The 280,455-nt window shown below is 49.7% G+C and overlaps 1 protein-coding gene, 1 long non-coding RNA gene and 1 other non-coding gene across 12 annotated transcripts; 1 reads left to right on the plus strand and 2 right to left on the minus strand.

The window, feature by feature from the left end:
- Positions 1–77,637: 77,637 nt before the first annotated feature.
- PAX2 (paired box 2) lies at positions 77,638–164,778 on the minus strand. Of its 9 annotated transcripts, none has more exons than XM_037064143.1 (12): positions 164,575–164,777; positions 154,021–154,131; positions 150,355–150,520; positions 149,390–149,587; positions 123,463–123,548; positions 121,857–121,976; positions 116,078–116,146; positions 97,756–97,931; positions 95,493–95,619; positions 81,055–81,156; positions 78,713–78,799; positions 77,638–78,224 (listed from the first exon to the last, which is right to left on the minus strand). In XM_037064143.1, the coding sequence occupies exons 1-12, from the start codon at positions 164,597–164,599 to the stop codon at positions 78,103–78,105; spliced, it is 1,389 nt and encodes a 462-aa protein (XP_036920038.1). In that variant the 5' UTR covers positions 164,600–164,777; the 3' UTR covers positions 77,638–78,102. The 9 variants fall into 9 exon arrangements, with proteins under 9 accessions (XP_036920038.1, XP_036920041.1, XP_036920037.1 ...); XM_037064146.1 differs by having other exon boundaries at positions 77,638–78,243; positions 164,575–164,776; XM_037064142.1 differs by having other exon boundaries at positions 150,355–150,523; positions 164,575–164,776.
- On the plus strand, positions 160,359–232,229 carry LOC118999510 (uncharacterized). 2 transcript variants are annotated; one of them, XR_005069115.1, is made up of 3 exons: positions 160,359–160,967; positions 189,993–190,140; positions 231,938–232,229. It is a non-coding gene; the product is annotated as an uncharacterized LOC118999510 (long non-coding RNA). The 2 variants fall into 2 exon arrangements; XR_005069116.1 differs by lacking the exon at positions 160,359–160,967 and adding an exon at positions 188,787–188,846.
- Positions 232,230–274,491: 42,262 nt separating this feature from the next.
- LOC118999553 (U6 spliceosomal RNA) lies at positions 274,492–274,594 on the minus strand. The gene has a single exon (XR_005069133.1). It is a non-coding gene; the product is annotated as a U6 spliceosomal RNA (small nuclear RNA).
- Positions 274,595–280,455: the final 5,861 nt, after the last annotated feature.

A 280,455-nucleotide genomic window follows, 5' to 3' on the forward strand; every position in this document is an offset into this window, starting at 1 on the left:
TTGAGGAGACAAGGGGAGAGAAAACTTGGGGTACGGCTAGGAGGAGAAGGTGATGAATAAAGTAGACAAGACTGAATTAGAGACTTAAGACAAAACTTCAGCCAGGATTGAAAAAATAATTTGGAGAAATTAGGCCAGATGACCGCAAAAGGCTAGTTTGAGAAGATTTGGGGGCAGGGGGATGAGAAAGCAAAGACCACAGGAATTGAGTGGCTTCTATGCATGAAGCTTCTATGGAGTAAACAGCTCAGTTTAGCACCCTGAGTTGTTCAAGACAATAGAAGGGGCTCTGACTTTGGACTTGATGGGAAGGGATGGGGCAACAGTAGGAACAATGTTGCATGAGCAAGAGATCAAGTGTGCTGAGAGCAGCAAGCCCACTGTGGGAGTCCTGAGGAGTGGAGGTATAACTGATGCCCGAGATCCCAAGCAGTCACAAAGAGAGATAAAACAACTTGGGCAGATTGTGTCCCACAGTACCTTATCTGGCAGGCAGGGAGTAGGAGAACCGAAGTTAGGTTACAAAGAACGTGACTAAAAAGCAAGGAGCTCTAAAAGTAACTTCTAATTCTACAATAATGACATATTTTTGCTCTAAGGTTGCTACACTCTGGAATAAACTCCAAGGCTCTTGGGGCGTGGGCTGGGGCAGGCTGAGGGATAAGGGTGGGTTTGCTGCACAGCTGCCTGCTGGTGGTCAAGAGAATGTGTGGAGGGGAGGGTAGAGGTCACCTGGGGAGGGGGATAAGGACTAGACTCAGAGAAACAGGAAATAATTAACTTGAGAGCCTGACGGAGAAAGACCATATGATGCTCTGAAGAAGGGCAGGCAGCTCCAGCATCTGAGGATCTACACAAACCACTTTGCGAATGGGTGCCGAACTGAAAACTGCCTAAGTGCATGGGAAAAGCCCTGGCTTGCTTTTAATGAGCTGTTGGGGAAAAGTCAAATGTAATCTAATGTCCTATCATGTAACCTAAACTTCCTGGGAGTAATTGGTAAAATTCTGCAAAAGCAGATCTGATGTTTGGGGAAGTAGGTTTCTTGTGAGTTCATTGTGACATGGTGCAAGATAGTGTTTCCCACACTTAAGAACATGAGTAATGCGTGTGAGACTTTTGACATACTTATTTCCTGTACCATTATTTATGTAATATTTGTCTTTAAATCACTTTCTAAAACTTAGAAACATTTGCTTTAGAATAGAACTTAAAATCATTTCCATAAGTGGAAAATCATATCACTTGGAAAGTGATAACTTTCCACATGGAAGCTAACTATAAAAACTAATAACTAAATAACAAGTAGAAAAAATGTATATACCCCCATGTTTCTTCTAGAGTCATCTTGTTTACTAGTGCTGGTAGGCATCGATATCATTCATATGTCTGAAATAAGCCTTTTTGGGAAATACTGGTTTTAGGGACTCCAACCTGCAATCAGGTGTTTTTCAGACCTGGTTAGCAACCTGCTAGAGGGCTTTGAAATTGATGTAATGGGCCACAGACACATCAAAAAGAAAGAGAGAGAATATCAGTGCACTGCACGTAGTATTTGGGTATGAGTTGTTTTGCAAAGCTTACTTCTTCAGGTGTATGTATATTTTATATGGCAGTGATATAAAAAGTATTTGTGGCTCCAAATACTGTAGGCAGTGGTGGATTCGTTTGAGAGCTGTTGCTATAATCTGTATTTGCATTTCACGCTTCTGTGTATTGGTGGCACTGAACAGCAGAAGCTGCTTCAAGGAAAACAAGATGGGCTTCCTTTGGCCACTCCTGCTGGTGGGGAGGATGGGAGCGGGCACATAACCAGGGTTCTCTTTGTGCCCCTTTAAGGCCATACTCCCTGGAGTGGGGAGGGTCTTGTAGAGGGAGGCAGATGTCTCTTGAAGAAGCTTGCTGTTATCCTTCCTGTGCTGTAAATAGCTTCAAGATGGGGAGAAGTGGCTAAGGTGGCCCTATCAGGCCCTGCCTTGTCCTCAGTAATCTAGGGGCTTCAGATGAGGAGTGAGAGAGAAGGGGAAATGGTGCAAAAGATGAAGAAAGATCTGTATCCCTTATTCAACCTGCCCCTCACATTAAACCCCATCGTCCTGGAACTGGGAACAATCTCTAGGGAATATTAAATTTGATCTCACACCCTTACAATGCTCTTTCCAGAATTCAACATACCTAGCATTACCCACAGGGCCTTTCTTCACCGGGCTCTGATCTGCCTCTTCAGAGTCATTACCTGTCATCACTGTCCTTAAGTTGTAACCTTCTACAACACCAGAATACCGAACCCTTTATGCCGTGCATGGTAAGATGGACTCCTGAAGGTGTTCTTCTTTTAGCTCCCAAAGGTTTTGTAAAGGTGACGGTCAACATTTAAAAAGATCAAGAGATTTCTCTTGGATTGGTGTTTCAGGGTTCTTAGGATATACTCCCAAGAGTGGAGTCAAAAGGCTCCACTGGAGTCAAAAGGCACGTTCATTTTTAGTTTTCTTAGAAAATTCCATACTGTTTTCCATAGTGGTTGTACCAGTCTGCAATCCCACCGACAGTGAACCACCCCGATGTTCATAGCAGCACAATTCACGATAGCCAAGAGTTGGAAGCAACCTAGATGCCCATCGGTAAATGACTGGATCAAAAAACTATGGTACATTTACACAATGGAATCCTATGCTGCAGAAAGGAAGAAAGGAGCTCCTACCCTTTGCAACATCACGGATGGAACTGGAAAGCATTATGCTGAGCAAAATAAGCCAAGCGGTGAAAGACAAATATCATATGATCTCACCGTTAACAGGAATCTAAACAAACCAAACAAGCAAGCAAGATACGACCAATGACACTCAAATATAGAACAGGCTGACAGGGTCCAGAGGGGAGAGGGGAGAGAATCAAAGGGGAAAAGGGAATGGACTCATATGAACAAGTATAAAGGACACATGGACAATAACTAAGGGTGGGGGGTGGAAAGGGGAGGGAGGTGGGGAGCATGGGGCGGGGGGCGGGCAGGGTTGGGAATATAAGACAGAAACCTGTACTTGAACAAGAATTAAATAAAAATTGTATTGAAAAAATAAAGGAAAAAAAAGAGATTTCTCAGAAAATTCTAAATTTCTGGCATTAAGAAGTGCAAAGAGGGGTCTCACACTTATGCCTACAGGGGCTAGCTAGGTGATATAAGTATGTGAATCAAGCCCATTTCCTAACTTTTATAGAGAGTTGGGATCAGAGAAATAATTCTTAACAATGGTGAGGACACATCGATGGCAAACGCCCTTTGGGCCTTACTGGGTCAGGCACTATTCCCAGCACTTTATGGTTACTGACCTGTTTAATCTTCAACACATTCCTAGGAATTAGGAAACGGTGGTGTTTGCCCAGTGCGTGCATGAGCATGCTGATGAATGGCACCTGGAACTCAGCCTCCGTGAGTAGCAAGGCGGGACTGTGGGAGAACCAGAGGGCGCACTCCCCACTCTGTGGGGACAGCCCCTCTAGGCCAGTTTTCATGTGGGTGTGCAGGCCCAATGTTCCCTCCTCCTCCTGCAGCATCAGAACCTGGGAGTGGTGGCGTGCGACAAAGACATGGACCTGCAGTAAAAGCTTGCAGCCCCCTATTTGAGCTGCCCTAGGTGTCTTGATAAATACCCTAACATTTCTTTTTGTAGTTCTATGAAATCATGCTCTCTTACAGCAAATATTTCTTGAGGACAAAAAAGCAGGAAATAGTACTTTTGGTGATCAGGAGAGTGTGAAAGGGGGTTGGCAGGATTCTCACTCAGGGATTCTTACTTGAAGAAATTGCCATACGTTACCATGACAATACCTAGCAACGTTTAAATGCCAATATCTAGCAAAAAAAATGCATATGCCTTTTGATCCAGCAGTTCTCCTTTCTTACAGATTTTTGAAATATAATTATATTTGCACAAAGGCAAATGTATAAAGGTATTCATTGCAGCACTGCCAGTACCAATAGATTGAAAGAGAACTAGAAGGTCTAGCAATAGGGGAATCGTTAAACAAATTATGGTAATTCTTTTTTTTAAGATTTTATTTATTTATTTTTAAAGAGATGGGAAAGGAGGAAGAAAGAGAGGGAGAGAAACACTAATGTGTGAGAGATAGATGCTTGACTGGTTGCCTTTCACAGTCTCCCAACCAGGGACCTGGCCTGCAACCCAGGCATGTCCCCTGACTGGGATTCAAACCAGTGACCCTTTGGTTTGCAGGCCAGCACTCAATCCACTGAGCCACACCAGCCAGGGGATGGTATATTCTTAAAGTGGGATAGAGTGCTGCAGTTAGGAAGTCTGAGTTAGGTATACAGAATGCGTTGGGGTTAAATGTGTAATCCCTCGGGTTTGACTTCCTAGATTCACATCCCAGCTCTGCCACTTAACAGAACTGTGACCTTGAGCAAGTTACCTAACCCCTCCATGCTACTGTCCTCATCTATAAAAGGAAATGATGATAGTACCTGCCTCATAAGCTTTTGTGAGTTTTAAATAAGTTAATGCAAATAAAGCACTTAGAACAGTGCCTGGGATATAATAAGAACTGTAAGACTTAGCCATTGTTACTTGTTGTGACTTTGTTAAATTAACATTTGTTAAGTGGAACCCTGAGGTGCCAAGTGGTGAGCCCATCATCAACAAGGAAAAATGAGGTAGAGTTCATCACTCCCAGACCCTAGAGAAAGTACTCAGTGCACCTGGGAGGTCAAGGCAGGCTGCAGGCAGAGCAAGAACAGCAGGACCTGGGTGCATGCCTTTGTTGGAGTCCGTGGTGGAGAGTTTTGAGGTTCCTGAGCTAAGGCTGGATTGGTCAATTCAAACCTAAACTAGCTGGGTTTTGATGAGCTTCATGGGGGCCTTATTAAGGGGTGCACGATGGGAAGGCTCTGGGAGGCAGGAAAGACTTTATCACAAGGGCCGTTGGGAAGTCACATCAGGAGCTTACATTTACTTGTGGCTGCACCGAGTGTTATCTAGGCATGTGTGTAGGAGGGTGAGTCTCAAGTTCAAGGCCTCTGCAGGCTCCTGGGCCATACAAAATGGATGCAGCAATATTAGGGAATAGTTAAGCTGAATTCTCAACGCTTTTAAAGTAACATCAACTGGTATGAAACAATCTCCAAGATATACTAAGTGAAAAAATAAAGTTGTGGAGCAGTATATGCTACAATGTATACATAAGCTATGTTACTGCTTATATAAATAAAAGGGGTTATTTGTGTGTGTCTGCCAAGACTCTCTGGAAGCATGCCAACAACTTCCTAACTGCAGAGTAGTGTGACACTGTATGGATGTGCCGTCATTTACTTACCTAGTCCTCTACTGCTGGGCTACTTAGTTCCTTTTCAGCCTTATGCTGATCATGCCTCAACAAATACCTTTATACATCCATCTTTGTGAATGTAGAAGTAGATCTCTAAAATTCATTGGGAGGGAAATTGCTGGGTCAGAGGACTTGTACATCTTATATTTTTGATAGATATTGGCCACTGATCCTTAAGTGTCCAACTCGATCTTAGGTAAAGAAGCTCGTAACAGTGGTTGCCTCTGGAGAGAGGTTCCCCCTATTTGTGAAATTTATATTTTGCCAGGTACATATGTTATTTTTCCAAAGAAATACCTCTCTCTCTCTCTCTCATCTACCATCATCATCTGTCTACCTTAAAATAAAAGGCCCAATGACTTTAGAAGAAAAGTTACACTGAGTGTTACTTACAGTAATTGCTTTCAGTGAAGACCTTGTCAGATGGATACCCACTATTTCTGTTGGCCTCTACTCGTTTCTCCGTCTCCCTTCCACAGGACTGCAACACTGACACCCCTGCTTCTACCTGTTCTTTGGGGACAATGTGGAGGCCACTAAATCACGCTGCCTGACAGGGATTTGGTAACACAACATTTGTTGCTGGGTTCTCAAACTCTATGTCTTAAACATAACTCATTATCTTTGCTCCCTAACCTCCAAATCTGGTGCCCTCTTTTCTGCATTTCCTATCTCAGTGAATCTTCCCTCACCTGTCACCCAAGCCTGAAACCTGAGAGTCCCACTAACCCCTCCCCTCTGTTACCCTTAGCCCCTACCTGTTATGAGTCACCAAGTCTTAGTGATTTTTGCATCCTAAATATCATTATTTATCCTCTCTTAAAAATTCATACACACATACACATTTGAATATTTTTTAAAATGTAAAAGATATAGATGAATACAAAGACTAGTATTACAAACAGATTCACCATTCTGAACTCATGTGTTAACATTTTGTCCAGGTACTTCTTTCTCTTTTTCTAGTCTTTTTTAAAAAAATATTTTATTTATCTTTTTTTCCAGATTTTTATTTATTTATTTTATTTATTTATCTAAAGGGAAGGAGAGAGGGAGAGAAATATCAATGTATGGTTGCCTCTCATGCATCCCCTGCTGGGAACTGGCCTGCAACCCAGGCATGTGCCCTGACTGGAAATCGAACCTCGGTTGTTTGGTTTGCAGGCCCACGCTCAATCCACTGAACTACACCAGCCTGGGCTCTTTTCTAGTCTTTTTGTTTTTATAATAAAACATCACAGAAGTAGCTTGGTCCTTTTTAACTGACACCTCTAGTTTAATTCCCCTCCCCCTACTATTGTAGTTTCCAAATCCACAAGTTATCCATGCCTCAGATTCCTTATTCTTTTTACATGCACATATATTTAGACATAAAGAATATATAGGATTATTTTGTACATCTTTTTAAAGATATGCACACGTGTACAGTTTATTCATGTACATGTGGCAGTTAAAATGTAGCAGTTCATGTGCCACATTTTATTTGTCCATTACAAAAATGCTGTCATGAACATCTCTGCACGTGTTTCTTTGTGCTCATGTGCAAGAATGTATGTGGGTTATATAAGCAGAAGGGAAATTGCTGGGTCATAGGGTGTTCACATTATCAAGTTTATTGTATACTGACAACTTGTTTTTCATAAATGGCTAAATTAATTTATGGTCTCACTAGCAATATATGGGCGCACTGTTTTCCTCATGTCTCCTCCAATGTTTAATATTATCATCCTTTTAATCTTTGCTAATCTGAAGATGAAAATGGTTTCTCATTTTAAAAAAAATTTTTGCATTCCCTTCAGTAGTAGGTTGAATATCTCTTCATACATCTTTGGGAGACAATATACAGTGATCCCTCACCTATTGCAGGAATTACGTTCCAGAGACCCCTGTGACAGGTGAAAATCCAGAAGTAGTGGCATTATATTTACTTTATTATTTACATATATTTTAAGGCTTTATAAACCCTTCCCACATTCCTATAAACCTTTCCCACTCTCTTATTTTTTTAAAGATTTTATTTATTTATCTTTAGAGGGGAAGGGAAGGAGAGGGGGAGAGAAATATCAATGTATGGTTGCTTCTGGTGTGTCCCCTGCCGGGAACTGGCCTGCAACCCAGGCATGTGCCCTGACTGGGAATCGAACCACGATCTTCTGGTTCACAGGCCCGCACTCAATCCACTGAGCTACACCAGCCAGGGCTCCCACTCTCTTATTACTCTTTCCCACACTCTTATAAACACTTCATATGCTCTTAAACACTTTCTACACTCTTAAACCTACGTAATTTTAACAACATAAAATTCTACATGGGTACAGTATACCACAAAATCCCGCGATATAGCAAAAACTCTGTGGTACAGAATTACATATATATATATATATATATATATATATATATATATATATATATTAAACCCCACGATACAGTGAAGCCTCAAGAAGTGAACTGTGATATAGTGAGGAATGACTGTACAAAAGTTAACAAAAAGAAGAATCCAGTTCTTTTTTTTGTTGTTGATTACCTATTTGTATATTTTACCCATTTTCTAAGTTGTTCCTATTTTCTTATAGGTTTGTAGAATTTTAAACAATACATATTTTGCCTACTCAGAAATCCTCTCCATCCTTCATACTGTACACTGGTACAGGTTTTAATCATCCCTTGCAAAGTCTCTTTCCACAGTTTCCAAACTGGTCTCTTCACCTTCACTTTGCTCTTCTTCAATTCATCTTCCACACTATAGCCTGAGTTATCTTCCTAGCATGCCATTCCCAAATTCATTACTATCAGGGAAGCAAAGCAACGTAAAGTCATCATCATCGACCTCAAAATCCCCAAACAAATACAACTAAACTCTTTGGCATGCGTACCAGGTACCCCATGATCTGATCCCTTTCTACTGAAGTGAGGCCATCACACTGCTCCTTTCATGCATCTTACATCCAGCCACTCAGAACAAAGAATGGTCCTGGCCATTCTTTGAACACATCAGCTTCACTCATGCTTCTGGGCTTTTGTGTACCCATTTGTGCTGCTGCTATCTTGTGCTCCTAGTAGAAAATGCCCTGACATCCTCAAAGAGACCTGATTGCTCCTTGCTCAACCCATGCATGCACTATGATGCCACTGTAATATTTATGACCTTGTACTGAAATTATTTTTTGATATATGTATCTTCTATATGGATTGAAAGCTTCAGTTGGCCAGAGCTCTGTCTGTCTCGAGAGGCAGTATAGTAGAGTGGTTAGGAGTGTGGGCTCTGAAGCCAGACTGCCTGGTTAAAATGAGCTCTGTTACTGTTTAAGAAGTTGCTTACTTTCTCCATACCTCAGATTCCTCATTTGAAAAATGGAGGTAATAATAGTATTTATCTCGCTGGCTTGTATTAAATCAGTTAATATATACAGTGAAGTGCTCGTAATAGTGTCCACCATACAGTACGTGCTCAGTAAAGGTTAATTCTGATTATCCCTGTTAACTACCCCGTTATTTATAACTATTATTTGCTCATGGTAAGCACTTGGTATATATGCATGAATAAATGCCTTGTCCACTAGCTCTGAATGTCTTAATGCTTTTTCAGAATTAGTACTGAAGTGCTTACATACATATAATCACTTATATACATACATACACACATATATACATATACATATATACACAAATATATAATTGTATATCAGCAATAAAAAAGAATGAAATTTTGCCAGAGAGTATTATGCTAAGTTGAAAAATCAGAGAAAGACAAGTACCATGTGATTTCACTTATATGTGGAATCTATAAAAACAAAATAGATGAATAAAGAAAACAGAAACAGACCCATAGATGTAGAGAACAAGCTGATGGTTGCCAAAGGGGAGGGAGAATAAATAACAAAAATTAAGAAATAGATAAATAAAGCCAAGCTCTTTAAAAAAACAAACAGGAGGGAGATAAGAGAAGATGGCTGTGGGTAGGCTTTGGTGTCAGAAAGTTGAAAAAAATAGCTGAGACTGGTGCAGCACAGCGGGCTGGGCAGCGGCCTGCAAACCGACAGGTCATCATCCGGATTCCCAGGCAGGGCACGAGCCTGGGGTGTGGGCCAGGTCCCCAGTAGGGGGCAAGAAAGAGGCAACAACATATTGGTTCTCCCCCTCTCTTTCTCCCTCCCTTCCCCTCCCCCTAAAAGTAAATAAAATCTTTAAAAAAAGAGAAATTACCATGAAAGAAAAAAGGTGAAAGCCTGATTACTGAAATCAGTGTGTACCAGCTTCTTTTTATTTGTATGTTTCACCTTAGAACCCTAGGGCTTGTGGGAGCAGAAGCAAGGGAAGCTTAATGATCTTCTGAGCAGAGGTACTCAGTCCTGCCATACTCAGAACCCTGTATTTACAACAAAAATGTAACACTACTTCAACTCCCCTGGAATTAAAGTCGTAGATAATGTAAACTATTTACACAAATAATTTCAACAGACCAATGTAATGTTCTATTAACATATGAAAAAGGAAAAATAGGTTATTCTAAAGCACTACACAAATATCAATAACAATAATGTAATAATATGTCACAATATAAAACACTCCTGATACCAATGTGAGGACAAGACAAAAATTGTCCCCACAAACCAGTATGCCCCCAGGCATGTGCCCCCAGGGGACAGTACTGTGCCCTCCGAGAACAAAATAAAAAAGAATTAGTGGTGAGAATAAAACAATAGTTAATTATTCAACTAACGCTTATTGTGGTTAGCATATTCCCTTTCATTTTGTGAATTTAGATAGGTCAGTTACAGTTTGCAATGAAGACACTTTTTTCATTGCTTTTTTTAGAGTGAGAGGAATGGGGAGAGCAAGAGAGAGAAACATCAATTGGTTGCCTTTCGTAGGCTCCCGGACTGGGGACCAAAACTGCAACCCAGGCCTGTGCCCCGACCAGGAACCAAACCCACAATCTTTCTGTGTATGGGATGACACTCCGACCAGAGGAGTCATACTGGCCAGGGCTACATTGTCTGTTTTGTGTTTACATTTTTAGTAAAGCAAAGTTCTGTTATCTTAACATACAAAGTAAAAAGATAAAGGGTTTGTGCTGATAACACAGAAACTCCTTGGGTTGAGTCACATCCTCCCTGGGGCCTGGCTCCTACAGCTTAGTTCCCCGAGTCTGTCTGCTGCCCAGTCCTGACTTCCTCTACTTCCCTGAGGCCCATTCCTCAGGGAATAAGGCCGGTTCCTCAAAAAGATTCCTAGGGCAAGAGGATATACTTGGAGCAGAGCTAGCCTATATGATACTCGAGGTGCCCAAGTAAAAATTTCTGGAGTAATCCCCGCTGTTCACTTAGTCCTGGCTTGGGTCTTGGTCAGTTGTGCCCCACTCCTTACCCCAGGCATTTAGCTACCACACCAGAAATTACTGGAGGCTTTAGAAAAATACATTACATTAAGTGACTCTGAGGACATTCTTTGTATTTGAAAAATGCAAAGCCACTCTGTGCTGCCCCAGTCCTTTTAAGCCACGCACCAAATCAGCCTTTTCCCTCCTCTCTTCACCCTTGAAGCAGCCTTCAGTCTGAGGTCTCAACATGTGGTAAACGCGCATCATCTGTCCTGGGACTCCTCCAGAATCCCCAGTTTGCCATGTTGGGGCTTCAGATGCTCTTTACCATAAAGTTCTTTCTAAACTGTTCTAAGCACAAAGTTCTCACTTTATGTTCTTGTGACCAGATAGAAACAAACCTTTCATGGGTAGTTGGCAGCAAGAAAATATGCTTTGTTTTTGTTCTGTAGAGCAGAGCCTGGCAATGCCATGTCTGATTTTCTAGAGGCCCTTAGAGTGCTGCCGGCTTAGATCACGAATGAAAAATTCAGATGCAGACAGGTGTGAAAGTCCAGGGAGCAGCCCAGGGGATTCTGGGTGTCTCTGATTCAGCAGAACAAATGGCAAAACAACAGGTGTCCACAGATGTACTGACCCAAGAGGCACTCAGACCCAAAGCTCACTTTGGCATCAAATTCTCTCGTGAGATCGGCCCCTTCTGTGTGCTGCCCCTATCACCCAGTCTTGCCAGGGCTTGGGAAATTATGCATTCTGCTGGCTTTATGTTCTAGGTACCAGAAGGTTATGTGTGACTCATCCAGGATTAGCTGGCTTTAGGACTCAAAGTTCTGACATTTTCAGGCTGTTTATTAGTCAGAGAACATTGCAGCCTACCTACAGATGTTGCATAATAATGAAAAACTATAGCAGAGTCAAATGCTCAGGGGTGACCGCAGCCGACAGGACAGGGACCTGTTGGATAGAGGGCCCAGTCTAGGGTCCTCAGCGCCATAATGCACTTTCTTGAAATAAGAAGACATTTTTAGAGCCCTGGTTGGCGTAGCTCAGTGGATTGAGCGCGGGCCTGCGAACCAGATGATCGCAGTTCGAATCCCAGTCAGGGCACATGCCTGGGTTGCAGGCCGGTTCCTTGCAGGCTAACTCCCAGCAGGGGACGCACAAAAGGCAACCATACATTGATGTTTCTCTCCCTCTCTCCTTCCCCTCTAAAGATAAATAAATAAATAAATAATCTTAAAAAAAAAAAAGAAGACATTTTTAGGCAGGGGAAGGGGTTGTACTATAGAAAAAAGAATCAGTAAGTCTTTACTTAATTTGGGGATTAGAAATGGAGTTGGTGAACTTTGGAAATTCGGTATTCCATAGACAGAAACCAGAGCCAGGGAATACTGAAGTAGAAACCTTGTACACTCTGCACCAGCCCACATTTGTTCTCGTTTGCTTTGTGGCGATGGCAGAAAACACTTAAAGCCAAAAAGGCCTGTGTGCTGGTCATCAGAACCACTAGCAAAACAGGGAGCTCAGGGAGCTAGCTACCTGCCGCTCCTTAGCCAGCAGCCTCCATGGAGAGGGAAGCAGGTTGAATACCTGGGTCTGCAGCAAAGAAGGACAAGGAGAGTTTTGGGTGAGGTACACAGTAGGGAGGAGCAGTTGGAAGGAGACAGGACTGAGCTGAGCTGCAGCATCTCCTGCGTGAACAAGGTGGCTCATAGCAGCATTATCTGTAATAGAAAATTGGAAACAACCTAAGTGGCCATGAACAGAGGGCTGCTAGATGAATTAGAGAATAATTTTGCTGTGGAATACTATACAGACATTAAAAAGAGTGGAGAGGGTATCAATGTGCTGATATGAAAAGATACCTAAGGTACGTTGCAGTATGTGTATAGTAACACCCCATTTCTATATGATGTTTCCATTTAAGGTCAAGCATATAATAGCATTTACATATTCTTGTATATACACAGACAGTGTCTGGAAGGAAATACCTAAAACAGTGCCCCACTTCCACTCTCTGGGATTGGGAATTAGGGGAAGTATCAGGGAATTATTGTTTTCAACTTTATAACCTTTATTCTGTTTGAATGTTTTAAAAATATTTATATATTTTTAAAACATTTTTTTAAGCTTTAGAGAATTTCAGCTAGACAAATTTCAGTTTGTACAGTATTTGGAAGCCTGTCCCTCAATGCTAATTGCAAGTAGGAATATGGACTTTAGTTTTCTGATTTCTTCCTTTACCCAGGATGGTGGACAAAATCACAGTATTAATATAGGTTCTTTTCAAGCACATACAGAATGTTTACAGTTGCCATGTCTAAGCCACAGCAGGATTAAAAGAGATGCAAAAGAATTGACAGCACATAAATAACATCTTCTGTGCACAATGTAATAAAATTAGAAATCAGCAACAAAAGTACTACATCTAAGCAATAGTTAAATCATCCGTTTAAGGTATAGCCCAATTCTAAATTCTCTAACAGTGGTAACATAAAGGGAAGGCTTACATGAACGAATTTTCTCTGATTTTTATCTTTACCCTTAATTATAATGAGGATATTCACTGCTCTTAGGGTGAACTAGCTGTGAATAAATGAATAAGTCTATTTATTTATATCTCCTCTTTTTCCACAGAAGCCTGAAGGTAGTTCAGTTGCTTNCCGTTTAAGGTATAGCCCAATTCTAAATTCTCTAACAGTGGTAACATAAAGGGAAGGCTTACATGAACGAATTTTCTCTGATTTTTATCTTTACCCTTAATTATAATGAGGATATTCACTGCTCTTAGGTTGAACTAGCTGTGAATAAATGAATAAGTCTATTTATTTATATCTCCTCTTTTTCCACAGAAGCCTGAAGGTAGTTCAGTTGCTTGTGAACTCAATTCTGAATTCTGGAGGAAGTTTCCTGGTCAGTGGTTGTCATGCTAGAGTAGCAAAGCCCTGAAATTCCTCCTAACCCTTGGCAAGAGGCTCTAGCAGTTGAAGGACCCTGTGTTTCCCTGCAGAGGAATCCACACCTGCTCGTCACAGTAATGTTTAGATACTGACATGGACAGCTGCCCATGGTAACTCACGTGCAGAAGAAAAAAGTGGCGAGGCCATGTGTGCTGGACATTGTGTTGGATGACCCACTATGCAAACCAGGCGTGTAGGTGGGGGCGCCAAGAAAAAAGTTTCAAAAGAATACATGTCGTTTTGAAGTACTGAAATAATAAATGAAAAATCAAAACATCGACACCCATGCGCTTGTTTTACTGTCTAGTGTTTTTATTTCAGTGGGTGAGACAGGAGTGGGGTGGGGGACACCATAACCATTCCCAGGCTGAGGGTTGCTCAAGTTCTCAGTCTGGCCATGATTTTATGGTACTAATGTTATCAAACTTTACATGTACGGGAATATGTGTTCAATGTTCATGTGCGCAGAGAAAGCAAACTGGATAAACACACTGTAACTTAGAGGTGGTTATCTCTGAAGGACAGAATTTTAATTTCTACCTTAGATATGTCTGTGACCTAACAGTTTTAGAATGCGTGTGAGTTGCTTTTGTAATCAGAAAACAATGAAAATGAAAAACAAATTGAAAAACATTTATTTTAGGCAGTGGGCAGTTGGCCTCTGTCTGGGAGTATCACTCATTAGTTGGCGGTTATGTGGTCTTAACGCCTGTTTTCAGCTACATATTGCTGCCAAACTCGGAGACAAAATCTTCCCTAAAAGCTCAGCCTGAAGCTAGTTTCCTCTGATTTCTTTGTGTCCTTCTGCTTCCACCTCTGACCTCTGACCTCTGACCACATAACCATCCTCTGGTTCAGCTGGGCTCGATGGACATTCATCTGACTATTAGGATTCCCAATTCTGTTTTTTCCAGCTTGGCTTGATCCCCTTGGAATTTGCATTACCACAGACCTTTTAACAAAACTGGGCCTCTTTTCTTTCCCTACATAAACAGGGCTTCTGGCCATTTTCTTGCACGATTCAGAACTCTATGTAAATGTTCTGGATGAATATAAAATGTGGGTGTGATCAATTAAAGATATTGAGCACAGTGAGTTCTTAAAGCTGTTTTTGTATGGGAGATGGCAACGGTTCCAGGTGGAGGGTGTTTCCTACTTTCCTGGCAGTCTCAGGGTGAAGGCTAAAGCAATGAGCAAGACAAAAGGTAGCTAGTTGGCAGTGAGGAGGCTGCAGAGTTCAGGGAGGTGGGGGATCGGGCAGTGATGAGGGGCTTTCACAGAGAGGCTTCTCCGGGTGGAGAATTCATCAGGGTGTGGAGCTTCCTGAAGACAAAGGCAGTTGAGGCCGGCTGGGATTTGCTGGGCTTTAGCTAATCCTGGTCTTGGAGACACACAGATTACCTGTCTGGCCTATTTGTGGGCGTGTTACCCAGAGAACAAAACCCAGTGGAAGAAAGACCTGGGAGAGTGGAGCTCCTCTGAGGTGGAAGGACCTGGCCCCAAGATAAAGCTGACAGCCCCCCAATGAGAGAGAGGCTGAGAGAGAGAGAGAGAGAGAGAGAAAAGGTGGGCAGCTCAGTGAGTGCTTCCAGTTACCATATGAGAAAGGAGTCAAGAGCCAGGGCCAGGAACCCAACCTTGCAGCTCCTGTGTGATTCTTAACTGTGCGTGGCTCCCCCAATTGTGTTGTTTGCTTTTGCAGGTTTGTTGCCATGGTGATTAGCAGTAAAGCGGCAAAAGCTTTAAAAGAAACTGTGTTTATCCTTAGGGGCAGCAAGGAAAGGGGAGCTGAGGAGGCAGTCCAGGCACTTCTCCGAGGAGACAAAAGCAGGCCAGTCCCCAGGGCCCAGAGGTGAAGATCCAAATGTAGCAGCTAACTTGGATCAAGGAGGGCCCTGAGGGCTTGGTTTCTACAAAAATTGTCCTGTGAATATTTGCTTTTATAGTTCCAGCTAGATGTTAAAATGAAACTATGTCTCACATGCTCCTATATTCCTGAGAGCCTGGTACAGGACTGGGCATGTGTCAGAAGCCCAATATATCTTTAGTTATTTATTTTTTAATTAAAAATAATTGTACATTTCTTCTACTTTAAGTGCCCTGACTGGGGATCAAACCTGCAATGCTGGCATATTGAGACAACCCTCCAAGCAACTGGTTAGGGCTAAATTTTACTTTTCAAATTTTTAGAAAAGATTTACTTTATTCATTTATAGAGAGCGGGGGAGGGAGGGAGGGAGGTTGTGAGGGCTAGAAACACTAATGTGTGAGAGAAATATCTATCAGCTGCCTCTCACATGCCCCCAACCGGGGACCTGGCCTGCAACCCAGGCATGTGCCCTCACTGGGAATTGAACCAGTGGCCCTCTGGTTTTGGGGATGAAACCCAACCCACTGAGTCACACCAATCAAGGCTGAATTTTACTTTTACACACACATATGTGATGAATAAATGTGCCCTCTTTGTTTACTCTTTTTCCTTTGCTTTTCTCCCTCCCTGTTCTCATAGAATTTATATAATCATTTATCAATAGAATACGCATATGTATAATTTTTGTCAATATGTTTTACAAAAATGTAATTATGTCATCTTTTAAGAAATATTTTATTTATTTATTTTTAGAGACGGGAAGGGAAGGAGAAAGACAGGGAGAGAAACATCAATGTGTGGTTGCCTCTTGCATGCCCCCTACTGGGGACCTCACCATGTACCCTGACTGGGAATCAAACCTGTGACCTTTGGTTTGCAGGCTGGCACTCAGTCCATTGGGGCACACCAGCCAGGGCTAATTATGTCATTTTAACAATTTTTCTACTTCTTGCTTTTCTTCCTCCACAATACCAAATACTTTGGAAATCTACCAAATACACTCTGTAGGGCACTCGGATTTTTTCTAATGACTGCATAGTAGTCCAAGGTTGTGCTATAATTCATTCAAGATGTGGTTGTGCTGGAACCCCTGACTTTCTAGTGCTGATTGTTCACATCTCTTGCCAGCCTGGCATTCGGTGACACCTGGCTGGTAGCTTGAACCAGGCATGGTGAGTATATGAACACCATAAAGAATCTGCACAAGCTACAAACCAGTCCTTTTTCCTGATTTTAACTAGCACATCACTAACCCCTATTAATAGGTTTTAGTTTGTTTTTAGGGTTTTTTGGGGGGTTTGGGAGGACTTCCATCCTTGGAGGAGAATGGTCAGTATGAATAAACAATGTACAACCATATACTCATACGTGTATAGATGTCTGTATCTCTCTCCTTCTGTGCTGTGGTTTCCAAGAGTGGGATTGATGGGTCAAAGGGAATGCAGATTTTCAATTTCAAAAGAGGTTGCTGGATTGCAAAGGGTTGTAGGAATTTATATTTTTACCAGCAATCTAAACAATGGTTTTCCATGCATACCTGCCAGCAGTGGAAATTAGCCTCATTTGAATTTTTGTTAGTTTAAAAGATATAAAATGATAGCATATTGTAGTTTAATTTGCATCTCTTTAAATACTAACACTAACTTTGAGTTCCTTTTCCTATGCATGTGAACAAGTTAGCTCTTTTGAGAGGTGCCTTCTAATAGCTTCTGTCCATTTTTCTACTGGGTTGTCTCCCTTTTGCCCATTGACAAAAACTTTTTGTTTATTGCTGTTTTTAATTATCTGTCTGTCCTGAATATTTCCCATAAAACTAGTGTTTGTTAACTTTATTTTATTGATCACTAGACAAAAGTTTCTTTGGTTGCCACAAGGTAAAACATGTCCACAGATTTTTTTTACAGCTTCTGAGTTCGTCTTCATTCGCAAAGCCCCTGCTCATCCCATATGGAACATGCAGATTCCTAAATTTTCAAGATTGTTATTGTCTTACTTTTCACATTTGTATTGCATCTAGATGGACTTTATACTGTATGTCATATCAAATAGGACTCCGGTTTTATTTTCTTCTGGATGGAAATGGCCTTGGCAACATTTATGAAATCCATCCTTTTTCATGGAGTTGAAATACCAATTATGTCATACAGTACATGATCATATATATACTCAGCCTATTTCTGGGTTCTCTATTTTATTCCACTGATATATTAATCTATTTGCATGCCAGTACCAAACTGATTTAATTACAGTGGCTTTATGATATTCTGACATCTGGTAAGTCAAGTCTCACCTTTGATTTTTCTTTTTTCTATTTTTATTTGCCATTCAAAAGCACTTATTCATCTATATAACTTTATTTTATCTAATTTTTCTTCCAAATAAAGACTTTCTTGTTATTTATGTATTTTGCCATGTATAATGCAGACTTTTTTGCCCAAATTTTTGAGGGAACAATAAGGATGCACATTATACACGGGTAGTACTAATTCCATATTTATTTAAGTGTTTTTAATTCTTTTATTTATGCTTATACATTAAAAGCATAACTCTAGAAAACAATATCCATATGCAAAACAANGCCATTCAAAAGCACTTATTCATCTATATAACTTTATTTTATCTAATTTTTCTTCCAAATACTTTCTTGTTATTTATGTATTTTGCCATGTATAATGCAGACTTTTTTGCCCAAATTTTTGAGGGAACAATAAGGATGCACATTATACATGGGTAGTACTAATTCCATATTTATTTAAGTGTTTTTAATTCTTTTATTTATGCTTATACATTAAAAGCATAACTCTAGAAAACAATATCCATATGCAAAACAATACCCTGGAATATGATAATTGGTTTTGTTTCTAAAAATACATAAATAATGGGCCATAGCTGGTATAGCTCAGTGGATTGAGCATGGGCCTGCTAACCAAAGGGTCGCTGGTCCGATTCCCAGTCAGGGCACATGCCTGGGTTGCAGGCCAGGTCTCCAGTGGGGGTGTGTGCAAGGGGCAACCACACAATGATGTTTCTCTCCATCTCTTTCTCTTTCTCTTCCCCTCTTTCTAAAAATAAATAAATAATTTTTAAAAAGATGTTATTTATTTATCTTTAGAAGGGAAGGGAAGGAGAGAGGGAGAGAGATATCAATGTATGGTTGCCTTTCATGAGTCCCCTGCTTACCCTGCAACTCAGGCATGTGCCCGGACTGGGAATTGAACTGCAATCCTCTGGTTCGCACGCAGGCCCATGCTCAATTCACTGAGCTATACCAGCCAGAGCATAAATAAATAAAATCTTTTAAAAAAAGAAAACCCTTTAAAAATAATTGAATTAAAAATTAAAACAAAAGATTATTTTCCTGAAAGTTTGGGCCGAAAACATGGCTGCACATTGTCCACGGGAGCACATTACGCACGGTAAAATACAGTAATTAGAATTGCATCAAATGTGTACATTAATTTCACAAGAACTGACATTTTTAGCAATATTCTTCCCAAAGATATTTACAGAGCACCTATTTTGTGGCAAGCTCTGGGGATAAAGCAATGAAGAGGACATACATGGTTTCTGCCTTCTTTGAGTCAGGTTATTTTTTAAATATGTAAAGGGCCCACCAATTCCACTCTTGGGTATATACTCATCAGAAGTGTCTGCTAATATTCACCAAAAGCCACGTACAAGAATACTCATAGCAACTTACTGCATGACAGTAACACAAATGCCCCTGCAGTAGAATGGGTAAATAAACTTGGTATATTTATTCAATGGTACATCTCTCAACAATGAAAAAGAATGAACTGTTGACACCCCATCAACATAGATGAATCTCACAGACACTACGTTGAGCATACGTTGACATGAAAGAGCACATACTCTGATCCCATTTATGTGAAGTTCGAAAATTGATAAAACCTGTCTAGAAACAGGGTAGAATAGTGGCAACTTTTGAGGGGTGGATGCATACTGACTGAGGGGGCAAAAGGGAAACCTCTGGGATGGTGGTCATCCTCTACATTTGGTCTGGCTGGTGATTACATACATACGTGTATGTGTACACACACACACACACACACACACACACACACACACACACAGTGAGCCACCCACTTCGCTGTTTGTGATCCTTCAATTAAAACAAAAAAGAATAAGACGGAAATTCGTCCTTATGGAACTGCCCTCCTCTCCTTGAGGGTGCCTAGGATGAGCAGCCGTCTGCCCACCTCTGTCTTCTGCCTTCTCCATCTCTGGGAAACTGAAGTTTCTAGTGCTTTCTAGGCTGGGCTATCGCAGTCTTGAAGCGCCTGCAAGCTGCTGTTCATGTCATGATTTTCCAGCTCCCTCCCTCCCTTTTAAAAAAGATATTTTGAAAAATCTCTTGATGGAATACAGTCAAGGGTTGTGAGAAAGTGTCAGACCTGGACTAGGAAGCTCAAACTCCCTCTCCCTCACTGGTCAATAAGAAACCCTGGGTTTTTGTGCCTTACCCCCAAAAGAGTTATAAAGTTCAGTAAGTGCCTGGAAAGCAAGCAAGACTGCGATGCAATCTGGATCGCCCATTACCAATTCGCTTTGCTCACCCACCGTAGTGGCTGGGCCTTATGCTTCCTAGGGGAAAATGAGCAGTTTGAATGCCTGCCCCCTCCTTCTCCCCTCTCCCATCTCACCCAGTCTCCTCCCTTTGTTCTCCATAAATGGTTCCTTAATGTGGGGGTGCCTGTATTTGTGGCTCTTTGGGGAGAAAACTTTGAGCCAAACTTGGGGGTTCATGTGTCACCCCGAGACTGTAAGCACGGGAGGCAGCCTGCAGCGGTTACAAAAGGCAGATTACCACGCAGCACTGCTGAGTTGCAGTTATTCGGCACCGTTTTGTATTTCCGCCCTCTAGGGCAGTGGCTCACTGCTTTCCAGTTCAATGTGAGGACATGTCCCATGGTGCTGACTGCCTGATGCTCCTGGAGGACATTCCTAACCCACCACTCACCAAGTTATTAGAAATCTAACTCTGAAATCACTAATCCCCAAATAGCCTCCTCTATTCTCTTAGCTGCTGGCTTCCTTGCTTTGATTTTATGCACAGTAGTTCTAAACTCAAGGCCAAAAATTCTACCCCATGCCGAGCCACTTTCAAAGGAGAACCAATATGCTAAGACTAGAGGGGGATTTGAATAGCGGCTAATTGTCAGTTTGTCTAGTGAAAAAAGCTTCCTCTCTCCCCTGAGCGGGCTGGTTATTTGTTAAAGTTTGCTGGGGTTTTGGAGCACCTCGCTGTTAGGGGCAGCTCAGACTCAGCAGTTTTAATTATTAATCAGGTTAAAGGCTGATGACAATTTTTCTTCTCTTCAGGGGAGGGTCTTGAAAGTTCACAGGAGGGGATGTCCAAGCTCTTGTCCTGTGATGAGTGGAAAGGAGGGAAGGAGCAAAGCGATTCAAGACAGACCGGTCCCGAGTTCTTAATGGTTTCTTGCCCTAGACAGATCGGCTTGGAAGGTTGCTTAATCTGACTCTGGACTGATTCTGGGTGAATATAGGTCTTTATCCTTTCCTGGGGGTTGTGGCTTTTTAAGTCCAGCAAATTTCAGACTTGACGGCACGAGTGAAAGGGTATCCTGCGGTACCCTTGCAAATCAGAGCGCAGAAAAGGTGGTGTACTCTTCAAATTTGTCCACTTTGGGGCACCATCCACTCGTTCTTGGGGTGATGGGTGGTGGGGGGCCGGGGGAGGAGAGGCTCCTCTTTGCCTTAACACACTTGGGGGAAGGTACGAGGCTTTTTCCAGTTCGGGTGCGTAAGGTTTACAAATAGGCTGACTCTGTTCCTGCCCTGCCTCCCATGCTTCTCTCCTCGTCTCTCTTGGTCTGCTTTCCCTTTTTGGCCGGAGACCACAGCTTGACAAGATCCAGAAAGGTCTTTCCGAACGCATTTCCCTCAGCCATTCTACAGATTCCAGCAGGCCCCGCCTCCCATCCCTGTTGCTAGGCAGATTCCCCTGTTGCTAGGCCACCACTGCTTCTCTCCTGTCTCAAAACAAGCCACAAATTCCCGGTGATCCACTCAACCATCCACCCACCCACCCACCTACTCACGAAACGAGTGGATTTCTAATGCCTACCATATGGGAACCTCAGTGCCCAGCATAGAACGTTCCAAACAGAAGAGGCGGCCATGCCAGGCATGTTGCGGGAAGGGGGATGGGAGTGAGCAGGCTGTCTCCTGGGAGTTTTCTCAGGAGACATCCTTTAACTGGAGACTTTTCTCTGGTTCAAGTTCTGACCCTCAGCCTGCAGGCTCAGAAAACTCATTTTGTGTGCAACCAGAAACAGATCCTTGTCCTGATTACAAAAGCACATTAATCAGGTGATGCCTAGAACCGGAATGTGATTTTATTAATGAATAATGAGAAGTTTGTCACATGGACTTAGGATACTCTTTTTTAAAAAGAGTCTATTTATTTTATTTTTAGAGAGAGGGGAAAGGAAGGAGAGAGAGAGGGAGAGAAACATCAGTGTGTGGTTGCCTCTCCTGCACCCCCAACTGGTGACCTCACCTGCTACCCAGGCATGTGCCCTGACAGGAAATTGAACCAGTGACCCCTTTAGTTTGTAGGCTGATACTCAATCCACTGAGCCACACCAGCCAGGGCATGGATTTTGGATACTCTTGCAGGCCTCACCATCTCTTGAAGAAGGCAGACTTTTTTGGAAAGTTTATATGATACACCAGTTTGCATTGGAAAGGTAGTATACCTATATATGTATATATTTTTATCTATTTTAACATGCTTCTTATATTTTAGGCAAAATGCTGGATGTTTTACAGATGTTTTACAGGAATTTTATTAATTCCTCACATCAACCATGAGAGGGAGCTAAGAACACATTCCCATTTCACAGAAAGAAAGCGGGTTCAGGTTAAATTACTTGAGTTTATCCACATCCAGCTAACAGGTGATGGGACCAGGGTTTGAACCCAATGCCCATGGTAAGACTAATATAGCCCAGCTACCTGGTGATGGGGACATGACAAATTCGGTTGGGGGAGAGTTGGGTAATGGATACTGAGGTGCTGATGAATCAGCCAGATGGAAATTCCCTGCACGCAGTGGGACGAGAGAAAGGGAAGCCCGGCTGAACCTGAATCTGGTGATGGAAATTAGAGCGCCATCCAGCACAAGCCTCACATCTTCTGCAGTGCTCTGAGAGAACAGCTTCTAAATTCTTGGTGGTGGTAGTCAAAAATATGTGCTTAGCTCCATTGTAGTGATAGAATGCAGGAAGGTCACTTGGGCAAGGTAGGCATTTGAATGGGGTGAACCGGAGCCCCTCAGGGGATTGCCGGTGTTAGGGGCTCAGAGGAGAAGGGCTCTACCCCCAAGAGTGTAGCCGAGAGACCAAGAGACCAAGATTTTAAGGATGCGTAGAAGCAGCCACAGGGATAAGGGGGCATTCCTGGAGCTCTCTGCGGGGGGGGGGGGGGGGGGCAGACTGGAGCCTGTGTAGGAAGAAGGTGACAGAGGAGTGCCCTCCTTGTCCCAGGAAAGGGCAGAACAGACATGCAGTGTAGCCCAGATTTGGGGGCCAGATCAAGACAGGGGCCTGGGTGGCAGTTTCTCAAAGCAACTGAGGGCTCAATCAGGCATGGCGATGGTGGTAACCTCTATCTCTGGTTAAAGTGTGAGCATCTTTGTTCTGCATCCAGCTTTAAAGAACTGAGGGAGAATAAGGAGCAAGAAGGGAGGGTGTCGGTCAAGCTGTAGCTTTTCTCCCTTCCCTCCCTTCTCCTCTCCTTTCCTCTCTCCCCTTCTCCTCTCCTTATTCGTTTATTCTTGCAACACACTTTGCTGAGACTAGACTGGAGTCATCCCGCGAGAAGGAATCTGTGTTCTTGAAGCTGTCTGTTTCTCTGCTTTTGTAATTTATTTTTTTGGCTTTCCCCCAGTTTCCTAGTGAAGCGCTTTTTGAACAATCTTAGCCTTGTCTGGACGCCTGAGATTTGCCCACATTTGGGCCAAGAGAATCAAGGGGTTCCAGGGCCCCTGGAAATTTAGCATGGTGGGCCAGCAGCTGCCTCAGCTGGATTTGCAGGAAACAGCTGGCGGAGCCAGGGCAGAGAGAGGTGAAACCTCGAGAGAGGAAGAGATTGGGAAAGGGAGAGAGATGGGAGCAGCTGCAATCGCTAAGCTCTTCCTGCCTGAGCTCCTCAATCTCAGGGGCCTGACGGGCCACAACACCCCCCACCCTGGCTTTGCTCAGAGAGAAACAAACGAGCTGAAGTGATGCCCTGGGGACTATAGACAGGGGCACACAGTATCTGCCAGTAATCGGACCTAGGGCTCTTACCTTCGAGCACGGGTGCATTCACCTGCAAAGCTTAACAGCACCTGGCACGTGATTCAACTAGAGGGGATTATGCCCCTAGACACTAGACCGTGACTGGGGATGAGATCCAATCAAGGTGCGTGGCATTCAGTTGAAACAGCAGCGATTGGAGGAATGTGGGTCTCTTCTGTTAGGTTAGTAAGTGCAGAGTCTCTCAGAGATCTGTGCGAAGCTCTGGCCTGTGCCTAACTGGAGGCCCTCCCCACCATGTCTTTCTTACTCAAATGGGCCTTGATCGTTTTTTATGTAGAGATTTGGAATTATGTCACAACCAGAGAAGGACAGCCGTTTTCTCCACTTATTGCTAGCTGGCCTTTTGGAAGCAATAGAGGAAACTGGGAAGATGTTGGAGTCACATGGTGTTTTCTTGGGGGGCCTTTTCCTAACCCATTAACGTTTTGCAGACTCAGGCCTGGTTCCTGGGCAGCAGCAGTTACATTGAAATCTTGATTCTCTTGGTAACTTGATGGCTTAGTTTAGGCTTCAGGTTGCTGTTCCATGAACTGCCTGGAAATTTAATCACCCAAATTTATTTCCTAGAGTGTTTTTCACTGTCTCCTCCGCTAGGCCCATTAGTCACCACCCTGTGACCTGACAGAGTGATTATAAAGCCCCCATCGTTCCCTTTCACTAGATTTAGGGGTACTGGGGACTCTAGAGGCAAGTTCTCACTTGAGTCACAGTTGGGCGGACTTTCCCTCAATTGGTTGTGAATCTTCCCTAAGGGCATCCTCTCAAGCCTGGGAGAATAACACCGTGGATGTTCTGTTCTTTCTTCTCTACTAGAGAGATGGTTACTTAGTCTTCTAGGGCTGGTGTTCTGGGGCTGAGGGTCATATTACCCTTTGCTCCGGGCACATCACTGACATTTCCCAGCCTCAGTTTCCCTTTTGGTGAAAAGGGGGTGATGCCCATAAAAGAGAATACTGAGGCGTGCAACGACTGTCAGCTCCCTTCCTGTCCAGCTGGAACCAGACCCAGGCCTTCAGGGATGTTGGAAGAGAAATTTTATCAGTCTGAGTGGGAAGCATCCTCACAACATTTACCTCAAGAGTAGTTTCATGTATGAAGTGTTTGCTTGTCACCTTTCCCAACCTAGTCTGCCTCTAAAGCAGGGATTGCAAATGCGCACAATGACAGGTGCCAGGCCGGCAAGTACGTGCTGGCTAAGCCCTGTGGGGCACAGGAGGGTGCGGGGCCTGTGAAGAGAAGATGCTGTCTGTTGTCTGAAAACAGTTGTTTCCAGGTGCGAATGAGGCCCAGTATGATCTTCCCTGTTTTTTATTTTTATTTTTTAAAGATTTTATTTATTTGCCCTGGCTGGCATAGCTCAGTGGATTGAGCGTGGGCCTGCGAACCAGTGGATCCCAGTTTGATTCCCAGTCAGGGCACATGTCTGGGTTGCAGGCCAGTTCCCAGCAGGGGATGCACAAGAGCAACCATACATTGGTATTTCTCTCCCTCTCTCCTTCCCTTCCCCTCTAAAGATAAATAAATACAATATAGTAAAAATAATAATTCCATTAAAAAAGATTTTATTTATTTATCTTTAAAGGGGAAGAGAAGAACAGAGGGAGAGAAACATCAATGTATGGTTAACTCTCACGTGCCCTGTACTGGGAACTAGCCTGCAACCCGGGCATGTGCCCTGACTAGGAATCGAACCCCGGCCCTTTGGTTCACAGGCCTGCGCTCTGTCCACTGAGCCACACCAGCCAGGCCCTTCCCTGTTTTTTAAAGAGAAGTCAGATATTAGCATATTTTGGTGGGAAGTCAGAAACTTTAAATACTTTCAAGGAATTAAAAATATTTAAATATGGGGTGAAGAAAACACAGTATGGCACCTTGCTGCTTAAGGTCAGAACCTTTCCTCTTGGCAGGTTCTGGAGAAGATGTTTTTGTTTTTATGGCCTGCCACCCCCCCACCCGCCCCGAATTAGGTGCCCCTGCCCTCTGCGTGGTTGACCTTTGGAAGCATCTACATGGGCCCGCTCCTCTCCTGCAGACATGTTGGACCCCTTAAAGGTTATTCTGTAGAAGCCTCAACCAACAAGTCAAAAGATGAGTTTCCTGCTCTTAATAGATAATTTTTATTGGTTTTGCAATAAACGTATGAAATAGAAACAATAGCAATAAACCAGCTCAACAAGAAATCGAAAGACACAGGCCCCCAAAGCCCTTCCCGCCTCTTCTTAATGAGTCTCTAATTTATAGACCGACGAGCAGGCCCACTTTTCTTTCCCCAAGCTTTGCAAACTTTTCCATCTCGGAGGCCCCTGTGCTCTGGGGGGCCTGTGTGCTCATTTCTGTGCAGCTGCTGGAACGGAAGCTGGGCCCAGCAGTGCCAGCCGGGAGGCTCTGCCTTGGGGCCCAGGGGTCTAGGCCCCGCTCTGTGTCCTCTGTCTGGAGGGTCTGCCCCCTTTCAATTTCACGTCTATCAATGGAGGGCAGAAAGGGAGAGTGACCAGGATGAAATGAGTGGCCGAAGACCACAGTTTAACTTTGGGAGAGCTAAGTGACCAGGGGGTGGGCATGCATAGCATGCGGAGCCTGAGGGTGGGGGGAGGGTCTTTCGCCATCTAAACCTCTGACATTTATCTGTTAGGTTGCGCAGAATACTGCTTCTCAGCTTTTTGGCTAAGATCAAGTGGATTGTGCAGAATATTTTTAGCCCATGGTACTAAGCCTTTTCTAAGGACCCCAATCTGCATTTCCTGTGTCTGCTAATGCTAAGCACCAAGGGATGGTGACTATGGTGGCTTTGTGACACTGATGAGACCTCTTTGCTGTTGTTCTCAGTGGCAACTCAAGTGAGCTGGAGGGCCTGGGTCCCAGCCAGTGGGCCCAGCGGGCATGTACTTGCGGGGTTAATGGCAGTGTCCATTGAGTGGTAGCTGGAGTCAGAAGGGCTCTGTGCTCCTTTGAATGTTTCCCCTGAGGCCTGCAGCCCAAAGAACAGGTTGTCTGTGTTCCTGATCACGCCTCGAGGAAAGTGCAGGTCTCCATGGTGCTCGGAACAGAGAGAGTGAACAAACTAGACCCAGTGGGTTTTCCATACCCACCCTTCGGGGACTGGACAGTCTCAGGGTCTGCACGGTGGTAACGACCTTGGGAAGCTTGTGGCAGGAGGCACACGGGGCTTTCACTCGGGGTGTTTACACTCTCATCCCTGCAGCCAGCCTGGCACACCCACACTGCCTCCCCTCTCCCGCTTTCTTTCAGGCCCCTTGTGCGGTGAGGGCATTACTCCTAGAGATTCACAGAGAGGAAAAGGGCGCCTGCTTCTCAAGTGCCTCATCTCTCTGCCTCTCTCCTCCTGCTCACCCCATTCCCCCTCCTCAGTGGGCTTGGGGGAAGGACCGCTGACTTTGCAACCCACAGCCCCTGAAAGTCCCCATCTATGGCTGCTGTTATGCTTCGAGGACACAGGACTGTGAACTTGAAATTGTCTCGCCTTTGTCACCTCCTGGCAGGTCTTTAGAGCTCGGGGAAACAGTTGAGTGGTACAAATCGCAGCAGTGTGGTGAAGCCCCCCCCTTACTCCTGATGGGCTGCCTGACTCATATCCGTTTCCCTGGCAAAAAATAAGTTTTTGTTATTGCTGGCTTGGCAGAAGCACGGAAGAGTGCGCGAGGATCTACTGCCCCATGCATCACTGGCCAAATTGCCTGAGAAATCCCAGCTCTAGAACTTTTCATCGTTGGCTGTGATGTACGGAGCAGAACGGCAGCTCCATTTCCCCTGCGTGGGGCTCAGCGATGCTGGCACTTAGCAGACCTGCTCTGCTTGCAACTCCCAGCAAATGTGGCCTCTTCTTTCCCTTCCCCTCCTCTTGAACCCTTATCCCTCCATCTTTTATCTTTTCTATCCCTCTGTCTGCTCATCAGCCCCCTCCTTGCCTCTTTCTACCCAGTGGAGCCGTAGCTGGAGAATCAGGAGGAGGCCCGCAATGTCATTTCCCCGCCACTCTGCAGACAGTTCCACACTAATGTTCTTTTAATGCTGTGGTGCTGCACTAATTAATAAGCATCCTACACAGAGGCCTTGCCTTGCCCCCCCCCCCCCCGCCACCGCCTCCTCTCCCCTGTCTGCCCTTCCCCACCAGCCCTGGAGAAGGCCTCACATCCTGGCATCTGGCAGCAGAGAAAGGATTTCACTCCTCTACCTGGGCTCCCTGATATTGCTGTGAGAGATAACTGTATATGAACCAATAATCTAGCCTGACAATCCAATTTACTGACCAATAGCGCACAATCCACCATGTCATCGGCTGTAGGGAGGCCCATAAATTAGTTCCTAGTAATTTATTCTGATCAATAGAATGGGCAAAGTCACTTGTCTCTTTAATCAAAGGCCCTCTCAGAGATGTCAGGACAGGCGGCTGCGTGGGAGGAAGCCGGGCTCCACGAGCAACTGGGCAGTGGGTGCCTGGCGCACCTGGAGCCCTGGCTTCCAAAATCCAGCCAAAGGTTCCTTAATGTAGAGCTGATAAGGGAGAACCAGACCACCTATGCTTCCTTTGGTCACCCAAACATGAACCACAGGCCTTCAAATAAACTAAGGCAGAGATGGCCAGGATGGTGGCCGACAGAGGTGGACTTGAGGAGACAATGCGTTTGACACCAAGGGTGTCTTGTCTTCTCTGGGTGTTCAGAGTGCTCCTTCTTCCCCAGGTCACAGGGGCCCCGCCAGCCTTTGTGCTGTGGCTTCGGAACAGAGAAGGCGCAGACCTGGTGGATAAGAGCCAGTGTGGCTGGGTCTGAATGGTGGCGCTGCCACTTTCCTAGGTGCGAGGCCTTGGGCGAGCTGCTTACCTCTGTGACTTAGTCCCCTCTTCTGTAATGTGGCAATGATGGTAGTACCAGCCTTAAGGATTCTTAAGGGGACTCGATAAATGAATATATATGATATATATGAAGTTAATATAAAATTAAATCAATAAAGTAATATCTAAAGCTCTTAGAACAGTGCCTGACACAAGGAAGTGCTGTATTGTTTGTTAAAGAAGGCAATACAAAGAGATTAGGGGAGACTAACTGTTGATAGGGTTCTCTCTGAAGATGTGCCAAGTCCTTGAGATGCTCTGCTTCCTGGAAACTTTTGCTCTTTCCCACTCACCTCCCCCTCTTCTCCTCTTTTCCCAAAATAAATAGACAAAGGAGATTCCACTGATGCTATCTTTCTGAAGTGACAGAGAAACTCCAAAGGCCTCTGTGCAAGGCTCTTTCCCTTGTCTGGGCCCGTGGGCAGAGCCAGTACACTGGCCTTGAAGCAAGGAGCCGAGTTTGCTTTAAAGAAAAGAGTGTCATTAGAGAGCCGGGAGGGAAAGGGAGACCTATGACCTGTGTTGGCTGCGGGGACCGACACACGCTCTCTGACGTGAACAGGAAAAACAGAGGAAAATGCAGGGCAATGGTCCAAGGGTCTGTCACTTTGAATTCCAGTCCCAGCTCTGCCTCTCACTAGCTGTGGGACTTTGGCCAAGTCTCTGACCCTTATTCTGCATCCAAGACATGAAGAGGTTGGACAGAGTGAGCTCCAAAGTCCCTCCTGGCTCTGACACTCTGGAGTTCTGTACGGTCAGTGAAGAATTGGCCCCTCTGACTCCTGTAAACCCTGCACTTCCCACCACAGTCATCTGAAAGGCTCTGAAATCAAGCACCAGAAACATAAGGAAACCCATGATACCTCAGAAATATTGTAGTCACTAAATGGAACCAATGCCATTGGTGGAACAAAGACAGGGATGAGTGCTGACCTACCAAGGAGAGGGGTTCCTAGGCCCTTGGCTTCAACTGTGACTAGGTTTCAGGATGTGCAAGGGTCCCGGGCCTCTGTCCTAGCATCAAGGTCAAAGCCAGGACTTGATTCTCTGGGGCTTCTTGCTCCATCCACCAGGCCTTAGGGCCACTTCAGGTTAGGGAACCCTATGCTAAGGACATGGCCTCAGTGGGGCAAAGACAGGAAACTGAGAAAAATCCCACCCAAAATTCTAGGCTCCAGTGACTGTCCCCAAATCTCCATCCTGGCCTCCTGTCTCCCATAACTGAGCCCTGATATGTGTCCAGTTCACACCTGTTGTATCCATCAGAGGTGAGCTGGAGGGCTGGGGTGCAATGGTCACTGGGGCCAGGTTGGAGGCCTGAGGCCAGCCCAGGGTGGCTGCATGGCAGGTGGACATAGTTTCTGGTGAGCGGGAATCTGGCACCCTCTGCTGACCCCTCGGCGGGAGACAGCTGGTCAACCCGGCTGGGGCTGCAACCGGGAAGGGGGAGGGGTGGGGTTCAGGACCAAGCAGCAGCTTACCAGTCAAAAGAGAAGCTCCCCTCTCTGAATAGATCATTTTTATTGGTTTTGCAATAAGCTTATGAGACAGGAACAATCGCAATAAACAAACCGAACAAGAAATCGAAAGGATGGGCCCTGAAAGCTGTTACTGAGCCCTTCTCACCTTCCCTTAATGAGTCTCTAATTTATAACGAACTCATCAGCCTAGCACCTCCAGGGTTCCCTAGCTCCAGGTTGCAACCGATGGCCTCTGCCTTGTGTTGGATATAATCTGTCATTTCCAGGTGCCTGAGACCTGGCTCCAGAAGGGCTGGAGGCTCCAGTGGGAGGAACTGGTCCAGGGAAGTCCTGAAACAGACCTGAGACTTTGGTCATGGCTGCCTCTGGGAGGACCTGGGAGGTGTGGTCCTTCCCCGTCCCTCACCAGAACTTCTCAGAATGTGCGGGGATGGCCCTGGAGGGCCGGCCTCCCCAGCCCTCTTCCCAACCCTAGGCTGCTGATGCAGACACAGAAATCCTGTTCCTTTTAGATTTCCAGATCAGGGCTTAGCATGGGAGGCTGAGCTAGCTGGAGACTTCCAACTCCCTGCAAATTACATGTTCCTTAGATAAGATAGGGGTCCCTGAAGGGGGGTTGGGATTTTTCTTATCCTCAAGATAAGAGTCACCCTTAGGGCAGAGCCATCTTGTACTGGTCCCCCACCCCAACACACACAACGCTTAGGCTCTCTGTGAAGGGGTCACGTGCTCCCCATCAGACTGTGCTTCCAGGAAGTTGGGGCTGAGTCTATCACTTCAGGTGAGGGACCCCTGGGGAAAGGTTGCACGTCCTCACTCAGACTGAAGTCCCTCTGGGTCAGTCTGAAGTTTCCCCACCTCAGACTGGGGCTTCAAGAAATAGGGTTCTATCTCTACCATAGACTGGGAACCCCCTTAAGCTATCGTTTTTCTCCAGTCCCTTTTGTCACGTGGCCCTGAAGCCTTTTCCCAAAGCAGACTTCTGTTTTTATACCTGTCCCTGCTCAAGGTACATATCATTCTCCTGTACCTTTCCTTGGCACTGAGGAAGGGACAGGACCCCTAGGGATCAGACTCACTTTCCTGTCCAGGATAATCAGGGCTGTAGTTAGGGCAGTACTTCTCTGCATGGAACAGAGTGCCTCCTTGAAATGCCTGCGATTCTAGACATGGCCACAAGATGTCAGTGTGAGGCCGTGGAAAGGACTCCTATCTCCGTGGGAAGCTAGAAAGAAAGGAATCAGACAGCTGAGCAAAGGGGGTGTGGGGTGGGTGGGGGCAGTCTTGGCAATCAGCCCTGTGCTTCTTTTTCTGTCCCCCTGCAAGTCCCAACCCCTGCCCTTCACTTCACCTTCTTCCTCAAACTCACAGCAGTGCTCCATCTCTGCTCTGCCCCCAGTTCTTTGCTCCCAGGCAAGTGGGTTCTGCCACTTGCTGACATCCAGCTCTAGGAAGGATGAGGAGCTGCTGTACCCACTGCAGAGAAGAGTAGCGTGTGCATGTGTGGTCCTGCATGTCAGTGTGGGTGTGGCTTCAGGCAACCAGGTGCTCAAAACATGGTGGGGCGTACCTTCTTGCGGCTGTGTGTGTGCGTGCGTGCGTGCGTGCGTGCGTGTGTGTGTGTGTGTGTGTGTGTGACTCTTTGCAAGGATTTGCATCTGCTACAGACTGAGAAATTCAGATCTGGAAGAGGACCTTAGAAATCTCCCAATTCCACCTCTTGTTTTACTGATGAAGAAATAGAGGCCCAGAGAGAGAGCGAGAGGAGGTGGCGTGCCCAAGGCCACACAGCAAATCTGTGACTGAGTTGTCCCTGGAACCCATTCTCCTTCCAGCCCAGTGTGTGTGTGCGTTCCTGTCTGGGTGGTGTCTCCAGGCCTGTGTGTCTGGTACACTTCTGTCTCAGTGATGTTCTTCCCACAGGTCCTGGGAAGTACCCCAGTTGATCATCAGCCATCAAGGGTCTAAACAGAATTAGAAGGTAATGGATAAAAGGGCTGGGACTGAAAGGGAGAATGGAAAGACAGGGATGTGTCTGTGTGTGGGGGTGTGTACATCTTTATGTTTCACTGTGGCAATGCGTGGGTGCCAGTGGGTGGGTAGGTTTGCATCTCAATATGTCAACATGAGTGTCTGGGTCAGAGACCCTGATTCTGGTGTGCGGATGTGAGCTCGTGTGCCTACGTGCGCGTGTACCAGCTAGGACATATGTGAGTGGCCGCTCCAGAGTCAAGGCCTCTTGGGGAAGTGTTGGTGCTGCAGGCTGGATAGTGTGTGAGTGATGGTGTATGTCAGCCAATGGCATGCGTGTCAGTGACTCTGGAGTGTGCATTAGTCAGTGGCTGCGTGAACGACTGTGGGTGTCAGTGAGGACATGAGTGTGTGTGAAAGAGAGGCTGCTCCCTCTTGCCTACTTCCTTGCCCCCACCAGACTGTCTCCTGTGGCCCCTAGGGTTTCCATGTCCCCTCCCCAGGAGCAGTGAAATCCTTTATCGGTTGAGGCACCAGCCCCCGTGTCGGGATTTCAAGGTTCCTGTCGGTTCCATCCATCTTCTGGGGCCTCCTGGTATTAGCATTGATCTACAGGGGAAATGGAGAGCGCGGCTGGGTTATTACGCACCCGCCCGCCTTCCCTGGGCCGTGATTGAGTGCACACAGAGAATTTTTGAAACATGGCCACCCTAACTTATTCTGTCTTTCTGCCAATAGCGTGGCGTGGGTCCAAATTACGGGTCGATACCAGCTGATCTTTTTATGTTAAACTGTGATGAAGTCGCTTCTATAGGGAGAGGGAATTAGGCCTGGGGTCTGCTTTTAATGGGGAACTTTTGGGGTGTGGGGATAATGGAAGTGGGCATAATGGAGGTTGGGAGCAGAAGGCAGGCCATATGTGCGGGGTGTTCTTGCAGGACAGTCAGAGCTGGCTGTGCTGGCCTCCCTGTTCCTGCCTGGTTTCTCCCTTGTGACCCTCACTGCACTCGGGACCTCAGGGGTGGGGGGCCCGCACCAGACTTTCCATGGTCAGCCAGTCTGACCCTTGTGAGGCCCTCCCGGCTTCCCTCCAAGGATAGAATTCCATTTCCCTCCAGTCCCCTCCACCCCTTTCCCCCACCCCACCCCCACACACACCTGCACCATCAAACGGGTTTGTCTTTAACCTCCAAACAGGGAACTTTAATTAAAGAGACAGTGACCCCTTTTATGAGTTTGGTCGAGTTGGGTTTCAGGGCCCTTGTCACTAGCGGCTCACATAACACTAACAAAAGCTTGCAGGCCCCAAGAGGAGCTGGTCTCCCTCACAGACACTGCAGCAAGGGCGCAGGGTATGGATGAGGTGGCTCAGGGAAGAGGAGCCATCCTTGGCCAAGAAGCCCAGTGGCAGTGTTGGTGAGGTGGTCAACTGGATCGAAGACGCGGGGAGGGGAGGCCTGGGACCTGGGGTGGGAATGCTGATTCTCTGCAGTACCTTTGAGGCCTGATTTCCCTCCCTGAGACCCCTCAACTTTCCGGACCCAGCAGCGCGGTGGCGGCTCCCTGTGTGAAATGTCGAGGCTTCCCACAGATGGTCACTCACGTGTCCAGGGCTCCCAACCCCTGTGCCTGTCGGCTTGTGTGATGAAAATGGAAGTCATTTCCAAGATTGGATAAAACTTACTCGAAAAACAGCTGAATTTTTTTCTCACATATTTAAAGGAAAAGTGATTTTATGATAAAACAAAATTGCTAATAATGTAATAACACCACTCAACATATGGCGTGAAACACAAATTCTGTCCTGAATATGAAGGTGCAGACGCTGCAGGGCACACACTGCTGGGAAGGAGGCTGCCCCTCCGTAGACAGGAGCTAAAGCCAGGCCTCCTCGTGCCTCCCTCCCCTTTAAAGACCCCAAATATGGACAACTATTGGGTTAGTGTTAGGAGTTTGAAGGGTCCTTATCTTACATTGAATCACTTCTTAACTGTTGATTTTTAACTAAGGGCTTCTCTAGGTCCTGTAAGAGATGTTTGCTTGCCCTTTGATCTAGTTCTTTGAGATACCTTGTGAATTCTTTAAGCTAGAGGGGGCTGCTCAATCTACTATACTATTCATTCAACAAACACCAGGGGCTATTAAAAGGGACATGTGCGAGCCCTGGCTGGTGTAGCTCAGTGGATTGAGCACAGGCCTGTGAACCAGAGGATTGAGGTTCGATTCCCAATCAGGGTACCTGCCTGGGTTGCAGGCCAGTTCCCTGCAGGCTAACTCCCAGCAGGGGATGCATGAAAGGCAACCATACATTGATGTTTCTCTCCCTCTCTTCTTCCCCCCTAAAGGTAAATAAATAAAAAATTAAAAATATATGAAAAAAAGGAACATGTGTGTAATTTTTAAAAATATTTATTTATTTATTTACTTTTAGAGACGGGGGGAAGGGAGGGAGAGAAACATCAATGTACGAAAGATACATGGATTGGTTGTCTCTTTCTCGCCCCCAAGTGGAGACCTGGCCCACAACCCAGGCACATGCCCCGACTGGGAATTGAACTGGCAACCTCTCAGTTTGCAGGCCAGTGCTGAATCCACTGAGCCATACCAGCCAGGGCATAATTTTTTAAAATTGTTTTATTTATTTCTTTTTAGAGAGAGGGGAGGGGAGGGAGGAGGAGAAGGAGCGAAACATTAGTGTGAGAGAGAAACACTGATCAGTTGCCTCCTGTACATAGCTGGTCAGGACCAAGCCAGCAACCCAGGCACATGCCCTGACCAGGAATGGAACCAGTGACCTTTTGCTTTTTGGGACAACTCCCAGTCAACCGAGCCACATTGGTCAGGGTGGAACCTGTGCAAAATTGATTATTTCCAAAACGGTGGGTTTCTCATAAGTGGGGTACACCTCCATTAACCAGAGGCTGGTGAGTTGTCAATTATCTGCATGGGAGATTAGCCACATGAACAGTAACCCAGGGCTGCCTCTGACCAGAAACTAGGATTAAGCTCCAACTAGCAAATTTGTGGAGGTGAGACTCAAGGCTGAAACCGAATGAAAAGGACCCTCAGCACCTCCTTTACTGCTGCTGCAGCCCGTGGTCCCCTGCCTTCTCCTGGTGACACCTGTGCTGGTCCCATGGGATAATTAGGTGGCATGTGGGGACATCTGTGAAAAGCCAAATGACCCATAGACAAGGGGGCGAGCACTCTGACCAGCACAGGAGACATCTTCACAGCCTGGGTCTACTTGATCGCACATGTAGGCCTTCTCCTGTGCACGCACCTACCCGTGTTAGCGGCCTGTGTGTGTGTGTGTGCTAGAGTGCACGCACCCCACCAGGGAGGTCACAGCCCCTTCCCTCCTCCCCGGGGGAGGGCTCTGGAGGCTGGCGGGGCTGGGCAGTAATTGGTTTTGGCGTTTCCTACCTCCGCTGCCCGGGAAGCTTTCTCTGTTTCATCTTCAGCCTGATCAATCCCCAGTCATGTGCCTTTCCACACGGGCGCTTCTGCCCCCCCAACTCACCCTGCTCTCGGAAACTTCGTTAGTGCCATTAAGCTGCTGACCCAGGCAAATCACCACCTTTGCCTGCAACTCAGCCTCTCAACCCATCCCCGAAAGACCACCCCCAGGGTCTGCTAAGTAGATCCCCCAGTCCTGACACCAGCACCCCCAAAGCGAAAGGGTCAGGTGCTCCTGCCACCCAGTGTCAGAAGGTGTGGGGTCAGGCTCTTGCTGCAAGAGCCTCAAAAGGAACAGAGTTGAGGGCCTACTGTGCGCCAAGCGCTGTGCTAGTAGATACGTCTACACAGTTGAGGGATTCAATCCTTACACCCCAAGCAGCAGGCGTGATTTCCCTCACGTTAAAGAAGAGACAGTGAGGCCTGAGAGAATTACTTGCTAACAAGTAGCAGAGGAAGAGGGGACCAGAGTTGTCTAGCTCTAAAGTCATGTTCTTTTGGCTCCATAGAAGGGAAGAAGACCCCTGTCCTCAAGTTATCCTCCAGGTTAGCCCCCCAGAAACTTCTTATGGGAAGGAGACCCTAATGTGAGGTTTGTCCCTCATTTTTCCTTTGTCAGAGTCAGGTCTTGAGGTCGGCTCTGTGTGTGTGTGTGTGGGTGTATGTGTGTGTGTCTTCTCAGCTCAGAAAGGGCCCCTGGTGCCCAGGCCTCGGTCTAGAGCCCCAGGCTGCACCCAGTGCCAGGGTGCGCCCCTCTCAGCCGGCTCCAGGCTTACAGAAGACCCTGCTCCTTCGTGGCTGATGCGCTGGGCCCATTGTCCAGGCGGGAACAAAGACTGCGGATTTAAGCTGAGCGACCAGGCGGCTCTGCCAAGCAGAAAAGACCGCCCCCCTCGAAGCTGGGCCCAGCCAGAGGCAGGAGGGGGACCTGAGAGAAAGGGGACAGGGAACCTTTGAAAGTAACTAATTAAAGGGCCTTTGCCTGCCCCCCTCCCCCTGGGCGCCTAATCTCTCTGGGGCAGCAGCCAGACAATGTGCCCCTCCACCCTGCCCCCCTCACCCGAGTTTTAAAACAAGAGACAACTTGAAGTTAATGAGCGCCACCTGACGGGGTCCCCTAATGAGAGGGGGCCACTGGGCGGCTCACACATTCTCTGGTTCCATGAATAGCTCCCCCACCCCTGGAGTTTTATTCATTTTGGGCCAGGGGCAGGGGGCAAAAAGGAAGGGGGCCCTGCTCAGCTTGGAGCACGTGGACTGTGGTGCTGTGCGGGGAGGGGACCCCACACACCTCCCCCACTGCCTTGCCCAGCTCCGAGGCTGAGCCCCACTGGGCTTCGGCTTCAGCCTGAGCCCTGGGAGGCCCAAGGCCTGGACTGGTGGCTGAGGCCAAACTGCTCCCCAGGCCCTTAATCACTGCTGCTGGCTGCTGGCTTTTCCCAACAGGGCATGGAGGCAGGGGAGGGCTGCTTTGGGGCTGCCGTACATGGTGGCAGGGGCCATGGTCAGGAAGTGGGACTGAAAGCCCCCCTTGCTTGCTTGGGCAGCCTCCACCATCACTGCCTCATCCATGTAATTCCCCAGTCCTGGCCTGACCTCTGATTCCTCCACCTCCGACTTCTGTCCGCTACTGTCCCTGAAGCTCATCTCTGATGCCCCAATCTTCCACTTCCCCACATCTGACCCCACCTCTGACCTCTCCTCGACACCAACAATGGCTCTTCTCTCAGGTTTGGCATCTTTGTTCCCAGGCTGGGTGGGCAGCTTGTCAACCTCAGGAGACAGGCCCAGCCCCCTTGTGTATGCACACAGGTCATGCCTCTGTGAGTGTGTAACAACATGTGGGTGTATAATAGCAAATGGGTGTGGACTAGCCTGGGGAATAGGCAAATGTGAAAATATTTCTGAGAAACTGGAAGAAATGGTGAATGACCCCACTCTGCCCCAAACTACCATGCTGCCCCCAATAACTCTCCCTAAACCCACTGCCTGTCCTGGAACCCTGCCCAGCCTGCACTGGAACCCAGCGTGGGACTTAGAAAATGAAAGACCCTGAGCTCAGATAAGCGGTCTGGGCAACAGGGACCCAGGGCAGCCTGGCCATTGCTCTCAGACACGGAGGTGACCAGCACAGGCTCCTCGGAGCAATGCTAGAGCATCCCCCACTACCCGCCCCCCCAGACAAGTTGGGAACTGACAGGGTAATATTTGAAGGACCCAGGATGGTCTGAGGTAGAGGGGAGGGAAAGACTACACAGAATGGGGGTCTCCAGCCAGCAGAGAGCCATGGACAGAGGTGACTAATTTCCCAACTACTCATGGTGAAAATATCACATTTCATGCTTTGTTGCCAATTCATAGAAAAATCCTATTAAAACTGGGTGGATTATTTATACAGTTTAAGCAAATGATGATCAGAGGTTGTACATATTTTGAAAAGAACCCAGAGTTATTTGGCTGGGCTGGGTGGTGTGATGGGTATGTGGTATCTTGGTGGGTCAGGATGGGGGTGCAGTTAGGGGAAGGCTTGGTGGCCTGGCCTGGGAATGGATAGTTACAGCTGTTCTCTCCAGCAGGGGGCGCCCTCCATCCAGTGTTGATACCCCCTCCCTTCATCTAGTCTGAGCCTAACTGGTAAGCAAGCAATGATTTCAGGTCTCTTTCTGTAAGCCCGTGGACCTGTCCTAAACTCCCCTGAACGTGCAGTTGTGAGGCATGTGCATTGCTGGCACTGTGGTTGTGTGGGACGGGGCTTTGCATCTGGATGTGCAGAACGCAGCCCTGTGATGGTGCGAGCCAGTCCAGCATCTGCGGGTGGGCCAGTGTGGACGTGTGGGCGTGAGGCACAGTGTGTGGTATGTCTTCATTCGTTTCCTCTGTCATTTGCCTTTCTGCTAGTCCCATGCTGAAGGTCTTGACATCAACAAGCCTGGCTCATTCCTCTTGCACACACGTTGGCATGCATGTGTGCACATACACACCTGTGCAGAGGGCCACTTTCTGAGGGGCAGGTCCCAATGTCTTAGCTTGGGGTTGTGGCCAGTGGTAGGTGTCTGAAAGAGGTACAGGACCCTTTTCTGGCAGACATTGGGGGACCCCAACCAGGGAGGCATTATCTCAGGCCATGGCTCTGCACCTCAAACTCTATAGAGCACACAGGAACCCCTGAATCTGCCCAATCCCAGCTCACTATGGCTTTGAGGGAGGGCTTACCAAGTGCTTGAGATCCCTGGTTGGAGCCTAGAGCCCTGTGATGAGAACTTGGAGCCCAGTTCAGCCCCAGGAGTTGGGGGCGGGGATCAATGAGAGGCGTGGATGGTGCCTGTGGCAAGGACAGAACGACCAGCATCCCGTGCCCATTCCGCCTGTCCCTGCCCGCCAAGCCTCCCTGCCTCAGCAGTTTTATTGCCCAGGGGGAGATAATGCCCTGAGAGGAGGCAGCCTGTTCTGGAGAGGAATGCACCCACCCTCCAAGTTCAGCCTCAGGGCCAAGGCCAGGGCCCCACTGCACTTCTGGTCTGATGGACCCTGAGAGGGCAAATCTACGGTTCCCCTGGAGCAGTCATGACAGTCCTGGAGGTCCCTGCATAGGAAGGGGCTGAGGGGAGAGGGGGGCTCCCCTTGATTGGGGGAAGACGGACATTTTGGTGGGACAGGATTGAAAACAGCAGGAGATGAGGGGCATCTGTCCCTATGGAGATCCCCCAATTGGGGTAAGGGACAGTGGGAATGACTGAGGGTGCCTAGGCTGGAGTGAGTGCTCAGTGCTGCTGATGGGTCTGGGGGACAGGAAACTTCTTTGCTGCCTGGTTTGCTTATGTATTCATTTCTCCTTCCTTAAAGCTGGTTCCAGGGCCTGGTCTGCTGGCTAAGGAGCAAGATCTGGCCTGGGGGCATTTCATCTTCTCCCGATGGAGACCCCAGCCTACTTGTTTTCCTCCTTGGCTCTCCCTTTCTATTTTCTTTTCTTTTCTTTTTTCTTTTCTCCTCTTCCGTCCCTCCCTCCCTTCCTTCCTTCTCTTCTTCCTCTTCTTTCTCTTCTTTCTTAGAAGGAAAGCAGGCTGCCACACTGGGGAGCCTGCAACAGCAGCGAGTAGAGCAATCGCTGTGACCAGAACATTCGTCACGGGCCGAGGTCCACCAGCAGCCTGGCCCGGAGGAGCCTCCGCCATCACCGCTGCCTTCACCGCGGCCTGCACTTTATTAGAATTTATATGTTGCCCCGATTGAGGGGGGAAATAATTAACACCCCTACAAATATATCATAAACAAAATATTTATTAGAAATAAATAACTCATTTATTTTACATATTTCATTTCAACAATAACATTACCCAATTTATCATTTAACATTTTTGCAAGACAACTTAACGACTACTTATTAGCATTTCCATTTTTCACCCGCGCACCATAAAGCACGGGTGCTCCCCAAGTGGCCTGGCACAGGCCGAGGCAGGAGCTCAGTAGACCCTGGGGAGGGCTGTGGGCCCCCTGGATCTCCCTCTCTCTTATACACTTGAAGATGTGCAGGGCAAATATCCCATAACAAGTTCATGGAGCTGCCTTCAAACACAGACACCTTATTCTCACACATACCCACCGAGTGGCTTCCCAGAGCAGACATCCTCGGTGAAGACACACACACGCACACAAATTGATGCCTGGCCTGATTCTGAAGATGCTGACATGGACTCCAACATCCAAGCACATGCACATCCACACGGACTCCCATGGTCCATGCCCAGTTGCTCCCGGACACAGTTACTGGACATGTGCTTATGCCCAACTCAGGTCTCAGATCTGTGTGCAAGGGAGAGGGCTCACTGCCTCTTTCCTGCCCTTCCACAGGGGTGGGTGGTCCTGTGACAGAAGCCCACGAGTGGGTCTGAGTCTCCTCTAACCCACTGAGTCCCTCTGGCCTCCCTCTGGGCATCTCTGTGTTTTCCTCACTCAGCAATGATTTTCTGGGATCATGTACCCGTTTTCACTTCAAACTTCTGCCTTTAGGTGGGGGTCATCATCAAGAGACCAGCTTGGGTCTCTCCGTGCCCCCACCCCTCTGGGAAGGAAGTGTGTGAGGACCAGGCCTTAGCTGCTTGGTTCTGGGCTGAGTTAAAGGCTGGGGCTCTGGGTGACCAAGGAAGTGTTTGGGTCCGAGTTTGGACCTGGGTGAAGTTATGCTCCGTGCTGCTGTTCTGGGAAGCCGAGGGTCTCCTTCTCACTCAGGATCAGTGCCCAGCCTGACTCCCTCTCCCCCTTTCCTCCACTGGCCAACTCTCTCCCTTGCCCAGGTGGAGAGAAGGGAGCGGGGAGCCAATGCCCCAGATGACAGCCGGAAGTGGGAGACATTTCCTCATCCTCGCCACCCCCGGGGACCTGATGAAGGTGGAGGAGGTCTCTGACTGCCGTGGAGTCAAAATGCAGCCCCCACCCCATCTCAGTTCATAAATGGTACAGATTCCTAGAGCATCTGAGTGGGTCTGTGTGCAGAGACAAACTGAGGGAACAGATGGGTGCACGCCCCTTGAGGACACACATGGGTGCACATACATGTGCCCATGTGTGCGCCACTCTGCCTGAATTCCACGTAGGCTGACTCCTGGCCCCGCCCCCTGGCACCAGTCACAACATCTGGGAGATTAGGGTCTGTTTGGGTGCCGGGGGCCAAGGCCGAGACATTCTCTCTTGAGTGCATCACCTCTCTGCCCTCTCGCTGGGAGGTGGCGGTGGGAGACTGGTGGCTGGGGGGCCTGGGGCCCAGGAGACAGCGCGGGGGCCTTTCAGAGTCAGCTAGCCAGGGGCTGGGGGGCAGGGCCCTAGGGGAGCACACACAATGGCTGGAGGTTGGAGGGTCTGAAACTGGAGACTTTAATAAAAGCCACTGACAGCAAATAAAGCTGCCAGGGGAGTCCCATTACCCACAACAAGGACCCTTTGTGAGCTAAGCAGGGCTGAACTGACCCTTCTCCACCAGCCTGGCCCCATACCCACCCACCGGGGCCCCTTCTCCCTGCTCATAGGCTCCATAGCCCCCCTCGCAGCCCAGCTCGATCCATGTCCCGGTCTCTCCAATGCTGAGGGAACTCAGCTTGGTGTCCCACAGATGTCCTTCTCTATGTCTACCCCTAATTTTTCTGGTTTCTGATCCCGCTGGCCTTTGGTGGTTTTGTTTTCTTAACAGTGTTCAGTAACTGCACTGCAGGAGCACCTCCTGTGAAATGGGTCGGGAGACTGAGCCATGGAGTGGGCTCTAGCCACCCCTGCCCAGTGGTGGGGCAGGGGATGGATATCTGTGGCTGTCCTTACCCTGGTACAGACCCTGGTCTGGTCCTTAATCTTGAGACTTTTCTGTCCTCCTCTGGCCCCCCACCCCACCCCGTGCTGACTCCTGCATTGTGGTATATCAAAGAGGCTGCTGCACTGGGGGGTCAGGAAAGCCTGGGTTGGGTTCTGGAGCTGACACTTAGCAGTTATTTGACCTTGGGCAAGTGGTTTCTCCACTTTGAGCCTCAGTTTCCTCATCTGTAAAGCAAGGCAGATTTAAAAGGATTCCTATGAGGATTAGTAACCTAGTGAGTATGACACCGACTTCAAAGCACCCGGAGAGGGCGGGTCCTTATAACCACTCACTTCAGCCTCAGTTTGAAACCAAAACATGACTTTCACATTGACCTTCAAGCAGATGCTGAGACCTGCTGATTCCCATCCTGGCGATAGTGTTGTTAAGGATGTAGGAAGCTCAATGAATAGTTGTTAAATGATAAATTGAAAAAAAAGGATGGAACATATTCTACTGTCTGCCCTCAGCTATGAGGCCCACTGGTTGGAGGAAGGTTTTGGAAATCTCAGTGGGCAAGAGAAAGTTGGAGGTCAGAGCACTGGTCCGAAGCTTGGGGAGACTTTGAGGGAATGGGGAAAGGTGGGTTCAGGGCAGTTGGGGCTCAGGAGCAGAGTTGGGCTGTGCAGAGGGAGTTTCTGAGGTTGGGTGCTGACACAGGGGGTGGAAAGGGGGCAGCTCATGGGATTTGGGGTCACTGCTTTAAGGGTGAGGTGGGACTCAAAGTGGGGGTTGGAAGCAGAGGGTCTGGCCATTGGGAGTCCCTCCCAGTCCAGCAGGAGGGGGTTCTGGTGCAGGGCGGGGAGGGAGATTAGGAGGCTCTCTCAATTGCCTTAATGGGCTCTAAGAGGCGGGATCCTATTACAGCTCGGGGTGCCCCGGGGTGCCTTGCTGGGAAGACAAGCTAATCTGCCATGCAAATTAAATCCTGCCTCAAGACGCAAGGCCTGCTTAATGTGATCCATTACACAGTTTACTTGTTTATATCTAATATTGGAACAGGCAGCCCGGGCGGGCGGCAGCGGCAGGCAGAGCGGCCCAAAAGCAGGAGAGTAAATTACCAGCAAAATGAGCTTTTCCATCCTCAGCCGCCGCCAACCGCGCCTTCCTGGCCCTCGCGTCCTGGGCACCCCCTCCCGCCCGCCCACCTGCAGCGTCCCCTCGCTCTCTGGCTGTCCCGCTCTCCCTCTGAGTCTTCAAGTCTCTCCCTTTGTCTTTCTCTGTCTCTCTCTGTCCTTCGAGACGGGTTTCTGTCTCTCTGTGTCTTCCTCATCTTCTCTCTTAGTTTCTCCGTTTCAAACTCAGTCTACTCTCTTCAGTCTTTCTGGCTGTTTCTCTCTCTCCCACCTGGCTTCTTACGGCACACCCTGGCCCTTCCCCACATCACTCAATCTCCCACAGGGACAGAGACCTGGAGTGAGTTAGGGTGGCTGTGCGGTGCTGGGTAGGGTGGCGGAGGTGAACCTAGTCATGGGGTATGTAACCTCTTGTGCACACACACCTGGGAAGCCCTGAAACAGGCAGAGCATTGGGACACCTGGCTTGGGGCTCAGTGAGCTGCAGAGGGCTGTTTTGCTAGCGACACTGTCCCTGATTGGAAGAATATGTGGTCGCAAGGGCGACCTTGGATGTTTACATGGGGAACGTCACTGTGATGCTGCTTCTGTGCGAGTGAGTGGCCTTGTGTGTCTGTGTGGGTGGGTGTGGATGTGATGTGCCTCTGTGTGTGTGAGTGTCTGTTTGGGGTAGTGTTTTAATAAACCCTGGCAGGAGTTCCCCACTTCTGCCCAGGGCACCCTTCGGCAGGGCTTTCTCCTTGTGCCTCTGGATTAGCCTCACAGGGGTCAGGAGGCTTCCCGCACCCTTGTCACCCTTTGTGACCCACAGGCCAGTCTCTTCCCAGCTCCCCGAACGGCCCCAGCACTTTCAGTGCCTCAGGATCACCTCACTGTCCACCACTGGACTCTCTGGGGTCTAATGTTTTGCCCTGCTCTGTCCCTGTCCAGCTCCTTATCCCAACTCTGGCCCAAACCCCTCAGTGGAGCCCCCACTCCTGTGGTTGGATGTCCCTGAGATCCTAGCCTGCACCTTCTGGAAAGCCGGAGGCCAAAACAGAGCCAGAGGCAGAAATCAGAGACTGAGAGATGGGAGACAAGAACTAATGCGGAGTGAGAGGGCCACCATGGCGGCGGCGAGATTCAGAGGTGGTGGACAAGGGAGGGACAGGCAGAGACACCACAGACATAGACACAGACCAGGGGCCGGGCAGCCAGGGTGGAGGAAAGGGGAGGAGGGCTGAGCGTCTGTGCCTGGGAGCTCACACTGAAGTGCAGAGGTCACAGGCCTAGTATGCAGAGGCTCTGAAGCTGGTTGGGTCTGGAGGGTCATGAGGAGGCAGTTCCCAGTCTCTGGGCGTGATGGGGCACCTGCCCACTGGCCTGTGCTGAGGAGGAGACAAGAGCAGCTCCAACCTAAGCCTCTGGATCCCTGGTCTGTACTTGTGGTCCTAAGAGGAGCCAGCCTTCCCTACAAGGCTCGGAGAGCCTCAGGCCCCCAGGGCAGGCAGGGGGCAGAGGGAGAAGAAGCTCCCGCAGCCACTGATGTGCACAGCTGCCACTCTCATGCCCACCCTGGCACATGCACTTGCTCAAACGTGCCACGTGCCAGGCTGGAGGCTTGCCAATAAGGCTCCCCTGGCCCCAGTCCTGTATGGGGCCCTAGCCACACTCTTCATGCTCAGAACTCCGGACTCCCTGGCTTCCCAAATGCCTTGCCCCTTCCCAAGCCTCTGAGCAATCCTGACCCCCCACTCTCCCGCCCCTCAGCTGTCTGGGACCCCTGGCCCCCAATTCCTTCTGATGCCCAAGAACCCCAGAGCCTTCAGTTCTCCAACTTCCAGGCACATGTCTTCTCGTCCCTGACCTTTGGCTCTGGTTGGGGTGGGGAGATCCTGATGGTTGGGGAGGTAAGAGGGAAGGTGTGAGTCTGTACGTCTGTGCGGAATGGGGGCTGTTTAGATAAACAGATGGCAACAAATGGCATAAAATTATATACCCATAATGTCAGTTCATAACATTTTGTTCGACATACTTGATTTAATCGCTTAGCTGACGATTTGGCTTTTGGGCCCATATGGTGGGGAATGAAGCTGCGTGGCACCCGCTCCAATCTGGCTCTTTTATCACCGAGGGGTGGGGATGGGGGGGTCGGTGGGGGGAGGAGAAGGGATGCAGATGGGAAGAGAATGAGCTGACAGGAGGGGGGCAGGGAGGAGCTGACTGTAGGGATTGACGGGGACTGGACTCTGGTAGGGGGCAGGAGGATGTCTGGAGACAGTGTGGGTGGGGCCTGAGTCAGCTGGATGGTCAGGATGGTCCCCAAGAGACCTGGACCCTGGGGCTGACGTCACTGGACTCTCTAAGGCCACAGATCTGCCTCCATGAGTCCAGTAGCCTGAGATTGTCTTCCCTCTTCAAAACCAAGACCCAGACACACTATTCTTAATCTCTGGAGTTTTCCCTGTTACTTTGGCAAAACTGAGTAGTCTGTGTGTGTGCACGTGTGCCTGCGTATTTCTGCATACATGCGGGGTGTCTGGGAGGCTGTGGCATCTTTTTTGTGATGAACTGTGAGCGGGTTGCTTGACTTTCACTCTGAGCGGCTGGAAGAGGGTGAATGAGTGCTGGTGGCCGTTTGTGGCTGGGAGTGGGGTGTATTTTGTTCTATGTCTGGCTGGGACTTGTCACTTGTGGAAGTGACTGAACGAAAGTCTGTGGTGGTGAGGGTGTGATGGCATGTGAGTTTGGGGAGGACAACTGTGTTGGGGGCTGCTCTGTGGGGCTGTGCAGCTGAGTGTGTGAATGGTTCAGACACATGGTAGGTGGCGCATGGTAGGTGCTCAAACAATGCTGATGAGTGTGTCTATCCAGCCAACTCACAGTGGTTAGTTCTAGGTGTGACTGCTGTGAAATGGTGTGTGCGTGTGCTCACATGCATGCACGCCCATGCCCTGGGCAGTCTCAGGGAGCTATGAACACACTCACTGATTCCTTGCTCAGGTCTGACTGCCCCTTCAGGAGGCCTGCCCTGCACTCTGTGCAAACAGAAGTCAAGCCCTGCACCAGGCGCTTCTGTCCAGTCTCCTGGCTGCTGCTCTGAGTCCTTGGTCACTCGAAGTACCCTGGGTGCTGAGGGAAGAGAGCCAGAAACTATCCCTCCTTCCAATGGCCAGCCTGGACACGTATACCCAGTCCACCCCTCCTCCCAGTCCACCCCTCCTCCTAGTCTCGGAGCTGCGCCAGCCCTCCAAGTACCGAGAATCTGGGCCCATATTGGAGCCCATTACTCACGGTGCAGCCTCATCTGCCCCCTGCTGGGTGCCGCCCACAGGCTCTAGGATGGGGCGGGGAGCTGGCCCAGGATGGGAGCAGTACCTTGTCTGGGGGTGGGGAGGGAAACACACTCCATTCCGTACATGCTATTTCTCAACTCCAGCCTTGGAGGAGGTTCCTGGGCTGTGCTTGGGGTCTTGCTTCATATCCGCTCTTCCTGTGTCACTCTCTGTCCCTCCCACCATGTCTTCACAAGGACCACCTTACCTCTGCCACTCTCCCTGTCTCTGCCTTTCCTTAACATTCCTGCTCCTCTCTGCCTACCACTTTTCTTTCCTCGTGGTCTGGCCACCCCTCTGAGAGTCTGAAGGTGGAGGTCAGGTCTAGACTGGGCTGGGGCCTAGGTCCCTAAGGTGGTCTTCCCCGTTTGGGGAAATTCTATTACCACCCTCCCCCATCATGGCAAAGAAATGGGGGAGCCTGGCTGGTGGTAATGGTGGGGGCTTAGGTGTTTAACAGGGCTCTAAGGCAGGGGTGGGCATGCTAGCTGTTTTTCACATCTCCCGGGTCAGGTTCTCCTAACGCTCTCACTCCCCACAGAATGCTGTGGTTGGATCAGACTCTCAGCTCCTCCTCAGACCATTTGATCATTCATTCATTCAGCAATCACGGGGCACATGTGATCTGCCAGGCACTGTGTTAACCAATATGAGCAAGATGCTCCTAGACCCTGCCTTCAAAGGAGACAGGTACGCACACAGATAAGGACGCTGGTGTTCCAGGGTGGGTGGGAGAAAGAGGCCCAAAGGCAGCTGAATTCTCTGGGCAGGGGTGCAAAAGCAGGGAGAAAATCCCTATAGAGAAGAGGGTTCTCAGTTGCATTCAGAACATTTTCTTTTTCTACTTACAAAAATAATACTTGCTCAATGCAGAATGCTGAGAAGGCACCAAAAAAGCTCAAAGGAAAACGAATACAAAATATAGCCTCTAAAGAAAATTACAGGGAGTCTTGAGAGATGAGAAGAGTTTTACCAAGTGAATGGTGTAATAATGTGGGGAAGCTAGGGTTGGGGAGGGAGTTCGGAGAAGGGCATTCCAGGCCAGGGTGGACATGTGAGTCAAAGCACCTGATGTGGATTCGGGATGTTTGGTAGCTGTAAGAAGTCTGCTGTGGCTGAAGCCTGGGGGTCCTTAGGCTGGCTGACGTGGAGGAGCCACCCCAGAGGACAATAAGCCAGTGAACAGTGTGATCCTATTTTCTGTTTAAGGACAATTATTCTGGAGGGTGGACTGGAGGTGGTAGAGAATCAAAGCAGGAAGACCGGTTAGGAAATCAGTGCAGTAGTCCAAGAGACCATGAGAGCTGAGGGCTGATGTGTTGCAGGGGGAGAGAAAAGAGGAAAAACCATCAGCAAGGCAGAATGAATAGTATTGGAGACTGAATTGGTATCAGGGTATGGGTAGCGGAGAGGGAAGGGCCAAGAATGAAGCCCAGAACTTTGGTTTGGTCATTAGTGTGGCTGCTGGTGACATTAACCAAGATGAGAAACTCAGAAGAGGAGCAGGGTTGGGCAGGGTGTGGGGAGGGGGCTGAGCTTGGGTTTGGGCACGTTGAGTGTGAGATGGAAATATCCAAGCAGAAATGTTGAGTTGACAGTAGAATTTAAGCGTGGGACTGTAAGTTTGGAAGTCATTGTTCATTTCTACGTATTAGTCAACAAATGTCATTGAGTGTCTGAGATAGATGGGGCTGAGATGTAGTGGGGAATGAGGCAGGCTGCACCCTTTTCTTTCGGAGCTCACAGCCAGAAACAGAGAGGTGGTATCTGAAGCTCTGAGAGGGGACGAACTTCCCAGAGGGAGAAGAGAGAAAGGTGCTAGAGGGCCAGCGCTGCAGGGTTGGGAAAGGGGTAGCTGCACCACTGGGGCTTCTTGTCCTTCTCAAGTCATGGAGAGCCATCCAGTACATTTGCATCATTATTTCTTAGATAGCTTCGACCGGATGTCTCTTGTGGTCCCTGTCCTCCAGGTCCGTTTCCTGCCAGTGTGACCACAGATACTCACATGCATGTAAGCTGTCAGGCTCCCTGTGTCTGCCCTGCTTCCTCGCATGGGGTAGTGGAAGACAAGTCCAATGGAGTCTGGTTCTATATGACATGTAACCCCTTCAGCTTCTGACACTGTTTGAAAAAAATGGAGGCTACTTGCTATGGTCTTCAAAGCCCTTCAAGATCTGGCCCCTGCCCAGTTACCCAACATCATCTCCAGATGCCCACTGGCTAGCTTTCCAAACTCCCAATACCTGATCAGCCCATCCCCAAGCTTTGCCTATGCTCTTTCTCCTGACACCATCTCTCGCCCATCTAGTCAGTCTAGCTAACACAGTGACCCAGTTTAAGTGTCTCCCGTCTGGGAGCCTTCTCTGTCTGCCAGAGCCCATAGGAACCCTTGCCATGGGCTTCTCTTGTGGAAGGTCTTAGGTCATATGATGATTGCCTTTTTGCTTCTTTATCTGTACCTCTAGGTAAGGAGATACTTCAGTGTAGGCCCCCCCCCTTGTTTCGTTCACCTATATAGTCCCAGTGCTGAACGTAGTTCTGGGCACACATTAGGTACTCAAACTACTAGGCTGTGCATTGAAAGTAGGATGGTGTTGAGATAGGGATGGGACTGTAGTTGGGTCTGAGTGTTGGAGTTGGGGTGGTAGGAAGGTAGGGTAGGTTTGGGTGTAAGAGTAGAGCTGGTTTGCAGCTAGGACTGAATTTTGTAAGTGAGGCTATTGTTGGCATAGAGCTGGTGTTAGGACAGAGCTGAGGTTGAGGAGGGCTGATTTGCAGGTAAGTCTAGAGGTTGATATAGGGCTGGGTGTTAAAGGTAAAATGGATGCTGGAGATGGGGTCATTGTTCAAGTAAGCTGGTGTTTGATGGAGGGCTGTACTGGAAGTGGGGTTAGGTATTGGAGGTTGAGATGGTGTTGGCGTGGTACTGAGTGTTTGGGGTAGGGGTTGATGTTAGAATGCAGTGTTGAAAGGTAAGCAGGCAACTGGGTACAGGAGAAAGGGGTCTAGGTACTGAGGGTAGACAGGTGAATGGGGAAGGGCTGAGGAAGGAATCGGGATGTGGGAGCACAAGAAGGCCTCCTGAGACCTCTCCAGAGTTTTGACTTTTAATGCTGCTGATCCAGCTCTTCCTCAGTCACCAGCTTCTCCCCAGAAGGAGAGAAGGAGAGGAGACCCAGGGAGAAGAGCCTAAAAGGGTGAAGAAGGATTTTCATTATGAAGTTAATTAGCTTCAGAGCCGCTGCACCTTTCAGGACGAGGAATTAGAGGGATTTAATTGCTTTATCAGCCTTCCCTTTGATTTTCAGCAATCAGGCCGATTCCATTTAATTTAACTGCCACAGACGAGGAGAAAATTGATGCGCTCACCTGCCTCGGAGCAGAAAGAGAGAGAGAGTGGGGAAGAGGGAGACGGGGAGCCAGAGACACTGGCAAACACAGAGTCTGCAGATTAATGAAAACCAACAGCATTTGCTCACAATTGGAGATGAAGTGTGCCCTCGAGGTACTTGGAGCTGTGTGTGTGTGTGTGAATCTGTGTGCACGGCTGACCATATGGGAGTGTTTGTGACAATGCGTGTTTGCGTGGGTGTGACTGTAAGTGACTTGGTTGATGCACAGGTGGGTATGTGGGTGAGTGTTGGTATTTGGCTGGAGGTAAGTGATGGTGGAGCTGTGTGATTGACTTTTGAAGACTCCTGAACATGAAATAACAGTGTGAATAAGGATGACTGTGTCTGCCTGTGTAACCATGCATACACTGACTATTGTGTGTCCTTATGTAGGTAAGAATTTGGCTGCATCTGGAACTAAACATCTACTAGTTAATTTGTTCAGCAAACACCAATTGAACTAATAAGATCCAGACACGGTGTTTTGGGGCAAAGATGACTAAGATGGGGTCCCTGCCCCCAAGGACTCATAGTCTAACGGAGGAGACAGACTGGCAAATAAATGTCATAGAACTTTACTGTGCGGACTCTGGGAGCACTGTTCTGGAAGGCCTCCCAGAAGAGGTGGCTTAAAAGATAAGAAGTTTCCAAGTAGAGAAGAGATTGATGAGGTGTTGACACTGAAAGGGCTGCACAGCCAGAGGGAGCAGCCTCTGGGGCATAAGGGAAGCTGGGCTGCCCCAAAGGCAGGTCCAGAGAAAGAAGGACTTCAGGTTGTGCTAACAAGTGTGGACTTTCCCTCCTGGGTCCTGAGTGGAGAGTGACCCTGCCAGGTTTGTGTAGTTAGAAGGGCCTCTCTGGCTTCTGTGTGGAGGATGGACTGGTGAAGGCAAGGCCAGAGGCAAGGAAACCAGTTACAATCATTGCAAACAACTGGGGGAGAGATCATGAAGGTCTGAAGGAAGAGGAAAGAGAGAAGAGATTAGGTGGAATGGACAGTTTTGAGGGAGGGGAATAGGGAAGAAAGTATGGAAGGTTTATAGCATCTAGGTAGCAGGCAATTTCATAAGGGGAGAGATTGGAGGAACAGCAAGTTGGGGGGATGAGGGCCTTGAACATGTAGTTTGAGTTATGATAGGACCTCCAGGTTGAGGCATTCAGCAGACAGCTGGGTCTGAGTCTGAAGCCTGGCAGAAAGGTCTGGCCTGCAGACAAAAAACATTATCAGCATGTGTACAACAAAGTCACTAATGCCACGCTAAAAAATGAGACTATCCAGGGGAAGTGTTGAGACCAAGAAAAGAAGGGAATCAAGCAGAAGAGCCTGGTGAGCACTCATGTTTACGAGACTAGAAGGAGAAATCAGGAAAAGATGAGGAAGAGTCAGACAAAACAGGAAAACTGAGACATAGTTAGGAAAGACAAGAGAACATTGATAAGAAGTTGAGTTCAGATTTGGACATGTTGAATTTGAGGTTTGCTATGGGACATTTATACAGTGGTGCCCAGGGGCCGGGATTTAGAGCTCAGGGGTCTCAGCATGAGGTGGGGGTGCTTGGGGATGCGAAAGTTCAAGGTGGAATCTGGTGTGGCTGGTGTATAGGATGAGTGGATGGATGTAGAAGACAATGAGATGGGGGAGTGTGTTGGGGCATATAGGGCTTTAAATACTAACCTACTAGTTAGTACTTTCATCTGAGGGCAGGACTTATTGACTATCTTTAATAAGAAAATTGGCTTGATCAGATGCTCATTTTAGAAATGTCACTCTATGTCTTAGTTTGTGTTCCTCCAAATAAAAGCTTGAGACAAGGACTTGGGTGAAGGCAGCTTATTTGGGGGGTGATCCCAGGGAACAGTAGAGAGGGAGTGAGAAAAGTGAAACATAAAAGAGCTATTGCCATCTTGTGGGCTCCATCTTGGGGGCCCTCTCAGGAATCACACAGATTGTACCCCAGAATTGCCCCTCTAAAGGATAAGAAGCTGGGCACTTATCCACTACCTGAGGTTTCCTATTAGTTGCATCCCCTTTCTTAGGCTAGCTGCACTGAAATCAGAAGTGAGCTGAGAGGAAGAGATGCTACATACAACAAAGGCATCAGCTACATTCTGGCAGCCACTTGGGGGATGAATTAGAGAAGGAGAGGTCGGAGACAGAGGTACCAATCGGAAGGTGATTGCAGCATCCCGACAATCCAAGATGAAGAATGTAGGAACTGACAGGAGGAAGGGTCACCTGGAGGCGTAGAATCAACAGGACTTGAAGAGTAACAGGGCATTTGGTGTTTTGGTAGGCAGAACAATGTCTCTTCAGTGCCCATATCCTAATCCCAAGAACCTGTGGACATGTTATATTACATGGCAAGTGGGACTTAGGTTGCAGAAATTAAAGATGCTAAGAAGGTCTGGGAGATGAACCTGGACTATCTGGGTGGGCCCAATGTACTCACAAAGCCCTTTATATGCGAAAGGGAAGGCAGGAGGGTCAGAATCAGAGACAGAGTTGAAGGTGCTATGTTGCTGGTTTTGAAGATGGAGAAAGGGGCCATGAGCCAAGAAATGCAGGCCGCTTCCAGAGGCTGGAAAAGGCAAGGGAACAGAATCTTTCCTAAGCCTCTAGAAGGGACTAGAGGTCCCTCAGCCCTGCTGAGACCTTGATTTGAACTCAGTGAGGCTCACTTTAGACTTCTGACTTCCTTAACTAAAAGATAATAAAGTCTATGTTGTTTTAAGCTACTAAATTTGTGGTAATTTGTTACAGCGGCTATGGGGGACTAATAGAGGGACCAAGGACAAAGGCTCTCATGGCTTCCAATATTTCTAGCTTGTGCCAGGTAGGGAAGACTCTGTGGAGAAAGGGAAGAGATATAAACTGGGGAGAGAAGCTTGTGAGCTATTTCAATCATGTTCTTTATGTGGCTATAGGGACTCCCATGTGGAGTTACCCATGTAGAACAGGAAGCCAGTGTGGGAAAGATTTTTGGGAAGGGGGTTTTCATCAACAGGGCAATATCTGAAGCTGTGGAAGTAGGTGACATTACCTGGCAGAGGGTGAGGACAAAACCTTGGGGAAATGCCAGCATGTTGGGGACTGACGGAGATGTTGCTGGCGATGGGGGCTGGGTCTGTTGATCTCTGTCCCCTCTCTACAAACTCTTCCAGTGTTGGCTCCATGGCCTCTACTCTCCCGCTTCTACTGTGCCCCACCATCCTAGGCCCTGGGTTTCTCAGGCGGTAGGCTGCAGGGCTGCTCTGCGCTGTCGTGTGTGTTGTAAATTGAGCAGCTCTCAGAGCATCACTCATGACTACAGTATGAATATGGTGCTCTCCTAGAGTTGTCAGGGTACAACCTTGTCGACAGCCCATGATGACCTTTTTGGCCTATGTATAGAGAAGAGAAAAGACTCTCCCTTGCCTCTAACTACATCTCCAGAGCCTCGGCCCTGTGTTGAGTCCACGATGCAAAAGAGGTCTTGGGAGCAAGGCCCAGACACAGAGTGGTAGCAGCACCTGGAAGGGATGGGCTCGTAGGCCAGGCTGTCAGGTGTCCAGACCTGGACCCTGCTGTCAACTCCCATTCCTTGGGAGGACAGCTCTTCCCTCTCCCTCTGACACCCCACCCTTGTTGACTGTCTTTTGATTAGAATGTGGACTCTAACTTGGAATTAACCTGATTAATGTAATGAAGGCAGGGCCGGCTCAGCACCGCCCGGTGATGAGGGGAGATGGATTGGGAGCGAAGGCGCTTGGATGGAGGCGCGGCCGTAATTGCTGTGTTTACTGCTACCTGCCTCGCTGACCCTGCTGTTTAGCCCATTAATGATGATGCACAAGCCTCACTTTCTAGAGATAATGACAGAGAATCTTGCAGGAGGGTACAGGAAGAGAGAAAGGTAACTGGGGGTCTGGGGTCCAAGAGACATGGGTCTGATCATGGGGCCCTGGTGAGGGTGAGAGGATGAGGGGCTAGAGGCACAGAAGCAAATGGGGAGACAGGGGTACAAAGGTACAAGGCGGGGGTTTTCTCTAGGCTCCTGTCCCCTTAGGATAATTTAGGGTAACTCCCTGAGTTGAGGCTGCTGCTGGCAGGGCTCTTTGACTGGGTGGGAGGTCAGCACCACTGCTCCCAATTCAGGAGGACTTCCTGGAGGAGGGGCCTTGGAAAGAGCAAAGAAAACCCAAGGAGTTGAGTAAGAGAAAACCAAGGAGTTGGAACAGCACTAGCCTGGGGCAGGGAGGAAAGCGTGTGGGAGGTTACAGCAGACCCTTTGGGACATGGTGTGGTGTGGGTGTCCACACACGCACTCGTGCACTCGGCACAAAGAATCGGTGCACAAATCAGTGGGAACACATCACTTTGAGTAATTCCTCTCATCTGTGACCCCTCCATGTACTTTATTCTCATCCATGTACATCATTCATTCACTCACTTATTCACAAGAGCCGAGAGTTGTCCTAGGTCTGCTGCAAACGTGCTGACCCCACTGAGTAGAAACCTTCCCCTCTCTGGGCCTCAGTTGACTATTATGTAAATGAGAGGGATGGAGCATGTGGTCAGCCCTGATACGTGATGATGCAGCAATGCGTGTGTCTTTATTGACACCTGCCTTCTGCTCCAGAGGCTGGGTGGGTGGAGGGCCCTCTCAGAACAGCCCCAAGGACAGTTGGGGTGTCTTTCCAGCCTCTGCTGGGCTCCACCTGGGCTGCCCACACCAATGTCCTTGGGCACCAGTGTCCAATGCCCATACCAATCACTATGAGTGAAGGCGATGGCCTATCATTTCAGAGCCCTGGTTTTTCATTTGTAAAATGGGCCTAATAATATCTACCCCACTCAGCCTTTTGTGAGAATTAAAGGCAATGATGGTGACAAAGCCTCCTAGCTGAGGCTTGGCACTGTGCCTACAAAAGTAGCCCCCTTCTTTTTCCCTCCCCTCCTTCTTCCGTATAGTGGAGACAGAACTCACAGGGAGAAAGAGAGAGACATGTGAGGAATGTTATTTGTGCTCTAAGTCAGTTCAGTACAATGACCAGATTTCAGGGATGTCAACACTGAAGTTTTTTTAAAAGCTCTTTTCCCTCATTACATGAGTTATAAATGTTAATTGAAGAGAAACTGGAAAATTCAGATGTGCAAAATAAACATCACCTGTCATCCCATCGCCCAGATCACCACTGTTCACATTTGGGTGTATGTGTGTATCCTTCTGGAGTTTATTTTTAGGCACATGATCAATTTTCTCTTTTTAAAAAAACTACATTACATAATACATGTTGTTCGGATTTTTTTTTTCACTCAGCAATTGTGGGAAATTTTTCATGTCAATACATGTAGTTCTATAATGTATACCCACACGGTTAGTGGCTGCACAGCAGTCTACTGTAAGGATAATTTCATTGAATAATCTCTTAGTGATGGACACTTGGGATGTTTTCTGACTTTAAAAACAGTAATGCAAGGAACATCCCAGAGCACATATCTCTATATCCAAAAGAGGCAGGGGAGGACACCCATGTGACTGCCTGGGAAGGTCTCTAATGAGGCCAGATTGACAAGACCTTCACAGACCATGGAGGAACGAAGAGTGACCAGGCAGAGGGACACCAGATTGGCAACACGCTGTGAAAAGCATCTGAAAGGTTAGAGCTTGAAAAGCGTGAAGGCCATGAAAACTGCCTGGCAGGGCAACGGCCCAGCAAAGCCCAGGTACTTCCATTCAGCAGTGATTTTCCACCTGTGTGCTGTGAGAATTTTTGGAACACGCAATACCTGACTATTTAATTGGGCACACGAACGTCTTCTCCCTTAGCTTGTCAAAGGGAAAAATGACAACAGCCAACGCAGTAGCTGTCCAGTGTGAATGAATCACAATAATACGTATGTTTTTTGGTCAGATCGGCAAAATATATGTTGTATTTTTTGGTGTGCTGACGATTTTAATAATAAGCTTCTATGTGCCATGAGATGGAAAAGGTTGAAAATCGGTGCTATAGGGCCCTGGCTGGTGTAGCTCAGTGGATTGAGCACCGGCCTGCAAACCAGAGGATCGCGGTTCGATTCCCAGTCAGGGCACATGCCTGGGTTGCAGGCCAGTTCCCTGCAGGCCAACTCCCAGCAGGGGATGCACGAAAGGCAACCATACATTGATGTTTCTCTCCCTTTCTCCTTCCCCTCTAAAGATAAATAAATAAATAAAATCTTTTTAAAAATCTCTGCTATAGAGGACTCGGCAACAACCACAGAGTTGGGCGCTTTTGGGTACTGACACTCGGGGGCTCTAATATGTGCATTGAAGAAGAAAAGCAAACTATGGAAGAAAACCTTCGCCATTTGTGTATGTGTGGACATCTTACTTTCTCTCTCTTTTTTCAAAAAAAATTTAAGGAGTTTACTAAGGTAAAAACAAGACTCTCCCTGAATTTTTTCATATATATACATATGTTCATCTTTGTAGGACTCCATATAAATAAGAATCTCAGTACTCAAGTTTTTTTAATACATAGAATGTTTCCTTTTTATCATGGCAAATATATATAACAAATTTTGCCATTCAAACCATATTAAAGTGGACACCTTGGTGGCATTAATTATGCTCAAATGCTAGGCAGCTATCACCTCTAAAATTTTCTCATCACCCCAATTATTTATATTTTATTTATTTATCTAGATGCATTAAGCAATAACTTCCCACTCCCCCATCCCGTAAGCTCCTGGTAACTAATAATCTACTTTGTATCTCTATGAACTTGCCTATATTTCATACATGGCATCATACAATATTTGTCTTTTTGTGTCTGGCTTTTTTCACTTAGCATAATGCTTTTAAAATTCATCCATGTTGTAGCATGTACCAGAACTTTATTCCTTTTTATGACCAAGTAAGAGTGCATCATATGTATATGCCATAATTTTTATCCCTTCATCTAACAGTCATCTTCTCTCTTAATGTCAGAAGTCTGTCCCTCCAAATCAAATGTTCTGTGTGGAAACACTAACTGGGAGCCTCCCATTATTCTAAATGGCAAGGGTGGTAACAGATTGTGTCTACTCAAATCCCTCCACAGATTTCCTAAAACGTAACTAAATCCCAGTAAAATGCCAATACTGTGTAAATAACAAATTATTATGTTAGGATGTAAAATGCTCAAAAATTGCTCTCTAGTTACCAAATAAGGAATAAGGTGGTCACAAAAGCTTGCTTCGTTAGCAATAATAAGGCCGCCGAGTGTCAGCCACACTCCAGACTCACACCCCCGTTGGTGGCACACTGTGATGCATCCGCACAGGAATCTGACGCCCTACCAATTCTGTTTGAACTGTAACTTGGAATTTCTCCTGTACATCATTACATTTAGGATGCCCTGTTGAGTTTGGGGGATGCAAATACAATATATGAATTCCTTAAGTAAACAACTGAAAACCATTATTGTGAGATCCATGTGTTCTATCAAGTTTGGTTCCTAAAGACCTAGAGATGTTCTGACATGAAAATGTTAATGGAGGGATATGTCCTGCAGGATGTACCAGGATAGATAAACAAAGAGCCAAAGCATGTGTTTTGTATGTGCATATCGGTGTGAAATGCACAGAAGAAAGTATACCAAGCTAATAACAGTGAAGAATGGACTAGAATTAGAAGGACTAGTCAACGAGAGCTTTAACTTTATCCATAACATGTGCATTTTAATTTGTCCTGTGTGATTAGACGATCATTCAAATAAATGAATGAATGAATAGATGAATGAATTAATAAGTAAATAAATAAAATGTGTTTAATATCTTTGGGATTGAAGGTCATGCTGTGTTATTAACCAAAGACAAAGAGAAGACCTGCTACCTTTTCCTTTCTTTTTAGAATGTTGAGGAGAATGATTTAAATCAGAAACAGTAGGAAAATATGATGAAGCCCTGGCTGGTGTGACCCAGTAAATTGAGTGCCAGCCTGCAAATCAAAGGGTCCTGGGTTCAATTCCCAGGCAGGGCACATACTTGGGTTGCATGTGCAAACCCATGCTTGGGTCTCCAGTAGGGGGCACTCGAGAGGCAACCACACATTGATGTTTCTCTCCTCTTTCTCCCTTCCTGCCTCTCTCTAAAAATAAATAAATAAATAAATAAATAAATAAATAAATAAATAAATAAATTTTAAAAAGAAAATATGATAAAAAGGCCCAGGCCCAGATAGGTGTCAAGATCACATGTGATCAGGAATCTGTTTTCAGCGACCTTTGGGGAATCATGGAGGATGGGAGGAGTGCTATGGCATGGAAATGAACAAGTGATACCTACATTCAGCAAGAAGTAGACAATGGATTTGGAAAGTAAAGATTGTCAAAATTGATGTTGATTCCTGGAAAAATTCTAGAAATTATTATTATGTATGGGGTCTGGCAATGCCTAGCAAGGAGAATATGTCTGCCTTTGGTGGAACACATACCAAAATGGAAAAAATATCATGCTTCTTTTGTTAATAAGGATAGGAGAATAGTGAAGACACTTTTTGCTTTCAACAGGGCATTAAGCACTTAGTCAGATTATGCTGTGGATACAATGAGGAAATGTGAGCTGTGTAATGGCCCTGCTTGGAGGGTTCATAACTGGTGAATCACTGTACCCAGAGGGGTGTGGCGATGACAGGGTTTATGTCTTGCCAGTGGGGAGTCTTTGAGCCTGTGACTCAGCTCTGGTCATGCAATGTTGCTATAAGTAGCTCAGATGAAGATGTAGGTGTCCAGCTCATCACACTTGCAGATGATGCAAAGAGGAGCAGGATCACTAATAGGCTGGATAACAATTGGGGCTCGAAATGATCTTGACAGGCTGGAACGATGAACATACATGAACAAATGACATTTGGAGGAAGGTGGGTGTGGAGTCCTGCAGACAGGTTACAATAGAGCAGAAGAGCCCTGGTTTAAGAATGAATCACTTGAAAAAGACCTAGTTTATCTGACAGTCAATTCATTGTGAATCAGTTACGTGCAACTGTCAGGGGTATGGCAACACACACCCTGGCTCCCAAACTTCCTTTGTAGATGCAGAAAGCTGGGAATGAGAAAGGTCAGTTGTCCCACCAGGTTCTGTATCTTGCTGGGTTTAGAGCTGAGGACCCTTTTTAAGAGTGATGTCTAGGGAAGGCAACCCCCGCTGTAAAGGATCTAAACTCTAACTAAAAATGAACGTGCCTTTTGACCCAGCAATTCCACTATTAGGAGTATATCCTAAGAACCCTGAAACACCAATCCAAAAGAACTTATGCACCCCAATGTTCATAGCAGCACAATTTAGGATAGCCAAGAGTTGGAAGCAACCTAGATGCCCATCGGTAAATGACTGGATCAAAAGGCTATGGTACATTTACACAATGGCATTCTATGCTGCAGAAAGGAAGAAGGAGCTCCTACCTTTTGCAACATCATGGATGGAACTGGAGAGCATAATGTTGAGCGAAATAAGCCAGGTGGTGAAAGACAAATACCATATGATCTCACCTTTAACAGGAATCTAAACAACAAAACAAACAAGCAAGCGAAATATGACCAATGACACTCAAATATGGAACAGGCTGACAGGGTCCAGAGAGGAGAGGGGAGAGAATCATAGGGGAAAAAGGGAGGGACTCACATGAATAAGCATAAAGGATACATGGACAATAATTAAGGTGGGGGGCAGAAATGGGAGGGAGGTGGGGAGCATTGGGGGCAGGGCAGGGAATATAAAACAGAAAACTGTACTTGAATAAGAATTAAATAAAAAATAAAAAATAAAAAAAGAAGTGCTATTATACCTAAAAAAATAAAATAAAAATAAAAATAAATAAATAAATAAACTCCAAGTTCTGTGAGTAGAGTTACTACAAAATTTGTTACCTAAACTAGGATACATTTGAGAGTAAAAGAAAGTTATTAATAACAGTAATGTATAATGATTCTACATTTGAGGCATCATTGGAGGAACAGGGTCTTTTTATACTAGAGAAAAGAGAATTCAAATAATCAAATAGTTGTCATATGAGAAGGGGAATAGATTTCTATGGCCCATTATTTTTAAAAAATCATTATTTAACCCTGGCTGATGTGGCTCAGTGGTTGAGTGCTGGCCTGTGAATCAAGGGGTTGCTGGTTCAATTCTCAGTCAGGGCTCATGCCTGTGTTGTGGGCCAGGTCTCCCATGGGGGGCAGGGTGTGAGATGCAACCACGTATTGATGTTTTTCTTCCTCTGTTTCTCCCTCCCTTCCTCTCTCTAGAAAGTAAAATAAGTGAAATCTTTTTAAAATATCATATTTAATGTCCTGGCTGGTGTAGCTCAGTGGATTGAGCACAGGATGCAAACCAAAGGGTCACTGGTTCAATTCCCAGTCGGGGCACATGCCTGGGTTGCAAGCCAGGTCCCCAGGGTGGGCCAAATGAGAGGCAACCACACACTGATGTTTCTCTCCCTCTCTTTCTTCTTCCCTTCCCGTCTCTCTAAATAAATAACTAAAATATTTAAAAATTCATTATTTAATAAGGAACCCCTGCTCATTGAAAAACAAATGATAGCCAACTCTTCTCTGTTAAATGGGTAGGATACTAGTTTCTACCTTGTATTGTTGAGGGTTAAATGAGTGTAAAGTGTTTAGGACAGTACATAGCATAAGAATTTGCCAGATAAAAATAAAGCCATTTAAAAGAAGAGGAAATTTCCCCTTTCTCCACTCCCTCCCATCCCTGTATTAGTCATGGGCCTCAGAGGGAGCTGTATTATTAATTTGTTGTATGTATTTCTAAATACTTTAGTTAAGCAATTGAGTTAATGAATAGGCTTATGTGAAGCAAGTGTAGAAAAGTCTTCATGATGGCTAACTCTGAGTGATTAGATTATAAGAGATCAGTGTACTATTTTCTCAATTTTTAGATATCTTTGAATTTTTCATTAGAAAGTTAGTTACATAGCTCAAACAGCCAACTAATAAAAATTTATAGTTATCCCTTATTAGCTGCTCATAGGCTTATGTTTTAAAATTGTTTAGCTGTATCTTTTGATGCTTACATACTTATTTCTATTGAAATATTCCATTTATATTGCTATAGTTGACTTTTCACTTTGTAGAATTATCTGTTGACTATCTATTATGGAAGATGAAGATGGGGCTCTCTTATACCAACATCTATATTTACTTTATCTTTTAAAAAATATTTTATTTATTTATTTATTTATTTATTTATTTATGGACAGAGGAGAAGGGAGGGAAAAAGAGAGAGAGAAACATCCATGTGTGGTTGCTTCTCATGCATCCCCTACTGGGGACCTGGCCTGCAACCCAGGCATATGCTCCGACTGTGAATCGAACCAGTTACCCTTTGGTCTGCAGGCTGGTGCTCAATCCACTGAGCCACATCAGCCAGGGCTACTTTATCTTTTCTAATTCTCTCAATATACATATGTCACAATTTGGAGTAAAACCAATATTTCATATTTATGCATATAAAAGTATAATTTTTAACATTTCAATATGGTTCAGATCACCAGGTCTGATTCATTTAAGCTCCTTCAATGCCAAATCTGGGTCAGGAACTGCTTCAGTTTCTCTACCTTCTCTTTCTTTGCGCTGCTGCATTGAACTTTATACTTCCCATTATCCTTATTTGTCTTGTTTCATTATCTAATAATCTTTATTGTTGCCATTGAGAAGTTTGCCTCCATTGTTATTTCTAAACCATTATACTTTTTTAAGGTTTTATTTATTTATTTTTAGAGAGAGGGGAAGGGAAGGAGAGAGAGAAAGAGAAACTCAGTGTGTGGTTGCCTCTTGCACACCCCCTACTGAGGACCTGGCCCACAACCCAGGCATGTACCCTGACTGGAAATCGAATGAGTAACCCTTTGGTTTGCAGGCCTGTGCTCAATCCAATGAGCTACACCAGCCAGGGCTAAACTATTATACTTTACACCATATTTCCCCTCTTTCTCTCATTCTGAAATCTTCTCTTTATCCCTTGATGTTCCATAATTTTATGATTGTGTGCTTTGGTGTGGGAATTTGTAAGTCCACTGTGCTGAGTCCTTGGTAGGCTCTTTCAATCTAGAAAGCCATGTCCTTCATTTTGGAGAAATTTATAAAATTATTTATTGATAATTTTCTCACCTCTATTTTTTGTCTTCATTTTCTGAGATTCCTATTAGTCAGACATTTATTCTTTCTGTATTTATCCTCTAGTTTGTTATTTTTTTCTTTCCTAGTTTCATTTCTGTGGCCTTTGTTATACTTTTTAGATATTTCCTCAACTTTACCTTGAAAATCTTCTATTGAATATTTTTACTTCTGATATTATATATATGTATGTACACATATATGTACACATACATATGTATTAATCTCCAGGAATTTAAGAATTATTATTGTTTTCTGAATGTACCTTAAAATACATTCAGAGAATGTATTATTTCATGGGTATATTTCTTTTACCATTGTTTTCCTTTTATTCTTTATACTATTCCAGTTGTCCCGATTTTTTCCACCTTGGCCCCTCTTCATTTACTGCTTTGACGTTATTAATTATAGATAGTTTTAATTTTGTTTTGTTTTTAGTTTTATTCTTTTTCCTGGATTATCTTTGATTTTTTTAAGTTCTTTCTCTTGTGGGAGTTAATTCTGGTCTCTTTCTTTCATGTGAGAGGCTTATTTTAAATCATTAATATCCTTTCCTGTCCATCAGTACACAAAAGTAAAGCAGTAAAAGACTGCCTGGAAACTCTGTGTGCATGTTTGGGCCGTGCTAATGGGTTGGCACCACTGAAGAGTAATAAGGTGGAGACCCAGAGTTTTGTGGGAGACTCCAATTGCCAGAACCTGAAGGTGTTTTCTTTTAGGCTGGTCAGTTTCTTCCGAATCTTCAGGTTAGATAGCTGACCAATTGAAGACAGTTGTCAACTTTCTGAAAGTCAAGAGAGGAGAGATGGCTGCCACCAAATTTAAGTAGTTTGATTTAATATAACAAAGGTTTAAAACTTTTCATTATTGAAAATGTCAAACATATATAAAAATAGAAAGAACAGTATAATGAACCCAGCTCCAAGAATTAGCAATTCATAGATAGTTTTGTTCCTACCACTTTGCCCCAGTATTATTTTATAGAAAACCCCAGACATTATGTTATTCAATCTGTAAATATTTCGATGAAATAATTCTAAAACAAAAGGACTTTTTAAATGAACATACTAACACTAGCTCATTTAAAAATTTCGTAACGTGCAATTAGTGCAGTGTTTACATGTCACTGAGTACTCCACAACTTCTCCTGCTCTTCCTCCTCTGCCTGCTCCTCTTCCTCTTTCTAACTACTTGCAAGATTCAAATATATTGCAATCAGTTGACATTTCTCTTTTGTCCATCCATTCCCCCCTTGCAATTTCTTTATTGAAGAAGTCAGATTATGTGCCCTATGGAGTCTCACAGTCTGGGGAAAATATACAAGCAAGAGCCAAATCAAATTTCATCCTTGTAGTTTCTGGGTCCATACTATTATCTGCAAAATGCTAGTCACATCCAGAGGCTTGGTCAGATTCAGGTTTGCATTTTTGGAAATATTACCTAATAGGGTTTTTATTTTTGTTTTGTGTGTGTGTTTTGTATTTTCATCAAGAGGCATATAATGTTCTGTTGTTTCTCTTTTTGTGAAGTTAGCAGCCACTGATGAGCATTTCCTAGATCTGTTATTCCACCAGGGGTTGCACAATGGTAATATTCTAATTCTATCCATCTCTTCTTCATTTATTAGCTGTAAGACATTTATAAAGAGAAGCTTCCCCTTACCCACTGTTGGATTTTCCTAAGATACAGTTCTTATAAGAAAGGCAGAAGAAATACTTGGTTCTTTCTCATTTATTAATTTCTAAAATAAGTTGGTTTCCTAGTGTCTTACAAAGAAGATCAATAAGATATTTCTTTTAATTATACATTCATGGATTTAAATATATTTGATGGGTTTAAACTGATTGTATTTATTATTCTCACTGATGCTCAATAATATCATTGTTGGTCAGTGGCAGTCTCTAAATGGCACCTAAGTCCTCGTGACCTGACCCTCATAGTAGTTTTTAATAACTTTCTTGCTTTCTGTTATGGCAAGATTTCCAGAATCATCTTCCATTTCCTGAAAGAGTCCTGGTTCCTTTTAGTGCAATGTGGTATTTAAAGACCACAATCTTGGGACTAGAGGTGCTTATTGTTATGGAGTTGATCAACTTCTTGTCTTCTGCAGTGGGTAGAACTAGGAAATACAGTTTTCAAAAAGGTAAAATGCATTGAGTTATTATATTACTAATGCGTCCGGTTGAAATCCAGGACTACAGGGATTTTACCAATCATCATTGATCTTCCTTTTGGTTTTGCTTGTTTGTTTGTCTCACACCAAAATCTCCATGAACATCGATATCATTACTTATTTGCTTTATCAGTGTATGGCCCACTAAGGAATGTACATATAGTCAATTACTAGGTTTTAAATGGTTTGAAGTAGTTTCTCTCTATGCGGTTATGATTCAAACTCGATGGATAGTTACATTCATTTATTTCACTTGACTTCTGCCTTTTGGAAGACTGCTTATTTATTTACTTAATTTTGTTGTGTTATTATATAAAATATGTACATGGTTCTAAAGTCAAATCTACAAAATAAGATATGATCAGTGATGTCTACCTTTCATGTTGTCCTCTCCCTTTTGTTTCTCCCTTCTTTAATAGATGAACATTAAAAAAACTTTTTGGTTCATCTTTCCATTTTGTAAAGTATAAGCAAATAAGTATATGTATTCACATATCTCTTTTCTTTTTTAGGTAAGTGGCTACTTATTATATGAATTTTTCTTCACCATAACATTGGTCTTTTAGTAAAATTTGTGTTGAGGAATGTTATCTATTTATGTTGTGGCTCAACCTGCTCCCTGGATGGCCTCTTGTTATTGTGTGACATCATCACCACACTCTGCCATTATATCATGGCATCATTATGTCAGTACGTCATGACTGAGTTAACATGGTTACACTGTCAGGTTGTCATTTGGTTGCTGGATTGTGTGCCTTGTTGTAGTGTCACTGACTTCATGATTATTTTATTACCACAGTACAGCGCCATATTGTTAACTAGTGCACTGACCCATCATTTCCCGGTTCATATTAGTAGATTGTCATATGGTTATCCTGTTTCTGGATTACATCATTATATAACATTACAAGTCCTACACTATCATTTGTACTACGCAGTGACACATTTCACTGCATTATATTATTTAGGATTATTTGTTTCCATATTATAGTATCACTTTGTCACAAAATTACATTAACCCATTCTAATTAAGTGAAAATTTGGAGGATAGGAGAGTGAGGGCAAGAAGGTGTCTCCCAATTCTATATCCCAAGGCCAATTCACCCCGAGCGAATACTCTGTAATTCTATTGGACATCATGCCACACATGTGAAATCAGACATGTGTACTCTGTGTACGAAGTCGTGCTCATTGTTTTCAGTCTCAAGTCAGCCTCTCTTCTTACCTCTGCTGATGATCCCACAAGCCACCAAGCCTCTTGGAACACAAACCTTGGAGGCAGTCATTTTCCCCTCTTTCTCTACCTCACCTTTACATCCAGCTGACAGCCAGGTCCAGATGTCATCTTAGTGAGGCTGTGAACAGGCCTTTTGTGCTTCTCCGAGGGAGAGCCCACTCAGCTCACCTCTGCCCCTTGTGGGAGACTTCTCCATCACAGACCTTCCTTCCACAGGTCAGTCTCTCTGTCTCTCTCTCTCCCCTCCTTTTTCTTTTTCTTTTTTTAAATACATTTTCACATTTAAAAAAACCTTTTTATTTATTTATATTTAGAGGGGAAGGGAAGGAGAAAGGGAGAGAAATATCAATGTATATCTGACTCTCATGAGTCCCCTGCTGAGAACTGGTGTGCACCCCCAGCATGTGCCCTGACTGGGAATCGAACTGTGATCCTCTGGTTCGTAGGCCCTCACTCAGGCCACTGACCTACACCAGCCAGGGCTCTCCCCTCCTTTTTCATAACTGCACCAACCTTCTAATGGTCTCCCTGCCTCAATCTTTCCTTCAGACACAAACTGTACCTGGCCTTTTTTAGAAGCAGTCAATGACCATCCTCTGCCATCAAGGGCAGGAGAAAGGGCAAACCCAGCCTGACCTTCATTGTCCTGCCGAACTGGCGTCCCTCTTCTTCCATTCAGTAACCAGGTCCTGTCAGTTCAACTTCTGGTAAACATGTCAAAATTCATTTTGAAAGTGGGCTTTCCTGTTGTTTATTCCCCACCTCCTAGGATCAGTCCACACTTCAGCCAACCCCCGTATCTGTCCAGACAATGCTTCTGCTGGACTCTGGCCTTTGCTTTTGTAGGAAGTTCTCCCCCAAACTCTCTCTACCATTCTGACCTCCAGTTCTCAGGATGTTCTCTTAGCATGGCTGGTTTGGGTTTGTCAGATGGGTCACAAGTTGTTTTCTGAGGGTTTCTCTTCTCTCCAGCCATGCCACCCTGCCTTGGCTACTAGGAGAGGTCGGACTCTGGGGAGCTTGGCCCCAGAGTCAGGCCAGGGACAGAACCTAGAAAAAGTTGGACCTTTATTGGTCCATTTATTTATTCAACAGATATTTTCTGGTACCCATTAAGTGGCAGGCCCTGAGGATAAAGACATGGACTCCATTCTTGTGAAACTTAACATTTTGGTGGAAGGATAGACAATGTACAGGTAGGGTGACAATGTTGATAAATGAAGAAGTTTGGCCGCTGCAAAAGCTCAGGAAGGGGTCAGGCAAGGCTTCCTGAAGGCAGTGAGATTTAATCTGTGTTTTCAAGGATGAATAGGAGTTAGTTAAGTGAATGGTGAGGGTGGTAAGATAGAAAGAGTTTTTCAGGCAAAGGGAAAAACAGCACGCGCAGAGACCAAGAGGGAAGGTCAATGGGCTGGAGTGGAGAGAGCAGGGAAAGCGTGCTGGAGGCGAGGCTGGGCTGCTGGCAGAGGCTGGGGCTTTGTGCCTTCTCAGTCAAGTTAAAAGTTCGAACTTGATCCCCTGCAGGCCCATGGTGCTCCCCCCAAGAATGTTAAATTGGGTCTTGTGTATGTGTATAGGGGCACAGCAGAGTGTCATTTGTATTTTTAAAGACAACTTTAACTGCAAGTAAGGACCTAAATCAGGGGAGCAGGTAGAGCTGCTGGTGGCCCAGCCTCAGGTGATGGGGGAAGCTGGGAGCAAGTGACCCAGACTTGATATGTATATAGGAGGTTGAGGTGACAGGACTTGGATTCTGATTGGTTGAGAGGGAAGAAGGAGAGGGAGAAGTCAGGGATAACTGGTGGGATTCTGGATTGAGCATTTGAATGGAAGATGGTGCCCTTACCTCATCTTAGGGTCAATGGGCGGGACAATCATATTTTGGGCTCCACTCAAAGAGTCACCCAAGATGGTTAGGGGTAATGATAATGAAGTACAGGGAGTTACAGGTTCTAACCCAGTCAAGGGGTCAAAGAAGCCATCCTGGTAGGGGTGCTAATGGCAAGACCATGACTAAACATGGTTTAGGGCACAAGATAAGAAGTTGGGCCTAAGGCTGGGATCGGGGGAACCCCGAAGCTGAGGGAGCAGGAGGCCTGAGGACTTCAAAGTGGACTCAGGGTGGCCCAAGTCCTTGGTGACTCTAGCCTCAGTTGGTGACAGACGGCTTGGCCGGGCTGGGCTGCCCTCTCCTCCTCTGATAATTAATCCCGCACGGGGGCCGCGGGCGATGACAGGGCTGTCTAGCGTGCACTTAAGCATTAAATGACCAATTTCTGTCAGACTAACTTCCCCAGCTTCCCCATCCCCTCCTCTGCTGCCCACCCCCCGCTTCGTCTTCACCCCCTCCTTCCGCTCCCTGCACTCTGAGTTTTTCAGCAACTGATGGCTCCTGGTTCATTTCTGTGGAATTAATTGGTCCCTGAATGAATTCTGTTGACAGGGCAATTTATCATGTATTTGGGCTGACAGTGCGGGTGTCGGGGGGTAGGGGGTGGGGAGATGAATGGGGGGCCTGAGATGAAGGGGGGAGGGGTCTGGGTTGGGGTGAATATTGACCATAGATGTTAGCCTGAGACACACCAGCCCTAGGGCTTAGGGGGCCATAGAGTGCCCCCAGTCATGGCTTCATCCTTTGCTACGCATCATTGATCCCACAGGTTTGAGAGAAAACCCCAACTGGAAAGACCCACCAAACTTTGGCCTCTCCACAACTCTTCAATCAGCTCAAACGGGGGTGTCTTCACTGGGGAATTCAACATCACCCTACATTAACTCTGTAAAGGCTGGGACGGGGCCTGGAGCTCTGGGAAAGAATAAGGCTGTGTGTGTGTGCATACACACTCCTGCGCTCAAGGAGTGAAGGACTGATTAGTCTGGGGGGTAAGGGGGCTGGTCCCTAGGGAGTTGGGCGCTCAGCCGGCCTTGCTAACAGGCGCCTAAGGGACTGGCTAATTAGGGTATTGGGATGGTTGGGCAGGTGGGGGTGTTGGGGGGAGGCGGGAAATATGGTTGGCCCCAAATAGCTGTTTCCTTTGTCTTCCTCCCCTAGTCTCCTGCTCTGCACCCTCAGTGGTCCCCACTATTCTTCTACATCAGTGGTCAAAGACCCTACCTTTAGAAAACTTTGGGCAGACACTGGGAAGAGAGAAAAAGACAGTGCTAATTCTCTAAATCCAGATGGGAGAGATACAATAATCAAATAAATCCATGCCTCCTCCTTCTCTAGCGTAGAAAAGCACCCTCATCCCTTTCCCCATCTGAATAGACCCACCCCACCTCCATAGAACTTTCTTGAACTTCTCCTGGCCACAGAGATTGCCTGGGCATCCACAGAATACAACCACAGAAGAATCAAGTGTCAAGTGGGAAGGATTCCTAGAGGCCATCTGGTTCTACACCTGAGGAAACTGAGGCACAGAGAAGGGGTTGCTTGTTGGAGGTTCCACCGTGACCTTGTGAGCCAACTTCTCGGTTCCTTCTGCTGTTGACCGGCAGATGCCTCCATAAACATGTGCCTTCTGTTCTGCCTCTAGGTTGCAAACGGGGACTGGGAGTCCCGGGCAGGTTGGGTCGTCTCCAGGCCTCTCCTACAAGGTAGCTGAGGCCACACTTGGGCACCTGGAGATGGACAGTCACAAAGGTCAGACCATGAAAATGAACCCCAGTTACCACTGGGGTTCATCAAGTAGCGTAGCCATGTGGAGGAGAGAATGTGGATGAGGTGAGAGAGGGGAAAGCAGTGAAATATTGGGGCGCCAGGATGCTACATCCTGAGACATGGAGCCAGCCAGGGTGAGGGGAGCTAAGGACCTTCCACCCTTGTGTGCTCACCCTGCTGCGGCCTGGCAACGAGGTTCTTCTGCTCTCATAGGCTTCCTCCTGAATCCCCAAGAAAAATGCTCCCCAAATTCTCCATCCTCCTCAAGGGCAGACCCAGCCCTGCTCCCTCCACCCCCAACAGACAGCAACTGTGTCTCCTGCAATCTCTCTGAGCAACCTTAGCAGCCCGCTCTCCCTCATGACCTTCCTGTCCCCAGAAGAACTCTCGTCCTCCCCACCCATCACTCCACCATACTATTTCAGGCCCCCTTTCATAAGCCTCCTCATGTCATCCCTAATCAGCCTCCCTTCACCCCAGCTGCCTCACACCCTCTGCCTCCACCAGCAGGCTGTCCATAGCCCTTAACATAAAAAATCTTCTCTTGAACCCTCCAACATCATCTTCTGGCCCTCGTCATGTTCCTCTCTCTTCTAAACATTTCAAAAGAATTATTTATACCCTGCCTCCTTCTGTTTCCTCAGGTCTTAGACACCCCTCCCCTCCAACTCCCAGCAGCCCTGCCTGCACCCTCAGCGAACACTAGCTCTCAAGACCGCTAGGTATCCCTTGTCACCAAATTCAATGGCCATCCCCTTAGTTGTAGGGGGGAAAAAAGCAACATTTGGTTTACTCTTTAATTAATTATGCTTTATGTGCTAAAGACCTGGCTGTCTCTGGTCTCTTTACCTTTTTTTAATTTAAATTTTATTTTTCAACAAACTCAAAATTACATTAAACAGTATGTTCACAGAAATCTCACTCTTACCCAATCGCCATCTACACTCTTCCCTCCTTAGAAACAGCCATTTTCGTTAGATTGTTGTTTATGTTTTCAGTGTTTATGTACCTATAAACTAACGTGATAAAATTCTTATTTTTCTTCTTTCTTGCATGTGTCCACTGTTCTGCATTTTTCTTTTCTTTTTTAAAAATTTTATTTATTTTTTAGAGAGAGGGTAAGGGATAGAGAAGGAGAGAAACACTGATGTGAGGGAGACACATCCATCAGTTGCCTTTTGTATGTGCCCCAACCTGGGACCAAACCTGCAGCCCAGGCCTGTGCCCTGACCAGGAACTGAACCAGTGACTTTGTGCGTTGTGGGACAATGCCCAACCAACTGAGTCACACATGTCAGGGCTTTTTTTCTTTTATTTATTTATTTATTTATTTATTTATCTTTAGAGGGGAAGGGAAGGAGAGAAGAAGAGAAACATCAATGTTGGCTGCTTCTCGTGCATCCCCTGCTGGGAACTGGCCCCTGCCGGGAACTGACCTGCAACCCAGGCATGTGCCCTGACTGGGAATCGAACCACGATCGTCTGGTTCGCAAGCCCACGCTCAATCCACTGAGCTACACCAGCCAGGGCTAGGGCTTTTTTTCTTTTTTACTTCAAAGTATAGCCTCATTACATCCGTGTGTCGGTACTCTTCCTGAGCTCCTCCTCCGTGTAGACCCACCCCATCATCTCTTGCCTGGCCTACTGTATCGGGCTTATACAGGTTTTCCCCGTAGCCACTGTCTCTCCTTCAACTCCACTCCTCACACTATGGACAGAGAGTTCCTCCAAAAATGCAACTTTATTACCCTGTTCTCTCACTCCAAAATTTCCATTGCTTTCATTGCCTATAGAAAAAAATCCCAAGTCCTTAAGAGGTCATTCATGCCCCCCAGAACTGTTTAAGTCAGAAAATTTTTGGTTGCAATGAACAGATATTCAACATATTTGCTTAAGTAAAAAAAAGAATGTACTGGAGTATGACCCTGGAGGTCCACAAGTGGTTATACTTCAGGCCTAGCTGGCTCCAGGGGCTTTAATGTAGCCCCCAAAGCTCCTTGTCTCTCTTGTGTCTGTGTCCCTGCCCAACTTAGCGTATGACTGCACTCTCCACGTGGTGAGGGGAGTCCACAGGGACCCGGATCCCTCATCATTGCAGCTCACAGTCCAAAAGAAGAGAAGGTCCTCCTCTTCTCCTTTCCTATGCCACATAAAAAGCCTTCTGAGAGGACTCAGATTGTTCCTACCTTGAGGCCGATGTGCTTTGGACAGGGACATGGGGTCCCTGTTGGCCAGATGTGATCTCAGGCCTGCATCCTGGTCAGGAGCTGATGGCTTCTCTGACTGAACAGCACTCTGATGGACAGTCCCACAAAAACTATACAGGACAGTGGAGAACAGTGTCCCAGTGGCAGGAGGGTGCACCCTTGATGCCCGCCATGGGGACTATGATAGGTGCTTTGGGGTTTAAGGGATAGAGAGTTACCCAGATAGTGGTGCGAGTTATTCACAGAGGTCAATGCTCATGAGTCTCGAACCACTGGGCTGCAAAAGAAGTAGGAATAGCATCGCCCTCTTTCTCCTCCTCCTTGGCTACTCAGCTATTCTCTGGGGGTCATCCCGCTCCTCCATGTGATTATGGGGCCCTGTCTTCACTTTCCTTCTCCACTCCCCTGCCTTCGCCTCCTGCTCTTTCAGGAGTTCTTTTACCTCACCACTCCATTTGTTTCTTCGTCCACTGTGTAATTGTTTACTATCTCTTGTGTGCCAACCACTGACCCAGGTACTGGGGATATAGCAGCAAACAGACAAAAATCTGTCCTCACAGAGTTAACATTCTAATGGGAGAGGACAGGACCTAAGCCAATAAAACATAATCTTTCAGGAAGAGGTAAAGAGTGTGGAGAAGCAAGGGAAGGGAACAGACAGCGGTGCTGGGGTATACGCGATTTTATTTAAGTTAACGAGGGAAGGCCTTGTTGGAAAGGTAACACTGGAGCAGAGACCTCGAGGAAGTGGGGAGCCAGTCTGCTGAGGGTAAAAGCACACGAAGTGCAAATGTCTTGGGAAGGCTTGTGGTTGGTGTAACTGAAGCACAGAGGCCAATGAGCTGAGGGAGGTAATGGGAAGTGAGTCAGTGGTGGGGGGGATCAGGAGGGTGAGGGTGGGAGGGCAGACAGCCAAAACATGTAGGGCTTTGTAGGTCAGCTTTAGGATTCTGACTTTGATGGAGAAGGGGAGCCACTAGAGACCTCTGAGCAGAAGCAGCTCATGATCTGCTGCACATGCTGGAGAATCAGTCTGCCGCTAGGGGGCAGGGGGAATAGCCTGGGGCGAGGGGGGTAAGCATGGAAATAGGAAGACCAGTCAGACCTTTTTTGTTGTTGTTGTTGCAAATCCAGGTGAAGGATCATGGTGAATTGGACTAGGACAGTATAGTGCAAATTGTCATAAATGATCAAATTCTCAATCTATTGGGTGGCCAAAAAGCCCATTTAGTTTTTTCCATAAAATGAAAGACACTTTTTCATTTTCACCAGTAGCTATTGATTTGGATATTTTGTCAGCTATTGGCTTCTAGTTGGTGGAGGCCAGGGGTGCTGATAAACATCTCCTAGTGCATAAAACAGCCCCAAAGCAATGAACTATTTGGCCAAAGTGTCATTAGTACCAAGAAACTTCACAAACCACTTTTGACATGTTTGCTCAGTCCCAGAACCTTCTTCACACACTGCACAAATCTTTTTTTTTTTGTTTGCATTTTGGTTGCATTTTTACCTTTTTTGAAATAATAAAGCATAATATGCCAAAAATGTTTCATACCTTGTTTCATCTTCGATATTAAAATGGCTACACGAGAATTTACCAATTTGATTTTTTTTAATGCACGCTGGTATGACAGCGGTCACAAGACAATCTAACGGAATTGTCTTGAACGAAGTTAAAGACACCTAAGCATTAGGTGTCTTGAGCCATTGTATGGAAAAAACTAAACAAATTTTTTGGCCAACACAATATTTTAAAGGCAGAGCTGTCTAGTTTTGGTGGGGGGTCAGGTATGGATGGGAAATATAGAAGCAGTCAGGGAAGATCTGGGATGGATAAAGCTGTCCTTGACTGAGATGAGGAAGACTGGGGAATCCGCTTAGGATCTCCATTGGACTTTGCCGCTAGTGGTGAATGGCCTCATTCTCCCCATACTTTGTCATGCTGTGTCCTGAGAAAACGGGACTGGTGGCTCAGCTTGGAGTCATTGGCACAAATATGGTGATGACATGGGCAGGAGGGGGTTGAGTGTGGCAGCTTCCTTAAAGAAGCCATGTAAGTGATGGATGCCATCTTGGCATTTCTGTCACAGTGCCCTTGCTCTCAACTATTTTTAAGCTTCATGTCCTGCCACCTCCTGCATCCCTCTGTCTCTTCCTAGGCACCTGATCCTCTAGTCATGTTCTATCTGGTGTATTTTGATGCCTCCATGTCTTTGTTCCTGCTAGTCCTTCAATCCAGGGCACCTTTCTTCATCTGTTTCTGTCATACAGAAACAGATGTGTGAGGGCGGGATGGGGACAGGAGTAGGAGAGTCAGAACTGGGCAAGTTATGGAGAACAGGCTCTGTTTATGTTTGGGGTATGCTGATGGGGCTGCAGTTAGAACAGGCAACTCCTCAAGGACTATGGAACATCTTGTGGGGACTCTCCAGTTGATTCGAAGCAGAAATCAGCACCCAAGAGAAACATAGCATGGAAGCTTCTGAACAGAGGTGGTCACTGTCAACAGTGGGACTCTCACCATCCAATTTGGCATGAGGAGACCAGAAATAGAACAGAAGGTAAGGAGTTCTAGTGGGAACCAGGCAAGAGGCTCTGACTCCCAGTTTGATGTGTTAGGCAAAGCAGCACTCCCAGTCTGGGGGTACCTGGAGGCAAAGCCAGCACTCGGGGCCAGGTAGCCTGCTACATGTGATGAAGGCACCACTGACTGGGCCAGCCCAGTGCCCTGACAACTTCCAGAACCTTATCTGCTGGGCATCAGGCAATCAATAGTCAGGAGATTTGCCGAGCTGGGTTTTGATGGGCTTTGAGCAGGATCTCCAAAGTGAGGTGTAATTTCCTGGGGCAGGGGTAATGGCGGGGGTACGAGATAATCCATGTATTTTAGAGAACATTAGAACTTCTATGTCCATGTATTCCAATCTCACCCTGTTACTATTTTATGTATTATAAAATTCATAATATATTACTTCCATAGTACATTCATGGAACTTATAAATAAGTAAATGTTTGAATACATATATAATTATAAGAGGTGTACATGTTTAGAATTCCTTTTACTAATTAAATGAATGATTAGAAAAAAAAACTTTGAAGACCACCCTTCTAGGGGAATGATAGTTAAGAGGGGCAGTGCCAAGCAGGGTACAAAGTAGGATTGTCATTTGCTGAGATGAGGAATAGGAAGGGGCACCGGTAAGGGACGAGGAAGAAAGGGGATGGACCGATTAGGCGCTCGATGCTTTGTTGGGGATGCTTCGTATCCTCCTGAAATGTGATGAAGGGTAAGGCTGGGCAAACAGGCTTGGGGAAAGAAAGGCCTCTGGGATCCTGGAGGGAGGGAGGTGTTTGGGACACACTGTCCCCAGCCAAGAGGGAAAGTCACTCCTTAGTCCGCCAGCAGGTCCTCCTTGCAGGCCCAATCCCCAACCGTCCCTGGCACCTCACATTGAGAACCTTCCATCCCTGACTGGAGTGGCCCAGTGGACTGGGCCTTCTCCTGCAACCTGACACCATGCAGGTTGGATTCTCTGTTAGGGCACATTCCTGGGTTACCCGCCAGGTCCTGGGTCTGGGATTGTGCAAGAGGCAACTGATCGATGTTTCTCTCACACATTGATGTTTCTCTCCCTCTCTTTAAAAATAAAGAAATAAAATCTTTAAAAAAACCCAACAAACGTTTCATGTGGAAGGAGGCCAGCTAAGAGCTGAGCTGGGATGGGTTCCCTCGGTGGAGACCTCCAAGGGTGGAGACCTTGCGAAGGCTGCAACGTCTGTGCGAGGCTGGGGTTGAGAGGTTGCTGAAGGGATAGAGAGGGGACCGCTTCCAGTGCTGCCTGGATAATCCTGGGTGATCCTGAGCAATCACTCCATCTTTTCCCCCAAACAGGGAGACAGACACAGGGCAGACACAGATACTTAACAGGTCCCTCTAAGCTCAACAGCAGAGGGCACTCAGTAAAAGTGTCTGAAAAACCAAACAGTTCTCCCACTTCCCCACTCCCAGGCCTAGACAGAGACATATAGACTCACGAGGTCGAACAGAAGTGGAAACCCTGACCGACCAACAGACTCTAGTGCGCCCTCTCAGGGACACACCCAGACCACACCAATCCTAGTTGCTGCTCGCCAGCGCCCGGGGCTTCGCAAGACACAGAGGGCGCGCGAGGTTCCGTGAGCCAGCAGGATCTCCCCGAGTCCCTACGGAGCTGGGTGCTGTGTGCGCGCGCGCGCGCGCGGCGCTACACGAGCCACGAGGAAATTTGTGACGAACGCCTGTGGTCTCCGTGGTCTCTGTGAAGACTCGTGGGATAAAATTGCGGCTGCGCGGAGGTGCAGAGAAAGAAGACAGGACAGCAAACCACCCCCACCCCGCCTCGAAAGGGCCTCTGACGTTGAGTTTTGAGAGTTTAAGCCCTAAATCTGGTCACGGGTGGAGAGGCAGGGCAGCTGCATCGGCCTAGGATAGATGTGTAACTCAAAGTTATTCTGAAGTTTTGGAAACCTCCTTGCCTCCAGGGCGGGGCAGGGCGGGGAGAGTGGCTACTTAAGGCCCCACTGGTCTGGGTCTTTGCCTGCTTTCAGCTGCTTCCAAGAGGTTTCTGGCAGAGGGAGTGTGGTTGAGAGGACTACTGAGGGGGTTATTTGGGATCCACCAGTGTGAGGCAAGGCCTGTTCCACAGACAGGGAGAATCAAACCTGGAGCCGTGGGGAGTGACATACAAAATTTTATTATTATTTATTTATTATTATTTATTATTATTTATTTCTCATGTGCACAATAAAAAAAAAAGAAAGAAAAAGAAAAGAAAAGAATCAAAACGAACCGACGCGCTTAAAGTGGCCAAGGAGACCAGAGCTATCAGGGGCTCTCTCGAGGGTTCGAACGGCTGGGTCCCGGCTCTGGTGCCCGTGCCCTGCCAGCCGCGCGAGGACTGGGGTGGGCCTGGCAGTTCGCACCTCGGCGCCCTCGCCACCCCACTTGGGCCACTACAGCCTGGCTAGGCGCCGGCAGTTCCCTTAAACTATTCTCTTTTCTCGTTTTCCTTTTCAAATAAAAAGGCTGGAAGGGGAGAGAGATCTGGGCGAGGACTCCAAGCCTTTTTGTATTTGTTCAAGGATTTTATTTATTTATTTTCACTTTTATTGACTTTGTTTCTGTTATTTCGAGTCATCACGATCCACGGGTGAGGAGACATGCAAGGCGCATCGCCGCTACCGAGAGAGCAACTACGGGGCGGGGCGGTCCGGCCGCCGGCGGCCCAGGGCGCACGGGGCGCAGCCGAGAGGGGACAAGCCCGAGGGTGGAGCTGCCACCTCTGATCTAGCCTTCGAAGGCAAGGCGGCCGGGGCACGGCTAGGGAGAGAGGCCGAGAGAGGGACAGAGACAGAGGAGTAGAGAGAGATGGAGAGAGGGGAGAGGCGGGCAGGAGAGAATGAACGAGCGAAAACACGGAATTACAGAGAAATAGTCAACAAAACAGAGAGGAGTCCACAGGACCATGTTCGTCGTTTTGCATAGAGATTTCTTTTCTTTCGTAATTTTTTTTGTAACATAAAAAATGCCCCCCTCCCCCCAGGACGTGCTGTGCTTCAGTGGGCGTGTAGCTGTGTCCCCCCCTCCCCCCCAGCGAGCGGCGACTCTCACAGCACAGAGAGCAGGCGAATCTACAGGCAGGGCGGGTGGGTGTCTGGGACTCTACCGGGCGGGGAGGGGCGGGGCAGACAGGGCGGGGTTATATACAGAGGGGTTCGCCTTCGCACGACACACACCATCTTTCTACAAAGCAGCAGCGTGTTGGGTTTTTGTTGTTTTTTCCTTTTTGCAAAGACCATCATATTAAATAAATGTAGACCTTTTGCGGTTCTGTTCAGTTCCTGCCGGAGGAGGAGGCTGGGGGCGGAGTGGACAGGCCCCCACTCCCACCCGGCCCACAGCTCAGATGCCAGCTCAGAACCTGCTCCTGCCACGGCAGATCGAGAGTCTGTGTCGGGGGAGGGGCGTCAAGTAACTGCTGGGGAAGACCAGTGCACATGGCCTATGGAGGCTGGCCCTACGGCAGGCGGGCACCGGAGAGGCTCCCACGGGGTGGCAAGATAGGGAGGAGCGATGCAGAGAGACGTGGGGTGGGAAAAGGACTGGCAGGGAGAAGACTGGGAGGTCACAGATGGCAGAGACGCTGAGGTAGGGGCAAGGTGGGGCTGAGGGTCTCGTCACTAGTAGGAGGTGCCTGGGCCCTGGGGAACTGAGCAGTTCTGGCGGAGCAGGGAAGAGCCAAGAGTCTGGCTCTGTGGGTGCGGGCTGCTGGGGCCTGTGTGTCTTGGGTTCCAAGTTTGGAAAGACTTAACAACCCCAACCTTTCTCCCTAGAGCCCACCCCCCATGCCCCCATTCCATTCCACCTTCTGGGGCAGGGCACACTCAGCTCGGAAGGTGGGGGCAGTCCGGCTGGCGCAGGGGTAAGGACTCTCCCCGAGGTTTCGAGGGTCCAGCAGGAGGCTCTTCCTCCTCCAGAAAATCATTTCGTTCTTAATTTCTTTTGCCCAGTCCCTCCAGCGAGGCCTCCTGCGCGGGAGCATCCGAGCCGGGTGGCTCCATGGCTGGGCTGCGCTGCTGTCGGTGCTGATTGTGTGTCACAGAAACGTGTCCCCGCGCACAGAGGCCACCTGGCCCGAGTCCAGAGATGTGGCTGGTCCGCATCGTTCGGCTGGGTGAGGCCAGGGCAAGCTGGGTCGGGTCCTCCTCAACGCATCGCACCTTGAAGTCCAGGCAGGCAGGGAGGGACAGCGGGCGGGATTGGGGCAGTGGGCTGGGGCCTGAGGGTCCCGCCCGCGGCTCCACTAGTCCTGTCCAGCCTTCGACTGGGTGGACATGAAGGGCTGCAGGTGTCCTGGGGTGGGGTGGGGCTGGGGCTGTGGCCAGGAAGCTTCGAGTAGAGTCGGTCCTCCCTCCCTCCAGGGTGGGCTGTCAGACGGGGACGATGTGGAGGCCGAAGCTGTCGGCCTGAAGCTTGATGTGGTCCCCGCGGTAACTAGTGGCGGTCATAGGCAGCGGCAGCAGCGGCAGGGGCGGAGCCCCGGGGGGCGGCACTATAATAATAAGGGGAACCTGGAAGTTAACACAGGAGAAGAATGGGCTGGGTGAGAGGACAAACAGGAGAACAAAAAAAAAGGAAAGAAAAGCAAAGACCTCCCGGGGCTGGGGTCTGGCAGGACCGGGCAGGAAGACCTTGGCTGGGCTTCGGGGACTGGCTGCCCCCAGGAGAGCTGAATTCACCGGGTGGGAGAGGGACCCAATCGGAGACCACCGCTACCGGATTATGGACCTTCCAGGGGTGCTGGGAGTGGGGATGGCGCAGGGCCTTTGAGCGATGGGGAGGGAGAAGAGAGGAACGACCGGCAGGAGGCACGGGCGTCCTCCAGGGATCCAGGCCTCAGTGCTGCTCTAAACGTCTTCCCCAGCTGGCACCCAAAAGTCAGGTGGCTGGGAGTAGGACGCGTCCAGAAGCAACCAGCGCGCGGGAACCAGGGGGCGAGCTGACGCGCCAAGCCGCCGGCCAGCCAGGTGGCATACTCACTTAGTAAGGCGGGGTTGCTGAATCTCCAAGCCTCATTGTAGGCCGTGTACTGGGGGTGGCTGTACGGGTTGCCGGAGAACTCGCTCCCTGCAGGAAGGTGGGGGTGTGGGGATCAGATACACGCAACTCCGAGGTGGACCTGATGTGCCAGACCCGCAGCCTCCCCACACAGGTTGAGGTGCAGGTGGAGTGGGCTGGGCAACGCCCGCTGCAGGCTGTGGGCCAGGCGAAGGCGGAGCGATCCACGGAGCCAGCGCGGGGAGAGCCGGTGGTGTGTGTGTGTATCTGGAGATGCAGAAGCACCCACGAGCCTCACACAGGAGCGTGGAGGAACTTGTGTGGGGTAGTGCCTGCCTGGGGCTCGTCCGGTGGAGGTGCCTGGGCTACCCAGGAGGGGTTTGTTCCGGGTGCAGTCACGACTACCCAGCTGCGTTGGCGGACGGGGTCTTTTTAGCGGAGACTCTGGTTCTGGGAGCCATAGCCCCACAGGGTGGAAACGGGGGAGGGTGGCGGAGAAAGGCTCTCGGGACACTTTGTCCCAGAAAGTCCTAAGAATGGCATCTCAGCACTGTGCCAAAGCAAAGGGGTTGGGGCTGTGCTGGGAAACCCCCCTCCCGCCTTTCCCTGGAGAGGCTCCACTCCTGCACCGAGCAGCAGGTGAAGGAGGTGGCAGAGAGCAGGTGGACTGCCCCGGGTCGGTAAGCGGAGGCCGCCTGTGGGCTGGGAGCTCTTGGAAGCTGCTTCATTCCCTCCGCGGGAGAAAGGCCAGGCCTCCGGGTTTCCCCCTCACCCTTTCTCCTGTGTGATGACCCCAGACTGTTTACAGTGATCCCTAACCGCGGGTTAAGTAGAGGAGAAGGGGCCCCTCTCGGAGAGGGAGCTGGGGTGGGGGTGGGGGATGCAGCCACTGGAAAGCCTGTTTATTGACGAGGAGGGAAAGCATGCGTGCAGCAGGATAATGAGCTTCTGAGCTCAACTGTGACCAAGAGGAACTGAGCTATCTCCTTCTCCATCGCTAATGAAACAAGTGTAATTTCCTCATCAGCACTAGATTCTGTTTAACGACTCCCCCCTTGCCACCATGAGCTCTCCGCGCTCCTCTCATCCCCACCTCCTTACAGACTTCCCCCTCCCTCCCTCCGTCTCTTCAAGACCTTCTCCAGCCTCCACCAGCTCACTGCTGGGACCTTCCTGGAAAAATCTCCTCGCCCCCAACACTTCTACTCCCCTCAGCCCACAACTGGGTAGACGCCCTCACTCACGTCTCTCAGCTCTCCTTCCCCAGTTCCTCTCACTCCCATCAGCCCCTGCTCTGCCACACCCTGCAGCAATGCCCGCTTTGCCATGCCCCTCCCCCAACCCTGCTTATGGGGGCCTCCCTGGAGGGACCTTCCAGGAACGGTGCCAGGCACCGTTTTCTGTCCACCCTCCTCCCATGAGAGCTGAGCTTCAGGGAAGGAGCACCCAAGAAGGCAGCCGCAGGAGTGGTGCAGGCTTAGTGAGTCTCACTGTCTCTGAGATAAGAGTTTTTTGGTGTTTATGCAAATAGGAATTTCACCTGTCTTTGGCTTCTCCTCTGGATCCCAATTGGAGGTGAGGGGTTGGGAAGAGCACAGGCTCCGGCTGCCCCGCCAGACCCCAAATGTGGCCTCTGCCTCTCTAATCCCCACAGCCTAGCCCAGCTGCTCTCAGGCTGGGTGGGTCTGTGGGTCTTGCTCCTGGGTGAGCAAGGAGAGTCTGGTTCCTCTGAGGAGGCGTGGGGGTGCTGTAGCTTATCTCTCTGCAGCTGGCATCTCTGGTTCCTGCCATAACCTGTCCTCCTGTTCCTCTTTCCTTAGGGACAAGGTCCCTCCTTTCTCTGGGGTGGGGCAGGTTCTTAATACTGGTCTTCTCTGTGGGTTGGTGTGGACCAGGGTGGCTTTGTCTGAGTGACTGACATGTCCCTGGAAATGGTTCTGGGCTCCAAGTTTCCATGGAAACCAGGGCAGGCTCTTCCAAGCAGTGTCAGCTGGCTGGGGGTGGGCTGGGGCACTGAGGGCGTTGCTGAGGCTGAGTGCTTCCCCAGGCATAGGCTTGGGTGGGTGGGCCTTGTGGAGCGGCCATGACACAATGGGGTGTACACAAGGGACACTTTTGCAAGCTCTCTCCCTAGGTTGCTTATGATGGAGGGTTAGGGACCAAGAACAGCTCTAGGGAGAGAGAGGGATAGAATAGCAGTGGTTTGGGGGGAGGGGATGTTGAATCTCCTCCCACCCCCAGCCTCAGACTAAAGACCACTCAGCAGCTCACCCACAATTTAGTTACCCCCACATAAATTAGGCAGCTGCACCATTGTCACCTACCAGGCACCATTCCTGCCAGGGTGGAGGTGGGGTAGCTTCCCTGGCCAGTGGGGGGCACGTGAGGGGGGTAACCAGGCAGAGTGGTGCTCGCCATGTCACGACCTGGAAAAACACAAAGGGGAAGGCGTGAGGCCTGGAAGAGGGGGGCCTGCTTTTACTCACACCAGGGTTCTCCATGGAAAGAGAACCCTTGGAGAAGAAAGAACCGTGTGTAGACACACAGGGATGCATGTGATGAGCAGGTCTGAGTGTGCCCTTACAAGTGTGCAAGCTCATTACCTAAATGTCTGTCATGTGATTGGCTGTATGTATGCTCCTTGTCTTTCTCTGTGCATGTGTGTGCATGCATTGGCCATCACTTGGTATCTCTTTGTAGCCCAAAGCCAGTTGGAGAAGGGAAGGAGGATGACCTGGTTTCACTCTCCCTTCCCAGCAAAATATTCGGCTGTGGTCTCTCCAGTAGCCAAATGGACCTCTATGATCTTGCTCTCCTCTCTCCTCTGTTAACACCCCATCTCTCCTACAGGCTTGAAGAACACCCCCCACCCCACATGGGCTGATGGGTCTTTCTTGTCCTGTCCAAGTGGTACTGCAGGTGCTGGGCCTGGCAGGTGTGGAGAGCAGGGGCCCAGCCAGTGGACTATTTTGCTGTTAGTGTTTATGGCGTTTAAATGATAGAAAACCATCTCTGGTGTGAATCAGGAGCTTTTGAGCCAATAGCGCAAGTGGATCAGATCAAGTTCCAAAATCTGCTCTCCCCACCAACTGCTGGACATCTGTCCTGGGAGTCCTCTCTGAGCTAGAAGAGTGGGAGGCAGGGCTTCCCTTAGTGTCCTGCAGTGAAGGCAAAGCTAGTCAATATTAGGGGAAGACCCATGGCCCACAGACATCTCTGGAACACAGCTGTGCCTGAGTGGCCTCCCTTCCTTGCCTGTCCCCTCCATCACCACGAAGGGGTCACCACTTCCCTTTGCATTTTAGCATGCCCCAATGACTATACTTTGCCCTCTTTCCCCTCCTACACCTTCATGCCCTCAAGACTACTTCATGCTCTCCTGAGTCTTCTGGATCCCATTCATCCTCTTCAGATTCCCTTTATCCTTCTCTTCATCCAGTGCCACTCTCCCACTCTAGTGCCCCCGTCCAACCCTGGGAAGGCAAGGTGTGGCTGGAGGAAGTCACAGAACTATGCAAATGTGGCCTAGTACGCTTTCTGTTCATCGGTTGCACCAATCCTCATCCTCCTAATGGCTATTCCAAAGTGCTTCCCTCTCTCTCCCTCTCCCTTTCTCTCTCTCTCTCTCCCCCCTACCTTCCTTCCTTCCTCCCTTCTTCCCTCCTTGCCACTCAACCCTTTAAATTGACCTCACCTCTGATTTTTTTTTGAAACCTGTGAGTTTCCTTATCCTCACCTTAACATGTGAGTGATTTGTCTTTCCTACCCTCAGCAAAACAGGGATACAGTTCAGGTTTTTGTATTTCTAGCTTCCTGCCGAACATTTTCATTAACTGGCCCACTGACACCTCAGACTTGACAAGAATAAAAGATGATTCATCATCCCCATAATCATTCTGCCAACAACCTACTTGAAGACCAAAAATATTGGAGTCCTTCTAAACATGGTCTTTCTCCTCCTCCTCTATATGAAGTCAGTCACTAAGTGTGGTCAATTCCTCTCAGCAATGGCTGTCACATCTGTTCCCTCTCCATTTCCTCCACTACCTCCATAGTTCAGCTCCTAAAAAGTGCCCTTGGTTTGCCACAACATTTTTCTTGTTTGTATTTCCTGCCTCTCCATTTTCCCCCCTCAGTTCTCTCCCAAATGTGGATGCTTGGCTTGTCCTCATGAAACATTGCTCTCATCACTTTCCTTGTAAAAACCATCATTGATTCTCTGTAGGCTACAGTTTGACTCTAAACCCTGCCAGGCTCTCACAGCCTCCCAAGGACTCCTCCCCACCCAATGTCCTCAGCTCTGACTTGCTCCTCAGCTCTGACTTGCACCTCTCCCGGTTTAGTTTGAGTGTTTTCTCTGGCTATGTGCTGTGAAACCTCTGTGCTTTTGCCATACCATTGTCATCTTCTTACTCACAGTTTCCTTCTCCTTGTAGCTCAAGCCTTAAAATCCCTACTGTTTCTACCCATCAGAGAAGTTTCCCTCTCCTGAACTTCTAGAGTGTCTGTGCTCCATGGTTGAGCATGTTATTATATTTCATAACGCACCAGCCCTGTAGTCTCGTGTCACAGCTTGCTTCTTCATGCAGATCGTAATCAAACCAATGGCCCTGTCTTCTGTGCTATCTTGCACAGTTGAGAAATGGTAGATGCTCAATAAATGCTTTTTGATTACTTTTCTATCACTCCATGCATTAATAGACAACAAAAACAATAGAGTGGGTTTATTGTTTTTTAATTGCTTCATACGTGTTGCTTTATACCTCTCCTTTGAAGAGGTAAAGCCTGGGACAAATGTCAATGTCCAAATCTGCCTTTTCTCTAAAAGTAGTTTGAACAATGGATTATGAATTTTTATAGGTTGATGAGAGATTTATAGTAAGGGACTCATATGTTGTGAGTTAGCTTTATCATGTAATAGAATGGTATCCCTCTAACTTATCTACTATAGCTGGTATCTTACATTTTAAAACTCAAGAACAAACAACAGGGTAGAACTGTCAGACAAGGGATCACTTCAGACTCCCAGAGAAAGAGCAGAAAGAATCTGTGTTTACTTTGTTGTGGGTTTTCTTTCACTGACTTCTATTGGCAATAAATGGTATACTCTTTCTGACTACCTCTCAAAGGAGTGGACCTGAACTGGGCAATGACAGCCATCTTTCTCAATTCCTAGAGAGATTAATAATATGGCATTTATTGGTCAAAAAAGGCCCAAGACAAAGGAGAGTTAAAGAGGATGTAGAGGTTTTGAAATTAGAAAGATATAGAAACCCAATTCCTCTTGGTTTTGCAATCTTAACATCTACAAAGCAGCCAGGAAAAGAGGTATGCTTCTTTTTTAATAAACAGGAATTTAAATGCATCTGAATTCTGATTTTCAGCTGCACGGTTTCTACAACCAGTCACACACGAATTCCTTGTCATCTAAGGTCTTGTCACATGATATCATACTTAACTCCCGAGGCTGGATGACTGGAAAGGTGTTTCCAGCGAAGCTGGGAGTGACCCTGCTGCCCTGTTTATTTCCACTGGCTTTTTCTCTTGCCAAGTGCCAACATATTGCAACTTTTGCATGCTGGAAGTCACACAGAATTATTGATTGAAAGACATATTTCCAAATTCTGTTTTAAACACAGAATCTATGAAGTGCTATTCAGGCTCTTTTTTATGGTCAAGGTGCCCGTTTATTTATTTATTTTCAAAATAGATTTTTTAATTGAGGTAACACTGGTTTATAACATTATATAAGTTTCACATGTATGTAGGTATACAACATTATAATTTGGTACCTATATTTATCTAAAAAACACATATACCTATTTGAAAAGATCTATGCACTTCTGTGTTCACTGCAGCATTAGTTACAATAGCCAGGACATGGAAACAACCTATGTGTTCATTGATTGATGAATGGATAAAGAAGGTGTGACTTACATGCAATGGAATACTACTCAGCCATACACAAAGATGAAATATTGGCATTTGTGAGAACATGGATAGACCTTAAGGTCATTATGCTTAAGGGCACGGTCAGACAGAAAAGGGAAAAAAATTGTATGTTTTCACTTCTATGTGGAATATAAAGCAAAAGAAGACAAGAAACAAATGAACAAACAAAACAAAAACCAACTCAAAGGTACAGACCGATCGGTGGTTATCAGACATTTTTAAAATCTGAGAGAAGAAAGCCGTGGCGAGGAAAAAGCATGCGAGCTTCCCGATGTTCAGCACACAGCTGTGCTTCGGCTGCGCCAGAGCCTGCAACACCAGGGTTGCCCCAAAGAGGGGCCTGTTCGGGACGCCTGGGCCAGCAAACTGCATACAAAGCACTCTCGCTCGCTTCATTAGTACACAAGTGACACCTGAAGAGCAGGAAGAAATTGACCAAACTCTTGCCAGAGCCATATATCCTTCTGGAACACCATTGTCAATAATGGAAAACACATACTGCAGGAAGTTTTCAAATTACTCAGACCATCATACCATTTGCCCAGCAGCATTCTTCGCGCAAGCCTCTTTCAGTGAGGGAATATGAATGGGTAATGGAATCTGTGCAAGGAAGAATTGACAGAGCACTGGGCCTTGTGTTACTACAGACAGATGGACAAATGGGAGTGGAGGCGAACTCTAAACCTGAGAGACGGCATAGCCACCTCCCTAAACAAGTAAAAGCTCGGAAAGAGAAAGAAACAGCTACACAGCAAAATACATCAGTTATACAACATGCGACAATCAACAGGGGATAGGAAGCAGTAAAGTTCTTGCTTTGCTCACTGACAATGCCAGTAAAATAAAAATAGCACCAAGAATCACAAATACTGTGGATAGAACTCCACATATTAGAAGAGGATGGGCATTTCATGTTGGATACTCGCTTCCTAAGATTACAAAGTTTTAGAGATGGAAGAGGATTTGAGATGACCAGTAGAACTTGTTTGTTTTAAAGTTGAGAAAATGGAGGCACACAGAGTGACAATGACTTTCTTTTGGTTACACGGCTAAAGTGTGAAGTCATGTCTCTACCACACTTTGTTTTCATGGTAACAGGAAGCCAGATACTCTCGAACGAGCCAAAGAAAAGGAAAAGAAGTCATCCAACAAGCAACATCTCATATTGTCACTGCCATCATTAAGATAAGGTAAGAAAAACAGGACACAAAGAATAAAACGCTGACGCTGAAAATCTGCAGTAAAACTCCACGTCGTGCAGTGTCAATCTCCTTCGAGAGTTTTCTAAAAAGCAAAAAGAATCTTCAAGAAACAGTAGTAGTTGAGATTCTTAAAGTACCCAGAAGCGTTAGAAGCACTGTACTTGATGAGGATGTCTTCTCAGTTCAACTGCAGAAATCCCTGAAGATTCTAAAGCCAATTTCTACAGCAATCACTACATCTGAATCAGACAGTGCACTTTTGTCAGACATTCCCGACCAAATGGGCCAGATCGAATCAACTGTTTTGGAGACTCTAAGTGAAGTTGCTGTTACAAGGACAGAGAAAAGCGAAGTGAAAGGCTATTAAGAAATTGGAAAGTTTCAGTCACCAGATAATTTATGCTATTTCGTCAAGATTGAGGGGCAGACTTGTGCTTCTACCTGCACCTTGTCTGGCCAGCATTCATTGAGCACCTACTGTATGCTGGGCACTGTCCTAAGTATTTTTCTGTGCATTATCTCATTTAATCCTCATATCAAGCTATGATGCTGACCTGTTTGTGACCACCATTTTTATAAATGAGAAATTGAAAATCTGAGGCGTGAGGTATTATGTCCAAGATTTCACAGCTAGGACATGGCAGAACTTGGACTACAGAACAAGCAGTATACTTGGGTGATTCTAGAATGACAATCTCAAATATCATAGACCCAGGAAATAGAGAGGTGTTTGGGTCCAGGAAAGTAGCCTGGGATTATGCTAAGCAAGCCCTTCTTATAATAGAACATCTTGTCATATCTTGTTTCTGCCATGTTCCATTTTCCACAGCCAGGGTTCGCTGACCCTATAGGACTCCACAGATGTGCTTCTGGGAGTCCGTTCAAAACCATACATAAAATGTGATAGATATACATGTATAATATCTAGGTGGCTTTTTATCATAGTCTCAAAAGTATTCATGGCCCAAAGAGTAATAAGTAGTATTTATAAAAGACCAAACAAACCTCTGTCCTTTGGTGTAGAAAAGACACTGATTTGTGTGAAGCCACTTGAACTGTGCGGACACACAAGATCAGACAAAGAGCAAAACAACCCGTGAAGGAGCAAGAGGCTCATCTCAAGTCGGGAAAGTGGCAGCATTCCGAAGGCCAAGGAAATAATGAAAAGGGAGCTGCCCAAGCAGCGGAGATGCTGCGGCTCAGTGACGGCTCGGGCAGCAAGACTTATCAGTCATAGATTTACACAGAAGTTATATTCAATGAGTTTAGAGAGGCTCTTCCTCAGCATCTTTCTCCGAAAGTGAGCACGTTTGCTATCAACTTGACACGGTAGGGCCCTCAGGCCACGAAACATAACTCTTGTTTTACTATCCTATCCTCAAGTTTGCCTGCTTCTCACAAGGTAACGAAAATGAAGACGATGGATTCCTGCGAGGGTGGTAGCCGTGGCTGCCTTTGACACAAGCACTCATACTACTTCCAAGAATACAGTTACTACATCTGTAATTACTGCCTAAACATACCATACACTTACATTTACTATGCCAATTACAATCACTTTACGACCAACCCAAGCTACAGAATACTCCAAAGTAACAAACTTTAAGTCTATGAAAGATTACTTTAAATGGCAGGGAAAGAGTTTTTTTTCTATAATTTCATTTTGTTTCTTACTTCCCAGGTTTCCAAATACTTCCTGAGGTTTCGCTTCGAAGGCAGAAGTGCCCGTGTGAGTTCTCCCAGCCCCCCAGCCACTGTCTTGGCCCCAGCACTCCTCACCCTGAAGCTTGTCTTCCCCGGATTCCAGCAGAGGGGGCTGTGCCTGCAGCTCAGGGTGGCTGCTCTCCTAGCTGATCTGGCTTCCGACAAAGAGTTGGACCTTTAATTTAGTCCCTGATGTATCCTGGGCAGATCTGTGTGGGCTCAATGAGATCTTTGCCTCCACAGCCAACTGGCTGGACACAACCAGGCATGCTGTTCACACCCTTTCTCCTCACAGCATGTGGTCTTCATCTGGGCCATGGCAGTCTGCTGGCCTAGAGAAGGCTTCCCTCTAACTCAGCCAGACTATGGATGGAGCTGCAGCCTCAGCATCCTGGGATAAGGCTAGGGAGCACTGGGGAGAATCACATCTTCAGAAAGCTAATAGGGAATGTGGTTACCTTCTAGTCTAACTCCCTTATTTTACAGAGGAAGAAACTAAGGCTCAGAGAGGGGGAGTCATCCTAGCCCTTTCCTCATTCCACTTCCCCACACTGCCTTCTCTGGCTCTATTAGCCCATCGCAAATAAAGATTGGAGTTGGGCAGGTGCTGGTTCCCTCGAAGGCTGGGGCCCAGGCTCACTGATGGGCTCAGAGCTAGAGAGACCCTCGTGCTGGGTGGGCAGAGGTTAAGCCTGTTTGCACAGTCTCCCAATACTCCAGCTCTCCCAGTTCCTCTCTGGCTTTATTTTGTTCTCTGAGAGCACTGAATTGTCAGCTCTAATCCTTCCGAAAGCGCAGCGTTTTTCAGGCGCTCTGTGTAAGTGAAACCCTAATCCCAAGGAAAACGGCCACTTAAGCTGCTGGAGCATTAGGCTGCTCTCCGAGCCTGCCCGGGATTTCCTCCCTCCTTGCCTGCCAGCCCAGCCGCCACTGGGAGGAGAGGGAAGGATTCCACTCTGAAGGCGTGCAAAGCCCTCTCCGAAGTAACAATAGTGGCAGGGCTTGCCTCCTAAAGCTCAGGGTTGAAGAAGTGCCGGCATATGTGTCCTGAGGCTACGGCTAAGGTGGGGGAAGGAAGGATCTGGTCACCCTGGGGAGGGCATGGGGGGTCTTCCTGTCACCTTGTGGAATGGCCAGCTCTTTGGGGAAAACAGGCTCTCAGGTGCTGCCTACGTGGCTTTGAGGCCACCGGGACATTTCTAAGCCTTTGGTCCTTATACATACCTGTAACATTCATTGGACCGCCACAGTTCAGGCATTCTGGTCATTTAGAAAATGCTGACTGACTTTACTTCTACTTAGCCAATCTTTTTTCATAGAAAGTGACAGATAATGAAGTAAACAAGCTTAGGGCTGGGAGATACCCCTTTGGAGACCTCTCCTTCGTCTCTCCTTTAGAGACACCCCAAGTGTCTCTAAATATCTACAGCACCCTAAATGTTCCCTATAACCTAGCTAATCACAAAAGCAGTGCCCAATGTTTTCTCCTAGGTAATCCTTTGTTGGCCTGGGTTGGCTGCTACATGCACTTGAAACAAAGATCACTGATTTCTTGAAAGTATTTTGACTCATTTAAATGGGGCCTCTCCCCCAGATCTCTAAATGGGTTGGTGAGACCACGCTGTGGAGGGCCAAGCACAGTCCACTTGGCGTGCTGAGCCTTTGGGTCTCATGGATGGAGGGAGGACATGAAGGGAGAAGTTAAGAAGAAAGGTTCAAGGTAATAGGCCAGATTTGAACTCAGCCTAGAAGACCATAGAATTACATCTTTGCTAAGATGCCCAAGAACCCTTCATACTTCCCCACGGCTCTCCTCCACTCTGCAGCTACATTAGCAGTCCCAGGTGTTTCTGCCCAAGGCACCCTGCTGGGGAAGGCAGGCAAATGCGAAGGCTGGTGGGCTCACACATGCAGCTGGAGATTGGGGTGGTACAGCTTTTATTCTGCTCAGATTTGACCTGACTCTCCCCATCCTAGAGTAGATTAATGCCTCTTCTTTTCAATATCCTTTCCCTCTAGAGGTGGATGGGATAAAGAAGGAAGAAAAAGAGCCCTGATCCAATGACTCCCTAGGCTGCAGGCCCAGGGCACCTGCATTATCTGTCACTGTCTCATTGCTATGGAAATGCCCCCATAATTAAATCAGAGCTGAAGTCTGGTGGCTGGAGGTCCTTGGGGATGTGACTGGAGGCCTTAGGGATGTTTGGAAGAAGCTAGCATCTTTCCATTGGGCCTTCTCAGTTTAAATGAAGGGTCCAGGGTCTGGGGGCACTGAGGAGAAACCCTCTGGCTTGCCTCCGCAGTAAAGGGCTCTCTGACCCCCGCATGTTGGTGTTGCCCTAGTCCTCTCTCCTTTCAAGGCTGGAGAGGAACCCTCATGTCTGTGCCCTAAATTCCTCTAACTAATCAGGGGCTTTGAGCAGACAGACAAGACGAGGAGACTCCCAGCCTCCTTCAGAAACATTTCTCAGCCTTTATTGCCCTCTCCTCCCTCCAGGGGCTGGCCAAAGGCTAAGCTGTTTGTTTTATGGAGGGAAATGCAGTCGCATTGGAAGGGAGTTGTTAACTACAGGAAAGAGGCAGTTCCTGGAGGTCCTCAGGACTCCCTGAGTGGGAGGAAAGGGTTTCCCAGGGCCCATGCTTCTATCTGCTAAAAGGCCACTTTGCTGACCATCTCAGACTCGGGCAAGGAATCTGAGCTCTCAGGGCTCACAACCCCTTCTCAGAAGCTGAGCCCACACTGCTCCCCCAGGACTCCAGGTCCTGGCGGTCAGCCCTTGATTTTTCTTTGAACTTTACCGTACTGGCCTCCCCACCTCTGCTCAAACTTGCTTCTTCTGCTCCTTATCCCTGCCTTGGCTTCCTCCCTCCTGGGCAGCAACCACCTCTCCTTCTGGTTCTTAGCTCCAGACTCCTTTAGAGAGGCACTCTCTCTCTAGGCATCGAGAGATGTTTCTCCCAAGCTCTTGGATAAAACCACCTTCTTCCCACCGGGGTGGGAAAGCCAACGAGGCCCTCCCCACTGCCCACTGGGGAGAAACACACTGCGCTTGTGATGATTCTCCAATGTTCAGAAAAAAGATGACTCTCTGCTGAGACCTAGCTGTCTGGGAGCTTGGACAAGCAGGCGACAGGCTCTACTTCAAGGGCTGCTCGAGGCTCATCCCTTTCCATGGCTCCTGAACCCCAGAACAATAAGATGTAGGTGTGGCCTTCTTTTTACCCTTTATTATCTCCGCTCTGTCACAGTTTGCTGAGCAGTGGGGGGGGGGGGGCGTGCGGGGAGGGCAAGTTTGATCTGGATCTGTGATAATCATAAAACTGTACTTCTCTTTTATCCTTTTTAGAATAGTAAACATACTTATTTTATAGTTGCTTTGGATCGTTCTATAATCTCCAGTGCTTGGGGATGTTAACTGTCCTATTTATTGCTTTTGCAGACTCTCCCTCATGATAGTCTGTTGATGTGAGGTGTGTAATTTTTTTACAGTGGTGGATTTTTTCCCTGTGGGAGTCCCAGGTGCCCTGGACTGGGGAATGTCTCTGCAGAGAAGGTTTGTCCTGGTTCCTGCTGGGGTTTCTGAGTTGGTTACTATCCTGGACAAATTTGTATGTAAGTTTTTGGCTGGGAGTTCCTGCCACACACTCATGGGATAAATTTGGACTGTGAACCGGGGTCAGTATCAAGGTCTTCATTTTTCTTGGAGAATTTCCCCCCTCACTTGCTTCCCAGGGCCAGTGGGGTGAGTGTCTCTACTTCCCTTTATTGAACAGTATTGTCCCACTCTGTTCCTTGCTTTACACAGGGTGATATCCATTCTAGTTTCCAGCTTCCCTTGAACTCAGGGTCATACCTCCCATCTGGTGTGTAAACCCGTCTGGGTTTACTTCCGGTGCAACACCAGCAGCCTCTCACTGCCACTCTGGCTTTGGGTTTCCCTCTATTTCTGGTACCAGAGAGTGTGATTTGGTTGTGTATTAACAATTCTTGTCACTATATTTTACCCAGCTGTGTTTGGCAAGTTTCACCTGCCTTGTTTCTGGCCTCGGTCTCATTCCTCCATTCCCTCCCTGGGACTAAAATGAGGTGGCGAGAACCACGTGGGCACAGAGCTCTCCCGTGCGTGGCAGTGATGCCCAGTAGAGGCCAGCGAAGCCCACTCAGTGCAGCAGCTCTGGGGACCAGTGAATTCCTCGGCTTCTAGAGTGGGCACAGACAGCCTGCGCACAAGCCCCTGCCTTTCTCCAGCGCCATCTCGTTCCATCTGGGCTCCAGGGTAGAGAACCCACTCTCACCTTCAGCGTGGACTTGCACCAAGCCAAGGGACACTCTAAGTGGTCTGGAGCATCTCCAGAGACTGAGGGAACCCTGAAACTAGTACTCATCTTCTCCCAGATCAACATTAATGCCGGTGTCCCCTCATGCTCCTCTATGGCTGCAGACCTGGCCAGGCACAGGAAGGAAGCGTTCGAGGTGAAAAGGCCATGGGGAAGAGGGACTCTTTTTACCGGTGGTAAGAGAGTTGAAGGAACGAAGGCACCAGCTCACAACTGGAGCCAGAGTCCTTATGGAAGAGCCCCTGATCCTGAGGTCCCTGGGACTACTCAGGGGCTGATGGCGGCCCCTTGGGGAGTCCTTCGGAAGAATAAGAAGTTAGAAGAAGGTACCAGCCACAGCCAGCCAACCTGAGGAAGCCTGGGGCCAGAGAGCCCCCAACCCACTCTCTCATCTGGCTGGTCCCTTTTTCCTTATCACTTAGGAGCTACTCGGCTCCGTTCCAGACCAGCAGCCTAGAGCAGTGGGCTGGAGAGAAGAGATGCCGCTGAGCTAGAGCAGCCCAGCGGCAGAAGAGAAAGTGGGTGATAAATTTAAATAACCAGCTTGACTTGGCAGCTTGCTGAGTTGTGATGCAGTGAAATTAAAATCTCGGCAGAACTTGCAAACACTACCCAGAAAAATTGGTCTCTCTCCTCGGTTCCATGATGGAAGGTGGGGAGGGCAGCTATTGGGCCGAGCCGCGGCCTCTAGCAGCCGCCCTTGCTTGCAATGTGATTAGCTGTGTCCTGGCCCACTGGGCCCCACTCTCCCCTCCACACAATAGTCCAAGCTCCTCTCTCCTCTCAGTCCTGATCTTGTGGAACAGCTGTATCAAGTGGCTGGTGAACTTTGAAATCAGCCTCCAGTGCCAGGAGGTGGCAGGAATATCAATAAGGTCAGCTCTTCAAGCTGGGCTAGGGCATTCTGGGCTGCTTTCCTCAGGACTCATTCCCAGAGGTTTGCAGCCTCAGCTGCCTGTCCCCAGGGAAGATGAGCTGGGTGCCTGGCATGGGGAGGATGGAGACGGCTCCTTGAGTACCAGGGCACACAGGCTGCCCCCCTGCCCTCTCTCACTGAGCGCACACCTGGCCAGAATCACCAATCTGAAGTGGCCTCCCTGTCTCCTCTTTCACCAACGCTCTTCACATTCTCCAACAAAATCAGCTTTTTAAGAATCTTTGCAGAGGATTTCTGCAAATACACCAAGGTCTCTCCCAAATCCCAGCCATGCTTGGAGCCTAGTTCTCTAAGATGCCCGAAGCTTTCTAGAGAACTCTTGTGCCTGCTTTCCCTGCATCACTGCCCACTGCTCCTCACAAAGTCCTGGCCTCAAGGCCAGCGCGCTGGACCCACTGCTGAGATGGCCCACAAGGTCTCCAGGCACTACCCCGCTTCTCACCTTGACAGTACCTTCAGCAAATTCTGTTTGTCCCCATAATAAACACATCATGAATCATTCATCTTTAATAGATTATGCAAATTAGGAGGACATAAAATCAACAAAGATCAATAACTGCAGCCGTTTAATTGCCAGCAAAAACATTTTAAGAATGAGCAGCCCTTTCTCGGGTAATGGCACCATTCATCCAAACATTGGATCTTGGCCTCCTAGTGTAGAAAAATCATTCCTGGCCCCCACCCTTTTCTACCTCCCCTCCCCCACCTCTCTACACACTTCTCTCTTTTTGGTAATTTCCAGTTTCTGAGCGAGTTTCCCCGTCATTACCACTGGTGAACAGCTCCGAATGTTAATGGTTCTGCTTTTGTTACTCCTCGCTTGATTGAAATGTCGCATACAGATTGAGATGTTAGTGCTAACTTGCCACCTGGGAATGTCAAGCTGGGTCTGAAATGAACTTTTCTCACACTTGGATCCAGATGGATCAGCCGGAGATGTTCCCAGGCTGAGCTGGGACCGTTCCAGGGCCATGGGGGGGAGGCGGGTAGGGGAGGCTCAAGGTGGAGGGACTTTCTACACCAGCACTGAGGTCTCCCGCAGAAGAGGCCCTGCCCCCAAGTTCCATCACTCCTGCCCAGGAAGCCCCTGCCGTCTGGACTGTGTCCCTGGGCCCAGGGAAGCACAGCTGGAATCAGAGCAAGGCCTCCTGGGCTCTTTCACCAGCTGCTTAGGGTGCGACCCCTTTGGGAAGTGACCACTGAACTCTCAGCAGATCAGGAGAAAGGGGGCCTGGCCTGGGCCATCTCTCTGGCTCGAATCAGTATACCCAGCACAGCTCACAGAGCTTCTGAGCTGAGCTAAGGAGAGCTTATGACAAGGGTCAGTTGATAACAGGCTGTATCCTGATCCAGCTAATGCTGTCACTACCAAAAGCTCAACTATACAGTTCTCTGACACTCCAGAACTCAGCTTCTGATTGTCTAGCCAAAGAGCTCAACTCTGTCCAGGCTGGAAACAGTTGTACCAGGACACTCCTTAAGGAGAACCTGGAAAAACTAACAGGGTTGTCCTGGCCCCCACCCCAGGGGAGGTTGGGTGGCCACGTGTGGCCCATCTCAGGCCTGAGCCACATTCAGATCAGCTCCAAGTCAGCACCAGGGCCCTGCCTTTCAGTGAGCAGGCTGGGCCTACTCCCAGTCTTTGCCACTGGCTGTGATGCTGGATGCTTGCTGCCCTGCCTGCCAGGTCCCCAGGCTGCCTCCGCTCGCCTTGCTCGGCAGGTAACGCCTCAGTGTCTCCCAATCCCCACTGAGACCCTTCTTAATCATTCTGTCTCCTAAGGAACAAACGGCACATTGGCTTTAGTGTCTCCAGAATAATTAGGTGAATTTTAATAACACCTCAATGTGTGTCTCTCCCACTTGGGCACTTTCCTGGCCTGGAAACCCTTCTGCAGTGCCAGGCGCCTTCCACAGACGGCAGCTCTGAGGCCTAGAGCTCCACTGGCTGGGCCCTAGCCTATGCCACACCCCAGCCTTCTTCCACTCTCGCTGACTCTGCTGCTCCTAATCCAGGGGAGCACGTGGAATATGTGCCCCTGCACTTGACTGTGGGACAGGCTGACCTTGCCTGGCCTCGAAATCAAGTCTTACTCTCTATGATTTCTCTGGGAAATCAGAGGAGGGCTGGGATAATTGTGTTTTTCTATAACCACAGAGTTGGATGCCACGGCCTGAAGCCCCAAGCCATAGTAACCCAGGCTGCCCAGAGGGTGAGGAAAGCAGGTCCCCAACAACCTTGGGGACCTAAGAGCCTGAACACTGGGCACTCATTCTCCCTTCTCATCAGCCTGGCCTGTTAACCCTCTGCCCTGTCACACACAAGTGCCGGTAAAAGGCTTATAGTTCTGAGCACCTAGGCGGAAGCAAGTAAAAAGCAAAGAGAGAGGCAAGAGGATGGGCATGAAGAGCCAGCAGTAGCCCCCTTTCCAGGCTGAAGCACATGGGGACCCTAACCACAATTTTTCATCCGCACATCTGCACACATCTATCCAGGGAGCACCCTGGTTTTTGGAGACTCACTCTACATATACGGCAGGGGTCTACTTGTCACTCTGGGCCCCAGGTGGCATGAGCTGAGGTGCTCCCCCTGAAAGCCATGCCCCCACCCTCCTGGAAGCCCTCTTACCGGTCACAACGGGGTATGTCTGCGTGCCTGACACGTTGCTGGCCAGCTCGGGGTTGGTGGATGCAGATAGACTCGACTTGACTTCATCAAGCCCAGGGGTCAGGGCTGGGAGGGAGTACTCGTTCCCCTGGGAGGAGAGAGAAAAGCGACAGCTCTCTATTGATGCACACACTCAGAGAAAGGGCTCGGTGTGCAGATGGGGAGGAGGACCGGGGAGTCCTCCCAGCTGGGGTGGAAGGAGATGGCCAGGCAGTGGGAGGGGCAGGCTGGAGAATGATGCAGAGTTTTGTGTGGGCGGATGCAGACCTGACTTTGTGAAGCCTAGGCACAGCCTATACCTGGTTGGTGGTTATCCGAGCACCCTTCACATTGCTGTAGCAGCTCCTGCCTAAGAAGCCCGGAGCCTGGAGTGTAGCAGTGCCTCTGCTGAGAGGCAAGGGGTGCTTTAAGGTCCCCATCGGGAGGAGAACCTTGGGGAGGAGGGGCAGACCATGACACGACGGCAGAAGCAGCAGGAGCTGGGGGAAGGGCCTGGTGGGGCCTCCAGCCTGGCACTGCTGGGCCGGCTGATCGGGTGCTGGCGCCCCCTTTTTAAAAACAAACAAAGACAGCCCCACGGGCCCCTTGCTCTCTGCCTGTGCACTGGGGTATGAAATTGGGGAGGGGGAAAGTCCACATGGCTAACAGAAGGGTGGGAGGGGGCCAGTCATTGACTCTGAAAGGGTGTCCTGCCCGAAACACTCGGGTAATTGCCTTTTTATTGCAGCCACCGCCAAGCCAGACCCCAGAGCTGGGCAGGCCAGGAGCCTGCACAAAGCAGGAAAAGTTGCTCTGATTAATATTACGTTAAATTAAAACTGATTTTCTGCTCTTTCGGGTCCGCTTTTTTCCCTTCCACTTCCTGGCCCCCCCAGAGGACCCCCTCTCCTCCCTGGCTGGACGGGATTGCCTCGTCATTTCCAATTCCTTCTCGTATTGATCTTCCTGTAGAAATCAGTTTTGTAATTAGCTGCAAATTAGGCCTTCTACTGGGGGTGAAGCTGCCCCCTGATTTATCACCAGAGTAATTCGCTGTGATCGGAGAGAAATTAAAATGAACTCAATTAGGCTTCGGATTTGCTTTATGGGCCCTGCTCCGAGTTTCAGGGGGAAAAATGACTGTGCTGGTGTTTAATAGTCTAATGAAAGTAAATAAAGGTTATTCATTGTAATACAGCCGGGGACTCGGGGAGGGTGCACCGAGCAGCCTGCCTCGGCCAGCTCCTCCTTTGTTGGTTTATGGCTCAGGGCACCTTAAAAAGACTTTTGATTTTTGTTTTATGAAGACAAACAGCTTATGGGATAAAAGGACAGGCGGGGAGAAAGGAGAGTGGCTGTGAGCGTTGAAGTCCTAGAGCGGAACTGTGCTGTGTGAGGCTGGTAGGGCTGCGCCGGTGTGTGCTCATTTGCCGGTTTGTGCCCTGTGTGCACGTGCACTCGCAGCGGCGTGTGTGGTGCTGCAGTCATGGGCCTGGTTTGGACTGCAGTTGAGGGAACAGTGGGGCTGTGTTCCTGTGTTTGGCGTGTGCACTGTGGGCTCCACTGAGGTGTGGGTGGAAGTGGGGCTGGAAGGCGCTGAGCTGGTGGGCGGGACACTGGGAGTGCTGTGGGCTGTGGGGGAAGGGAGTTGGCGGGTGTGGTGGTGTGTGAACATGCGCACACGAGCAAACGTGAGGAGGTGGGAGATGTGTTTCTACATTTGTGCATCATGCAGGTGGGCTGCGGGCTGTGTCCCATGTCCCGTGCTGTGTGTTCTGGACTGGGGAGCAAGAGGCGGGCACAGCTGGGCAAGAATAGGGCCATGGGTTGGCCCAGACTTTCTGTAGGACCTAGGGGGATTCAGGCAGGGGACACGGCAAAAGACAGCTCCTGAGAACTCTATGCCACAAGCAGGGCATGGCAGGGCCAGAAGGGATCTGTTAGATCCTGTGTCCAAGGCCTTCATTTATAGAGGGGGAAACTGAGGCTCTGAAAGTGTTAAGACTTACCCAAGGCCATACTCGCTCCCAGAACTCGCCATTTTAACTACCACATACCACAATAATTTGTCCTAACTCCACTATAATGCCCTGTGTGAGTGTGTTCACACAGGCCACACATGGTGCGATCACATGCAGCACATGCAATGCTGGGTGTGCACACGGCTGATCCCTGTGCGCATGCTCCGGAGGCCTGCTCTGCCCAGCTCCTTTCCTCTTGTGCACGCAGCAAGCGCCTTCCTCACCTGTTCTGATTTGATGTGCTCTGATGCCTGGAAGACGTCAGGGTAGGAAGGACGCTCAAACACCCGATCCAAAGCTTCCAGCTGCTGCTGGGTGAAGGTGTCAGCTCGCAAGTGCTTCCGCAAACTGTCCACGCCACTCTGGGAGTCTCCATTGGGGACTGAGCCCTCGGACACATCTGGGGGACACATGGACACTCGGGGCATCAGCACAGGCCAGCAGAGGCACAGAATAGTGCAGTGGGCAAATGGGGCACCTGGCTTGGTCCCTGGGGCTTTGCAACTGTGCTAGGACCCCTTACTCCCAGCTTTGAAGCTGGAGGGGCTGGCCCAGGGCTGGCCCAGGGCTGGCCATGCCTCAGAGATCTGGCTGAGGCAGCCAGAGCCTCTGAAGGATCTGGGAAAAGACAGGGAGGCTGTCCAGTGTGGGGCCAGAGGACTAGACAGAGGTGGGGTCATAGGGAATCTCAGGGGCCATCTCCCCTGAACGCCTGTGCCCTGGCCTGGGTTGGCCTGGGGGAGGAGCTGGGTGTCTGGGACCAGCATTGCCCAGCCTGTGGAGAATTGAACTTGGCTATGAGATAAATATCAGTTCCACTGGCTCCAAGGGTGGAAAATCATCAAATCTCTGAGGCTGAGTGTAACATGGAGACTGGGTGAAGTAATTAACTTCACCACTGAGGGGGGAGGGACTTGAATGCCAAGCTGAGGCATTTTGCTTGCATTGTGCCAGGACTGAGCCCAGAGCAGGAGAACAGCGGTGGTGGGTGGGCAGTAAAACACTAACTTGGGCAGAGACTGAAGACAGAGTCCTTGTGGACGCTGTGCTGCCCCCGTCACCCTGCGCAGCCTCCATCTCTGGCCTGGACTCCGGCTAGGCCCCTACCAGAGGCCAGTTCCCTGGCCACCTCATTCCTCCTGTGGGTCTCCACAGGGAGCGGAGGCTTGCTCCACGAGGGAAAGGCCACAGTGCTGCCACAGCGCTGCTGCTCCCCGGCGCTGCAGGCCGATGCAGTTCACATCCTGCCCCACCCAGGCTTTCTCACCATGCTGCTCCCCCTGCCTCCCCACCCCTGCCCTCCCGCATCAGGCCCACAGGAGTCTTCAGGGCACACAGTGGGCCAAGTGCCTATTCTACCACCTGCCCCTGGATTCCCACTCTGCAACTTCCCAGGACCAAAGCTGGGCCCTCCCCAGCCACAGCTTGGCTAAAACCCCCAGGGCCTTGGGTCTGGGCCCAACCCATGTGGTAGGTCCCAGGGTGATCCTCTGGGACTGTTATATATATCAGTTTATAGGTGATTATATGATATGATATAATCAATACTGCATTATATACAGTAACACCATACAGTATCATTCGGGAGAACATAGAAAATATTACATATTGATTAACCTCAACCTGCAGCCACCCTCTCTTGCTGGCCTCTCAGACAGAGAACGGGGGTCTGCTTTCTTAATGGGACCTCCTGTCGTCCCTCCGCTTTATTCTGGAGGGGATGGGAAAGCAAAGAAAAGTGTGTGTGTGTGTGTGTGTGTGTGTGTGACAGGGGTGGGAGAGAGAGAAATGAAAACCAGGATCAAGTCTGAGAAGGACAGACAGACACAGGGACAGTCTCAATGATATTTCTATGTTCTCTCTGTTTCTCTGGACACAAAACTCGGTGGTTGTGTTTTTTCTCTACAAGCCTCTGCAATGATTGTCTGTCTGAAAGGGTGTATGCCTTTCTTTATATAAGTTAGGATGTGACATATTTATTTCTCCCTCTTGTGTGAGTATTCACTGAGTAGATGCATTTCTATGTGTGTAAACATATAAGTGTCTGGGTGTGTGTAAGTGACAGAGTGAGAACTTTCCTGGAAAGATGTGTGTGTGTGTGTGTGTGTGCATGTGTGGTTGCATGGGGAGCATGAGCCCACGTCCCCCGCATGTCTCCTGTCCCTGCTTCTCTTCCACAGATGTGCTGTCATCCTAATCCCACCCCTTGCAGCTCTTTGCATGTTTCATTGTGTCCTAATCCTCCCCTGATGGAGTGCCCCCACCTTTAGGGGAAGCCTGGCTGTAAGGACTGGGGGAGGTAGCGAGAGTGTCTTTGTGTGGGGTTATTACAGTGTCACCAGTGGGCCCTGGGCAGTAAAGTGTGCATCTGTCTGTGAGTGGATGCTCGCACACTATGTGCATGGGTGTGTGCATGTGTGGGGCGGGACCCGTACCATGCCCCTGCGTAGATTTGTGAGTATGCCTGTGTGTGGCTTGACTAAGCCTGTGTGTGTATGTGTGTGTAAAGGCTGAACTGAAGCTTTGTCTTCAGGTCACTGGCTGGAGGAGTCTCTTTTCCTTCATTTATTCAGGGGCCCTTCAGATCTTGACAAATCTGTCACTCTAAATTTGCGAGAGATTATGGTGCTCTCTCCCCAGCCCGCAGAGAGGTGATATATGATATCTGCTGCCCCTATTGATTGCCTGATCTGGTGGCAGAGGCCGGCGAAATGAACTTGAAATGAACATCATGCCTCAACTCATTGTGCGTATAATACACTACTTAATCCCACATTTTTCAGCCGCTATGGAATTCAATTGATCAATCATGTTCCACTGATAGTACTGTTTTAGGGGTTATTGCTGCTCCCTCCACTCACTGACCTTTTTATTTATTTATTTTTTTTGTACACTTGGGCCCTGGTGATGAGACAGGTTACAGAGGCTGCAATGGAGAGAAATAGGGAGGGAAGAGGAAAGGCAAAAGGAAGTGTGCTACAGGCAGAGATGGCAGTGGGAGGCGGGGAAGGGAAAGAGGAGGAGAAGGAAGGGGGTGGGGAGAGGAAGAGAAAGAAGGAGCTAGAGGAGCAGCAAAGCAAACTGGTGTGATGAAAGCACGCAGGGAACCCCCAAGAGAGGCTGCTGGAGGTGTGAGCAAACTCTCCAAAGGAGAAGGAAGTGACAGGGAGGGGGAAAGGCAGCAGTAATGATGAATCATGAGGAGCACAGAGAAGTTCTGGGGGATCAGGGAGGTGAGCCACAGGGGCAGGGAGAGGGCAGTGGCATGGCCACTGAGGACGGGGAGGCAGCCCTCTCAAACCAGCCAAAGGGCCCAAAGGTTCTTCTGGGCTTCAGAGAACCTGGTGATACCTTTCCCTCAGCTACAGAAGAGAGGGAGGAATGAAGGTAAGGAGGAAGAGTGGGAAGGGAGTGAGGAAAGGGAGTTTGGAGATGCCTGAGAAAAGGCAAAAAGAGAGGAAGAGAGGGAAGAAGATTCCCACGCTAGGAGCCTGGGGCAGCATTGGCTTGGGTGAGGACACTTGCCACAGGAATAAACCCACCTGGCTCTGCTTCCCCATAAACCTGGGTATCCAGCTAAGGAGGGCAGCCCAGGGCCCAGATGAGGATAGGGAGTGGATGAGGAGAAGGAGAAGAGAATAGAGGAGGAGCAGAGAAGACAAGAGAACATGGAAGAATAGAAAAGGATGAGAAAATGAAGCAGTTGTTAGCGCCAACCATTTGGAGAGACCCTCCTCAGGAGAATGGAGAGAGAGCTCAGAGTGGGATTTCCCAAGGGTGGTCTCAGAGGTGACAGCAAGGAAGAGGGTGGAACTGGGCTATGACACGGCTGCTAGGCCAGGTGCTGAAATGCTCTTTGGCAGAGCTGGGCTAAAATAGAGGAGGAGGCAGAAGCGGTTCCAGAGTGAGCAGGGAAGGAAAAGGTGTGAGTAATTAGAGAGCGTCTTTCCCCTTGCAAGCTCCTGTGTGCAGGGACCGTGACCCATGCATCTCAGGAGCTCCAGTGCCAGGCACAGAGCTGGGCGTACACTTGGTACTCAATGAATGACTTTAGAATAAATGAACGAGGTTCTGCCAGGGAGCACTCAAAGCCAAACCCCTGGCAGAAGGTCTTTGGACTTTCGACCTGATTGGCTTGGCACCCTAGGACACCCAGCCCCTTGTCAGGCAAGTGCCTCTCATCCCAGCTATCAGAGGCCCCTGGGTAGACCTATGCCCCTCCTCACTCATTCCCACTGCTTAGCTTCTGGCAGCATCAACTCCGGCTCACAGGAGGCCCTTCCTGCTCTCATCGGCACCATCCTGCCCACCTACAGTGCCTGTCCCCAAGGGACAGAGAGCACTGTGTTCCCAGTGCAGAACCTTGGAGCTGCAGAACTGCCATCTAAAGCAGGCAAGAGAGGTGGCTTGAGAATGGGGCCCAGGCAGCCTCTGCTTTGGACTCCCCACACCAACCCCTGGTCACAGAGAACAAGGTCAATGAAAAATGGGCCTATTTGCCCATGGTGGGAGCTGGTTCCAAGAAAAGTCTTTCCCTAATGATGGAAGGAGGCCCTTGGCCTTCACCTTGATGGGTTAAGAAGACCCCTGTCAGGACTCCAAGAAGAGGGCTGGAGTATGGCGGCCATATGTCCTGAGCTTTCTGGAACAGCTCTGATTTCCAAAATCCTATCCCATTCTCGGACCACAGACTGAGGTTGAAAAATGTTGTTGCTGTAGGTTTAGTAAGACCCCACACAGCAAGGAAGGAACCATGTGCTAGTTGGTCTCTGTAGGTGAAGGATTCAGCCCTGTTCTCCTGCTCCCCCCTGACCAGCCACCATCCATTAGCAGCTCACAGTACTGAGAGCTTATCTCAAGCCATTGCTGAACTTTACACAGCTTATTTAATCCCCCTACCAACACCCCTGGGAGGTAAATATTATGATACCTATTTAAAGATAAAGAAAATGAGACAAAGAGATTAAATAGTTTATCTGAGGCCAGGCAGCTGGCAAATGACAGTGAGGATTTGAATTCAGGTCCATCTGATTCCAGAGCCTGCTCTCTACACCACTGCACTCTGCTGCCTGGGTACCAAACCCAAGGGCCCAGCTGGGGGCCACCTGGCCCCATCCAGGACACGGTTTCCCTCCCAGTATCTCCATTCCTCTGCTTTGCATCCTCCCTGTGCTGAGGCTGCAGCCTGTGGCCCCAGAGCTGGCTGAACACAGACTGTGCCCAGAGTGATTAGGGGACACCTGGTGAAAAGTCCTCATTTTACGGTAATGAAAACTAGTGGTGTGGGCAGTGAGGTGGAGGAGGGGAGAAGACAAGTCCAAGGTCACACAGCCAGGTAGTCTCAAACCTAGAGCCCATTCCAGGACCTTCGTTCACCACAGTGTGAGCACTTTCAAGGAGAGTGAACCTCGCAAGTCCTTTTTGGAACAAGGCAGATATAAATAAATTAATCAAATTAAACAAAGTGCTGAGTTAAAACTTTGACGTATATTATTCTTTCAAGGAGAACAAAGACTCATATTGTCTTCCCCGCTCGCTAAGCACTTTGTATTTGCTTAGCAGTTAACAAAAAAGATTTCAAAGACCTTAGGTTATTTGGGTTTCTCAACTACTCTCCAAGGTAGGTGAGGATTAGAATCCCCTTTTTACTTGTGAGGAAGCTGAGGCTCAGAGTAAGTGAGCTGAAGATTAGATGAGGGTGAGTGGCTAGTTCAAGGGCATATCTACCAGGGAGCCTGGCACAGGGAAGGTGCTCCGTAACCAGGTGTGGACTGAACCAACGAGCATCAGCTCCCAGCCTCCACGCAAACGAAGTGGATTGCAAAACCAAAGATCATCTTGACTGAAAGGAGAGCTACCCACATAGCGATTTTCATTTCAACTAAGTCTTTCCTTATCATTTAAGCTTTGTACAATGAGCATGCACCCCTTCTAGAATCACTAATAATAACCTTTTACTCCTCAATAAGAAGATCTGATCTCCTCATTCACTTAGTCTTGTCCCTCCCCATCTATTCCTGGGTTTCCCTGAGGCAGAGGGCTGTACCCCCACCTCTCTGACCTCAGACTGGAACCTTCTCTCCAGCCAATCATAAATAAGGCTGTCCAGTGAGGTCTCAGTAGCTTGGAGAGGGGGACAGTCACTGAATACCATGTCTAAGGGGTGAGGGTTAGGGACAAGGGATAAAACAGAAATGCTCAGTCTTCCTTGTGTGTGGACATTCTATCCAAATTCCCAAAGTAGTCACTGTAAGGGAGAAGAGAAATTCTCAAGCATTGACCAAAAGGGAGGTGGGATAATGGTAACAAACAGGATGAAATACTGTCCTTTTCTCAATCAGAAAGTGCCCAGGTTATCAAAGTCTACAGGATTAAAATGGGGTAAACAGGCTGCTCACCAAATCCCTGGAAGTAAGGACTAGGCCCTTGATGGGACTGTTTTAAAGGATGTAGTAAAGGACCACACTGATTTCAGTTTTCTAATACCCAACACAAATATCTACCTGTCACTGAGGAAACTGCCAGTATCAGGGCCTTCACACATGCTCATTAAATCCATTTACCTTAGCCCTGGCTGGTGTAGCTCAGTGAATTGAGCGCGGGCCTGCGAACCACACGATCGCAGTTCGATTCCCAGTTAGGGCACATGCCTGGGTTGCAGGCCAGTTCCCAGCAGGGGACGCTGAGAGGCAACCATACACTGGTATTTCTCTATCTCTCCTTCCCTTCCCCTCTAAGATAAATAAATAAAATCTTTAAAAAAATCCATTTACCTTTACAAGGTAATTATTATTCTCATTTTCATCTGAGAGGAAAAACTATTTGTTCAACACTACCAAATTTGCCTCCTGTGTCAGAGATTGTCCTTATCACCATTACTGAGCACTAACTATGTCTTAGGCAGGCTCGAGGTGATTCACACGCAATCTCTCTAATCCTCACAGAACACTTGCAGAAGTGACACCATTAGTTCAATTTTACACAAGAGCAAACAAGCTCAGGGAGAGGTAAAAGCATGAGCAAGACCACATGGCGGACAGGAAGCTGTCTTGGGGAAAGTAAGTCTTTCTTCATCTGCAGGCAAAAAGTGACCTGAAAAAGTGATACAGGAAGAAAAGAGAAAACGTGGAGGAGGTGGAAACAGTGGGTGATGGGCTTCAGGCTTGGGGGGGAGGGTGGCTGGGGGGAGTGAGAGGGGTGGTTGGGAGTGAGGCTTTGGGCAGACATTTGCTCCATACCATTGTGACCTACGGCCTCTGCCCTCTCTCTCTACACCTTAGCTCCGCTAACACCCCTTCCCCCTCTGAGGGGTTCACCCCCAGGCAGTCCCCTAGTCTCCCCAGCTGCCAGTTGTTGCAGTTTCAAACTCAATTGTTCTCCTCCGTACTGAGGCAAATGGAGTCATTAATTACCTTCTATCGGCTGGGCTGAGTTCAGAATGCGATCAATATCGCCGCTTGTCATTCAGGGCAGCCCGCCTGTGCAGCCCCAGCCCCACCCCCACCCCCACAGCAGCAGGACTGCGAAGGTCTGAGCTGCCACCCTGGCCCTCCCATCTGATTGAGAACAGGGAGTTGTGGGGTTTGGGACCAGGAGTGGGGCTGCTTTCAGACTGGGCATAGAACAAGGATGAATGGAATAGGGAGGGGAGGGGAGGGGAAGGAGAAAAGAAAGGGGAGGAGTGTGAGAATGCCAGAGAAGGGCAGAAGACAGGGAAAGGGAGGGAGGAAAGACAGGAGGGAGAGAGGGTGAGGAAAGCATGGTGGGAAGTGTAAATGGAGAGGAAATGGAGGGCGAAGGAGGAAAGCGAAAGCGGTGCTGCATGGTGCTGGCGGAGACACTGTCTGTCCCAGGAGCTGAGGAGCTGCTTCCCATCCTTAAATTGGACAATCTGTGAGACTGCCCTGTCCGGGAACCCCGAGCCATGTTGAAGAGGAGGGTGAGCACAAAGAAGCCCTTGGCAATCTGACCCAAAGATAAGGTTCAGCTAAACCTTCCAGACCTGACAACCTTTGACCAAGGGGTTCTCCTTAATGGAGCCCAGCTTCTAAGTACTCAGTGAGTTCATGGTAGGATGAAAGGTGGGCAGGGTGGGCCTGTTTGCCCTGTCTTCCTGTGCCTCTGGGGACACTAACTGCCTTGGGGGCACTAACTGCCTTTGTCACCCTAACTGGACACTGGACTGGTAGTAACATCTCCTGGTTGAACTTTTAGTTTTGTCGATTATGTGCTGTGTGACCTTGGCCAAGTCCCTTAAACTTTTCTGGATTGAGTTTCCTGAGAGGTACACCAGAGGGTTGCTAGCTCCCTCTTGGCAGCATGAATTTCTCCTTTCTCTGTGTTCCAATAGCCATCTATCCAAACCTCTATTGCAAAAATAATAATAATAACTAAAATCGATCCAGTTCCCATTATTGTGCCAGACACTCGGCTGAACGTATAGCCACTGATTTAATCCTTACAATAACAGCAGCTAACATTAAGTGCTTACTATATATTAGGCATCCATCTCAGAATTTCACATATATTAACTCATTTAATTTTCACCAGAACTTAAGCAGGGGGTTTCTATTATCATTCCCATTTTGAAGTCAGGGACATGTTTTTTGATCTTTAGAAACCCAGCATTGGGCCTGACACATAGTAGGTGAAAGAAAAGGTCGACTGATTTGTCCAATGGAATTCCAAAAGCAAAGGTTGACAGATTCTTAACCTGCCTTATTCAACATTTTACCTTTTAGAAGGAAAAAGAAGCAACAAAGGAAATTGCTATTCTGGATTTGGTGTCATCACATTTTACAGCTGGAGAGTATCCAGATAATTTAATCCCTTTCTCTCTAAGAGATTCAAAAAAAAAGGGAGGCTCAGAAAGGTTAAGTAATTTCCCCATGCCACCCAGCCAGTCATCGTCCGTTGTGAGCTGAGGTTCTCAGCCCAGAGCCATTGCCATTATTTCAAGCTGCTTAATTTCGGCCAAGAAGAAAAAACTGATGAAGGGTAAGTGATGGGGATCTGGGGAGAAAGCAAGCATGTCTAGAGTTGACAGTAGCAAAGGAAGAAGGCATCGGACAAAATCCGACTTGAGGAAGGCAAACTGCTATGTGTTGAGGGAAAGAATAGCCATGCGATCCTGTGGCAAGAGATTCTAGAAGTGAACACAATTCCATAAAGATTAGATCCTCTAAAAATGAAATTCTGCCTCTGCAAACTCAAAGAGTCACCCTGACACAGTAGAGGGAGAGAGGGTGGGGGAGGGGCGGGAAGAGAAGGGCATTTAAGGAAAATCACTGCCGCTGCACACGAATAAGCTTTAAAATATGATGAGCCCAGATTTTAAAAGGACATGTACACTGAATAGTGGAAGATTATGCGGCCATTAAAAAATCATGTTTTCAAAGAATATTTAATGATATGTGAAAATGATTCCATATAATGTTACGTGAAAATAGCAAGACAAGCTGTATATACAATATCATTCCAATTTTGATAAAAATTATATATAAAATTATACGTGCACCAAAAAAAAAAAGACTATAAAAGAATATACCAAATTCCAAGATTGGTTACCTCTTGATGATGTAATTGCCTCTTGATGAGGTAATTTTGAAAAATGTACTTATCTTCAAAATATTTTGCAGTGAGCATGCATTGTACTTATTATCAGACAAAAGTTTTTTTTTTTTTCCTGTTGTAAAGGACACACAACAGATGGAAGGAGGGGACCATAACCAAGGATGGATGCGAGAATAGCGTGAGCCTGTCAGGAAGACGAAAGCTTGGAAGGAGCCAAGACAACAAGAAAGGGCCTCGGTAGCTATGTTTGGAGAAAACAAAATGTGAGGCAGATTTAGGCTCAGTGCTGGGGAAGAGGAGGTTAGTACTGAGAGAAAAGAGAGAGAAGGCAGGACTTCTCCACCAGAGAAAAGAATCTTCCATATGGGACCAGCAGGAGTTGCCCGGGTCAGGAGGGAGCCAGGCGGGTACTCCTGACCATTTCCACTGAGTTAGCTTTCCCAGGCCCAGATATTCATGTAGCAGGAGCCAGGGGAGAAAAGGTAGACAGGGCTCTAAAATGTTTTTGATGATCCTTTAACAGTCACAATGAAAAAGTGGGGCAGTGACAAAGCTCGATGCCATCCCACCTTGCAAAAAAAAGGGGGGGGAGAGAAGGGGAGGTAAGCTTATACAAACAATAAATTTAATATTGGGGTCTGGAAATCTTTTAGAAGAAATTATGATAGAGTAAATTTGTTGGCACTAGAAAGGAAAACGGTGACACCCTGGAGCTTGCGTGCACTCACCAAGAATAAGTGTGGCACATTAACTGGATATTAGCTCTCAGGCCAAATGCCATGCCCACTGAGATTCCTCAATTGCTCTGGTTGGAAGCAACTAACACTTTTAAAAAAAATTCCTCATAGCACTTCATACCTTGATTATAGCAGCTACCACATCCTGTTCATACAATGATGTACACGTCGATCTCCTTACAGATCAGAAGCTTCTTGAGGTCAAGAACTGTGTCCTATTTACCTCTGTAAATCAGTCCTGCCCTGCTCCATACATAGCGGGCACTCAATCTATGCATCGACTTAAGTTGGCTTTTTTTTAAAAAAAGTATTTATTTATTTATCTTTAGAGGGGAAGGGAAGGACAGAGGAAGAGAAACATCAATGTATGGTTGCTTCTTGTGCATCCCTTGCTGGGAACTGGCCCCTGCCGGGAACTGGCCTGCAACCCAGGCATGTGCCCTGACTGGGAATCGAACCGCGATCGCGTGGTTCGCAGGCCCGCGCTCAGTCCACTGAGTTACACCAGCCAGGGCTTAAGTTGGCTTTTTTTATTGACCAATCAAATGCTCTGGATGCAGTGAGTGTGAACACTTCACAAAGCATCTCCTTCCTAACTTCAGGAACAAGGTGAGGAAAAGTGAAATGGCCGGTGGCTGCCGGACTCAGGGACTCAGCGGTACTGAGAGCATCCACTTATCACAGCCAGGAGGGAGGTCTCCACTGGTGGGCCATGTGGCTCTCCTTTAGTTGAAAGGAAAATTACTATTAAAAAAAAAACTTCTAGAGTGATGATATAGAAAACTTCCTTATGATCTTCATTAGGTGGAATTAAGAGTTCAATCCAACAAGATGAAATTCAACAAGGATAAATGGAATGCCCTATGTTTAGGTTAAAAAAAAATCAATCACACAAGTGCAGCACGGGGTAGACCTGGCTTGATAGCAATTGATGTGAAAAAGATCTCGAGGTTTTAGTTGACCACGAACCCAATATGAGCTTGGGTCTGACACGGCCACTAAAAAATCGAATGTAATCTGAGGCTACATTATGAACGTAGAATCTCCAGAAGGAGAATGGCAATGGTTCTACTGTACTTGGCATCGGCTAGACTGTCTCTAGAGTTGAGTATTTATTTAAGAGGGACTTTAACTGTCAAGAATGAATTCAGAGATGGGTAACAAGGATGATCAGGGACCTCCGGCAAGTGCGGGGACCACATCGTGTGAGAAACTGAAATCCACTCAGGGCTCAGCTCATCGTTTTTCTAGGTGCTCAGTAAATCAGATGGAAGGAATAGAAGGAATAGAGGGAGGGGGAGAAGAGAGGGTGTCTGATGAAGATCTTTACACCACTCTATGTGGTTCCTGTCTTTATCTCTATTTTAAAGATGAGGAAACTGAGATTTAGAGAGATTATGTAATTAACACACATCCAGAAATTGTGATCCTAACAGTGACATCTGTGTCACTGTGTCAGGGCAGGGGCTGTGGCCAGTCCGGCGGCACTGCTGGAGGGGAGAGTTCCACGTGAGTGGCAGGTAAGACATGAAGACCTTTAAGAATCTGAGACTCTGCATTGACCCAGCGCTCAGCCCACAGGCCTCCTGCCACGTGGAAGGTGTCGCTAGAGCCAGGCTCCCTGTCTCCCTGAATCTTAGTCACTCCCAAGCTCAAGTCCCATTCCTTTCTTGCTCTTCTAACTACTTCCCTGGATTTCTAGTGAGTAGTTAGCCACATGGTTCAGCTTATTGTCTGATGTGTAATAGACTCTGCCTCCCCCAATAGATTGCAAATTCCTTGAGGTCCATATCCTGGTTCTTTGCTCCTCTCACACTGCCCAACATGGGGGCCCACATTGACACAAAGATCCTCAGAAAGGTAAGTATAAATTTCCACTGTTTTACACGCCAAAGCAAGATCACAGATTCTCAACAATCTGAAATGACTTATAGGAAATTTGACCAAGGACAGATGGCCCGAGTGCTCCTTTAGGGCCCTCATGTTTCCTAACGAACCACAGAAAAGAAGGAGATACGAAGGAGCCCTGGGACCCCAGAGAATTATACCAGTACAGTTAATTCCCCCATTTTGAATGTTAGTCCCCTCCTTCCATCCAAAACCCCTGGTTTACCTGTAGGAAAAAAGGGCACGGGCACCCACTGCCAACACAACAGTCTGAGCGTGTGTGTGACCCATTTGGGAGGGTGAGTGAGTAGAAACAGGGGAGGGAGGGGGATGCCAGGCAACACCCTGGGGGAGCAAACAGGGAGTGGAGTGAAGACAAGTGCACAGAACAGGGCGGAGAGTGAACATTGGGTGGACTTGGGTGAATTCCCCTGAGTGATCAACTTTCCGACCTGAGAGTATGCACTGTGCCTTCCTGCTGGCCTGCTGGCAGCAGCCGGGGCTCCGGCTCGCTGGCCGCTGGTGGGGAAGGAGGGCTGGCTGAGGGCCTGTCTGTGTGGGACCAGAGTCCTCCTTCAGCCCTTTCAGGGAGGGCTTGGTACCTTCTGCCGGGTGCTGGACTCCAGCTGGGGCTAGAACCAGTTAGAAACCTCTCTGGAGCCCGAAGAGAAGGGAGCTTTGTTAGCTCAGAGGACACAAGCAAGGCGAAAAATTACATACCAGGCCGCTCTAAGTATGCTTGTTTAGAGAAACTGCTTGCATTTATGAAGTCTTTGGTGCGGAAAGCAGGGTTGCAAATGACTGCATCGGAGCGACAGTAAAGGCCATTAATTTCCTGTTATGTTTTCCTGCGTTGGGGGCTTTATTAATTTAATTTTACACTGTCGAACAACAGCGAGAGCTGACACTGCCACGCCGCCAAGGCTGGGGCTTTCTTTTTGTGTGTGTAGCAAGGCTTTGCCTGACATGCAAATCAACGCTGTTACTGGAACCAATAAAGATGTGTGGAGGGAAGAGGGGAGCGATAAGGGGTGGGGGGAGGAATGGGGAAGGAGACAGGGGCAAAAAAGGGCCAAAGCCATCCTCGGCCAATCGCTGCCGCCCTCCGCACCCAGCATCTCCTGGCTGCCAAGAGGAGCCTCTGCCATCGCAATCTCGGCTTATCCTCCACTTTCCCTCCTACTCTCTTCTTCCCTCAGCTCTGTGCCTTCAGACGACTCTGCCTCTGTGGTCCTCTTCTGTCTCAGATGCTGGCAGAACTTGAATAAGGACAAGAAGTCCCCCGGAAGAGGTGGGAGATAGAGTTCTCCCACTGCCTGTCCCCAGCAGAAGCATGTCTTGGAAGCATAGGGACAAGTGACTCATGGTTGCCAACCCAGCAGGCCAGGGCAGAGGCCTTTGTTACATACTACTGCCCCTTCCAGTAATTCTTCTCCTCCACACAGTCTCTAAAGTCAAGGGTCCTGGCCCACTTGCATACTGCTGGTACCCACACACGGACCCATGTGCTTGTGCACATGAAGAAGAGTCTAGAAAGGTAGATTGGCCTGCGTGCTTATAAGTCCCTTTCTAAGAGTGCCCATATCCCAACCTTGGCAACCATTTATTTCCTTTGAATTTCCAGATAAAAGAATACTGTCTTTCATTGTTTCTCCTCAAGAGATTCCGGCAGCGGTCTTTAGCAGCTGTAAGGTACTTGCTTGGTCTAGACAAAACACCAGAGAAGAATGGATCCCCAGTATCAGAAAGAAGGTGGGTTCCTGGCAGAACACATTCTGAACCCTTTTACTACACCGACCTTATACCCACCACACCCAGATCGCCCACAATGTCCCTCACCCAGAGCGGCCCCCACAAACTGGCTGCCTCAGTGGTCCATGCTGCCCTCGGCCCAGCTTACCACACCAACAGCCCCCAAAGTGTCCACACTGCCCATGGGTCTGGGTCAGCCACACTGCCAAAGAAGATGGAGGCAGGGGAAAGAAAGAGGAAAGGAAAGGGAAGCCCCTGAACTCACTTCTACCAAATATACTGTCTGCATCCCTCCCTCCATTCTTTGAAGTCTGCTGGGGTCTAGGGAGATCTGTGTGGACCAGCGAGAGAGAAAGAGAGAGAGAGAGAGAATGTGTGTGTGCACGTGTATACACGTGTGTCTGTCCCCCCTCCCACCAACCCCGTCACTGGCTTGCCCATGCTCCTGCCCGCACTTTCTGCTTCAGGAGCTGTTTGGCAGGCTCCGGGAGGCTGTTGGATGGAATCCAGCTCTCCCTGGGAGGAAAGCATAAACTTCATAAACTACATTTACTTTAATGCAGGTTCCTGGGGCAGCTTTCCTCAGGCTTTTCTTCCCTCATCTTGTCTGCTCTGTCTCAATCATATTTTACCCCAGCCCTCTGTGCACCCAGACCGCACACATACATGTGCATGCACAAATACACATATGCACACACACACTTTATAGCTAGTACTCCTGAAAAGGAAGCCTCAGCCTGGCTCTGGAAAGACCCCTGAGATGCCCACGCACTTATCTCCGGTGGAGATGAGCACAAAGGATGCTTTGAGGCAGGTGGGCAGGCCTCAGGGAGGGAGAGATGCTGACATTTCATGGGGATGGCCAAATTAGGAGCTACCTGGAGGCTGGGCCATGGGGCTCCAAGAAGGGAGAAAGAGAAAGCGAGGCCTCCACGCAGGTTGAGGTTTGTGAGGCCTCCCTTGTCTGGTGCTGTCAAGGTCAGCAGGTTCAGGTTCACCGAAGGGTCAGGATGGTTTGAATTACTGGCTCTGCTGCCACTCGGCTCTGAGGCTCGTGATCATCTCCCAGCCCTCCCCCAACCCTCCTTGCTCTTCCACGCCCACAGGGCAGAATGGGGAAGGTCCTGGAGAGCTTTTTAGCCTCCACAGCCCTGAGGAAGGCAAACAGGGAACGGGTCCTTCCCTGGGCTCCAGGGCTCCTCACCTAGCCCACAACGGTTGGTAGGCCACTCGGACCCATTCCTGTCAGACAGTAATCCTGAGTCTCCCCAGCCAACCTCCTCTCCAGACCCTTTTCCCGAAAGGTCCCCAAGCCCCTGCCCTTCTCAGTTACCCTCTGGCCAGCAGAGGAGGAGGTGCTCAGACAGGCCAGCCCAGTGTCAGCAGGGCCTGGGGGCAGCCCCAGAGCCTGGCCCCTCCCTCCTGTCCACAGCCCACGCCTGGGGGCATCACTGAGGCAGGGACTTCACATTCCTTGCTTTGTGCTCTTGCCAGGTGGGGGAAGGAGAACGATGCCCACCTGCAGGGCTGGAAGGCAGTTGCCAAATGAAAGACTAGGGTTTGAAGACAGGATCTGACAAGATGGGTGCTCACACTCCTGCCCAGAAATGCACAGACGCTTTTGCTGGGAAAGTTGTAATACACCCACCCCACGTGCCAGTGGCAGAGGGACACATACAGCCCCCTCCACTGCTAATCTGTACTTTCTTTCCTGGGGGGTGGCGTCAATCTTTTTTGATGTTTTGGTACTTCATAGGAAAAAAACTCTTTTGTGCTAAATTGAAACATACTTCCTCCAACAAGAAACTATAACTCTTTACCCACAACAGCACGTACTGGTTAGGGACCTGAGGTGGTTAATGATTTGACTGAAGTCTCTGGTATAAACTCAGGGACTTAACGTACAAATTCATGCACCCATGTCAGCTCTGCACCACCTTGGCTAAACCCTGGTCCTTCCCCTCAGAACAAGGAAAGCCCACGTGGCTCAGGGCCTAAGGTAAAGGTCTGACTGAAACATCGACATAGCCTACACCTACGTCTGTATGATGACATGGTCACTGTTCAACAGGCTCATGGCCAACATGGCCCAGAGTTTGGCTAAAATATGCGATCAAGTTAAGATAGACCCCCCCACCCTGTGTGAACGGTCTGACTTCCCAGGTGACTGGGAAGATAGAATCATAACAACAAATACGTGTTCATAAGCGGATTTGTTTGGTGTCTTAGCGAATGCTGACCTTCAAACCTTAGCTCTTTCTTAGATTAGGGTGGACACTAGCCAGGCCTTCACTATTTGTTGGAAGAGGAACATAGGTTGAGCTTGTCGATGCGGTTGAACTCAGATACTTGTTTAGGTGGATGACTATCGCCCTGTAGATTTGGTTTCTGGACTTTCAGAGGACTTGCCTCATGAGGGACCATCTGCGACCAATGCTGGGTAGGACAGTGGGTGTGAAATTCTGTGATTCCAGCGATGAGCCACAGCGCACCTGTCCTCAGAGAGACTCAGACTCCACCTGTACAGTGTCTTCTTACTGGGCCTGGCCATGGCCTGGAGGGCAGTAGGAGCAGAGAGAGGCTCCACGGTGTTTTGCCCGCCATGTAAGCTCTTGTCTGAGCTCTGAAGGAGTGCCGCCCAGGTTCACATTCCTGGGTGGGGATTCTTTAAAAGGGAATCAGATGACTGTGTGCGTGTGTGTGTGTGTGTGTGTGTGTGAGTAAAGGTTAAGCGGTGAACAGACATAACTGTGCCCAAGTGCTGGGTTTAGGTTAACGGAATCTGTGCAACCTCATTGTGTTTACCCAATGCAGGGCAACCTCACTGGGTCTTCTGGCCCGCCCCCCCACCCCCGCACCCCTCCCAGCTCCTTCAGGCTGAACCTGGCCCACTAAAATGGTATGTGCTCAGCGAAACTTCCCTAAGCTCTTAATGCAGGGAATGCTCAGATCCTTCTCTGCTTCTGCCAGCCCCCTACATCTGGATCAAAAGGCCACAGAGGACAGACGCTGTGGGCCTGCTGAGAGAGGCAGGCTGAGGCTCCTGCTTCTGCCTCTAAATATCTGACCGTGCAAGCCTACCAGGTAGCATCCACCTGCAGACTTCCCCCATCAGCCTCCTCCAGGACTGAAGGCTGCACCCAGAGTCCCAAGGCCTGGAAGCCTCTCCTGTTCCCCGGGGTCCACCTTGCCTGCCTTTTCTGACACCAGCACTCTTCCCACTGCCCCTCCAGAAAGCGAGCGAGGGAAAAGAGACCAGTGAGCAGGGCATGCCTGGTTTACATTAATGAGATACACCGAGTGTAATCCAGCCATGGAGGCAGCCTACAAAAAGGGGCGATCGCAGGCGGCCAGGAGCAGAGCTGCTCAGGTAATTGGTTTATCTATCTGGAAGCAGGGGGAGCAATCTCAGCACAGACAGACTAGCAGTAAAGTCTCTTCCTTAAGGCTATTTCCTTTGTCTTTTCAATTGCTTGCACATCCATGTGAGAGAGGGAGAGAGTGTTAAAGAGAGAGGGAGAGGGAGAAATGTTAATTTGTGAATTAATGGCTTTTCTCAGCGGAATTGTAAATTCAAATGTCACCTCACACGGTGACACCACGGCTGGTCTGCTGAAGAAGCAATGATAAGATCCCCCACCTCCCTTGGTGCCCCTCCCTCCCTAAAGATAGCTTCGGAGTGGAACATGCTACTTTTAATTTGCAATAACAACAACAGAGGTATGCAGTAATGACTGCCTTCTTCCGCCCTCCTCCTGGCTTCCTTCCCCCCAGTCCAGTTGGCTCCCCACTTCCTCCCTCCTCGCCCTTTTGCTCTTCTGAAACAACACCTCACCCCACCCTGGCTGCCCCCCACCGCACCCTAGCCAGGGCCTGATCACATGGGGGGTGTCTTTGGAATTGACGATGCTGCAACCCTCTCTTCTCCTTCAATAATCAGGGAATTAATGACCCTGAAGTTAAAGTGAGGCTGATACCGAGGCCCTGCCCAGTGTTGGGAAAAAGCCTTCATTGTTTTCAAGCAGGAGGCGGGCAGCAGTGAGGGAGATTCATGGATGGAGATTGAATATGCAATTTTCTTTCACCTTGCCAAGAGCTGCCCCTGGGCTGTGCCTGGCCTAAATTTTTCCTTTTACCATCTCTGCCTTATCCGGCCCTCCCACCTCCCTTCCATTCTTTCCAGAAAATTACCTTCAAAATTGATTTCCACTTTTACAAACAAATATAATGGGAACACAGGAAAAAACTTGGGCCGTGATGAATTAGGGCTGTCAGGTGCTTCCAGGTCTCCTTTGCTTTTGTTTTACTACCCGATCTGCTCTTTGTTTTTCCAAGGGCTGGAAAAAGTGCCCCCCATCCACTGAGTGCCTGACCCTCTGGGCCACAAGGGTCTCAGCCCCCAAACCCGGCAGTGGCCTGTGGAGAAAGTGATGTGAGCCCTGAGACTCAGTCAGCCTCTTGGTTTCCCAGCAGAAGCTTGAGCCACCACCTCCTTTTCTGCTCACTGGCCCTCCGGAACCCACTCTCTGAAAAGTCCCTGACCACCCCCCAGCTAGTGCCCCTGGCCCCCACACCATGTTCCCTCTGGCCCCCATACCTCTTAAAGTCCAGACCAGATGCAAACCTCCACCTCCTCTAATGTAGGCAGGATCAGTGTATACCTCGACTAGAGCAAATGAGAGACAGACAGACACTGAGAGATCCCGAAACACAGGCAGGTCAACCCCGAGATTGGGAGACCAGGCTCCTCTTCCAAGGGAACAAAGGTGCTGAGTGGCAACTCCCACATAGCCTGAGGCTGTGAGGGCTCCCAGCCTCAGTCTCCCTTGCCTTGAGCCCCAGACTGCCACCGGAGGCACGTTCAGTACAGCCCATCCATTTGCCAACAGAATGCAGGGTGATGCCTGTGGGGCCCTTTGGGCAAAAGTCTGTATGCACACCTGTGCCTCAAGACCAGGGACCCTAACACACTCAGGCCTAGCTTGGGTTCTCCCTGCTCACTAGCACTGGTGGACCTGCTCACATCTGATCGTCTCTTCAAATGTATTCACAGTCCAGAAGACTGGACTGAATGCCTGCCCAATGCATGGTGTTTCACACCTGCTTTCTCACACCCAAAGATCTCAGGATGCTGAAAAACACACATATGCACACACTCACATTTTCATAAACTATGTAAAAAAATTACATACGGCCCTGGCTGGTATAGCTCAATAGATTGAGCATGGGCCTGATAACCGGAGGGTTGCAGGTTCAATTCCCTGTCAGGGCGCATGCCTGGGTTGCGAGCCAGGTCCCCAGTGAGGGGTGCGTGAAAGGCAACCACACGTTGATGTTTTTCTCTCTCTCTTTCTCCCTCTTAAAATAAAAATTGTAATAATAAAAAATTACATACGTGTCTATAAACAAACATACATTTCCCAAGGGGAATAAACAAACTTGCACATGGTAGTGGAAATGCACAGCAGTGCGTAGAGGGAGGGGCGCCTGCGTGTTAGGAAAGAGGGGGCCCTACATTAATTTGCACACAGCTGAAATGCCTGGTGGATGCTAAGAGAGGACAGGTGGCCCAGTGAGATAACCGAGGAGCCAGTGAGTGAGCAGAGGTGGACAAAGGTCCTCCTGATCACACACAGGGGGCTGACATCTTTCCCCCACTGCCCAGGTTGCCCTACTTACCAGGAGTCGCACCAAGATTAAGGAGGCTCTGCCCAACTAAGTTTCCTCCTGACATGACTTCATTTTCTCTCAGAACACAAACTGCTGATTAGGCCTTCCTCCCCAGATACACAGTGTGACCAATCCTCCAAGATTGGAGGCTCAACACTTGTAGAGTGTGGCTCAACACTCTACATCCGTGATCTTGTGTGGTTTTTCCACAGTCCCCGTGAAGTGAGTGCTGCGACTATCTCCACTTTGCTGAGAAGATTGAGCTAATGAAGGTTAAGTGCCTCGACCAAGGCACCAGGGCTGGAACCCAGCTGTGCCTGGCTCCAGAGCTCACATGGTTTCCCGCTGGGCCACACGGCCCATGCATGCTGCGCTTCAGGGACTGCCTGCTGGCCCCCACCCTGAATGCTCCTTCCCAGCGGGGGCTCTGCAGCCTCCTCTTGCCTGAAGCCAGGGCTCCTAGACAGGGGAGGTGCCACTCATTTCCACAGCTTCATCCCCTCCACTGCACCAAGTCTAACCTGAGCCACGCACTTGGAAACCTCTAGGAGGGAAACTAAATAAGGAAATAAAACTGCTTCTTCCAGTTGCAGTTCCACCCAAAGCAGAAGGGAGCTACTAAAGGCAGCGAGCGGACTGGGTCATTGGCAGCTGTGCAGCCTGCCCTGCCAGCAAACACACAACCTCACTGGTTTGGTGCCACCCGGCTGCACAACTCGCTGTGCACCTAATTAACGGAACACAAAACCACAGCGCCCTGCCATCCCACACACTGAAGGAAGACCAGCATGCCTCCCCTCCCACAGATGAACAGACTCAGACTGTACGACTTCATGGGATGTTCAGACAAGTTATATCATTGCTCTGTGTTTCAAGGCCACCAATAGACAGCAACATTTGGGGCCATGGCTGAAAGCAACTGGGCGAAAGGAAAGGACTTTGGTTTTTCAGCCTGAAAAAAATACAAGTGTATTCTCCAGCCATGTAAGCCAGGGCAAGCAATATCCAGGGAAGCAGTGTCCTTCAAAGGGCCCTAACATACCCTCTCCTAGTTGTAGCTAAAAGGAGGTAAAGCTTTTAGCAGAGTACTGACTGGGGCTTTACCTTCCCAAACTGTCTTCTGGGTGCTTCGTGACCTAACATCCTCATCTATCACTGGCCTGTCCACCTGTCTCACTCTGGGAGCTCCTGGACACTTGGGGTTTGAGGGTCAAAGCTTCTTGACCAGCACATTTCTCAAAGGAAAGTCTAGGGATTCTTCCATGCTTCCGAAGGCCAAGGCATGGGAAGGGGTCTCAGGCAGACTCACAGTTACTGTCAGTTTCTTTTTCCCCAGAGTCACAGCTGATCGACCCTTTACTAATATCCCCACAGATATGATTGCTGCAGATACTAATAACACTGTCCATATTCCAAGTGCCAGTGCCAATAATGCTCTGGGTATTATCACTGTGAACACCAATAACTACTGCTGAGATTGTCTCCAATAACGCCAGCACACGCTGCAGTGATCATCCCCGCTAATGCCCACCACCACGACATTGTTAGAGCTGAGGAATAGGCTGAACCGCACCCAGAGGCAGGGGCGGGAGTGGCTTCCTTGAGGACAGAAAGGCTCGAAGCTTGGCCTCGGGGTACAACACTTCTAGGGAGACATCACAGTAGGAGGGGCCAAAGGGGGACCCTGGTAGTACATTGGGGTTCTTCTGGAGGAACATGTGGCTGTCCACTGCCTCAGCCCACTCCCTTGACATGTATACCGTACCTGTCCCCATCCCAAAGCCCCTCAGCGCCTCAAGCCAGTTTCTCTTGCCTGAGGCGCTGGTCCAGTAGCTGAAGGACACACCTAGGTGTCAGTGCAGCCCATGCCCGAGGCCGCCTCCTGCTGCCGGCCTGCCAGCTGCTGTGCTACCTTGGCCTGACTGCAGAGTTGGGCTACATCATCTTGACACATAATTATCTCCCCTATTCTTAATCATCTGAGCTGCTCCCTAATGCAAACTGGGCCTGGCTGCTTGGAGGCACCCAGAATGGGGGAGGGGAGGACAGGCTGTGGAAGGGTCTGCCTTTGCTCTTGCTTTGCTTTTTCTCTCTTCCCAACTGGGTCTGATGGGTCAAGGGTGTGTCGTGCGGAGACGAGGTGTCAGAGAGAACTGGCCTCCCTCACAGGCTCTGGCCTCCACCCAGGAAAGGATGGCTCCATCTGGTCTGGTCAATAGAAGGGAGAGTCAGGGCAAGACGCCCTCCCACCCCCCACAAAAGAAGTAGGGTCTCTGATCCTTCCTGACACCTAGCTAGGCCCAAACAAGCATTTAAGCAATAAGAGGAAACTTGGAGGTCCCCACTGTCCGTTGCCTAGAGTTCAACTGCTGCTGCCACTGTCAACCTGCCAGAGGACAATGTCCCCAAACCTAGCCCTGCCTTCTCCCTTCCTGCTCAGACACTTTGGGGGGCTCCTCATGCCTGCAGAAAAAAGTCCAGCCTCCTTATGAGGTCTGGTCTTGACCTGATCTGTGACCCTAACCTGTCTGTTTAGCCCAGCTTCCCGTGACTTCCCGTCCTACCCTTTTATCCCAGCTGAAGCGCCCCTACACTTCTCACCACAGAAACTTCTGGCCGCAGGCTGGGACTATCAGAGAGGGTTTCACCCCCCCATTGTTTTTGGACACGCCTCTCATCCTCACTCAGGATGGATCTCCGCTCCTCACAGAGCAGCCCTTCCTGGGGTTCACTGCTCCTCACTCCGAGCTCCCACGGCCCGCGGCCCAGACCCCCACCACAACACAGGTATCTGATGGGCCTTTCTGCTCTCTGGGCTCCCATGTTTTACACACCCCACTAGACTGTAAGCTCCTTAAGGACAAGAATCATATCTTGTTCTGCTTTGGGACCTGGTAGCACCAAGCCTTTCTCGTGACAGACGCATGGGAAGGGTTCACTGAATTGAATTGACTTGAGACAATGAATGTGATCAATTGCTCCAAGAGGAGAGCGCTCTGTTCTGGGCCAACGAGGCCCAATGTGGGGTGTCCACACCCTCATGCCAGTGCCTCCCTCCCCCTGGCCTCCCTTCATGGCCCATAGGAACCCAGGAAGCAAAATGCATGTTTGTGTCCAACTGTAGAACAACGGGAGAGAGAGATGAGGGGGTCCTGTGGCCTATCCTGCCCCCTGGACGTCTCTCACTCTAAACAATACAGGGGCAGTGGTTAAAGGAGAAGCCCCTAGGGTTTGGCGCAGAATCACTCAAACCACTCGGGGTGCTGGAAAGTGCGGCCAAGGCCTGAATGTAGGAAACCCCCAGGGGCAATCGAGACTGAGGGCCACTCGCACAGCCTCCCCCTGCTCATCAGGGGCTGTGGCCAAAACAACCACAATGAAATTTAGTGAGTGGCAAAGGCCGTGGCAGCCAAATGGGTTTGGATATTTGGGAAGAAGGAGAAATAGAGCCAGACAAGCTGTTTCCCTGTGAAACGGGGCCATTAGGGCTTCTGGAAGGAGGCCAGCGCCAGGTCATCACTGTCTTGCCAGACCCAGGCCTCTCCTACACTCTGTCCCTTCCGCTGGAGGCCAGGACACTCACACTCTCTTTTCCTGGGACCCAGGGCACATCAGCTTTGTCCCTTTTCTCTGTTCCTTACCCTCAAAAACTGCCCCAATCAATGGCTTATCCAGGCTTAGGATGACCATATGATTTATTATCTAAATCAGACATTTTTGAGAGAAAAAGGAGAGGCTGACTGGCCAAGATGCAGAGACAAAGGCATAAATTGGGACCTTCTGGGCTGATGGGATATATGGTCACTGCGTTTTGCTCATCTTCAGAGGATTCTGTCTGTTTCATGTTATATACCCTTAACATCATACGCCCTTCCTAAACCAGGAGGTTACTGCCTCCCCAGCAGGGACCGTGAGATTGCAGCCAGCAGCAGGGTCCAGGCAATGGTGTCTTCGTTTGCCTTGGCCTGCCAACCCTGAGCCCTGGCCTCATGCATCAGAAGAGAACCAGATGGTCACCAAGGGACCTCTAATGTCACACATATGAAAAACACCTTCTCCCAAGCCCATCACCACCTTTTACTTCCTTTCCCCCTCCTTCTCCTTATTCCCCTCTCTACCTGCCTGCTCAATAGCTGGCCACACTGTGAGGTTACCAGGGATGTGGGAAGGCCACAGAGGAGCCCACGTGGTGTCTCCTCCCCTGGGGGGACCATAGAGAGGAACCCATGTCCAGCTGCCTGAGTGGGTTCACTGAGGCCAGTGTCTGTGTGTCACAGGGAAACGACCCCAGGGTCAGGAGCATGGGACATCCCTCCCCTATCTCCTGATGGGTTGGGATCAGATGAGGACAAGGCAGGTTGGCCTTTCATCCTCAGGTCAGAGACCAGATGTTTCCCAATCTCCAAAACCTTCCCAAGCAAGATACATGGTTCAGGCGTCTCCTCCTGGCATCCCACAGGGATATTGGGGGTGAGTCCCAGAGGAAGGTAAGGCGGTCGAGGCTGCTGAGCAGATGGTGAAGCTGATTGCCCCACCAGCAGCCTGCCTCCCTCTCTCCGGGAGCCAGCAGGGCAATGGGGGGACTTAGGCTTTGCAACTAAAACTGATCTCATAGCAGAGCAGCTGCGAGGCCAGGCCGAAACCGGAGCCCCGAGTCCAAAGACAAAGCATGCACAGGGAAGCCAAGCCTCTTCCCTCCTCCCTACCTTCATCACGTTTCCTCTTCTCGCCATTGGAGCGAGGGATCCCCAGGATCCCGTTGATGGAGTAGGATCCCACTGGATCATTGGAGGCGCTGGAAACAGGAGGGGAGGCCGTACTGGGAACTGGATGAGAGTAAGGAGGAAACGCCATCAGGATAGCAGTTGCGATCGCAGGCCAAAGCCCCAGGGCTGGGGGCAGAGAGAAGCAGAGGGAAAAAGGAGGGCTGGGGAGCCCATATTCCCTCTCTTCCTCTGAGGTTTAAGGGGGAAGGCGTTGCTACCTACAGAGCAGGCTATTCACTTCTGTCCTGCCCCGGGCTGAGGGGTAACCAGTCAACCCCAAGCCTTCTCTGGAGATGTATAGATTTACTGGGGCCCGTGGGCTCACTCCCCTGAAGATGAATGGAAACACCGAAGCTGACTTAATCTATGAAGTGACTCAGCAGTCCTGTAGAGAGCACAGCTCCTAGGAGGCCTCCTTGCACAGCTCATTCAATCCCTGGGGCTGTGAAAATCCTTCCAAACAGACCCAGCTCACTGTCTCTTAGTCTCCTGGGCTGAGTCTTTACCAGTCCTGATTTAGAGTCTGTGGCTTTCTAAGATCTGTCTCTCAATCTCTAGGAGACACACGAGTGGTCTTGATATGCTCCAGGAGTATAGTGCATAGCTCCTATCTCCCCATTGTTTCTGGTCTTGAAATCACTTGAGAAGTTCCCAATGCCCCCCTCAGGGCACAGACTGGTGAGCACATTCACTCCATAACGATCTACTCTCAGGTACAGCCTGGCCCAACCCTCCTTTCCAGCACACGCTGTGATACAGGCCCAGTAAACAACAGACCCTGCCAACTCCAGGAGAGCTGGGACCTACCATTCTACTTCCTGCTGGTCCACAGAGAAGGGGACAGCTGCCAAGAAGGGCAGTAGGAAAAGTTTGACCATATCGCAGCCCCTTAAGCCAAGGAGACGACCGTATGTTTGGGGGAGGGGGTGGTATTGATTGTTAGCAAGTGTTCTGGAAGGGCCTGGGTCATGTCTCTAAGAGGCCATGAGCAAGGGTCAGTAAATAAGGAGGTTGGAGAGAAGTGGAGAGTTGTGGAGTGGACGACAGAGACGGAGATCAAGGAAGACAGGCCATGAGGAGGGAGGGAGGGAGCCAGAGGAACAAACCCAGAACCACACACAGAGAGAAGAGAAAAGAGAAAGGGAAAGGCAGAGAGAATTGGGAAAGAGGAGTGAAGAAGAAAGAGGAGGGGATGAGAGAGAATCATAATTTTAGACATGAAAAAATGGAATAATAAAGTAGATATGGAAGAAAGAGGGACAAGTAGAGAGACAGGGTCAGATAAAAACAAAAGGCAGGGAAGGAGGAGGAAGGGAAGAAGATAAACTAAAGGAAAAATGTTGATGGGGGTCGGGGTGGGGTAGAAATTGAGAAGCAGAGAGATCCTAGTGAGCTAGTCTCTCTCAAGGAGCCCCCTGCTCCCCCCCGCAACCCCAGGAGCTCAGAGAGAACACAAATCAGAGAACAAACAAACCAGTTCTGGGGTAGAGCTGCAGACCCAGCTCTCCTGGGTGGAGCCCTGCTCCCCCTCCCTAAGCCCTCTTACCAATGGTGTGGCCAGGTGCCGTCACTCCGGTCCCAGCTCCATCTGGTGTTGGGTGAAAAGGCTGCTGAACTTTGGTCCGGATGATCCTGCAACAGAACCACAATGGCATCACACATTACGTGCCGCCTCCGTCCCCACCAAGTCTAGCCCAGACCTGCAGAGAAGCTCTCTCCAATTCCTCAGCTCCTTCCTCACCTATCTGCTCCCTGCACCCTGCCCTCGCCAACCACTGCACGGCTAGAGCTTCCCCTCCTGGCAGCTGTGTGGATCCAGCCTAGTGCAGGTCTATGGGGAGACAGTCTGCCTTCTGTGCAGGGGCCACAGGTGACTGGTCAGAACTGCGGCTTGACTTTCGGCTTGACTTTCGGTAGCAGGGATGGGGCAGCAGAGTGAATGCAGCATGCTCACTCTGGCAGTGGAGACCACCTCTGGGGCCTGTTGTCCACCCTCCCCTCCTTCACCACATGCAGATCTTTCCTGGGAGCAGGACTTCCTGGGTCTTGAGATCATTTTGGAGCTGGCTTTCCTGTTGGGACTGGACTGCACATCTCCAGAGTTGAGGAAGAAGGTGAGATTTCCCCATTTACTGAGCTGAGGAGAAGTAGCCAGGGAAGGGGACACAGCATGTGGTAGCCAGGATTTCAACACAGCATATGGTCCCTTTGCCAGATGTCAGGCCCCGAACGACTTCTTGAGCCCACTTAATGCTCTCAAACAAGTCAAAGCCCTGTCCCCGTGGAGCTCGTGGGCCCAACGGCCTCCTTTCCTGAGGTTCTCCTCGGATCACAGCTTCCTTACCAGTCTATTTGAAAAGCCTGATGCCCCCATGGTGCACTCTGGGGTGAGTCAAACATCTAGGACTGGGGACAAGCTGGCTTGTCAGTGATCCTAAGGACTAGGGGCAATGTGATACAAAGGCCAGCCCTGGGGCCAGGACTGAGAACACTCCCTTCCACCCACTGGTCACATCAGGTGCCCTTGGGAGCAATTTTTCCAACAGTGTTGCTCCTCCCTGTAGAGATGCGTGTGATCCAACTTCACCTCAGCCAGCAGGTAAGTCATCAGCCACGAGTGAACTCTGCTCTAACCAGATTTTACTGAGCACAGCCAGGCAATAGAATTAAGGCTCCCACCTCACAATGCTGGATATAAAGTTAGGGGAGGAAGACACACACTCAAAGAAAGCTAAGTAACACCAAGGGGGCCAAGCTATAAGTGCCAGAAGGAGGCAGAGGGGGAATCGTCCCACTCGCAGATGGGAGAATTAGGAGAGAAGTCACTGAGGAGGTGAAGCTTGTGGCTCTTCACAGCAGAGTAGGGCTGGCCATATAGATACATACAGGAACCAGAGGCACGGAGGATGGTGGGCTGGGCACCAGGCTACATGGCAGGGGCCCCAAGTCCTGCTTCTGACTCTACCATTATGTGGCTACATAGCTTTGGGCTCATCATTTTACTTCTCAGGGCCTCAGTTTCTTCAACTCTAAAGAGCTTGAACTACAAGACCTCTAAAGGCTCTTAAAACCCGATTCTAAGATGAACAAAGAAAAAGAGGGCAGGGCACCACTATAAGCAGGTGCTGGAGGAGGGTGGACCAAAGCATGGAAGCCAAATGAGCTTGGGGTTCCAGGGACCCATCCCCAGACCGGCCAGCCAGGACGGGGGAGGTATGCAAGAGGAAATAAGGCTGCAAACTCAGAAGTGACGGGAGCTGTGATTTTCCACTTACTGAGCACCTGTTATGGGCCTACATTACATGCAATTTATACCACTTATATACACTACTCTTAATTCTCACAACCTCCAAAGTATATACTATTATCCTCATTTCGCAGATCGAAAACCAAAGCTGACAGAGGTTAAGAGCTTACTGGAGATTACATCACTGGTTAGGATAGAACTAGCATTCAGTCTCAAAAAAATGTATGCTTTTGTTACTTTGTCGCAAATACCCCCATATATAGGAACCGGGTTTCGAGGGTCCATGCCACAAGCGACTTCTAAACTTAGAGGAGCCATGTACAAACTGTTTCTGGTAAAGCAATGTAGAGGCAGGTGACAATGAGGGGCTGACCTCAGGAAAGAAACACTTTACGAGACAGGGTGAAGGCAGAATGGCCAGGATTTGGCAATTAATTGAAGTCAACCTTGGCTCTAGAGCTCCAAGTCTGGTAACTGAAAAGCTGGTAGTTTGTACTACTGTCAGAAAGAGGGATGCGGGGAGGTGACCGGTTTGGAGGGAGGTGGTAATGCTGGTCCTTGGCCAACAGCGTCGGAGGTGGTGGAGGCATGTCCAGGTGGACATGATCACGTCCTGGCTGACACAACAGATAAGGGTTTAGGAAACTGTCAAGGAGAGGAGCATGGAAGTGTCCAAGAGGCCTGAGGAATGGATACCACTTTCAGAAATGGGGGAAAGAGCCTGACCTTGCAGGGGGGTCAGAAGTGGCCACACGGGAAATGGCAGGACCAGGGTCTGGCAGTTTCACTTAACTCAGTGGAGAGGAACATTTCCAGAAGGAGAACATGATCTGCAGTGTCAACAGTGACATAAGGATCAGAAAGAACTGAGAATAAGAAGGGGCATAGGTTTGGGAATTTTGGTGACTATTAGTGACCTTGCAGGGAGAGCAGTATCAACAAAGGGGAAGAGCCAGACAAAAAGAGGTTAAGAAGTTTATATGAGGAAAGGGAGGCAGTGAAAGTAGATGAGTGCCTTAGGAAGTTTGTAGAAAAGGGGAGGAAAGTGTGGAAGCCAGGGGATGGAACCAGCAGCTGGGTGGAGGGAAGGCTTTCTAAGGCAGGAGCAACCTGGATGCATTTGTAGGCGGAGGAGGAAGAACTGGGGAAGAGGGAGCAACTGAAGTTGGCTGAGAGATTGTGAATGATGGTGAGAGGAAGGTGGAACAAGGAGAGAATGGAATGGGAGAGATGGCATATTCTGAGGGAGCCAAACGCTTTGAAAAACAGCTTTTGTAGCTTTTATCTTAAGAGATATGCCTTAGAATATGCAAAGCAGAAGGGAAGGCCATCTCCCAAGAGCTGGTAGTGGTAGTGGGGGTGGGGTGGTCTTTGGAGCATAATCACAATGGGAAAGACCAGAGTAGCGAAGGGTGGTATAGCCTGGAGGTCTATAGGAAAGATGTAGAAGGAGGCAGAGCAGTTCAAAGCAGCTGCTTCTGATTCATTGCAGCAAAAGCTTCTGGGATCTCGCTGACCTGCCAGTGGCTCCGGCTGGAGCACTGATGGGCTCTGGACTAAGGAAGCCTCGGAGCTGGGGCTGGATGAGACAGACAACTGCTGGCCTTGTGGAGTTTCTGTCTTTGTTACCCAGCGCCTCTGACCCCTGAGGCACCCGTGCAGATTTAGCTGAGGCAGCAAGTGATGGAAAATCACTACACCCTGACAGCGGCCTGGTGGTGCCTGGGAGAGGGGCTGGGCAGGGCGCCTGCTGTGAGTTGCTAATACTCTTGGTGTCCATACATGTTCCCCAGGCTGTGGGCACTTCCGAGTCCCCAGAGCTAATCTCAGGAAATTAAAGGCCTGGGGCTGTGGAATTCTGATTGTCACCCATTGTCCTCCTGCATCCTGCATGCAGCCCAACTGATGGGAATATCACTAGAGATTAAAAGGATAGAGAAAAGCAGTTGCTTTGGGTGACTGACTGATACTATTTCTCCTAGCTCCCCCTCCTCCAATTCTCTTTCATTCTTGGCCCTATGGAGCGCCAGATACATCTGTGGTCTCCAGGGCCCCAGGCGGGTCTGGCCTGAAAAGTCAAGTCTGGCATAAGGATCTTTGGAGGGTGCAGTTGGGAGCCCTGGAGAACACATCTTGACTTGAGGCCAGGGAGATGCTACTTCTTGTTTCTGGAAAGACTGCCCTGTTGAGGTGCCTTCTCCCCACTTCTCTTTCCAGCGTGCTTTCTTCCACAGAGATGTTCTTTCTCCCCCAACTTTCTGGGAACCTCCAGGGCTCTGCCTGGGCCTCGCATGGGGCCTCCAGGCGCTTAGCGTCTTCCACACTCACAAGAGTGTGACTACAGGGAAGGGAGAAGGGGCTCAGTCCATGTCCCAGCTCCGTTACTTAGTGCCTGTGAGTAATAGTGCCCATTACTTCACTTCCTAGGACTGCTGTGAGAACTAAATAGGATAATCCATGTAAAATGATTAGCATAAACCTTGGCTCAACAAATACTTGCTGTAAAAATAACAACTAGAATTATNTTCTTCCACAGAGATGTTCTTTCTCCCCCAACTTTCTGGGAACCTCCAGGGCTCTGCCTGGGCCTCGCATGGGGCCTCCAGGCGCTTAGCGTCTTCCACACTCACAAGAGTGCGACTACAGGGAAGGGAGAAGAGGCTCAGTCCATGTCCCAGCTCCGTTACTTAGTGCCTGTGAGTAATAGTGCCCATTACTTCACTTCCTAGGACTGCTGTGAGAACTAAATAGGATAGTCCATGTAAAATGATTAGCATAAACCTTGGCTCAACAAATGCTTGCTGTAAAAATAACAACTAGAATTATACCTATGGTCCTATTAGCATTGAAGTGACCTCAGACAGTTCACCCTGAGCCCTAGGCCTGGCTGCTCTCTATGTGGGGGCTGAGCCAGGTGTGGACAGGAGGCTTCTCAGCCCGACATGCCCCAGCCTGTTCCATGCAGCTGCCACAGAGCCCCTGGGAAGAATGCCGGGAAGATCGGAAGCAGCAGCAGCAGGTGTCACAGACTGACACTCAAAAAGAGATTGCATCAGAAAGACAGACTGGGGACCTCTGCCTGGGGCCACTAGAAAGGCTCTATAGACAGTATGAGCAGCAGCTTCTTCCGGACCCAAGAGAAGCCAGGGGGTGCGGCAAACCTTTAGAGTAAACGATGACAAGGCAGGTGGAACCACCACTCCCTCTTGGGTAAATTCCCAGGAGGCCTCCACCCCCCACCAGCCTGGAGAGGAAAACAGTCCAGTGGCCCTGTGAGTGAGAATGAACGCATGGAGCCAGTCTCCTGGTAGCAGTCCGTTAAACTGGCGAAGACACAGAGAAGCCCTCAGCATCCTAGAACACACCGGGGCCATTCTTACTCCTCCTTGGGTTCTACACCCTCTTCTTCTTCCTCCTCCTCTCACACCTTCGTCCGTGTTTCACTCTCTTTTCCTGCCCTTCTCTCTGTCTGTCTGTCTATCTGCTGGCACCCTGAAGTCCCAGTGTGGCTGTGTGAGTTTATTGATTTCTGGGAGCAGGGGGAAAGCGGGAGGCAGGGCTGGGGTGCAGGCTCAGGGATGGAAATAGAAGGCTATAAATTATTTGTGACAGGAAAGCAATAGTGGCAGAGTGCTGAGCACAAGTCCTGTGTCACTATTAGATTCCTTTTAGCCTGATGACACTGTAAAAAAGGTTAAGTGTCTGCTGGAATCGTACACCTGGGGGGCCGGGGCAGCCTGGGAGCAGAACAAGCCACTGAGAGCAGGTATATCAATTCTCCAGGCCAATAATATTCCTCTCATTGATCGCCACGCAAAGTTCAAAAATCTCATTACAGCCAGGCAGACCGGGAACTTTTTACAAATCAATAGAATGATATAATGTATGTATACTTAGTACAAATGTATCTATTCATCTATCCATCCATCCACGGTCTGCCTCAGGGTTTCCAAGTTAACCTACCCATCGTATTATGTTATGTTATGTATGATACTATATTGTGTTATATTATACGATAATAAATGGTGTGCAAAAACTCCCCCCCAGGAGGAGACAAGGAGAGGCCCTATTAGCATTGAAGTGACCTCGGACAGCTCATCCTGGAGGGCGTGGTCAGCATTTCCAGGAGCAGCGCTTCCTCGGTGGAGGCTCCAGTAATAAAAACTATTGTGTTAACTATTGACCATGTGGTAGGCAATGTTCTCAGTGCTTTAAACAAACAAATGGTTCACTTAATCCTCACAACAAACCATTTCACAGATAAGGCATATTATAACTTGCCCAAGGTCAACCGTTTAATAAATGGCAAATTTGAGGTTTGAATTCAGGTAGACGAACCCCAGGGCCCATACCCTTAACTGCCGAGCTATCCTGCCCCCAGGAGAGAGATACCCCAAAGCCCCAAATCTGAGCCCCTGAATTCTAGTTCTCTTGTTCTGTTGTGTTCTGAGAAATGAAGGATAAGGGCTCCCTGACCTTTAGTGCTCCCCTCTGTGAAATGGGAGGAACAGCACCTACTAACACCAGCTGTTGACAATGTGACATACACAGGACCTTCAAGCATGTCCCCATGAAATCCCGCCAGGCTGCCCAGTGGGAAGGCGGGTGAGGCCCAGGCATGGTCCTATCACTGGTTTGCTCAGAGGGTCTTTGGAGTCAGATGTCAAGTGTCCTCATACATGTGTCATATACATGCATGAATCAGTTTAAATTGTCCTGGGGCAGAGAGCCTGCTTTAGAATTTTTGCAGAAAATATTGAATCCCTGGTGTGAGGAAAGTCTTTCCTGATTTGGTAAATGACTGGAACTCCAGGATAAAGAATGTTGCAGACTGGCCGGCCCCACTGCCCACTGGACCAGGAGTGTGGTAGGAGGGGCCTCTGCCAGTGACTCCCAGCTGCCTGGGTATTACCACAGGCTGGATCACTCTAGAGGCAAAACAATATTGGCCTCAGCAGAGGATATTTTGCCCAACAAACACAGGTAATTGTTTCAACTCGGGCCTTTTGAGAGCTGCCAACATCAGGCGTGTGTCCCTGACTCAGCCCCGAGGCAAGTCAGAGCAGCGCAAACAGCTGGAGACTTTTCATGGCAGAGCCTCAAGTGAGGCATCATAGATCATCCAGGAAAATTTCACCTCTCCCCAAAATGGTTCCTCCGCCACCCAGCTCCCGAGGACTCTGAGGACCTGGCATACCCCTACTGTACATCCCAGGGACAGAAAAGCTGAAAATGGACTGCCTCTTCCCCACAGAACGAATGGCATCCACCCTGCCCATGCCGCTCGCAGCCCAGAGGTGCTGCACGCCAACTCTCTGCCGAGGCCCGGCTTTGCCGTCCGTGCAGGGTTTGGAGTCATCTGCCCACACCCACTCACATGCCCTGCAGACTTCAGTTTGGACAACCAACCATGTGTCAGGCAGGGTTCTATGCATGGGAATGGCCACTGATGCTGGGAAAGTGTGGGCGGGACTCTCTACTCTGGCTGTAGCAGGATGTGGCTGAAATACACTGATTCCAAGGTCAGCAGGGTTCCTCTCAGATGTGTAAAGAGCTTCTCTCTGTTATTCTGCTTCTCAGAAGTCATAGCTGAGCTCCAAGAGATGAGAGTCCTATACTAAAAAGCTTACAGAAGGATTTCCTCAATCTACTGCCCCTGAGCTGCCTACATTAGCATCCCCTGGGGTGTGTGCTAAAATGCAAATCCTGGGGCTCCCTTCAGACCTCCCCATTAGAATTTCTGATGGTAGTCAGGCCCAGGAATCTGTAGTTAAGCAAATTCTCCAAATTATTCTTAAACCCTCTAGTATTTGAGAAGACTACCTTCTTTGGGAAGCAAGTGAGGAACCCATCCTGTGGATAACAGGGAAGCCTGGAGCAAGCTGAGAGAAAGTCTTAGTGAGTTAAGAATACTGAGGTTCCTTATTTATATTCTAGCAGTGGAATTTCTCCCCAACTGCTAATCCTGACTCCGACTGACACAGTAACTGAAATTCGAGAAGCTCTCAGTTTCTCTGTGGAAACTAAATGAAAGGTTATAAATGAAAATAATTTCAAGATAGTTTTTGGTACATTCCAGGGCAAGAGTCTCCTAGTGGGTTCTTTAGACACCTGGCACATTTCCTGAATCAACGCAGCCTTCCACGACTGGCACTGAGGGCGATAATCCTTCGACCACGTGTCCCCGGGAGCCCAGGCCAGATACAATTTACTGGGCTAGATGGGCCATGGGGCTGGCCCAAGGGGGCAATAGGGATGGTTTAGATGATGAATGGTAAGCATATGGATTGATTTAACTTCAAGATAGGCATAGGTTTAAAAATTAAGGGGCAATGTGTTTAACTAACCATTTGGAAACCAGTCTGCAGTGCATGCCAAGCCCAGAGCCGTGACGGGACTAGCTCCTCTCACCACTGGCCCTGCCCTCATCTGAGAGGGCTTCCAGGCTAGGGCTGGGGTTCACACTCCCGCCTGTGAGGCTCCAGAGGCTAGAAGACTGCCTTATGTGATGAAGGATGCTGCTGTAGACTCATTCCTGGGACCGATGCCTCCCTGTCCCTCTGCTGGCATCAGCATAGGTGGGGCCTCTCAGAGACTACTGGTCCACCCTGCCTCTAGCCCCGCCCCCTCTCACCTAGTTACTGCAGTATCCAAGAACAATTTGTGGTTTCTCTCTGTGTCCACCTTGGGTAAACTTGTGATGTGGTTAAACCCTGTAATTGCTTCCTTTGAGCTACAGGATAAACTCAAAATTCCTCAGCCTGGCCTTCAAAATCTTTCCCAATCTGGCTCCACAGTGGCTTTCTAACCTATTTCTCTGCTCCCCTCTTCCCCTCAGGGTCTTGTGTAGAGCTAGGACCTTGATTCCTTGCTTACTCAATTCACTTCAGATCCTTCCCTGGACTGGAAGCTCTGCAAGGGCAGATGTCATGCCTACTTTCCTCACCACTGTATTTCTAGCACTTAGCTACAGTGTCTGGAATAATGTAAATATCTAAAAACTACCTGTTGAATCACAAATGTGTTATTAATGATAATAATATAGTATTTAGGGATATAGTGAGCTAATATATGTTCATTATGTACCAGGCAGTGTGCTAAGCACTTTACATAGAGTATTTCATTTATTTCTTATAACTTCTTATGCAGATTATTGAACTTATCCTATCAATGTAGAAGTTGAGGTTCAGAGAGGTTAAGTAACTTGCCCAAGGTCACACAGCCATTAAGTAGCAAAGCTAGGATTTAAACCTGGGAGCCTGACACCAGACCCCATGCTGCTAACCACTGGGTAGAATAAGTCAACTGCATCAAGAACAGATGGTAGAATTGATGAGAGGCTGCGGCTGAATAGAAGAGCTGTGTATAATAATAAGAAAAATAATAACTATCATTTATTTCTTATTCACTATGTGACAAGCATTGTAACAAATGTATTTTCTCATTCAAATCCTAACTACAACTTTATCAAACAGACACGCTGTCCATCACACCAAGGAGACAGCAGAGAGGCTAAGCAACTCGCCCAAGGTCACGTGCACTAGAGCCAGACTGTGGGTCCAAGCCTGTCGCTCCAATATCTGTAGGCTGAACAATATTATCTCTTCTGGAAAGTTCTATGTTAGTAGTTCTTTGTGTTTATTCCCTAATTGGGAATGGGTAAGTTTCCCTTTCAAGTCTTTTCACATCCCTGATGTGGACGACTGAACATCTGTACCTGCAGACGATGAACTGGGATTGCACGTGGCTGTGATTCTAACGACGCGGACCCTCTGCCCTGCACCTGGCCTAGTTGTGTTTGGTGAGCACCACGTCTGAGTTACAAAAGAACCACGGTTTTAGGTGAAGGGGTTTGGTGCCGTGTGTTTTACATGCACTGGTAGATTTGGGGTGTAGATTTTCCAGTTCTCTCCATCTGTCTATCTGGTTTTCTAATCATATACACGATTATGTGGAGACACTGCGTACAGATGTGTTTCTCAGTCTCCATGTTTCTAGAAACTATTTCTATGATGAGTGTGTCTTTATATTCATGTCTGCTCTAATACATTGATCCAAGATTTAAAATACTGGACATATTTATCAAAACCTACTTCATGAATTTCTGCTCGGTTGTGCCTATTTCTGTCAAATATGAAAGTCACGCTCATACCTGACTCCACAGCCATTACTGTTCCTTTCCCAGGGTGTTTGCGATGATCACATCACAATCGTGTTTTTATATTAGTCTGTGCACCAGTATTGATGTGCATAAATGTGCATTTGTANTGTGTCTTTATATTCATGTCTGCTCTAATACATTGATCCAAGATTTAAAATACTGGACATATTTATCAAAACCTACTTCATGAATTTCTGCTCGGTTGTGCCTATTTCTGTCAAATATGAAAGTCACGCTCATACCTGACTCCACAGCCATTACTGTTCCCTTCCCAGGGTGTTTGCGATGATCACATCACAATCGTGTTTTTATATTAGTCTGTGCACCAGTATTGATGTGCATAAATGCGCATTTGTATACCTGTGTATCTTTCTGTCTATGGCCTGGATGGGGGGGTAGAGCGATGCGGAAATGAGAGAATTATTAAATGCCAAGTAGATGTGCAATAAATTCCATTGATTTTATAAACTCCAACTTGTCTTCAGTCTCCTTCCATTCTTTATCCTGGGGGCATTGCAACAAAAACCTATTTTAAATACCTTTGCTTCCCTCTCCCCCTCCCCAAAAAAGTGTCAATATTTTATTTGGATTTTTAACTTCGCTCCATAACAGTTGTTTGACCTCCTGACTCGTGCGAGTCACATAAATTCTGGGACTTTATTCAGGAGCCATGTTCCTGCTATTGAATAAGCAATTTGGGAGGGTGAATTAATGACTTGTGCTGTTGCTGGAAAGTCCCTGAAGAAATATTAAAATTGCTTGCAGACTGAATCGATACTCAGTGAACACCCAGCAAGAAGGCTACGGTTCTGGAACGACCGCAGAGGGTAGGGCTTGGTGGAAGAAGGGGAATTCCTGCACCCCGCTTGGCCAGCCCCCTCCTAGCCCACCCCCACCTTTACCTCCATCCCTGGAGCTCTGTCATTTTCCGTAACAGCAAAGTCTGATTAAACCCCAACCGAGATAGAGCTGATTTGCTCTTTCTCCCAGAGCAGGCTCAGGGGACAGTTTACTTTCTCACTAGCAACGACAGCCTGGAGGCCATGTTGGAGGTGATGGTCTGGACATACCCACCTGCTGGAGAAACAGGAGGGCACTTTTTTCTGGCAGGCTGCACTGTGCTTGGGGCTCAGGAGAGCACTGGCTTTGGGGAGGCTGGGGCTGTGAACCACTTTGTGCTGGGTGCGCAGAAGGGTTGGGTGTTGCGTTGCTGGCTCCGTCTCTCTGTGTGTCTGATCAGGGCTGACTGTCACACGGATGGCCACACGCCATCAGCCTTTGTGTATGGGTGTGCCCGTGCAATGGGGAGTTGAATTGTGCCGTGTTACGGTGTATTGCACGGTGACTCATTCCTCTGGCAGCCAGCTCAAGGTTTGTTACTTGGTGTTTTGTGGTATTGTATCAAGGAGACTGCACTTTGCGTAACACTGAGTTAGAAGAATTTAAGTATTGTTTGGTGGCAATGTCCATGTTTCTGCTTTGAATTATTGTGTTCATTGATCATATCAGCATCTCTTTTTTGTGTGTGATGTATGTCTCTCAAAGACTAGGTTAATGGGTGTCTCCTTGGTGATGTGGGTTGAGTAATGATGTTGGAGCCGGGGAGTGGTGTATAATTTGGTAATTGCTTTCTCCGTGTGTTTGTGGGTGAGAGGGCCCATCCTTTCAATTTTTAAAGCTTTTCTGGCTTAGTTAGTCATGCTGCTTCTTTCCAGGAGGAAGATTCTAGAAATGCAGAACAAATCTCTTGTTGACCAGTTCTATGGTCAATGCACAGTTCTATTCTTCTTGGAGGCAAACTTTTTCTGCTTAACAGAACAGTTCTGATCTCATCCCACCAACAGGTCCTGGTGCTACCCTCCCTACATCTGCTTAATTTGGAGAGTTAAGCCCATAGGCCAAATCTTATGCCTGTAGAGAGTCTAGGTCCCTGATAGGGCTAGGGGATCTAGGGGAGGTTGGATGGGAGAGAACTCCCCAATTTCACTGGGAATAATGACATAAATTCTGGCTCCAAGAATCCCCAGTTTGCTCCACTCTATAGCTCTGGCCATCAGCATCTTCTTCTTTCCCAGTATCCCCGGATGATGTGGCTCGGCACTCACACCAAGGGAGAGAACAGGAAAAGGTGCTGGGCGTGACTTTCTACTAAGGTGCAGGGTCTCTGTTCTGAGCTCACGAGTAAATGTATTAATACATCGCGGGGTATAAGACTGCAAAATATACAGAGCTCTCCAAGATATTACACATGCCTGCACTTACTCTGATCAAAAGTTGATATGAAGTATGGACTGGTGGATAAGCACATGAGTTTCAGAGCCAGAACTACATGGGTTCAAATTTTTGTTCTGCTACCTAGCCTGTGGCCAAAGCAAGTTATTTAACTTCTCTGTACTCCTCATCTATAAACAGCCCTACAAAGACCTATGGGGTTGTTTATGAAGCTTAAAGCAATTAATACATGCCACATGCTTATAACAATTCCTACTGCAGTGACCAATCGTTAGCCATTATTATTATCATTATCCTCCTCCTTCTCCTCATTGTTATTATTAGGACTTACCAAGTAAAACATCCATAAGATTGGCCTATTCGTGTGTATAAACATGTACACGTGTGCTAATGTGCATAAAACCTAATATAAATCAAGGTGTTTGTGTGGTTTAAGCAGAGAAGTGCAAAAACTACAGTCAGCTAGGGGCAGTAAGGTAGGGGCAGTGGCCTTTTGGTCCATTGGGTAGTGGCGGGGCTGGGGGCTGATAGAGTTCACTGTCTCCATAACAGGGCTGCATGCAGCCCTGTGGGAATGAATAGGCAGAAAGGAAGATGGTGACTCATATACATTTAACACTTATTTAAAAAATTTAAGGGTGATTGAGCTCTCAGAATTCAAATTTAGCTCACTTACAATATTTATTTTCTAATTTAAAAAAATCAAGACCTTTACCAGCTAATAGATATAAATGAGGAATAGTGGAATCCGGGTGTTAGATTTGGGGACCAAGGAAGAGGTACGAAAGGAATCTGGTAAGTAAGTGCATGTCAGTGGCATTTGGATGTGGATCTGATGGAAGTCCATTGAGCTGAACTTGGTCACTTAACTAGGCCAAAGAGGCTGAACGAATCTGGGGCTTCAGCCTCATTCCATGGGCCTTCTCATAAAGATGGGGAATCAGAACACATTATCATGAGTTTGGGAAACTTTGGTTTTCGTCTTTGCTCTCGCTGGGCCCGCAGTAAGAAAGAAACTTACAGCTGCCCAGTTACTCTGACCCATTGCACTGAGCGCAGTGAGCCCAAAGTAAATTTTTTCTTAAAATTTTTTTATTCATAAGCAATGGAAGTAACTACAATAATTATCAACTTCCCATGCTTCCCTGGAATGTATAGACATGCAGTACAATTTGGTGGGCAGATCTGGTTTGAATTGGTCAAATACTTGCTCACTTCTTCCTATACCTTTTCTGCATCCTTCATCTTATCTCTAGTCTCTCTCCCCTCATCCCCTCCTCTTCCTGTTTCCCTCCCTTTCTCTTACCTCTATGACATTTAAGAATCAGGGGAACCCTTTACACCCATCAAATAAGGAATTTTTTCCCATTACCATTTCATTGTATCTTTTAAAAACTCTACAAAAATGCAAAGCACCACAACACATGAAAATGCCATGGAGCCCAGAAAATGCCAACCTTCAACTGCTCAAGCAATCGTAAGCTCATTGCAGAGAAGAAATGTGCAGTCATACAAAGTTCAAGTACACACTCACACACACACATACACAGAGGCAGGCAGACCTCTCAAAATGGGCAAAGGAGAAAATTATATAACTAATTCTGTTCAGTGGTCAGATAACTGAGTTGTAGAGTTGTGTTTTTTTTCTTTCCTGGATGTACGCAGAGCAGGTCCCCTTTCTAAATTCAGCTGGACTCAAAGCGGACCACAGTTCTCACTGTCATTCATGATAGACAATTCTGTTCACAGAATATCCTTTAGGTTCCTCAAGCATTTTTATATAAAATATTTCAATGTTTATGCACACTAAAGCCAGAACTCATTCACATTGACATAGACACGTAACAAGAAACATACTCTTGATGAATACTATTGCCATGATAATAACTAACATTTATCGAGCACTTGATATCAGCTGGGTGCAATTCTAAGCAGGTTTATGTGGACCGCTCATATCCATTTCATGAGAACCTATGAGGGAGCTATACCATTATTCCCATGTTAGGTAAGTGAGGAAACTAAGGTCCAGAAAGCACATGAGACTTACCTCTAACTACACAGCCAGCAAGTAGGGGAGCTAGATTCAAACTCTGGCTCTCTCTCCCCAGAGCCTTCTGTCTAACATTTTCCACACCACATGGGTTTATGTGAGTTGCCTCACACACAGCAGGTGCTTAGCAAGGCTTTTCTGAATGGATGAATGAAAGAACAAATGAATGAAACACCATCTCTACTAAGATTTCTGACACTCTCCTTCTATCTGGCAAAGTGGATTCCCTTATGGAAGCCAGGCCTAACAGACAGCTTAAGCTTATTTGGACAAAGTGATTTGCCCTCCCGGCCAACTTTCAGGTGGAAGTGCCCATCAGCTGTGCTTGTTCAAATAAATGCTGTAAGCTCCAGCTCTCCGCTTGACTCTCAGGCCAAGCCCAGTCTCCCTTCTAGTCAGGAACGAGAACAGGTGTTTCCCAATAAACAAAACACCAATGAAATGAAAATGGGTGTTAATTCTGTGTGCCTGGATAAAAACGAAGAGATTCAAGCAATTACTTAGGCATCTCCCAATCACAAGATACTTGATATCATATCGACAACTTTTATTAAATGACTGACTAAAGGTTTTGGTTTTCACCCAGATGTTTAGGAGATGCTACAGCCTTAGCCTATTCATCAGCCGGTGCTCATGGATTTCTAGGAGACATAAGCGAACATCAAAGAGGAAAAAGACCCCAGAATAAAACAGACTAAAGAGAACAGGGGTAGCAGCTACTGAACGAAACTAGTCAAGCAGACTCCATTCTGGGGATGGGTTGCTGTCTTGGAGATCTATTGGAACATGGATCCAGCTCACAAGAGACTCATGTGCTTAAAGGGCTTTAAAAATCTTATAAGGCTACATCCTCGACTGTCTACAGAGCCAGACCCAATAAGATCCCTGCATGATGGAGCTGATGGATCAATCCCAGGACCTGGTACAGACAGCGGATGCTGCAGCCAATCCCCCCTCTTCATACTGACACAGCCTTGCCTGCTCTCTGGATGCCTACATGCCAGTGCGCTTGGTCTCTCTACGTATCAACAGTCCAAGCTGGAGACTTTGCAAAGCTGGGCGTAAATCTGGTTTGTGACTTTGTACATGCACCTCTATTTGTGATTTAGTGCTCTGCCTTTTATCATCTCTCCTACTTCCATTTTCTTTCCCTCTCTACTTTTTAATGCTGTTTACAGCTTCCTTGTCCACAGAGCAGCACAGCGATCTTTCAGTGTCTCTATTGATATACCCAAATGGTTTTTCTTACCCAGGTTTTCTCTCCACTTGCCTTAATTGAGGCTTTGGTAAATAGGAAATTTAGATCATTCCATTCAGTAGTATTTAGGGTTATCACTTTTGTCAAAGGGATCGTGGCAGTAAAGGACTCCTTGCAAGGAACATTTGTTTATTCTCATGAGGGCCCAGCTCTCCCTACGTGAGAGAGGGCTGTGCACATGTGGGTGTGCATGCACAGTGTCCTCAGTTTGACTGCTGTGCTCCATTGCCCTAGGTCAATGCCACTTGGCACTGGTACGAAGAGCCCAGTGAAACCATCACATGGACAGACACTGACCCTCAAATTACTGGAGATAAATCTAGGCCCTCAGCCCTCCCTGCTGATGACCACTCAGTTCTTTTAGGACCAGGACCGTATATGCGTGGCCCTGCTGCTTCCTCCAGTATCTCTTCCTCCCACTCACACCCTCCATTCCAGAGCTGCAGAGGAAATCATGATGACGTTATTCACAAACAAGGTTTGTGGTGGGGGGCTCTTCTCCTAGAAGTGAGAGTCAGACGGTAGGAGACCAGGATAATGACTCCTTGTATTTCTGGGTCATTTATTGCCTTTTTTCTTCAATCCTTTCCACACCTTTTCCTCATTCCTGACCCTATGTGACCTTGAACTCTGGCCTCTCCCGTCTCACCAGAATGTGTCCCAAGGGGAACAGCACCTCCAAAGAGGCAGTCACCTGGCCTGACAAGCCTGGAGACCAGCAGCCAGAGGGGCCAGCCCATCATTCCACTCCTGGAAATAAATCCCATTGTATTTGCATTTTAATTTTCCACATAAACAAAGGCCCAGAGTACTCGCTTGGGCAGCATCACTGGATGAATTTAATTAGAAATGAAAAGTTTATAGGGCCCTCTTTAATGCGATTAATGCTCAGTTAACATTTATCACATTCGTATGCTGGAATCGCCTTTTTTAAGCAGCCACTGGCCATGAAATGAATTTTTCTCAACTTTTTTTTGCACCCATTCTGGGAGGTCATCTCCTGATAAGTCTATACTACCCTCCAGGCTGTCCCCTGAGGCCAGGAATTAGCTGGACCCCAGAGGCAAGTTCAGGGGAAGTAAGAACAGGGGAAGAGGCACCCCATGTGCAGGGTGGGAGGACAGGGGGTGTAAGAGTGAGGTGAACACTCTTTCTAGGAGGAGCTGTGCCTGAACCAAGGCGGTACTTTCTGCAAAGAGCTGAGTGCTCTGCCCAGCAGACTGGCTTAAAGCCTTCAGAGTCTCTTCCCTAATAATAATGACAATAATAACAAGAGACCTTATTCCTGATACACACACCCAAGTGTATTCCTGTAGCCACAAATCGAGTTCCTGCTAGGGCTGGTCAGTGTCGGGCTCATCTGGCTCTCACTTCTCTTCTCTGGTCTTCCGCTCTCTCTCTTCTTCCGGTTTTCCCTGTCTCATCCGGGGCTTGGTGAGACTGTCCCTTCCAGGCCTTTGGCAACTGGGGAAGGAACCCAAGTCTCCACCCTGGGGAATGCTCCCTTTTCTTCAGCTCTCCCAGAGGCTAGATGGCTGCAGCCAGTGGGAAGGCCACCTGCCCTGCTGTCAGCTCCTTAGGGAGGCGGAGCAAAGTGAGGGAATGTGAAACCTCTACTGGTCCCCAGAGGAACTGCATTGGCCTTCCTTATCTTATCAAATTCTCTTCAGTCTTCAATTAGTCTACTGAGATTGGCCTCCTAACCCAAACCAGCTAACCCAAGTGATGATTGGGAAGATGGAGAAGAAGGAAGATGTAGAGAATTCGGGAAGGAGAAGGAGATATCTTCTCTGCAGATGATAAAAGGAGATGAAAGATGAATACTTTCTGCCCCTACTCCATGCACACTCCCTCTGAGGACCTCAGCAGACACCAACAAGCAGGGGCTACCTGTTTTCCCCGTAGCATATTACACCCACCCACCACCCTGGCATCACACCCAGCTCTGCACCCTCACCTCCGGCAGAGCAAATGCATGTATACATACAGACTAAATGTGTCTGGACCCTCTACACACCTGACAGGACCCCCACTCATCAACCCAGCAGGACAACTACCATGTATTCAACCACGCTCTCTCCCAACACCATTTGCTAACACCCTAAGGGGACAGGCCATCCAAGTGATGGTAGAGACTTTTGTTCTGGAACCAAACAATCCCTTCAACTGGAAGCCCTCTGAACAGTGAAGCACTAGCTCTCTGTCAGACAGGACTGACTCCTTTCAGAACTCCCTGGAGTGCCAAGGCCATTTTGATGGTTTCCCAGGGCACGAATGCCACACTCAGTGAGATGCCCTGAGCCCACACACTCTTTCCAGAACAGAGCCACACAGACGTCCCCAACACATAGTCACTAACTTCTCTTGGTACCATACACAAGGCAGCACCATCTTGTTCTCCAGAATGAGGACAAAAGGTCACTGGATAAGGTGCAGAATAAGGACCTCCTCCCTGACCATCTCTGTGACCTGGACACTGTGAAGCTGGACACTGCCCAAGAGGCCCCTGATTTCCTTCACTTTCCTTCACCAGCCCAGCAAAGACCCTGGGGCCATCAGGGCAAGGGAAAGCTGCTCCCAGTTCAAGCTCTCCAGGGCCACTGTTAATCTCCCTTCCCACTCTCCTCCAGAGTCCTTCCTCTCTCTGATTTCTTGACCTTATGGTACCTACAAGGTGGGTACAGTTTCCTTTCCAGCCTGGGGCCCTGTGTCACAGCCTTTTTCTTCCTGCCAAGAGCTGCCAAGAGCTGCCAGGAGCTGCCAGGAGCTGCTAGGAGCTGCCAGGAGCTGCCAGGAGCTGCTGGCCATGTCCTCTGGCTTCTTCTGTTCCTGGATGGCTGCAGAGGGACCTCACTGCAGAGATGCTTAGGCAGAGCTGAAGGCAGGCAGAGGAGGAAGTCCAGAGCAAAGTGGCCAGAGGCTCCCGAGTAGAAGGGGCTCTAATTTGGAATACCCAGGAGGTGAGGACCTCCCTGCCTCTTGGCCTCTTTCCCACCTGCCCTCCTGCCAGAGACCAGGCTGTAGCAGCGCACTGCAGCAGCCCCACAGTCCCTGCCTCTCAGGTGCTGTCTGATGCCGGCAGTGGCCCTGAGCTCCAGGTCCTGTGACTTTACCCTCCCATGCCACTTCCCTTGCTCTGACACCTTTCTCCTCCCTGGCTTGCCTCCTCTTTTCTTCTTTACCATCTCTGAGCCTCCTCAGTGCCCCTCAACCTGGTCTGCCAGCTGCCGAGAGCCCTGGCGCCCTCCAACCTCCTCCAAAACTTTGCTTGGCTACCAAAGGCCTTTGGCTCAGATGCACAGATCCTACCCCACTTTTTAAGTTCCTGTTGCACCCAGCTCTGCCCTCTCATGACACACTCCATTCCCAAACACCCCTGTCCAGGCTGAGCCAGGTCCCAGACCTCTCCCTTCTCCCTCTAAGCTTCATCACCTCCTTCTCAGTCTCCCAGGTCTCAGTCTTACTTTTGTCTTTCCCTTTCCATCCACATCCTGTCCTCTGCTCCCCCAGCTACAGAGAGCTACTCCCTCCCTCAGAGTCTTGTGGACTAAGGAGCTCAGGAAATGTCACATTGCCCTGCGCTTGCACTGAGGTTAGTGTTCCCATCTGAAGCAGAGAGATAAGTATGTCCAGTTACGCAGCCTGGGGACTGCAGGCTGCCGGCCCATGAACTGAATCAGGCCTGAAGATGTGTTTTATTTGGCTAGCACAGAGTTTTCAAAAACTAAATCTTACTGCCTCCACGCTGGGCCTGTGCAGTCCAGCTTCCGTTTGTTCAGTCCTCAGCACCTCTGTCTCATCTCTAGTGGCCGCTCCCACTGACCTTCCCTGCCGTGGCCCCTTGGAGGCATCTGTGCCGGTGACCCGTACAGCCACACGGCATCTCCATCACTGCCCCTCACTAACACGTTTTCTGTCAGTCTAAACTTTTGGGCACTGCTTTTCTCCCCTCACATCCATAAAGGAAGCCTGGCCTCTCTGGAATGCCAAGGGCTCTCTGTTTCTCGGGCTATCCATTTCTCTGTCACACACACATGAAAAATACAAAGTATCTACTCATCATCTTGGCGCTTAAAAAACAAAAGAGAGAGTCCACTTATTTTTGTGGTTTTTGAGGATGAGCTACAAGAGGAACCTGGCTCTATGGCCTCTCTTGTCTCCCTCCTCCTTTCCTTGAGAGTTCTCAGCTTCTACACAGGCACTGGCTCCTTCTCCTCCAGTGCCAGGTCATTCTTCTCTTGTTTCCCACACCCTCAGCAGCTCCCCTTTGCCTATCCCTCCCCATCTGCCATCACGCCCCTCCTTGTATCCAAGTCTTCTCCAGTCCCAGCTATGCATTTCTCGCACATAGTTTCTTCCTTATTGGCCTGGCACCTGGGTTATTGGGAGAGGGTTTCAGAGGATGGAACCAGGACCCAGCCCTTGGGAGAGCTCTGCCAATGACTGTGTCCCAGGGCTGCTGCCATACCTACTGCTGAGGCATCTGCAGCCCTTGATGGGTCACTGCCCTACAGCTCTACAGGAAGGGGACCCGCCGGGAAAAACATCTTTTTGGTTGTTTATGCAGCTGGTTCCTGACTCATTCTGCCAACTGGGCCAGTGCTCAAGTGTCAAAGTGAAGATGATTGGCTAATCACACAACTCTCCATCACAAGGGTTGCACCACTGTAACAAAGCTCCTCTTATCGGGGGCTGACTGGACTATGAAGTGTTACAACACCGAAAAAAAGAAGAAGAAGGAAGAGGAGGAAAAGAAGGTAGAGGAAGAGGAGAAGAGGAGGAGGAGGGGGAGAAGGAGGAGGAAGAGGAGGAGGAGGAAGAAGAAGAAGAAGAAAAAGAAGAAGGAGAGGGAGAGGAAGAGGAAGAGGAAGAGGAAGAGGAAGAAGAAGAAGAAGAAGAAGAAGAAGAAGAAGAAGAAGAAGAAGAAGAAAATTGGCCTTGGTTTGCCCAAGTTCTGAAATAAAGAATCTTTAGCCCAGCCCCCTAATTGCCCAATGACAGAATGACTGCCTCACTGGTTGACCTGATGGGCCCAAGGACAAGGTGTCCATCCTTTGTCTGTGACTGTGGGTCACATCCTATGGTCATTCTTCCCTTTCCTCCTCTTGGCCTCAGAACCCTTTCACCAAAGAGCATATATAGGTTGGTACGCACTTACACACACAACTTAAAATCTAGAAAGCTGGGAGCAGACAATGGAGCCTCTGGCTTACGATGTTTCTTCATTGGTTTTGCTGAGAAGGCTGGGAAGCAGGACATCTGTCCCATGTGAGTTCATAAGAAACCAGCTCTTCAGAGGACACGCTCCTGGACCTGGTGGGTGGGTGGGGTTGATTCATCTCCTGCACCAGTTACTACCATCGCTACTCTTTCCCTAAAAGCTGCATCTAGTCCACAAGCACATACCGCCACACAAGCAGCCACAGGATCCCATGTGTGCCAAAACGAGCCCGTTTCCCAACTGTTCCTTCTCACCCCAACTTCCAGTGATGCTTTTCGTCTCCTGGATCTACTTTGCACAATAATTCTCCCCTTGTGCCAATATGCTCACGGAGCCAATGCTCTCTCCTGACGCACCCCACTTCCCCCACAACCCGCCCTCCTCCAGGCACCCTGTTTCCCTTCCGCAGGGACCACTCTTGCCTGGCCCCATCTCCACTTGGCTAATTCCCCCTGTGGCCCCTGTATTGAACTGTTGTGTTGTCCATTTCCCTGTGACAGGGCTCTGGTTACAGAGTTATTGATTGGTTTTCATGCAGACAGATGGGCCCTTCCCCAGATTCCATCGAAATCCCTGCCTGTACGGGCTGATTGTTGCCTCTCAGAGTGTAGGATTGCACTGGAGACCACCCTCAGTGCAACCTCCATGGCCCAGGCTGTGGACGGTAATAAATGGAGGCAGCCCAAGCGATAATAAAAGCAATTGAGTGGGTTACCTGTGCAGACACAAGATTTATGCCTCTTCATTTTGATGTGATTGTTTTATTGCGTTCTCAGAATAGTTGGGGCACCATTTATTTGTTTATTTATTTAGGGGTTTCCCTTTCTTTCCCACTTTGTGTCACCATCCAAAACCCACCTGGAGCCTTCATGAGGGACAACCCTTCCTGTCTGCCTCTTCCCAAGAGTTGCCAGCTGAGGAAAGAACACAGGCCACCAGCCATTGTTCTCACCTGAAGGCCATTGTGTGGCCTGAACGCCCACTTGGAGCCAGTCAACAGGGAGACCCCGATACAACTGCTGGCCGAGAAGTCTAAAATAACTAAGGGAACTGACATGGTTTTTCTGAAGGACAATGCCAGCTCATGTGAAGGAGTAAGAGGACCCACAGCCATGGCTGTGTCACATGTTACTCAGCAACAGGAGACCCTCTCTGGGGAGGGACAGGGGAGCAAGGCTTCTCAAACAGAAACCGACGCGTGTGTTTGCTATCCATGACCCGATCTGGTAGGCCACAGAAGGCAAGTTCTCTGCCCCTACTTTTCTCATTCCTCTGTTGGGAGAAGTCTTCTTAGCCCATCCACTTGCCTTGGCTGTTTGCCATGAGGCCGATAGCCTTGACCACCAAACAGCTGCAGAGCTATGAAGATGTGGCAGGGAAAGCTGTGCTTTGAGTTCAGCTTTGTGCCAAGCCAGGTCCAAGAGTCAAAGTGCAATGTTCTAGAACCTGAGTTTCAGAGAGAGAAATAAAACCCTAGCCCTGAACAGGTTCTCAGCATTCCCTTGGCTATGGTGAGTGGCTCCCAGCTTATATGGAAAGGTCTGTGAATGCACAGCTGGCAGACCCCTGTCACCCCACTGCCAGAGCTCTGAAAAAGACCTGCGAATGTACAGGATGGAATTCTTTAACAGCCTGGGGGCTGTAGCCTTCTTGAAGGCAGTGTTGCCCCTGCTGAGAGAATGAATGTGCTCACCTAGAGCCAAAGAGGGTTAAGAGACTGTGGGTAGCAGGTGTTCAGTGAGAAATGGACCCTGGAAGAGTCCACACCAAAGATTTAGAGGTAGGGAGTACCCTGGTCCCAAACTTGGCAGGGCAGGCTGAAAAAACTAGGAAAGTGAGGACCTTCTTGTCAGCTCATTCCCAGAGGCTGCCCTCAGGGGATCTCCAGTAACCCCAGGCTCTCCTTGCAGTTTGTGCCTGTTCTCTCAAAGAAGCTGTATTGTTTCTGCCCAGAGCAACAGCCAGACCAGGAGGCCTTGGCATATACTCAGGAAAATCCTTCCTACTTAGTCGATTCTGATGTAACTAGGCGACTTTTCCCCTTTCAGCAGCATGGGTCTCCCTCCATCTTTTCCCCTCTCCAGGCCATTTCCCACACCAGGTTTCAATCTCAAGTCACCTGTTTATAAGCACCCGCCCTCTGCAGGAGCAATGTACAAGCTAAAGAACTGACAACTCCATGCTCAGTGATCAGTCACCCAATATCGAGAATGACTCAGGTACTAAGAAATGATCCACACGCTAAGAAATCGGGTCAACTCTCTGGGTTTTTGACAGTGGTCCCTGGGGGGGGGGGGTGGGAGGCCTCCCCAACCTACTCCGCTGGCTCAGAGAAGTATTTCTGTGAGGAGTTGCCAGTGGAGAATGTGGGTTGGCTGACTAAAGCTTTATCACGACAGGATCAGAGAAAACCAAAACCATTTTGAAAGCATGAAAAGCAATGGAGTTTATAACCATAACAGCATATTTCAAGTGCGGCGACAGCATCTGTTTTGAGAAGAATATGAAAAACCTTACAGTTTGGCTCAGGTAGGGGAGCATGTGTGGACTTCCTTTCTTGCCAACCACCGGTACATGCACACCCTTATTCATAATGGTCACAAAGCACCCAACACACTTGGGCACCCACCAGCAGTAAATCTCTCAACTCAAGAACTGCCTGTTCCCCTAATGCACCACACTTTCTGCCCAGGGGAAAATCTCCAGGCTCTTCCCACAGAGAGTGAGAATTCATAAAGTTCCTGACATTATGAACCCTGGCAGAAACACCCGCCTTTCTCCGGCTTTATGGTGAAACAACACATTTCAGGCAACTCTTCCCCCTTCAGAGCAAAGCACCGACAGGCCTGAATGAAGCTAAGGGTGCAGGTCCCAGATGCATCCTTCCAGCCTCGACTCAGTAGTACACCGGGAAGCTCCCGGAATTCTTTCCAAAATATTAACCACGATGGGATTCTGTCCCAAAGCGCAGTGGAGAGTACCCACTGCTCCTTGTTGACAAAGCAAGCCTGGCGCCTAGCTGCCGACCCAGGGCTGTCTGCCCACGCTGCCAGTGGCTTCCCCGTTCCTTTCCTCCCACTCCTTATTCATCTGCAGCAACACCTGCCCACAGATGGTTACTCTCCACACCCAAGGGAAGCCTCCGTGCCCCTCAGGTGCTAGGGCCCCACACCGAGCAGATCCTGCAGCTGTCAGAGCCGTCAGGCTGAAGCCATTCTTTCTCACACTCTCTTATCAACCTAGACTCACCTCTCCACTTTTCCCCAGTGCTGGCACACGCACCCCAAGGCCTCTAGAGCTTGATCTTGGGGGTCACTCTGTTCGCCATGGCTTTTCAGGATCCCCCGACTTTTACCTAAGCCAGCTTCCTAAAACATCTCAGCCAGTGACACGGAGCATATTTTGGGGGTGAGGGAAGCAGGGGGTGCTAGAAAAGGTGCTGGACAAGGGATGCTGCCACCACACCCACCTTGATCTCTCCGATTCTCTACCCATTGAGAGAAGCAAACCGCCTTAACCATACGTGTCTTGGGTTCCTCCAAAGCAAATCCTCTCACTGACAGCAGCACTTCTCTCGAATACTCTCCGGGACACCAGCACCCAGTCCCAGCACCACTGCCCTCAGGCAGGGCTGCTCTCCTCCAGAGACCCTGGTTTCAACTCATACCAAGGACCAGCAGAGGCTGCATCTCCAGACGGCTCAGAAAACAAGGTTTTGTCCCCTTTCCTCCCCTCGCTGCCACTCCTGCCTCTGTCCCAAAGCACGCCCAGACTCCTCCTCTAGCTTTTAAATGCAAAGACTCATTCCTCTCCCAAACCAGCCGTCTTTCTCCAGCTCCTTCGAAAGTGTCTGAATGTCGAACTGCTATGCTTTCTACACCTAGCTGAGCCAGGCCCAGGAAGCTGGAGGGTTTTCGGAGGGTGTATAATTAGCTGATCAGTATTATGTTACCCTGTTCATAACTGAATAACCATTTTAACACAGATGGCACACACTGGGATAATTTCTGGGGCCGCCTTGCAGTAGGTTGCAGCACAAGTGTGGCAGGGGGGTCTTCTTTAGCCAAGGTACATTCTACCAGCTGATTCTACCTGCTGTTTTCAGGATGATTTGGGATAATTCCATATCATTTGCAAAATATTTTTTAAAAACCTTGACACGTGATGCCAGCTTCAGAAAAAAGGCAGCATCTGAATTATTAGTTGTCCCGAAAATGAGCCTATGAAGAGTTCAAAGAACAACAAGGGTATGAAACTCTTAACCCTCATCTCATTTGGGGATTTGCCTTAAAATAGAGGGCAGGGGTTGACAGGCCGGCCAAGGTTATCTGGAACTTGTACAGGGTTTCGGTTAACATCAGGTTGTACAGTTCTGTGATGTTGAAGCCATCCTGGGTTGCTGCATCCACCTGCTGCTTATGTGTGCTGTACCCACAACAGACAGGCACACATTTGCACACTGGCTGGGTGTACATACATGGATGGAGTGTGCACATGTGCTCCTTCAGGGGACATGCTGGAGTGGCTTGGGGACTGGGAGACTGACTATCTTCTGCTATTCTATGTCAAGCTCACTTCAGCCTGTGTCATCCCCAGGTGCCTGAGCCTGTCAGCAACATACTCTTAAGCCTGGACACAGATACTCCAGGTGGTTAGTGGCATCTCCTAAGGTTCAGTCTCTGAATCCTGAGTTCTCTCTCCATGAGAGGCATCCCACTCCCTGTCCAGCTTCTAGACCCTGACAATTGCTGGCTAGTGGTTGGCATCTGCTCCACAGGCCTGGATATTCCTGCTCGTAGGCCGGAAATTTGTGCAAAGCTGGCTAGCGAAGCCTGGGCTCTGGGGAGGCAAGCTTTGTGGGAGTTGGCAGGGAGGGTGGGGGAGCCAGGACAGGCTACTGCCCCTGGGGAAGGGAGCATGCCTTTAGAAAGGGAAGTCTGTTTGGAGGCGATGAATAGACACTGGTCATTTTAAAGGCTTCGGCTGTGGGCTGTGATTGTCTCTAGATACCGAGGCGCGTAATCTTGGAGTCTTAATTACCACAAACACTTGGATTCATTTCCAGGACGCCGGCGGGAGAAGCCTGGCAGGGAATACCCAGGCCTAAGCTGGAGACAGCCCTGTCTGTCTATCTCTCTGCCTCCCAGGTCCCCTCTCCATGCCCAAAAGACTTTGAGGCTGGGAGTAGGGAAGAAGGGCAGAGGCTGGAGAAAGAACAGAGATCCCAAGACTGTGCTGGTGTGCCCCGGTGGGCAGGAGGTGAGAACCGGAGCTCTGCCCTGCAGCCCAGGGTGGCTTGCTCACCTGTTGATGGAAGAGACACTGGGCACTGTGTCATTGTCGCAGATGCCCTCAGCCAGGAGCCGGTCACGGATTTCCCAGGCGAACATGGTTGGGTTCTGTCGCTTGTACTCAGCAATCTTGTCCACCACTTTGGGCGTCGCCACTTTGGGCTTGGAGCCACCTATCACTCCGGGTTTGATGCTGCCCGTCTCGTAGTACCTGCACCGGGAAGGCCCGCAGGGTCAGCAGGAGCAGCAGTGACAGGGGCAGGGGTCGGGTGGGGGCTGTAGGTTCCAGAGCCACTGAGCCACTCTCGTGCCCAAGGCAGCTGCGCAGAGGGGAAAGGCCCAGCTCCGCTAAGCCAGCTTCCAGAGGGAGCTTGGCTAGGGCGAGGGACACAGAGGATGAGGAAGAGCACAACGGGGGCACTCCCTCCAGGAAGCAGTCTTGCCAGGGGCTGGGTGAACACTAGCCTAAATAGGAGCCCCTGGGAGGGAAAGCCTGACCTTTCCTGTGGAAAGAGCAGAAGGAACTGCGCTTCCAGGCCCCCGGCCAGACCAAGCCTGAGGCACCATCTCCAGCCCTTTCCCACTGGGTGCAAAGCCCCTGTGGGAATCAAGACCCTCCTTCTGCCTCCTCAGTGCTGATTTTTCTCCTCTTGGGTACCTGTTTTAGCTCCTCTCCCTGTTCCTCCAATCCCCCAGTCCATATAAGAGCTGCCCACTCCTTTTCTGAAGACAAGAATCAGGTTGCCTTCCAGAGCTGGGCAGGTGTTGAACGACCCTGCTCCAGCCTCGCTCCAGGGGCTGCAGCCGTCCCCTGAGTGCCCCCTAAAAAGGAGCAGCTCTCCAGATACCCCGAGTCAGTTGTTTCCCTCTCCCGCTGACATCCCCAGCTTTTAGCCAGGTCCTCAGGCTGGAGACCCAGGGCCCCGCAGGGGAAGGAGGCAGGGCATCCCCCTGGGGCAGCAGCTCCGAGGCCCTCACCTGCCCAGGATTTTGCTGACACAGCCGTGGCTGACCCGCAGCTGCCGGGATATGTCGCAGGGCCGCACACCCTGGTGGGCTAGCTCCACGATGCGCTGCCTCACCACGTCGGGCAGGGGTCGGCCGTTCACAAACACCCCCCCAAGCTGGTTCACACCCCCGTGCCCTGCTGGGGAGAGACAAGAAAAAAAACACAACACCCCACACACAGCAGGGACCAGCCATTAGTCAGGGTCCGCGGCCCAGGACGTGTGAAGGGAGCAGGTAGGGCAGAGGGGCACGTTCCCGGAGTCGCGGGAGAACGGTGGCCGGCTGACCACTACGCGGAGGATGGGGGACGGGAACCCTCGGGCAGGTGGAGGCGCGGAAGCGCAGACGCTCGGCAGAGGGCTTCGAAAGCACTCGGCTCAGACCAGTGGGGCACAAGGGAGAAAGTGAAGGAAGAAATGGAGACGCAGGGCGAGCGAAAAGAGGGGAGAAAAGGGGGAAACAGCAAAGGGGGAGTTAATGCCAGCAGGAAAGAATGTAAAAGAAAGGAGAGGCCGGGCAGAAAACGGAACCTTCGTAGAGCGGATCCCGCCTGAGCCGCAGGCAAGATGGAGTTGTCGCTGTGTGCGGGTGCTTGAAAGGGTCTGGGTCTGGGCGACTACCGAAGGGCTCCGAACGCGGAGAGGGATATCGCTGCGTCCCTGGCATCCTCAGGTCCCTGACACTCCCCTTCTGCTCTCTACCTTTTCTCTTGTATTTCTTTTTCATTGGATGGGGTTTTCCTACCTCTTTCTGTGTCTTTGATTTATTCTGTTTTTTTGGATCGGGAGTTTTCGTTCCCTTTATGTTTTCTATATTCAGATATTTGGGGGGTCCATTTGCCGCTCTCGCCTCCCTAGTGTCTAAAGTTCAAAGAAAGCCAGGTGGAGGAGGGAAGGCCAAAGAGGCAGGGGCCCGAAGCCGGCTGCGCTCTGAGACAGGCAGGCAGCGGTGAGCGGCACGGCACCGCGCGCGTATCAGCTGGAGGACGCAGGCTGCTAGGGCTCGCCTGCCGCGCTGCGCCAGGCTCGGGGCCCACCGCCTAGCCCAGGTTGCCTGTTACAGGTCGCCCCGGAGGGCTGAGAGCTCAAAGGGAACCCTGTACCAGCCAGCCCCGGCCAGCTCGCGTCCTTCTGACCTCTCAGACCTTGGCAGTCGCCCGCAGCAGGACGTTTGTTTGCTCGCTTGGCCAAGAAAGAGGCGCTGGGGCTCCACCCGGACTCCGGACTCCAGCTCGGGCTTCCAGCCTCGGAGCCCGGGTGGTTCCGGGTGACTACTGGATTCCAGGCCTGGGGGAGCTTGCTGACTCCCCGTTCTCCCTGGCCTAAAGCAGTCTAGAAATCCTGCACCCAGAGCGATCAACCCGCAGCCGCAGTTACCGGTCAATCCAAGCACAGAGACTTCCAGCGGCCGAGCTGGGCCAGATCCGGCCATCAACCTGCAGCCCCTGCCCTACTAGCCCCAGGCGACTTTCGGTGAAAGCGGGGACGTCTGCGTCCGGCTCAATTCTTCCCCTTCCTCTTCTGGGGGGACCCACAGCACAGGCTGGCAAAACCCCTGGGGAGAGGCCTCAGAATCTGGAGACTGGGGAAGGCCGAAACCTCTTCTTTTACTCCCCTTCTCCGCTGGACTCCCTACCTCTAGCCCCACTCTTCACCCCTCCCCGCCCTCCAAACCCGACCATCAATAATTTAGGCCCCCGGAGAACTCGCGTTACCGGTATGAAAAGGCGGCAGCTGCGGGCAGATTAAAGATGAATAATTCAGCCTCCCCGGGCTCTGGGCCCGGCCCCTCATTCCCAATCTAAGGGGTGGGAATGGAAGGGAACGCGGTGGGAGTCCAGGGCTGGGGGCCGGAGCCAGCGCTGAGTGGGGCCTGGATGCGCCACTGCCGCCGGCGCCCACTCGGGCTGCTGGCGCTTGCCGGCCGGTCCGCCTCCCGCCTCCCGCCTCCCGCGCCGCGGTCTCTCCCTTCCTCCGACCACCTTCAGCTCGCCTCGCCCCCCTTTAGGTTTCAAAGTGGCACCCAGTGGGCGGCCAGGATTCGGCGGGTTTCCCGCAGGATCAGCCAGAGAAGAGAGCGAGAGCAGAGGCAGCCGGCCGAGAGGCAGGCGGGCTGGGCGAAGACAGCGAGTGGAGCTCGGAAGAGGAGCCTGGATTTCTGGCTTGGCTGGCGCTCGGAGACTCGCGGCAAGCCCGAGGCCCCTGGCTCGGATCTCCTGTGCTTGGATATTATTTAGGAAAATGTACTTTATCCCAGGGGTATTTTTTAAAGCTCCCCCTGTAACGCTGTATATATGTTTAGAGAAAAACTCGGCTCCACCTGCTCGGCTCTCTTGTCCAAAGCACATATCCAAGCTAGTTCTAAAAAGTTTCCCTCTGAAAAGTTACAAATCATCCTTAATTATTACTCTACAAAGGAGGAGATGTTTTTATTTAGAATCTGTTTACCTTTTTTTAAAAAAAAGCCTGACAAAAACCTCTGAATTGTTTTCCAAGTTAAAGACATATGACAAAAATTAAATTAGAGTTCAATTAAAATAATTCCTTTTTATTGTTTCTTTCATTTCTTTCTTCCACATTCTTTTTTGGTCACATCCTTTCTGTTTTCTCTCTTTTACTTCCTTCCCTGTGTTTTGAGTTCTCTTTTCTTTCTCCCCAGCTTTGGTGTTTGCCTTCCTTTTGTTCTTTCCCAGCTATTTTCTCCCTCTTTGCTTACCCCCTGGCCAGGCCACTGGCTAAACCGTCCTCGCCAGGGAGCGGGAGGTGGGCAAGGAGCCTCCAGGACTGGCAGCAGAGCCTCGCTCTGCCCAGGTCCCTCCCGGAAGACTCCTCTACTCCATCTTCTGCTGATCTCGATTTCTCCTTGGAACATCTCTTTGTTTTTAGAGCATCTTCCAGGGAGAGATGGAAAAAGATGACCACCACATCCTGCCAATCTCCGACTGCCAACTCAAGGAGAAGAGAAGGAGAACAGAGGGAAGGGAAGGTGGGAAGAAAAGAAGAGGAGAGAAGTATTTCAAACCAGCCCACAAGAAGCCTTGGCTAGGCTGGCAGGGCACCCAGACGCTGGGAGCCGAGGGTCAGAAGGGGGCACCCCACCCCCATACTCCTCTGCCTGATCGCCCCGACGCTGAGGCTGCGGGGCTCCCAGGCTCATCCTGGACAACCACACTCTAACTTGGAGAAAGGCAGAGGTGCGGGGCGGGAGGTGGGGAGGCGAACGAAGGGAGGGAGGCAGAGAGAGAAGATGGAGAAATCACAACACAACACAAACCCTGAAAACTGCCAGCCCGTTTGTCACCCAGCCCAGGGCAAGAAGGTGAGTAGGGAGTGGGGTTCCTGGAGAGGTTGGGGGTGTGGATCCACAACTCAAGAAGAACCAGGTGGAAGGAAGGAAGGCAGGTAGGTGATGGGCACAAGGGAAGGTAGGTAGGCAGGTAGTGGGAGAAGTACGGGTGACAGAAGGCAGAAGGAGGGAAACCGAAGGCTTCAGAAACACGGGAAATGAGAAAGGAGGAACGAAAGGGGAGACTGGGAGAAACCAGCTTGAGAACCGGGGGTCAGGGCCGCGCCAGGAAGGACCCGGGTTGGAACGGGCAGCCCCGAACGGGAGCAGAAGCCGGGCGCCGGTACTCACGGTGCATCGCGGAGAAGGGGTCTGCTTTGCAGTGCATATCCATGGGGAGGCGGAGGAGCGGGAGCAGCGCGGCCGCCGCCGCCGTGTCGCCTCGCAAACTCAACTTCGGGACTTGAGAAGAAAAGGGAGGGACGATGGGGGTGGGGGTGAGCAGGCGCCCGGCTGCGGCAGGGCGCACCGGGGCGGGGGACGCCGCACTGCTTTGCCGGCGGGGACTCGTCCCTGACCGGCCGGAACTGGCAACCGCAGCGCCCGCAACTTCCCGCCGTCGGGGCGCGGGGCTGGTTGGTCAGCAGGATGGCCCCGAGGCGGCGGGCCGGGCCGGGGGAATCTGGGGGCGCATGGCGCGAGCGGCAGCTGCGGCCCGGGCAGAAGCTGGGAGGGGAGGCGGCTCGCTCAGCTCCCCTGGAAACTGGTCATCGAGAGGCGGCAGTCAGAGAGGGCGAGGAGCTGGGGCGTCCCGAGGGCGCCGGGCTGGAAGTTGGGCCGCTCCAAGTGCCGGTGAGTTGGCGAAGTTGGCAGAGAAGTAGCAATCCTCAGAATGTCTGGGCCGGCGCCTTCGGGAGGGGAGAGTGAGAGCCGGACCCCCACCCCTGGAAAAGGCAGGCGCGCGCTGCTGCGGCCAAAGGGCCGGGAGGGAGGGAGGGAGCGAGCGGCGCCGGCAGCACGGGGCTGGCCCCAGGTGGGTTGCGGCCGCGAGAAGACTCGGTCGGAGACTGGTGCCTCGGCTCCCGGTGTGTCTCTCTCTAAAAGCTGCAAAGTCCCCTCCAGACCCCCTCCCCCTTCCTGCGCTGGGAGATGGATGACTTGTCAGACAAAGGCAATAGATTCCACCACTCTGTGATTCGCCAGCGCCGGAGCCCCGAGCTTCGGCGAGGAGGGCCCCGCGCCTGTCACTCCGGTGCCGGCGAGGGGAGGGGAGGGGAGGGGGAAACGGGAGGGAGGAGGGAGCGGCGGGCGAAGGAAGAGAGAGGGAGGGGAGTGGGCCAGGGGGAGGAGGAAGGGGAGCCCGAGATTAAAACTACGCGGAGAAACGAAACTCTCCGATAAGATAAACGTTAGATAAGGATAAAGAGTGGCCAGTCTAATGAATATTCAGGCATCGACAGAGGGCCGCGGAGCGCACCGCGCTTGGAAGCCAGACTGGAAGTCCCAACTCACCCAGCCCTGCCATCCACCGACCAGTGCCCTCATGAGCCACGCCGCCCGGAGCTGGGTCCGCATCCCAAGGCTTAGCTCCCCTATTCTCCGCTCTGAGTTCCCTTCCGTTCCTTCCTTGTTCTTCCTTCCTCTCTTTGGTCCTTCCCTTTCCCCTTTCCCTCCTGAGGTACCTCCCCACCCACGCACCCCCCAATTCTCATTCCGGGGCAAAGTGCCTGGCAGTTAGTCCCCTCCGGTCCCACGCGCAGCTGCGTGTAGGACTTCCCTCACCTCCCTGTCCATCGGGATCCGGGCATCCCAAAACATTCGGTTTAGGATCTAGGTGGAGACCTAAGGCGAGGACCTGTCTGCCTCAGTGGAACCCAACAGACAGTGGGAGAGCCTGGTGACTGGGTTCCTGGACTATGGGATGGCCTGGGAGGAGGGCTTGTGGAGGGAGACAGTGCGGAGCGACTGGTCGCCGGCGGCAGAGAACGCCGGAGACCAAGGCTGGTTCTCCCCGGCTGGAAAGAAGAGGCTGCGCGAGAGGTTGAGCGCCGCCCGCCGCCAGCTCCGCGGATCCGGAGCGAGCACAGGGGGCGCAGCGCGCCTGGCCGGGCCCCGCTCCTGCCCGCGCCGCGGGTCCAGCCTCCGCAGCTCTTGTCCTCACTAGCTCGCTCGCACGGGTCCGCTTGCACACACCAGGCAGGAGAAGCCCTTTGTCTCCTAACTGGTTAAGTACAGAATATCCAGGAGATCTTTATGAAATATTTTCCCTCGTCTCATAAATCATCTTGGCACTTCAGCTGATGTTTTAACTCTCTCTCCCTCCTTCGCTCCCTCCCCCCGCTTCCCTGGGTCTGCGAAAGGGCAGTTCAGGGAAGCCCGCGCTGCACTCCAGCCTCGCGGACTTCGGGCTCCTCTGGCCGGTGCTTGCAGACCCCTGGCTTTCGCCGAAGCGCCGCAAACCCACGCCACTGTCTGGCTGGCCGGAGCCTTGACGGAAGCTAAGATGAGATCACACCCGCCGGATTCAGCCAGGAGACTCCTACTGGGCTTCTTGCACCCAGGTTTTGGGGTGCCTTTAATCTTCTTGCGGGGCTAGGGCCAGATTCAGCCCGACTGGGTTTTGAGCCTCCCATTCCTTAGGGGGCCGGGCCTGCTGGGATCCTAGCATTGCCCTACTTGCTGGATCCTCCTGAGCCTGATCTGCTCAATCCACCTGCGGAGGAACTTTTGGGAGGGGGTACAAAAACCTCCCTGCCCGCCTCCTCCGGCTGGGCCCCCAGCCCACTTCCCTTGGGTGGCCTAGCAGATTCCTGGAGGAGGGAGGTTGAAGGCGCAGGGTCCCGGCCGGAAGGTCAGTCTCTTCCTCTCGAGACCTGCAGATGGCGCTCCCGGGTTTGCTTTGGCCTCAACCCCACGAACACGCAGTAACTTCTTGTGTGGAGTGAAAAAGGGAAACAGAGTTCTCGCAGCCTGAAAAGGAAGGTTCTCACTCCCAGGACTGGGAGTAAAACGCTCTCAGGTGGCATTAGTTGGAACAGCCTTGGGCTTTCTTCCGGGAGGCGATTAAGCCAGAATCAGGGCGGTGGGGAGCGTCCAGGATTGGTGCTTTACTGAAAGGAACTCAGACTTCACGGAGCCCTTTGCCCCGTTGTCTTCCTATGGTGGTCCAGGAAGTTGTCTTGGGGAGGCTGAACTTTGGGGGAGCAAGACTGTGGGCAGAACCCCCCACACACGTAGGCTCAGATTTTTCTATAAGCAGCTGGACAACCCCCTAGGTTACACGTACGATGAGCTGTGGGTGCAGACAACAGGCATTTGCAAGAGGCAGTTTCACCTTTTGTAAAGGAGACTTAATGCAAAACTGCTGGAAGTTGTACTCACATGCCTGTCCTTCACATGCACTCCCTGAAAAGCGAAGACCTTTTCAGGATAGTCCAATTCACAGCCAGCTCTTGAGATTCCAGAACTCCACCCACCCACCCTACTTCAGTCCCTCCTGGGACCCTTTCTCCACCCAGCGTTAGCTGGACACTCACCCTCCCACCAGGCCAACCCCTGGCAGCTTCCTCCTTAGCTCCAGCCCATCCTGGGTTTAGAAAGGCAAAGAGCCCTGCTTCTTAGTGATTTTAGCCAAGACTCTGCCTTCTCTTAGGGCTCCAGGCTGAAGGACTGGCCTTTCCCTCTGATGCTCTCTTTTCTGTTCTTCCCTTTCTTCTTCTACAGAGCCTAGTAGAGAAGAAAAAAGCAAGAAAGAAAAAAGGGGAAGAAGAGAGAAGAGGAAAGAGGAAAAGAAAGAGAAGGAAAGAAAACAACCCGACCCCAAACACAACCCGGGCTCCGACCTGTCAGGGTTGGTTGCTTTTCCCGTCTGCCTCTAAATGAACCTTTTCTCTCTGGTGTTTTCAAAGCGGCCCTTCCACCCCCCAACCTAGGGGCATTTACACTTCAAACAAGGCACCCGCCTCCCTGCGGAAATTTAAAGGCAAATAAACTTTTGGGGAGTTGCTCTGATACCCATCTCGGGATTTGCTTCATTAGCCGCCTCTGTGCATCTGATCTGCCCAATAAATCTTCCTTGTGGATCTCTGTTCCTTTACCTTCTCCACTCCCTTCTCTGCCAGGCCTGCCTGGCGCCCAGTACCCCTGCCCTTGCCTCCTTCCTCTGGCAAAGATGCAGCCTGCCTCAGTCACTGGCTGTCTGGAGCCTGCTCTTCCAGGGTGTGGGTGCACAGGAGATGGTGGTCTCCCTTAAGCCCCTTTCTCTCCCCCTCCACCACAGGCCCCCAAGCCAAACCAAGCACGACTAGCACCCCAAACTTCCAAATGAGTTTCTGGGCAGATTGTGCATGAAGCAAAGGGCTCATGGAAATCTGGCCGTTGCCCCCAATTGCACCCGTTCCTTTTGCGATCTTTCTGCTCAGTTTCCAGTTTCCCCATCCTGGCCTAGGGCTTTTCTCCCCAGTGCGAAAAAGCAGGGGTGCCTCTGCCTCCTCTCCACAGGCAGGTCCCTGACCTGAGTCCCAGGCACCTGACCTCGAGTAGTTTGGGAAGGCGGCTGGGTCTTGGGAGGGGGTGCTGAGGGGATGCGAAAGCCCCCCAGCCGAGCTTTGTTGGCCTGGGCCTGACTTTCTCTTTCCACTCCTAGCACCTCCCAGGGAGCGGCAAAGGGAGCCGGGGCCGAGGCTCTCAGGGAGGGGATTAGAAATTCCGAAATTAAATGCATCTCCCTAGGAGATGCTTCCCACAGCGCGGACCAAATTAAACGCATTAAAGTTCAGGGGGGAAAGAAGCTGTTTAGAACCAAGGGGGAAAAACTAGTCCGAAGGGAAGAGAAGCAGAAATGGAGGCGGGAAGAGAAAAGGGTGGTGCAGAACAGCAGCTCCGCAGCTGGGCTCCTCTTCTGAATCATTCCCAGTTTTGGAAGTCACCACCACCACAAAAAGGAAAAAAGAAAAGAAGAAAAAGTTCGCCTGACAATCCTAGTTGGGGACTGCCAGCGGCCCACTCTCCCTAAGGGTCCCCGCCCATCCTGGGGCGCACACTCCAGGATCAGATTCCAGGCAGTGGGCGCACGCATCCGGCCCCCTCTCCAGCTCCGCCAGACCAGCTCCCGCCGGGCCCTTTCCCCTCCTCCTCCCTGTACTCTCCCGTCCCTCCCCCTTCCTAGCCCTCTGGTCACGTTGGAGGATGGGTTGTTTTTTTTTTTTTTTTTTTTTTTGGAAGAGCTTCTGGTACAATATGGAGCACCATGGGCTGCAATTTCACACTCCACGGCACATTCCCCCTAAAGCTACTTTCTTCTTTTTTTTCATCTAAGACCCCCTAATTTCTGTTTCCTCTCTCCCTCCCTTGCTCCCTGTCTCCCTCCTACTCTCACTTTTCTTTTCCCGCTTTTGTTCCCAATATTTGGGCTCCCTGCATGAAGTCCCTGGGGGGGGAGCAGACTCTCCACCGGCTCTGCCCGCTTCGTCCATCGGTCCTGTGGCCGCCTGGTGCTCGGTGCTCGCTGGTGCTGCGCCTTTATCCTCCCCAGCTTCACCCCCTTTAACCCAGCGTCTCCTCACCAGAGGTCCTAGTGACCTGCCCGGCCCTTTGCAGTCCCTTTGAAGGGAAACGACAACGCAACCCACTTGGCCACCAAAGCTGCCTCTTAGAGTCCAGGCATGCCAGGTGGCTGCGGCCAGTGGGCCACCCGACTGTGAAACAGAAAAAATGGTCAAGCAAGAAGAAACTGGGCCAGCAGGTCTATAGGGTAGGAGTGGAGAGCTCTGTCCAAGAGAACAAGCTCCTGGGATTAGGCAGGGGGCAGGGAGGGCAAGAGGACCAGTGAGGCCCTGGTCACAGCTGGACACAGCCAGACCCTCTCCCCAGACACTCATGGACCTCTGCACAGCCAAAAGGACCATTCACTCCACAGCCCATGGGAAGGAGCAGCAGCCATCACCTGCATAGTTCCTTTGCCTCTTTGAGCCTCAGTTTTTTCCCCTGTAAAATAGGGATAATTACACCTGTCTAGCCTACTCGGTGTGGCTAGCCAATAGGAAAGCATTTTGAAAACCAAACATTCCCACAGTAGTTGAAGGAAGAAGTGCCTAGCTTTCTGAACCCTTGACCTTGCACAAAGAGGGAAGGAAGGGATCCGAGCATGTAGGCAAGGCAGGGGATATTTCCCATCCACCTTCTAACCTATAAAAGTAATTAGAGGGCCCGTCGCTGTCGCCCCTCCTGTGTTCCTCCTTTTCGGGATTTTTTCTCCTTTTCATTGACTATGCCATATTCCGTCCATGTTTACCACTCTGCTCTCCCTCCGTCCTGCCACTCCTCCATGACCGCTTCTCTCTGCACGCTTGCCCCACTGCACCAGCCAGCTGCCAGAGGATCAGTTAAACTCCCCCACCCCCACCCTAACAGCCGGGTTAATTGTGGCCTCCGGCGCAGTCCCCCTTGGGCGAGTCTGCCAAAACCGTCGGGAGGGGGTGGCCCGTTGGCAGAGACTTGGGGAAGAAAATCCCGTCCAGTCCGGTTCTGAACAAAGAAAGTTGGTCCTCTCAGGACCTGCAGTCAACCTGCCAAAGCCAGAGCGGAGATGAACCGGTGCGGGGAGGCCTGACCAACGGGAGGCTGGAGGGGGAGAGGGGTTGGGGAGAAAAGGACGGAAAGGGGTGCTGAGGAAACGGAGAAGACGCCTGTCTCTGGAAGGCCTGCAGAGGCGGGTTTGGAAGAAGCCCAGGTTACCACCCGGCCAAGTACCCCTTCCCAGGTTCCTCCCCAAGCCGGGGTGAGAGAGTCCGAGGGAGGCTGAGTGGCAGTGGCAAAGTAATGATTAACCCTTTTCTCAGCCAGGCCTTGAGCCCGCAGCCTGCTGACCTGGCTCTGGTGGAGGGAGACAGTGCCAGTGGTCCCTGGACGTCCAGGGGCTATCTGTCACAGCCACCGCGACAAAGGGGGCTGCGGAGTAAGGGGACAGACGGTAGAAAGGGTCAGTCAAAAGGGAACGGAGTGCTGAGCAGGGGGAGCGCAACTCCAGGTGCCGGGCAGACTTAGGAGCGGGAAAGAGCCACAGCCAGCGCACAGGGAAAGGAAGGAGCCGAGAGCGGGCGCGGGCCCTGGGATCCGCAGCGCCGAGGAGCAGTTGGAGGGGGGCGGGAGACGCCCGGCGGGCTGAGTGGTCCCACAGTTACGAGCAAGCACCAAATCTACTCTCGGATCCATCCGCGGCGCCCGCCCTCCCTTTCTCCTCTGCCAGCAGCTGTGCGGGTGTGAGGAGCAGGCGGAGAACGCGCCAGAGCCGGGAGCGGGTAAGGAAGGGGAGACCCGCCTGCGACCCCGGGAAGCAAAGGGCAGGCACGCCCGGGTGGGGACGGGCTGCTCGGCGCCGCGAAGTGGCTTCAGACAAAGGACCGGAGCGGAGGGGAGCGCGGAAAACTGGGGGGAGCGGGCTGGTGAGAGAGGGAAAAAAACAGGGAGAGGGGCTCCCGGGGGCCGGCCGAGGTTGCTCTGCTCCTGCCACCTCCGCCCACTCCCGCCTTCGGTCGGACGTCCCGGGGGCTCACTCCCGCTGGGGTTCCTGCCGGTGGGCCTGGGGTCAGGGCTTGGGGTGTTGCTGTGGCTGGCGGGGGGCGGGTGCCATAAGTGTGTGGGTGCGTATGCGCGCGCGCGCGCGCGCGCGCGCGGGGTAGGCTGGCGGGGGAGGGCTGGGGAAGGGCCTTCGCTGTTAGATAAGACCCCTGGACCGAAGGTCGCAACCCTCTGCCCTCCGAGGTCCAGAGTCGTCCGTCCCCGAACTTGAAACAAAAGGTCTCAACAAAATCCCTCAGGAGTCGAGGCACAGGCCCTTTCTGGAAAAAGTGCTTTGGTTTGAGACTTTAAGGGTCGCATCCAGAAATATTGCTTAACTTTCGGTAACTGTCCCTGGGGTGGGGATGGGGGTGGGAGGGCAGATGCAAAGTAAAGCTCGGACAGAAAAGCCCAAGTCCCAGTAATTCCATCCGCCACGTCTGGATCAGCGGCGAGGTCTAGACCCGCCGCTAACGAATGTATTGAAGAAACCGACTAATGTATGGAGGAAGCCTCTTCCAATTTCTAAATCAATTGAGGAGAATTTCTTATGTGTCTCCTTGGGGGCTGAACGTCTCCTGGTGAGGGGATTGTGAGAGCGTGTGTTCGGGTGTTGTGAGGGTGTGTAAAAGGTGTTGTGTGTCAGGGGGATGGAGAAGAATGTCTAGGCAAACAGCTGTGTCCCAGGCGGGGCTGAGCTAGGAGCCCAGGACCCGTATCCGGCACCTCCCCCTGCTCCCTCTGCCTTCAACTGAGGCTGCTCCCAGGCCAAGGCCTCCGCAGCCACTTCCAGAGGGGCCGCCAATCAATCCTGCAGGTCAACACAGCAATTAATAACAGGGTGAGGAGGCCTGGCAAAAGAGGGAGGTGAGGCATCAGGCTGTGTTTCCCCCAGGCTCTGAGGGCTCTGTGGCAGGGCCAAGGAGTGAAAGGGGTCTCAGAGGGCAGAGAGAACCTGGGGAACTCAGTGTGGGTTAGGGACTGGGCCCAAAGCCCCAGGAGGGAGAGGTAAGGGACCAGCGACAGGGAGCCGCTGGGACAGGCCAGAAGAATAAAAGGGAGGACATCAAATAAAGATCTTGTTTTTATGTTTCTGAGGCTAGAGGTTGTGATGACCAAAGACCACAGCTGACCTAGTTGCTGATTCTCTCCCCCTCTCCCTTCCCTCCCCCTTTTCCTTGTGGTTTTCGCTCCCCTGGAAGCGGCTCAGCGACACTAAATAAAACCCGCATCCTTCGCAAACCCGGCTGCCGCGGATGCGCCAGGGCATCTGCTAGGCACGCTCGCTCGCGTGTGTCATTGTCACTTTGAACTAGCCGGACTGGGCCGAAAGGGGCGTGGGGCCCCGCCTTGGGGACACGGCCCCCCTCCCCCGCGGAGTTGTGCCCAGCCAGATGTGTGTGAGAGAGGTGAGGGGCAGAGGAGCGGGAGGGGGCGGCTCTGAGGGCGGAAGACTTCAGAGCTCGGTGGGGCAGCCTCAAAGGGAACAGCGGTTTCCTTCTCGCAGAAAGTCTTTGCTCCGGCCCAGTTCCGCAGCTCCTCCCCACCCTTTCCCAAACTGCGACTGGCGGGGGGTGCGATAAAAACGTGGGGGTTGGGGGGAAGGGAAGGGGAATGAGAATGCAGTGCGCAGCTAGTCGTCCTGGCCACTCTGCCACGCACGCCGGGGAGAGCTGCTACTGGGTAAGCGCCCTGTCCTTTCTGGAGACCCCCGAGCGCCAGGAGACTTGGGATGAGGACCCTGACAGGCAGTCAGGGATGCCCTCACCGCTCTGTCTTCTCCTTCCCGAGGCACTGTGGAGGGGGCCAGGCTTCCTCTTCTGGGAGACTCGCGGGGACTGGGAACCAGGTCCACACACCTCAGGCCTGCAAGGCAGGGAGAGCCGCCTTGCAAGAGGGAAAATGGATAAAGTGGGAGCTTCGGGAGCCTGAGTAGACGGGTCAAGGAAGGAAGGAGGGATGGAGGCAGGAGGCAAAATAGATCCAGAGTGAGGGAGAGAGAAGCCCGTGCAGGAGAGGAAGAGAAGGGGAGACAGGTTCGCAGGAAGGCCCAGCCATTAGATCTGTCCTTGGGCTGCATATTTATACGGTCGAGGGGGTGCACAGATGGGCTCTCAATTGAATTCCATCTTCAACACCATCAGAGATTGATTTTGTACTCGCTTTTAATTTTGCCATAATTAATTAGATCATTACAACTGTTTGCTATTGATCTCCCTACTTAAACCTCTGGTGCGGAGGGGTGGCCTAGAGCCCTAAAAGCCCAGGAGGCCACGGTTGACACTCCCGGGAGCCCAGGATCCCCAGTGGGGACAAGGCCCCCCGAGGGGAGATGGAGGGAGATAGCCCAAGGACTGGGCCAAGAACCTCGAGGAAGGGCCGTGCTGAGGAGGCAAGCTGCATTATCAGCTGAAAGAACTAGAACCTGAGTTGGGGGGGGTAAGGAAGGGAGGGGAGGAAGGAGATTTGAGGAAAGGGAGGAGTGAGGCAAAAAGGGGGGGCATGTGGAGTTAGCCCTTGACCTCTGTGGGATTATTTGGAGAATTCTTGGGAACCTGATCCAAACTCCTCCCTCCCCACTAATCCAAAACTACACTCGGATCCCTATTTGCCCTGCACTGCACCAGGGCACAGAGTGGGGAGACAGAGCTGAGTTGGCAGGTCCCAAGGAGAGGCAGAGGAAAGGAAAGAGAGAGAGAAGCCCTCCACAACCTTAGCTTTTTGGGTAAACAGTCCCACATTCTGGGCACCTGGGCCCCCTGGGGCCTGCCGTCTTCCCCCTTATCCCAGACCTCCCTGGAATTGTTTATTGGGGGGAGGGGCAGAGCCCTCTCTCCACTCGTGTTGGGCACACACAACAGCGCTTACACTTTGGCTCCTACTCAAATACACAGGACCTCACACACGTGCACACACCCTGTCCCCACCCACTAGCACACGTGCACCCACACCCACGCAGAGTTCCCACTAGAAACGAAGATCTTCCCAGTGATCTCAACTTAGAGAAAGTTGTGCAAAATATTTCTAAACTGAGGGACAGTGGAAAGATACGAGTCCTAAATGCGTAAGAGAAAGGAAATGCCAGGTTCTGTAAAGAAACCAAGAGAAGTTGTAACTCACGTTTCTGGGTGGAAAGTTTTGAGTAGATTTAGAGGACAGCGGGAGGGAAGGCCCAGGAGGCCCCAGTGTTGGAAAGGGGCCACAGAACCCCGTCCCCCGCCGTCACAGTGGCTCGGCCAGGCAAGCACAGAGAGAAAGGGAAGTGAAGTCCGCCCTTGGCTTGGCTACCCCCATCCCTCTCAGCCACCCCCCTTGCCTGTGGCGCTGACGGGTCGTTCTGGCTCTCACCTGCCAGGCCTGCGTGCTGTTCCATGTTCTGCTCCCCGCCGCTGCTGTCTGGGACTGAGTCTCGCTTCTCCACTTCTCCGCGGCCCGACAGCGCGTCTCGCCTTTGCCGCCGCCGCCCCAAGATCTGGGCGCAGCCACCCAAGACCGAGCGGCTCAAATAACCCAGGCTGCCCGCCGCCTCGGCTGTGCGCTCCGCTCGCGCCCGCGCTCACACACCCGGCCGCGCTGAGGCACAGCCACGCGCGGGGGAGCCCCCGGCTCTCAGCCAGCGCACAGGCGCACACGCGCCCCCAGGCCCCGAGCCAGCCTCAGGCGAGCGGCTCCTGCGCTGCAAGAGGCATCCAAAGACCGTATCCCCAGCCCAGAAGCCCGCACTCTCACCCACCCCCTCTTCACTGTGATAAGCGCTCCCCTATGGTCAACAGCCTGGAACCCAGAGGTATCTTCACTCTTACGCACTCCCCAATTTTGTGAGGTTCTCCTCCCCGGTGACTCACAATATCTTCTCCACCATCAGTCTCCTCACCAGCCGCACAATCTCGGGTCTTAGCCTCAGTTTCCAAGATCCCTCTCCACACCCTCTAACTTTGTGCATCCACCCAGTCGCTCCCTGGAGGTCCCTGCCACCAATACATTGTGGATCTGCTTACTAAGCCCCTCAGAAGCTCTCCTGCTCCAGATTAAAATGCATATGCACAGAACAACAACTGGGAATGAAAGGACAAGTCCTAGTTTCCTTGTCTTAAGGAGGTGATAAGAACCCCAGGGAGAAGGAGAAAAGACCGGAGGCTCCCAAAGTCCTGCCACATGCACCGGACATCTCGCCCGGGCCACTCCATTCCCCCCGCAACCTGGTCCTCTCGCCAGCTCTTGGGCCCTCAGGTGCACACCTTGTCCGAACTTCTCTTATCAAAGGCTCACTTTAGCTGAGGTTAACTTTAGCTTTTTCCCACATTGTGCCTTTTCAATCTGGAATTTACACCTCTCACACCTTTGTCACCAATTCTCCTTCAGACCTCTTATCCACCAGTGTTTCATATGCACACTCTTGTACTCCTACTTGTCACACATTCAGACACTTCTCAGGTGCTATAGCTCCCCCCTCCCCCCCCCCAGGTACCTAGCCCTTTCTCATCGGCCCCACGTTATACCCCTTCCCACTTGTTCTGGGCCTCCCACTCTTCAAACAGCCTCGCTCACAGGTACCACCGAGAGGCTGTCAGGAAAAGTGCTGGGTAAGCCCCAACTTAGGTTAGTACCTAAGTTCTTCACTGTAAGTCCCTAAGTTCTTCACTGCAAGTCCCATCCACTTCAGCTGAAGTTCTTTAAGAAAAATTGTGGAGGGGCAGCTGGAGGGGCACAGGAGACCAGAGGCAAAACCTATGTCATTGTTTCCCAACTTAAAATTTTTAAAGCTTTCTACAGGAACGTGAATTTCTAATCTTTCAGGCAAATCAGGGCCAAGTTACCACCTTACCATTATTTGTGAGTTAAAACATCAGACTTCTCCAGTGTTTTTTGCCTTTTTAAAAAATCAAACAGTGATTTTTTCCCATCTAAGAGCACAAAAACTTAGAAGCAAACAATTTTTTTTTAGTTACACACAGAGGACAAGAAGGGAGAGCACATACAAAATCACACTCTCGTGTGGTCACTTCATTACACACAGGTGAGATGCTCACACACACAGCCTCTCTCTGTCACCAACTCAGAACCCCACCCAGCCACACCCAAGGGCCATGACCCGCTGAGTCATACCTTCCCCGAGTGCAGCTTTTGTGCCTTTGTTAACCTCTTCTCTAAAACCGTGGTAATAATCCTTGTCCTTCTCACAGGCTTCTCACAAGATAACTTGAGTGCAGGCGATTTATAAAATGTAAAGTGTGACCACAGACACATTCACTGCCCTTGCTTCTATATTATCAGAGACAGGAACTGAGACCCAAAGTTACACACACACACACACACACACACACACACACACAGCAGAGAGGCGCCCACAGGGGAACCAGGTGTTTTGAACTGCAGACACACAGGCACTCAACTCAGTGTCCCTGCCTGTTCCTGAGCCAGCCCGTCACAGTTACCTGAACACAGGGCCCAGGGTTGGGGCCATGCCAGGGCTGGGGCCTAGGCCCAGAGGAAGGCAGCTGAGGCCATTGTGCTAAGCAGCCTGTCGCATACCAGAGGGACCAAGAGGAGGAAGGAGCTTTTTCAGTTCTTCGCTCGGATATACTTGGAGCCTTGGGGACTCCGGAAGCCTGCAGAGTGATGCCAGTCAGGGGGCTCAGCTCCATACCTCAGCCTCCCCCCGTCCTCCTCCCTCGGGCTCTGCTGCTTTGTCCTCAGCCCTCACCCCGGTCCCACACTGTCTCTCAGGCCCTTTTGCTCACTGCCTGCCCCATTGATTGAGAGTCTCTCTCGGGTTCTCCAAGGAGTCCCAGGAAAAATGATCCACCAGCCTATTGATTCTTCATTAGAATTACATTTTCACGTGTGCTAAATTGGTTTTAAAAGCTTTTTCTGTTGTTATTGTCTTGTCAGACCCTGCGGTCCAGGGCAAACCAAGTTTAAATGTTGTGGCTTCTTAGGGGAAAAAAATCACCAAGGCCAGGTCTGTAATTACTCGCTTTCCTGCCTTATTCTTGTCATGATGACAATTGTGATTTGGTTTAAGTATCTTTAGGGAAAGGGCCCTGCAGGAGGCCGGCTGCTCAGGTCGGGCTGGGTCTGGGTGGTGAGCTGGCTGGTGTAGGGGATGCCCTGAAGCCCCTGGAGGAAGGACACCAGAGCAGTTTTCCTTTCCTGGAAAATTAAATTTAACACTTGAACTTGTGTTGATTACTTCTGGGACAAGAGAAAAGGTAAAAGTTTTAAAAATTACTTTCCTCCCCCTCTGCGTTTTCCAGATTGAATAGAGAAGAAATACAAAACACAACCCCACTTTTTCCAGAGCTGTCCCTTCACTGAAATAGCTGGGGAGGAGATGTCAGCCCTCCACAAGGTGCTGAGGGAGACCCGCAGCCCCCCTGATGCACAGCAGGGCGGAAGCCCAGCCTCACGGCCACTTTTGATCATTGCTCCCTGTACTGGGGGAGGAATGATCCCAAATGAGGGTGGAGAAGTGGGGGACAGAGAGGTAAAGGTCCGCTTGGGGATGGGTAGGGAGGGAGGGATAGAGAAAAAACACCAGGCACAGTGTGAGAAGCCGAGGACAGAAAAGAATGAGAAGAATGAACAGAAAGAAGTAATGAAGACAGAAGAAAGAAGGGAAAAGGAAATGCACAGAGGGAGGGGAAAGAGAAAGAAAGGGAAAGCGATGAAGCCGGCAGAAGAGCCAGCCCCGGGGAGACGGCAGCCTTCTGCCCGGTTCTCCTAGCCTGGCAGCCAGCAGGCCATGCTGGGGAATGGGCACTGGGCGGCGGAGGAGCCCAGGCGAGGGAGCCGAATGTCTCCGTGATGTGTTTATCCCCTAATCAGTTCATTAGTTATAAACAACATGACATTAGAAGTTAGGAGGCAGTTGATATTAATTTTTATTTAACTAGTTGATGTTTAATCCGTCACGCCAGGCTGGGTAGCAGCGAGAAAGATCTTCCTGACACAAAACCAGTTAGAACTTCATAAGGCGCAATCAGTGTCCTCGCGCTGAAACAAACAAGAGAGACAGAGAGACAGGGAGAGACAGAGAGACAGAGGCAGCCCCGCCAGAGACGGAGCCGGCGAGGAGGACCGAGCGAGAGCTAACCCGGGTGAGGGCCGGGGGAGAAATAAACCAGAAAGACAGAATGCAGAGAGGGCGGCTCACTGGGGGGCTGGCAGCCCTGAATCGGCGACACAGTAGTGAGGGGTAGGACGGGCGCCCTGGGAATGCCCAGCCGTGGAAGACATGGAAGCCGTGGAAGCCGTGGAGCGGCTGGCCAGGGCCTTGCCAAGCTCGCCGCTGCAACCATTAGCGCCTTCCGCTGCGGAGCGCGTTGGGCGACCCGCAGCCTGTCGGACCACCAGGAACTAAAGTCCCAGCTTTTAGAAATTGTCCTTTCTCAGGTCCGGAAGCTGAGATACCCTTCCCGGCCGGCTCTAGAAAGAGCCGGCCCGGCAAGAGAGGAAAGGAGAAAAAGGCAAGGAGTTCGTGACCAGCGGCTCAAGTTTGACAAAGTTTGCAGCGCTCACAAGTCACAGCAGGGCGCGGGTGCCTGTGTGTTGGGTGTGCTCCGTAGTGGCGAAGAGGGAGGAAGTGGGGACAGTATGGGGGTCCTGCAGGCGGGAAAGACTTTCCCCCGAGTTTGCCAATGCCTCCACGAGCGTCCCTGTGTGCAGGTCTCCGAGTGGGGACCAGGCTGTATTGGCCGCGGGCTCCTCGGTGGTCGTGCCCCCGCCGGTCCCCGGGGCTTGCTCGGGTTAGCCTCCCTCCCTCAACCCCGCCCCCAAGCACGAGCGCTCGGCTTTTTCCACCTTCACCACGGGCACCCTCCCGACACCGGCTTGGTCACGGCTCTCTGCGCCGGCGGGGGGCGGGGGGGCGGTGGCCGGGGCTGTAGTTTTCCGCCGTTGCGAAGGACACTGTTTAGAGGGGCAGAGGCATCCTCGCCCGAGCGCAGACTCAAGCCGAGCATCTCACCATTTGCATGTTAATCTGCCTCCACCGCAACAAGGAAATCGCTGAAATTCCGAAGAAAATTGCCTCTTGCCAGAGGTTAATAGTTAACTCAGACAGGAAAGTTCCCAGGGAAAGGCGACAGTCAGAGCTAGAGGCTCAGGGAGGCGGCCTGGGAGGACCGCAGCCCGGCCCCGGTCTCTCCTCTCGCCCGGCGCGCCTCCCCTCCACCAGAGGCGCGTCTCCCCTCCCTGGAATTAGTATCGTTTAATTCACAAAATCCTTCCTGAGAGAAATCTGTTCCCTCGTTCCGGGGCTCGGTTCAGCACCTGCTTCCGCCTGGTGAGGTGAATAAATCACGGCGGCAGCGGGGGAGCCGGACGCAGCCTGCCAGACTGGGGCCTCTCGAACGAAAGAGCGAGAATGAGGCGGCGGGGTCAGGAAAAATGATTCGGGGAGATGGAGTAACCCTCGTCCAGGGACAGTGACTGTCCCTGGAAGAGAGAACCGAAGGAAGAGACAGACCCAAAGGCAAAGGGGCCAAAAGAGAAGAGGGAGAGATAGGAAAAGATGGACAGGAGAGAGGCAGAGGGTGGGAGAAAGAAAAGCGAACGAAAAGAAAGAGAAAATGAGGAGGGGAAAGAGAAGTTCGAGAAGAAGAGTGTGGAGGGAGATTAAGGAAGGGACAAAAGAATAAAAAATTTTTCTTAATCCAAAAGAGCAAACGCTTTTGTTTTATATACAAAAACTCCCTCCCGAAGCTCAGCAGTGGGAGTGCGCCCCGCGGTGGCCAGGGCTCCCGCGCAAGGGCCCAAGGGCCACAGACGCTGGAGGCCCAGGCGGGAGCGCAGCCTGCTGGTGCGGGGCTGTAGGCCCCGTCCGGTGCAGAACCAGACTCGAGTTAAGTTCCTGGGTGCGTCGTGCACAGGAATATCTGTCCCTGAAAGGAATGGTGTTTGTGTGTGGGGGTGTCATCCTTGATCGCGGACTGGGAAGGGGATGGATAGATAAAAGGCGCAAGGCTCTCTTCTGGGCACGCACTGGGTACCTGGCGCTTCCTGCTCTGGAGCGAAGGGAGGCGGGGACCTGGGAGGACAAGCTTGGGCCTCCCTGGCAGAGACCACCCAGCGTCCAGGCAGCTAGGACCCCACCCCAACGTCATCCCGCTCTGTTGAAGGGCCTAGGAGGACTCTACTCCGCCCGTTCCCCCCGCCCCAGTCCCCCTTGCAGATCCCAAAGCAGCGAGGGGGAAAAAAAAAAAAGGAACGCAGCGAGAACCGCAACTGGGCGCCAGCGGAGGGCGCATTTCCTGAACCGCCTCTTCGTGGCGACAGAGGGACTCAACGCAGATTCTGCTTGCTCTAGGGGTCGGTCCCCCCACCCCACCCCACCCCCCGCGCTGGGCTGCCTGGGCTGGAGACTAAGAAGAAAGAAAGGGGAAAAGTAGTAGGAGAGGGGGCGGCGGGGGCGGTGCAGAAGAGATGCAGAGAGGAATGAAATAGGGAACTCGGACCAGAGGGAAAGGAAGGAGCCAGGGTGATGAAGAGCATCTCCTCTCCTATCTGACTAGGTCGAAGGCGTCCCCAGGGCCCCAGGCTGGAGACCAAGACCCCAACAAAACCTTTGGAAGCTTGTGTGCAGTGAGAAGTCTCCCGTACCCACCAAGCAGCCCCTGGGATGACAAAGGCCCCGAATTTTTCCAATCTTTGAAACTTGTAGGGCGGTGAAAAACCCACTTCTTTTCTTCTGTTCCCTCCTTCCCCTCCCTCCCGCCTGTCTAGGGGCCAGGTCTGCGGAGGAGAACAGAAGGGAAAAGCTCTCCAGGAAGGAGACAGGCAGTTCAGTCAATTTCTACTTTTGCACGGAGACAGGATGAAACTGATGTCTAGATCAGAATCCTTCTGGCTGGGGAAATTGGGAAGACAATGACCTCGCTGAGCCAGATGCGAGGGCACCAGTGTCAGTCCTGTCAGTCCGTAGACCTGGGTCAACTCCGTGATGAACACTGGAGTTATAGAGGTAAATCAGACACTGGCCCTGCTTCCAAGAAGGGCATTACCTGGTGGCAAAGAGAGAGCTATAAACCAAGGAACTGTGCAAGATACCGGCTGGAAGGGTGCCTGGGACACAGGGAAACACAACTGGGGGAGTAGTGCTTCATAATGGGGGTGGGGTCTTGTAAAATGATTGACGTACACCAAATACAGAGGATAGCTGGGTAGAGTATGAATACTGGCTAGCAGAAGGAGATAAGGGGCGAAGGCATGCGGAGAGGCAACAACCCAGCTAGTTCAGGAACTGCAAAGGATTCTGGGAAGCCAATATGAGGCCTAGGGGTGAGACAAAGGAAATAAGGCTGGGAGGTGGGCAAGGCCAAGATCCAGGAGCACTTTTGGTAAGGAGTTTTGATTTGCTACCTTAGGCCCTAGGATGCCACTTGAAGGGTTTTAAGCAGGGAAGAGAAAAGATCTGATTTGGAGAGAAAAGACTGCTCAGGAGGAGAGGACAGTGCACTGGAGGTGGACAGAGCAGTGAAGACTGGGAAACAGGCTCAGCAAGAGAGGATGGGGGGTCTTGAAACAAAAATGCCTGAGGGAAACAGAGAGGGTGACAGTGAGGGGTGGAGGCAGGATGGTCAGGAGTAGGTCACAGGTTGCATGTGTGTGTGTGTGTGTGTGTGTGTTCTCAGATGAGATGATAAATTAATGTCCATCTAGGCTTCTGGGTAACTTAATCTCAGCCAGACCCTCCCTTCACTCTCCACCCCCCTCCCTTGGTACACCCCCCATAGTGTTTACAAAAGTGGAAACCCACATCTAGTGCCTGGAGGCAACACCTTCTCCCCTGGTAAAGGCAGGGGGACAGTGTGCACCACACCATCCAAGACAAACCCCAAGACAAAGAAAGCAGCACCCCAAGAGTGGAAAATGGAGCCAGGCAGTCCCGCGGTAGATCACACCTTTCTCAGATCTAAAACATGCCAGTTAGGAGACCTTAGCCACATCCCTTGAATTCCCTGTGTCTAAGTGTCATCTGTAAAATGGGGACAAGAATACCTGCCTTTCGGAACTGGACGGTGATAAACAAGGGATATACTGACCTCTGGCGCATAGGCGTTTGGCTAGATTATTTCATTCCTGTGCCACCTCCAGGCCTGGACCTCTGCTTACACTGATTAAGCACTGTCTCCCGAGCAGGCACAGGAGGTCAGAGGCACAAATAGCAATAAAATAAAGATACTCTGGAGAAGTCAGGCCAGAGGGAAGGCTAGGTGCCCAGCTGGAGCAAGGTTAATGAGAACCACAACAAATCAAGTAACACATCTGAGGGCTTACTGCATGTCAGCACACATATATTAATTCCATCAATCCTCACCTATTGTTATCCCATTTTAAAGATGAGCAAACTGAGGCATAAAGAGTTTTAATACCTTGTCCACAATCACATAACCAGTAGGTGGCAAAGGTAGGATTTGAACCCAGATACTGCCTTCATAAAGTACACTCTTAAGCACGTGCTATACTAGATATTCCTAGTGTCCAAAAGGAAGTCACAGGGAGAAGGGACAGGGGGTGTGGCTCAGAGTTTGGGTGGGCCTGAAGGGACTCACTCCTTTGGGACATTTATTTGGTAAAACCCAGGAGCCCTTCTCCCCTATGTTTTCCAGATCTTCACACCAGTCCCCTTTCACCACCTCCATGCCCGTCTCTCTGCTCTGCCCAGGGCCTCTGAATCTGAAAACTCAGACCCTGGTCCTGTGACCAGCCAGAAAGCTATAAGACTTTAGAGCTACTAGCCCTCACCAGCCCTGCGGGAAGCTCAGAGCCCCGCCCTAAGAGCTGTTCTTTCCACTGGGATACTCTTGACATTTTTCCAGGCAGGCCTTGTCCCTCTCCATGGGTATCAGGCTCTTCCAACTTCCAGTCCTGCAGCCCCAGTGTGTGTGGAAGGGGGTCCACTCCCTGCCTCACCACAGCTGGGCTCAGCTTCTGATCAGGCCTTGGTGGATCCTGCTCCTCACTCAATGCCAGCCACAGGCAAGAATTCCCTTGACCAATCCTGATGCACCACATTTGGGTCTGACCTGAGTTGCTGTACACGGATCCCCGTGAACTGTGCCAGTGTGCCCTGGGCACTGCGGATAAGCACAGAGGACTCTACTCATGGGCCCACCTTCTCTTCCGGCTTCCCTGGGTCCACACAACAGGCAGTTCTCAGAGCTGACCTCCCTATGGCCAGAGAGCTGCCCTTCCCTTCCTTGTACGCTGGGGCCACCCTACAGCCAGTGCCTCCGTTCCCTAGCCAGCAGAGGTCTTTCTCTCCCCGCCTCCTTCAGGCAGGAGTTAACTCTGTCAAAAGACAGAAGTTGAAGAAGTCCTGGCATGATCTGTGCCTGTGGCTTCCTTTGACCCATCCAAGCAGACAGGGCAGGAATGATTATGTACATATGGGAGGAGGGGCCTAGGCCTATATTTGGCGGGATTTCATTTTGACTGGAATTTAACCGATTCTACACAGAATGGCCTCTTCTAAATCACCTGTGAGTTCTTTAAAGGAGTCACTGTAGCCCTGGCTGGCATGGCTTAGTTAGATGGGCAGTGTCCTGCAAACCGAGAGGTCACCCATTCCATTCCTGGTCAGAGCACATGCCTGTGTTGTGGGCTCTGTCCCCAGTACAGGTGTTCGTATAAGGCAAACAGTCAATGTTTCTCTCTCACGTCCATGTTTCTCTCCCTCTCCCTCCCACCCCTGCTCAATAAAATAAAGTAAAATGAAATGAAATAAAATATAAAATAGTCACAGTAGCCAGGCAAATATTCCAAAGTGCCAGCATCATGGAGCAAAACTATTCACAGACTTCTTTTAGGCGTCTGCCTTCCTGGTTTGCAGCCTAGCCTTTCGAAAATCTTCCTCTGAGATGGGCAGGGTGTTAGGCAATCTGCCAGACCATGCAGACAAGACACCAGGATGAAGGTGACTGGGTGGATGTAAATTACAGAGGATCTTTCTCTCCTGCCGTCCCCTTCTCTCCACCCCTCCCCCCAGGAAAGGTATGGTTGGGAGTGCCTGAAGCAAATATAGCCCCTCCCAAGGACAAGCAACTGTCTAAATTTTCTCATCTGAGAAGTGGGAGGTTTGTCCCTTCTCTATGGGGAAATCAGAGCACTAGAGCGCCCAGCACGATGCCTGGCACACAGTAGGGACCCCCATGAATGTCACTGTTAACAGGGTATGCCTCTACAAGATCTCGCACTGGGTCAGTGAGTCAAGGATTCACGGGCACTCCTCAACACCGGTCTCAACACCTGTGGGAGCTGGGAGGGTGCACTTCCTGCCACACAGCAGGCTCCTGGGTCCTGGGGTTTCTGACCCACTTGTCTCTTGGGCACAGAACCCAAAGCTCCGTGGCGCCAGCCCACTGGCCAGACCAGAGGTTGAGCGGCCTGGCCGAATTGGGAGTAGGGGTGCGGAATGAGCACAGGAGGGCTTGGGGACCCCAGTTTGCGTCCAAAGCACGCCTGGCCGCCGCCACCGCGGAGCCCACGGGGCTTGGCACTGCCCTGGGGCCTGAGAGCAGTCCGAGTACTCCAAGCTTGGAGCAGGCTTGCTCGCGGCTCGCCCCGCCTGCCGAGCGCCGGCGCTCGATTAATAATCATAAACCCCCTGCTCACCCTCCTCTTAAAATTAATAACTCTGTAATTAGAGTCATTTCAGAAGCCTCCTGAGCCACCGAGGCCGGCCGGGCCGCCGGCCGCCCGCGCCATGGGCAGGAGGGAGGAGGCCGGGCGCGGCGGCCGTGGCATCTGCAGGTACAGAATGAGAATTAAAGTCGCTCTCAACAATCCAATACACTTTTTATCAGCCATCTATCTGAGAGCCGGGCCCATTCATCATCCGAGGCATTCTCCCTGAAAACAAGACCCATTCAGATTTTATACAAATTATCATATTTATCATCGTCTCCAACTCCGGAGTAACATCTCCGCAAAGTGTCTGCCGTCTCCCCGGGGAGCCGCGCGGCTCGGAGCGCCGGAGCACCCGCCCGGCAATTCCCCCGCCGAGCCCCCTCCCTTCGCCCCTGCCCCGCCCCCGCCGCTGTCCCCCCATCGCGGGCAGTCTCTGGTCTCTGGCCTTTGATCTGCTGTCTCTATGTTATCCCACCCCTCTCTCTGTTCTCCCCACTCCCCACCTCTCTCTCTCATCTCTCTCATGGCTTTTGATCCTCGGTCTCTCTGCTTTTCCCCTTCCCCCTAACATACCCTCTTCTCTTTCTCTTCTTCTCTTCTCTTCTCTTCTCCCCACTTCTCTTCTCCTCCCTCACCTCCAACCTGGTTTCCAGGAGGCGGGCAGGTCATCCTTCTCTCTGTATCTTCAGTCTCCGTCTTGATACCTGTCTCTCTGGGTTTTTGCTTTCTTCCCACCCAGCATCCCCATTTCCCTGCCATAACCAAGAAGCAACAAGGGCATTTGTGACAGGACAGCTGGAGTCCCCTCCTCTTGCAGTGAGGAATTTTTCCACAGTGGGGATCTCCAGGTTGATTCCAGGGGTCGACTCAGGCCCATATCCGGGAGTCTGAGGAAATGGAACAGGGCCACTCTAGGCACATGTTTGTACCCATTGCACACTGTAGACACACACACGCAACCCACCACACCTGTGCATAGCTGTGCACACACCACAAGCCTCCACCACACATATCACACACACACACAGCCCCCAAAATACTCACATATATATCACACACAGCCCCCAATACATATCGGCTACAAGACTAATCACACTCACGTAGCCAATCCCTCTGTACACATAGCCGCCCTTGTACCACACAATCCATAATATACACACAGCTTGTTACCATACACACAGCCTCCAATACATACAGGAAGACACACATTTCAAACACACAGGTGTGCAGGTACACACTGTCCTCTCCACGTTCTCACACGTAGATTCTCAGCCCTCTCCTTCCCCTCCCTGCCTCTCAGCACATACATTCAGCTTAGGTCAGGCACCACAACCTCTGGAATAACTTCTGGCTTAGGTGGGGGGGTTGCCTGTAACCCACAAGGTCTCAGCTGTCCCACCAAGCCACTAGAAGAACCTCACTTGTTCCGCACTGACCTCCAGGGGTTAACCAGTTCTCCCTGGTTCGGGCCCACAGATACTGAGATGTTTTAGAAGGGGGTTTGTTCAGGTTCTAAGGAGGGAGACTTCACAAAAAGTAACAGCGACAATGTTCAGAACACAGGTTTCTGACTCAGAAAGCAACCCATGGGTGACTACTTCCTTCTCAGGCCTCAGTCTTAGGGGTGACCCTGCTGGCCTCCCTGAGGGCAGCCAAGCTCTAGCATCATATTAAAGTCTCCTAGCTTATCCTCAGTTTTCCCTCAAAAGCCTGCTTCAGTGATGCTTTGCTGTGAAGGAGGAGCCTGTGACTATGTCTCTTGTGGGCTGTTGGTTAGCCGATTCACTCATTCCTCAGTATTAATTCAACGACCATTACCGAGTGCCTTCTCTGTGTCAGTTCTCAGCTTGACATGGGGATTACAGTGGTGGGCAATAGATAGCCAGCCTCTGCCTCCACGGATTGCTGTCTGGAGCACTGTTGTCCTATAGAGCTTTGTGTGATGGTGTGAATATTCTCTCTCGGTACTGTTCAGTATGGTTGCCACTAGCCACATGTGGCAACTGAGCACTCAAAATGTAGCAAACATGACTGAGGAACTGGATTTTAATTTTATTCATTCATTTAAATTTAAGTTCATTTGGTTTGATTATTTAATTGTGGCTAATGGCTACTGGATTGGCCAGCACCGGTCTCTGGAGCAGGTTAGTCTTTATCTTGTTCAGTGGAGCAGGATACATATGAAAGAATTCCCTCCCTTTTTCCAGAGGCGTGGACATCCTGTGAGTGTGAGTGGGGGGCCCGTGAACATGGCTCCTCTTCCGGTTTGGACCACGGGTTTCCTCCATGTTACAACGCAACCCACCCACATTTGTGTGAGCCAAACAGGCTCCTTCTAAAAACTATAGATGAGTAATTCCCCATGAAGGAGTCACAGTAGCATCTCTTGAGTATTGCTTGGCTACCAGATGCTAAATACAGATGTCTGTGAGGGCAGGAAGGGTTGGGAAGACAACACAGACTGGCTTACTCAAGCCAATCTTGAGATGCATACATACATACACGCACACTTTTGTACTGGCATAGACTACCTCTGGAAAGATGTACTAGGAACTGGAAATAGTAGTTGCCTCAAGGAAGGGTACAGGGTGGAAGTAAGACTTATTTTCCCTGTATGACCGTGGGTATGTCTTGACTTTTGCACTAACTGCATGATTTACATGGTTAGAGTGTAGGCCAAGCAAACCCAGCTACAGACGAGCTATGGCTGGACCACATATTTATAACTCTGATCCTCATGGGGGCCCCTTTGAGGTAGGTATCACTGAGGAAATTATAGATGAGGAAATTATAGATGAGGAAGCTGAGGTTCATTTGGACTAAAGTTACACAGTTGTTCAGGTTTGTACAACTGGTTAGTGGTGGGGCTTCCATTTCAACCAGGTCCCTCTGGCTCACAGGCCACAGCACCTCGCTCTTCCTCCCAGAAGGGGAGGAACAATGATGCTAATACCATCATCGTTGTCAACAACAATGCTTTTTGGGAACTTACGTGCCAGGCACTGTGATAAATATTTCACATCACATTTAAAACTTGTAATAACTGCCTTGGCTGGTGTGGCTCAGTGGGCTGAGTACCGACCTGAAAACCAAAGGGTCACTGGTTCGATTCTCAATCAGGGCACAAGCCTGTGTTGTGGGTCAGGTCCCCAGTAGGGGGTGTGCAAGAGGCAACCACACATGGATGTTTCTTTTCCTCTCTTTCTCCCTCCCTTCCCCTCTTTCTAAAAATAAATAAGTAAATCAAATTTAAAACCGACAATAACCTTATGAATTAGACACCATTATTATCCCATTTTACAGATGAGGAAGCTGAGGCAGAGTGGTTAAGTTGACCAGACTTCTATTGGCCAGGACATGGTGGAGCTAAGATCCTTACCTGGGTATCTAACTCCACAGTTTGGTGCCTGACTACCTCAATTCACAGAGAACTCCACAACCTATTTTTGTACCCCTGACTGGAACATCCCAACAATGCTCTATAACACCCCTTGGGGGCCTATCACGAGTGTACACTGTCCCATATAGTGCAGACCTATGTACATGTATGTATAGCGAGGACCTAAACACATCTGCACAGCCCCAGAGCAGATGCCCTAGGGTGACAGACTTCCTGTGTCCTCTTCCACAATGAGAAGAAATTAATATCTCTGTTAGCAATGGACCTTCAGATTCCTTGTGACCTGCCCTTCTACTTATACCCCTGCACGGCCCATGACGGAGAATAACCAGAGTGGCTTCTACTCTCCAAGTACATGTGAGGAAAGGGCCCAGGGCCTCAGGTATTAACAATGCCAAATGATTGAGCAGCATTCTCTTTTGGGTCTCTTAACATCCAACGAGGCAGGCAGGAAAGGATTGCTATTCCCTTTTTGTGGATGAAGAAACTGAGGCTCACAATCACATATATGTGCATGTGCATATGTCAAAACTTAAAATATACTGTAGTGAAATTAATATTCCTGTCCCCATCTGAGAACTGTGGGAGGAGTGTTACCTAAAGGTCCCAAGCTAGAGATGAAGACAGCAAAAGAAGTAGAGAGGTAAGGGGAGAAAAATGGCCTTTGAACAAGAACTCTCCCTACCAGTGGCTGAGTGTGGCCAAGGGTGTGGTGTAGCTCTCTGTACATAAGGACATGTATATACTCCCCAAGCTCTCAAGGCACCAACTTCCCACACAAGCTTCCCTACCCCATAAGAACCTTGTCTTCCTGCACAGCCTGAGCCAAGGGCCAGTGAACCAGAAGGTTCAGAAATTGTCAACATGTCCCCAATCTCCTCAGCCACAGGCCTAGATCCCTACTATGGGCTCCAACCCTAGCACATGATTAAGGAAGAAGAAGCAGGCAGATATTGAGGGAGCATACACCCCTCCACCCCATGTGTCTGTTCTAATATTGGCGAAACACAGGCTCTGGCAGCATCCAGAATCTTGAAGGGCCCAAGGTAGCCAGAGGCAGTCGTAGATGGGGATGGCAAATTCGGCAACAGACTAACCAACTAGGCCTCCCTGAGGGCCTCAAGCATCACCTCCAAGGAATTTATTTTACTTAATTTCTTCTTTTTCTAAGTTGAGTTTGGCGGGGGGAAGGGAGGGAGAGAGAGAAACACCTATTTGTTGTTCCACTCACTTATGCATTTATTTATTTTTATTTTAAAGGCTTTTATTTATTTATTTATTTATAGATTTTATTTATTTATCTTTAGAGGGGAAGGGAAGGAAAGAGGGAGAGAAATATCAATGTATGGTTGCCTCTGCCGGGGACACACAATGTATCGTGTGTCCCCTGCCAGGAACTGTCCTGCAACCCAGGCATGTGCCCTGACTGGGAATCGAACCGCGATCCTTTGCTTTGCAGGCCTGCGCTCAATCCACTGAGCTACACCAGCCAGGGCTATCAGTTAATTCTTTTATGTACCCTGACCGGAGATGGAACCTGCAATCTTGGTGTATCGGGACAATGCTCTAACCAACTGAGCCACTAGGCCAGGGCAGGAATTTACTTAATAAGTACTTATAAGGTATTTGCTATATACTTTGCACTGTTGTTAGCACTTTACAAGTTTGTTAGTTTCCTATTGCTTCTATAGAAAATTATCACAAACTTAGTGGTTTAAAATACATTTATTACCTTACATTTCTTGAGTTCAGAAGTCTAAAACTCTAGGTCAGCAGGGCTGTGTTTCTTCTGGAGGATCAAGGGGAAAATCAGTTTTTTTGCTTTTACCACTTTCTAGAAGCTACCGTCATTCCTTGGCTTGTGGACACATCACTCCAATCTCTGCTTCTGTTCTCACATCTCCTTTGACTCTGCTACTCTGTTCCCTCTTATAAGACCTTTGTTATGACATTGGATCTGCACAGATAAACCAGGATAACCTTCTCATCTTAAGATCTTTCACAAAAATCATATCTTCAAAATCCCTTTTGGCATAGGTTTTGGGGATTAGGATGGGGTCTTTGTGGGGGTGGGTGTCATTATTTTTCCTATCACAACAAGTATTATCTAATCCTAAAAACAACCCTACAAAGTAGGTGGGTTTACTAATCCCATTTTGCAGATGTGGAAGCTAAAACAGCTAGAAGTTTAGTTTATCCAAGATTATATATATAGTATGTGACAAAGCCATCATTCCATCCCTAGCAGCCTGTCTCCAGGGTCTGTGCTCTCAACCAGCACACAAGTGTTTGGGGGCCTGACAGAAGCAGATGTTCTGTGTCTGCCCCTGCAGACACACACTGTACGTGCTCAGACATCTCACATGATGTCTGTGTATTTTTCACACACATGTTAAGTCACACATATGTATATACCTTTCACATATATAAATTCTGCTCATATATACAAGTTGTATATACACACAATACCTGGACACCCATTCAGAAACATCCACTGTGCTTACATACACTCACACTACACACATGTACACACTCTCTGAACTCACACATACAAATTTATGCACACTACCCCAGAGCTTATGCATAAATACATATTCTGCACACATAGAAGATGTACTTTGCACGCTATCTGCACACAGAAACATCCTGTGTTCACAACCACATAATGCCTGTGATATATACAACTTGTATATGCATGCACACTTAACCATGTAAACATACATTCTTTACAAACACATCTTGCCAAGAGATATATAATACTTGCAATGTCATGCACATTCTGTACATGAATACACGACACACATATACTCAAAAAATCTATGCTGTCTAGACACATATCTTACCCATGCATAGATTCTATGCATACCCACATATACCCTACAAAGACACTAACTTGGCACTTGAACATCGTATAAACAGAAACACTCTGCACCCCAAAGCTCTGTGACCTGCATGGACATTTATATACCATGAATATGTTCTCAGGGACTATACGTATACATACAGAGACTCTGGGGACACACCTACTGGACATGCACACACATCCCACCCAGAATGCATACTTTCACACACACATACAATCCTTTCTTAATACTTTATATACACCCGACCTAAAGTTAGATGTATATCCTGTTCAGCTGGATGAAACCCACGCTGCATTGTCTGCTTTAATTAGCACTTCACACCCATACAAATAACCACACAATGTACAGCCTTATCCTAGATTTTGAGGTTCGTCTTTTGGCAATTACCAACACTCGCCGGGTGTTCTCCCCATGTTTCTGGGGAGGAGGCTGCGGCTGGGGGGCGGGCCTAGCTCGGAAGGCCCCGCCCACGGTCACCAGCCCCCGCCCACGGCCGGGCACCACCCCCCGCCCTCCGCAGGGGGGCGAGGGGCGCCCCCCGATCCGAATCCCTCAGCCCCAACAGAAAGTAGTTCCAATACCATGTTTGTTAACTAGGTTATCTAGGCTGTGGAAGATTTTAATGTTGAATTTTATAGCTTTACCACGCTCTGCCGTCCTTGTGAATATTGTAATATTGCATTTTTTACAAGTTACTCTTCTGTTAATGTTCCAGCTAGTAACTTTTATAATCCTCCTCAATGAAATTTTTTTGTATTCTTCCGCACCGTTAACCCCAATGGCGGCGCCTCGGCCCCTGGCAGGAGGCAGATACGAGATGAATTCCTCTTTAATCAGAAATAATAATAATAAAAACACACACGCAGCTCCGCTGCCTCTCACTCCGGCTTCCCCTGCCGCCGCCACCGCCTCTCGGGGCCGCCCGTGGGCCCCGCGCCGAGGCCCCGGGTCGCCCGCAGACCGCGAGGCCGCCAGGCCGCGGGCCGCCTGCCCCAGGCCGGACCCCGGCCGCTCGGCGGCTCCCTCCCCGAAGCTGCGGCTCCCAGAGTCCGAGTCCTTCCTCTTGCCCTGAGTCTCCAAACCCCAGCTCACCTCTCTCGCTTCCACCCCTTTTTGTTCCTTGTGTCTGTCTGTCTGTCTGTCCGTCCGTCTGGAACTTTCCCGCTGCCCCTGCCAGTCACTGTCCCTCGTCTTTCAGGCGCTCCTCCTTCGCCTCCGTGGGCCCTGCTCTGTCCCTGCCTCCCTTGTGGATCTCTTCTTCCACTGCCAGGTTTCCTCTCTTTCCCACCGTTTTATCTTCTTTTTTCATTTCAGAAGACCAGAAACCATTTGGGGTGGAGTGGGGAGTCCCAGAGAAGGATGGACCGTGCTTAGAGAAATGAGGCTTTAAACTAGGTTGGTTGGGGCTGGTTTGGGGTTGGGGGTACATTTGGAGCCAGTAGGGAAGGGGCCATGCAAACGGAAGGGGTCAGCAGAAGGAGGGAAAGGATGTCTACAAGTTGGGGGTGAAGGCTAAATCAGAGGATCTGGATCCAGGAGCCCGGGGAGAGAAAAGCAGCTGGCTTAGTGTTAGACATACTCTTGCCCGGGGGTCGCCTAATATCTGATGGGAAAGACTACCAGGGAGATATGGGGACAATGAGGTGTTACACAGAGAGATGAGGCCTGCAGTTTGGGAAGAATGGTGCTGGAGGGAGATTGTGTGTGCATGCTTAGGTGTGTGGGTTCAAGGGCCTGTGGTCACTGGCAACCGCACGAGAAAGTATGATCTGAGATCACTGCAGAAACCATGAGCTGCTTCATCCAGTAAACAAACATTTACTGAGCACCCACTATGTACCAGGCCCAGTGCTAGACCCAGGAAAAGTAATGATGAGTGAAATACAGTCTCATCTCATGGAACTTACGGACTAGTGGAGGCGACAGATATTAATCAAATAATCACACAAATATATCTTTGCAAACTGGGATCACTGCCAAGGATTTTAAAACTGGTGGGGGCGGGGTGGGGAATATATCCTTGTGGCTTTCAAGAATCTTAGGGGGGTTGAGGGGAGCAAATTAGACTGAAGGCTTGGTAAGGTTGTCGTCTTCCTCTTCCTGGTCCCGCTCCCAAGAAGTGGGAGGGACTCCTGCCCAAATTTTGCAGAGGTTACAACTCTCCAAACTGTGAAGTGAGTTTTTATCAGCTGGTTTTCAAAACTCCCTTTAGTCCGATTTCCCTGGAGCCTTCCAGGTCTACTAAAGTACTCTCCACCCACGTCACGCAGAGGGGATGGCGGTCCCACACGTGAGACAGAGGTGCCCAACATCTGGAAAACAATTGGAGCGCCAGAGCAGCTGAACATCTGGACCGCTAATCAAGGAGCCACCAACGGCCTCTCAAGACAGGATGGCGCAGGGAAGGGGATAGAGGAATGGGATAGTTCAGCCAGAGGGGCACTCGATGCCCCTGTCCCTGCTCCTCCCAGCCGGGCCCGGGCCCAGAATCTGCCTCCAGGCAATGCTGAGTGCCGCCCCCGCCGTTTCAGTGCCCCCGCCTGTACCCCCACCAGCGGAGCCCTAGGTCAGCTAGGAAGGGTTAATGGCCCTGCGCCCCACTCCTACCTCCGCTGCGGGTCAGGAGCATGCAAGTGATGGGGAAATTGTTAGATGACTACCAGGGGAGGGGAAAGGAAGAGGGACCAGAGGGGGAGGCAAGGGGGTGGGGTGGGAACGGGTGGGGCTGGGGCACCCGGCGCGCCTGTGCGGAGCGCGGAGGCTGCGAACGCCCGCGACAGTAAAACATCTGTAATGTGCCATTCGCCGCTGCTCGCTGATTGCTCATGGATTAAAGATTAAAATCTCGGCTTTGGCAGATGGGGAGAGAGAGGAAACTCTTACGAGCACGTTTTGCATCTGCATTTCATTCTGCTCCGTTCCCTGCGCCACGCCTGGTGGCGCCCGCCCCACCCCCACCCCACCCCCACCCTCACCCTCACTCCCACCCCGCTCCCGGCTCCCCCTGCGCGGCCAGGCTGGGCCTTCCCTCTAAAGCCCTCGGTCCTTTTCCCGCCCTTCCTGTCGCTCGGAGCCCTAGGCATCTAGTTTCCTTTATCTCTTTCTCATCTGGAGCTCTTGCTTCTGATCCAGTATTGGTCACTTTCCGGCTCCCACCCAGACTCCAGGCAGGACACAGTGAACCTCCCCAGAAAAGGGACAGCCTCCATTCCACGAGTTGGGGGCGCCACCCACGTGCCCACTGTGCTTGGCTTTCTACCCAGGGCGAGTACTGAGGCCAGGAGTGCTGGGGTGTGGAAAGTGGATCCAAGCTTGGTACTTCGGACTGTTGGAGGCCGGGAAGAGTCATCGTGGTGTGGCCAGGTGGGCTCACCTGGGTGAATGCGTCCCCTCGTGTTTTTCACACTGAGCTGCTATGGAGGCAGGGAGTGGTGGGAGGGGGAAAGGGATGGGGGCCAGGAGGACTCTTGGGAGCTTTTAGGGCCAGCAGTGAGACTCTTGGACCAGGGTCTGTTCTGGCTTTGAGATCATCCCTGTAAGTTAGTCTGGTCCTGGGCCACTGAGGAGTTGAAGAGTGTGCTGATATGCTTGGGACCTGGGGGCAGATCCACAGGCTCCCTCATTTTCTTCACCTCCCAGAAAGTGTCCTTGGCATCAGACTTTGTTGGGGAGGGAAGTCCAAGCACAGAGAATTAGAGACAAAGGACTGTGAGAAACACAGAGAGGTATTAGGGAAACAGAAAAGGAACGAAACGCTAGTCAGAGTACTGTGGCAGATGCGAGCACCTGCATCTGGTGGGGGGAGGAGAAGGCTGGGGCGCCGGTGGGAGGGGGGCCCTGCTTGGGTTCTCAGGCTCCAACTGGGAGGAGGAGGTTGGTTCAGGGTGAGCAGAAGAAAAGCTGAAGAAGGATGAACGAGAGGAGGGACAGTGTGGCAGATGTAATTAATTACCGCATATTAAAATGTTTGTTTACAGAGATGAACAGCGTCCGAGGTCTGATGGTAATTAATTCACGGTGTTCCAAGCCCTCGTTGAGCCCAAACCCCTCTTGGGAGGTCTGGGGGTGGACTAGCCTGGGGAAGGTGCTGGCTTTCTGTCGCCCTCCTCTCATCAGGGATTGGAGCCCTGCTTGCTGACACTGGAGGGAACCTCGGAGAGCAGTTGCTCAAGCCCCATCCTGCAGCACACACCTGGGGAAAGCAAGGCCAGACGAGACTTGTGGGGAGTGATTCGCTCAAGGCCACGAGCTCGTCAATGATGGAGCCAAGAGAGTAGCTCCTGTTTTCTTGCTTCTGGAAACGTGTTCAAGACCCAAGGAGCACTGAGGAGACAGCGCTCCTGGGCAGAGATGATATCACAGAGAAGGCATAGCGGGGAGTTAGGGCTGAAGTAAGGGTTTGAGAAGGAGACTGACTTAGGGCCTGTGATGGAGAGGAGACCAGAGACCCCCTCACACTGGAGAGATGGAGGGGAGCATAGTGATCAGAAAGCAGCTCCTCCCCACCACACCATCTTGGGCCGAGATAAGGGAGCCAGCCAAAAGCAGTTAGTATCCCCAGCCTCATAGAGTGACACAGTCTGCCAAGCTCTGCCACTCTCAGCTGGGTGACCTTGGAGAAATAATATAAATTCTGTGAGCCTTTTTCTGCATAAAATAGACACGTTCAATGTAGAGTAGTTGAGAAGAATGTGTTGGTTGTCGGTACTTTCACAGAGGGACTAGGCAGTGGCACTGAACACGGTGTGGCTACTGCCTCTTCACTCACACATGTCCCACTCAACAGCAGAGACACAAGCTGTACTCACAAACATTTTTCAGTTCATTCATTCATTCACCAAGAAGCCAGCTGACTGCTGGGCAGATATGGGTGGGGGGGTGCAAGATGAGTAGAAGATCTGCCCCTGTTTTATAAGATGTCACAGGATTCACAACTATGAGAAAGACTCAAAAGTGAAGGCACAAAAGGAAAGTCACCTGAGTGAGGGGCACAATTAAGGGATAGGAGTATCAGTGGACAGCTGGGCCTTCTGCTGCTGGCTCCAGGAGGGAGGCTTCCTGGAGAATCTGGGCCCCAGGCTAGGCCACAGAGGACTCCTGGGTAGGAGTCAAGCAGGAGTGGAGGAAGGGGAAGGCTCTGTGGGCAGGGCCAGCAGTCCATCCTGGACTGCAGTGAAGGCAGGAAGGGCCTGCCCCAGGAGCCCAGAGGGATCCCACGTAGGCCTCTTAGTTGGGAAGTTTTGTAGGGGGGTCCCTCATTTTCTCCTTCAGGCCTTCCTCTTTTCATGCGAAACCCAGGACTGAGGCCAGGTGGTGGAACAGGCAAATTTTCCCTCATTTCTCATGACGAAGAAGTAGCATGGGAGGAGCTTGGGCGAAGGGAGACAGGAGAGGCTGATAGCAAGGAGTAGGTTGCATGGAGTTGAGCAGAAAAGTAACTGGAGAAGGATGAATGAGAGCATTTGAGGTGAATGAGGCATTGGCTCCCTGAAGGGTCTGAGCTGGTGGAAGGTTGAGAACAGGAGGCCATGATTAGCCTTTGTCTGGGGCTGTGAGGGACATGCCGAGTGTGTGAGTACAGGGCGGCCGGAGGGCTCGTATGAGTGGCCATATCTACAAGGGTGTGTTTACAGGGGTGGGGATGTGTGTGGGAATGTGTTTGGGTGTGCAGCCAGTGCCTCAGCGCGCCCCAGAGCATCTGAGGGTCCCTGTGTGAGGAAATGCTGAGGCTATCTTTGTGCATCTGGGCCGTTCTCCTATAGCCAGGGCGCCTCCACACGTATGCTTCCCTGCTGTGGGTGAAGTGGGAGAAGGGACAGGGCCTCTGAAGGTGAAGGGCCATTCCCCAGGTGGCAGGACACCAGGGCCCACACCCAATGCACTAGCCTCCCTCTCTGTGCCTGAGTCAGTGACAGGGCCTGGGTCTGGGTGGAAGTTTCTCCTCGCAGCCCCTCAGCTTGGCTTTGTTATACCTGTGGGGAGAAGTCAACTAAGATATGTTCATTGCAAACAAACAAACACAAAGAGAAAAAAAAGAAAGAAAATAAAAGAAACCCAAGAGACACGAATAAGCAAAATGAAGAAAGGGAAATGACCTGTCAATTCGCACCCAGGGAGAGGCCCCTCGACAAGTTGGTATATTTCTTTCCAGCCCCTTTTTCTATGTGAACATGGTAAAAACAGAAGCAGGGCGCTGGAGGGAAACCGTTTTTTGTTGCTGTCTGCTTCCCTCTGCCAACACTGATGGCTGCCATGTGCCTCACCTGGTGCCCCTCTTGTCCCTATTCCCCCCTCAACTCGGCCCTTCCCCTCTCCCCTCCCTGGGATACACGGGAGGCTTGGTAGCGACTTGTTGGACTGGGTCGTGGGGGCCAGGCACCTGCGGGGGCGCCCCAGCCAGGCTGGGCCAGGAGCGGTGGAGGAGCGCGGAGCAGGGGCGGAGCCGCGAGAGGGAAGGAAGCAGAGCGGGGCGGAGCAGGGCTGTCGCTTCCCATCAGGAGGAGGATTGTTCCCGACACGCGCAGGCCCCGCGGCGTTTCTGTGTCAAGGAGTTTTGCCGGCGCCGTGACCCGTGCGACGGGGGTCGGGCTGCGCGCGGGGAGCGGCCAAGAGTGACCAGCGCGGCCGGCCGCATCATCACCACCTGGCCGGGTCACTGCTTCGCTCTCCTGCACGGAGATCCGCGGGGCGGGGGAGGGGCTGGAGGGTGGGGGCGGCGGGTTTCTTCTAGTATCACTGCCCGTCCGTCCCCCTTGAGGAAGGTCAAGTGGGAGAAGCATTTCCCACAGAGAGGGGGAAGCGAGAGAAATCGCCACTTTGGGCCTCAGTTTCTTCCCTTTGAAATGGAGGGGCGGTCTTTCCTGGTCCTGAATTCGGGATGTCCTGTGCTCTGAGAAGTGGATGAGGCCACTGCCTGGAGAATGCAAAGCTTGAGGGTGGGCCAGTCTCCCAAAGAGGACTGGAGAGGCCTTGCCAGGCCCAGAGTTGGCCCCAGAGCCAGAGTGGCCCAAATAGGACCGGAACCTGGACTCTGGGTGGAGTGAGGCCAAGGACTTGCAAGGCTGGGGGTGGGGTGTCTATGCAAATAAGACGATAATGACCTGTGGGTGGCTGAGTTTCCTAAGAGGGCCTGCAGAGAGGGAGGGGTAGGCTCTTAACCTCTTCCCGCTACCCACTGGTCCCATCTGAAGTCAGCCGCTCCCATATTCTGCACTTAATGATTTTGACAGGCCCCACCCGCACACCATCGGGGCCTTTGTGTCTGCCAGACCAATGGCCCCTCTCCTGGGCCCACCCATCAGTCACCCGGAGCTCCAGCTGTTCCCAGCCTTTGGAGCAACCTCAGCCGCCACCACTACAAATTGACTCTCAACAGCCGCTCCGAGACCCCTTTTCTCCCATTGTCTCAGGACAAATGGCCCTTCCCATGCTCGCTGCTCCACAGGCCCAGCCCAGTCTGCCTGCTGCTTCTGGGGAGGGGAGGAGAGCCCACTGAACTCTTCCAAAAAGCCCTCCTCCTCCTCTAAACTCTACAATCTAGCCAGGCTGGTGGAGCAGACAATCCCACGGTCCAGTTCTGGCCTAGACACGCTGTATGTATCCTTTCCTCAGTCAGAGCAAGGCTTCATGAGGCTAGGACTGAGACCCCCTCTTCTGTTTCTCCCGCAGCCCTTTGAGTTGGGGAAGTCTCACTCTGTGCTAGCTGGCAGAGGCTGAATCAAGAGGTAAAAGAGGAGAGAGGGAAGGATTGGGGGGCGGGGGGGATGTGGGAACCCAGAGCCAGGGTTCCCAAGAGCCACCGCGGCCAAGCACAGAGCCAAGACAATTACATGCCTAGTTTTGCTGATTGCATCAAAATCATTAGAATGAGGGATCTGAAAAATTGTACATTAAGGGTAGAATTAGAGAGGGCTTTAGAGACTGGCGTGGGCATCCCCAAAGTGAATCTGGTAGGATTAGCTCAAATCGTGCTATACAAACAGATGCTTTCACATTTCATCCCGATGACCTTCTCACCCCCACCATCCCCACCATTCCCACCATTCCTTTCCGTCTTTTTCTCTCCTTTGCAGGATCTCTGCTTAAAGTCTTTCTCCTCACTTCTCCTCTTTTACTCTCTTCCTCTCCCATACTCCGCCTTGCTCCTCCACTCTGACTTGCTTAGGTTGAATTAGTGAGTAGGCCTGAGGGGACACAGTGGGTGGGGTCTTTGGCTTTTGGAAGTGGGAGGCAGGCAGACCAAGACATCCCTCATGGCACCTGCCCCTAGTCAAAAGGTCCATCGCAGCATCTGTGCCAGGGCAGCAGGAGAGTTAAAATGTTCTGCTTAGGCACGAAGAAGGGGGTGAGGCTATGTACTAGTGTCTGTGCAAGAGGAAGCCTGAAGGTCAGTCTGGATGAGTCTGTGGCTGCCTTTGTGTGTGTGTGTGTTCCTGCTGAGTCTTGATCTTATCGGTAGCTAGTCTTCCTCCAACGAACTGGCCAAAGTTCTGGGGAAGGGAGCCAAAGGGCCTCTCTTCTGGTCCCAAGGAGCGGTGTGCTAGGTCCTGAATTGCTACCAGGTGGGCTCACACCTGGCTAGCTTGGGCTGCCCAGGGGAGATTGTTACGGCACTGGTGAATGGGCCTATCTGGCTAGGGGAATGGTGGAGAAAGGACGGGGCGTGAGTGGGGGTGGAAAATGAAATTGCCAGCCTGGAATGAATGAATGGTGGAGTTTCTCTTTTGTAACCGGGAATAATTAAGATAGATGTGCGGATGGATTAGCTGTCCTGCAAGGTCAGGAGCGCATTGCCGGATCACTCTATTATTTCGCTGCGCCACAGCTACCCGACTAACGCCTTTTTCATGATATTTTGAACATCCGCACAGAAAAAACCAAGTGAGTGCACGAGAGATACAAATGGATCGTTTGGTGGAGAAATCCGTCTTCGTCACCGCCGCCAGGCCGGGATTAATGCGATTGAAGGCTCCTCCAGGCTCCGCCAGGGAGACAGGCTCAGGAAAGCAAGAGAAATTGGTTTGTACCCCTGGGAGCACGATTGATGGGCCTGACCTGCCAGGCTCGGCTGGGGGCAGGGAATGGGTCTGGGGCCTGGTCTTGGCCTGGGTGGGGCCCTGCCCTGAGGGAGAGGCCTAGACTGGGCTGGAACCCACAGGAGTTTGCTTTGGAGGCTGTGGATGTGCTGGTGGGGAAGATTACAGGCTCCAATGCCTCAGGTAGGCAGAGAGACTCTAGAGGAAGAACAGGAATGGAAGGGGTCTAATCCCCAGTGACACACCTCTTTCATGAGTGTCCGGGGGAGGCTGCTGAAGTCTATCAGGATGTAGGATCTGAGGAGAAGGTCTGAACAAGGGCAATGTGACCCATTTACTCTCAGAGCAAATATTTACTGAGCCTGAAGCACGTGACAAGCACCAGGCTATATGTGGAAACATAGTGCGGTTCCTGCCTTCATGGAGCTGAGAGTCTAATCGGGAATGCAGACACTGGACAAGTCATGCCCACCACGTGTTATGGGGCTTGTGATGGAGAGGCCACAGCAAGAGCACAGGACCTCAGCTAAGAGATTTGGAAGGTCTTTCTTCAAGGGGTGACATGAAAGCTGAGTCTTGAAGGATAGGTAGGAGCTACCAAGATACGGAAGGGAGAAGAGCAGTATCTTATAGGCAGAGGGGACGGACTGTTTGAAGGTCTGGAGGTTAGGGGGCTGATGGAGAACTCTTCACCCACCTGATGGGGAACTCTTCACCTCCACGATGGAGGAGGAAGGATCTACCGTCAGAGAGGTGAAAATGACTTGTCCAAAGTTACACGACTGGCAAACGGCAGAGCTAGTGTTAGAACGAGGCCTTTCCCTTGGTGTTCAAGTGGCTGCGGGATCGTAGCAGTCTGGTGGAAAAGATGAAGTTTTTGATTTCTGAAAGTGGCGGATATATGAACCTCACTCGGGAGGCCATAGAGAGAGGGGAGCAGGGCACACACACGCACCCAGACAGCCCTGTGCACGGAGCGAAGCTGGCCTCTGTGGGACGATGGAAGAAAAGTTGCCAATTTTTGCTTGTTATTTCCCTTTTTACTTATTAAATGTTTGGGTATGGTAAAAATGTAAACACTATACATGGATATATAGTGAAAAATAAGTCCCTTCTCTTCCTTCACTTTCAATCCCTATATTGCCTCCTGGAAGCAAATACTGGTAACATTTCTATATTTAGAAATGTTGTACACACATAGAAATATCCTCTATATTCACAAATGATAGCAAACTATAGACTTTTAGAAATATTTTTAAATATTTGATTTATTTATTTTTAGAGAGAAGGGAAGGGAGAGAGAGAGAAACAATAACGTGCAAGAGATACATAAATTGGTTGCCTCTCGCATGTCCCTAACCAGGGACCTGGCCCGCAACCCAGGCATGTGTCCTGACAGGGAATTGAATCGATGACCTTTCGGTTCGCAGGTCGGCACTCAGTCTCCTGAGCCACACCAGCCAGGGCCGTACACCTTTTTTATGTAACAAATTATATTAGAGATTATTCCAGAGTAATGCATGGAGGACTCCCTTATTCTTTAGACCAACAGGGTAGAATTTCATTGTGAGGATGTGCTGTTACTTACGAAGCCAGGCTGGTATGGATCTGGGTTGATAGTGGTCTTCTCCTACTGCAAAAAATACCAAAGTGATTACCCTCGAAGTAGAATGCTCGGGTTAAAGGGAATGTGTCGGGGAGAGTTTGGGCTTTGGCCTTGAAGGGAGACAGCAATGACGTAAGAGGAGAAAGCGATGGGAGAGAGACGGGCTCGGGGGAAGGTGGGCATAGCAGAGAGAGCAAGGGGCTGAATCCCGAAGACTGAAGTCTTAGGCCCCAGTCTGGGCTCTTTTCTAGTTCTGAGTTCTTTACTAGTTCTGAGTGACCTTAAACAAGTTATTGAACTTTTCTGTAAACTTCTTTTGGTAATATGCGAACAATATGAACCTCATTAATTTGTGGTGAGGTTTAAAAGTTTTCCATGGTTATGCACAGAAAAATGGGTGGGGAATAAGTAGGTTTACAGCTATAAGTACACAAAACCGAATTAAGTCTTGTATTATTATTTGTAAATCTTTTTAAAATTTACTTATTTATTTTTAAAGAGAGGGGAAAGGAGGGAAAAGAGGAGGGAAATATCAGTGCGTGGTTGCCTCTCACACATCCCCAACCAGGGACATGGCCTGCAATGTAGGCATGTGCCTTGATTGGGAATGGAACCGGTGACCCTTGGGTTCACAGGCTGGTGCTCGATCCACTGAGCCATGCTGCCAGGGCTATTATTTGTTAATTATTGTAGTGATTTCCATATGAACAACTGTAAACCTACTTTTGCCGCTTTTACAGTAAAAGCAGCAATTATCATTGGGAAGTGGTATTTGAAATTTTTTTAAAAATATTTTGTATTATCTGTTATCTAAAATTTCTATGATGTGCATGTGTTATTTTCATAATCAGGAATGAATAATGCAAATGATAGGTGCTTTTGGTGGGGCAGGGGGAAGAATGGAGGTAGAAGCCAGTGCAGGCTAAAAAATGCCGGGCAAGATTACTTGGCAGAGAGTGCCAGGGGTGGGTCGAGTTTACAGAAGAGTAGAGTTGGCAAGAGAGCATATCAGGTGGAGGGACATGAGTAAGCAAAGGCGTGGAGGTGAGAAAGCATCTGTGGGGAAAGCAGTCCAGGTTAGCTGAAGCAGAGACTTTGTCCTCCTTTCACTCATTCATCCCTTTAACAAACATATATTGAGCACAGATTGTGGGCCAGGCACTGTACTCTGCTCTGGGGACACAAGGTGATCAGAAACAGAAACAGCCCCAGTCCTAATGGAGCTCATGGAGATTAAGTAAGAGGTATTACCCCTCTTATTTACTCCTGTGACAAGTCCTACAAAAGGGCCTCTGAGAGCCTCTATAGAGGGGTTTGTCCTAATCAGGGAGGTCAGGGAAGGCTCGCTGGAGGGAATCCTCACTAAACTAAGAATTGGATGGAAAAATAGGTATTAATCAGGCAAATAGGGAAGGGAAGAGTGTTAAGGAAGAAGGAACAGCAAGGTGGATGGCCCAGTCACAGGAGGGAGCCTGATGAGTAGGAGAAATAAGTACCAAGAGTGAGGGCAGGGGGCTGGAGACATTGGTAGGCCAGGCTGTCCAAGTCCTGGCGGGTTGTGTGAAGAACTTTGGACTTCATATTGAAAGTAATGGGGAGCCTTGGAAAGGTTTAAGTGCCACACATGACATGATTAGGCTTGTGTTTTCTGCAATCTCTGCCAGCCATAGAGAGTAGAAGTGTGTGAATCAGGGAAGAGACCCCTGGGGGACAGTGTGAATGAGGGCAGTGTAAGATGCAGGGTAAGGGATGGGACTAACCGAAGAGGAGTGGGAGAAAGGCTGTGGACGGCTTGTGTGTGTGTGTGTGCACAGCTTGTGGGGGAGTGGATATAAAACCAGGCTGAAGAGTTCGATCAGTTGGCCACCTGGAACCCTTGATAGTGCTAAATAAAGAACCATCATTCACATATAGTGGCGTTCCTGCCTATGCTGGGCTATGCATAACTATTCTTGCATGCATATCTCACTTAACCCTTACAACTACCCTATGGAGATGGTACTTTTGTTCCCAATTTATGGATGAGGTCAAGCAACTCATTCTAGGTTATCCATTATTTAGTGGCAGAGCTGGGCTTTACACCCTGAATTCTGGTTCCAGAGTATAACCACCAACCTGCACTGTTACCCAGATATTTTGAGCAAGAGAAGCTGTGATCAGGGTTGTGACTTTGGAAAGTTGATCTGGTAGCAGTGGATAGATGAGTTTAGATAGAAAAGCCCAGAAATACATATGAAATATGTATGGATAGAAGTGAGGTCAGAGGGTTTAGCTGTGGGAGACCAAAGTGAAGGGGAAGGAGGGTGGAGGCAAAGACCACTGTGAATATACAGGGTTTAAGATATGTATTAGTTCTCTATTACTGCTCTGACAATTCACCGCAAACTTAGTGGCTTCAAACACTTATTTTAAAATCTCTGTTCTATAGGTTGGAAGTCTGGGTGGGCTCAGTCAGTTTCTTTCCTAGTCTTGCAGCGCTGAAATCAGGTGTTAGCTGGTCTGGGCCCTTGTCTGGAGGCTCTGGGGAAGATCAGCTTCCACACTCATCTCGTTGGCAGAATTCCGGTCCCTGCAGTCATAGGATTTAGGTTCCTGTTTTCTTACTGGCTCTTATCCGGGAGTTACTCTCAGCCTCTTCAAACCACTCACCTGTCCTTGCCTGTGGTTCCTCCATCTTCAAAGCCAACAACACTGCAGTATTCTTCTGCTCTGAGTGTGTCTGACTTCCTCCCCTGCCAGCAGCCAGAGAAAACCCTGCTTTTAAAGATACCTGTGATTACATTAGACCCCACCTCCCCAACTCTCTCTTTTGCTAAATAACATAATCCTAGGAGTAGCACCAGGAGGTTAAATTCAGGGGCCATCTTAAAAGTTTGTATAACCACAGAACCACTTGTGTTTGTGTGTCTTGGAAACCTGGGTGAGGCAGGGTAGAAGAGGTGACGTACGGGTAAGGTGGCCCTGAGGTTCAGAAACGAAACAATTGAGAGCGTGGTGGTGCCAACACTGGGAACAGGAACTCCGGAGGAGAGCTGATTTGGGAGGCTGGGAACGGTCATAAGCTGGGCATCTAGGTGGACACATAAAGCAATAAAAAATTAGGAATTCCCTCTCAGGAGAGTGGCGATATTGCATTATTTTTTACCTTCCTATTGAGATATTCCACACATATAGTAAAGAACATTAACCCCAGGCTTCCAGATCAATGGACTTTTACAAATGCAGACACCTGTGTCACCACCTCTCAGATCAAGACTTCCAGCACAACCGCCCCCCGCCCCGCCCATCCCACGAGTTCTCCTGTGCTCCTCCCACTCACTGTGTCCCCTCAGGTAACCACTGTTCTGACATCGGTCACCAGAGATTCATTTTGCCTGTTCTTGAGCTTCATATAAACAGTCATGTAGTATATAGTCCCATCATATAATTTATCAGGTGCCTGCTGTGTGCCAGGCTCTGGGGACGTACCAGTGACAAGACAAAGTCCCAGTCTTTATGGAACTTGAGTTCTGCCCAGAAGGATGAGGTCAATTTTGTTGGAGGCAACAAGATGACCAAAGGGGAGAGCATGGACACGAAGAAAGAGGATGAAGATGAAACGATGAGAAATGCTTACACATGGTGCGGGGGGTGGGGGAGTGGTCAGAGGATGCAGAGAAGCCAGAACATGCGGCAGCACAGAAGTCAGAGAACTGGGCTTCTAGAGGAAGGGCATGATCGACGGCGTCACATGCTGCTGAGAGGTTAATCAACACGTATTTATGGAGCACCTGTGTTGTACAAGGCTAGGCGCAGAGTGGAATACACAGCGGCATGAAACTCCCTGTAATAATGCTCCCTAGCATGTCTATAGAGACAAGAGAAGGCCCTGGCTTGGGGGAAAACACCATAAAATTCAAATATGAACATGTCATTGCCCTGCTTAAAGCCTCCCTATGCCCTCCCCTTACCAGGGGGATTAAAATCAAAGCCTCAGCACTGCCTCCCGGCTCTTGTGGTCTGACCTCTGTGGACTTCTAAAGCCTCGTCTTTACCTCTCTCCCCATCACTTTGGCTCTCCAGGCATCCTGGGCTCCTTTTTATTCTTAGTTCTGCTCCATCCTGTCCCCCAGGCCTTTGCACACATCATTTCTTCAGCCTAAGATGCTTTCCCCTTTCCCCTACCCCTATAAAGACCTAGTGGTCCCTACTCACCATCAGTCACATCTCTGCTCGACTGTCATCTCCTCAGGGAAGCCTTTCCTGATTCTCCTGCTTAAAATAGTTCCCTATGTTTTGCACTCCCACAGCTGGCATTATGGAAGTTTATTTCCTAACACTTATCATGGTGAGTAATTATATATCAGATTGATTATTGCATAAATATTCATCTCCCTTACAAATTGGAGACCACTGTGAGAGCAGAGACTTTATCTGCTTCTGATCATTAGTGATTTCCCAGCACCTAGCTCAGTGCTGGGCCCATAATGAGGGCTTGATAAGTACTTGCTGAATGAATGAACTTATGAATTTGAAGTCAGAAGGTCCGTCTTTAAGCCTCGGCTATGTGACCTTGGATAAGTGTCTTTCTTTCCCTTCCTGGGACTCAGTCTCATCATCCATAAAATGAAGGGGTAGACTCTCTAGGGGCCTCTATGGCCCGATGTCCTCAGATTCGATGACTCACACTCATAAAAATGTCACCGGGCTGCCTGCCAGCACATTAGCACCGATATTAGTCACTGCTGAGTAAGAAGGCGCAGAACAGCAAGTGCTGTAGAGACAGGGCAGAGAACAGTGTGAGCTGCAATGATCAGAGAAGGCTTCCTGGAAGAGGTGAGTAGAGATGAATTATAGATGGAGGAAAAGGAATTTTCAAGAACTAGAGAAGCGCAGAGACATGAAATGTGATGGGAGACAGAGAGACTGGACTGGCTGCCCCCACAGGACGGACCCAGCTCCTGTTAAGTGTGAGAGGCTCCCTGTATTAGTTTTCTGGGTCTGCTGTGATAAATTACCTGCAACTTGGTGGCTTAAAACAACAACATTTATTATTTTGCAGTTTTGGAGGTGAAAAGCCCGAAATCAGTCTCAAGGCGTTGATAGGTGTTCTGGAGTCTCCAGCAAAGAATCTGTTTCCTGGCCGTTTTCAAAATTTTCCAGATGCTGTCCTTGTCCCGTGGCTTGCGTGCGCCCCTGCACCACACCACCTTTCTCTCTGCCTTAGACCCTGAGGCCTCCCTCTTACGAAGGCCTTTGTGATTGCAGTAGGCACACTCAAGATCATTAACAAAATCACATTTGCAAAGTCCCTTTGACCATGTAAGGTAGCACATTCACAAGTCTCCAAAATAAGGTCCAGGACATCTTTGAGGGACCATTTTTCAGCTTCCCAAACCCTAATGGTTATTTCGTTGTCTGTGGAGCCAGAATGCCTCGGTTTCAGCCTTGGCTTTGCCGCTCGTTAATGGCTTAATCCTAGGTGACTTATTTAACTCCTCTATGCCTATGTTTTCTCATTTGTAAAATAAGGAAGTATGGTTGACCCGTGAACAACATGGGAGTTAGGGGCACTGACCACCTGCACAGTCGAAAATCCACATGAAAGTCCAGCTGGCCCTCTGCAACCCGTATTGCCAACCACAGATCGAAAAGACAGTGACCCTTCAACAGGGTTGGAACTGTGCGAGTCCACTTATACTAGGAAAATTCATTGTCCAGGGGTCCACTGTAGTAGTACACACCTTATTTGTTTGGATTAGCTATTGCTATGTCTCAAAGCGCCCCACATCTCAGTGGCTAAAAATGTTCTTGTTTTTGTTTATAATCTTTTCCTGGTGGGAATTTCTCCTGCTCTCTGTGGTGCTGGCTGCGTTCACTCTGGCAGCTGCATTCATCTGGAAACTCGGCTGGGGGCAGAACATCCAGGTTGGCCTCCGTGGCATGTCTGACAGTTGGCGCTGGCTGGCTGTTGGCCAGGAAGCCTTAGCTTTTCTCCAGGTGGCTTCTCATCCTTCAGGGCCTCTTTTCTTCTACTGGCCTCTCCAGTAGGAGAGTTCAGCCTTCTTCACATGGTAGCTGACTTCCAAAGAGGTGATTATGGAAATGGCAAGGACTCTGAATACCTAAGCCCAGAGGTCACAAAGCATCACTTCTGTCACATTCTATTGGTCAGACAAATCACATGGCCAGCTCAGATTCAGGGGGAAGCTGACTCCACCTCCTGTGCAAAGCCACATCCCACAAGTCTTGTGGGATGCACAATTTGCTACAGCAGTTGTGAGGATTCCATGGATTAAAACATGTAAAAGGACTTAGTACAGTCCCTGGTACCTAGTGAGCGCTCAATATTTTTTAGAAAGTGCAGACTTTAGTGCTTGGTTGCCTCGATTATTCAAAACCCAGCTCCACAGCTATGGCTTTGTGACCTGGCAAATTGTTAATGACTCCAAACATCAAGGTTTTCATCTGTAAATGAGATTAAGGGTAAAATTTTACAGGGTTGCTGCAAGAATGAAATGCAATAATCTATGCAAACTTCTAGCTTGAGGCCCAGCATAATACCTCAATAAGTATTAGCTTGTACTGTTACCAAAGTTCTATCAGGTGTGGCGTTAGGCACTTTCTTGTATGTTCTTTGTGAAAGTATCGTCAACCCTGTGTGCTTGGTGCGTGTGCTTGTGCGTATGGGGAAGCGGAGGCCTGGAGCACTTAAGGAGCTTCGAGAAGGAAGTCACATACTTGGGACTCAGACTAGGGGTCCTTGTGGCCTTTTCCACTTTATTAATGATTTCAAATCTTTGTTTAGTAGAAAGTCCCCCTGACCTTTTCAAACAAACCCAGTATATAAAACTGAGAAAAACAGTATTTTTATTAGCACGTACTATGAAGGCTCCAATTTTAGCTTTCCAATTATTAGGAAAAACATGTCAATTAGCACACACATTTATCATGATGGTAACCTCTAATGTGGTATATAATTCCGTTCATGACATTTCTGTGAACACGTGACTGTATCAAAGTTTTTAAGAGTATATTGTTATATGAAAACTAAAATAAAAACTCTGTGGGTCCTCCAAATACCTCTAGAAAATTTAGGGTATCTAAGACACCGGGTCGGACATCCTTCCATCAGACCACATTCTGTCACATGAGGAAGGAGTGGATGGAGCTTCTGGGCTCTGAACAAAGGTAGGGTGTGGGTCTCAAGAACCTGGCTAAGGAGCTTTGAGGCTTTTTTATAAGCAGTGGGGTATCATTAAATGACTATTAATCTGTTATTTATTGGCCTTTTGAAGATTTGCAATCAAGAAGAATAAAGGCAGAGAAGAAGAATAATAACAAATATTTATGAAATGCTGACTCTGTACCTTGTACTGTGCTCTTTCTTTATTTTTATCTCACTGCTATAAGTTCTATCTCAGTGTGATAAGGTAGGTGCTGCTATCATTCCCATGTCACCGATAATGAAACTGAAGCCCAGACTGAGTAAGCCACTTACCGAGCTAATAAATAATGGAGCTGGATTATGAACTTGTAAGAAGTCACCAGAACTTTTTTTCGTGAGGCTGTTATTGGTGACCTGAGGCGTGGGAGCAGAGGGCTCAGGAAGGAATTGGTGGTGGGAGGCGAAGGCGACAAGTGTGTATGGGGAACTGGGGCTATTTTGAGGGGAAGGGAGATAGGGGATACCAGATCCAGAAGTGGGACATGGAAGGGAGACCCTCAGTGCTGAGAGGAAGGAGCTAGGGGGGAGGGCAAGGTGCGGAAGGCTGGACCCTCTTCTGCGGAAGAGAGGGTCACTGCGGGAGCATGTGCTTGAAGGACCGCCTCTCCCTGTGTCCTTGCTTCTTCTGAATTTCCAAGGGTCTTATCAACAAGGCTGAGGTTCTTTGCGCCTGGTCTGCTTTGGCCGTCTCAGAGATGGTGCAGTGCTCTTGTGGGCAATGCCCAGTGTGGGGTAGGTTCCACTTCTCCTTCGTACATTTTATGCTCCGACTAAGCAGGCTGCTCCTCTTTTCTTAAACACACCTGACACCATAGTGTAGAGGAAAGCACATGGATTTCAGAGATCACAAGTTCTGGGTTCAAGTCCATTCTCTGTCACTTACCAGCTATGTGATCTTGGGGAAGTAATTTAACCTCTGAACTTCAGTTTCTCATCTACATACTTGGAGATAATGACATCTATTCCCAAAAATGATGGGAGGGGTTAATGAGATAATATGGATGAAAGCTTCCAGCACATGCTTGCCACAGAGTGTGTGCTCCTTAAGTACTGCTTTTCTCCTTCACTGCATGTCTGTTCATGCATCCCTTTTCTCCGGCCCAGCTGTTTTCCATGGTCCCAGCTGTGAAAGTTGTGCCCCAAACCTGTCTAGCTCCAGTGGTACTTCTTCCATCAGTAATACCCCTGACCCTGCCAGCTTGTGGAGATCTGTCCCTCCCGGGTACACCAGAGTATCTGTATTACTCAGCGGGAACTTATGATTCACTCACCGCCTTGTAATATGGAATATTTGTGTTTGGCCTTAGTAGGCATATAATGGATATTCACAGGAAGAAGCAATGGCTGTGTTAGCCTGAGCTTTGGGAGAAAACAGTCCTTGTTCTTTTGAGGCATCGAGAAGGTCTCCACCAGAAGCTGGGAGAATTGGCAATGATAGTTAGTTGACATTTTCGAGGGGGTGCAGCCAGACTAAACTTGCCCTTGATCAGTTCAACTGAGGAGGAAGGTGTTGGTTTCAGCGAAACTTTATTCTGGAAGAATCAATGACGCCTTTGCTAAATTGAGGGTTCAGGAAGACTGGATTAATTGGAATGAGGTACCAGGGAAGAGTCTGCATCCCTAAAATTAACCAGAGAACTTGATGCTAAATTGACTTAAAGTGGGGAGCAGATTGGAGGCAGGTTGGAACTGGGGTTGGAGATGACACCTTCCTGTGGGAGCACCTTCTGCGTCTCAGGTAGAGCTGAAGGTTGTGTCCACTTGGCCTCTCTGGGACGGGGTTAGGGAGTGATATACCTGGAGGCAATGGAGAAAGAGAAAGTTGGCCAGTGTGGCTGGATGGTGGAGCAGTGACTTCTGCTCTTCCCACTCCCCCTCTCTCTCCTGCCACAATCTCCTGAGCCACTCAAGACCATCACCCCTGGCAACCCAACCCTCCCCCGGCCCCAGGACCTCACTCCTCCTGAAGGGATTCCTCTTTGCTCTCAGTATCTCCAGGTGTTCCCACTGCCCTTCCCCAGCATTTTAAGACTGACAACTGAGACCTAAGTGGTCCATTCCTATTCCTTACTCCCTTTTCCCGGAGAAAGTTTGTTTTCTAGTTCCTATTGCTGGGTTCCTCAATGGAGATAGCAAGAGAATGTTTTCCTCTGCCCTATTAACAGGGGAGATTAAACAGTCAATCGTATAATTAACACATCATTTCTTACTGGCCTTTGAATAATGTCAGAGTCTCCTCTGGCAGGTGGAACTAGTGGACTATGAGAAGCTGAAAGGCAGCCTCCCTGTGGGTGGGGAGCTGGAAATGGGGGAGTCACAGCGATGATGATGTTTCTCCAAGACTCTTCTGCTGTAGAACAATTTTAAACCCATTATCTCAGGTGACCCTCATAACAGTCCTATGACACCAGCCTAAGTATCCCCATTTGACAGGTGGGAAACTGAGGCTCAGAGAGGCGAAGTCACTTGCCAAAATCAGAGAGTCAGTAAATGACAAAACCAGGATGGAAGGAGCAGGCTTATTTGGGAGTTTTCAGCTTGCTGAGTCCTGTCTGTGAGCTTGAACTCTGCAGCCTGGACACCCTCGCAGCCCAGAAGAATCATTCTACCTTTATTTCTAAGGCCCTACACTGGGAGGCCAGGCAGCCTCTCAGGCTTTCGGGCCTCTACCCAGACTTTCTCGCTGTACCTCTGGGTTGATCCCTGTGGCTGTTTGAACCATAAGAGTACCCTCAGAATCCCTGTGCTTTCCTTTTGGCCCCAGGGGCCAGTCCGTACTTCATGCCCATATCTTGAGACCCTGAGAAAAAAACCTCAGCCATCTGTCCAGGTCCCCCCTCCCAGCAGGTCAGTGCACCTCCCTACCCCCGCCGTGGACAGGCTCCTGCGATGATGGATCGCTGGCCCCAACGCACATATTATTATGAAATGGGTTTATTACACTCTAAATCTCTCACTAATGTGCCGCTGTTTAATCCCTTTATCCAATTCTCAGTCTCTCAGGCTCAGCCACAGCTCTCTCCACCCAGGACTAGGTCTGAGTGTTTTATTGGATGATTTCTGACTTGGGAGGATGGGTGGGGGCTGTTTAGAGGAGGGGGCGGAGAGGGAGCCATGCAGGCCTTGCAAGAAGTCCAAGGGCTTCTTTGGGGGTTTCTACCATGGAGCCTTCCTGGGGCCAGAGGTCACTGAGGGAGCCCCGATGTCAGTCTGTCCACTCCACGTCTCAGCACCTCCAGCCTGTCCGTCTCATCCACTCAGCCCCTCAGCTCTTACCACTCTCTCACTTCCTCTCTGGCTCTCACTGTCTCTTTTTGCAGCTCTGTCTTTTCTTGAAGCCAGACTGTGGTCAGAATGGCGCTGTCTAGTTCCCCCTGGGCTAGGAGGCAAGGCAGTGGTTCCCTGTCTTTCTCACCCCACCTCCAGCCCTCTCTTTCTGGAAGTTCCTTTCATTCTGCTGGATTGCTGTCATCTCAAGTCATTTCTTCACCTCAGCCCCACTGACCAGCCACCTCCCTCTTTAGGTACCCGCTCCTGGTGTCCTCTCCCGGCTTTTCCCCTTGTGCCCCCAACTACTCCATCTGCCCTCCTCTCAGGCCCACACCCTTGTTGCTGCTGCCACCAGCCTCCGCTGCCTCCACCTCCTCTCCATCCACCCTCATCCTCCTCTGCCTTCCCACGACGACTGACACTTCAGCTCCCAAGGCCTCCTCACTCTAGATCTGGCCACCTCCCTGCTGGCCTTCTCTCCTTCCCTAGTCTCTCTCTCTGTGTCTCCCAGTGCCTCCCCTGAGCGGTCCCTCCCCACTCTGACACACCAGCCGGTAAGGCAGCCAAGGCTTCCTGCTGTCAGCTGGGGAATAGATAAAGATAAATGATATTATGTTAAATTCCACTTAATGACAAATTTTTAATTTTCTGAACATGGTCATTTTCTGGCTAGTGAATCAAGTGGAGGGAGCTAATTACATGAAGATCTGAACAAAAATAACTCCTAATTTTCAAGGATAATGGAAGAGAAATGTTGGAGATTAATGGCACTATTTATCTTTTTTAAATTTCTATCTTTCTCTGTGATAGCCGTGCTCCCCAAGGAAAATATTCATAAAATGAAATTGAAGTCGTAACTTAATAGGTTATTAAAATTTTTGAGTGCATATCACTTTCCTTCCGCAGCACTGTAAATTTAAATTGAAGTTTGCGGCTCCCCGAGTCACCAGCGGAGTTTTTTTTATGATGGCACAATAGAGAGAAACATGCATCTTTGTCAGGAGGTATTTGCTAGTCTAATTTTATGGCAGGCCGGATTATCAGACGGGAATGGCAGCGCCGGGGGAAGCTGACAAGCCCGCAGCCGGCAGCCATGTGTTTCCATTAGCGCCCCAAGCCGTCCGGGGTTTCTCTGGACTCTCATTTTCCACTTCAGTCTTTTATCTTGATTTAAAGTGAGGGCGCCCAATATTCAGGGCCTGTCATTTTTCTCTCTCACACACTCTCACGCGCTCTTCCTCACTTCTCCCCTCCCACTTCCTCTGCTCCGGGGCTTGCTCACTTTCATCTCTGGGGCTCCAGGGGGCTCTGCCCCTGTCCTCACCCAACCCTGTGGGCTCCACCCCGGGACAGAGAAGAAAGAAGAGGCAGGAGAGGCTGGCAGGGCCGCTGCTGCAGTTAGTTATAAATTTGAGTGAAGACTTCTCCCTGTGGGCCCATCAGACGAACCCCGAATGGGGACTGTCTGAGTTTGAGGTGGGAAGGGGGCTCTCCGGCTGGAGCCCATCAGGCCCTCTAATTGAGTGTTAATGGAGTTTCAAGGAGGAGGGGGCCGCAGCTGTTGGCTCTGGGGACTGGAGTGCGGTGAGAATTATGACCGGTCTCTTCCAGTCCCTGTCTCTGTCCCGTGCAGGTCTCTGCCTCGGCTTCGTCTCTGAGTCTCAGAACCATGGACCTGGAGGGAAACCAAACAAGAGCCCAGAGAAACTCCCACATTTTAAAGATGGACAGACTGAGGCCCGGGCATGGGGAGTGTCTTGTCCAAGGTCTCATGGCTAATGAGTAGCGGAGACAGAACAAAAAGTTGCATATTGTAGATGGATGCACTTGGATGAACGCACTTTCCACTGAACCTCACTGCCCCGCCTCAGCCTCTCTCTGCTCTTTGGATAGAAGCCAACATTGCTATGTCCGTCTCAGCTTCTACCTGGGGTTGCCCACCTTGTTACTGGTACCAATGCGCTCTCTCCAGAGTGCTGGCCTTGATACCCCGAGCTCATCTCTTACTTCAGTTCTATCCTCAGCCCCCACACCCTGTCAGTTTCCAAGTCCTGCCATCTTTTTCCTTCTACCTGTCCCTCCTTTCCTCCTCACCTGGACTCACCCAGCCTGTTACAACCTCTCCCTGCCTCCTCTCTCATTTCCACATTCTCCTCCCACTTCTCTTCCATGGTGACCTTCCCCAAGTACCGCAAATCCCCAAACATTTTGCTGCCCTTGCTCGGAAACCTACTATGTGTCCTCCACCCTCACAAACTTCTCACTCAAGCCTCATAGCCCTGCCTGCCCATGGCCCTTGTAGGGTCAACTTCAGCCAGGTGGCACCTCTGCACCTTTGCTCTTGGTGTCCCTGCTAGGAACATCCTCTACCCTCTGGCTGTATTGCCATTCATGACCCACCTCAAGCCAACCCCTTGCTGTCTCCCCCCCTACCCCTGGGCCAACCCCCTGCCGTTCCCCCTGCTCTGGCCTCCTTTAAGCCTCAGCACCCAGGCTCAGCGTTGGTTACTTGCTCACCCACTACTTAAAACTCACTGCACTTGCTCTGACTTGTATCCTGCTGGGCCAGGGACCCTGAATTTAGTTCACATACCTTATTCTAGTGGTCACAGATGTTTGTCTGGGTCACATGTCTTATTTCAAATGGTCACAGCACAGCAGCTGGGACCCCTGGATAAGACTTCAGGTGGAAGTCTGCCCGCATAGGTTCATAGCATATCGGAGCTGGGAAGGGTCTGAGACTTCAATCCCCTCATTTTATAGGAGGGGAAACAGAGGCCCAGTGAGAGGGGGGATGCCCAGGTCCTGTCATGAATTAGGAGGGGAGATGAGACTCACATCCAGGTCTCTGGACTCTTGTTTCAGTGCTCTGTGCACCTCACCATTCCTCCTTAGGGTCCAGGCCATCATTATGCTTCCGGTGAACTTGGAACAGTTCTTCTAATCTCAGGGCTTTGGTTTCTCCACAGTGGAGAACAGCAGTGCTGGACCCCGGTGCTTTCCTCGAAGGAGGGGCAGGGGTCATTGAACAGCTCTGTGGCAATGGCAGGACTTTTCCATGGCGGTACCTACGCGTCCCTCTTACTTTCCCCTGCATCCCAGACCGCTCAGCCTTTGCTCATACTCCTTGACCTGGCTACTTCCAATGACTGTGACCCCTCCACCCTATGTCTACTGCCCCCCATTTGTGTTCCATGTTGCAGGCATGTTTAGGCATGTTTCAGGCATGGTCATTTCCACTTGGCTGCCTGTGCCACACAGGTCAGGTGGCGAGTGGCCTGGGCCGCCCCCACGCCGTGTTTAGTGGCGGAGCTGAGCGGAGGCGGTGCCTGGTTCCCCAGCCACAGTCTCTCGTTAGAAAGAAATTAAAAGCCACTCAATTTTGGCTAATATGCCTCTGAAGGCCTTTAACTCCACCTGTGACTAACCCATTCATAATCGCTCCGTTTTAGTGGCTCAGGCTGATGTGGCCTCAATTAATTTGGGAGGAGAGATAAACGGCCATTCCTCTTTGTCTCCCATCCTTGCCTCCCTTACTGCCCTCTCTGTCGTCTCCCCCACAGCCTCTGTGTCTCTCCAAGCCTCTGGCTCATTTTTCCTTTCTTCCCTTCTCCACCTCACCTCTCTTCCTCACTCTGATTGTGTGGGTCTACCTCTGCCTTTTGGCATTTCTGTCCCCCAAACTCTTTTTGTGTCCTTTTCAAAGTCTTAAGTTTTTGCGCTCTCTACTTCTTCTATCTCGTTCACTCCCTCTCTGTCTGTCTGTCTTTCACTCTTCCTGTCTTTCTTTTCCTTCGTGCGTTCCCCTGTCTCTCTGGGCCTCTGCTCTTATGTATCTGCCTCTCCCCCCTGTTTCTTTTGGTCCCTGCTTTTGGTCACTGTGAACACTACTCCCTCATCTTCGGAACTACTTTCCTTGCCCAGTCGTGTGTCCGTGTTTCTTTCAGGTGCTGTTTTTCTGGTCCTCTGTTTCCCTATCGCTGTCTCTGTTCTTTTCTGTCCCTTTGTCTCAACTGCTCGGCCTCTGATTCTCCTGTCTTTAGTTTCCTTTCATTCCCTGCCCCAGCCCCAGCCCCTCCTGTTTCATCCCTTCTACAGCTTCTCTTCTTTCTCCCCTTTCCCCTGGTTTTCTTTCCTTCCTTTTTCTTTTATTCTGCCTCTGTCTCTCCATTTGTCTCAGTTCTGCTGTACACCCCGAGTTTTTCTCTCTTCTCTTCCTTTTTCTGTCACCCACCCTGCTCCCCCCCCCCCCACCNGCCCCCCCCCCCCCCCCCCCCGCCGCTCAAGCTTCTTTTCTCCTGGTGCCTCAAACTCTCCAAGTCCACGAGTCCTTTTGTCTTCCCCTCCCTTCTCGATTATTATTAATGATAAAAGCTCAAACATCACATCAGTAATTTCTGAGTGAGTTTTGCAATGAAACTGGGGCCTTCTCAACCCCTCCCGAGTCCCACAAATTTTACTTTTGTAATTTCACGCCTCTGGTTATCACCACACTGCTCCGTCCCTCTTTGCCTCTCAGCTCCCCTCCCGTCCCCCCACCCCCCCGGAGAGAGCACTTAAACTTGTTTTCATTCCCTTATTCTTTATTTTTTTAATGTCCACTCTCTCCGGAGTCAGTAATGTTCTTCCTCTCTTTCCTCTCCCATTTTCTGTTAATTCTGCGCCATCTGCCTTAGCATCTGTTAAAAATAAAATTTCCCTCACACAATGAGAAGCCTCCCTGCTCCTCCCTCCCCTCTGCAGCCCCCCAGGTTTGGTGCTGGGGCCGTCAGATGCCACTTCCTCTCCTGGGATCTTCCCCCTCCCCCCAGTCCCTAGTCTGGTTTTCAGAGGAGAGACACAGCACTGGGAGCACAGGAGGCAGGAAGGGAGGGGCTGCCCAGGGGGCCTGGAGTTGGAGAGGGCAGCTGCCGAGGGAGCCAGCACGGGGAGGGGGGTGGGGTGCGGGGGTGGGGGGTGCAAAGGATGGAACCAAGCTCCACCCACTTGCCTTCGGGATCTTGCCCAGGCTGGAGCTCTGAGCTGCTGAGACAGAGCACCTGCACAGGTAGGTGACAACAGGTGGGGAGAGGTTCCAGGAGACAGCCCTTGATCCCCAGGAAAGGAGGTGTCTGATCAATTCATTCGCCCTTTTCCAAAAGCTAATGCTGGGCATGGGGCTGGGATGGTGGTGGGAGTGAATCTGGGAGGTGGGAGAACAGCCTATCGGTCCCAGTGGCTGGCCCCAGCTTAGGCTGGATATGGTGCTAGACAAGATGTCCTCAAGATTTGCTGTCCAGGGTCCCCTCCTGTGTCTGCTAGAGGACCATGTCTCAGCTGTCCTGGGCTCAGCTGGAGAAGGGAGGGGAAGGGAGTCAATTGATGACCATACCCTGAAGCCTTCAGGAGGCAGGAAACTTTTGGGTTGAAGCCAGCTTCCCAGAGGGTTTGAGAAAAAACTCAGTGTGTGTAAGTTTGTGAGCCTGTGAAATTATGGTTCCTTGTCTCCACTGATCTGAGGAACATGCGTGTATGAACTGGTTTTTGACTGATGTTCTCTTGGTGTTCTGCCTGGCTACACCTCTCAAGTGTGGGTGCATGTTACAGAGGGTGTGGAGCTATACTCTCCATGATACGGTATGTGACAGTGTGTGGTAGTGTATAGTGTATGGTAAACTATGCACCTCTGTGTGTATTTGTGTATAGTGTGTTGGAGAAATACCCTATCTTCCTGTGTGTGTGACTGTGTGTGTGCTTGCTCATGTTTTACTACCTTGTATGTGGAAGTGTCATATGCTTTGCATATTTGTTTGTTGCCACATCTCTCCTGTGATGCTGAATACAACTGTTTCTCCTGTTGATCATCCCTTTTCCTTTGTGACCAATGGCAGGTAAGCACCTCTGTGCAGGTTGCTTTACTTCTAAGTGATGTGGTAAGTTTGAAAGCATCTTTCTTTCAAGGAGGGTAACCATATGTGACTGTTTCTGGTGACGTGCACATGTGTGCATGTGTGTGCACATGCTGCATGCTTCCTTTTACTCAGTGCCACAGAAATTGTGGGTAACTGAGATGGGCTTGGTTGTGCTAGACACGGCAGGGCAAGGCAGGGAGTGATGTTGGTGGGTCCACGGAGATAAAGTCACAGGTGGGAAACTGAGGCAGCTCAGCAGCATGGTGGCGAACAGACACAGGCTTTAACACCAAACAATTCTGAGTTCAAGTCCTAGATGTGTCCAGATCAGGGCAGTGACAGGGCTGTACTTAAACTCAGTCTCAGTTTCCACATCTGTAAAATGGAGATGATCAGACCTATGGCATACAGTTGCAAGGGTTAGGGAAACAACTAGCCTGGCGCCTAAGAATAAGTACAATAAAATAACAATAGTGGTAATAAACCATTAAATGCTTATTATTACCTATCTGCTTCCTTTACTCTTCAGATCAAACCTAGGAGGGTCCTCACTTTTTGGAGAGACGAGTGAACTGAGTCCGAGTATAAATAAACGAGGGACAGTGAGCAGAGGAAGGGTGCCTGCTTTGCAACAAATAGCTGTGTTCGGAAAGTAGGCGCTTCCTGCCACTGCTAATAATATTATTCATGTGGCTGTGGGGGAGGAAGGAGTGCATTAGGCAGACAGCACTTTGTTTCCCCTTACAGGGGTCTCCGTCTCAAGCCATTCCTGCCTAGTCCCCGTGCCTGCAACCCAGCAGAGCTGATGGCTCCTGGGACTGTAAGGGAGAACTGAACAAAAGACAGGGGCTGAGGGGGACGAAATGTCCCGCGCTCCTGGCCCCCTCTTGCCAGCCTTGATCGACACCAAAGCCTCATAATCTGTCTCTACCCCGAGGGGAGCAGCAGCGTTTGTGAAACAGATTTTTACAAAATGTTTTGACCCGGCTCTCCCCTCCCCCCGTATCCCTGCCTGGCACGGTGTCACCTAATTAAATCAGCCTTCGAGGGCGTCTCCGCTCCATGCTAATTATGCCTCGGGCCGGCTTCCGGAGGCCGCTTCTAGCCCTCTCCCCGCCCCCCGCCCCCCCGCGCCGCCCTGGCCACGCCCGGAGACTGCAGGGGCTGGGTGGGCTCCTGTTGGGGGCTGTGTGTGGAGCGGAGGTCCCCCAGGGGCCTTCTGCGGCGATTTCCGTGGTCCTCCCCGCTGGCTGTTTTGCAACCGGGGAGACTGAGGCCCCGGCTCTCGCCCCGCCCGGCCCGCCTTCCCGCTCAAGGACGGACCGGGTCTGAAATGACCCGGGGCCTCGGGGAGGCCAGCCCGAGCGTATCCGGGTAATTGTCTCTGCCTGAAGCGTTGCCGAAGCAGGCGGCTCGGAAAATCCCGGATTTCTTTCCCCTTCACCAGCTGTGCTGGGCCCGCCGGAAGCCGGGCGGCTTTATTTACAGATCCTCCGCGGGCGCGCGCGGAGGCCGCGCCGCGAGGCCGCCGGCCGCCTCTGTCCAGGGTGCTGAACGCGCGCAGGGGCTGGTGGCTCTTCTGCGTTTGCCGGAGAATGGATAATAACGATGACTAAAAATCGTTACAGGCGACTTTTACTGAACGATTACCGTGAGCCCAGCACTGAGATAAGCGCTTCCAAGCTCTATATAATTTAATACTCAGAGAAACCTTAGGAATGGAAGTTTTCTTATCTTAAATATGAGAAAATCGAGACTTCCAGAGGTTAAAGAACTGAAGTTGGGGATGGTCTACGGAGACTTGTTTTATCTGTAGTGATTTCCTCTTCTCCTCCTCCTCTTCTTCTTCTCCTCCTCCTCCTCCTCCTTCTTCTTCTCAACCAACAATATATTCAAGTATTACTTGTGCATTAACAATAAATTTAAAAATACATGACAGTCTTCTGGACAAATGACTGAGGGTCCTCAAAGAGAAGGGAGAATCACACTACACATTTAGAAAGATAAAAAGGGAGAGAACGATCTTTTTTGGTTCCTTATTTGAATAAGCCAAACGTGAAAAAAAGAAGGGAATATTCTAATATAGATTGGGTACTTGATATTAGGAAATTATTGCCAATTTTGTTTAGTGTAATAATGACATTGTGGTTGTTTTCTTAAGTCCTTAACTATTAACTTTTTTTTCTTAAAATAAGCTGTTAAGTGACTTGCTCAAGGTTACTTAAAAGCACCTTCTCTCAACCATTCTGGCACCCCACCACCAGCAGACCTGAGTAGGCATACAGCGTGGTGCATTTTATGGGCTGTGCAGGTTTGCCATGGCCGTGTCTGCTTGGGTTGTTATGAGTGCTAGTATTGCATCTCTCTGTGTGTGAAACTGTGGGTAGCAAATTTTGAGTGCCTACTGTATACCAAGCTTTCTATAATGATATCTTGCAGTGTTTCAAACTCCAAATTCTGGAAGGGAAGAATCGCTGTTCCAGGATTGCAGATGCGGGAACTGAGGCAGAGAAGGTGGTTTGCCTGTGGTTGTGCGGTTGATGAGGGATGGAACTGGAACCCAGACATTTCGAATCCACTCCCTAATGTTCTTGGGAATTGCTTAAACTATAGCGTCCTGATTAGCGTGTGTGAGACCTATACCTGAGTATGACTTCATCCAGTGGGTGGAAGTGAAGAACTGCGTATGTATCACAGCAGGACTCCTCTTCCTGTGATGACCTAAGGTGGGAGATGCGGGGAATTACAGATCAGTGAGGAAGGATAGCTGATTTGAAGTGAACTAATCAATGGGAATGATCAGGTACACTAAAGATTGACATGATCTGAAGAATTCACCTGCTGATGAAATAGATCTAAATTTGATTTCAAGGTTAGAATCTTCCTTTACATAATGATAAAATGATCCTCTGAGCACCCACCAAGCCCCAGTCTCCTTATCTATAAAGATGCATAGAAACTATGCTTTTATAGTGCAGAGTCTGGTACAGAGTAAGGTTTCAATAGAGAATTGGCTTTGTTATCAAGGGAAGAAACACAACATAATTCTTGAAAACCAGACTTGGAGTAAAAGCAGGGTATGATATGGTCTCAAAACCCACTAGCTTAGTGACCTAGGGCAAGCAATCTAACCTGTGGGCTTCACTTCCCTTTTCTGTCATAGGGAGATAATTACACTTAGAAAGACTGTAAAAATTAAATAAGAGAATGTATTACATGCTTGGCATAGTGTCTGGTACATAATAAGTACCCAATAAATGTTAGCAGTTATTATTTTGTGCCAGGTGCTTCACTTGCATTCTCTCTGAATCCTGTCACCACCCTATAAAGTATTTGATATTCTAACTCTTTTTTTGTATTCTAAGTTCATACTTGTTCCATTCACCTGGCTGCCTGTCTCTTCAAGAGCTGTTTGTTTTATTTGAATGTTTGAGAGTCAGTACTGGTAATTGGCACTGGGGTCTGGAAGGCAGATTATGAGGTAGGGATTTTTGCGTAGGAGAAAGAGCACTAGTGTGGAAGGCATGCAACTGGAGTTGACACCCTAGATTGTCTGTTAACTAACTGTATGACCTTAATCGAGCCACATTTTTCCTGCCAGAGTAAGATTCTCTGGGTATAAGTGTGTGGTCAAGAGACTTGAGTATGATGTAAAATTGTGACTGAATTCCGTGGGACTCTAAGAAGGCACAAGAGGGTGGGTTGTGTGGAGTTGTGGGTGCAATAGCACATGGCAATGAGTGGGAGGGGTTTGCGACTACACTTACTTAGGACAGAATACAACAGTGTGGGACTGCGCAGGAGTGAGTGTTGGGTGACTGGGTGTGTTTATGTAAGGATTTGTGCATAAGGGTCAAATTCTGTGCATGTATTTATGCAAGGATTCAGGTATAATGTTATGGAAATGATTACAACCAAAGTATGTGAGAATGTGAGTGTGGTTGTAAGGGAAGTATGTGTGGATATACAAGTGCAAGGGTGATGTACGTGAGAGGCAGACTGACTGTGGGCTGATGAGCAGAAATGAGTGGTGGCGGGGCCTGTAGAGTCGGAACCACATGCAGGACGAGGCTGAGCCGCATTGCCTTCCCCACTTTCCTAAACTGTGGGGCTCTCCAGAGTCATCTGTGGCCGACATAGACATTGATTTTGGATGACCCTCTCACTGCTTCCACCACACCAAGATGGAGACACAATTGTGCTCTTCAGCTGTGGTGTCAGGGCACCTTCTGAGGAGCGTCTGGATGGACACTTGAGGTCCCACTGTGGGCAAACCCAGTCTAGCCTCCCTCCTACCCTCTCCCTTAGGATCTTGGCCAGCAGTCAGTGGCTCCCAGCAACGTCTTGGGCCACCCTTTCTCTACCTTGCTCACTTTCCTTGAATGCTACCCACCAGAGGGTCCCGTTCTTCTGCACTTGCTGCTCTTTCGCCCTGGAATCCCATGTCCCACCTTCTTGGCTAGTAAACGCCTTCTTTTCCCCAGACTCAGTTCTGGCCAAACCATGCAATATCTGAGTTTGACTTCTTCCTGTTTGCCCAGAGCATCTTGGGTTTCTCAGACCTTCATCATGCACATTGCTTTATGGATGGTTTACTTGTAGAACTTCCTAGCTCACTAGAAATACGAGTTTCCAAGGGCCGGGTCTGTGTCTTATTTTTTGTACCCCCAGAGCCAGCCCAATGCCTAATAGACATGTGGAAAAAAGGGGAACAAATGAGGAGAGGTTGAAAATAAAGATACCCTTTATCAAAGACAAAATCAGCTTTTTTTTCAAAATTGGTCTTAGAATGATAAAGTGAAGGGGAGAGACATTCCACCTTGTCTAGGCTCATCGCTAGGATGGTTGTGTGGCCTTGGGCAAGTTCCCGAATCTGTTTGAGCCTTACTGTCCTCATCTGTAAAATGGGGGTATATACCAGCATTTGTTCCCCACCCAGATTTGTTATGACAAAACAAAGATATCAGTTACTGGGAACTGTGTGGTACAGTGCGTGCAGCAGATTAAATGCTATCATTATTATTATTGTTATTTTTGTTGTTTGGAATGGTCCCAAGGACTATTTTCATTATTATGTAGTAACCCATTTCTCCCACCTGGAAAATTCTGCTGCATCATTCAAGGCCCTAGATCAAATGCCACCTCTCTTAACAGAACTTCCCAACACAGTCAAGAAGTCAGCCCTCTGCTCCTCACTTGAGTGCACAGAACTTTGCATGTGCTTCTGGTTTAGTGTTCATGTGCCCCTGTCGTCTGTTGTAGATATCAGTCCCCCTACTTGATGGTGAACTCCAGGAAGGCGAAGGTGGTCTCCGCCCTCCTGGGCCTCCAGCAGACCTGACATGAGACAAAATTAAAAAACATTGTCCTGGCTAGTATAGCTCAGTGGATTGAGCATGAGCCTGCGAACCAGACAATCGCGCTTCGATTCCTAGTCAGGGGACATGCCTGGGTTGCAGGCCAGTTCCTGGCAGGATATGCACGAGAGGCAACCAAACATTGATATTTCTCTCCCTCTCTCCTTCCCTTCCCCTCTAAAAATAAATAAAATCTAAAAAAAAATGTTGAGTGAAGTTGAGGGAACTTCAGAGCTCCTGGAAACCTGAAAGGGTGCTGGAAATGAGTAAATCGGTGGTATTAATGACCACTCGAGTCACTGACTTGCCACTGCACCACAGATTGGGTTCCGAGGCCTCAAATATAATGTAGATGATGCTACAATGTCAATATATTCATGAGACTTTTTTAAGAAAAAAGGAGGAAACTCTTTTTGGAGAGATATCATTGCCACAAAGGGGAAGGTGGTCCCCTCTGCCTTCTTCTCTTCCCTCCTGCCCCAGGTGCTTCTGCCCTCCACACGACAGGGCTCTTGGTCAGTATTGCTAGTGCTCTGGTCCAGGCATGCTAACAGCTAAGTACAATAGTCCTCTCTTCTCTGCAGGGAATCTGTTCCAAGACCCACAGTGGATGCCTGAAATCGTGGATAATACCAAACCCTATATATACTGGGGGTTTTCCCTATATATATAATGTCTTTTCCCTAAAAAGAAGCACTTTAAGGCTTCTCTTAGGCATGTAAAAATTTCCAGCATCACTACTCTCGTGCTTTGAGGCCATTATTAAGTAAAATAAGGGGTACTTGAATGCAAGCACTGTGTGAAACCTCCACAGTCATTCTGCAAACCAGACCGCTACTAAGAGACTAATGGGTGCGTAGTATATGAATTCCCTGCAAAGGGGTGATTTGCCCTCTGGCTGGGATGAAAAAGGACAACTCAAGATTTCATCATGCTACTCAGAAGGGCACACAAGTAACACTTATGGTTTATTTCTGGAATTTTCCATTGATATTTCTGAACTGCGGTTGGGGGTGTACATTTAGCCACCGGAAAGTGAAACCGCAGGGAAGGGGGAGCCCTCCTGTGCTTCCGCAGGGGCTAACCTAGAGCAAGCACTGCCTCCACTGCAGGACTAGCCTGTAGATATTGATATACCCCAGGAGTGCTTTACCAGGAGCAAAATTAGGAGGGGTGGGAGAGATGTGCACCAATCTCAAAAAGAACTGTGATTGGGGTCTTATTTTCCATGCAGTGGTGCACTCACTTGCGGCCCGCACACAATAATAACGATACTCCTCATTTGCATTGCATTTAATGGTTTCTTGGATAACGTGTGTATGGTCTAACTGATTTAACTGTTCTTTGGGTGTAAGGTATGTGGGGTAGATATTAGTCCCATTTTGCAAATGGTGAAACTGAGGCCAAGATGAATTGCAGGAGGATACCAGTTACTTAAAGGTAAATCTTGAAAGGTGAACTCGGGGCTCTGCACAAACCTCAGTAGTACCTGTCCTCCTCCCGGCCTCTCCTCCCCCCCACCCCCACGTGGGTGTATTGCCTGTGCACACGTGATGGGGCTGTTTAGGAATAAGCCAAACTGTTTCAAGCTCCACAGTTAGTCTCTTTTTTTTCACCCATGGAGCAGATCTTAGAGGCTGGGGCTGGGGGGCCACGCCAACCGGGATGCCAGGAAGGCCTAGGTGTCGCCCGCAGTCCCTAGCAGGCGAGGGCGCAGCCATCCACCCACCCCCGGGGCCTGAAGACTGAGGCCCCGGGCCGAGGCGGGCGCCCCCTGCTGGACGGCGGGTGGGCCGGCCCGGCGCGGTCACCAGCCCCGCTGCAGCGCCTCTTGGCTCCCAGGCCCCGGCGGAGGCGCGCCCGCTCGCGCGGGCGCCCGCTGCCCCCACCGCCTCCCCCGCTTCCTCCACTTGGGGGATAATTTAACATGTTTCACACTAACTTTCCCGTAATGGCCGCGGAGCCTTTAGAAATGCAGCCTCCCCGCTTTATCGGCGGCCGCGCTAATGGTTATCTCGCAGCCGTGCCCCCGGCGATCCTGTCAGGAGTAAATAGAAGCTGACACAGTCATTTGCTTAAATCTTCTCCACACTTTTGCCGCATTTCCCTCCAGAGGATACCCCTGAAACAACAATTATTTGAAATGTCACGCGTTTCTGCCCCTGGGCTACCAACAAATGAACATTAAATCTATTAACAGCAAAAAAAATTAAATGTTTACTTTTCCGCGAAGGTGTGAGGGGCCGGAGTCGGGGAGAGCCGAGGCAGGGACAGGGACGGGGACCGAGACGCCACTGCCAGAAAGGGGGCGGCGCCCTGCGCGGGGCGGCGGGACAGACCGACTGGGGCGCGGGCGGAGTGGGGCCCTGCAGAGAGCGGGGGCGGGGGTCGGGGGGGTTAGGGCCCAGGACAGAGCCAGTCGAGACACAGAGAAGGAGACCAAAAAGGACAGTCGTGGGGAGAAGGAGGGAGGGCCAAGCAGAGGTCCACAAAAGGACAAATGGGAAAACGCAGAAAAAAGCATCCCTCGCCCATATCACCACCCTCCCATTTTAAAAAGCAAAATTAAAAACAGTGCCCTGGGCTTTTCCTGGAGGTGTGCTGGGTGGGCAGAGTGCGCTCGGGCCTGGTTTCCTTTGAACCTCGGGGGGGCTCCCCTGGCTTGGCACCAGGGCCAGGGCTCTGTCCTCCATGCCCCTCATCCCTTGCCCAGCAGCGGAATGTGTGCAAGGCTTGGGGGGCCTGCAGCGAGACACCCTGGGAACACAGGTGTTGGGCCCAGCAGACAGTGCTCTGGTCCACCGCAGGTCTGGCTCCCCGTGGGGTCCCATGGCCTTCCTGGACCCCGCTGGGACCCAGCGTCACCATCTGCACAGTGGAAAGCAGATCCCTGGGCCACAGGTCACCTGACTGCCGGCCGAAGTGTCCCAGTGAGTTCGAGGACTCAGTTGTCCTCCCACAGGCCTATATGGCACTTGAGGGGTGTCGTGCCTGGATACGTGGAAAGATTTGGGGTGTGTACTATCTTTTCCTGTGGTTTCCCACAGGTCAGTGCCTCACCATTGACAATGTCTGTGTCCACAGAGCGCCCCCAGTGGGGAATGGCCCAGTGGGAGGCAGGAAGCTCCTCCGTTGTTGAGGGCCACTCTTGCCTCCACCTTCAACCAGAGCCAGGATTCAGTGAGGGTCCACAAGGGGTTAAGGGTCAAGCAGTGGGGAGGCTAGTGAGTGGGTTCCCAGACAGGGAAAAACGGTTAGAGAAGTCAGCAGGGTTGGGGGGGTGAGGGGCTAGTGTGAGCCATTCTACCTCCTGATCCCCCCACCCTTGCATCTCCTGATCCTCCATGTTACATGTTCCTGTGACATTTTCAGTTAAAATAAATGGGTCAGATTTCATGGTGTGATGGCTCTCTGCATCCTGTTCAAACTCAGCCTGGATTCTGGTTTCACCCCTCTCCCAAGGATGTGTGCCCAAGCTGGAGCTGCAGGCCACCCCGTCTCTTCGTTAGTGTATAACTGGGTGTGAATAGTGTGTAACTGGGTGTGAATGAACTCGAGCTCAATGCACACCTGCCCACACCATAACTCATATGCAAACACACAAGCGAGGCTAATTGGCACATTTTTAGCCACGTGTGAACTCACACTCTAAACTACTCATTTAGAGCACACTCACGTGGACACAGAGATGCTCACCTTCCATATTCAAACCTAACCTTGCACACTCAGACACACATCCAAGGTGACTCCTTCCCACTGTCCACTACCCTAACACTGCTCACCTCTAATTTTACTCCGAGGGTGAGTAGCAAAGAGTAAGTACAGGGTGCAACAGAAGTAGGTTTCCAGTTGTTTGTATGGAAAATAATAAAATAATAACCAATAATATAAGAACAAACTCTGTTTCGTGTACTCACAGCTGTCAACCTGCTTTTGCTCCACCCTGTAGGTCTAGGTCAGTGAGACTGCGTTTCCCTTGGCTGAATGTAAAGTTGTACTGGTGTGTGTAAGTGACAAAGAAAATGTGCATGTATTTTTGTGTCTGCAAATGTGGACATGTTAGTGCATACAAGAAGGCTGTGTGCCCATGTGGTTGTGTGTGACTGAAAGTGTGTGGTGGGGGGTGTGGGGGTGTGAGTGCTATTTAAATAAAAAAGAAAGGAAGTGAATCAGGGTCGTTTCCATTTTAATTGTAAAACAGATAAGCACTAAACACTTTGAAAAAGTAAATGACTTGAGAATAATTACTCTCTATTACCCAGCGTCCCAGGGGGGCAGTTGGAGGAGCCCAGATGGCTACAAAAATGGGATTTAGCAGAAAATTGAAGACATTATTCACCGTAACACATTATCAATTACCTTCATATCAATTACAATAACCTTACATTAGCGAGGGGCCCCGAGACCCTCAAGCCCTGAGACTGTGGAATCACTGCCGCCCCGTGGGGGAGGGGGTTGAGAGGAGGGGTAAGAGGATGGGAGGGGACTGGGAGGATCCTCCTTACTTCTCTCTCCCGGAAGCACTCTCAGCTCAGGCCCTCACACCCCATTCCAGGTCTCCACTTCCCGAATTTCCTCCCGTCCCAGCTCGCTCGGCTGGGAGTGGAGTGGAAGAGGATGGGTGGGGGCAGGAAGTGAGCTAAGGAGGCGTAGGGCTGAGAAGCTGGCAGAGAGATACGGTGGCCAAGAGGTGGAGGTGGTAAGATGCTGAGGGATGAGAAAAATAGGGATGGGGTGAAAATAGGGGGGCAGTGCACACGGGCCCAAGAAATCTGAAAGGCGAAGGACACTGAAAATCTTAGAGGATAAGGGGCCGAGGTGCTAAAAGTCACCTTCTAGAAATTCCGCTTTTATTCTGTGGTCACTTTCTAGCCCACCAACCCCTCCTCCCTCCTCCTAAGAACTTAGGGCTAGTTTTCTAGCATTTTCCTTCTCCTTTTTTCCACTCCCCTGCCCATTTCAGTTCCTGTGTGGTTCTCTCCTTCCACCCCAAAGCCTTAGATGAAGCAGGATGGGGGTGAGGACACTCAAGAGAATGGGTTGCAGGAGGGATTCGACGTTGCAGTTGGAAGCACAGAAATGAGACAAAAGGAAGAACTTTCTAGAGTAAGACGCTTGAGACGGAGTCCTTGGATTTAGTCAGTAGGGTGAGGAGCCCGGAGACCCTGCAAGAGCATAAAGAGTGCGCCGCTCAACCCCCACTCTGCTCCGGCTCTCGCCCGGCTCCCGCGGGCACGCGCTTCGCCCTTCACTGGTTTGTGGGAAACCGACCAACCCAGGCTCTGGATGTGCCCTACCCAGTGTGCTAGCCACTGGCCACATGTGGCCACTGAACACTTGAAATGCGGCTATTCCCACTGGAGATGGGCTGTAAACAAAATGCACACCAATTCTTGAAGATTTAGTATGCACAAAGAATGCAAAATATCTCATTAATACTTTGAAAACACTGTTCAGTTCCAGTTAAGATGGTATTTTGGCTATATGTTAAATATTTATTTGGATTTTAAATGTTTAAATATTAACTTAAATGTAAAATTTAATAAAATTAAAACAAAACAAATTAAATTAACTCTGTCAGTTTCTCTTTTTAAAACACATAGGCACTAAAGAATTTTAAATTGCATATGTGGCCCACATTGTATTTCTTTCTTTCTTTTTTTAAAGATTTTATTTCTTTTATAGACAGAGGGGAAGGGTGGGAGAAAGAAAGGGAGAGAAACATCAGTGTGTGGTTGCTTTTTGCATACCCCATCCTGGGGATCTGGCCCCCAAGCCAGGCACGTGCCCCAACTGGGAGTCAAACCATCGACCCTTTGGTTCCCAGACCCGTGCTCCATCCACTAAACTGCACCAGCCAGGGCTCACATTGTATTTCTATCGGACAGTGCTCAGTTAAAATACATGGGGAGGAAAGGGTTTGGAGGGTCAATTCTGAGTGTCCCTCCCTAGAAGTCACTTCAATAGGATTTTTCCTAGAGGAAAAGCCTTCCTGAGGTGGAGCCGAGAGGCAGAAACTCCAGGATCTGCCTTGTCCCTTTCCTCCACGCATCCCTCCCCCTGATCATCCACCAGGATTCCTAAGGAAACAAAAGCCCAGGAGTAATTGTGAGTCCCCAGCCAGTCCACCCACTCTCAATGCCCACCCCCCTGTGCCTTGCAAGTGCACATCTTGCTCATTTGCACAATCTCACATTCTCATAGCTGAACATGTGTACTGACACTGTCTGCCCTGGGACACCTTCATGTGAATGCACATGCATTAGCACGCCTCATCCATGTAGACACGTGCATCCTGCTTCACACACAGAGCAGGGTGGGGAGGGCAGGCTTGGGCAGAGTTGTCAGTTTGATTCATGGTGTGTGTCTGTGTGTCCAGGGGAGTGAGAGCTAATAGTGCCCCTCCTCCCCCAGGCTGGGCCCAGAGGACTAATTGCCAGTAATGAGCTAAAAGAAGCTCAGAGCTGGCCTCAGGCACCGGATGAAGATGTTTCCAGAGACCAGCCAGAATCTGTCCTGCTGTTTTGTTGATAGAAAATCCTTCTCCCCCGGTGTCCCCTCTCTGTCTCTGTCTCCCCTCCTGTGGCTCCCTGTGGTTCCCACAGCCTCTGAGGGGTCCAGCCACACACCCCCCCATCAGTTTCCCCGCCTCCTCCCACAGGTCCTACTCCATCATGGCACTTGCCCTCTATCCTGCCCTCTCCTCTACCCGCTGATGGAGACTTTCCAGGGTATCCACTGCTGAGCAGGAGGCAGATTCCCTGGGCTCCAGAGGCCAGATCCAGGGCTAACAGGGAATGTGACAAAGAGGCTGATTGTAACTGGATCTAAAGAAAACCTTTCTTGTAATAAGATCTGCCCCATAAGGGACCAGAACAGAGCTGTGCTCCCCACTACTAAAACATTCAACAGCACCCACTGAGGATGCTGCAGAAAGACTGTCCCCTGGGAGGAAAGTTGCACAGATTGACCCCTGAGGCCTCTTCCTGGGATTATTATTATAGTTATTCATAAATAATACAGTTATCCACTACTATTATTGTTGCTATCATTCCATACCTATGAAATGCCAGGTACTTCACATTTTTGGCTATCTTCCTTCATCACAAACACCTGCCAGGTAGACATTATTACCCTGACTTTGCAGAGGAATAAACTGAGGCTCAAAGACTTTAAACCAGGCCCCAACATCACTGGTTAGTCAGTGATAGAGCTGGGATTTGAATCAAGCCTGCCTGACTTTAACACCCATGCAGTTTCCACTAGACTCACTCTTTCAACAAACATTAATTCCTCAAACAGAGACGTTATGATTTTGCAGGCGAAAGCTGAAAGGAATAGGAGTCCGTAAACTTAAAGGTGTGTAGGGGGAGGTGTGGTGGTTGGAACCAGCACCTCAGTTGGGAAGCAGAAAAAGAAAAATCTTCACATGACTTCCTCCATCCTCCCCTAAGTGGTCATATGTGTCTGGTTTTCACACTTGAGCAACTGGATGAGTGTATCTGTGTGTATGTGACTACCTGGGAACACCCAACGATCCAGCAGCCAAAGGTACCGCTCTTTGGCAGTCAGTGGGAGGCATCTGCTTCCAGGGAAGTCCGCCACCCATAATGGCACATCAGTCTCATTTGGTGAGGACCAGGGCCATGTCAGGACTAGGGCAGTAGCAGGATTTGAGGGACCTCTTAGCACACTCAGTTCCGCTCTCTCCACCCTCACTCCTGCATTCGGAATGGGGGTGGCAGACGGCAGGAAAGTAATGATAGAAAAGGAGGGACAGGAGCTAGAGTGGGACAGGGCAGGGGTGGCACCCAGAGATTTGGAAGCTGTTTATGATGTAAATATGTTTAAAAGCTCTGCATTGCCTCCCCTGAGAAAGGAGCCTAAAATTGAAGTCTAATTATAACGAATGATTGTTAATGAGTTGTCTAAACATAATAGATGGAAAGAATTAAACACCCAGAAGAAACAGGGTTTCATTAATGCACAATAAAGATACTGCAAATGGGGTGAACAGAGCCCTTCCCTGTTGTGGACAACACCCCCTCTTTCCCCTATGGATGGTCCTGGCAGGTGGGAGCAAGGCCAGGATGCTCCGACTGGGAAGGTTGGAATCCTTAGGTGACCCTGAATGTCGAGACATATTTCCCAGGTTAGGCTTTGCCTAGGCCCATACCTGCTTGGCTGTATATGGATGCCCACCTTAGGCACATGCAAATTCCAACCAGTAGGAGTGTGGTCAAAGTACGAGAGTGCATGTGGGAGCTCAGAAAAGTGCATTCCTTCCAGGTTGGGAGCAGCTTTCATGGTCCTGCTGCAGCCAGCCTCCTGCCTCTGCACCTCTTGACACCCAGGGAGGGAAAACAGCTGGGAAAGGACACATGCACCCACATACTCACATGTATGATTCTGAAGGTCAGGGATCAGCCACACTCACCTGAACTCAGAAAGCTGGAAGGAGAAAGGACATCAGAGATCATCTAGTCCAAGCCAGATTTGCTTTACCTAACACAGGTGAGACCCCTGAGGCCGAGAGAGAGAAGGTGACAAATCCAAGGCCATGGCTGCTCAGAGCTAGATCTCCTCATACTACTCTGGGGCGCCCAGGTTTTTAAAACAGACATTTTTTCATGAATGCATGGCTTGGAGAAAGGCCACTTACACAGTAAAATAGTATTTTATATGCTTACACATCAATCATAGGCAACAGTGGGCCCCATACTCTTCTGGGTACGGCATAAATGTTTCAGACTTCAAGGGAGGCGACGGGAGCCATATTGTGTAGGCAGAGGATGGGCGATGCCACATGGTCCTGGGATGGCACAGTGTGCTGGAGCATACATGTGGGCTGTCGGAGGGCAGAGCAGGAGAGCTGGAGAGAAGCGGCCTTTGATTGACAGGTTAATGAAGCGCTTTATTCTGGTGGTGTAACTGCAGAGGCAGGCTGTGAGCAGGCACACACACCCATACCCACGCACAAACATACAAACCCAGGCACACAGGCAGCACTTGGCTGGGCAGAAGCCAGGTTGGCCAACCTCCAGTGGTCTCCCCACATCTTGAAGGACATCCTTTCTGTACCTCTGCCCCTTACTTTCCAGGCTTTTGTGGGTTTGGTGCAGTCCCGCAGTCACAATGATTTAGTCCAGGTCATTCATGGAGGGAGAGGTCAGGGAACCAATAGGACCTGGGACCCCTGGTTCTCTGTGCTCAGTGTTTCATTCACAAAAGGAATAAGGACAGTCCAGGCTCACATTCCTTCCAAGAATAAGCCCAAAAACCCAGGGAGGCTTCTTGGTGTGGATGCCAGTGGGGTGATCATGGGAATTATATTCTAGATGGCCATGCAGGTCCTTAGAGTATCTTGCTTAGACACATCCTGGGCCAGACAGCCTACCCTCCCCCCACCTTCGCCCTTCCTTTGACCCCGCCCCCCTTGGAGCCACCACTGATTGGCTGCCATGCAGGCAGTGACGGCCAACCAGCCCCCGCAGCGCCAAGAAAAGTTAATTTGGAGTTCTGGTCTCCTCCCAGGATGCATTTGGTCGGCCGCCCATAATGAGATGCATAATTGCGGAGGCCTGCCAACAAAAGCAGGCTGGATTTAATTGAGTCAACGCATGGCCATTAATAATCTGACGGCAGTCCTACCCCACCTCCACCCCACCCGCCATCATCCAAGCTCTGGAGCTCCCACTGGGCTCTCTGGGCTCCTATCCCGGGCTGGTGTCCTGTTGGGGGAAGGAGGTCTGACCATTTCCCAGCCTGACCCAGTGCCGCAGAGGCTGAAGGGAAAAGCCAGACTCCTCTAGAATGTCTCATGATAAACCTGCCCAACCTTCCTCCAGCGTGACAGCATACCTTGGACAGCATCTGCCCACCACCAGTCCCTGTCCCCGTTTCTGAGTACTGTCTGTCTTGAGCTCTGTGTGCCAGGCACTGGATTTGGACTTGAGACTACAGCAGATGACACAGGCGTATCTGCCAGCCTCTTGGAGTTTAGTGTCACCTTCCACCAGTCCTCTTACAGCCTTTACATGTTCCTGACCCTCACACCTGTCCCCACATACAAACACCTGTGCAGGACTCCACACACTCTAACACACCTTATCCACTTGTCTGCCTTCTACACCTGTCCTTGTGCCTTTTTCCACACCTGTCCCTTTAATGTTTTATTCAGATAGTCCTGTCCCCAGCACATCTACTCCCCTGCACCTGTCCCCAAATCTCCTGCCTGTCCTCATGCAGGATTCCCACAGAGAACCCTGTTCACATACCCCCCTCTCCCCACATCCACTCCTCTCCTCTCCTCACACCAGGTCAGGTTGTCAGTAACTCTGACACCACCGCTTCACTGGTACCTTCTCCCTGACATTTATAACCTTCCCCCTCCGCGCCTTCACCAGTCCACCTACCCTCACAAGCCCACACACTTCATCCAAACTCTCCAAGTGGGTCCATCTCCTACAGCTCTTTCTTCATCTTTAAATGGGGATAGATATACTCTGGTTTCTCTTCAGATTGCATAAATCTTTCGCCTTTTAAATGGGGATAGATAATGTTAGTAAACGCCACATGGGGTTGTTGAAGTGACGATTTCATGAAACAATCCAGGCAAAGGGCACTTGGAAACAGTCCCCATTGATAGTAGTTAACTTTTGCTGTGTGGACATAATCTGATAAACTCCCCCATGCTGAGCTCCGGACTGTCCAAGCTCCTGAGTGACCTCTTAGAATAATCTACTTTTCATAAGATTAGTCTGGAGGAGGCCTGGCCTAACCCCAATGGCTGAAGCACAAATGGTGGAAATCTAGGCAGAGTGAGCAGTTCATCATATCTCCCCAGCAAGGTGTGCTCATTTGCACCCTCACCTGATCCACATACAACTATTCATTCATTATTCCCCTGAAGGCTGGAAGGGACCTCCGTTCCTCGAAGTGGTTATGGAGCTGGTGGGATGACAGAGTGGGCACCACTGTCCCATCCATTCTCCCCCTTTCAGGAAGCCTCTTGCAAAGTGAGGAGAGGCCAGCCTGGCTTTGCAATCAGGTGTGGGTGGAGTCTTGGGGCACTGGGAGGCAAATTTCTCCATTTCCTGCCTGAAGGCCAGAGGAGGCCAAAGGAGAAGGGAAAAGAACTACCACCTAGGGAGAGGAGGTGGCCCAGGGAAGGCGCGGCATCTCGGTGTGGACGTTTAGGAGGGACTATACCCTCCACCCCACTCCCACCCCCAGCCTGTTCTCCCACACCCTAGTACGGCCCGCGGGCTTCCCGGAGGAGGTGTCGGGGCCGCGCTCTGCTGGGGCCTACAGGCGGGCGCGCGCGGGCAAGCGACTCCTCGGAGAATCCCCGTCACCGGCGAAATCGCCGAAATTGGCTGCAACTAGTAAAGATGCCAGGAATTTGCACCTTGCTCTGTGACCTAAAGCAAAAATGACATGAACATTGACAAATTTGACAAGGAAATTTGTGCAAAAAACAACTTCTATTTGGCTAGCCAAGCAGCAAATATGCCGGATGATACGCTTTATTAAGCAATCCATTTCTCAGCAATAGCGGCGCCATCTGCAAAGGTTACCGCGCATCAGGCTCGGCACAGAATTTCATCTGCGTCTGCAGTCGGGGCCGCACGCGGACACATTTTTCATGTACATGCGATTCCGGATGCAAATAGAATCCGTGATGAAGGAGGTGACCTTCCGGGCCGAGCCGCGCGCGCTAAAGTCACGCGCGGGCCCGCGGGGAGCGGGAGGGGTAGGTGAACGCCAGGCTCCAGGAGGCTCTGGGGACGAGGGTTGAGGGTCGGGCGCAGAGGGGGTGTGGGAGGGACCAGGCAGCAGGGGTCCGTGGGAGAGAAATCGCAAATTGTAGCTTTGGTTCTGGAAGGGATTTATGAGAGCGTTGGACCAATCTTCTCACTTTGCAGATGTAAAAACTGAGGCCCAGCACTGTGAAGAGTCTTGGCCAAGGTCATACAGCGTGTCCCCGGTAGGACTGGAACTAGTCCCCAGAGCCTTGACTCCCAATCCCGTGTTGGCACTGAGGGCTCTGAGCTAGTGAGGTTTACTTGGGTTTGATCTGTTTTCTACCACTGCTAGTTGTGTGACTTTGAGCAAATTAATAAAGCTGTCTGTGCCTCAGTTTCCTATTCTGTAGAATGGAGACATACTACTCTATCGCATAGCCTTGTTATGGAGGACTGAGTTGATGTGCATGCGGTACTTGGAACAGTGGCTCGCAAAGAGTAAGCTCTATAAAAATCTCTGTTGATTAAATAAATTTGTGTTTCCTTTCCTCCTGGGCTAAATGAGGGCAAGTGCTGAAGGGAAAGCTCCTGCAGAGGCAGAACGAGTACAGGTGAGAAGAAACACGTGGGCTAGCGCCCTTCTCACACTGGAGTCTGGGCAGACGCCTCAGTTCTCTCAGAGGGAAGTTCACTGCTTCCTTCTCCCCTTTCACCCCCTCTACCACCCTATTTATTCCTTCCTCCTCCCCCCCACAAAATCCATCTTCATTTTCCACTCCCTGTTCACTTATTCACATATACTGCAGTCATGCTTCTGGCCCACTGGGACCCAGGGTCTGTCTGTCTTTCACGATCTCCTGTCACACTTGTCCCTTCAGTTATGCTCATTCTCTTTGGCTTTCTGTTGGGTGAGGGTCTCTTAGGGAGGGGCTGTGCTTCTCACTGAGACAGCTGCTCTGATGAACTCAGCTTCTCCCGCCTGGAGTGACTCACCGCCCTGGCCCAGGGTCATTTAGTGCCTAGTCTCAGATTTGAGATAAAGCTCCACCTCCTTCACTGATCTGAATTCTTCATCCCCATTTCTCTTTTTCTTGAAATCCCCTCCTCTCCCCCAAGCCAGGACTAATGTAATATACCGATCGTACCTATAGAAATCACTGTGGTCCCCCTCCCTCTCCCCCTGGAAGAAGCTCAGCGGGTCTGCTTGCCCTGTGCTTCTCACATTGTCTCCCCACCACCTTCTTTGTCAGGTTCTTGAACCCCCAACAGTCTCCCCAAGGTCCATAACTATGGGAGAAGTTTGAAATATAACAGGTCTGGCCTCAAAACTATACTTCCCAACCTACCAGCACTGTGACCTTGAGAAAAATCATTTAACCTATGAAACCTCAATTTTCTCATCTGTAAAATGGGGGGTATCAATAGTAACAACCTCCTTAAGTTATTGGATGGATTCCACGAGATAAAATACGTTAAGTCAATCATTAAACAAATAAATGGCTTTCTTCTCTCCCCCATTTCCTTTTGGATTTCCCCACTCTCCGGAACTGCTCAGACCCACTCTCCACCCCCCCCCCCCATTTTGGCTGATTTTTTGTAAGGGTCAGGTTTTCAACTAAAAGAAAGTCCAGTCCTGCTAAGTTCTCACCTGGGGTTCAGAGCCCAGATTATGGGGCAGAAGTCAGAAGCGATAATGTGTGTTGGTTTGTTAACCTACTTGACCACCTATGCAGTCCAAGCAGAACTCTGCTCCCTGGGGGCTGTCTGAGCCATCTCATTTACCCCTGCCTCCGACGTAGCTGTGGGTACAGGTCAGCCTGGCAAGGAGGTGGTACTGGTGTGCCTTGTGTTCCTCCATGTACCCCCAAACCTTGCAGCCAAGACCTTGGCCTTGGTAAAAGACGATGAGTCATAAAAAAAAAAAGATGATGGGTCAGGGAACCACTGTAAAACGTGTGCCTGGGTTGCATCTAGCGCTGGAGGATCCTTGACCGCCCCATGCAGCGGTTCTGGGGGTCAGAGGATGGCAGACTCATCTTTCTGGCTGGTTCAGGAGCAGGTACTCCGTGCTGCAAGGACCCCCCTGCAGAACCTCTGCACACCCTCAACCCTGGAAGTTTCTGGCCCAGCCAGGACGGAGGGGCGGGGTCTGGGGTGAGGGGAGGAGCCACTCCCGTCCCTCCCCGCCCCTCCTCCCACAGCTCCGCCCCGCCCCTCGCGGCCCCCGCCCGCCGGCCCGCCCCTTCCCCAGGCCCGGCACGCTACAGTAATCCAGAATGTGTATTTCTGCAGATGATTAAATCAATACAATCCTGACAAGACTTGTTGGAACATGCTTCTTTATTTTGCGCAATTCCTTCCCCGCGTCGCCGGCATTTATCACCCGCTCGGCTGTCAGCGCCGAGATTGTGCGGGGCGAGGGCGGGGTGGGGTGGGGGAGGGTCGCGCTGGGGGGCCCAGGTCCTCAGCCGGGCGGGCAGACCCACCGCCACCCCACACTAACAAAGACAAACTTAGGGGTCAGACTTCACCACCCCCCCAGCCCCGCACGGCCCACACCTGCCTCCCGACGTTCGCGTTGGATGGGGCGCAGAGCAGAGGTTCGGGATGGGGCCCCGAGGTAGGGAGGCCGCAGAAACCGGGGCGCAAGGCCTCGGGCCGCACCCACACCCTCCTTTACACCACGAACCCCTCCTCGAGGCCACAGCCCCGGCCGACGATGCTCGGGAGCATTTCCTCTCCCTTGCCTGACCTTGTTCCTTGGCAACCCGGGACCCTCGGTGGTGGGATGGGGGGAGGTGGGCATCAGGGTCTGCGGCCCCACCGCAGGCCGGAGCGGAGGGGACAGAAGGCGGGTAAGGAGGGGGAAGAAGGAGGAAGAAGAGGAGGAGGGGAAGAAAAAGAAGAGGAGGGTGAGGAGAGAGGAAGGTTGGAGGGTGAGGAAGAGGAGGAGGGGAGAGGGGAAGGCGAGGAGGAGGAGGACGAGGAGGAAGGCTGGGAGGCAGTGGCGGCCGGTGACAGGTGCCTCGGCGGCGGCGGCCCTCGGCAGACGAGATTGCAGCCGTGGCTGCGCGCCGGAGCGTGACTTTACAACTAATCCTGTTTGTAAGTTATTATTTATCTTCAGGAAAGTTTGTCAAACTTGGGCTTTGATTTTTCGCCCTGATTTCCCTCTTGTGGCGCGCTCTCGCACGCGCTCCCATATAATTTATGACTGCCTCTGGTCCTGATGACAGATTATTAAAAGTAGAATTAGTTTTTCGCGCAGAATTTTTCCACTGGGAATTGGGAAGGCAGCGCTCTCCGCGGAAGGTCTCCGGCGAGGTCTCCATTACTAATAGAAGTTTTTTGATGGGGTGAGGAGACTAATGATTTGAATTTACTGTGGCAGCAGTCACGTGGGCGGGAAGGCATCAGCCGAAGAGACAAGAGGTTAACTTTCTCCCTGTGGAGAGGTTTATTGGATTGTTTAGCAGCAGAAGGATAATGTTTTTGTCATAGACTGCTGGTGCCGCGCTGCAGTGCGGTGGCCGCCAGCGCCGGGAGAGGGGAGAGGAGAGAGAGGGGGAGAGGGGGAGCCGCGGAGACTCGCGAGGCGGACGGATGGACGGACGGACGCAGCCTGGGAGCGCCTGAGGGCCAGGGGGGACACGCGCAGAGACGCAGCGAGGGGCGGGGGAGGGAGGGAGACAGGAAAGGACTGTAGAGAGACTGGGCCGCCGAGGGGCAGACAGCGAGACCAGAGCCCCTGGAAATCCGACAGAGAGGAGGAGAGGGAGAGGGAACGGGGGCGCGACCCCAGCGGGACTGGAAGGAAGGAGGGGCGGGAGGACCGCTCCCAGGCCCCGAGCTGGGGGCGAACACCCAGGAGGGAGAGGGGCCCGGGGTGTGCTACCCGGCCGCAGAGCCCAGGGTGGGGGCGGCGGGGGGACGACGGGGCCCCTCGGGCCCGGCCGCCGTCGCCTGGCGCGTCTGTTGGAGAGTCTGGGAGGCGCAGGCCGCGCTGGCGCCCCCGGCCGGGCGGGGTGGCCTGGCGGGGCTGGGGAGGGGGCGTGGGGGGGGGGCGGCGGCGGCGCGTTCACCTGGCCGTGCTCTCGGAACTTGTACTCCCAGCATGCCTCGACAACATGGGAACCGGAGGGGAGTCGCTGCGCAGCTGAGAGCCTCGGCTTAATCTTATGCACCATTAAGCACTCAGCAGCAAGCCCGTCCTGTTCATATACATCATCCACGCTTAATAAACATAATGATGACATAAGATGTAATTCTAGATGAATTTTCATTTTATAGGGAAATGGAGAATTCCTGTAGAAGGGAAAAAAAGTAAATTATCTGGGAAGTGCAAAATAAATGATGTTGCTCCCAGAGATGAATAGAGGTGTTAGAGGGAGAGAGGGAGAGAGGGAGAGAAGGAGGAAGGAGGGAGGGAGGGAAGGAGGGAGCGGGGAGAGAGAGAGAAAAGAGAGGAGAGACAGGGAGAAATAGAGTCACACAGAGAGAGACAGAGGCCGGGGCCGGGAAAGCCACGCGGGTATGGGGGTTGGGCAGGCCGCCGGATGCAGAAGAACCCAAAGGGATGGAGGCGTCGGGGGTCTGGGTGGGAGCTGTAGGGGGTCGGGACAGCGCTGGGTGGAGGGGCCAGGGCGGGGGTGGGGGGCGGCAGCGGCGGGGCCGCGGCGAGGGTGACGGTGACGGACGGGCCCGGGCCGGGCGGCTCATTCATCAAGGGAAGGATCAGGGGCCCGCGGAGTCACTTACGGGCGGAAATTGAATTCTGATGAAAGCGCGGAGAGGGGAGGGCGGGGGAGCGTGGACCAGGCTCGGGCCGAGTTCCCAGACTTGCTAAAGGGAGGGGGAAGGGCCCACAGAGACCTTCCAGATTGAAGTCCGCAGCTCCTTCCCCTCTGGAACCCACCCCGGCCCCAGCCCCTGCTCCAGGCGCTGCTCGGAACGTCAGGCTCTGCTCGCGAAGGTGGTGGGGCCTGAGGGCGCATCTAGAGATGGAGCTGGAGCCTTCGTCCCGTGGATTTTGACGCTGGGGACTGGTCAGGGGGTGGCTGTGGGGAGAGGGAAAGGTCAGAGGGAAGGAGGTTTCCTGAGAGAATTAGAGGAAAGAAGGAACAAGAGGATTAATGGAGATTTGGTTGTGGCTCTTCAATTAAAAAAAAAAAAACTGGGTTAAATGAGGGGGGGGTACAGAAGGATCAGGGATCCTTAATGGAGGAAATCAGTGAGAGAGTCTTGGGAGCTAAGGAAATACAGTGGAGGGCCTAGCGGTGGGCTGGGGAATGTCTGGCGGGAGGAGCGGGGCTAAAATGGAAGGCAGGCCCAGGAGAAGAGAAGTGGGGCTGCCGGCACATTAACTGCAGGGCCTTCCGGTTAAGAGGGAAGGACCTCACTAATGAAAGTAGCAGCCTGGTGAACACTGGCAGGGGTCCCTGGGGTTTGGGGAGGGCCCCTCAGGCAGCACCAGGAGCGTGAGTTCCACCCAGAGTCTCCCCAGGGTGGGTGGGGATCCCTCAGCTGGCAGGAAGGCCCTAGCTTCTTCAGCCAAGGGCACGGAGTGGACAGTTTCTGCTGCCACAGAGAGGGAAACAGGATGAAGATGGGGGCCATGGAGACTCAGGGCTGGGGTTGAACTCTGCTGGGTGGGAGTAGGGAGAGCCGCCCCAAATATGAGCTCTATCCCCTGTAGCATGCACTCCAAACCACTCTTAACGTCCCACACTTGCCTGGTAGTCATCCATCAGCTCATCCACAGAGCTGGGTGAGCTGCTGCTCCCTACACTCCCTTAGAGCTGTTCAAGGCCTGATGCCCAAAGAAACTGGAGCCCAGTACATCTGGTCACCAGAGGGCAGGAGAAGGGACAAGAAAGTCACATCACAGACAGAGAAACCAGGAATCAATGACACTATCGATGGTGGTCAAGGTGAAGGTCAGCATAAAAGTCTTCTTGGAGAAAGTAGCATCAAACCTAGCCTTGATGTTTTTTAGGACCCCACCAGGCAGAAATCTGGATGGGAGTGAGGTTAATGGCGGTATTTGAGGCAGAAAGGAGAGCATGGACAAAAGTGGGAAAAGGAAACGTGGAGGATGTTGGGGAACTATCTTGTTCCCCTACTTGCTTGGAATGGGCTTAAGAGGCATATTGAGGTGCTAATTGGACAATTAGCATCATTGAATGCTAATGTTAGAAAAGTAGGTTGAAGAGGAAGGGAGTGTCCTATTGTGAAGGCCTTGCTTTCCTGATTCCACAATTGATATGGATTTTTTTCCTTTGGGCAGTGGGGAGCCATGGTTAGCTTCTGAGCTGTGGAAACAGAAATCCGAGCGAGCTTTGGGCTGATGACGTGATGGCAGAATGGATAAGAGGAGAAGAGAAGGTGAGGAAGTCATGACCAGGATGACACTTTGCCCCTGTGCTGGGTGTCCCACCTCCTGGAGGACATCAAAGAGGTGGGAGAGGAGTCCCCTCCAAGGAGGGCCCTGGACTCTCACTAAACAATTGAATCTCTCCTCACCCCTCCCAAATCCTTCTGAGTGATTTTCTCCACCAGACCTCCAGCAAACAACTGTCCTGTCTTCCAGCTGTTCCATCAGTGTCCTGCTGTGATGTGTGGAGGAGAGGCTGGTGGTCCCAATGGGTCTGAGGGTGACGGTCTCACTGTAGTTGTGTGACTTCTTTCTTCTGTCCCACCCAGGCTGACTGGTAAACTGGCAAAACGTAAGCAGCAGAAGATGATTAGACTGGTGGAGGTGATCACAGCCACAAAGACCAGAGACGCACAATCTCACACCTCACACTTCACACGGGGACAGGATACTACTCACTCTGTCACTTCTAGAGCTCTCAGATTTCTAAAACCTCAAGGGCCCTTAGTGGTCACTTTTCAGGGGTCACTGTGAGGCCTTGGTGAGTGGGACTGTCATTTCCTGCCCTTTCCTCAACCTCATTTCACTCCCTTGCCAATACTCTTCCAACTAACCCCAATACAGGTAACCTCCAACTCTGTTTTTGGATTCATGTCAAAGTGACTCGCGTGCAGGTGACTTGCAGCACCAGGATGCAGTTGGAGCTTCGGAGGAGTGAAGGCCTTCGAAGGAGGGGGCTCCTCCCAGCCCATTTGGGAGTCACCTTCGCTCAAACAGCCCACACGGAGCTGGAGTGGGCCTGCTGGAGCGGGCCTTCGAGGACAATGTCAACAGGCCCTTTGTATCATGTAGGAAGTGAAAGGAGGTGACTCCTCTGATCTTGCTGCCTTGGTGTAATCAGCTATTGGGTGGGTGAGGGGTTCACCATAAACCTTTCAGACGGTGCAGGTCCTAGCAGAGGAGCTACTGAGTGTTCTGCTCTGGGCAATAGAGGAACTACACAAATACCTATCATTCCCTCTTTCTCTCTCTCTTTATCCATATTGTCTATGTAATCACCCATCTTAAAGACACACACGATACACCCAACTCATAAAGCTAGACACACACACAGATCCACACACATCCATAGGCAGGGATGCAGATGTAAACACACACTGCGTCACCCTGTGTTTGCATAAGTCATTGTGTTTTGCGCAAAAAATTTTTACAAAAATTTGTCAGTGTACGATTGTATATCACACTTTCAAAACACATGTAATAAACACATGACCATGTTTATTACAGGCATATACATGAACAAACACAAACATGTTCATGAACATGAACAAACTTTCTGTACCCCAGGGATTCATTTAAAGGAAGGAGCAGGAGGCAAAGGGGAGCAAGAATATGACGGGGGTGGGTATTTGGGGGAGGGAAACATGGTGCTGGGAGCACTCAAAACTGCAAGAACTGAAAAACTACCTTCCTGTAGTTCTTCCTCAATGAGCTGAAAAACCCAGGCCTGGTTCCTACCTGCCCCCACCCCTCCATAGGCCCTCCCAGAAGGGCCCGGTGCTGCTGTCCCCTCACCTCCCTTGGAACCCGACTTTTAATTTGGGCGGTGTAATTTTGGTACGAACGGTTGGGCGCCTTTCGTTGGGAAATTGGGAGGAATGCAAACAAGATTTCACTTCATTAAACAGGGGCAAACAGTAGAGAAATTGCACTTACTTATGGAAATGACTTTTAAACATGCACAGCATTTACTGGCACTGCCCGTGCTGAAATTCTGCGAGGATTATACATGTGAATAATTCACCACGGGCCAATTAGAGCTCACTCTGTCCCCAACCCCCACTGGCCCCCATCCCACTCTGTCTAGATATGGCCTCGCCCCACCCCCTGCAGCTCCCCTCTTTCCCTCTCATTCCTTGTCTTTCGCTTTTGAACGCATGCTGAGGAATGGGTTGTCACACACGTTTAAAGGGACACCTCAAACATGGTGACACAGAGGTGTTATAATACCTCACACATGTTCAGGTACACACAGACACAAGTGTGCAAACTCACAGTGTGAAACACTGTGATGCTTGGCAGCACACATGCTTTTTTTTAAAGATTTTACCAGTCTATTTTTAGACAGGGGGAAGGGAGGAAGGAAGGGAAAGAAACATTGATGTGCGAGAGATACATCAATTGCACATGCCCTGACCGGGGACCAAACCTGCCACCCGGGCATGTGCCCTGCCCGGAAGCCAACTGGTAACCCTTCGCTCTGCAGGGAGATGCCCGGCCAACTGAGCCACACTGGCCAGGACACGCACACATTTTGACAACTCAAACATATTAATACACTCAACAATTGTGACAAACAGGCTTTTTAACACCTTAAACCTGGCAATACACATCATGGCAACTTAGACGTGATATTCACAGACATGTATTTTTACAATGTAACATAAATACAGATACATGACTCATATATGGTGACATACAGTCATACAATGTGACAACTGAAACCCAATGGTTCACATAGACACATTATAAGGACATCAGTATTTGTCCCTATAATATTTGATAACAGGATGCTCAAACACAGTGCCATATACACTGTGCCAACTCAGAGAGATACATACCATATTGTCAAAATGCCAATGCATTGTCACACAAAGATAACCTGTGGTAACTCAAACTTGGAATCATCCTATTGTGGACATTCAGATCTAGTGATACCCTCCCAATTTAGGGACAGTTAAAATAAAGGTGACACAGTTACCCATGTTGTGTCAACTCAGACTGATTATATACAATGACACCAGGGACACAATGACACTCCCCAGTAACTGAAGCCTGGCAACACATACAGCCTTACATGGTGACATTGCAAATGCTGTGATATAGTTGTGGTGACAATTCACACACAAGGACTCACACTCTGCCCGCCAAAGCATGTGGCTCATGAGGACACACTGTGGCAGCTTGAGCACGGAAACACACTGGGCCATTCGAACGTGGTGGGACAGACTCGGGCGCACGTTGTATCGCCGCGGATGTCATAATAGCCACAGTGTGATGACACACGCATTTTGACAACTCAAACATGATAACACACACAGAGCACATTATAAAAATGATAATGTTCACATTGTGACAGATAAAGTATCCGTTCATTACCATAGTGTATGGAATAAGGAATAGGGACACATTCTGTGACAACTCAAACATGCTCATTCATAGAAGAGGGTGAGACACATTCACCAAATGTGGCACCAGTGAAGATAAAGCTGAGATAAAATAACTCCAGTGCATTGATACAGAAATGATAAACAAAAACAGCAAATACAAGCATCCTTTATGCCATAGACATACAAATGATCCAATGACACACGAATGACAAGGAGAAACCCTCTGGGACATAATGACACTCCTACCAGATGCACGGTGACACTTATGCACAAGTACACTGCCACTGCCAGACCCTCACTGACAGATAGATTCTGACCCCCGACTAAGCCCCTAGTCACTCTATCCATCTAATACTACAGAGCAGCAGGCCTCTAGATCCCAAGAATGAGGATGCAGTTGAAAAGGGGTGGAGAGAGAGAAGACCTCATCTGCAAACCCAAGACAGAACTTACGTGGGAAGTGAAAATAATGTGGACTGTCCCATACACACCCCGAGAACCCTTGAGGATTAACACTGACATCTCAGGAAAGGCGCAGACCTCTTTTCTACCCCCCTCTCCCAGGGGAGAGGGACCCGCCATTGCTGTGCTCTACTCTCACAGGCCAGGCTCTGGGCCAGTCTGTGACGGCCTGCCTCAGTGGCAGGTGGAGACTGTGGAGGAGGTGAGGGATTGTGGGAAGCTGGTCCACCACTGGGACCTTGATGTGACCTCCTGAGACATCCCTTCTTGGCTCTAACCAGTGTCCAGAATTTAAGGCGCTTTGGCCCATCTCTCTGCAAAGTCACTTCCTTTCAGNTCTTTTCTACCCCCCTCTCCCAGGGGAGAGGGACCCGCCATTGCTGTGCTCTACTCTCACAGGCCAGGCTCTGGGCCAGTCTGTGACGGCCTGCCTCAGTGGCAGGTGGAGACTGTGGAGGAGGTGACGGATTGTGGGAAGCTGGTCCACCACTGGGACCTTGATGTGACCTCCTGAGACATCCCTTCTTGGCTCTAACCAGCGTCCAGAATTTAAGGCGCTTTGGCCCATCTCTCTGCAAAGTCACTTCCTTTCAGGATGTCATGATATTTGTCCTGCTGGAGATGGAATTGAGGGCAGGGCCAAATAAGCATTGGATGAGGTTCGACCAGTAAGGAGGGACAGCATTCCAGCCAGAAGCATCCTGCATCACGGAGTTTGTTTCAAGGGTCAATGGGTGTGTGTCAGCACCAGGAATGTGCTTTGTACATTCTTACTAGGAGTCAATGTCCCTTGGGCTCAGGAGTGTCCAGGTGACATTTTCAATGTTCATGCATTAAAGCGTTCACCTGAGTGTTTGTAACTACATAGCCTTTATGCAGGTCCGTGGGGGTAACTGGGTCCATGGTTGATTGTCACTGGCTATATTTATACAGTATGTATATATTTAACAGTCTGTGTATGACTGTGGCATCTCAGATATAAATGCATGTGTCAATATGAGCATATCACAACCATGTCAGGTTTGTCACAATATGTACCTGGGAGTGGGTTAGCATGTTTTTACTGTCATATGGTGGGTGGTGCAACTCCTACTGCCAGGACCTCAAGACCATTAAGAACAAAACAGACAATCATAATGCCTAGTTATCACAACAGGTCACCTTGCCCGGGGGCTAGGGACCATGAAACCGCCTTCTCGGAGGACCAAACTATATGATGAATCTTGAACCCATGAGTGGTCAGCCCTTTAGGCCACTCCCATTTCACAGAAGAAGACGTTGAGGACAAGTGACCAGCAAGGTCATGCTGATGTGGGTGGAGAGAGGGAGTAAAAGGCCGGAACCAGAGAGGGCGACAGGGAGAAGGTAGAAGTACCAGACCTGCCCACCTCTTCTCCCCGTGATGGAGAGCACCTGGGCTGCAGCTGCTCTGCTGCCTTCCGCCACCCTGCCTTCCTCCCCGCAGCCCCTGTTCAAGCCCACCCCCATCCTCCTCTCTCCCTCAGTCCCACGCCTCCCCTCCCCCTCCCAGCCCCTCCCCATTTTCTCCCCTGGTCTCTGTCTCTCTCTCTCTTTCTCTCTCTCTACTGGGCACATGTCAGAGAACATTATGTGCACTGCAGATTTGCATAATTCAAGAAGCATCAAATTAAATTTGCATAATTCCTTTGATTACACTTGTTATTAAATGTAAGTGACATTGATTTACAAAATGGCCCAATATAAGGTTAATAGCAAATGTCACCTTCCAACAGGGTGAGTGTGTGTGACTGCATGTGTGGCAGGGGCAGGGGGATTGTGGGAGGATGGACCTGAGTCCTAGCATTTCTTTTGTGCCAGGCTTAGCCCTTCACTGCCTATGCCTTCCTGTCCCCCCCCCCTTAGCTGCTCCAGGACCCCAGCCTCCCCTGCCCAAGCTCTGAGTCCTGACATAAGGGAACAACCGGCTGCAATGTCCCCCTTTCCTTCCCCCTCCTTCCATGGCTGCATCCAGTGAAAGGAGGTTGAGGGGCAGTTGCTGTGAGTCAAAGAAGAGAGTGTCAGGAGTTGTGGGGTTAATGGTTAGTGATCAGAAGCTATGAAGTATGGGGTGCTTCAGAATTTGCTTCCAAAGACATTTATGTCATAGGGTGAGTCACTAAATAGGTGTGGGGTGGCTTTTGAACTGAGTGGGACTGGGGAGACTCAGCAGAGGTTGGGTAGCAGAACGTTAATGGACTTCATTTCTGAGGGTCCAGGCCCAGGTAAGTGAGGACTCACTAAGGGTTGGGTGGACATATTCTCTGGGCAACAAGGAAACCCATGTTCGAGACCATGAGGACTCAGGAGCCCAGCAGGGAACGGTCCTAGTGAACAAGGGCTGAAGATGGGGTCAGGGATCCATAACTTGGTGCCTGAGTCCCCAGGACCTGCCTTTGAGGTTTAACGAGGAGGAGGGATGGCATCTTCGCTCAGCCCCTCCTCAGTGAGAGACGGCCAGCTCCTTTCCAGGACATCAGGAAGGGGGTTCAGGACCCGGAGCAGGATGTGAAGAGAGCCGCGCTTGACTACTGTGAAGAGCAAGGACACAGAAAGGCAAGGACACCCAGCAGACTCAGACCCCCCCACACACATCTGTACATGCATTCCCAGACACACAGACACCAAGTGTGTCCCACATAGACACATGTGTGGGAACACACACAGTCGTGGGCAAAGGCAGCCACATACGCACAGGGAAGGGCAGAAAAGCCCAGATATGTTTGTGGACTGTGTTATACATTTGGGTGCATGGATGTTTGGCTGCCAAACACATGAATATTGAAACTCATAAAGACACAGAAACATACAGATGTAGGCACTTTCAAGTACGTGACAATGAGAACTTGGACAGGCATGCTCTCCCACCTCAAGGAGTCCGTCTCCCCATTGCCTCCTGGAGCCTGGAGGACTTGGAGAGGGGAGGACTGGGAGGAGGGGTGGGAGGGGGATGCTCCTCTGCCCGCAGGAGCACCTTTGTGGGAGCAATTGGAGAATCACAAGGGAAGTCCCTTCCAAGATCCCCAAAGAGCTTCTCTGGAGCTGCCCTCCTCCAAATTCCCTTGCTGAATGGTCCCTTCCCTCATCTTTAATCTGCCACAGAGTGTGTGTGTGTGTCGGGTGGGGGCAGTGCCTTGCCATTCATCCTCTTCCTGGGTGAGAATATCGACAAGGCAGTAACTAATCATTAAACCCACTGGCCCCTTTAAACAAGGAAGGAGAATTATGGGCAGAACCATCAGGGGCAGGAAGCCNCGGGGCTGGAAGCCCCGCCCCACTGCCCCCCCCCCCCAAACTGCCCACCTCCTCCATCCACCATGAGCCCTCTGAGAAGGAGGTGGGCTCAAGACTGGGTTCTGCACGCAATTGGAAGCTTAACCAACCTTAATCAGAAACACACTGGGGAGCTCGAACCTGGGTGCTGGATGGGAAACAGCATCTGTGCTCACATACCCACAAGAATACACAACTTAATACAGGTACGTCCTTCGCGTAGGAACACACACACACACACACACACAAGGACCTACAAACATGCATCTGTGGACAACCACAAATGCATGCAGAGTAGCACAGACATAGGTTATGCCTCCCCACAGACTCGCACATTCCTGCCATAACAATAACCCTAATGGTCAAAAGTGAGAGCTCTAGGGTCATATGGGCCTGGGTTCGAATCCTGCCTCTACCATATCCTGAGTGAACTTTGGAAACTTAGGATCCTTTGGAACTCCTATTTCTTCCTCTGTTAAGTGGGGGTAATAATAACAGTCCCTACTTCATACATGTAAAGTGACAGGCATATTGCAGGGACTTAATTCGTCTTCGTTGGCAGTGGTGATGTCGTCATTGTCATTTCCAATTGTAAGTATTTACTGAGCAACTCCTGTGTGCCAGACACTGGTTCGGGCCATGGGGATACAGTGATAAACAAGATTGACAGCAGTGAAAACTCCATATGGACTAAAGGACTGAGGACAAGGCCTCGTTCCCCTCCCCCCATCAGGAGGCAGCTGCAACAGAAACCTGGACAAAGGGCCGCTGGGATTTGAGAGCTGAGCTCGGCATTGTTTTCTCATCTGCCCAGGGCATCACTGCCCTCCACCCTCCACCTCCCAGAAGATTCACCAGGCACTAAGAGTCACTCGCCCTCTGCCCCAGCCATCTCTTTCCTTCCTCCGTGTCTAGCCATCATCACACTTGCAAACCCCGAGTCCTGACGTGCACACCCCTCATGATGGTTTTTGCTTCCATGTTTCTGCTGTATTTCATTGACCACCAGGTCCACACAGATGTGAAGAGAGTGATAGTGTTTGCACACATGCACACACATGTATGTACACATACCCCTTCTTTCCTTTGGTTCTTTGCCCCCAGTAGGCTCCCCTCACCTCCTCCCACCCTAACCAGGTGGGAACACTGCTGCTGGTCTCCTAATTAGGAAATCCACAGGCTCCTCTCAGTATTTCTTCTCTTCGACCTCTGCGCATTTGGCAGCAGCTCCGCCCCTCCTCCTTGAAACATCTCCTTTCTTGATTCCCTTGACATTGCACCTTCCTACTTTCCCTCCCCCAACTCTGAAGTCCTTTTCCTGGCCTCCTGTCAGCTCCTCTGCCCTCTCCTATCCCCTAAATGTAACTGTGCCCCAGGGGTCCTGCCCTCAAACCTCTTCTCTCCCCTCCCTGCATTTTCATGAGCACTATCCATCTCAACTTGACCTATAATCTCAATTGAGATTTCCAACCCCATACTCAATTTACCATATGACGAGCTTGTATTTCCACCTGCCTGTGTTACCTGGTGTGCCAGACCCACCACGTGCCGAATGGAACACACGCTTTCCTTTGGCAAACATTTCTCAAGCACTTACGGTGTGTAGATGCTGTGCCAGGCATGAAGGACACCAAGCAAAGGACACGGTTTCTGCCCTCCAAGAGCGTGGAGTCTAATGGGCCCCCCTCCCTCTGATTCCCCTTCTCATTTCCTCATTTTTCACTTATAAAACCCCTGAACCATCTGGACACTCTCCTCTTCCCACTTCTTTACCCCTCTCCCTCCTAGCATTTGTCAGATCCTATGATGCCTTCAACCCCATTGCCACTGGCCCAAATTTTATCCAATGTGTCTTGCTTTCTGAGCAGTCTCCTTCCCACCTGTCTCTCTAGAGCATAGTGTGTCCCACTCACCCCCACTAAATCAACTTATTTGAAGCACAGCTCTGACCATGTCTGTTATGGGTTATACTATGCCTTTCCCACTACCAACAAAAATTTGTCCAAAAAAAGTACTAACCCCTAGTACCTATGACTCTGACCTTATTTAGAAATAGGGCCTTTATCGATGTAATTAAGATGTAAATTAAGATGAGGTCATCGTGGAGTATGGTGAGTCCTTAATCCAACATAACTGGTGCCTTAAGGAGAAGAGGGGACCTCTATGTGAAGGCACAGCCACAGCGGGAAGACGGCCTTGTGGAGATGCAGGCTGAGATCTGAGTTACATGGCCGCAGACCAAGAAACTCCTGAGGTTACGAGATGGTGGAAGACACGTCAGAATGAGCGGTGCCCTGCAGGCACCATGAGTTTGGACTCGGAGCCTCCAGAGCTGTGAGAATATACATGGCTGTTGTTTTAAGCCACCTAATTTGTGGTAGTTAGTTACAACAGCCCCGGGAAATGAATACAATGTCACAGCCCTACTTAGAAATCTTCCAGGGCTCCCAATATGTGTTAAAATCTAACTCACCTTGTGATAATAGTTATTGCTTCAAAGCTTTATTTTCATACAGTATTTCATTTAATTTTCACCACAGTCCTATGCAGCTACTTTATTCCATCCGATGCTACCATGAGAAAACAGACACAGGGAGGTCACATAAGTTGCCAGGAGTGCACACCTTGGGCTGAAGTCCCACAGCCTTTGTGTGCCTTTGACCTCTAGACAGTTTTGTCTCCGATCATGACCAGCTACAAGTCTATCATTCTGGCTTCGTTCCCAAATCCGTTCCTAGCTTTGACCAAACTGGCCTGTTTGCTATTCCTCAAATATACGAGGTCTGTCTGGAAGAAGTCCAGCCACTGTTAATATAATGACAATGATTTGTGTAACACCAATGCAACCTGGCAGCCAAAGAGAGTGGACTGGAATGCACATGTGTGCACAATGGCGACTTCATTGTATTAGTCAGCAGGGGCAGTAGACGCTGTTGAGTGAACACGTGTACTGCATGGCCATCGCATTCAAATTGACTGAGTGAGTACTGTAACGGATGTGTATCAAATTTTGCGTTGTGCTTAAATGTTTCTTCGTGGAAATTATTCAGATGAGTCAGAAGGCTTTTGGGGATGATGTAATGGGTGCAGGGCAAATAAAAGTGTGGCACAAACACATCAAAGATGGTAGAGAATCTGTTGAAAGTGATCCACGTTCTGGAAGGCCTGCAACAAGCAGAGCACCCAAGAATGTTGAATGTATATGGGCTGAAGTCAACAAAGATTGGCGACTGACAGTGTGGGAACTAGAAGCTGATCTGGGGACTCCAAAAACTACCATGTCCAAGATTTTGATTCAGGTTGTTGGCATGAAATGCGTTGTGGCAAAATTTGTTTTATGGTTTCTGCTACCAGAGCAGAAGGAACGTCGTACTCCAGTTGCTAATGATGCTGGGAAAACTGTGTGAGGTCCCAAGGTGCCTACCTTGATGGGGACTGAGGCATCATTGTCCTATGTACAGTGTTTCTTATATCTTCTTCAGTAAATGTCTCCAGTTTTCGTATTATATGGCTGGGTACTTTCTGGACAGACCTCATGTCTCACGCTCTGGCCTGTCTGGCTCTTTGCCCATACAGGTCCCTTTGGCTGCAGACACCTCCCTGATCGTCTCCACTTGCTGAACTATCACTCGCTCTTCGGGGAGCAGGTCATATGCCACCTCCTGTACGGATCATCTAACGAGAAGTGACTCTTCTGTGACTCCTTTCTCACTTCATGTAAGCTCCTATCTGGCAGCTTCGCACAGTGCCTGGCATGCGACTGGCCTGCTAGAGAGGGGTTTCATGCTGACTGGCTGTTCTTTTCTCTTAGGGAACCAGCTTCATATGTGTCAAGGGTATAGGCTTTGGAGTCAAACAGACCTGACTTTGGATTCAGGTTCAAGGCTAACTCATCTGTGTCCTGAGTCTCAGTTTACTCACTTGTAAAATGGGGGTGATAATTCTCTCACCAACTTGTGAAGATTAGAAGAGTTTATTCTAGTAGACATTGGGTATTCTTAGCCAAGCCCTACTGGGTACAGTGGCCTCTCTTTTGGAAACCAGCATGTCGCCTCAGAGGGTGTCACCTGACTTTCTCCCCTCCCTGGCCAGAGTTACCCTTGAACACCTGACCTGTGGGGATCCTTGGAGTCTTTTTCTGTAATCCTTCCCTGTTAGCGGGACCTGCAGGCGCAACCCAAGATAGAGCATTCTGCATCCACATCTGATTCTGAAAGTTCCCGAAGCTCTGTCTAAAGGGTCTGACACAGAAGGGGGCCAATAATTGCTAGTTCCCTTCCCCAGGCAAGAGACTTGTGTCATCCTGAGTACCAGAGAAGGTATCCCTTGGGGCTGTCCCAGAGAGGAGCAGAACCCCTGCTTGATTTTCAGGTTGTCGTGTCTTCCAAGGGGACAGCCTGGCTGTGGCCTGCTGTGCAGAAGGCTGCAGCCCTGTGTCACTGTGCATTCTAAAACTTTCACTCATGCCCTTTGATCACTAGCAAAAAATAATTTATGAGCCAACACAAAACAAGCTGAACTACATTTAAAGACAGGGAGAAACTTATAAAACTAAAAATGAAGCTTGGCATTAAAGAAGACAGAAGATTTTTTAATTCTTGAGAGATGGTAAAGTTGGGTAGAAATGGAATCATTTCAGAAGATTTACAACCTGGAATCACAGGCGGAGGAGGGGAGGGGGCGCTCTACGCGGGCCTCTCCTTCCCGCTGCCCTCCCAGGGCTCTGCTCCAAGGAAAGCCTCGCGTTGATGAGAACCTGGCTGACAACAGAGCCTCCACCGGCTCACAATGGAGAGTGGCCTTTGCTTAAAGGCATGAATTAAAAATAACTGCTTCTGAGAAAGGAAGTCCATGGGGTCATTGGCTATAGGGGAATTTTCACATCTGACTCCCCATGCTTCTGTATTGTTCATTCTTTTACTTTGGGCATGGATGATGGCGTATTTTTTAAATATTTAGACAAACCACAAAGTGGTTGCACACACGCGCAGGCACATGCACACACACACGTGAGGCCTGCGGGGGTGCTCCCGGCTCTTAGGCTCCTCAGCCCCTGCCGAGTCTTCTGCGGGGCACACGCTGGACTGAGAACTCCCTCCTGCTCCTTTTGCTGCCGCAGCAGCTCCGACAGACCGAGGGCTCATCTTCCTGGGCACAAACTACCCAGGCTCTGACGCGGAGCTGAGACTGCTGCCTGCCCCCCAGGAAGCCCCAGGCCTGAGGGGGGCGGGGCAGCTCCGTCTGCTTCCCATATGGGGACATTGTCTGTCCATGCCTGAGGGCCGCCCCCTTCCTGCCTCACATTGTCCCCTTGCTGTCTCCTGCTGGCCCAAGCCCTGGCCTGCCTCTTCCCTTTTCATTAGCCTCCTAGTGGCAGCCCCGGGCAGGACACAGGAGGCTGGCGAGGGGCCTGGGAGTCGGCTTGCTTTTCTCCAGCTTTGGAGCCCCTGGTCAGTTCGCCCTGGACTCTTCCCAGCCTGGAGTGTCAGCCTCACACTCACACATGGGGTGTGTGTGGAGGGAGTGGAGTGCTGGGCAAGGCCTGGGCTGCACTGGCGACTGCTGGCTCTGGCTGAGACCGCGGGAGGAGAAGTGGAGAGGAGAAGGCCACAGTAGCCTCCCATTTCCCTTGCAAAATAGCCCCTCACTTTATGATTCTGAGCCTAATGGGAAGGAGCGGGAGTCCTCCACGGTCATTCAGGCCTGGGGACTGCCACTTTGGGGGCAAACCTAGGGAGAGCGGTGGGAGGAAGGCATCCCCCACTCTGGCAGTGTTCTGACCCTACAGGAGAGGGTCCTTTGGGGTTCATTTATAGAGGCTAAATTCCCACAAAGCCTCTTTCAGGGAATATTAAGCCTCTTAATAGGGAATGGTGTACAGGGGAGTTCGTTTTGCAAACTCTGAGCTAGACAGGTGTTAGCTTACAAGGTTGTGAGATTTATTTGTGTTTGGCAAACACAGAGTGTTCGAAGTACTTTATAAATATTAACTAATTTAACCTTCACAATGATCTTATAAATGAGGAACTGTTATTATTCCCATCTTATAGATGAGATTAAGTAACTTGCTCCAAATCACACAGCTAGTAAGTAGCAGAGCTTGGATTTGAACTATCTGGCTCCTCCTGAGTGCCCTCCAGGACTACTCTATGCCACCTCCACCTGCTGATCTATACTTGTGGCAGCATGTGCATGTTTGCATATTTGTGTGTGTGATCTGGTTTAGAAAAGGTTCTGGTTTGCCCTGGCTGGTGTAGCTCAGTGGATTGAGCCTGCGAACCAGAGGATCGCGGTTTGATTCCCAGACAGGGCACATGCCTGGGTTGCAGGCCGGTTCCCTGCAGGCCAGCTTCCTGCAGGCCAGCTCCCAGCAGGGGACGCACAAAAGGCAACCATACATTGAAGTTTCTCTCCCTCTCTCCTTCCCCTCTAAAGATAAGTAAATAAATAAAAAAATTAAAAAAATCTTAAAAAAAAGAGAAAAGGTTCTAGTTTGCATAAGTACTTAGGAGTATGTGCAAAGTGTGGCAATGGTAACAGTAATCAGTTACTGAATGCCTACTCTATGCCAGTGATTATCATTGAATTTTTACAGTCCCCCAGGTCAGATCCTATCATTATCCTTTTTCTGTTGAGGAATGCTGAGTGAGGTCGGCTAACTTATCCAAGGTGACACACACAGAGATGAGTGGAGCAAGTAAGTTTAAATGCCTTCAGAACCTTTACTATTAACTGCTGCGCTGTTATAAGGACACTGAATGTGTCCTTATGGTCCGTGTGGGAACATGCATGTGACGATATGTTTGTGTGTATCCATCCATCCGTCCATCCATCCACACACCCTACGTATTACTGGCAGCTGAGGTCATTGTCCTGGGTCAAGTTTTATGGAAACCAAACTGTGGGGGACTGGAGGAAAGGTAAGAGAGAAAGCCATGGCCTCTTTCAACTGGCTCAAAAAATACCTAAGCTCCTGTCATGTGCCCCCCTGAGTCCAGAGCACCTGTAAGAGACAGGTGTGCAGGAGGAGTAGTTTCACCTCAAAGGCTGGATACGTTCTCTCCCTCATCCCCATCACCCCTGACCAGGCATGCAAGAGGGTCCTGATCACACTCCTCAGTGGGCAAGAAGGGAGCTGGCCACTCATCCATCTGTGCCAGTGCTCGTCCAGAGGACCAGAGTCTGCACACTGAGATCCAAGCTGGTTTGTACCTTCAAGAATGATTCTCTGTGTGTTTCTCCTTAGCACTTGTTAACTTGGAGGGGTTTGCTAAATTTGGTTTTAAACAGATAGAGAGAAAGCTGAAAGCAGAACTGAATTGATGCTTCAAGGAAGGCTGGAATTAGTGGGTAAAACAATAAAAAGATTTGGGAGACAAGAAGGAAACGGACCAGTGTGACTAATAAGTTTCTTTCTGGGGTGGGGGCCAAATGACCTGGGTGTGATGGGTAAGTATTATTTTCTATCTTGAAGAAAAATGTGAGATGTTTATACTGTCTCAGAACAAATAGGCCCGTGACTGATGGATAGTTTACCATTCATGTAGCTGGTTTCATGTACTTTTGACAGCTCAATCAGGATTCCAACAGTTATAAAAAATGATTTTCTCCTAGGAAGTTGCGGAAGGGGAGCATGGCCCCTCGCCCCCACCCTGCGCCCACTCAGGACTGCACCTCTGAGCGAGGAAGGCGGGAGTGTGCAGAGCGGCATGGGGAGTGGGAAGAGGCCCAGTGGGGACCTCTGAGACTCCTGGGTGGGACATGGGGTGTCTCACTTCTTGAGGGGCTGCGTCAGGACTCTGGTTGAACTGTGGCCTGGATGTCCATTCTGGAAGGCCTATGAGCTCTCCCTGTCCCTAGGACTGGGACGGGGATGGGACTGGATATGAAGAAAAGGAGATAAGCCTGTATGAAACCCAGGAGAATTGGACCCAGACAAAGACTGGCTTTGAGGATGAGGAGGGTTTGGGCTGAGTACGGCTCCTCCATCCAGGAACCAGCCAGTGACCAAGCCACTGTTCCAGCTGACCCACTACCCCAGGCAAGAAGAGGACCCTGAGGATGAGGAAAAGGGTGGTGGCCCTGCAGGCCTTCAGGTCGTGGCAGCAAAAATGACAGTGGCCAATTCAGAAAGGTGGAACATAGGAGAGAATATTTTGCTGTGTGTACATACCCAGGGGAATTTTGGGTTTCAGTTCATCCACTTAAAAGATATTTCAGCCCTGGCTGGCGGAGCTCAGTGGATTGAGCGCGGGCCTGCGAACCACAGGATCGCAGTTCGATTCCCAGTCAGGGCACATGCCTGGGTTGCAGGCTAGTTCCCGGCGGGGGACTCACGAGAGGCAACCATACATTGAGACTTCTCTCCTACTCTCCTTCCCTTACCCTTTAAAGATAAATAAATAAATAAATCTTTAAAAAAAGATATTTCAAAATAGAGAAGTCCAGGTCGGCACCACAGGTCAACTAGAGGTTGTGGAGGTGAGGGAGCAGGAGGCAATGAGAAGCCTCCACCAAGTTCTGTCACCACACTGGAGTAGGTGACAGGCCAGAGAGCCACCCAGGGCTTGCACTGCCCATTCACCTGGCACAGACCTGCCACCAGAGACCTCTTCAAGTGAGGCCTTTAAGGGGAACTTCAAGGTGACTTTCAAGGAGGCAGCCTTAAAGTGTAACTGGCTCTGCCACACAGCACATGGGTCCCTATGAAGAGCAATGTTGTCCCTGCATTTTTTTCAGCATTACCCAAGCAGGCTCTAGAGTCTCACTGGGTTCAAATCCCTTCTCCTCCACTTACCAGCTAGGTGATCTTAGGCAAACCACTTAACCTCCCGGTGCCCACTTTCTTCACATGCAAAGAGGGGTATATTAGAACAATCTCATAGACTAGCTGACAGGATTCATGAAATAATCTTCTGTGTCTATTTACCACAGTTCTGGGCACATTGCAAACACTCACTAGATGATTATTATTTCTCCACCTCCCTCTTTTTCATAATTATCATTCCATTAATATCAACTATGTGCTAGGCATAATTTAGCATAAATTTATTTAAATGCACACCAAGCACTGTATAGGTATTGAGGATACAGTCTCGGACAGCAGTGATCACGTTAGCTAAGCCCCTACCCTATGCCAAAGCTCTGCTGAATACTCAACATGCATTATCTCAGTCACAAAGCCCCTGCCTCCTTGAAGTCGACAGTTCAACAGCAGCTTTACATCCCTTGTCTAGTGTAGTCCTCACAGGAAGCCCATGACGGGGATGCGGTTGCTCCAATTCCACAGATGAGGACATTGGGGCCGAGAAAGGTCAAACAGATTGGAAACAGTGGGACTCAGATTCACATCCAGTTCTGTGGCGCAAAGCCCATGCTAGTCCGCCATGCCGTGCCCACCTTGTCAACTACTTACCGATTAATTGTCGTGCCTATGGAAATGTGGGCCTCCTGACCAGGGTACGTGCTCCCCTGCATCTGCATGCCTGAGACTGGACTCATGGCTATGACTGGGTGCCTTACATTAGTATGAATAGGGGTTACATGTGACTGTAATTCTGCATTTTATGCTCAAAAGGAGGCTGTTTATGTGACATTGCAGGGATGTGCAGTTTGGTGCAACTGTAGTGCGATGGTGGGCTGGTGTGACTTTGCATGTGGGTGTGTGGGTGTGTCTGACAGTTGTGGGTCTGCATGGATGTGGATGGCTCAGATTTTGAAGGGTGGTATTCATTTGAGGGACTCTTCTGACTCTGCTCTTAAAGGAAGGGACGGGGTGCTGGGAGCTGGGAGAGGGTGGCCTGCAAGATAGACCTTCTGGTTGGGGCCTAGGCCTGTGCCTGTGCCTGGGCCTTGCCTGCTGGGTCCAGTGTGTGGTGCTGAGTTTCAGGCTGAGAGATGGAGAAGCTCATTTCCCCTTAAACATCACGATTAAGGGCCCGCAGTGGGCACGGGCGGGAGGGCGCAGTGTCGCTCACGTTACAAATCAATTCATTACCGGCACTTGCAGTCGCCTCCGATCTTCAAGGATCGGGGGTTTGATGAAGAGGATTCATTTCAAGAAATAAACCTTTTAAATTAACCACGAGATGAGGGAAATTTCTTTATTTAAAAAATGCTCAGGCCTCGCTGGCTTTGTTTTCTCTTTTATTAGCATTGCTATTAATAATCACACCCTCTCTCCCCAAGGGATGGCCCACCCTGCCCTGGGAAGCAGAGTGAGCCACTGAAACTTGGGGGCAGACCCCCAGCCCCAACATCTCTGGCCAGGCCTGTCTGTTCCACCAGGTCTCCAAGGTCCAGCAACAGGGCTCCACCCAAGCTCCTATGTCCCAGCTAGACTCTCCAGCAGGTGGCCTGCCTTGTGACCTTGGGCAAGTCACCTGGCCACTCTTTTCTCAATAGCAAAATGAACGTAGAGTCACCACTTTGTACAACTGACCTTGAAGTTAGGAGTTCAGCCTTTGCACATTATCAATGAGACGCCAGGCCCGAAGAGGGGGAGTGACTTATCCAAGGTCACACAGAATCTTTGTGACAGAGATGGTTTCAAGATCAGCTTGGTTCCCAGTCTAGTTTCCATCTGGAAACAAGAATTTTGATTTGCGATCCATAGGTTACAAAGTGCCTTGGTACACATGGTGTCACTGGATGTGTACTGGTAACTTGTCAACTGTGCATTATCATCCCTGTTTTCCGGATGAGGAAACTGACCTGCTGTGGGAGTGTGCCCGCCCGAGTTTCGCCAGGAAACATACGATGTACTCTGTTGGGTCATCTGAGGAGAGTTTAATAAAACAACTATTTACAAAGGTATGGGCAAGGGTTAGGAAAGTAGGAGCAACGATGCAGTGTCCTGAGGTTAGTGACAGCAGGAAGCCTAGTCTAAAGCAGAGACAGAGATGAATGTAGAGAAATGACCAGAACCAGGGGGCGACATCTGTGAGGAGAGGTGTGGAGAGCTGTGGCTTTTGGTCAGAAGATGAAGCCAAACCACAGCAACCCGGGCAGGAGGCAGCCAAGGACAGAAATATCCTGACCCCCTCATCTCTTGCTGGTGACCCCTTTTCATCAAAACCAAGGGCACCAGTTGACGCAGACTGGGCAAGCTAGGCTCCTGAACACAGAGCAGGGTGGAGAAGAGTGGGTGTATATCTGGAGGGCAGATACTCAGCATAGGAGGGAAGGACTCCCCCTGGCAACAAATGGCAGAGAGAAGATGTGATCTCAGGACTCCTGAGTCGAAAAGTCCAAAGTCCAAAGTCCTAAGTCCAAAGCCATAGCCAGCAGTACCTGGGCCCTACCTCACAGGAGTTTTGCACAACTCAGATAAAATGCCAGGCTGGAGGTGTGACCTAGCATGAGGAAGAGCCGTCCCTCCTTATGCCAGCCCAGGAGGATGGAAACACAGGAACCAAGCAATGACAGGCAACAGCATCGCGCCCCCCAGGGAGCATGTTTGCATCAGGGCAGGAACCTTCTGGGAACCCAAGGCTCTCATCCAGCAGGGGGGACCAGAGGGAGGACTTGGGCTTCCTTCTATAAGTCCACTCTGCAGACAAAGGTCTGTCCCAATAGAGTCTGCAAACCTCAGAGTCAGCCCAGGGGTCAGGTAGAGCAGATGCCCCGCCCATCCCCACCCCCCCCCCCACACACACAAGGAGAGAGAAAAGTCTGCCCGCTGAGGACATTGCCTACCACTTCCTTTGGCGTTCATTCCCCACTTGATACAGGATGGGCTGGGGAATTCCAAGGAAACACAGATTAGAGCCCCCTTTTCCTTAGCACCCCCAAAAGAAAAACTTGCTGACAGTAACGTTGCACAGAAAATTGAGAGACGATGAGACCCAGAAGGTTGAAGAACTCAAAACTCTCCAGCACTAGAGCTGGGGGCAGGGGTCAACAGGGAAGCTGGGTTCTTCCACCTGGGGAGAGGAGGGAATGGAAACTGCCCAGGGGGTGGGGACACAACCAGGCTGGGTAGAGCCTACTTTCCAGGTCCATCCCAACTGGTATTTACAGAATGACTTTAAGGGTAGGGGTTTGTCTTCCTCCTCAGAACGGGGGCCCCAAGGCCAGGACCATGTTTTTCCTCATCAGACTAGGGGTGTCTGGGAATGAGACTCAGCTCCTCTGTGTGGCCTCTGAAGCTCAGCCCAGGGCGCTGATCTCAGGGGGCTGCTTCAGCTTACCAGAACCCTCAGTGGAAGGTGATGCAAACCGTGAGGCGCCCTTTCCCTTCCCCAGCCCCATCCTAGACTGCTCAGGAAGGAAGGGAGGGAGGAGAAAAAGGCCTTCCCAGGCTAGGCATAGACCTGCCCAGGTGTGTGGGGGGACCAGCTCACCATCTCATTAATGTGGAATTGTTTTTAGGTTAATAAACTTGCGTTAATTTTCCCTTAAAATATTGTCTTTGACCGTTAAATGCTCACACTGTTATAAAAAGAACGTAATAAATGATCTTGAAGCAAATTCTCCTGCCAAATGTCATAATTTATTTGCATAATTAGCTCTTAATTTTAATTCAATATGCAAATCCACGCTTCCTTTCCATTGCAGCCGCCTGTTTCTCAGCCAGGCGGCCATGAATTTACTGTGACGCTCTCTCCATGGCTGTCAGAGGCGGGGGTGGGGAGGCAGGCGCCTTCTGGGGCTGGTGCCTGCAGGAGGGGTTCAGACACACAGACTCATATGGACAGGCCCGTGGGCCCCTGCTGCAGACTGGCGTGTGTGGAGACCCTGAGGTGAAGGCATGTGAACCCAGACTTCCAGGCCGGTACATGAAGAGATCCATGGGCACCCGTTGAGACACATTACACATGCAGAAACACTGCCATGCATGAGCTCATGAACACAGACTCCCCTGAAGTGCCATAGCCTCACGGACCCAGACCTGTGCACTGATATTCAGATACATGGGCATGCCCAGATGGACGCAGATAAACCCAGAGACCCAGGCAGCGAGCAGAGCACCCAGGCACAGGCATCGGTCACCACAGAGAGAGCCACAGGCAGACAGTGCAGAGACACACTTGCTGTGAGACCACAAACCATATGGACACACACATAACAAGACACACCATCCCAGACAGAGACTTGACAACCCTACCGAAAAGCCATGAGGCTACAGTAGGTGGATACCAGCTCCCACACCTTAGAGTCTCCATAGCAAGACTTGCGAGGCTTTGTAGGGCCAGTGGAAGGAGCCCTGAGCTGGGAGCCAGGGGACCAAGCTCTAGTACCAGCACCGCCGCTCACTTGCTGGGAGACCTTGGGCAACACATGTCATTAAAAAAAAGAGAAAACACAGCTCATTAAGATATAATCACATACCATTCAATTCATCTACTTAAAGTGTACAAGCCAGTGGTTTGGGTATGTTCACAGGGCTGTACAACCATCACCATACGGCGTTGTAGAACATTTGAATCGTGCCCCCAAACCCTACACCCATTAGCAGTCATTCCTCTTTCCCCCAAATCCCCGCCACTAGCCCTAAGCAATTCTTAATCGATTATTTTCTCTGTACATTTGCTTATTCTGTACATTTTATATAAAAGGAATCATACACTGCATGGTTTTTATGACTGGCTGCTTTCACTTAATATAATGTTTCCAGTATTCATTCATGGTATGGCATAAATCAGTATTTCATTCCTTTTTATGGCCAAATAATATTCCATGGTATGGATAAGGCGCGTTTTATTTGTGCATTCGCCAGGTGATGGGCACTTGGGTTGTTTCCACTTCTTGGCCATTATAAATCATGTTGCTATGAGTATCCTTGTACAAGTTTTTGTGGGGGCCTGTGTTTTCATTTCCCTTGAGTTTATTCCTAGGAGTGGAACTTCATCTTCTTAGACCTTTGGTTTTCCCACCCATATAGTGAGAAGGCTCATTCGAATGGAGTCTCACAGGCTTAGCTGGTCACATTTATTTATGATTAACTTGGTGTTCACAAGCTGAGTTTACAGTTCTTTTCACACAGCCAGACACACGTAGATACTCAGATACACACACACACACTCACCAACACAGCCACCAAGGCANCTAGGAGTGGAACTTCATCTTCTTAGACCTTTGGTTTTCCCACCCATATAGTGAGAAGGCTCATTCGAATGGAGTCTCACAGGCTTAGCTGGTCACATTTATTTATGATTAACTTGGTGTTCACAAGCTGAGTTTACAGTTCTTTTCACACAGCCAGACACACGTAGATACTCAGACACACACACACACACACACACACACACACTCACCAACACAGCCACCAAGGCACATACAATAGCCACAAAGGCACAGATGCACCCAAGGGGACCCAGACCCCTACAAGCTCTCCTCTCAGGGGACCTGTTCCTGAATGCAGGCCTTAGAAAATAGGAGATGCAGTCAGAGAGACTTTGATGCCCACAGGGAAGAGGGTTCTAAATCAAGGAGAGTCCTTTCATAGTGAAAGGGAGTAAAGCCTGGAATTGGGGAGGAAGGAGGTCAGCAATGAGAAGGGAGTAAGGCAAGGTGAGAGGTGAGGTGTTAGAGATGGGGGTTGGGAGTCAGAACCTGGGCTCAACACCCGGACCCTTGGGTCCCATTTCCTCAGCTGTTTTAGCCTTACCCTCTCTGACTAGGTTACCCTCTGTGCCCCTGCTCCCTCTCCCTGGAGGAAACATGACCCCTCCCCACCCTTCAGTCACCCCCACCCCCCACAAGCTAAAAGACAAAAGGGATCCTTTTCCAGGATAATTAAGCCTCAAAGACAGCAGCTCCTCCCAGGAAACTGATCGGGTTTGCCCTGAGAGAGCCCTCTGGTGTGGGAGGGGTGGGGGAAGGAGACAGGGAGAGCCCTGGAGATGACCAGGAGACATCTGGGCTGACACCGGCTCCCAAGGCCATATATTGCCTGTCGCAAAAGTTTGATCTTTAATTCTCCCTCTTAGAAGAGGGGTTTCTGAAGTCAAGGCGCTGGTGAGCACCTGACCCAAAGGCACTGCCTCTGCAGGGTCACGGGAGTCCTGGGTGTGGATGAGCAGAAGCCGCCCGAGTGTGCGGATGCGTGCGTGCCCTCCGTTGTCGCGGAGGCACGTTTCTGTTGTTGCTGTATCAGTGTGTAAGGGTGTGAGTGTGTGTCTGGCCCCAGCTCTCCCGGGCCCCTGCCCGTGCCCCCCTGCAGAAGACGCACTGTGCGGCCTCAGCGGAGTTTCTAACCTGGAGTGATCGCTTTCCTGATTTGCCACTTTAGTACTCTTGTTAATGAATTTTTAATCTTCTTAATGACATTAAACACGGAAAGTAATTAAGGAAAACAAGTTTGAAACTGCTGACTTCAACCCTTTATTCACAACTATTTAATGTAGAATTAATTTGATTTTGCCCATTATTCAAATGAAAGAGCTACCTTCTCCTGGGCCCCAGGCCTGTCCCCTTGCCCACTCCCCGCAGGCCCAGCAACCCCCTGTCGAGATCACCCAGTTATCTCTGACTGAGTGGGTGATGGTTCCTGTGTGATGTGTCTGTGCTGGGGGCCTGGGTGTGATGGCCTGACCCAGGCAAACTCCTAGAGGAGAGGAGAGTGGCCTTTTTGGGTGGGCAGCACTGAAGGGACTCAGGAGAGAGTGAGGAAGACAGGAGCCTGATGAATTGGTGTCGAAAAGGGGCAGACTCCCTTCCAGCTCGGATTTCCAACTGTGGACTCTCCGTCAGTCCCTGGGTGCTCGGTGGCTTATGCACTCAAACACTTGGACATCCGGGGACACTGAGTGCCACAGGTAGTAAGTGGCACATTTAAATCTGGAGACTTCCGACAGACAGGTGTTTGGAGGCTCAGACGCTGAGGTCTCGTGACTTCCAATTTTAGATCACTGTTCAAAATTTCATTTTCAGAATTTCAGAGAAAAACCCTGGGCCTCAGGCCACTAGTTGGATGAGGCTAAAGCAGGCAAGTCAGAGCTGTAACCTGGACTCCAAAAGAATCCAGGTCCTGGGAGCAGAAACCTGGCCCCAGGGCAGGGGGAGCTTGTCCTGAGCCTGAGTGCATTTGGCCCTCCCTCCCTGAAGGGGCCCTTAACGGGCCTCTGAGTCCCAGGTGAGTGGGAAGGCGGAGTCCACGGGAGCCCTGGGCTCTGCGCTCTGGGCCTCCAAGGCCTCACTGATGGGGGCAGACTTGAGACCTGCTGCAGGAGGCTGTTCCCCACCCCTCCCACCTTAACTCCGCCCCAGAAGTCCTCCCCACTTTGGCACTGGGTCCCAGATCTTGTTTTGTGTGTGTACGGTACCTGCGTGGTGGCAAGAACAGGAGGGTAGAGCGTGGCCACCTCCACACACGGCCTCAGGAAGATGTAACAGTCCTGGCTGTGCTGTTTCCCGTGACTTTGGGCAAGCTCTCCTCTCCTTCCTTACCTTCTGAAGTGGGAGACCATTCTTGCTTCAAGGAGCCATTGTGGAGATTAAGTGGAAGGTCACAGATCTGAGGACAGTGGGCCTTTCCACCAATTCCTGGCCAATCCCCCCCAAGCCCACCAACAAGGAGAAAGGAGACTCCACAACACAAATGTGCCAGAGAAGAAACACTGAGGGCTTCTGGGGATGGGGACCAGCAGGAGGTCTCGGGAAGGCACGGACTTGCCCAGGTGCACTGAGCATGGGGGAGGCACTGGCCCTGAAGAGCTTCCTTCTTCTTTCCCCCTTGAACTTCTCTGGAAATTTTCCTTGAGCCATTCCCCTGAATTATATCCCTGGAGGGTTTTTCTCTCTTCCCGCTCCCCTTACCCCTTCCTCTGGCCTCTCCTCTCCAACAAGCCTCCCCCAAGTCACTTCACTCATCTCAGCCCCTGGAGGAAAACGCCCCAACGCTTTGCCCCTCCCCACCCCCAGCACTGGCACTGGACCATGACAGGCCATGACAGGCCTGATGCTGGAGACTCTTCGCCCCTTCCTCCCATTCCAGAGACTTTATGGGCTGAGACGCTGTGGCTTGCTCACGTCTCCCTCTCTCCTGCTCTTCTCGCGGCCATTCTCTCTGTGTCTTGCCCCTTCTCTCTTTCTGCCCCGCCATGGCCTACCTTGATCTCCTCCACCTGGCTTTACCTCTACGTCTTTCTCCATGTCTCTCGGGCTCTCTCTTTCTTGAGAGACCATGGATTCTAGAACATTTTCACCTACAACTGTCCACGGTATCTTCTCAGGAAAGGAAAACCGGCAGAGGGTAATGGAAGGACCCAGCTCGAAGGTGTCAGGGGTGGGGAGAGTCCTTGAACCTCAGCTGTTTACCCTGAGCTGCTGTGACCCAGGTCTCCTGTCTTGCAATAACTCTTCCCACTTCCCCTCCTTGTCGACATCCTGGGAAGGGCCAGAAGGATTCCAAAGAATAAGGTCTGAACAATCTCGCACACTAACACCACCTTTTCTGTGAAAGGTGTAGGGTTTCGGGGCACGATCTAAATGATCCCTACTCACTAACCCAGCTCTCTCACACCCATAAAACCCTCTCACAAAAACACCCCCCCCAAAGCAGACAAACTTGTTCCTCACACACAGACACAAGTATGCACGGGCACAGATACACACGGACGCAGATGCACACTCGAAGATACACACAGCACCCCTCCACCCCACAGACGCACGCACGCACACACATACACACGCAGAGATCTCACAGGCGCCCAAAAGCGCAGGGCAATGATTAATGTCCCCTCAGAAAAAGAAATTATATCGAATAAATTAAACTACTGTGGCAGCAAATTGAAAAATAAGGATGTAAATGAGGTTTGAATACTTAATATCGAAGACAAGGGGGGAAGAAAAAGGGATCGCTGGGTCCCCTGAGAGGGGAGAGTGTGGTCGCTCCTGCCCCCCAGTTCGACTCTGGTCCCTGTCCAGAGACCTCAGAGACAGAGGCTGTGGTAGAACGAGGGCTTCGGTCAGCAAAGGGGACTCTCTCCCCTGTGGTCACTGCAGAGAAGGCCCAAGAGCCTCCAGAAAGACTTGGGGGTTGTGGAGAAGAGGTGGCATGACCACCTGCTAGCACCTCAAAGCCCACCCCTGACAGGCCTCAGCACACAAATGGACACTTGCCCCTTTGAAGGCCCATCCTGGGTTCACACCTCATCGCCTCCCGGGCTCACCCCAATCCCGGGACACCCCGACGCATCTGGTCACACATGGCTCGCTCAGCCCTCCATGACTCCACCCCAGAGCTGCACACATTCTCCCAACTCACCTGCCCCTTCCTGCCCCTTCCCGCCCCCAGCACACCCTAACTGACGCACACACCCTGACACAACACAGTCTGCCCACACACACACCCCATACTCACCTGGAACAGCCCCATGCACACCAAACACCCAACACATACCTGCACACACAGACAGAAACTCTTTCCTCTGAGCACGTTGTGACATACAACGTCACAACGTTGACGTTGTGACGTCAACCCTCCCCCATACGAACATTACGCGTGCATGTGCACACACACAGCACGGGGAGCCCTCCCTGGGTCCCCTCGGAAATTGTGGGGAGGAGGGGAGGTAAGATTGGAAGAGGCTTCGCTATCTCCTCAAGCTTTAAGTCTGTCCCCCGCCCCCCCCCCCCCAGACAGGGAGACGGGTTCTGTGTGCAGCACTGCCATCCAACTCCACCTTTCTGTTTCCACCTCCATCTTGGGGGGGGGGAGGCTATCTCAGTTTCCCTCACTCTGCTTGTCAACTGCTTTTTCCCTGTTGCCTTTGTCTCGGGCACCCCATATATCCCTGTCCCCCTCCCCACCGGTGGGCAGCACTGGGCTGCTACCCCCACCCACCCCACCCCCGCCCCGCGGCACCCCTCTCCTCTCACTGTCGTCTCTGTTCATATATATTTAGTATTTATTTACAAGGCTGGGTTTTTTCCCTGGGCGGGAAGCCAGCCGTGCACAGAAATCCTTAAGATGCTATAAAGCTGGTGAGGTATAAAATGGAAAGTGGTTAGTGCGCTGTTTGCAGATATCTCACCGGCGGCCGGGGGGCCGCAAGCCCAGCCGCCCGCTGTAAATCTCCCGGAGTTAAGCGCGCTTGTTCCGTTTCTGGGCAGGGCGAGAGGGACTCCCTGTGAGGGGGCCTGGGGTGGGAGGGGCCCGGTGTCCCCCAGAGTGGGGACCCTTCTGGAGAGTCCATTACTCTCTTCTCAAATGGAAGAGGGGAGGAGGGCTGGGAAGACCCCCTTTTGGGGAACGGAGACTCCCCAGCTGTGCTTTTTCTGAACTCTGCCTTGTCCCCAAGGGGAGCAGAAAGAAAAGGAGTCAAACTCAGAGCCCAGAGGCCTACCTCCGTGCATGTGAAGGGATACGATTCTCCCTACCTATTTGCAAAACTCCTCCCAGGACTCTGCTTACTCTCCCTGCGTTACCAGCACTCCCCAAAGTGCTGGCAGTGAGGGGAGGGAGGAGATGACCCTGGCCAGGAGGTCACCGAGGATAATGATGAGTGTGCGGCAGGGAACCAATGTTCTGTCACTGATATCCTGGGTGCTCTCGTTCAAGTCATTTCTCTCCCCTGAGCCCCAGTTTCCTCTTCTTCAACAGGACCACAATTGCTCCTGCTCCGAAGGGAAGATGGAATGAGTCAGTGCAGGTGAAGGGTTCAGCACAATGCCTGGATCATAGTAGATGCTCAGTAAATGCTGATTAGTGTGGTGTGTGCCAACCTGCCCAGCACTTTGTCTTGTGTTCAGTCAGTTGCTCATTTACTCTTTACTTTGTCAACTACTTGTGGCATCTGTCCACCCAGCTACTCAGCAGCTTTAAGCTGTGCGGCTCTGGGCTTTGTAGTGGAGAATTCTGCAGAAGGCAACAGACCTCCCAGGGGAACGCTGGTCTGAATGGGGCAGTAAGAGCTACACCAAAAGGGTGAAAGAGCCACTTCTGGATTAAGTAACATTTCAGGGCAGCGTGGAGGAAGGGGCTCGCCCACCCATTTGCAGGAGTGCCTGTGGTCTGAGAGTCAGGGAGGAGTGAACCAGTGACTAGGCTGGAACCCCCAGAGGGCAGCTCTCCTTCCCCCCAGTGGCAGCCCCCACCCCAGCAGAGCCCAGAGCAGCCCTCAGGACCTGCCAGGAAGTGCCCTTCGATTAATGAGTTGGGAAGGGTGAACTCTGCCACACTCCCTCTCACTCTAGAGGGATGACACACCTGTCATACAGCCTGCACACATGTGTCCCAGCTCACCTGGACACATGTCAGGAGGGCCAGGGGTAACGACAGGGAACACCTAGGTTGTCACTGTCCAGAACAGGAGGCTCAGAAGAGCCAACTCCATGTCACACAGCCTTGTCCTAGCCAGTTTTGCTGTATTGGTTCATTTGTTTACACATCTATTCAACAAGTGTTTACTGAGTCTTGTGTGCTAGGGGCTGAGGGGAACACAAATAAATACAACTTAGTTCTGGCTCCCAAGAAGTACAGGACAACTTTAGAGCAAACATATTAGTAATAACAGTATCAGAAAGCGAGGACAGGAGCCAGGAAAGCCATAGAGAGGACTAGGAGTCTCACAGGGAAGAGAAACCGCTTCTGGTGGAGGGGGGACAATAATAATAATAATACCAACAATAACAACAGCTAGAAGGGAAGCAGGGAGGGAGAAGGAAGAGGGTACAGGAGGGATAAATGGTAATAAAAATACATTAAAATATAATAAAAAACAACTAGCAGGCACCTTGCTAAGCCTTTTACAGAAAATAGTATTAAAATGTTTTAAAGATTTTGTTTATTTTTAGAGAGGGGAAGGGAGGGAGAGAGGTAGAGAAACATCCATATATGGTTGCCTCTTGTGCACCCCCAGCTGAGGATCTGGCCTGCAACCCAGGTTGCCCTGACTGGGAATCGAACTGGCAACCCTTGGGTTTGCAGGCTGGCACTCAGTCCTCTGAGCCACACCACCAGCCAGGGCTCAAAAGGTGCTTTCACTTGAATCAGGTCTTGCAGAGGATTGGCATATTGACGGGCAGAGGTGAGTTGGGGTGTTGGAGGGTGGTGCCTTTCCAGAACGAGGAAGAGCACAGAGGAGCACGGAGGAGAACCAGACAGAGCACAGAGGAGATCACTGGGTGGGGAGTGAGCAGGGAAACCACTAGGAGTCCAAGTTGGCTGGCAAATATGAGTGTGAAGGAGAATAGTGGGAAGACTTGAGACAGGAATGGGTAGGGGTCAGATCACGAAGGGCCATGAATAGCCAAGTAAGTAGTTTGTGCTTTATTTAGTGGGCGATGGGGAGCCATTGAAGGTTTTTGAGCAGCAGAGCGACATGATCAGAGCTGTGCTTTAGGAAAATCCACCTAGCAGCAGTGCGTAGAAGAACTGGGGAGGCGCCGGACTTAAAGGCAGAGAGCCCCACTTGGAGGAAGATGCCTTCCCTGGTGACCAGTGCAGGTGGTGCTCACAAATGGTTTGTTGATTGAACTGAAGAGATCCAAAAAACCTGTGATAAGGGCATTACTGGGGTGAGGGGGTGAGGGTGAGGGAAAAGCAGGCAAAAAGACAGAAGGAAGTATCTCTGAATTTGTAAACTGCCTGAAGGTAGAGATGAGGGTGGGTGAAGAGCTAGAAGGCCCAAGGTTCCTGTGAGGTAAGTGGGTGGGTGACGGGGCTATTTACAAAGTAGGGAATCACACGTTGTCTCTGGCTTTTCAACATATTTGCCTTGTACTGCCCGGACTGTGGGCTTGGAACCAGAGGTCCGTGCTTCCATCACATGCAGTGAGGCGTTAGCAGGAAGTGCCTGAGTGGAGGAGGTCTTCCAAGGACTGGTAGGAGGCAAGAGTGCCGAGCTGAGGTTGGAGCTTTGCTGTGTAGCCACATTTGGGAGAGTCGTACAAAGGGGAAGAGACAAAGGAGGGTCAGAGACATGGACAAAGCAGGAGAGTGTAATGGGCCAGGGAGCCAAGTGACCAGGAAGTTTTCCGGAGTGACCAGTATTCCCAGGGTTCCATGGGATGGGGCCTGGGATAAGGCGTGGGGTCTGTTGGTCAGGAGGGTGGACAGGAGGCCATGGGTGACCTTGTGTGGAAAAATGGTGGTGGCGTGGAGGCTGGAAGGTGCTCCTGTGAGCAGGGGACACTCTAGGGTGCAACATTCAGGAACACTCTGTCACCGACCCACTGCTTAGACCAATCCCCCATACGGGAGGTTTCCCTAGAGGCTCTCTTTTGCCCCTCTCCTGGGTGGGGCAGCTGCCACCCTGGCCTGGGAGAAAAGTGGAGAACAATGAGACCTGCTGCTCCCTGACTAGGGATCCCGAGAACCCAGATCCCAGCATGCTAGGGGGCTTGTTGGGTTCATGCCATTTGTTTGGCTTCGAACCCCACCACCATGTTCTTCTCCCTGACATAGTTGACACCCTTGTCCAGTCCTCCTGCGGATGGGTCTAACCATCCTTTCCCTTGGCTCTGACGATCATGCTGACTCACAGCCAGCTGCCTCTGACTTGGGCCATACCCTTGGCACTTGAGCTGGTGGTGCCCAGGTCCCCCGGGACCCCCGGGACTGTGGGCTACGGGAAGTATCTAGGGCTCAGAAGAGTAGAGGAGCCAGGACCCAGAACTCTACTTCTCATTTAGGAGGAGCAAGGCACGGGAGGTGGTGTGGGCCCCCACTCTCCCGGAGGGGACCCGCAGTCCTAAATGCCCCCGCGCCTTCTCCATATTGTGGGAAAAGCTGCCGCATCCATCACTGTCAGGCGCCGAGTTTGAATAAATTTGAATGCACTGAGCCGTGGGCTGCAGTTTCTATAATATCACTTTCCAGTTTGAATATTTCACTTACTTTTTTTTTTCAAATTTCTTTTTATCCAACAGTTTCTCCTCCTTTTCATCTACCCCCACTGCAGCCAAGCTCCAGATGTAGAGAGAGGACAGTGCCTTGAGGGCGTGTGAGATGGGAAGAAGCCTGGCCTTTTCCAGCTTTGGTGTTCCCGTCCTCCCACCCGCTGCCCCCACCCAGCCCGTGTGCTCCCTGGGCCCGAAGCTCGAGCCTCCCCCAGCCCGCACTCCTCTGTGGGTGGGCAGCCGCTGGAGAATGAGCCACCCTCGAACGCCCACCCTTCAGCATGGGCAGACCAAGTGTGCCAGGTTCCCGCTTGTTCTAGACAAGGGCCTGAGACTCTCACCTACTGACCCTCTAACACACACATACACACCATTTGATATACTCATTTATACCTAGATGTGAATGGCAGATTGCGATATCCCATTAGTTAGCTTGTTCCTAACCCCCTCCAGCCGCTGTCTTCCCTTCCCCTATAAATAACACTCCCCAAATTCTGGATTGCCTTCCTCACATCGCCCTGCATCTCTTCACTCTCCATCCATCAGTGTGGTACCAAGACAGCCATGCTTTCTGGGTGGGGGCTGCTGGGGGAGAGAAAGGACTGGAGTCCTGGCAAGGCACTTGAGAGAACCATCCCCGGTTCCTGGCCACGAGCCCTGCGATTTGTAGACCATGGTCAGTACCATCCCCACTCCCATTCAGAGTGTGGGGCCCAGGGAGAACCAAGATGCAAGCAGGGAAGCAACTGTCCAGGAACAAAATGCGCCTGGGGTGGGTTCCAAGTTGGGTCCAGATGGGGATGGGGAGGGGGCAGGTGGAGAGGGCATTCTGGGGACCCTCTGAGTCTGGATCTCTCCATAGGCATGTCTGCCCTTTGGACCATCCACTGGACACGGCCCCCACACAGACAATCTCTGAGGGGCAGTGACCATGCAGGAGGCTCCTGGCGACACTGACCATCAGTGAGGACACTGCCTTACGGGTGCACTGACCAGCCTCCAAACATCTGAAAAGTACTCATGGGGACCGTATGTGGATCTGCAACCCTGCAAGGAGTCGCTAACCACCTGGGCGGCCTCCCGGGGACATGTTCCTGGAGCACGTCTTCTCCTCCTACCGAAAATAGCACTCACTTTGCATACTGGTCACCCCCCAGCAACAGTGGGTGTAGGGGGGTGAGCGGGGGCAGGAAGCCTCAGTGAACCTGTGACTTTTGGAGGTCACTTTGGGGAGAGGAAACTGTCATGAAGAGAAATCTTTATTTCTACTTTATATGTTGCCATGCTCAAAAGGGATTTGAGAAGATTCAGGACACACACACACACAAACACACACGCACACAGTTAAAGAAAAAGAGAGAGGATAATAGGAGACTATTTAAAGGCAGGAGAAAGAGAAATGGGCCAGGAGTCTTTTTAGAGCTAGTGCCCAAAGCTGGCATGGCCTTCACTGGTGGGGGTCCATGCTGTAATTGTCCATCTCCTGGGGAGCTCACTCACAGTGGATTCAGGTAGTCAGGGAAGGCTTTCTGGAGGAGGTGGAACCAGTCTGGGGACTCAAATGGCAGAAGTCCCAAACAGGAAGAACAAACAGGAACAGCATTCCGGCGGCAGTGGGACTGAAGTGAAGAAAATCAGAGAAACAGAGTTGAATATGTGGCAAATGCTGGGCCAGGAAGGGGCTGGCCATGGGGGTGGGGAGTCTGAGGTACCATGAGCAGGTAGGAGATACACAATTTATCTGGGGGGAAATAAAGAAGTGAGAGTCCCTGTGGCTGTTGACAGAGAGGTGGTGGGGTGATTGAAGTTCTGGGAGCACTTAGGAGGGACCCCAGACTAGTCTGGCCTCACCCCAATATTTCCTACTTCTAATTTGGGCCCCTCAGCACCCTCTACGTGCAGTCCCCTGCCTCCCATGAGCTCAAATTCAGCATCCCAGCAAAGATGGACCATAACAAGGAACAGCGAGCCATATGAAACAGCGCCCCCACCAGGAGGAGGCACATACCCCTATGGAGGGGTGGGTCCTGAGCCTCCCTCCCACACTGTGCCCGGCAGGGCCCGCAGCAGAGGGAGGGCGGTGTGACGGGAGAGGCTCTCCTGCCGCACCATGACAGATGATTGACTCGAAACAATATCTAAGGCGATCAGGATAAAGTGCTGGCCATTTCAAGGCTCAGCAGAATTCAGATTCTAATTAGACTTCTCACCACATTCCAAATAAAAATGGTTCCCCTGGTATCCTCTTTGCCTATCAGGTGTCTCTCCCTGATCGCTGGAACAAAACGCATAAAGAAAGTGATTAAAGCCATAACAAAGGCATAAAATTGGAATTATCGCTGCCACCACATCTGGGAGCATGGAGTGTCACCACACAGCCCCCTCCTCCCCAAACCCACACACACAGAAGTGCTGTCCCACCTTGGCTCCTGGCTGGGCACCCTGCAACGATGGCCTTCAGATGGGTGAGGTCAGGCCATGGGGGGTTGCCGGGGGAGGGATGGAACTAGGGGGGCCAGGGAGCCAGGCACTGGGGATCGAGAGGTGAATAAAGTGAGTGACAGTGAGGGGGGGGGATCCCAGACCTGGGGAACAAGAGGATGAGTGAATCGAGGAGTGAGGGCTGGCCAGACAATGGCCACTGTCTCTAGAATCGAGGTGTTTACTAGTGGGAAGGGACCAAGGGGTTCTTGCCTCGATGACCTCGCCATTCCCAGGACATACGTGTTCACGCATGAGCACATGCTATAAATCATCTCAAGCACTCCCTGTGTGTCTCTCTCTCCCTGTTGAGAGACTGCACTGTCCCCCGCCTCTACCCGCCAACAGACCCACTGCCAAGGCCACTGGACCACCCCCAGTGTTGGTTTTCAGGACACTTTCCCAGCCTGCCTCCAACAGGGGCCTCCCATCTATAGAGACTAAGTCCCCATTGGTCCCAGCTTGCGTATGCACAACCAGTACACACCTCAGTCCCCTCCACTACATGTTTGCATGCATGTGTGCACATGCACGTGTACAGCATGCCTATAGCAATGCCCTCACCCAGGGCACCCACTCTGGGAACAGAGTAAAGACCCCCGTCTCAGCGGGGTGTCTCTGGCCTCTCCATCTCTGCTGCCTCCCCCACTGCAGCCCCCGTCTGCTGCCTCCTAGGCGGCCTGGTACCTGGTACTGGGCAGCCTTGTTCTCAGCGTGGGGTGGGTAGGCAGGCGGGAGGTCCAGAGGAGGGTGAAGGAGTGGGAGCGGGGCTCTGAGCGGGGACGATATAAAATTAAAAGGTAAAAAGCAGGAACGCAAATGGAGGGTGCTTTCAGCTTTCACATTATTAATGACTCTTCAAAAAATCGGCGAGTTTTCCAATCTTCTCTGAGAAGCGCTTGAAGGAGCTCACAGATGAAACTGACCTTCAAAATGTTCTTTGGTCTTTAGTTAAGAAATTCGCTCGCCATTATGGCATCATTAGGGAAACAAGGATAAAATTACTCCATGGTTAATGACCTATAGTATCTCCCCACCAAAATTTGTTTCAGATCTAATAAAACTGTGCTTAACACACTCGGATGAGTTATGAGGACTGTTCTGCAGGGTATTAAAATGTGGAAAATAGATTTTCCGAAGCTGGGGGGACTGGACTTTTTGAATCAGATAGCAGAATGGAATTTTCTGGGCAATAAATTCTTCCATGTCTCAATTTCATCTCGCGCTCTCTCTCTCCTGCCTGCCTCTGCCCCTCTCTCTCTCCCTCTCTCTCCCCCACTCTCTCTCTGTCTCCCTCTCTCTGTCTCTCATCTTTTCCTAAAATACTGAAGCAACCCAGACACCTTTAGAATTTGAAGCCTACATAAACTTTGAAAACAGCAGTGACAAAGGCCATCTGTGTGCTACAATGGGAGACGCCATGTGTGTGCACACGTATGTTTGTGGATCCTGTCTGACTCATCGGAGTGGAGACAACTCCCTTCGCCGCCTCACCCAAGTGCCTCCACACGACCGAGGCCGGAGTGACACCCTCCATCGCTACACTGCGGGCCATGCCGGCAGATCGCACCCTCTATGCCCAAATCACCGGGCAAACCTATGCTAATGGCCCTTCGTAGCACCCCCCCCCCCCCACCCAGGGCCTTGACCCACAGCAATGCCAGACATCAGCCTATAAGAGAACACACCTGTTCTGAACTTCAGGGGGGAGGGGAGGGGGGGCTGCATTGGCCTCGTGAAGGGTCAGAGCTGCCCTGTTTTGCACACGTGCGTGCACATCAGCACCTGACGGCACTTTTCATGGGGCACACCCAGATAGATGTCCCAGCCAGCTATGCTGGAGGCTGAGACCTGAGCCCCGGCCCAAGCACTGGCCGAAGGTTTTCGGGGGCTGGATACTGCCGCGGAGAGAGGTGGCTGGCGAGGTAATGGCATTTTGCTCTCTTTAAACTTTAATCTTTCCTATTAATTCCCTGCAACTGGAGAATGTGTGAGAGTTAATGTTCCGTGAACGTGTTTCGCACTCGGCAGTCTCTTCGAGCTAATTACCTTCAGGTGCTAAATGGAGGGAAATTGCAATCCATTTGGATGTGAAAAAATTTCGCCTTCCCGTCCCCTGTGAGACATCCTTTTTCCTGAGTGCTGCAGAAAGAATGCTCTCTGGGTGGGAGTTTTTTTCCTAATGTTTTTTTTCTTCGGCCCTCTTCCCCCCGCCCCCTTTCTCCAAGAGTCTGGGTTTTGCAGGACCACGGTGGTTGGAGACCCGAGGAGGCCTGGGCCTCCACGTGAGTTCCAAGTCTGGGGAGGAGGCCAGGTGGGAAGAGACTTACATGCAGGGGAGACACCAGGCCTGAGGATCTGGCCCCCGCCCCTTGGAGGCCCTGGAGTGGATGTGTATTTACACGCTTAATAACACGCCTATTACCAGTGTTTCTCAGCTGCTAGGTTTTGAATACAGATATAATAGAATTTTATAAGCCACATAAAAGCTGTCCTTCTCTTGGACCCTGAACTGGGGTGTCTGGGAGGGCGGAGGACAGGGAATGAACAATGGAGATCGGGAGGGGCCTCAAGGAGGGAGGGAATGAAAATGGGCCAGAGGGAGAGAAGAAACGACCTGGAGCTGGGGCTGCATGAGATGGGAGTGGGGAGCAGCGGGTGAGGACCTGTCTCCATCCGGGAGAAGTAAAGCACCCAGGATGAAGGCACGAAGGCCGGGGGCGGGGGGTCTGCTTCAGAAGCTCGTTCAATCTCAGTGGAGAACACCCACCTTAGTGAGGCACTGGTCCCTCCAGCCCCACCCTTGACCTCTGATCTTGGACCTCCACCTCAACACAGCCCCACAAAAAAAGAGATAGCTAATTTTACCTCGTCCCTCCCACTAGGCTTTTTGAACCTCATTCCCTAACCTAGATTGGGACAGCGAACTGCCCAGAAATAATATTTTGTTTGTCCTACCCAGCAGAGTGGTTTAAAAAAACAAAACAAAACAAACCCAAAAGGTGGAGCCCCTGAGTACGCAGTGCTCCACTTGAAAGAGAATTAGCGCTCCAAGTTGGCCCTGGTGCCAACTCCGCCGAACATCTCTCCCTCATCTCACCTGTGTCCACCTGTCGGGGGCAGCGTTCTTTTTAACACTGAGGACCCTCTTTTGGGAGAATATTTTGGGAATATATTGGAGTGGCTTGTGTTTACTTATTTGTTACACCTTCACTCTGGTTCAAATATGCACCTATTTTAAATCCATGTACCTATCCCCCAGTTTCAACGACTATCAATACATAGCTGATCTTGTTTTCTCTATACCCTCTCCTCCCTCCCCCAAGATTACCCTGAAGCAAATCATAGACATCAAATCAGTTCAGCCATAAATATTTCAATATGCATTTCTAGAAGTTAAAGGCCCTTTAAGCATAACCACAATACCATTATCTCACCTAAATAAAAATTAGCTATAATTTCCTGCTCTCATCAAATATCCATTTGGTATTCAAATTTCCCTAAATCAGTTTCTAATCCAGGTCTGCTCGCTGTATGTGGTCAGTGTGGCTCTGAAGTTTCTTTGATTTTATAAGTTATACTTTCTTTTGAAATTTGTTGAAGAAACTAGGGGACACTTGTCTTTGGAATTTTCTTCATTCTGGATCTTGCTCCTGTGATATCATTTCACATGTTTCTCTGTCTCTTTAAATTGGTAGGTTCTAGAGCGATTGGATTTGAGTTTGATTTTTTTTTGGCAAGAAGATTTTATACATGCTGTCAACTTCCTATTGCATCAGATCAGGATCACACAATTTCCTGTCATTTTAATTTTTATAATATTAAGTTTAATCAGGGGGTTCAGTAGCTGCTGGCCACCTCTATCCATTACAAAGTTCCCTTTCAGTTTTTTTCCCCTCCATCAGGTTTTCATTTAATGGCTTTTAATAGCCATTGACTAGATCCATTGTTTCATTAGGGGTTGTTGTATTTAAAATTATTTCTTTCCCCCACATTTTTATTTTGAAATATGTTAAACCTACAGAAAAGCTCATTGTTCTCACAAACACTCATATATTCTGACACAAATTAGCAATTTGTAAATTAGTTTCTCTCCTCTTTCTGAAACACCCGTGTCTTCGTTGCTGACATATATGACACTTAACCCCTACATACTTCAGTATTTATCTCTTAAAAACAAGGACATTTGTCTGGATTTCAGGAAATTTAATGTTTGCCTAAACTGGAGTACTTATTAAAAACCTCTCCATTGTCCCAATAATGTCCTTTTTAATCCCCCATCCAAGACCTCAAGATCTTCCATTTGCATTTAGTTATTTTGTTTTTTTAATCTTTATCTTGGAATGGTTCTCCAACTCCCTCCTCCCCACCATAATTTTGGTAGTTTTGGGAACTCCAAGTAGCAGAATGCCCCCTAATTTGGATTTGTCTGATTGTTTCCTCGTGATTAAATCCAGGCTACCATTTTGGACAGGAAGGCCACATAGGGGACGTTTCCTTTTCAGTGCATCAGACCGGGGGACACAAGATACTGGTTCTTCCAGGGATTGGTGATGATAATTTGAATTGCTCTAAGGTGGAGCCGCCCAAGTTCCTCCATTGTAAAGGTACCCTTTGCCCTGTATGGATAACACATTATCTGGCATAGGGGGTGGGATTTGAGACTGTGTGAACATCCTCTTCTCTAAGCATCTTGTATCCAGCGGGTTTAACATCTGTTGCCTGAATCAATTATGACTACAGTGGTTACAAAATGGTGATTTTTTTAATTCTAAAATTCCTTCTACCTTTAGTTGGTTCACTTCTGTAGTGGCATTTATTTTTAATAAGGGAGGCTGTTCCCCGATATCCTTGGTAAGAGTGGGGACGCTGTGCTTATCAGGACGAGGTGTGACTGTGGTTTCTGGAGACACCATGAGAGCAGTGCCACTGACCAGCAGTCTTGGTATCCCTGTGTCCTCAGGGACACCTTCCTACAGAGCCAGGTATCCCTATGGTTTATAAGGGGCCCCACCTCATATAAATGAATTCAGCCATGGTTTCCTAGAAAACTACTTGCAAAATCAGATACACCCATGGTCTCTGAGAATACACCCCGCAGGAGCAGGTAACCCATGTACCTGGACAATACAGATGGAATGCAGATCAGGTGTCCCTGAAGTCTTCAAAGAATACCACTCCATGGAATCAAGTATAGCCAGTGTTTTCAGAGAACCCTGCCCTCTGTATGCTGCTCCAGGGTGTACAATATAAGTCATGATTGCTTCTTACCCTGATTCCCTGTTAGTTCTTTTGGTGCATTTTAAGTTCTGGATAGCTTACTCATTGCCTGGCACTGTTAATGGAACACTTTGGTGCACCTACTGCCTCTGATCTAGTGAAAGAACAGGCTGCCTGCTGGGCAGGGAAAACCCATGTTTGAGCCTTTCAGGCACCTCTCCTGGGATGAGACAGGACAGTCCTACTCAATGGATGAGAGGAAGACTCAGTACCTGTTCTGGAGAGGGTTGACTTGCCACCATATTGGAGCCTTTATGCCTTAATGAACCAGAGCGTCTAAATTGGCAGTTAATGAATTGCTAGGAGAAGATACTTCCTACTGAAGGGGAGATCCCTTCTTTAAATGAGCAATGTTAATAATGCTGCAAGTGCCCTGGCTGGTGTGGCTCAGTGGATGGAGTTCCAGCCTGTGAGCCAAAGGGTTATCAGCTTGATTCCCGGTCAGGGCACATGCCTGGGTTATGGGCCAGGTTGCTGGTAGGGGGCTCTGGAAAGGCAACCACGCATTGATGTTTCTCTCCCTTTCTTTCTCCTTCCTTTCCTTCCTCTCTAAAAATAAATGAATAAAATATTTTAAAAAATAATGTTGCAAATGGCAGAAAGTAACCTGAGTTAGCTAAAGCACACAGATATGTCTACTGAGAATACCCAGAAATATCTCACATCCAGGCTTGGGAAGGGCAGAAGCCAAGGCAGCTCTGCGTCTCTAAAAGCTGAAGCCCTTCAGCAGTCTCCTTCATAGTGCCATCAAGGCAACTCCGCTTGCATCCCAGTCTCTGGCTCCATCAGGTCAAATTTCTAACTTCTAAGAGTAGGAATCTGAATGGCTCACTTGGTATGGGGTCTCTGACCTTGCCTCAGACAACTGTGGCCAAATATGGCTCCTAGGCATCCACCTCTATGGGTGGGAAGAGTAGCCCTCAAAGATGCTAGGCAAACACTCCAAGAGGTGAATGCCACAAAAATAAACTCACAGACTCTTCAAAGGATAGGCGGAAAAACTCTCTTGAGAAGAACAACTCCATCATAAAAGGCAAGGCCTTGGCCTAAGAGTATGCTGGCCAGAGTGGAATAATGGGCCAAAAGGCAATATTGGACCAATCTCATGGACCACTCACACTGTAACAGGTCTGGAAGGAATGTGAGGCACAAGGAGAAGTATGTCCAGAATCATCAGTTCGGAGTGTCTGTAGATGTCTGGTCAAGTTGAGAGGCTGGGCCCCAGTTGCTGATTCAGCTTCAGAAGTAGGAACAGCACTTTGGGTCTTCAGAGGTAAGCCTCACCTTCCCTCCTGCCACTTTACTTTCCTCTCACCTGATCCACTGAAGGGCATATATCAAACCCTCTACTTTGGCCTCAAATCCCAGAGCCCCTTAGGTCCTGCCTACTCACAGAATTCAAGAGAAACACCAAGGATACATCAGTGATATTTGGTATTTTTGAGACCCCGTGGAAGATTCTGTTCCCAGTCCATGTTTTTACTCATGCCCATATTTGAAGAATTCTAATTAGTGGTTTCTTCTCATCCCTAGACTTTGCAATACCAAACACTAAAAGGTTACAATAAACATATACGTAGACCATGCAACAATTATAAGGTGTACCCAAGAAAGATAGCGTGCTTTTTTCTGCAGCAGTGTCCTGTCTCGGTTTACCCTCCCCAGCCCAGGCAGGTACAAGCCAATGCAAATGCAGTTGGAGCAGGAGATGGTCCTTCAGGTCACCAGCCAGGACAGAGGAGCCTACCTTGGCTGGACTCAGCTGCCCAGGTGGGACCTTCCCAGTGTGCTGATAAGTAAAGCTCCTTGTTGTTTTATTCCTTCTATCAATAAGTAATATCCATTTTATCTCTGTAAATGCCTTTGCCCTTAAATATGTTGTTTCATATCAATATTGCTAACCCAGCTTCCTTTTGGTTAATATTTGCCCAGTGTATCATGTTCTGTATCTTCATTTTTAATGTTTCCATGACTTTATGTTTTAGGCAAGTCTCTTGTAAACTAGCCTATATCTGGGATTTAAAAAAAATCCAAATTGAAAATATCTTTTAATGGGCAGATTTGATGTCTACCTTTATTGTGATTAGTGTATTTTGACTTTTATTGTCTTACTTTGTGTTTTCTATTTCCTTTCCTTTTCTTTTCCTCTTTTCCCTTTTTCATGCCTTCTACAGCATTGATAAAGTTTTTTTAACCTTTAAAATTTTTTTTTATTTTACTGTTGTTCAAGTACAGTTGTCTGTATTTTCCCCCACCACCTCCTTTCCACCCCAGTCATCCCCTCCTCTCTCCCCTGATCCCACCCGCCTTGTTTTTTTTTTTAAATTTTTTAATTTTAATTGTTGCTCAAGTACAATCCCCCTTGGTTTTATCCATGTGTCCTTTATAGTAGTTTCTGAAAACCCTTCACCCTTTTCTACCCATTATCCCCTCCCACCTCCCCTCTGGTTACTGTCAGTTTGTTCTTAATTTCAGTGTCTCTGGTCATATTTTACTTGCTTGTTTTGTTGATTAGGTGCCACTTAAAGGTGAAATCATATGGTATTTGTCTTTCACCATCTGGCTTATCTCACTTAGCATAATGCTTTCCAGTTCCATCCATGCTGTCGCAAAGGGTAGGAGCTTGGGTTTTTTTTTTCCCCTGCTGTGTAGTATTCCATCATAGCATTGATAAAGTTTTATTTATTCTTTCTGGTTTTTATTTTCCTTCCTACTGGTTTGGAAGTTAAACATTCCATTTCTAGAAAAACAGAATTACTCAATTTTGTAAACAGGCATATTATACTTCACAAAGATTAAAGTTAATCTGTATTCCTGTTCTTTCAAATAATAAAAGGACCTTAGACTGCAAACTAACCTCTTCTATTTTTTGTTATTTATTGATTAATATTTTAGTCCCACCCAGTTTTGTGCTTTTCACACTATTTCACACTGTTATTATAGTGTACTGTTATTATTATAGCTATAATCACAGTTATAATAATTATCACACTCATGATATATATAATTATATTATATGATTTAAATGATTTATTATTATATTATTATTATTAGATTTATCTATATATTTACCAAATTCTTTGCTCATTATTGCTTCTATTAACCCAATTCTTCTTTTTTTAAATATATTTTATTGATTATGCCATTATAGTTGTTCTAATTCCCCCCTTCATTCCCCTCCACTCCTTTGATTTGAGTCCCAGTTTCCTTCCCATCACTATTGGTTTCCTGTGCATTTCCCTTCATTTCAATCAGTTTAGCCTTCATATGTTCCTCTAATTTGTGACTAAAATCAACCAGTTTTGTGAGCATCCTGATCACCAGTGTTTTGAACTGTGCATCTGATAGGTTGGCTATTTCTTGGTCGCTTGGAGTTATTGGCTCTGGGGCTTTGAGTTCTTCTTGAGCCATATTTTGGTCTGTTCGCACCTGTTACGTATGAGGAGCGGAGCCCTAGGTGTTCACCATCGTGGGCAACTCAGTAGCTGGGTTGTGACACTGTATGTGGGGGCGGGGTCAAAGGGGGGCAATGGCAGTCTCCTCTGCTGCTTCCCGCCGCTAGGGCCTGCATCACTCCTCACTGCTTGCTCCTTCACTGGTTTATCTGTGCACCATTGTGTGACTGCAGTCAGCCTGCCACCTTGCGCCCTCACTGGGTCCACCCATTGCTACCCCACACCTGGGATCTGCCCATGGTTGCCTGCGTGCCTGGGTCAGGGGATCTTTCCTGCCCAACCCTCTTGGTTGCTGGCTCTGCTCCTCTTACCGGTCTGGTTGAACGGTTAGTTGTTGTCGGACTTCCATATAGTTCAATTTTCTGTGTTTTGGCTGTGTTTTCATTACTGAAACTTTCTTGACTTTAAACTTGGTTGTGAGAGGAGGCAGTGTTTCCACCTATGCCCCCATCTTGGTGGAAATCTCCGATTAACCCAATTCTTATGTTGGGATTTGTTTTCCTTCTCACTGAAGTTTTTCAGAAATTCCTTTAGTAAATATCTGTGAATAGTAAAGTCTTTCATTTTACTCTTTCTGTGTTGGTTTTAATATCTAAGGTGACAGTTGTTTTCCTTTAGCATTTCAAGGTTATAATGATTCATCTCCTAGTTTCTATTGCTACTAATGAGAAGCCTGCTGCCTGTCTGACTGTCATTATGCTAGTAACTGTTAAGACTCTTGTGTTTAATATTCTGCAGTATTTTTACAATGCGTTTAGGTGAAAACCTATTTTTATATACTTTGCTCAGAAACCCAGTTGTGCCCCTTCTTACTAAGAACTAATTTTTCCCTTCAATACTGGTGAATTCATCACTGTATATTGCTTCTCTCCCTCTTGTCTGTGTTCTCTGGAGGTATTTCTAATACCTCTACTGGACCTTCTCATTTTATTCTTCATGTTTCCTAACTTCCTCATATTTTCCATGACTTTAACTCTGTGAGCTACATTTTGGGTACCTCCAGTTTCTCTTCCAATTTGCTAGCTTTCTCTTCAGCACTGTTATCAGCTGTTTAACTCCTCCATTGAGTTTTTATTTAAATATTCTTTTATTTCTAGACACTCTATTGGTTCTTTTTCAACTACTTTTCTTTTTTATTATGTCTTATTATTGCCTTTTACATTTTATTATTTCCTTTTTTGGAGGGGACATTTAAAATATATTTATTTTGAAGTATTTTCCACATTGCCTTGTTATACATCATGTTATTTGAGTTCTCTGATGTACTATCTTCGTTGATTCTCTTTCTCATGGTGGTTCATTTCTTCCTGTAGTTTCTCATTTTGCTTGTGAAGTTGTCTCCAGTAGGAGTTGGCTTCTGTGGGAAGCTTACTTGACCTTAGTCATGGGAAGGACTTCATGTCAAGTGGGTTTGTTTCTGCTGTGACTCTATGGGTTTCACCATTTGTGGACCAGTTTATTTGTTATTTTCTTGAATTGAGTTTTGCACACCTTGTAAGTAATGCAGATTTGCACTGCATATCCATGTTTGGCATAGACTTAGGTTGTAGTTTCTCACAGATGACCCTTATTCTACTCTCAGCCCCAGAAAGATGACAAGCTTCTCTACTGTATCCTCATCAGTGAGTGGAGATTTCTGGTTCCTGTTATATGGATAAGTCACTCTTCCTGGCTCCTAACTTCATAAAGGGAGCTCAGTTTCAGGCCCCCAAAATGCAGAAGCTGGGGCTTGCTCTTCTATCCTCATTGCTGTTAAACTCTAGTCTTATTACATGCTAGCTCTAAGGCCTCTGTGAGCTCCTACTGGTCACTTAAAATTTTTAAGTTGAATTTCTTGGGGTTATATTGGTTAATATAATTATATAGGTTTCAAGTATGCAATTCTATAACACATCATCTGTATATTGTATGGTATGTTTACCACCCAGAGTCTAGTCTCCTTCCATTGCTATTTATAAAAATATGGAACTCTTCACAAAGTTGTTTGTCATCCTTGTTCAGAGGACATGCTAATCTTCTCTGTACTGTTCCAATTTTAGCATATGTGCTGTTGAAGCAAGGACCCACTGGCCACTTTGGATCAGAGTTTTATTTTTATTCCTGGTACTTAGGAACTTTCATTGAATGTTTTAGGATGTGGTTATATACTTTTCAATTGTTATATTTTATGTATTTTGAATTTATCATATACAAGGTCTGTCTGGAAAAATTCCAACCATTGTTAATACAATGAGAACAATTTGCATGACATCGATGTAACCTGGCAGCCAAGAAGAGTGGACTGGAATGCACATATGTAAATAATGATGACTTCACTGTACTAGTCAGTGGGGGTGGTAAATGCCATTGAATGAGCACATGTACCGTTTGGCCATTGCATTCAAATGACTGAGTGAGTAGAGTAATGAATCTACATCAAATTTTGTGTTAAGCTTGAACATTCCTCCATGGAAATTATTCAAATGATTCAGAAGGCTACAGCTCTTGGGCAACTGGTGATCGGCAGCTTCGTCACAACAATGCACCTGCTCATGCATCACGTCTCATGCATAGTTTTCTGGTGAAACATAAAATCACCCAGGTGACTCAGCCCCACTACAACCCAGATTTGGTGCCCTGTGACTTCTGGCTTTTCTAAAACTAAAATCACCTTTGAAAAGGAAGAGATTTTAGGCAGTTGATGACATCAGGAAAATACAACGGGCAGCTGATGGTGACTGGGAGAACTGTGTGAGGTCCCAAGGTAGCAACTTTGAAGGGGACTGAGGCATCACTGTCCTCATGCACAATGTTTCTTGTATCTTCTTCAGTAAACATCTCTATTTTTCATAGAGCATGGCTGGATAGTTTCTGGACAGACCTTGTAAAATTATACAGTTTATCTTTCTAGTGGGGGACATCTTCCTACACCTCCTCAGTTTGTCACACTGACCTGAAATACCCTTATATTCTTGTGTTCATGGTCCACTTCACCTTTCCCATGATGTTATGAGTTCTTTTAAGGAAAGGGAGTATTTACTATTTGTATTTTTTAAAATAAATTTCATTTATTTATTTATTTATCTTTAGAGGGGAAGGGAAGGAGAGAGGGAAAGAAATATCAACGTATGGTTGCCTCTCAGCGTCCCCTGCTGGGAACTGGCCTGCAACCCAGGCATGTGCCCTGACTGGGAACCGAACCATGATTCTATGGTTCACAGGCCCATGCTCAATCCACTGAGCTATACCGGCCAGGGCTACTATTTGTATTTTTATTCTACTCAAGTACCTAGCCCAGTTCTCTACACTGAGTAGGTCCTTGGTAAGTGCTGATATTATTTGTTTTATTGTTATTATTTTTACTACCTCCAGCCTCAATATTTAGGAGTGACACAAAACTAGAGTCTAGATATGCTGTGAGCATTTAAAGTGAATGAGTCAGGCTGTGCAGACTTTTGCATTGCTCATCTGAATGTCATTATTCATGAACAGCATCTTCCTCCATCACCTTCAAGGACAAGTCATCATTTATTAGACCAATGTTTCTCAAAGTGCTGGTTGCAATCCATTAGCGGGTCATGAAATCAATTTAATGAAATATAATAAAATAGAAAGTGAAACACCAAGGTACATCACATACGTACATGTAGGTGCTGCTTATTGAAATTGTGTGTGTGCGATGTGCTGGGTCACCATGCAAAACATGTTTCAGGCTGTGCATCAGGGTAAAAACATCTGAGAGTCACTGACGAAACTTTTCCCTGAGACTGCACTCAACCTACCACCCCCTTTGACCAGACCATCTTCAAGACCAAAGATTAACTGCAAAGCTAGAAAAACTCAAGGCCTATCTTTTCCATACGAAGTTCTCAAAGTAGGACCTCATGTCCCCAGAAGGAGGGCAGGTCCACACTGCCCTAGACTGGAAGCCATGCAGTGGTCAAGGATACCCTATGAATCACAGATATTCCCTGTTCTTCATCCTAGAACCCACATCAACTCTCTGGGAAAGCCTTTTGACTGATTTTTTTTTCAGGCCTCTGAGACCTTGAAGTGCTGCTTCTCCAGGGTCTTGCCCCGTAGACAGCTCCTTGAATGTGGTTCTTGGGGCCACCATATATCCACTTGGGAGAACACCTGGACAATTACTCCCTGTGTGCAGCTCCCAGGGAAAGGATCACCTGCAGAACTCCCCTGCACAGTCTAGAGGGTAGAAGTGTCCGCTGGAAGGACTTTGAGTATTAGCATTGGCATCAAGAATGGACTCGGCACTTGCTTCTCCTCTGTACCATCTTGAACATCTGCAAATCACACAAGGACTCAACCTACTTCATATACAATGAACCCTGGTATCAAGGGCTTTGAGCCTCATTTAACGTCCACCTTCCTGTATTCAAAGGTTCCAAAATAAAAGAAAGAGCCAGTTATCTCTCTAAAAAGTCAGACTGAGCCCTGGCTGGTGTAGCTCAGTGGATTGAGCACGGGCCTGCAAACCAGAGGGCCGCAGTTCAATTCCCAGTCAGGGCACATGCCTGGGTTGCGGGCCAGTTCCCGGCAGGGGACTCATGAGAGGCAACCATACATTGATATTTTTCTCCTTCTCTCCTTCCCTTTCTCTCTAAAGATAAATAAATAAAATCTTTAAAAAAAAGTCAGACTGGTGTTTGTTGAGCTCCTATTCTGTGTCAGATACCTCCACCTGACTTGTCTCCTAATCTTTATAGCAATCCTGTGAGGTTAGTATGACCATCCCCATTTTACAAATAAGAATTGTGGTGGTCAGAGAGGTCACCTAGCTAGCAAGTGGTTGATCAGATGGGACTTGAACTTAGTCTTAGCACTTAACTACCCTATACAGTCTTTTGAAAAAGGGGCTTCCCTGCTGGGAAGGACTTTGACCAGGTCTGACTCCTGCAGAGCCAGAGCTTTCTCTGCAGGACTGGCCCGAGAAGTGAGATGCTCAGGATGTGGAGGCCTGCTCTCCAGCTGGGTCCCTATGTGTCCTTCGGCCAGTCAAGAGTCCCCATCTGTTCTAATATTTAACTATCAGAAAGCTGCTGCAAGGAAGACATAAGATAATGACATGAAAATATTTTGTGGAGCATAGAGTACCATGCCAATTAAATATCTTATCTTAAAAAGCCATATAATAACTAGCTGACTGTGTCTGTATTGTCTCTGTTTGATTGGGAGCTCTTTCACTGGCTCCCACTGCTCTTATAATAAAACTCTCAAAGTGCCCACTTGACCTGTGGCCCTTTGCTCGCTGGCCATTTCTCAGTGTATTCCAACTTCACTGAGCCCTCTGTTCCTGTCCTCAGGCCTTTACGCATGTTGTTTTCTCTGCCTGGCACATTTTGTATCTTTACCTGAAACCAGTACTTTCCATCCCTACTTTGCCTAACTGCTCATCTTGCAAATAGCAGATCAATTTCTTTGGGACAGTCTTATATGACTAGGTAAGGTCACCCTATTATGCACTCTCATAGCACACACATGCCTTTCTTCCATGGCACTTTGGAATACAGTATTTACATCGGACTGTTTTTGGTTCTGTTCATTTCTTATCAGAAGGGAAGCTTGATGACAGCAAGGAGCCCATGTACTGCAGTGAGTCCTGCACCTGGCAGGGCACTCAGCACAGAGTAAGAACCCCACACACATCTGTTGAATGCATTTTAAAAATCAACAGATATGAGCAGAGACTGATTTCCTCATATTTTTATCACCTCTGAGACGTGCCACAAAGGCTTGTTATGCTGTAACCCCTTTAGGCTGGTACTTATGGGCATGAGGCCTGTAGGATGTAAACAGGTGTTATGTAAGGAAAAGGGTTCTGTGGTCCAATAATTCGGGAAACAGAAGGCTGAGCAAATGTAAACAGGATTTAACCTTTAAGAAAAAAATTTTGTTTATTTATTTCTAGAGTGAGGGTAAGGGAGGGAGAAAGAGAGGGAGAGAAACTTCAGTCAGCTGCCTCTCGTGCACCCCTGACAGGGAACCTGGCCCTCAGGAATAAAACCGGTGAACTTTCCGTTCCTAGGCTGGTGTTCACCCCCCTGAGCCACACCAGCCAGGGCAGGACTTTGGGTTTTAACCACTGGACTCCTTAGAGCCATGTTTGGGTCCCTGAGAAACAACGATACAAAGCGGAAACCCCAGCTCAACTATGATCAACACGTAGCATGAGAAATAAATCTTCTTTGCCTTAAACCACTGAAACTGGTTGTTACGGCCAAAATAACCCAGCCTACCATTTCTAATCCATTGTCCGAAAGCAGAATTTTTAATTTGGGAAAATCTGGAGGGATAGGGAGCCAGAAGGCTTCTGGGAATTTGTGAAGAAGGAGTCCATTGGGGAGGTGGGTGGCTGGGTGACCTTCACTTGCTCATCTACTGAGGTCAGGGGACGAGAGACCTTCTGTCCCACACATGACCAGAGAGGGCAGCTGACGCAGAATCTAGGGAAGAACTGAGGCCCCCAGTTTTGTTGTGGTGCCAGCCAGAATCAATCATGCTCAATCCACTTAGGGCTAAAGTGAGAATTTGAAATGGGAAGTAGTTTGGCCCGTACGCCTTGGCCACCAAGCTGGTCTGCGGTTCAGCTGCTAGGATGTTGGGGTCATGAGTCAAGGCATTAAGAGTATAACTTTGATGTTTTCTCCTTATTTTGTAATAAAGATTTAAAATTCCAGCCAGATTCAGTTGGAATAAAAGAAGACAGAATTGAACTAAAGGGAGGCCAACAGTGGTGGTGATGGTGAGAAATCTGAAATAGATACAGGAGTTGGGACTGACATGTCCTCGTCCAGTAGGCTTCCTCCTCTACTGCCAGTGGACCTCCCCACACCCCCAACCCCTCTAAGAACATCCGACCCTCTCCTTGGGAACCCCTCTCATCTCATGAAGCTGCCAAGAACGAGTCAGTTGGTCTTTAAGAAACACTTTCCTGACTGTGGGAAAATATCTCCCAACACCCAGCCTTTCCCTGTCCTCTGTACGCATCCATTCATTCCTCTGTAAGACAAATACTTGAAATAATATACCATAGCATATAAAGCATGGATTTTATAATTGGACACAAACTCAGGTCTACTACCTAATACCTATGAGAACTTGGGAGAGTTACTGAACTTTGTCGAACTTCAGTTTCCTTGTCTATAAAATGGAAATGATAATACTTTCTTTGGGTAATAATTAATTGAGATATAAATAGGACTCAGGTTGATGCCTGGCAAAATATAAGCACTCAATAAGTGTTAGTTGTTACTGGTGATATTAAAATAAAACTTTATTTTTTTACTTTTTTTAAAATATATTTTATTGATTATACCATTACAGTTGTTCTATTTCCCCCTTCATTCCCCTCTACCCTGCACACCCCTCCCCCCTTTAGTTTATGTCCACGTGTCTCAAGTTCTTTAGATTCTATATTTCCCCTACTATTCTTGCCCTCCCCCTATCTATTTTTTACCTACCATCTATGCTACTTATTTTCTGTATCTTCTCCCCCCTTTTCTTTCTCCCACTCCCCTGTTGCTAACCCTCCATGTGTTCTTCATTTCTATGGTTCCACTCCTGATCTAGCTGTCCTCTTGGTTTGCTTTTGTTTTAGGTGTGGTTGTTAGTAACTGTGAGTTTGCTGTCCTTTCACTGTTCATATTTTTTATCTTCTTTTTCTTAGATAAGTCCCTTTAACATTTCATATAATAAGGGCTTGGTGATGATGAACTCCTTGAACTTGACCTTATCTGAGAAGCACTTTATCTGCCCTTCCATTCTAAATGAAAGCTTTGCTGGATAAAGCAATCTTGGCTGTAGGTCTTTGGATTTCATGACTTGGAATACTTCTTTCCAGCCCCTTCTTGCCTGTAAGGTCTCTTTTGAGAAATCCGCTGACAGTCTGATGGGTACTCCTTTGTAGGTGACTGTCCCCTTATC

Source organism: Sturnira hondurensis, unplaced genomic scaffold, assembly GCF_014824575.4.
Source record: "Sturnira hondurensis isolate 20B ecotype Veracruz unplaced genomic scaffold, ASM1482457v3 Scaffold0014854, whole genome shotgun sequence".
In the NCBI taxonomy this organism is placed as follows: domain Eukaryota; kingdom Metazoa; phylum Chordata; class Mammalia; order Chiroptera; family Phyllostomidae; genus Sturnira; species Sturnira hondurensis.

Bases quoted from the DNA above. Each gene is read 5' to 3' on its own strand.
- PAX2 (XM_037064142.1), bottom strand. From the start codon at position 164,599: ATGGAACAGCACGCAGGCCTGGCAG. The intron at 150,524-154,020 runs GTGAGTACCGGC...GTCTCTCCCCAG, and splicing joins CCCCTTCTCCGCGATGCACC to CAGGGCACGGGGGTGTGAAC. The intron at 78,225-78,712 runs GTGAGTATGCCA...TTATTATTATAG, and splicing joins CAGCAACCCCGCCTTACTAA to TGCCGCCCCCCGGGGCTCCG.